Source organism: Protomyctophum bolini (assembly GCF_963924005.1).
Source record: "Protomyctophum bolini genome assembly, chromosome: 19".
In the NCBI taxonomy this organism is placed as follows: Eukaryota; Metazoa; Chordata; class Actinopteri; order Myctophiformes; family Myctophidae; genus Protomyctophum; species Protomyctophum bolini.
The window spans coordinates 28,835,281-29,110,280 of NC_137880.1; the positions used below are offsets into that span (position 1 = coordinate 28,835,281).

Sequence of the window (275,000 nt, forward strand, 5' to 3'; positions counted from 1 at the left end):
GATGGAGGGAGAGAGAGAGAGAGAGAGATTCCTAGCGTGGTTGCTGACAGTGATTAATTGTTCCCACATGTTGCTGACGGACAAAAAGGCCTCTGTGTTCCTGAGCTCTGGCTGCAGCTGGTGTGTCCACACACACACACACACACACACACACACACACACACACACACACACACAGCTGGCCTCTGCATTTAAGACAGTGAGGTAAAAGGGGCGCTGGGAGGATCCTTCACTAGCAAGAGTGAGATGGAGAGGACACGCTACAAAAAGAAACACCCACCCGAACAAACAGAGGAAAAACAGTAGAACTGAGAGTAGAACTGTGTGTGTGTGTGTGTGTGTGTGTGTGTGTGTGTGTGTGTGTGTGTGTGTGTGTGCGTGTGTGCGTGTGTGTGTGTGTGTGTGTGTGTGTATGTGTGTGTGTGTGTGTGTGTGTGTGTGTTAAATGGTAACTGGGCAGGAAAGAGAGCAATATCAGTGATGTTATCCCCTTGCCTCTAGCTCTGTGTGCGTGTGTGTATATGCGTCCTGAAAAGTGAGCATTCCTACAGCTACCAGCCAGAGTAGGGGGTTATGAATCGGGGCTGCTGTCTCGGTGAGCTGTTTTTCTTAATAGACTTCAGGAACTACCCAGAAGACAAGTCAGTGTAGTAAACACAGTCTACTCCCTCTGCAGGCGTTCTATATTCTTGCTGTTGACGAGTCAGCCTGAACAGGTGAATCCAATTAGAAGCTGGATAATCCCGCCTAAATTGATTTTCAGTAATAATTTAACTCTGAGAGAGTACAAATGTCATTTGGGTTCTCAGAATTCAATGAGGAGACTGTTCCTAGAATATATTGTGAAAGCCTCCAGAGACCAGAGATGTCGTCAATCTAGTATATTTTTTCTTCTGAAAAAGAGGCTGATGTAAAGGAAGGGAGGGATGGATTCACGGTCAACAGACATAATTACTTTGTTTCCCCTTCGTCACCGTCATATGTTTTTTCTCTCTCCTTTTTGCACCCTCCTTCCATCTTTGAAAAATAAACAGTATAGCAGGAGTTCCCAAACCTTCTCATCTGGGACCCAAAAGACTGCTAGTGGAAACTGGTCAGCGTCTAGTGTAATTTTATTACTTTTAACACTTAGACTGCGGCCGTGTGGCCACAAGTGGTAAATAGCTTGCGCGGGGCCAGAATTGGGAAGATTACTACTCAAGTACTTCCGTTTGTTTCCCCGCTCACATTGTGACTTCCATTGTAAGAAAGGGAAATTTTTTGAGAAACTTTTATATTTCAATCTGAAATCAGATCCGAACCTCAGATGTCTGATCAGCACAACGGACAGTGATGTAGTCAGTAGTCGGACAGTAGTCTACGCGTTCCGTGCGTGCGGGGGTGAGCAAAGAGTTACCTAGCAACCGGCTCAGGGCTAAAAGTTGTTTTTTAACGCCATTTCAGATCCATATAAAACGTATACGTCAATTGCAGACAAGAGATGGCTATTAAAAAAACTTATATATCAGCATACAGTATATGTCAACAGCAGACAATGTGTTAATATGTAGTAGCCCTGTCACGGTTAGGTTTAGTTGACTATAAAAAAAAGTTAATGTTTTCGTGTGGATTTGTTGATTGATTGTTGTTTATAAGAAATGTACTAAAACTATCACAAAAAAACACGAACACTCGATTATTCAATTAACCCACATGGGCAAAAATAAGTCAGTTAGAGGTTTGTTTCGTTGTGTTTTTGTTTAATTTCCCAGTCCTCTACTCCCACCGCTATTTACTGTACATGGTTAGGGCAGCTGGAAGTATTTAAGTGTTTCTTTGTCTAATAAAACAGCCTTATGTCATGCCTCCAGAAATGCTGGTGTAAGGAAGGTAAACACTGTTCCCCGTGGTATTGCTTAAGGGTGATTTATGCTTAGTTGCACACCGGTGTCACGCACAGAAAACCTCTGATCTACAAGCTCACAACATGTCACGACCATGTAGCGCCCTGCCTTCATAGTACGTTCATGTCAGTCGATACACACACACTGTAAAATCCTGAGTGTTCATTTAACGGTAGCTCTGAGGAAGAACCAATGGATAATTTAACACTGGAAATATCTGCTGATATGCACACAGCACTGCGTGCAAAAACACTTTGCATTCACAGTCATGAGCCATTCAGGAGCCTGTGAATGCAAACAGAAGTCATATATACAAAACGTGTGCATGCGCACCATAGGAGGTCATCCGTAAGTTCAGTGTGTGAGATTCCTCCTTCTGCCCACGTGAGAACCCATCTGCAGACGTAACCTTTGCCCGCCATTTTCCCCCTTAGACCGTCTGTGACCAGAATAACAGTGCAGGCCGAATCGACCATAAACTATAGCCCTGGGGCGATCCAAAGACGAGGCTGGTTAGTGGAAAACAATATCACGACTCCCAACGAAAAACCCCAAATGGCTTTGGCTCGCCATCGATTCGAGTCCCAGGAATCTGCCCCGTTTTCGGTGAGGGAAAACATCGCACATATGGGTGGGGGGAGGGGGGGGGGTTGAGCCGATGGTAAAATAAGTGCATGCTTCGCATGGCGGTTGGATTGTTTATATGGGAGGATAAGGATATAGCATAGCCTCAGAGTCACACGGACCATGTGTTTCACCAACAACAGCCTTGGAGGAAGACTAGCAGGGAGGAAGACGCCACATTATAATAATGGTTTATGTTTATGTAATTCTCTAGTACAATATGTTTGCCAAAACTGTAATATGATGATAGTTTTTCTTAAGTTCAGCTCAGAAACAGGGGTGTGTTGATGGTTGACCAATCACAGTGTAAGCCGACGGTCTCCGTGCTTTGAGTTTATAGATCTCCTATTTTGTTTTGTCAAATGTTCCCCTCGGAATGGGCATGCTGGGGTTCAAGTGGCTAACCCACTACACTAGCACATGAAGAGGCTGTTATTGTAGTTAGGAGGCGAGGCCATCTGTAGCTGTTGGAGAGTGGGAGGCAAACCATTACAATGTGTCAACTGACAATGCTCTTTTTATCTATATCCGTGAATTCATACATGAGTCTTTGTGTTTGTGTGGGTGTTTTTTGACATGTGTGTGTGTACCCATCATTATTACACTGTCATATAGTGGCCCGTGGTATGAAATCATGACAGCTCAATCAACCAGATGGCCGCTTGTGGTGCGTGCGTGCGTGCGTGCATGTACGTGTGTATTGGTGTGTCCAGATGGACATGCAACATGGCTGTTATTTACTGTAGTAAGTAGGAGTTTCGAGTCTAATAGTGTTATGGAGACTGTTCCTCATTCCAACACTCTTTCATGGGACACTCAATCCAGTCCCTTCATGGTTCAAATCCAGCACGCTAATCTATCATTTAAAACACTGGGATAATTAGAAGGCACCCGGGGTAATGGGGATAGACACGTGTCACAACATAACATCAGGTCGTAAAACACGAATAGGCAATTGGACTTTTGTGACCAATGTAATTTTCCATATGCTGTAAATGTGACCCAGCCCTGTGACATCAGTCTTAACTCCCTGTCACACCCACAAAACAAGACTACCTTGCTCGTACGACTTCCCTGCCCTCTGTCTATATCCAATCCTTCTACAGTTAGCCATTCACATTTAGCCCTAGTGCAATACACTGTAACATCTATGCAATCCAGTATTCATTTGCTGATAATGACCTAATGAAGATATGGGCTTGCTAAAACACTCCTATTTAAAACTCACAACTTTATAGCTCACAACTGTAAACCAGCTGTTTTAGCTGTTTTTGCATGCAGGTTTTGGAAAAGTATATGCATTTGGGCCTATATTAATGATAATGACATTGAACTTGAAAGCGGATAAAAGAAAGATGTCTCTTTGGAGGTTACTTCTTACATTGTAACCGAATCCTCCAGTCCATGCAAAGACACATTTGTAGCTGTCACATTATGATTCTTGTCTGAGGTTAGATTTAGACAATACGCCCAGGTGATATAGAGTGGAAAGGCACATGGTCCACCTGATAAATCATTGTCGGAAAAACCTGCAGCGGGATCAACAAGTGTTGCCGTAACTGGAGGCATTCCACTGCAGTTGGGGATTGGGCTGTGCATAGTGTATGCTCTGTTCTATAAACAAAACAGTCATAAGAAAGGCACCTCAGCCTTTCTTTGTTTGAGAACCCGTTTCCCCGCAATGAGTCTCCTGGGTGCTCCACATGAAGAAGCCCAGGGCTGATCAATAAACACCAGCAGTGACTCACACACGCATACAGACACACGATATGACACAGGCTTCAAAACACGCAGCTTACGCAACTCCGCAAGGGGGTCCTTTTGTATGTGTCATTCATAATCGAGCAGGGCTGCTTTGTTTCACCACCAACACACTCGCTCGTTTTCTCCATCTCTCTCACACACACACACACACACACACACACACACACACACACACACACACACACACACACACACACACACACATTCAAAAAACATAAAGCCAGCTATAATGGGAATAGCAGCGACACACCATGTACTGTATGTTTTCAGTCTTTCTGTCATGGAATTAATGAATGAACAAGAACAATTTGGACTGGTGTATTGCTTTTACAGCACTACAGTTGTTGCCAAGAGCAGCAATTTATCATGCTGCTTAATCATTATCCCGACTCAGTGGGTGGTTTATTAATCAATACCCTTGGACTTAATGAGAGCTATTCTTTGAATGGTACATTAGTAAATGCACAAGAATAGAACCGATCAATATTAATGACAGGCTATTGTAAGAGCAGTTGTTCCAAAATGATTTTGTACACACGACTTACACGGTTCTCTCTCTCTCTCTCTCTCCCTGACAGAACTCCATCCGGCACAACCTGTCCCTGCACAGCCGCTTCATCCGCGTCCAGAACGAGGGAACGGGGAAGAGTTCCTGGTGGATGATCAACCCGGAGGGCGGGAAGGGCGGCAAGGCCCCGCGGCGGCGTGCCGTCTCCATGGACAACAGCAACAACAAGTACACCAAGTCTGCCCGGGGCCGCGCCGCCAAGAAGAAGGCTGCCCTGCAGGCGGCGGCGGCGGCGTCCGGGGAAGGGGGCGGAGACAGCCCCTCAGGGCTGTCCAAGTGGCCTGGCAGCCCCACGTCACGCAGCAGCGAGGAGCTTGACACTTGGACAGACTTTCGCTCCCGCACAAACTCCAACGCCAGCACGCTGAGCGGCCGCCTCTCGCCCATCCTGGCCAACCCCGAGCTGGACGAAGTGCCCGACGACGAGCCCCCACTCTCGCCCATGCTCTACTCCAGCCCCGGCCGAGCGCTGTCTCCCGGCAGCGCTCCCATCAGCGTTCCCGGCAGCGCAAAGGCCCCGCCGGCCGAGTTGCCTCGCCTGGCGGACCTGGCAGGTACCATGAACCTGAATGAAGGACTGACCGATGACCTGATGGATGAGTTGCTGGATAACATCAACCTGGTGTCCTCCGCTCCGGGACCGGCCGCCTCCAGGGGTTCCTCAGGGTTCATTTTCGGGACCAAACCCAATGGGCTTGGCTCGCCTACTTCCACCTCGCCTCCCTCCACCACCTCTCCCTCCAACGGAGGAGGCAACGGCTACAGTAACTCCATCTTCGGGCCCCACCCGGTGGCCTCCTCTCTGCGTCCGTCCCCCATGCAGACCATCCAGGAGAACAAGCAGACGTCGTTCTCCAGCATCTCCCGCTTCGGCAGCCAGACCCTGCAGGACCTGCTCAACGCCGACGGCCACAGTCACAGTGACGTCATGATGACCCAGTCGGACCCGCTGATGTCTCAGGCCAGCGCCGCCGCCATCATCTCTCAGAACTCTCGCCGAAGCCTCATGCTTCGCAGTGACCCCATGATGTCCTTCGGGAGCACCGGAGGCGGTCAGGGAGTCCAGGGGGGGCTGCTGCTGCACACGAACAACCACAACCAGAGTGCACTGAGGTCCCTGAACGGGGGCTTCAGCCTCAACGAGGCCAACGCCCTGGCCAACGCCAAGCAGCAGCTCCTGCACTCCCCGCTGGGCGGTAATGGCTCTTCTTCCATGCAGATGGACTCGTCCATCTTCCTCAACGGGACGGCGGGCCCAGACCGCTTCCCCGCAGACCTGGACCTGGACATGTTCAATGGCAGCCTGGAGTGTGACATGGACTCCATCATCAGGAACGAGCTGATGGACGCAGAGGGCCTGGACTTTAACTTTGAGTCTCTAGCCAACATGAACGGTGTTGGCAACTTCACCACCAGCAAGCAGGGTACCTGGGTACCTGGTTGAGAGTCCCTCATCCCAGGAAGAAGCAGAACAGGTGTGTATGGCGTGGCGTGTGTGTGTGTGTGTGTGTGTGTGTGTGTGTGTGTGTGTGTGTGTGTGTGTGTGTGTGTGTGTGTGTGTGTGTGTGTTTGTGTGTGTGTGTGTGTGTGTGTGTGTGTGTGTGTGTGTGCGCGCGTGCGTGTGTGCTCTCATGTGTGTGTGCTTGTGTTTACATTAAGTTATACAAACCATTTCCAGTGACTTGTAAAAAATACATGGGTGATGTTTTCTGTAATAGTACGGACATTCAGATGGAGATAACTCTGGAAATCAGGACAGGAGAAAGAAACAGGATTTTGCTAATGACATTTCTGTTGTTCTCGTTGTCTCCCCAGGTCCGAACTGTAGTGCAAGAGGAGATACAGACACACAACGTCCTTTTTTTGCCAAACCTGCCATCAGCACAACGTGAAACACAAACCCTCTGTTTACAGAAGACTAACCTGTTGGAGAGCTTTACCGTATGGCTCCCACACTGACGATGAACCATGAAACTATTTGACAAACTCTGTAGCCGCAGAAAGTCGGCCCTCAAAGCCACCTGTAAACACACCACAAAAGAACTGATCTCAGAATTATGCAAGGTTCCCTTTGACGACCGGTTGGACAGCGTGTATCGATCGATTGCAAACAGATCATTGGACAGACTTTGAGGTGAAAGGCAAGGACTGAAAGCAAAGCAAAGCGTGCCGGTGCAGTTGTCGCGAAGAAGAAGAAAAAAAGACAAAATGTAAAATGATAAAACAAACAAACGTGATGTGATGTAAATCTAATCCAGTGCTTTTCTGGGATGTGTTATGTTTTGGCGAAACTTCCCCTCTGGTTTCGTTCTGTGATTTTAAATGTTCAATGTTTGTTTTTGAACTTCCTGTTTTTATCATTACTTGTTTCTGCATCACACAGGTCTGTGTAAAAAGTATTGATGTATTGACAAAAAAGGAAAGAGAGGGTGAAGACGAGTGATATTGCACTCATGGAGCACTCAACACATGCATACAACATGCACACACACTGACGCCCCCACATTGTGCCCCCCAAATTACAAAGCCCTTATAAGTTCTGATTTTAATAACATAATTCCATGCACTTCAATTTTTTTGTTGTATCTTATGACTTGCTTGATTAGCTCCAATAATTATTAATTATGGTATATTTGGAAATGACAATACAATTAGCCGACTATAGAAAGATTTCTATCATTTGTGTGTATCTAACTGTAAAGAAAAGAAAACTGTCAAAAGAATAAAATGTATTTCATGGATATTTTGTATAGTATGGGGGGGCAGCATGGATTTCAAACAAGTCCTAGAAGGAGGGGAAAGCTTTCTTTAGCTTTGGTTGGGTTCTGTCGAGGTCGTATAGCACAGCATAGTATGTAGCCAAAATAAATACCTGTGTCCTAGGTTTGTGAACATTTCCACACCACAACAGGTGCTATGTAAACAGTGTTGAATTCTGTCCTGAGAACGAGCCGTGCATTTTTCTTTTTTTTTCTTTCTTTTTTTACTCGCAGCCTGCAGAGCCCAAAGCTGAAGCCACAATTGTAGCATGGCGAGGTGGAATCTATAGGCTGGGAATGAAGCTATACACTATATAGGCTCGTCCCTCTAGAAGCCATTTTGTTTTTTCAAGCAAAAACAATAAGCTATCTGTGTATATTGCCAAATTACTTGAAACAGACAGTAGGAGATGCTGGCAGCCAAATCACACACTCGCACGCACACACAAGCGTGCACGCGCGCAACCCACACGCTTATACATTACACGCACGCACACACGCACACACACACATTATGTAGAGAAATATAACAGCAGGGATATGTGTTTAACTCTGCTGTTTTGTTGTTGTGAGTTTGTGGGGCTTGTTATGCATATACAGCAAACACTCAGGGGGAAGAAGACAGAGGTCGCCCCTTCCAAGTAACACCAAGTTCCCATTTTGATGGTATTTAAAACATTTGTTGGCAAAACAATAACGCTTGTGTTGTGAACTTGTAACCTGTGAACTGTTGACCATTGCGATGAAGAGGAGGGAAGACGAAGGACAAGTCAGAATCTAGGCTCTTTGCTCGGTCCGTTCGCTCGGTCCGTCATTTTGTTACACATGCGCATGCGCACGCACACACACAAAAACACACAAAAACACACACAAACACACACACACACATCCCTCTTGAATGTGCCTGGTGCTCCTCCAGGTTTACACATCCTGTATCTCTCAAGCGCGTGTGTGTGTGTGTGTGTGTGTGGTGTGCGTGCGTGCGTGCGTGCGTGCGTGCGTGCGTGTATTGTAAGTGTTGAACTATACAAGTTTTTTTTTTAATGGTGTTTCACGCCAGATGTTTTCCCCCTATTCACTCCCCCATGGTGCATACAGCACAACCTTCTGTATGCATGTATGTATTTATGCATTATGAATCGTGTGAAATGCATATATACTCACTCTATGTCCTTATATACTCATGTAGTGTACTTGACCCCTTGGCTTTTTGTTACCTCGAAGGATACCTCGGGAGATAAGAGTCAAACAGAGGATAAATGATGCAACTTGCCGAGTGGAAGGAAGCATTGTTACCAGCATTGTTTGGTTGTTGAACCAGATTTGTTTCTTCTTTTTTTTTTTTATTGGTGGCCGGCCAGTGTTGTCGTAGCCTCTGGAAAAGCCTGGTACCCCTTCTGTGTCTGGGGGTAGCTATACGTAAGAAAAGGGCTACCCTGCTGTGTAAAATAGTGTACAGACGTGTGTGTATCACTTTGAAGCCAAGGCAGGTGTGTGTGTGTGTGTGTGTGTGTGTGTGTGTGTGTGTGTGTGTGTGTGTGTGTGTGTGTGTGTGTGTGTGTGTGTGTGTGTGTGTGTGTGTGTATGTATGTGTATGTGTATGTATGTGTGCGTGTGCGTGTGTGCGTGCATGCGTGAGTGTGCGTGGTCAGAATGATCTACAATAGGACTGTGCAACTTGAGCTTTAGTGCATGATCTGGCTGTACCCCCTTACTCTTTGCAAAGGTCCCCAGGCCTCAACAGGAATTGTAACATGGAGGCCCCCCTGTGTCCCTGGAAGCATAGTCATGAACATACAGTAGAGCCCCAACGCAGTGCTGCTTATCCCCTTCTAAAATCAGGGCTGACAGATGCACTGCGTGCACCATTGCCCCACCTTTCTGTGGGTTTATCATTATGATGTATGTATGTATGTATGTACCATGTACGTACTCTATACTGTATCTTGGTGCAGACATGGGAGAAAGCCTCTCAATGGACTGATCGTTACCTTCATGGGTGGGTTAATGTCCCAGTCCTTTCAGCAGGGAGGAGGTGCTTATCCATGGTGACATGGATCAATTATCATCTGGCCAGGAGCTGGACTTTTGTATACCGTCCTAGACGAATCCAGTAAGCTTCTAGAGCTGAATTGTGCATTGTCGCATTCCTGTTGTTGATGTTGACAGCAAAGTATTTCAACTGATCTGCACTGACTGTAGAAAATATTGGGAACATTTCCTCTTTCCCTGGGAAGCAAAGTCTTCCACTTCAGTCGCAAAGAACAGCGAAGACAAGTGGATGAAAGAGGAACTTCTAAGCCTTCATAAAATCGAGATAAGGATTGTGCAACAGGTGTTAACACTCAATATTAGGGATTTGTTCCTTATATTTTGTACTCCATATGTAGACTATTATGGGGGTTAGTTAGTTTACAAATAGTTGTCCACACATGCACTCACTGCTAACGGCTTCATTCAGGGAGAGAACTCATTATCAGAAGTCGGAAGACTCGTCTCATGCCCAACACACACATGCACACACACACAAAAACCCACAAAACCCCATGCGGACATTTAACACGATGGGAAAAGCAAAAAAAAGCGAAGCAAAAAAAACCCCGAAGAAACGTACCACTAGATACCTTTGTCACTTCCTGGAGCTCTGTCTTTCATCCTCTTCTCCTGAGCCCTTCCTTCCATCCTCTGTTGGTGCCCCAGCCCAGCTAGCTCCCTTCCCTGTGCCCTCACGTCATCTCTGAACTTAACCCTTTAGTAATCTTGCTTCTTCTTCTCGACTTCTTCTCGATGTTAGTGGGTATTTTTCCTGTGTATTCCATTTTGAATTGTAATCTAGTTTGTATAAGAAATGGTGCGCATGTAAATAAAGCTTGGTGAGGCTCCACAAACTCTCTGTGTTGTTGTCTATTCCATTATTTGATCATGACTCATTTTCGAAATAAAAAAAAAGTCCTCTGAAAGAATATATATTCGAAGATTTGTGCTGTATTTTCACGATAAAAAAGCAGACCTACAAGCTTGTTGCGCACCACTCGGTGGCGCGCTATGAGCTTGTAGATCTGCTATTTTTCAATAGCTAAAGCATTAGTTAAAACACCAAAAGGGGTTCCCGCCCAAAATGGGTTAATGCGTATAAGTTGTATTTGTATGAATATGAACAGCTGATATGGAGTAAAAAAAAACAAAAAACGATGGGTTATAGCCCATGGGTTTTTGATTTTTGTTTTTAAATTGCGGAAAAATTGCGAAATTGCGGAAATTGCGGAAATTGCAAATTGCGGAAATTGATCATGATCATGCAACTTACAGTGTACTGACCATGATGTACTATACTTCACTACAGACTGTAAATGTCTAAAATGTTCCAGTAGGAGTACAGTACTATGGTACTTCTCAAGCACTATTCTTGCTACAATGGAGCAACATTTCAACTGCATGAGTTGAACCATTATTTTTGAACAAATGTAACTTGTTATTATCATCTGGCCAGAGCTGGACTTTTGTATACCTAGACGAAGCTAGAATCTAAATGATGTTGTTTTTGTTTTTCGCATGACACTGTTGCTAAACGAACACAACATATTTTCAAATGACAAACGACCATTGCGAACTTGTGTATTCCTTACATCCAGCAGATAAATCAACCTCTTCTGTCAGTTCTGTCAGTCTTCAGGGGATCTGAACAGTAAGAGCGACTGTGTGTTCCTACTCCAGTTCCTGGAAGTCCTCTTACACAAGAGTTTGTTTTGTACATTAAAAGGCAGCCAACATATAGAACACTCTGATACCTGACACCGGTCTTATGAGTACTTTTCCTTGGTTATTGCGACATAAGGACATAGGCACATAGCGGAGAGGGGGAACAGTTGGAGACAGGTTGGTCTGGAGCACCATGCCAAACCCTTACTGTCAGGGCCGGAATCTCCCCCAAGCCCCCTACTCACTGGTCTAACTCTAACACACCCAGGCCTGACTTGGCTTGGCCGGGCTTAGCATATTGACACTCCCTGCTATGTTCCCTTCCTGCCTCCCTGTTCCTTCCCACTCAGGAGGACAGCCAGTACAGGACTTTCTGTCTGTTGTGTAACGTCATAAAAGGATTCCTCACATAATTGGCCCTCAGTGTGTGTGTGTGTGTGTGTGTGTGTGTGTGTGTGTGTGTGTGTGTGTGTGTGTGTGTGTGTGTGTGTGTGTGTGTGTGTGTGTGTGTGTGTGTGTGTGTGTGTGTGTGCACGCGCGCACGTGCGTGCGTGCGTGGGTGCGTGTTTGTGTGTCACTTGCATAGCCCAGTGAAGAAATCCCTAGCCATCACAAAGTCTCTCTTCGTCGACAACTCCCACCCTACTTTCCACACTCCTGGGTTCCTCTGCCAATTTTATACAGATAGACACCGGCTTTCTTCAAAGCACCTCTAAAATAAACACATTTTTGCTATTGCCTTCTCAATTTGCGAAGACAGACAGCATTGTGTGCTGAGTTCCTAGACAACTGTTTGTCATTGTTACCCACCCCATGACATGTGATGCTTTCATTTGTAGTCAAATATACAGAGGAGCCTTGAGCAAACAGAAGGTCTTCTCTATTTGCTTGGTATCATCAGAAAAACATAACTAAAGCAAACAACTTTCACAGACCAAATTGGGCGGATGTGCCTATACAGTAACTATACCATAAAATCCCCAGTGTTTATTTAACTCATGAGAGTCAATGTAGCCAAATGGACCTGTAATGGATTTTACTGTTTCTCCAAGGAATTGGAAATGTGTGTGTCCAGTGTTTCTAGCTGTAGTATTTGTAGTGGAGTGAAGAGCCTGGCCAGTGCAGACTCACCACAACTACAAATGCCATTCCCACATTTCAATGGGACTGCTCAGTCAGCTGGTCTCCTGACTTGACTGTTTGAATGTCTGGCCTGTTCAGTCAGCCGCTTACATCAGTTTGCCTAAGGTCAGCGATGTCACCAGAATCCTCTGAACTTGGCAGATTCCTTTCATTTGTGATTTTCTGTTCTCTAAATTGTATTGTTTTGTAATTTGTTACATTTCAAATGTATTACCCATTCAAATTTTGGGGTGAAGCATGAGGAGTGGAACCCGGTGAATGAAAATCTCAAAATAAATATTCATAGGCCTATAACGTCTTTCCTCCTCTATTGTTGGTGTACTCTGCAGGTTCCAGGCGTGTGGGGGTCTTATTCTAAATGTCAGCCTTGTTTTCATACAGGGAGTCAATTAACGTACATGGCACCAGTGTTTACTGTACGTTAATGATGTCGATATGATTTCATTCGTTAGCAATGACGATGATGAAATGATTTCATTCATTAATGCTGACGATGACGAAATTATTTAGTCAACACCCTTTTGACTAAACTTAGCTCTGTGATGACTAAAATATGACAATGTTTTCGTGTTTAGACGAGATGTGATGAAATGTTATCGTGTGGTCTATCGCAGGGGGGGCCACCAGGGGGGGATGGGGGGGGGGCGTGACTCCAGGGGCCTGGCCCCACACAGCGTTACTCAGTCACAGTCTACACACCTTTACTTGGTCGCACTTTGCAAGCCAGGCAGTGGGCCCAGCCGCCCATTCAAAACATTATCTCTCAATGTGCTGCAAATGTCTATCTACATCCTGTAAGTTCACTTAAGAAATAAAACTAGTGTTCTGTTGACTAATCATTACAAGTGGCTGTTATTTTGAAGAGGAAGAATATGGTGAGGAAAACGGCAAGGGTTACAGTGTAAAACCAGCAAAGTGCCTGCACTGTGGGAGAGAGCACTACACAGGGTCAGCGCAGTGTCTTATTAAGGCAAAGGAAATCAAAGTGGAAAAGGTTAGAACTGGAACGAGGGACATGTCCTACGCCGAAGCAGTGAAGAGAGTGGAGGAAAGTGAAAAAAGGAGAGGCAAGATTGGCAGAGCAACAGGATAGCAAAAGAAAAAGGCAGCTGAGGGCATCTCTATATGGACAGAAAAGGTTTTTGGCGTTTATCGCTGATGATAATTAATTGTGCAGTAGAGATCAAAGGGAAGTCGGAGAGAATTACATTTATTTTGGATGCTGCAAAGAGATTTTTGAAGATTGATGACATCAGTGCATGGAGAGGACCTGGATAGTGTGCTGAGAGAGGGATTCAGGCCTACTCTGGGCCCGGAGTAGGAGGCACTTAACAGAGTGGACAATGTTGGATGGGGATGGGATTATTTGGATTGGAATAGTCACTTTTTACCTAGTTTTGTTTATTTTATTCATTATACTGCATCATTTTGGAGTTTAACTCTCCAGTCCAGTCGGTGGCGGTATACACCTTATTGGTAGTAACCTGCCATAAAACTCAAAGAAGAAGAAGAAGAAGAAAAGGAAGTATTTTTTGGTTGTAGCCAACTGCCATGACAGTTGTGATTCAGATGCTGGCTGTAAACAAAGTTTAGGTGGATGCTTTTTAGCCAAAATTCAACATTGTACACCCTTTGGAATTACGTGGCGGCGGCATTAGGTGAGTAGTTAATTCATTGTATAAGTCTCAGGCTAGTATCATCATCAACAACAACAGCTTCCCAAAAAACAAACAGGTTACAGATAGACTACAGTACTGATAGGCCCCATACACACGTATCAAACATATGTTCTGTGTCTTGTTTGCGGCCAAAAAAAAATGCTTACTTACTTAATTTACTTACTGTATGCCGGCTGGCATGTAGGGCAGCAACAAAGGATCTCCACTTCAGTCTGTTCTGGGCCAGCGTCTTTATAGATCCCCAGGTGTGATGCAGCTGCAGGGTCTTCAACTCTCCCTCCACTGTTCTACGCCATGTGTTCTTGGGTCGGCCTCTTTTGCGTTTGCCCTCTGTTGTCCAGTGAAGGGCAGTTTAGGTGATGTTGTCCTGTTCTCTACGTATTACATGCCCAATCCATTTCCACCGTCTTCTCATAAGGATGATATCCATGTTTTCCTGTTTGCACAGGTCAAGAACGTGTTGGTTGGAGCTGGTTTTGGGCCAGAATATTCTTAGAATTTTCCGTAATCTTTTGGTGTGGAAGGTTGATAGTTTGTGGAGATCCTTTTCTGTTGTTCGCCTCATTCATAACCATATAGCAGAGTAGACAGGCCACAGCTCTGGTACAGTCTAAGTTTGGTGTTGGTGCTGTACTGGGCCGACTTATAGACATTGTTAAGCCTCTGTAAGTTGTTTCTGGCCTTGCTGAGCCTGCTTGTGATGTCACTACCTGCGCCTCCATCATGACTGACAACGCTGCCTGTATGTGAAATGCTCTGTTGTGGGTAGGTTTATATGTGTACTGGTGGATGATTGGAAATGCATGAAAATCTGCTCAATGTTATAGCGATATTATTTCAATGGAGGATTAGTGGCCAATCATAGGGAGGGTTCTACAACATCCGGCTCTGTGATTGGCTGGGATGCCGGCACCGTCGGTACGAGTACACATGTTTTTGTTTTGAAGAAAGTTGCCCAGCTGGTGCTGGGGATGTTATTACGTTTCTTGTTGGTAAATAAAAGCTAATCATCTGATTGATTTAAGACGTCTCTGCCTCCGATTACCATGGCAGCAGCGTCAACATCAGTTAATGGGTTCGGTCACGGTGGTCGGAAAAGAAAAAACCATATAGGCCTATGTACATAATGGTCATACTATATGGACAATTGGACATGCTACTTTTATGTAATATATATAATAATAATAATAATAATATAATAATATGTCAGGGAGATAAGGAACACCCGATGGCTTACCACGTATGGCACGATGCTAATGGCAGTTTGTCAAATTCTTTGAGACACACATAGGTCCTACAGGTATTTCAGGGCGTGGTTAAAATACATTATTTTATTTTATTTGACTAAAATGTTTCGTGAACTAAAAGTGACTAAAACCCTTTGGAGTTTTCGTTGACTAAAACTAGACTAAAACGTATAGAAATGACTAAAATGTGACTAAAACTAATAAGCATTTCGTCCAAAATACTAAATTGAAAAATGCCTGCCAAAAACAACACTGGATGGATGTCTCGACAAACGCTGGTGACTTGAATTCACATATTATGACCGTAATGCTTATACATTTCTGCGATAGGACGAACAGAATAGCAACTCTTCCTCATATTTCTCATACTTCAATCAATCAATCAATCAATGAATCAATCAGGTGACTGAGAATGTCAATGTATAGGATGTGATTAAATTGTGTCAGCAAGAACAGTCCATCAACAACTCCATACAGAGAGGGATGTTAATGTTGCAGCACGGTTGCAGTGAATAAATTCCTCGTTACAAAGATTAATGTGCATTGAGAGTTCAGTGATGAAAAAGCAACAGGCACTGGTCTACAGAGATGTGGGAAAAGGATATGAAAAGGATATGCTTTCCTGAAAAATTACGATTTTGGAGTTAGGTGGTTTCTGCCCGACAGCAGAGATATATCAGATGAGTCATCCTTCACCATAGTTGATATAACTTGGCAGGTGCGTGCACCAAGAGAATGGTAAAGGCCTGACATTAAACTCTACAGTGAGGTGTCTGTTATGCTGCCAGTGGCTTTTTTTCTGGTATGGTTGACCCCTTGGTTTGACTGCACCTATCCCCGCAGAGAAGGGTAACCGCAAACCAGTACAACGTTTTCCTTCATCCTATGATGAAACACTCAGTGAATGGTTTGATGAGCATGACAATGTGAATCATGTTGTATAATGCTATGACCTTTGCTGTTACCAGATGTCAGCTCAGTTCAGTAACTTCAGTTGAGCACCTATGGGAGATTTTGTGCGGCCATAGCTGAACAGTTAGGACTCCAGAGGTCCCGGAAATGCATTTTCCCTTATGTGTCTGTGTGTAATTTATTTGGCCATTTATGTGTATTGTGGTTGGCTCAAGTGTCAGGAGACAAACAGGACTGGTCACGTTGGACAGCACTTTGGTTTGATTACTGTTGTCTTTTGGTGTCACATCGGGTTGTAATTCGACCTCTTAGGAAGTGGTCTATGCACATGTGATTACTTGCATATAGCATGCGTGTGTGCAGACTGTGCATGCACGCATGTGTATGTAGTACACGCGTGTGTGTAGTACTCGTACGCATGCCCTTGTGCTCCACCACACTATACCTTGTCATATCGTTTCCACTTCTTATCTTATCTTTTATTCCATCTTCCCTGCAGACAAGCTCACGTCATGCATAAGAAGTACATTACATTTATTTGAAATTTTGAGTTACTAGTTACTTTGTAGATTTGGATTATTAATATTACAAAACATATATACATTAACCACTGCATCCCTGTATACATTTCGTCCATTTGAAAATAGCTGATCTACTTATTGTACTTTTACTTGTAATGGAGTATTTATAAAATGCAGTATTGCTACTTTTCCCACCCCTGATTATACTGTATTGAAGATTGAGGCAGGTGCAGGTTGTGAATTGCCTTAAAGATACAGAGAGAAACATCAGACTTCTCATTCAAATCACAATGTTTATGCAATTCTGTCAGTCATATCCCTAGGCCTCATGGTTTGACCAAACATTTATGTTTGATGGTGGGAGGGGGACAGAACACAGCCATCAGACAAAAATGTTTGGTCAAACCGCATGTGACTTCCATTGGAAATGCATTGACACAAGACACAAGACAGTGATTTTCAAATGCAGAAATCCAACAGCATTTAAAGAGTATAGACAAATGAAATAACGGTCGGCTGTATTAGTATACAGAGTCAATGGGCTAAACAGACCACCAGTATAGTCCTTTAAGAGCGGACAGCTTTGTAATAATGCAATAAAACAGGCACAGAGGAAGCGGACTGGTAGCTAAATTCAGCAAGCTGTATGCCACAAGAATCCAGATGGACTGTGTTTATGGCTATCTATTGTCCTGACAGACTGGAAAGGGGGAGTCACAATGGCCTCTGGCTTCCAGTGCGATTAGTCATAATGACAGGTTGGACGACAGGTTGGCCCTAGAATACAGGTGAAACACAATGAACATGACAGAGTCAGTGGCACGCATTTCTGTATACTCGCCATGTCCGCCCTCCTATCAGCAGTTCACTTTGGTATAACATAAAATGTATAAAATCTGTTGCCCGGTGATGTTCCTTCACTTAATCTTTCTTTCTCACACACGTCAAATTTATGCTTCATCCTAAAACCATGTTGCTCAATGTAAATAATTTAATGTAAGCGACATGGACGCGAGACGTGTTGCCTCTCTCATTGGCTTTCTTCATGGTTTATTATAATCCTCAATATTTAATATTAATAAAGAACACATGCATAGGCTACACATCACACAACAAACAGACACAATCTCCTGCTTGTACAAAGAGCGGAGTGACTAATTAGGAGTGAGTCATCAATAGGGGCTGTGGGTTTAAAGTGTAAACAAGATGGAGATGTGATGGATCCATTGAGATATTCCCATTAGTGGGGCTTTCACCCCCCAGTCCTGACACTGCTTTGTTGATGGATGTGGTGGGGGTTACACTTTACCCTGATCTCTGTACCTTATCTCTGAGCTGGTGTTGTGTTCTGAAACACACACACACACACACACACACACACACACACACACACACACACACACACACACACACACACACACACACACACACACACACACACACACACACACACTAATTGCCGCTGGCCTCATGAGGAGGGATCCGTGACAGTGGGAGACCTGAGAACTGAGCAGTCGTAAATGATACTTCTGTGCGTTTTGTGTGGGTAATTGTGTGTGTGTGTGTGTGTGTGTGTGTGTGTGTGTGTGTGTGTGTGTGTGTGTGTGAGCGTGCTATCGTGTATGTGTGTGTCCGTGCACATATATGTGTGTGCTGGTGCATGTGTGTGTGTGTGTGTGTGTGTGCATGTGTCAGTGTGCGTGCGTGGTGCAGTGCACGCGCGTGCTGAGTACTGCAGTAGAATGATGTCATCTCTGTAATGGCACACTGGCGCTGGCACAGCGCAGGCTGAGCGGCTCCATTCACACGCTGCGATCAACGTCATCGAGGCACAATACACAGCTCTGCCTCCGAGCCTGCCGTGGCACGGCACATTCTGCTTATAGAGACCTTTATCAATCCCCTACACATACAGTATAGGGTCCAGCTATAGGGGACCCCTATGGGGTCCTTGAGCGGGTCCCAGCAGATGGTCCCCAACAAATGTATTTCATATAGAATCAAAGGTTGTAACTGTTATTTTGCTCCTGATCCGATTCCGATCATTTGATTTTTAGTATAGGCTATCTGCCGATACCGATTTTTCCCGATCCGATATTTATATTTTTATAGAACACTTATGCCATATCACAATAGTACAATATCCAAAAATGATATGGATATGATATTGATACTGGGGATGTCCCGAATCCCAATCACGTTTTCTTTGCTTCCGATCCGATTCCGATCATTTGAAAATTGCATTTGACAAGTAATAAATGAAAATCACACTTGTGTGAAGTGATGGCCGTTATTATCATCATACATCATCACATTCCGTGCTCAGCCAATCAAATCATCACAAATTTGGTACACACAGACACAAAGCTGGCCAAACAGCTTTGTGTGTAACCAGAGTCAGACTCCATTCGCATGTATGGAAATACGATTTCTGTGACGTGGCCAAAAAAAGACCGAAAAGTGGGTCGAGCAAATCATAACAATTTACTCATCGGGAGATCTAAAGCAGTCGTTCCCAAACTTTTTCATGTCAAGGACCTCCAAATTTACACTAATTATATAGCCCGCGGACCCCCATTGGAAGAGATATGTCAGGGACCCCCATGAGAGAAGATCTTTATGGCTCTAGCAGTGATTCTCAACCCGTTAAATTTCAAGGACCCCCAGTTTGACATGCATTATAGACGCTCCATTTAATGGCATTTCTATCTCTGGGACCCCAATTTATATTGTAAAATCAATGGAAATTTTACTCTGAGAGTTAAACAGACCCATAAGGGTCCATTTGATTCCAAACTATCGTTTAGCTGGGGACCCCCTGGAACTCCCTCAGAACCACTGATCTAAACGCCAGAGGTCTTTTGACGAATGTGTGTGAGCTTCAGTTCCTGAGGGATCCTCACGGCCCTACGATATCACATACTGTAACTGCCAAAACTAAACTTAAAATGAAAACAGAAGGGGTCTACGCCCTTTGGGCTTGACTATTTATATAGGACCTTTCAAAAACAAAGTAACAAAATTATCAAAACACATCACACAACAAGAAATAGAGCAAAAAAACAAGTAGGACAAGGACACAATAGGTTAAAACGTTTGAGGAATAAATGTCACTAGCAATCAGCAGTCACTGATTATCAGACTGAAGCTTTGTATTTCATAGTCCACTCAAGAGTGGGCGGGAACCAGACTACAGTCACTACTGTCTACTGTAACAGCAGCAATTAAAAATCACTTGTCACAGCTTGGTTAGTCCCGTGTTGCCAGACTCTCGCAATTTACTTTGTTTTAGTCGAGTGTAAGTGCAGGAGAATTAAGGTTTGACTTCTTTGACACCAGTTTATAAGCAAGAATTGGACAATGCTCCCCATCAGATAGGAGCTCCATCAATGGCGGTGTCTCTTGAGAAAAACAACTGATTCTGAAGCAAAGAACATTACGCATCACGTCACATTTTCCGTTCAGAGATGTACCGCGAAATTGAGCTTCATGTCTTTCTGGACCTCCGTTGTTCACACATTCTCTTGCGGGTGCTTGCAGACCCATATATAGACCATATAAGACATATCAGTCACAGGTGTGAGAGAACGGGGTGAGACAACGGAGTGTGAGAACGGGGTGTGTAGGGATGACAGGAAGGAAACATTGAGGTGTGTAAAAGAGATAGAGAGAGAGAGAGAGGCTAGCAGAGGACCAGTTATGATGGTGTGGTCATATTGAGGATTATTTAATGAATTGATGACAGAAAAAAAGGATATTTAGTGCTCCTGAGCCAGTGGTATTGAGTCATGCAGAATCAAAAAATCACGCCCGTGTGAACTGAGTGGTGCAACTCCCCCCCACCCCCACCCCACCACCTCTCTCTCTCTCTCTCTCTCTCTCTCTCTCTCTCTCTCTCTCATTAGCAGGCAACAGAGCAGCACTATCCCTCTCTGTTTCTGGCGCCCCCTACTGGTACAAATAAGTCATATACTCGTGCTCATGGCCACATAGGCACGGACATTGCTGGTTGTAGGAGTGGTTGCACCACTCAAAAACATCGATGGACTGCGGAGATCAGCTGGTCTTATAGCGTCAGTATGGGGTTCAAATTATCTAAAGTCCAATAAAAAAGGCTGTAGACATAAACTCATGGGACCTTAAGAAATGGCATATTTTAATGATCACAGGGATACATATCCCGAAATGAATGGGACCACGTGATATGAATATGAACAGCAAATGAACATGGATAAAAGCAGATACGACCTGTTATATATTGCGGATTTTTTCGCTCCATATCAGTCCGTTGGTCGGGGCGCCCCTTGACGCGTAGGGCCAGCGCTGTCATGTCTGTCCTGGAGAGCTCTGAGCCCCTTATCTCATACAGGGCACAATATTAAACAGAGCTGGGCTGCGGCCTTGTGTTCCAAGTGGCTCAGGCCCAGCCACGGTGCTCAACACTCTTTAAAGTGAATACTTTAAAGGTCTACTTTATCTCACCACTAGCCATGCAGCTCCCTTCTATATATACACAAGATGTTGCATCTCATCTCTATTTGAATCGCAGACCTTTAGACACAAGGGTTATTGGCTGGTCATTGTGACCTATCCAGATCTCATGGTGTCATCATGTTTCACCATTCTTAATATAGCATTTCAAGCGAGACAGTTCTGATGCAATACTACTAATTACAGTCACATCTGGTCGGGTCAAAATGTACAATATGTATCTTGTGTAAACTTTCCATAACAGTCACAGGAGAGCCCCTGTGAAGCTGTCAGAGGGATAGATGGGCTGACACACGAGGAAGGAGGGAGACGGCCTGGAGGAGGGGTGATGGAGGGACAAGGGGACCTTACCAGCAACAGAGGAATAGCTTCTGGGATTATAGCTCGCATTAATACACATTAAGCACCAGTGTTAATTTAACTCAGGAAGTGTATTCAGAGAGAGAGGGAGAGAGAGAGGGTGTTCACAGGGTTCAATGCAAGGTTGTGCTTTACTGTTATACATCTTGTGTACAGGTACATAAGAGTAAAGATATGCAGCATTAACAAAAATGATACTTTATGTAATTGCTTGTTTATATACTGTAAATTACATCCCTTAGCTTAATTAATTAATTTGAGAAACCTTTAGCATTATTTTAGCTCTCTTTAAAAATGGTGGATGTCTTATTTGAAGGTGAGTTCAAATACAGCACATGCTTTACAACGACAGGCGCACAAAGCACTGTTAAGATTGGTTCATGCAGATTGCACACAGAAAATAACAGATCTATTAAAGCCAAGAAAACCTCCTTCTCTCATTCTCTTCTCATTCAACCTCCTGTGCTTCTTCATGCCGTCTTCATGCCCACTCTGTCATTCCCTCCCTCCATCTTATCCCTCTCTCCTTCCTCCCTCTTTCTCCCCGCTGAAAGATTCTAGAAGTCTGAAGGTGAATAAATTGACACTTCTTTGTGGCAGCTGCTTCTCTCTCTCTCTCTCTCTCTCTCTCTCTCTCTCTGTCTCTCTCTCTCTCTCTCTCTCACCCTCCACTGAGTGAAGTGAACTAGTGAAGTGCAGTGGTGGAAAAAGTACTCAAATGTTTTACTTACGTAAAAGTATCAATGCTGCAGTGAGTGTAGAAAGAATCAAGATTTACAAAGGTATTGTCATCAGATTATACTTAAAGTACTAAAAGTAAAAGTAGTCATTGTGCAGAATGTCCCGTTTCGCAAGGTATCATATGTATGAAATCAAATGTATTAAAACCTTTAGAAAATAGCGATGTGAGGAGTTGTGAACTTGTAGACCGGCTATAGTTTAAATAGGGCTGAAGTGGTTAATGTATTATTTTGTAATAATTATTCAAATCTATAAATGAAAATTAAATGATGGAGTAAAACGTACAATATTTGCCTCTGAGATGTACTGTAGTGGAGTAAAAGTATTGCAATTTGGAAATACCCAGTGAAAGTACCTCAAAATTGTACTTAAGTACAGTAAGTAGTACAGTACTTCATCATGGGTAAATTAAATGATCATCTGGGAGGTGTGTGGATGGAGTTATTGGAGAAAAGATGAAAAAGCGCCATGGAGATAAAAGGAGAAAGGAAACAGGGAGACGGCTGATGGATGTTCAACTCTAGTCTTATTATCCAGTGCTGTGGTGAGGCACCGCCATTGATTTGAAATGATTCTGTACACGTCAACTAATCAATGGTTGTTTGAGCGTGTGGATGGGGTTGAACTGGGTAACCCTGCATGCTGTAGTGGTGAAGGAACGGCCCACTAGGACCGTTAGAAGAGTGGGGAATGATTTTTTGTTGACTGATGTTTTCTTTCGCGCTTTCATTTTTTTTGTATTGATTCGAGTGTTGGCTTTTGGCTTAATAAAAAAGAAACACGTGTCAAACTATAGGAATCATATAAAAAGTGCACTCCATAGTGTACATTTATATTTTTGTGTATATGAATTTTGTGTTTCCTTTATTCCTTATTCATTTTTGCACGTGTGTGCTTGGGATCATTTGAGAGAGAGAAAAGAAAAACAATAATTATTATGGTGCAGTCACACTGAACTGTATGGTTCTGCCTCTGCGGCGGATTCTGCCAATGCTTTTCAAGGACTGTTTTTTGGCGGAAATTTGCGAATGGCAACAAAGCACACAACAAAGCACCCATTGAAAAGCTTTGGCAAAATCCACTGCATGGGCAGAATCAAAGGTCGGTGTGATTGCACCCTTAGCAAACATTTTTAAATAAAACCAAACATCTGCTCTTTCTATATTTATGCCCAATTTCTTCAGCTCCTTTCTTCCTTCTGAGATCTCTCTTATTTCTGTCGAACAGTACGTCTCCTCTCCATCATCCCATGTCTTCTTTCTATGTTATTTCCTTTCAATCTCTCTCTCTCTTTTCCCTCTTCCACCAATCCTTCCATTTCTTCTGCGACAAAAGGGCAAGAGGAAGAGAGAGAGAGAGAGAGAGAGAGAGAGAGCATGAGATATGAGACAGAGAATAGAGTGTGAGAGTGGTTGAGAGAGAGACGAATAGAGAGGGGGGGAATTGAGAGAAAGGAATAGAGGATAATTCTGGCTAAGAGATGGAGAGAGGCGGTGGAATAATCCTGCAGGAAATAGGAAAAAAATATATACTAACCCTCCCCCCCTCTCTCTCTCTCTCTCTATCACTCTACCTCTCTTTATCAGTCCAGCAGAGATATGCAGTTCATTCTCTCACTATATCACCCCCTCTATCTCTCACTCTCTCTCTCTCGCGCGCGCACGTGCACGCACACGCACACACACACGCACACACATCTCCACGTCTGGGGGACGGGACGGGACGTGTTCTGTTCATTCTCCTTCCCAGTGCTCTATAAACCTACTAACCTCTTTCCTCCTACTGACCGTCATCTCCCCTCCCCCACCACATGTGCATGCCCCCCCCCCCCCCCCCCATAGCGTGTGAGTGTCTGACCCAGACACTGGCAGTACACATGAAATATTTGTAGTGTATGGCTGTGAGGGTTTGCATTTAAAACGAGTAAGATTCCACTGTGCATTTTTAATAAAAGCCTGCAGGGTACCGAGGCTACGCATTTGGGGCAACAAATGAAGAAGATGATGAAGAGCACGTGGCTTAAAATGGCGTGGACACTAAATATTCACCAGCCAATCATCTTTTCTAGAATATCTATAGATTGGTCCATGTTACGTATAAAAAATATTGCCATTCTGTCAGAGCACGATCAATCATGAAAGCTGATTTTGAAGTGGAGGCCGCAAAGGAGTACTTTTTGCCTTTCATTGAACATGGCAGGTCTATAATGTAATGTCTATATAATGTATATAACAGTGGGGGAACAGTGGCTCAGGAGGTAGAGCAGCCACTGGGTAATGGCACGACAGGTTCCCACATGGTGTGTTAGTGTCCTTCAGGACACTGGACTCCCAATCTAGGAACCCATTTTGGTTAAAAAACAACAAATGAGGATCTGTCTTGAGAGCATGTTGGTGCCTTGCATCATTTCCTGTACCGTCGCCAACGTGTGAATGGGTGAATGTAAAGAGCTTTGTGCATATAAATGCAGCATTTACAAGAGATAAAACACACTGGCCTATATTGACATTAGTGTAATCGTGTTATACGTGTAATTGTGTGTGTGTGTGTGTGTGTGTGTGTGTGTGTGTGTGCGCGCGCACATGTGCATTATCTGCCTGTCAGTGGGAATATGAGAAATATTGAGAACATGTCCACCGCCATCTCTCAAAGCCGTAGAGCTTATTGTATTCCAAAAATCTAAACTGCTTCTGCATTTTTTTGTTGTGACTTTAATGCCAACACGTCCAGAGAGAGAGACAGACAAAGCAAGATGCTTTCATGTGTGGTGAGTGTATTTAAACATGATCATGAACCATTGACCTATAGCTCTGTATGTCCGTGCGTGCGTGCGTGCGTGCGTGTGTGTGTGTGTGTGTGTGTGTGTGTGTGTGTGTGTGTGTGTGTGTGTGTGTGTGTGTGTGTGTGTGTGTGTGTGTGTGTGTGTGTGTGTGTGTGTGTGTGTGTGTGTGTGTGTGTGTGTGTGTGTGTGTGTGTGTGTGTGTGTGTGTGTGTGTGTGTGTGTGTGTGTGCGTGCGTGTCTTTATTACTGGGGAGTATAGTAACTAACCTTGCCCTGAACCCCCCCCCCCCCCATGTTGTACAGGCATGTATGTATGGTACCGATCTGACACACAATTCACCCCGCTACCCCTCCTCATCCCCCTCCTCCATTTGTCAGCCTCAGGCCAGCGAACACCAATAGTGAATCTTCTTGTCGTGCAGTTTCATGACTTTAGAGCCCCCCAGAGACCCAGAGAGAGAGAGAGAGAGTTGAGGGGGGGGGGGGGGGGGGGGGGGAGAGGAAGGGACAGAAAGGCTCAGAGAGAAACAGTCTTCAAAACGGCAGATTACTGTAATAACGGCATACAGTAGGTGGACAGAAACCACTGTATGAAGAGTGACACGGGTACGCGACAAACGCAGCATTGACCATATACAGTATACACCACAACAACATGATGTCATACTTCTCATTTTATCATATCATATACTGTATTCTATCGTTATTGGTGTAATATTAATGAGGTATCACTTCTGATCAAATCATCACTTTTTACAATACTGTTACATTAAACAGTATATTTTCAATTGTGTTGTTCAGAGTGACAATACATGTCAGTTTTGTTTTCGAACGCACACGCACATGCGCACACACACACACACACACACACACACACACACACACACACACACACACACACAATGTCAAGGTCACTGCTCCACACACATCCATCCATATATCTCTCCACCCCTGGCGTAAATGGAGGCCTATAGGAAGCACGGGACACAAAGGGGACAAAAAGCGTGTGTGTGTGTGTGTGTGTGTGTGTGTGTGTGTGTGTGTGTGTGTGTGTGTGTGTGCGTGTGTGTGTGTGTGTGTGTGTGTGTGTGTGTGTGTGTGTGTGTGTGTGCATGCATGCGTGCCCTTGTGCAATGCATGCGTGCGAGCTCGTGCATATATTTGTAGCGGAGTGAGTTATGGTCCATGATGCTCACCATTAAAGCGGCCATAAGAAGGCACATGCATAGCTTCATTACTTCTCCTCCTCCCCTCTGCCTGACTGCCTCCATGCACCGCGCTATGCTCTCTGTGTCCCATGCTCCTCTGCCTGACTGCCTCCACCACCACCACCACGCTCTCTGTGTCCCATGCAGTAAGTAATGGTGAGGATCATGGTGTGTTGGCTGCATGGCCAGACAAAGAGGAGGGTAATCTACCAGAGAGAATGAGCCTATATAGGGGGAGGTCAGGACTGCGAGTTGACGTCCTTCCTGTCCACTGGAAATGGAAACCTTGAGACCCGTTTAACATGTAAAACGTTTTAAATGAAAGGAGGAATGACCTGCTATACGAAATTATTACAGGTAAATCCTGGGTGTTCATTTAATGAATGAATGAGTGTAAACAATTAAAGTATTCAAAAGGACTCATGGATCCATTTGGTTACATTTGTAGGCTTTTTTTGTCCAGAATTTAAAACGACTATTAACCACGAGACCCATAAGGGACCAATAAAGGTCACTTTTTACATGACCAGGGTTAAATAAAGGGTGTTTTCATACTTGGTATGATTCGTAGCACGCCAATGGGTACAACTGCCACCCCTCTACACCCACTGTTTCATTTTCACAGTAATATTGTTGTTCCACACTGAGTATATGAACCGGCCGTACTGGAGACCCTCAACAGTGTAATTTAAAGTTCTTCAGAAAATCACACCTGTGTGAAGTGAGCGGTGCAACTGTACCGCGTGGGGGTGCCCGCAACATCCAGACTCCCAGTAACGCGCCCAGGGGGGTGGTCCGATTCCAAACTTCTTAAAATAATGGCCTCCTACATTGTTTATTGTTTTTGTAGGAAAATTATATTTTTCCTAAGTCAGCTCTTCATAACACTGGCCAGTGTGGCCACCTCTGATAAAACGGCATATGTCCTAATTGAAAAAGATAATGCTATTCCCGCCCCTTTTAGCATAATGGCATATCTCAAGAGTAAGGTAATTTTGGCCTATTAAGTCACATTGATCTCGTGACTTAGGCTGGAGTAAGTTACTCCAAACATTATTTTTTTCCTATGCTCAGCTTTGTGTGGTTGTGTGAATAATAGCGATGATTTGATTGGCTGGGCACGGAATTGAGATGATTTTATTGGCTGAGCAATGTACGTATTGAGGATAAAAAGTGAGGGCAGAAAAGTGAGTGAGAAAAGTATATGCACAATTTATACATGTCGGTGAAGTCACGTGTTTCACAGAGGAGCCTTGATTGACTCTGCATCATGTGTGGTCGTGTGTGACGTGTGTAACTGAGTGATTGTGCGCGTGATCGTGCACGCCCACAGGAGTGAGGGGACAAAAGCCCATCACCATTAATCAGAGGGAGATCATGCCAGGATTAGGGGGAGCGAGAGAGAGAGAGAGAGAGAGAGAGAGAGAGACACACAGAGAGAGAGAGCGACCACTGCAGTTCTGGGACTAGCAGAGGAACAGTGATGTGATGATGGTGTGGTCACAGGAGAGCCCCAGTACTGTTGGTGGAAGATAGAAGCTATCAGAGGGATAGATGGGCTGACAAAACAATCCAAGGAGGGGAGAGAATAGAGATCAGGCGGTCTGGGGGAGGGGTGATGGAGGGACAAGGGGACCTTATCAGCAACAGAGGAATAGCTTGTGGAATGATAGCTAGCATTAATACACTGCAAACGGACCAGTGCCAATTAAAAAAACTAAACGCCATCCTTATTCTGAATAGACCACCGAGAGGTATAACTGCACTTGCACTTACACAGTAAAAGAAATGTGTGTTCATTTAAATCTGAAAGTGTAAACATTTGGACCTGTAAGGATCAATCAATGAAATGCAATTTAAAAATAGCAAAAATGGGGTTTGATTCACAACAATGAGAATCTAGATTAGAATTGTGAGGAAAATAGAAGGGAGCTTTTGTTCTTTATTCATGTATTTATTTGAATTAATTGTTTTCTTCCTAAATGTCATGCGTACAACAGATGGGGAGTTGGGAAGGCTTTGTCTTGTGTAAGTAACCTGCGTCACGCAGCTTATCTTCATTCACCACGAGTGTTGGATAGCTAGCTGCGCATCAAAGGAGAGCTGATCCGGACCTGTGCTGTGTCTAATATTATACAGCAAAATGTTGTTCACATTGCTAAAGCCTGCTTTATACTCATCATGTGCCAGTGTCCCCGACCGAAAATAGCTGATCTGCAAACACACAACACATCGCATGACAACACGTTGTTAGCTTGTAGATTGGTTATGTTCAGGCGCAGTTTACCATTTACAATCAAGGACCACACCACCAAATAATGAAATGTAACAACAATTATTAACGATAAGAACAATGCATGAAACTATTAACGAAACAAATAATTTACAGAAATGAAGATGACCTGCACGGGTCATCTGGCCACAGCTGGTCATTGGGTCATTTAAGCCGAGGTGGGGAGGCTTTGGGGATCCTGAGCACAACGAACCCCCACTTAGGGACCTGTAAAAGAAAGAGAGGTTAGAGAGGGAGTAGGATGTGAATTAGGGTGCTGGTGGTGGTGGTGGTGGTGGGGGGGGGGTGACAGAAGTGAGAACGGAGAGAGAACCATGGGTTGGATGGGCTACGGGTGGAGGTGACCCGATTGGAGCCAGGTGGCTTGATAGGAGGTGGAGGTAGCTGGATTGGAGGTGTGGTCCTGCTCCTGAACTTCAGCTATGAGCTCCATTTGTGCATAGAAGTATAAGTGAGGCTTACCTCAAGCCTCCACGGTGAGCTACTGTGGCTGCTTTCCCAAACCATCCTTTTACATGGGGCTATTGATCTCTTGAACAATGCCTGCACATCAACAATGATGTGCTAATGTGAGCTTTTGAGGTTCTTATTGTCGGCCCAATGTGTTCATTTTGTACACTCCCTTAATGATCCATCTCAATGCTTAATATTCTATAAAACCACTGAATTGCTATTTGTCAAATCATTGTTGTAGCAAGAGGAACTGAACTGTGTGGTTCCCTGTACTACATTGTACATAGTGTGAGCTGAGCTGAGCTGTGATTGGTCTATTTTTGTGGGGACCTAGATATGTATACAGAGATACAGAAAACTTGTAGTTGGTTAAAATCAGAGAAAAATAAATTCAGAACAAGACTTGATATGCAACAATTTACACCAAATGTGGTGGCTGTATATGAATATAATAAAACATGACAGAATGGTAGTCATCTTCATCACACAAAACATGCTGAGTAGCACATTTAAGTGAAGGGTGGGCCTTGGCTTGAATGCCACGCACACACAAATACATACTGGACCTGTGACCTCGCAATTCACTCGAAGGCCTGAAAAAGAGCAGAAACGGAAACAGAGCAAGGCCTTCAGCAGCCCATGTGTGTACTTTGTTGAGTGGAAGCTTTTGTGAGCTGGATGCTGCACTCTTTCACCCTGCAATCTTATGCTCTTTTCAGACCCGACCACGTGAACAGAGCAGCAGATTTCTGGTCAGATGGAAACGCAGAAAAGAAAGACATATTACAACAGAGCAAATCTGAGGCACCCCTGGTCTACGAAAAAAAAATCAGCTGCATATTAGACCACACTTCATTCCTTGAACAGGCTTATAGGGTCTGCATTTTAGCACCACTCGACATTTCTCAGAGGGAGAAACATTGATAAATGAGCACCATTATATATTTGAGTCAGTGGGAGGGGAGGAGGGGAGGAGGGGGGTGGAGGGTAAGAGAGATTCCATAACAGTCCCAGCAGGGGAAGAACTGTGAGCAGACAGACCGGCCAGTGCCTACACGCACACACCTATTTATAGAAGCAGCCATCAGGTCCATCAAGATAGAATTGAGGCACTCGCTTTTTGATTAGCATATAAAATGAGGCGGATATGCTTCGGTGGAACTGGCATGATGAGAATCTGAGGGAGACAAGGAGTCAGTTAGTCTCCAGAGCTGAGATAAAGATAGGGTTTCGGTTTATTTGTTCAAGCAAGCCCACATCATCCCTGTTTCATCAGCCGACATGCCCAAATTAACGGGTACTACAGTGTACTACTACAGTGTACACACGCACGCACGCATGCACACACACACACACACACACACACACACACACACACACACACACACACACACACACACACACACACACACACACACACACATCTTTGGTGGGCACGTCATCATAGGCAAACATTTGATGAAAGTAGCATATATTCATTCATTCATTCATTTATATAACCGTGTTAACAGCAAAATTGTGTCTTCCACTGACTGATCCACTGATCAAATGTGTGTCACCTTTGTCCATCATTATAGCTTGTGCAGTGTGTTTATATTCAAAACAGTTCACTGCACCTCTGTTTCCCTTCTGCTATGATGATGGTATCATTCTATTTTGTTTTGTCGCCTGTTGTGCTTAATGTCAGTCAATGCCGTGCATGCGTGTGTGTGCATGCGTGCATTTGCTTTATCAGCTCACACAGGGTTTTAAAAAGCACATATCTGTGTGTAACATGAGTACATGTGTGTGTGAGCCGTTGTTATTTTCCATGCAGACGGAGCAAGATGAGTGATAAGGAGGCGACTGTCTGCAGAGCGTGTCCGTCCGTCCGCCGCATTTGAATGGCCTTGTCAGTTCCTTTTCATTGTTGTCTTTAAAGACGTCACTCAGTAAAATCCTCAATGTTAATAAATGTGTACAGTACACTGCAGACCTCTGTGACCCCACTCCGGATAAGTGCACATGGAAGAAGATGGATGGATGGATGGATTGATTGATTAATTGATTGTTTGTCTTCCTTGCTATAGGTCTATACGTGCCCCACAGACTAATTCAACAGTGTGGAAAGAAGCTAACGCCTGACACCAAGGTGTATAATATGTTGTACAGTATTGGGAAGGTGGTTGCCGAGACCGAAACTGGATGCATATACAATACAGTAGTGATTTTCCTTGCATATATCTTCTGTTGTTCTTCTGTTGCGACATACTAGCGTCATGTCCAGGGGGTGTACTTGTACATCAAGCTGCCTCACGCTACAGAAACAGGAGATAGGCTCCTGCTCTATGGGCCTCATGGCTCGGCAAGGCTACTTACTCTTCTGTTGTAAAAATAAAAACTGTAGTGTGTGTGTGTGTGTGTGTGTGTGTGTGTGTGTGTGTGTGTGTGTGTGTGTGTGTGTGTGTGTGTGTGTGTGTGTGGCAACTTTTCACTTGATCAGCTTCAGCTGTCAGAACAGAGACAGAATGGTACTGTACTGTACTGTACTGTACTGTACTGTACTGTACTGTACTGTACTGTACTGTACTGTACTGTACTGTACTGTACTGTACTGTACTGTACTGTACAAAAAAGGGCCAATACTCCACAAAACATACTGAAACCTTTTCTACAGTACAAGTAGCACACATCAAACGAGTACTGCATATCTGTATCTGCAATAGAGCACAAATCCCACATCTGTCATAAGCAAAACTGTTGACTAAGAGAGAGCGTGCTAATCTCTCATAGGTGAAACATCGACCCGCTGACACACAAAATCTTTGCCCTGACTCAGGAGCTTTCTTATCTCCCTGTTGAACAGCCTCAGAGAAGTCAGAGATACTACACTAGTCTACAGTAGATGTGAAACTGTAAAAGCCCGCAAGAGAAAGAGAAGGGCAGTTGGCCACGACTCACAGAGTAACCTATGACCAGCAAGAGTGCCTGCAAAGCATATTTCAGCACCTATCTCTCAATCAGCTACAATCAGCAATTCTATTCCCAAATGAGATATCCCCCATTTGCTGATATGAAGGTTTAACTCAAAATGAAGCTATCAAAATGCTACCGTTGGTATAAAGCATTGCATGGTTTAGGGCCCAAATCCATTTCTGATCTTGTGCTATATCATGAACCATCCAGACCCCTCTGGTCATCTGGGACAGGTCCGCTTTTTGGTTTGCCGCTGCCTTTTAATTCAAATTTTAAATCATTCTTCTGCACTCATTTTAATTTTATTTCTTACTTTTAATTTGTATTGTTCAAGTGTATTGATGTCTTAATGCTTAATGTATACTACTTAATTAAAATACTGATACTTAAAATGCTATATACTAAAGTAATATGTCCAAAGGTTGCTTGTTTGAAGACTACTCTGTAACAGCTACTTATACACACATTTGGTGAAAGGTTCCTGTACAGTATGTATCCTGAATGTGCTTTTCAAAACATCCAAACCAATTCCTCTCGAATTTGGTGATACTCGTTTTGCCTTATATGAGCGAAATGAGATTCAAATCAGATGTTTGTGGGCAACTCTCTATCTGCCTTTCCAAAAGAAACGTAGTCTGCTTTAACTTTTATAGTGTGCAATAAAGCAGTTATTGTGGGCCACCACAATGTAAATAGGCTAATGGTAATAAATAAGCCCTCACACGTCATAAAGCAATGAAGAGTGCGGTAGCAGCAGGGCAGTGGCTCAGAGGCAGAGTAGCCATCTTGGAATCAGAAGGTTCCAGGTGGATCGCCGGCTTCTCCTGGCCACATGTCGAAGTGTCCTTGAGAAAGACACTGAACCCTTAGCTGCTCTCAATGAACAGGTTGGTGCCTTGCATGGATTCTTCTGCCATGGGTGAATGCGAAATACATTGAAGAGTGCTGTTTAAATGCAATCCACGTGTTGTAGATGTGACATTAATCCCACTATTGATTGCCTATCAGAAACTTTTTTTACTTTAATTCTTTTTTACTATACTGAAATCATTCCACCTTTTATTGAGATTACGTTGTTTTCGGAGACATCATCATGCTGATACGACCAGAGCAGGTCATACAGAAAACATGCGGCAACAGCAACAGGGCCATGTTGGGGAGGCCTTGCGGGGAGAAAAATTGAAAGTTGGAAAAAACTGGGGACAGAGAGATGTCATTCTTTTTGGGAATAGCAATTGAGCAGGAATAGCAATTGAGCAAGAGAGAGAGAGAGAGAGAGAGGTCCAACCGTCCTCTGACTTCCATGTCAGCTGTGTGTGTTCTCTATCATTCTAAGCTCCTGGCCAGGGACGGAGCTAGTTGCCTGGGCAACGCACCACCTTCAAGGAGGACGATTACTCTGGCAAATCAACCCATTCATTCCTGTGACGTGAGCAGCGCTGGTATCAGTGACGTGCATACGGTACATGTGCTACAGTGTGTATGTATCAGAACAGTGAGAACACTTTGCAGCAACCTTTGAGAGGAGCTTCACTTCAAGAGGTGGGCTATGATTTCGGTCCATGACCGCATCATTGATCTGGCTCACTAGGCCACATGAAGTACCGTTTGACTATAAATTATAATAGCCCTCCACTGCTTACCATGTTATAGTGCCAACTGCCCAGTATGCCCCCCCCCCCTCCCTTAGTGACAATGAAATCAGAGAGAGCATCTTCCTCCCTCCTATTGGCTGTAAAGCACCATGGTGATGCCCTATGATTGGGCATGCCAAGTATGCACTCTCGGCCAATCAGGTTCACTGTATCCAAGAGACTGAAGCATGTAGGGCTATTTAAATCCAACCAAAGACTGACATGACATTATTGCTCAGATTTATATTTCACAGTATTAAAAAAAAAGGGAAAAAGGTTTACGAGAGGACGTATGTGCAAATCTAGACAGACCTGATTGGTGTGCAGAATGTTCGGCCCATCTTCAGGGGTTAAAGGGAAGCAGAGTGAAGCGTGAGTTGAATGAATGAATTCTGCATGTTGGAGACCCGGAGCTCCGGACCGCGCTGACTTTATGATGCATACAATTTCTCCTCCTTTTTATTACCTGAAGCTTTGCTTTGCACTATGTGAAGCAGCTGACGAGAGCAGAGACGACGCTGTTCAATCGAACGGACAAATGAGCTAAAAGCCGGGGGTCTGTAAAACCATGGGGCAGACAGAGCTATTGGATTTCCATGGTACATCAGGAACAGGATTGTGGCTAACTCGCAGTGGACCACATTTACAGAAGAGTCTGTGATGAACATGGCGTACTGTAGGTCCACGCCGTGGCCATTTTGTTTCAACTTTTTCTCTCATACTTTCTGGAAATACAAAAATCCTCCCACCAATTTAGCCATCACAAATTTATGGGGTGATTTGTTTGTATAATGTGATTTATTGGATTGTTCTGTTGTGATCTGTATCTGTGGTATATGGCAATCAATTGAAAGTCGTTATGTTGTTCATGCATGTCTTTATCTTGTACTCTGCTCTGGGGGTTGTAGATGATATCAGAGCTGTGTCTCGGTGCACAGCCTACAGGTAATCTGAGATATCACATGCAATAGCTTTGCAATAAATGGTTAATGGTCAATCAGCTGAGTCTTATTAATGAACTTGGGAGATTGTCGGTACATCTTGAAAACCTGCATTTCTTGTCAGTCAGTCCGTCACGCCTTGTGACACACTCCGTATATGGCCATCTCCATATATGGCCATCTCCATATATGAAGATCACAACACTGACCTCATCAAACCCTGGATAGCCATGGAGAAGACCTTTATAAAAAGTCATTAGTGCAGGAATTAAGTGAGCCCAGTGCCCATGACATCATGGAGTCCATGGACATTTTTAAATACTAAAATATCTAAAAACCCCAGGAAAGTGTTTCTTGTCTCCCAAACATCATTAAATAAGATCTGGTTGCAAAAGGGGTGAAGTGGCCCTTTAAGGCCCGGTTCTACCTGGGCCCTAACTGGTCTGAAGCCCCGCCTGGCCTTATTAATTAGCAAACAATTTACGGCCTATACCCGGCCCGAAAACGTCAATGAAAAAGAGCATTCCCAGACCTTTTGTTTCAGGCCCTCAGGGCGTCTTACTGGTATATTCATTATTTTTTTGCCCCGCCCCCTCCAATGCCCAGCTTTGTGTGTACCCCACATCGATGATATCGACACACACACACACACACACACACACACACACACACACATTAGTAAACTACTGGTCAATTTAAAATGGACAATTTTGTAAAAGAAAAGTAAGTAGTAATGAAAAGTAGGCTATATTATATGATCTGCATGCTTGAAGTTTGAACATTTGACATGAGAGGACTGATAATGTCTCATATTGATACAATGACTACAAAACATGAGGTGCACATGTTTAGGTGCCAACTGTATAATCTGCATTCCATTTCCTCCTTTTCAGTCAATTAAACTATTCCACAATTAACTCTTTCAAATTCACGCCACTTAAACGTCACAAAATAAACGTTTTATTTTGTATTTTCTAGTTGTATAACTTGTTATTGGCAACACTCTGGTTTGTTTGTCTTTATGTATTGAAGTTGTAGATGTGATGACATCATTAAAGGCTCGTAACCGTCAGGCACGCGAAACTCATTACTGAAGCTCGTTCACGTGTGACTGCATGCTAGCCTGCTAAGCTTATCTTGTGAACTCTGCTGCTTCGGCACAATTAGGATGTCAGAACTTTTCCACATTGGCTATATAAGTTGAATTTTGCGATTTTTGGAAATGATTCATAGCCTAATTGGTCTGGAGGCTGAAAACCAACTTATAACGGTAAGTTGTGCAAGTATTTTCCCCTTGCATAGACAGTATAGCGTTGGTTTCAACAACCTACTCTTGTCAGGATTGTCAGCGTTTCTGTTAGATATAGTATGATAAAGTTGGGAACGATTTGCAGAGGTATTGTCTTAGATTAAATGTTCACTGACCGACAACCATGCATGGTTAATAATACTTTGTTATAGTGCTTTCTGGGGCATGTTTTGTTGTCAGGTCTGCTTCTCCCCCGCGGCACTTGGTAACCATGGAGATTGAGCGTGAACGCGCAGACACAAATTGCCTCGTTGTTCAGAAACTATAGCGTCAAAGTGGTCTGGTTTCCGTGCAGGATATAATATTATTCTATAACTGTTACAAATAGTAAAATATAGAAATATAATTTCACCTTATAGAAGTAGCCTATACGGTAGGCTGAAATTATAGTCGGTGTTCTACTCTACTACCAGGAGTGATACAAAGGAATTTAAGTCAATATATTGTTTGATCAAGCTAAAGCAATGATTATTGATGTAGCTTTTAGGCTAATAGTTTTGCCTGTAATCTGTGACTGTGTGAGAGCAGACCTGGAAATGTACATTTCACAGTGGGCCACTGTGACATTTTCTAAAATGTCACAGTGGCCCACTCAGTGCTATTCAATTTAAAACATTCATTGGATTTAGTGTAGGCCTACTGTATATCTCACTCTTTCCATGTAACACGTTAGTTATGTAATCAAGTCTGATATCGTAACAAATTAAATTTGTTTTGTCAAATAATATAGAACCATACAGCCTCTATGGAGAGGAGACAGGACAATGCCAGTCCACTGACACGCAGGCACAGCACTCAGAAGAAGACCTGTGCAGAAATCGTGAATGAAGCCAGGCAGTCCCTACGAGTCCTGAGCACACAACGACCTTTCACCCCCAGGGACACTCACAGGCACCTGTTTGGAGACGCCCATCGAGACAGCAGACCTCCATCAACCTTCAGGTGTTTACCCATCAACATTTATTTTAAACGTCCCTCTAGTCTATAGCTGCAACTATCATTTTTGTACAGTGATTATCCTATGGATTAATTTTTCAATCAATCAATGTTTATTTTGACAATGTACTTGTTGCATCGCGACATATGTGAACCATTTGGGGGGAGAAGACCTTTCAAATATTTTTATACCTTTCGCCCCTAAAATAACATACCCAAAATAGAGATATATTATAAATTGACGATTTCGTTAAATGATCAATTAGTTTTGTAATAATAAATGATATTGATTAGTTCGATTAACTATTGCAACATTACTCTATAGTCCCCATGGTTGTGGAATAAGGACAGGATCACATGCAACCTGTCAAATTCACCTTTCATTCTCCTTACAGTCTTCATGCTCGCAATTTTGACACCCCCGATTCGCGACCAGGATCAGGCAGTCGCCTCTCCCCACTGACCCATGTAAGTTATTTCAAAAGCAAGCCGACTCCACACCTGTGTACAGTATTTCACACAGTGGCTCATATCCGTGTTAAGGTTGTGTAACTTGTGTAAAGGCCGGAAGCTGTTAATGGTGGGCTTCGTTATTTCAATATCCTGAATGTTAGCGAGATGAACGTGCAGTCTTGCACTGAACACAAATGATCAGCAGCAGTGAATTGAATAATGTATCATCATGCTAAGGTCATGACACTAGGTGTTGTATTCAGGTTGGCTATTTATAGGGGGGGGGACATAATAATTTATATTTTAATAAAATGTAAGGCCTAATATTTCTACAATATTGCGCCTAAACCTGTGGATAGCCAGTCCAGGGCATAAACAAGAATTTGAAGGGTAAATGTACCATGCATGTTCAAATCATGTGTACTTTACATTATTTTCGACCATTTTCCAAGGCATACATTTCTCTTTTTAAATATATTTTGGAAAATAATACCAATTTAACAATGAGGTCCTTTATCCAGCAATCCCATATATCTGCTAAAGAAAAACAACCCCACAAGATGGGGAGGTACTGTGCATGTGCAGTATGTAGCACATTGTTTACTTTACTGCATTAATGCTAGCCTTGAGAATGTAAAGTAATTGTTGTTGTATGTCCTGTGCTAGAAGCCACATTTTCCAGCAAGCTGTGATGTTGCAGAGCCAGTCAAGGCCTGTCCCAAACCCCCTCCTGTGCCACTGGAAGAGAAGAGGGCATTGGCAGGGACACGGGCGCGCCTCCTCCGGGCAGGATCTCTCACCACATTGGCACCTGTACATCGAGCGGCGGAGGGTAAGGATGATGAAAGAAGGATGGCCAAATAGAGGCCGGGCGGTATTTCGGTCTGGCCATATTTGTATTGACCGTTATTCGACTTTTGAATAACTTTTGACAGCCAATGTGTCCCGATTTTCAGCCACTTTCGACTTTATGTGAGCGGACATGAACAGTGATGGATATGTGTGACAGATATACATTTGAAAATGTAATTATTGAAAGGAAATCCCTTATGCTCTGTACTGTGAAACGTTTTTCATAAAAGCAGGACAGGATAAATACCTAAACATTTTCAACCTGGTGTCCCTATAGAGCGTCGCAGTCCCTCCCCCTTTCAGAACAACGAGTGGCCCAGGAAATGAATCCCAATGCATTTTTCCCATAGACATTTCAGAAAGTATTTATTTAAAGACCTTTTAAGCGTCGTACGAAGCCAACTCTTGTCGTGACAAATCATGACAACACACACAATATTTTGGACCAAACAAATAATTACAAAGAAGAAAAAAACGGCAGGTTACAACACTTCTTTTGTTGTTTTTCTACTTTCTGAAATGCCTATGGGACAAATGCATTGGGATTCATTTCCTGGGCCACTCGTTGTTCTGAAAGGGGGAGGGACTGCGACGCTCTATAACATTTTTAGAAGTCTTCAGAAACGGCCGATCGACAAGCTCACCGCATGTCACGATGCATTGTGAGTTCCCTAATATACCAGACCTGTAGATCGGCCATTTTCTTGCTATTTTTTTAATTTGGCTTAAGTGGTTAAATATTTAAACGTTGGAACTCCGCGGCCACACTTTTATACAAAATATCGGTCAGGGGAGGTTTATATCCTAAATCAAATGTACAATGAAAAGCAAAATAACATCACATAGGGTGTGTGAACCCCCACCAACCAGAAGAACACTTAACCGTTAACCCGCCTTTCACGTAAATCTATGTGAATTGGATTAATCTGGCCCCTCACCAATCCCGTAGATCTACGTGAATTCATATTCATATTCATATTCAACTCATATTAGCATTGGGTTGCTAGCTGGTGTTGTGAACAACACTGGAGCGCGCCATCTTGATCACCGCGCGCATACGCATCCATTCTATCTGTTTCTTTCAATCGCTTTTATCTCCAATTCCTTGTCCCAGATGGCATTTCTGGTCAAAACAAGGTTTATTCCATGGCCAATAGCCGACGCTGTGATCCTCCCGATCATGTTTTATCTGCACTGATCAGTAGACTGGAAGTGGATGTGACAGCACAGTAACACACACACACACTAGTATGACATCATAAAATCCGTTCGCAGATTTTTGGCTCTTCAAAATAAACAGGGGTAAATCCTGGCAATATAATGATAATTAATTCAATAATGCTGGCGGGGAATGTATTAAGATTCTCTTTTCCAACAGTCTCTACACCTCCTCATTTTTCATTTAAATTAGCTCTCAGGATAGTGCTGTGTTGCCTGTGTACACACTCCGTGTTAATGTATCCATTTGTAAAAAAGACAAGGACATTGCTGTGTATCAAGCCCAATTTATACTTACAACAGTCTTGCAACAGTTCACGAGCTTTAGACTCTACCTCAGTTGAACTGATGGAACAACTGGGACCATTCACTTCACTTCACCCGTTGCTTTGCAGCTTTAAATCATCCATTCTGGCAGCTGAGTAGCTGAAGAAGCTTTTCTCAAAGAGAAATAAATGGATTCATTCACAGGCCAATTTTATACCTGATTTACATTCTCGGTGACTGGCTTGGGTGAAGAACCTACTTTATTGGTGCCGTTTTGAATGGAAAATTCATAATCTCCTTCCAGATCCTTTGCTCACTACAGTACAATAGTGCTAGTAATAATAATAGCACTTGTACGGCCTGTGAATAACCTGTTGCCACGTCCCCTCTGCCGTCTTTAGCGAGGGAGAGATTAAGTCCAGGCGAAGAACAAAGGCAGCAGTCAGCCAAAAGAGAGATCAGGAGACCCCCCATTTCAGACAACACTGAGGTCCACAGCACCGGACCCCACAAACCTGGCCCACACAGAACAGCAAGCGAAAGGTATACTTTATTCCCCCCCTATCCGACTTTCTCTATTTGTCTCGCTCCTGCACCCTCTGCACTTTTTTGAAGGGCGCTAGTCCCCTCCAATGCATGGCTTTTGAAGATTACATCATATAGCAGCCAAGTCTATATGGGATTTTTAATATTTGTTTAGAGCACTAAATAACGGCGTGAGACACAATGTGAGACCCGGTGCCAATGCCTAAGCTGTAATCCTGAGATACTCTCCCTCTGCCAACCTCGGGAGAGCCCCGAACTGAGCTCATGCTTTCTTCAATGTATGAGGAGTGAGCAGACCACTTCTTATCACCTGCAGGGGGGAGTTTCCCCATTAGGACGTAGTGCGTGGAAGGAACACCTTATTCCAACCAGTTCCTTTCCCCTCCATCAGGTGCCCCAGCTGACCAGGGGAGGCAGTATAGAGACCAGGATTACTGCATGCTTTTTTTGTGAGGGTATTACCTACCCTATGGGACACGGGGAGAACATGCAAACTCCACACAGAAAGGCCCTTTCGCCAACCCCACCTATAGGGTATGGGTGCTGATGATGTGGAGGAGAGAACACCCACCACCCGTTATTGCAATTCTAACAATTACTTTTTAGATTAATCGAATGATTGAGAAGCATGTGAAGAATATATAAATAATAATAATAATTCCGACTAAATCGACCTACACACAAAGCCACACGTTGGAGCGGTTGGCACTGCTGAAAAAGTATCTAATGTGGGTCCATGGTCAAATTAATTTCTTGTAATGGGTCCTTGAAATGCACATAGCACGTTGTTTAACATTGTTCAATTCAATCAGTCTGTCAAGGACAGAAAGTAGTTTTTTGCCACTCATTAGTCAGTAGGCGTTCCTGCATAACTTCCGGGTGTCATGTGCATACTGCATTAGCCTGGCTAATAAGCCAAACTAATATCACACAACACCGCCGGCAGGCTAATACTGCATACCCTCTATTGGTTGAGAATAACTTCCATAGAGTATGTCATGGCCATAGCTAGATCAGCCTCCTGGCCAAACCTGTCCCCAGTGACTACAGTATCAGCCTTTACACCTCTACTATGCCTCAGAGAGGCTAAAAGCTCCTATTTTTATATGCCGACCTCATCAGCCATGTGTCAGTGTGAGGGACGTTACTCTAGTCTGAATGCGAGGACAGGGGGTGTGGGGGCGGGTGGGCGTTTCGGGGGCTGTCGTTAAAATCCATCCGCCTATCGATTTGGTGGGGGCAGCTGCGCCTGTGGGGTGGGGGGGGGGGGGGAACGACTCATAAAACACTTTTACTGGACGTCCGCTGTATCGACACCCAACCCCGCCCACCCCACCTGCACAACCTCCTCACCTCTTAACTTACAAGCCAAGTTAACACACAATAAGTCTATGACACCATTAAGAAGTCAAATGCTGGATCTGGGCCAAGTTCACTTGCAGTGTTGGAAAGGGATTCCACATGACCCAATGACATCCCGAAGATAAGGCTGAAGAATTCTTGTGGCTGTTTCAGAATGTACCTTTGTGATACAGTATATGTTGCCAACAGCAATTAGTACAGCACATCCTGGTACTCACACCGTTCCACCATACACTCGCTTGTGTAGCAACTAGACCAACTACAGATGAGATTGTTTGGAAAAAGACAAAAACTCACGAAGTATTAATGCACAGTAAAAAAAAAAAAAAAAAAGTTTTAATTTACTCTGAGACCCCTTTTCCACCGTTTGGGAAACGGTTCAGTTCAGGACCAGTTTTTAGTCCATGAGCCAGACCTCCAAAATTGGAGCGTTAATTATGAATTGAGTGGGCAAAACCATACCTATATTAAATTATTTATAAGAAAATGTGTAATACAATAAAACGTCTTCGAAAAAGCTATTCCTGTGGAAGGGTTATCATGTAGTAATTTAGTTATATTGATCCTATAAACATTTTTTATATAGGTATGGTTTTGCCCACTCGATTCATAATTAACGTTCCGATTTTGGAGGTCTGGCTCATGGGCTAAAAACTGGGTGTGCAGCTGTGTGTAACAAAATTAACACAGACAGGTCCATTTGTTTCCATATGTACACTTATCAGAATGATATAACTGTAATAGACCATTTGGTTCGGTTCCTATCAATCATTTAGCTGGACATTGTGTACTCTTTCACAGTTACCGGTAAGTGAATACTATAATAATATAGGATTGGAATATACAGTGTAGTAGTTTGAGGAGATAGACCTTTCTATGTGGAAACATCAGAGTCAGCACGACATATTAATATGTTGAGTTGGAGGAGATATGTGTGTAGAGATAGGAGGTGATTAGCCATCCTCTTGGTTCCTTTTTCTCCCAATAAGCCAGGGCTTTATAGCTCCAAATGGCTCTCTATTAGATTTGGGTGCCCATCTGGGCAAGGCTGGCAGCAGCAGTGTGTTGTGACTGCAGCACACTGGGCCAGCCTCTAAGACAGAGATGAGGTCATGTCTCAGAGAATGCTCTATCACACAAAGAGGCCTTATTACCAGACTCCTAATCCTATCACACAGAGCCATATAGCCCGCCTCTGGCATTCACAATAACATGGCCTGGCTGGCACTCCTCTTGGCTGCATGTGCACCGGGTGCCATGCAGCCTTCGCCAACCACTGAAACGATGGTGTCCCGCACCAGAAATAGCAGACCTGCAAGCTCACAACGTGTCGCACCTGCCATCCGTTGTGAGCTTGTAGTTTGCCTATTTTCGACGCACGACACTGTTGTGCGATGAAGTATGAATCGAGCTTCACACTGCACCCCTCGAAATGAAAACCTGCTCTACATATAGACCAGAATTCATGGGTTATACATAGATTTATAATATAATGTATTATATTTGAAGAAAGAAGTGTACAATAAGTATCTTATTTGCAGTGGGAAGAAGCTATTACCTTCACTGATCCCTGCACAATAAGCCTATAAGAATAGGAAATTAATGTGTATTTTAGTGTTTAGTGTTTATTTTATTTGCAGTGGAAATACAGTAAGTTAGTTCCTTCACTGCACCCATATTACTGTCCCAGGTAGGCGTATTACAGACCGCACCATGTGGGCTAGTGTTAATTTAAGTCCTATTTAAAATGGCATTTTTTTAAATGGCTTTAATACAGTTTTTAGAAAATGCCTGGCCGATAGAAAGTGGTTAATGCTTGGTCTCCTTACTGTATGTCAAAAGACTTTGATAGACAGTGACACGCGGAAGGCAAACCACTATGCAGATGGTATCATGACATGAACATGTATTACAAGGTCCTTTCAGTTGTTAGTACATGGAGGTGGTGAGACTGCTGCGACGGAATACAATGACGAAGCAAGCATGAACAGTTTCAGCTCGGCCAGCCAGCCACAAAGTTAAGACCTTACTTCCTGTCTGTTACAAAGTGCAGTTTGTCTATGCACATACTGTACAGTAGGACGTCTCATGTTCATTATCTCTCTTTCTTGCACACACACACACACACACACACACACACACACACACACACACACACACACACACACAAAGGAGAGATAAGTGCACACATGTGGTGTAATTTGAGGTAAAGGGCTGTTATTTTAACCTCTGTTGCAATGGGGACACCTAGTGGCCGATGAGTAAAGCACATGTACGTAATACTACTGACATGGAAACTGTTGGACAGAACACAAAGTCAGCAACTTTCCAGCACACTGCACTTTTGGCACTGATGAATTCTGTGAATTTTCCTTTTCCATATCCTTCGAAAGTTGTGTTTCCTTTTTAAGGTCAAAATTGGTCCGTGAACCTACAGTGATGACCTAACCGCCTAAACAAGTCATTACAACGGCTTCAGCTCTGTTTTATTGTGAGCGATCTGATGTAATCAACTCTCTTTGTGTGTGTGTGTTTGTTGTGTGTCTACAGTGGAATAAGACGTACAGATGCTGACTCATCTGTCAAACCGACAGAGTGCGGAGCAGGAGCCAGAACAGGTTTGTCCTGATAAGCTAACTGAATCTCACCGTTTTCCCGATGCAAGAAAGCATCCATTTAAAAAAAAAAGAAAGAGAGAAACAATGATTGTTCTGATCAGTATGGACTTGGATGGAGTGTTCCACAGCGTTAACTTGCACTCAGTGAACTTCTTTAAGCACTAAAGTCTCATTTATTTGACCGAGATACATCGAAACCAAAACATGCTTGGGTTTATAAATGTTGTGCGTACAAACTAGACCAATTACAGATCAGATAGCTCAGCAAGATATAAAGACAGGAAAGCAAGGAGATGGCTTTAAGTATAACAGTACACAGCAAAAATCCCAAGTATCCCCCGCTCACACCCATTGATTTAGTTAGTATGCAACAAAGAGCTAATTCATTAGCTCTGTATATTGAAATCAAACCAAGCCCGGCTTAATAAAAGCCAGTATTTCTGTATTGAGAGTCTGCACAGTAAAATCCTCAGTGTTAATGCAGATTTGACTGAGTACATATAAAATAACACCACCAGCATGAGTGTACTGTACATGAGGAATGGCACAGATGGAGGAATGTAACGCCATTTCCGCCACAAACGCCCATCTCTCCTCCCAACCGAGCAATCTTTTGCTGACTGTTGGGGGTGTTGTTGCTAAGGGCCTGACACCCACCGACGAAGTCAGCCAGCCAATGGCTGAGAGAGCTGTTGGTTCGGGCAACCGCAGTTTCCTGCATCGCACCATGCAAGGTGGAAGATATGCAAATGTCTGTACTGTGAGAGAACGATCGTTCAAAACAAACGCTCACACAAACACCTCATCATCACATGCACACACGTGTTTCACTTCACCCAAGTCCTGAAACAAATCAGAGGAAGTAGGTGTGTGTGTGTGTGTGTGTGTGTGTGTGTGTGTGTGTGTGTGTGTGTGTGTGTGTGTGTGTGTGCACGTGCGCGCACGTGCGCGCTCAAATGTACTCCTATTTATTTTTATTTAAAGCACCCAATGACCACTTCCAGTGACTTATAATCACACAGTAGTCACAGTACTAGAATTTATTATAAAAGTGATTATAATGCATTGTATAATTATAATGTATAACTATGAGAATTATGATAAAACTCTGATCCTGGCCAAAAGAAAAAAGTCTGTTAGTGACCAGTAATTATGAAGTAATATGATATGATACTACACCCATTTCTCTGTCCAAATTTCAGAGCTGGGGAGCGGAGAGAACACAGCATGCCAGAAGGAGGATGCAGAGTCACTGGTGTGGAATGATCATATTGCTCCCCTCATCCAAGAGCTGGAGATAATGGCCGCAGGTACAGTAGTGTCTGTGGGTGATGTGCAGTAGTAGTAGGGAACCCCAGTGAAATATGCAAACTTGCATAACACATTAGTGTTAATGCAGGGCCCGAGGCAATGCAAAATGCCTCCATGCAACAGCATCTGTCCCTCACTAGCAAAGTTATGTTTTGTTAATTCTGGTCCAGGCACCGCTCCAAAAGGTTGGATGGTGGTTGTGGCTCTTGCAGCAATCTATTGATAAATGCACAGAATCTGTGCGTGCGCTCACAAGGATCAAGCGGATTTCCAAAATCTATAAATCCACAAATCCCCATGGATCCATTGTGGATCCATCGGCCTAGCTTATTTAAAGGGAAGCATCCCCGATTAGGGCATCATGTTTGTATTATTATTATTATTATTATTATTATTATTATTATTATTATTTCCCCCATTCATCTAATTTTCAACCAGTAGGCTGATAAATCGATTTATTTCTTTAATGTCGCCACACAGTCATGCATGGAAAAGCACTGTCCTTTCAACCATTGAAGAAAGGCAAACAACAGTGTTATGTTTGGGGGTCCCAGCAGAATTCTGCTTTAGCCTGAAACTGTACTCCGACAGCCATGAAATGAAATCTATGGCTGTAAATATTTTAGCACCGCTACCAATTTAATGGAAAATTCATTTGAAAGATAAATATTAAATATTTATTGTACCAAGTGCCTTCTGGCTCATGCATAAAACACCCTTTCACTTTCTCTGGGAAATTGCAGTGAAGTGTCCACCGTACGCAGCTGCCAAGGTTTTCTTTAATGGCCAGAGCCTGCTTTCTTTCTTTTTTCTTTTTACAAAAGAAAACATTTATTTTACCTCAAAAACAGGGAAAAGACTCCACCCTTTCTCTCTTCCTCTGTGTCAAGAACGAAGCTGCCTATTGAAGTATTGTTGCCCCACACTTGACCACTGCAGCCCAGAGCTGTTTCTTAGAAAAGGGAGGTCCCACACATTAAATGTTATTTTACCGCCGACCAGTGTACTGTAAGATTGATGGTGATGATTTAACCTCCAGCCCGTCATGCAATGCTACTAGACTGCAACACACCACACAGCAGTGCCCTGTCTTTCAGCACATTTAACACATATGCAGATGTGCGCCAAGTCGGCAACCAACTAATACTAGTCCTTTTCATTTTGGTGAGTTGCCCTCTGCTTGACTTCTGACACATTGACTTCAAAGACATGCTTTTCCTTGGGATGCCAGGCAGTGGTGTAAAGTAACTAAGTATTTAAGTACAATTTAGAGGTATTTGTACTTTACTTGAATATTTACTTCTACTCCATTACATGTACTTTTACTGCACTCCACTTTTACTAGTTAATCTTTTAATAGTTAATCTACAATCTTTTACTAGTTAATCTTTTACTAGTTAATCTACAAGCTCACAATGCACAATTGCATCGCGACGATGCAATGCATTGTGAGATTGTAGATCTGCAATTGAAAACTTGAAATGGGACATTCTGCACAACGAGTCCTTTTACTTTAGCTATTTTAATATCACGTGTGTCACGTGTGTGCGTGCACATAAGTATAGCAACATACATTTTTGAATAAATATCAGAAGTTTTTCAGGAAACTTCAGAAGGCGTTTTTAAAACATTTGATTACTTTCTCCACCAGGCGGCCCTTTGGAGGCCTCGGAGGACGGACTGTGTGAGACGTGTGACGGCCTCCACGCCGTCCTGACGGAGCACGGCATGCTGGGCCGCCGCTGTAGGAGCAGGGCGGGCATCCTCCGAACGCTGTTCCGCCTCATCGACCTCAACTCTGCTCGACTCAACCTCCACATCGCCAAACTATGCCTGGCGGTGAGGGCCTGTGTGTGTGTGTGTGTGTGTGTGTGTGTGTGTGTGTGTGTGTGTGTACTTCTCCACTACATTTCAGAGACAAAATGTGTACTTTTACTATACTACAATTATTTTAAAACTTTAGTTACTAGTTACTTTGGAGATTTTAATTTGGATTACAAATCTCTATATACATTTAGGCCATTTGAAAACGGCTGATCTACAAGCTCACAATGCGTCGCGATGCTGTTTTCAAAACATTTTGTACACATTTTGAACTTGGGACATTATGCAATATGATTACTTTTACTTTTAGTACTTTAAGTACATTTTGAGGCCGATACTTTTGTACTTTTACTTAAATATTTAATACGGGACTTGTAATGGAGTACATCTACAATGCAGTATTTATACTTTTACTTAAGTAAACATTTGAGTAGCCTACTTTTTTCAACCACTGCGCATATGCATATGTGTTTGCGCGTGTTAGTGCAAAAAACAATTTCAACCACTTCTCTACCCCTGTAAGGCCTCACTCACACCGTTCGATCTAGCATACAACATTGATGCATGCTACGTAGATCTAAGCAAGATGTAAGTGTCATGGCCGCCCCAATGCATTTCCAATGGAAGTCACATGGTTAGATACAACATTTTGGACTACAAGCTGTTGTATGTTTCGACTGCCCCCCTCCCCCTCATACAACACAAATGTTGTGTCAAACCATGTGGCTCCCATTGGAAATGCATTGGGGCAAGATGTATCACACCCTTTGTATACAACAAGCATACATCAGTCTGTTGCGAAGGTGTGCAGTGAGGCCTTAATCTGTGATGTGACAATAATGTTGATTCTTTCTAACTGTGCACTGTGGAAAGCAGCTGTGTGTCAGTGGAAACAACCTGTTAAACATCTGTAAGCTCATCTTCAAGATCAGCCGCAGTGAAAGCAACGACGTCCTGTTCCACAACAACTCCATCATCGGTACGGTCAACACTTGCATTGTTTAATTTCGTTCCAAATATTGTTCAGCTCAGACAGACCCAAAAGATATATGTGGTATGTGGTCAGGCCTGAATGTGTTAACAACATGTGCACATTGACTTTCCTCCAGACTCCCTGCTGGTGGTGTTGAGCACAGAGGACGCGTGTGCATCCAGTGAGGCCCTACTGTACTGCGTTGGCACGCTGAAATTTCTGTCCGGAAACAGTGCCCTCCTCAGACTCCTATTGGACAAGAATTGCATGGGTGTGGCCCAGCATCTCATCCAGAGCCTCCACCCGCTATCCACGCCTGGCCACACCCACTTCACTGTTGCGGGGCACATCCTCGTACAGGTGAGGATAGGTTAATCATGGTGCTACTCAGGGTGCAGGGGCTTTTCAGTGACATTTTCATGCATTTTCATTACATTTTTTATGGTAGCAATTCTCTGTGATCTCTGCTCACGGTTTGGATTGGACATGGTTGTCAGTGCCAAACGTTTGAATGCGTTGAACTGAAAGGGATTTATTCACATTTCACAAACTTGGAACTGACATGGGGAAATATTTCAAACCACTAGAAATAGATTGACCTTGGAGCTGTATCAGGTACAGCACTGTGTTCAACTGGAAAACTGGATGGAAACTTATTTGTCTCTTGCCAAACACTCTGAACAACCCATCTCATAGTTTCTTTGGTTTGGCTATTTGGGTTAAATACACAGTCAAAAAATGTTGTAACTATTCTGTATCGGTCTGGGCTGGCGAGGATAGCTTAGATTTTTACTTTCCTGCTGTTCTGTTGTTTCTCTGTGGCGTGGAGGCTCCTCCCTGTCCCAGCTTGACCAGTACACACTGGAACTCCAGTCCAAAGCCCAGCTTGCTTCACTCTATAGAAAATGACCCGCGGGCTGACGATGCAAGTCGGCCTAAGCAAACATCCTGGGCTGGCGCTCGGCTTGATATCAAACAGAGCTTGTTACACTGTTTTTAGTGGAGGGAAATGAGTTGTCAATAACGTTCCGGAACATTCTTCCCGTTGTGGCGGTGCTGCACATTTGAAATCAGTGTTTCCCTCCTCTCGATAGAGTGATTTATAGCCACAGTAAATTACTTCCTTTCCTTCTACTGCTGTATGGGGTTCTGTGCAGGGCAGCAGACAGTCCTAATTAGGATATGATATGATCACTTTGTGTCTTGTTGGATATAATGACAATGGATACATACTGTACATGCAACACTGTGTTATTGTAGGCACTTTGAATACTGTAGTTGCTATTTGCAACACACACACACACACACACACACACAGACACACACACACACACACACACACACACACACACACACACACACACACACACACACACACACACACACACAATCAGTCAATCATTCTGTCTGTCTGACTATCTATCTACAGTATATAGTATGTATCTATAAAAGCATGTGTCTGTTTTTCTGTCTCTGTTTCTCCTTGACCTGCTGTGACCCGGTCAGCTGACGGCAACCCTGAGGAACCTCGCAGACCAGCAGGAGTCCCGCCCGCTCTTTGTCTCGCACGGCGTCCTATCAGAGCTCTGTGTGGCACTGCGTCACCACCGCCACGACCAGGACGTGTGCACCAACATCGCCAGAATATGCAGGTAAACACTGCTCACACAGGTCAGCCGTGTCCAATCAACCCCTCCGAGGGCCCTGGCGCTACACCAAATCAAAAAGCCCCCATGCACGCGCGCTTGGCATGCGTGTAACACAATCAAGAACGACACTTTTTGCACTCGCACGCCCAGTGAATGAACACACGTGCGTTCATCGCACCGCCCAGCACTATCGCCGCCGCTCCCATAGCGTTATGAGGCTAATCCCCGACGGCGCTGTATCTGCTATTTTTGAGCCTTAAAAAACTGTTGGACGACCAAAAACACTAGCTCGGGTTCCTGCGTTCCATTTTTCGGCGGAAGCAACAGCTGTAACTATTTGAAATAGTGTAGCACAGGGCCCTGCAAGCTGTGGGCCCTGGAGCTTAAACTCCACTAAATTCCATTGTTAATCCGGGCCTGTGCAGGTGTGTAAGGAAAGAAAGGAAAGGAAAGGTACTATGTTTACCCAGGGTAACTGGACTAAGTTCAATAACTTGTTTACAGCCAGGCCCTGCTCATAGAACATTTCATGGTAGGGGTTCAATGCCTTGTCCAAGGGCACTTCAGCGGTGGTAATTTTAACGTGCCGGTCCGGGAATACGAACTAGCGACCTTCCGATATCAAGACCGCTCCGCAAACCGTTCGGCCACTGCTGCCCCCCTGCGCGACGTCACGCTCGATTTCACTTCTGTGAAACGGAGTGTGACAGACGGGACTGTCGGAGTCACTTCTAAGTTCTAACTCTGACAGGAAATGCTCTTTGTTGTGGCGAGGCAACTCTCCTCCTCCCTCCTCTCTTCTGTCTTTTAGTGTGAGACAGTGATCAAAACAGGACAAGATTCAGCTAACCGCACTCTCATCTTCTGTTTTGCTTGTTTATTTTCTAACTTTCATTCGTCATTCTTCATTCTTGTGTTCGATCAGGCCTCGTCTTGTCAAATATGGTGGGTGGGAAACGTGCCATTCAGGGTGGGCCGATACACCTGTTTCCTCCACTCACAAACTGCTGAAATTTTTTGCAAAAGATAATGACTGAGGGTTAGTGATTTCACTATAATTCAGTAGCTTGGGTTCCAGCCTGATTCTCTGCGTTCTGTGAATTTGTCTTGTGACACGCTACTAACGAATGACAAAACAAATTTCAGGCTGGAACCCAGCCTAATGATTCAGCCCTTGCAAACCTAGAGTTGCATCTAATTTGGATGAATAACAGGACATCTTTGTTTACTTCCAAGTAAATTAAAGAAATAATAATTCCAAATTTGACACTGCCCCGTGCCTGCTTGTGCGCTCCATTAGCAGTGCTGATTAAATTGGTCCAGTTAGCGTAGCGTAGCGGGGTGGTAGGGCGGGTGAATGTTGATGATGGTCAGAGGCATTGGTTGTCCTCTCTCTCTCCCTCAGTAAACTCTCCTCTTACTCGGAGTGCCGCCTGGCGTTGGTCCAGACCCCTGACTGCTGCCCACTATTCATAGAACTGCTGAGCAAATACACACAGAAACAGGTGAGCTGACGACCCCCACCACAAACACGCACACACATACACATTTACATTTTGTATTTGGTGGCATTGCTTTAGTTAACTAACTAAAGTCAAATCTAATTGGGTCGCCAAATTTGAAATGCCAACGCCAGTTCATTGGTTTCATGTTCAACATTACATTACAGTATTTGTTCCCACATTCCCACACACACACACACACACACACACACACACACACACACTGGAAATATGTATTTAACTCAACATAAACAGAAGTACAAGAATACCTTGTACACTGTACAAGAATACCTTGTACACTGTACAAAGGACATAAACACTGCCAGTTCAGTCAGACAATGGGAAAATAAGTTGTGTACATTTGTGGTTATCTGTATGTTCATATGTTATGGAGCCAGGTGTGCATGTGTATTGTTGTATTGTGTGTAGAATGATTCGTTTTCATTTCAAACAGATTGTAAAAAGCTGACAGGTGAGCGAGGGCATGTCGATATATAGCGAAATGTTTCGCTATTACCGTAACATTTTTGATAGTGTGCGAACGGGTTGACGAACTATGTTTATACTCTAGAGATCCACTAAGCATGTTTACCCCCAGAGCAAGTTGTTTATGTACTTCAAGTCCCAGCACATTTACACCACACAGTGTGTCTCTATGGAACACTATCTCCCTCTCTCTCTCCCTCTGTCTCTCTCTCTCTCCCTCTGTCTCTCTCTTTCCATCCCTCTGCGTGCCTGCGTGTGTTTGTTTTGATGTTTAATCAGTTTCCCAAGAGAAACTGGGGAAGTCGCAGGGTGAGGAGAAGAAGGAGGTGGAGAGATGGACAGGGGCAAAGGAGGAATATAAGGGGAGAAAGGGGGGGATAAGGATTTGGCAATCAGTGCAGGGGTGACATATGCTCTTAATCAGCCAGGACATTAACACACACCCACTCATGTCACACATGCACGCACGGACTTGCGCACACAGGCAGGCACGCCCGCACGCACGCATGTACGCACATATAGATACAAATATAAACACATACGCACACACACTAAAAATAGACACAAATACACCCAAACAGAAATTTAAGCAGACACACGACATGAGCACACACACACACACACACACACACACACCCACACACAAAACACCAAAAAACGCATGCAAGCACACACAGTTAAAAATACGACCACACACATTAAAAATACACTCGCATATTCCTTAAAAAAATAACCTCATACACAAATATGCATATACACAAATACACATATGCACATACAGAAATCCACCAGCTCGTGTACATACACACACACACACACACACACACACACACACACACACACACACACACACACACACAGTGTGCCAGTATAGTGAACGTCACATTGTGTGAAATGAACACCAGACCTCGGGGGGACAGCCTGTCCCGTTCTCGTATCAGTGTGCTGCGGCCTGCGGGCGGTCCAGCTTTATTGTTTATATTTGGTTTAATGTGTTCTTCTTGGCTGACCTGCCTTTCATCTGACAGACACAGGGGAACAAGCATTGTATGCGAGATGTTTACTTGACTTTATATGGGTTTGTTCTTCTTGATTGTATGGTTACTTTAACTACTTGGACCCCAGCGTCCGTATCCTGGGGAAAACCTTCTCACACAATAGCAGATGTTATATAAATACATACTAATTACACCAGTAAGACGCCCCGAGGGCGAGAAGTGACCTCGCCTGGGTGACGGCAGACTGCTGGACGAGCGCTGCCACTTTGGCATGGGGGGTCAGATCAACATATGGAATGAATTCTGTACTGGCCATATATGGAGCGTGTTTTGAGTGTACAGGGTTTAATGAGGTCAGATCAACATATGGAATGTCAGAACAGGTCAGCTCCATATATGGAGATCTAAGGGTGGCAGCGAGGGCAGTGTCTTGAGTGTACAGGGTTTGATGAGGGTCCAGGTACGGCCGAGCCTTAAAGGACAACTTTTGTTTTTTTTTCCAACCAAGGTTCATGTTTTAGGTTGTTATTAGAGAAAGTAAAAGATGAGTGTTCATTTTTTTCATTTGCTGCTTTCTTTTGTTTTAGCGATTTTAGCTATTTTTGACAGGTGGGCGGGGGCATTCGAACATGGGGCTAAATATCTATGTTCTTTACAAAATGTTATAGCTATTTCTTTTTTATTATTTACTATAGTCCTACTAGAGTAGACCTCATAAAATTACATCTGGCCACAAAAGATCACAGGATCTACTGAGTGTGAAGGGGGAGCCAGGGAGGTGATAAACTGACATACCGGTATTGAGCCTGCGACACACAGTATGGCATCCCCCAGTACTCTACCTTCACATTCAGTACATCCTGTGATCTTTTGTGGCCAGATTTCCTAGGGACTAAGGACTATAGTAAATAATAAAGAAGAAATTGCCATAAAAGAGACGTATTTAGCCCCCACTTCCCTGTCAAAAATAGCTAAAATCCCTAAAACGAAACAAAGCAGAAAAAAATTAATAAAAATAACACTCATCTTTTACTTTCACTATTAACAAGCTAAAACATGAAACCCCCTCCCCAAAGTTTAGCCTGTATAGAGTTTGAATGGACAGGTATCAGTCAAAAGGGAGACATCGAAGAGGAAGGACGGGTGGGGAGGGTCAACATAATATGGAATGTCAGAACAGGTCAGCTCCATATATGGAGATCTAAGGGTTTGAGGTCAGATGTAGAGTTGCTGGCCAGCTTCTATTTTAGTAGTCTATTTTAGTTGTCTATTTTAGGTTTTCATAGTAAACGGCGACCTACTGTCGCAATAAATATGTGGCCATGTAGAACTTGGGTGCGAAGTGAAATTACCGCATGTGAGCTCATGAGCACAATATCTCCTGTGTTTCCAATGCCAAGCTTGGGATTCCAACTCTAGAGAGCGATAATAAACATCTTCTAATCCACCACCTATTTTTACAGTTTTAACAGTTCTAACCCTAACATTTGGCACAATTTGCACAACCTTCACTTCATGTACCTAATCGCTCGACACAATTTGCCCTACATCACACCCCCTTATCTGCATTAGACTCCGACTTTCCTTCTTTACACTGTGATGTCAACCTTGTTGTTCAAACACTACACACAATGTTCTGTTGTTGCACACACTTATCACGTAAAATCTACATCCTACAACACACAAATCTATTCAAATCTCTAAACATTCAAGTCTGGTGAGCAATTTGTTTGTAACGCCTGACCACATAGATGACCCACAGTGACTCGACTACATTGTCATCTGAGACAAATGAGCTTCCACCGGGCTGCGTCAAGTGCGTGAGTGGTTCCAGGACCACCTACATTTTTCCGTTCTATACTTTCCACTTTATTCTCCTTTCCTGAATCCTATTGAGGAGTTCTTTTCAGCTTGGAGGTAGAAGGTATATGAACGGAACCCACAGAGCCGGGTCACACTGCTCCAGGCCATGGAGGAGGCTTGTGGCGACGTCACGTGAGTCGCCTGTCAGGACTTTACAGTATCCAACACTGCTTTGACAGGGAGAACATTGCCTGTGATGTGGATGAGGCCCTCTGGCCAGACAGGAACCGGGGGCATGATGCATATACTGTAAATTACAGTATTGTTTGGGAAGGGGGGAGAGGGCCCTTTTGAGTAGGTTTGAGCATGTTGGTTTACAGTAATGTAAAAAGCTTTTTTTTGTCTGTATATTTGTGTGCTGTTTTATGTTTGACTATGAAAAAGTAAGCCTACACTGAGTCATTTTACAAAAAGGAGAAATGGCTCATTCTCCATAGTCATCGTCATTCATGTGTGTTCCATTTCTATGATTGTGTTTTCAATTTTGCACTTCATTGTGCTGTGAATGACGTGTGCAGCAAATGCTTAGTTGTGTGTACTCAATGAATGGCTGGAAAAAATGGCTGTGTGTACCAAATGAAAACACAAGTTCCATTTTGGGAACAGTTAAGAGATTTGATGGCAAAGAGTCATCATGGAAAAGGAGAGTCAGGGTTTAGCATTTGGGTGTGAGGTTTTCAGTTTTGTGTGTGCAGTTTTGAGAATGCCGTTAGGTTGTGAAAAACGTGCGTTAGCAATCGTGAAAAACTGTTAATCATAGTGTGCTACAGTATCTTGCAGTTCTAACAGGTCAGAACTAGGGTTTAAACTCACAACACATTGGAGACATCAAGTCAACTTCTAATCCACTGAGTCACAGTCTGCCTTATGTTGCATTGTGTAATATTTGTAATTCATATAATGAATGGTTGAGGACAGCATCGTCCCCTAGCTAGCTCGTTCAGAGTGTGACGTTTCTGTGGTGTTGTGGTGATGTCCTCATACTTTGAATTCAGAATCGTCGTTTGCCACGTGACAAGTTCACAGGTGCTAAGAAGTAGGTCATAAGGTGCAGACTTTGGAGGTACGAGAGTTTAAGTTTATTATCACAAAGTGTGTATGTTTATTGTTGGTTCACTTAGCTTCTGAAGCTCTCTCTCTCTCACACACACACGTGCGCACTCTCACACACACACACACGCGCACGCACGCACGCACACGCACACACACACACACACACACACACACAACTTTCTCACTCTAAATTGCTCCCACAGGACCTGGTGGTGCGTCTCCTGTTCACCCTGGGTAACCTCACGGCCAAAAGCAACGAGGCCCGGGAGCTGCTCTTCCAGTGCGACGGCTGCATGGACGTCCTCCTCGCGCTGTACGGCGCCTACCAGCGGAGGGACGCACCGGTGCCGGCCCGGCCCGGTGCCTCCGCGTCGTCACGTCCAACGCGGGAGGACGAGGACGTGCTGGTGAAGCTGGTCCGGGTGCTGGCGAACATGTGCGTCCACCCTGCCGTGGGCCCGGCGCTGGCTGCTGACGCGGCGTGTGTCCAACTGCTGCTGGAGACACTGGGTGAGCTGAAAGCAGTGACGCTAAAGGCCTATTCATACTCCAGTGTTCGGTGATGTGGTGACCACCGAAACGGTGGTCACCTCATTAGGTGACCACTGTTTCGGTAGGCATTAACAACAACAACAACAAAAACATTATTCACATTCTTGTCTTGTCACTGGCATGCAGTGGTGGAAAAAGTACTAAAATGTTTTACGTTTTAAGTAAAAGTATCAATACTGCAATGTACAAATGCTAGTATAAGTCTGGAATTCAAAATGTACTTGAGTAAAAGTACAAAAGTACTGGCATTAAAAAGTACTTAAAGGGCCTGGGCCATGGCTCAGTGGTCCAGGCACCTTGGCTGGTAATCCAGTTTGGCAGTGTGCCACGGGTTCGACTCCCGATCCTAACGGCCTTTACTGCATGTCACCCCCCCATCTCTCTCCCCCTTTCCCGTCAGCCTATCCCTCCATAATAAATATAAAATAAAGGCGAAAGCCACAAAAAAAGTACTTAAATTACCAAAAGTAAAAGTACTAATTTTCAAGTAACTAGTAAATAATAGTGGAGTAAAAGTACAATATTCGCCTCTGAGATGTAGTGGAGCTACAAGTATTAGAAATTGGAAATACTCAAGTAAAGTACCAATACCTCAACATTTTGATTGAGTGCTACACAAGAATGTTACGTGTGGTACTTAACATCAACCAGGATGAGCACATCACCAACAAGCGTCTGTACGGGGCATTACCAAGTGTAACGGAGAAGATAGCAGTAAGGAGGATGAGACTAGCTGGCCACTGCCACCGACATCAAGAACTCCCGGCCAAAAAGCTTGTACTGTGGGAACCAACACACAGGCATCGATCGAGAGGACGTCCCACACCTACCTATGTGGACGTACTAAACTGAGAGATACTGGTGGGGAAAGCACAAAGGAGCTGGCCAGATGTATGGAGAACCGAGATGACTGGAGACGACGATGGAGGGCTCGTCTGAGGACGACGTAGAGAGAGAGAGTACTACTATTAAAGGACCGCTTTCTCTACTTTTCGACCTATCTTCATATAATTGGTGATGGTCCTCACGATCAATCATGATAAAATAGCCATTTCTTTCTCTACCCAGTCTGTCTCATAGGAGGACTGTTCAGAAACCCGTCATCGATGGGTTGAGGATGCGTTGGCTAGTTTATAAAATAAAAAATTACAGTACTGGTACATTTTGAGGACAGCCATGTTTTTAGGTCCGTTTTAAATGTGGATGGGGAATGGAGAGGTTTTGTGGCTGTTGGTATGGCATTCCACATTTTGGTTGCAGTAGAGTAGAAGGCATTTTCCCCGTGTTTGTGCCGGATTTCGGGTGAACAAGTTTTATTGTTTATTTGTTAGGATTCCCATTAGCTTTGCCCTAAACAATCACAGCTAGTCTCCCTGGGGTCAGAGGAGCTTCCTCTGGTGTTGTCCCTCACTGTAGAGAAGTACTTTGACAGGCAGTATTTTAAAGACCAGACCCATTGCAAGTTGGAATGACAGAGATCATGTGCAGGATAATAAAGGCCCTATTCTGAGATACAGGACAGACTTGTCATAGCCTTCCTCTCAGGGTTGAATCACTATGAAGCTGCAACAAAGTCAGGCGTTCTGAATACGAACATGCTTATCACTGCTGTGGTCTCGTTTGTACAGTTTGTACAGTACAGTACATCTCTGTTCTATGACACCCAGCCACGTCCCATCTTGAGCCTGGGAACAGAAATCACCTAAGACAAAAAAACAACAACAACCACATATTACATATTTTCGGTCAGCTTTCGGTTGCTTTTTGTACTGCAAACAGCACATCCTCCTCTCTGGGTTGAACTTGTTTTTTTTTGTTGGTACGGTGCAGACAGCAGGATGTTCTGTGTCATTCTGCAGCCGGCAGTGTGTCTGTGTGAAACTCTCCCATGTGGTTACATGCTTTCAGGACGGGGCAGAGGTGGCACGAAGGTGGGTGGTAGGCTCTCAGTTTCATTTGCTGCTGGCCTCCGACACAGTGGTGGAAAAAGTACTACAATGTTTTACTTGAGTAAAATCGCGAGATTGAGATTGTAGATCTACTATTTTCAAATGGCCGAAATGTATATAGGGCTGAAGTGGTTAATGTAATGTTTTTGTAATAATAATCAAAATCTGAAAAGTTACTTGTAACTAAAGTTATTATTTATATTGGTGGATGAAGGAGAAATTAACCACTTAAACCCTCTTTACTTAGAAACTGGACCTGAGTTGGCTCTGTACTTGGACCACTTTCTTCCACCAAAAATAGCTGATCTACAAGCTCACAATATGTCGTAAAGCGACGCGTTGTGAGCTTGTAGATAAGCTATTTTTGGCGGGTTCAAGTGGTTAAGTCGTTGGCAGGGAAGGCCAAGTATAGGCCTAAGACATTGCGGTGAGTAGGATAGGCTGCACTGCCTAACGCAGTTGGACTCGGAGGATAAAAAAAAGGAAGAACAGTTCAGAAAAAGCAGCAGGGGATGAAAGAGTGAGGCTGACTGTTCAACGTTCTGTTTTGATCCGTTTTGCGACAGGCAGGCCTGTTAGAATTAGAAGGGAGGAAGAGGAAGAAAGAAGAATTCTTCACCACACCAAAGGGGGTATTTCCAGTCAGAGCCAGAAACGAAATCCGCTGTGACACAGGCATCGGTTGACAGCTCCACCGCAATATCTGCGATTTATGCCCACACTCGTTCGTGTGCGACATCTGGCCGCTATATCAGGAACAGACCAGGTTTCTGAACCACCACCCACAATGTGATCGCTGCTGGTGACCTCTGGCCTGGCAGTATGTGATCAAACTGCATACATAATAGGTTAAAACTATAGAGATAAGATCATGGATAAGTATACCGTCCATTAGCTTTATGGCACCATTTTCAAAAGATTCACTGTGGCATATTGGTCATTTCAACAAGTCTGCATATACAGTAGGGTTAGGGTTTGAGGCGAGCGTTCATTGTGTTTCAAGTTGTTACAGTGTGTGTGTGTGTGTGTGTGTGTGTGTGTGTGTGTGTGTGTGTCTGTGTCTGTGTCTGTGTCTCAGAGTTGCGGTCTGTTCTGGAGAGCGAGGAGCTGCTGGTGAATGTTGCTGTCACCATCAACAACCTGTCCTTCTACCAGGGAGTCAGCTCTGTCATCAGACACGAGAAGCTCACCATTGCCAAGAGTAAGAGAGAGAAGAGGGTGTCACGGAGAGATGGAGAGAGTTGGATGTGTGCATCAGAAAGTGTATTTAAAACGCAGTATCTGTCGGGTGTCCTTGTATGTCACAAGCTTTTGTTAGTTGGTTCAATATTTATAAACCTCACTGTGTGTGTGTGTGTGTGTGTGTGTGTGTGTGTGTGTGTGTGTGTGTGTGTGTGTGTGTGTGTGTGTGTGTGTGTGTGTGTGTGTGTGTGTGTGTCTGTGTGTGTGTCTGTGTGACTGTGTGTGTTTTTAGTGTTGCTGAAGTTGCTGCTCAGCTCCAGTATGGACACAGTGCTGGAAGCCACCCGTGTGTATGGAAACCTGTCACAGTCCAAGGATGTCCGCGACTTTATTATGCAAAACAAAGGTGTGTTATAGACACACACACACACACACACACACACACACACACACACACACACACAGCTACATAAAGGCATGGCGTGCACCATTAACTCTTCCATACACACTATTCTGTATAACATAAAGAGTAAGATGGTAGAACAGGTTTAATGTGTTTATATTTCTTAGTGCCTGTTAAAAATTGAGCAGCTGGGCACCTTGTGCGGCGCATGGAACCGCTGCGCCGTCAGCCTTAATAGTGTGTGAGATTTATAGATTTTGGGGCATAAATAATATATTGGTCGATGTCACCATGTGCCACATACTGTACACTGTACAAAACAAAAATAAAATGAACTTTCAAAAGGGCACATTGTTGTTCAGAGCGCAAAAGGGTAGGTGCTCTAGCACGACCTCGTGTCTATCTGTGCACGCTCCTGCCTGGTACAGTAAATGTCACATCAATGCAGCCACCTTGGTTTCGAAACCAACCCACAGTCCTTTGCTGCTTGACAGACTCACTATTGCGCCCACAGGGTGCATGTGGTAAAATATAATAAACAAAAACATGCAACGCTGAGATTTTGAACTAATCTCTGCTTTATATTATTAAGTTTGCACTGGCTCTAAATACTTCACTGAAGGTCATGTGGTTCATGAAGGACTTTAATATATCTGGGTATTATGTTTATTGAGTCGTGTAATTGATCATTTCCATTATCCAATCACAGTGGGACTGCAGTGCCAGCTGATTATGACCAGGTGTGTTTGTGTTTTGTGTAGCTTAGTTCAGTAAGCTTATTTCAGCTCAGTTCAGTATGCTGGCAGCATTTCATGATAGGGATTCGGGAAGTTAGATTAGAGCCTTTCTATCCAGCTGAACTTAAAGTGAGCTATCAATCCTACAGTACATTACAAAGAGCATGTAAGACCACAAGAATTCCATAAAACACATTGGTGCAACAGTCAAATATTATGCTTCTTAAAGCAGAGGTTGAAAGTTCAAATCCACAGCCCTAAAGCTCATGTTTTGTCTAAGTTTGCACTGGCTCTAATTAATGCTTCACTGAAGAGTATGAGAGCTTTGTTGTGGATATGATGGAAATTTCAGTTCCTCTGTAGGCTACAACTACAAACTACCGTTTTGTCACTGACCCATAAACAGAGACAGATCAGGTGATCTATTGAGAACAGCAGTCTGCTGGGGGTGCATATGTTGGTTATACATACTAACAGTCCGACAGGCATTAGTCGGACAACACCGTCGCTCCCGACATGCGTGGCCGGTTACAACTAACCTGTGGCCGGTTACAACTCAACTGTGGCTCCCGACATGCTTGGCAGGTTCAAACTAACCCACCGTGGCAGGTTCAAACTAACCTGTGGCTCCTGACATGAGTGGCAGGTTAAAACTAAACCGTGGCAGGTTAAAACTAACCCATGGCTTCCTGTGAGGTTAGGTTTGGGTTTTGAGTAGGGTGTCGGACTAAACTAATTCCTTCGGACCAAACACATACACCCGGTCTGCTAGGGAAACAACAGACAGCAACAATAACCAGTGATGAACCAGTCACTCAATAATGTCACATACTGTAGTAAAACATAATAAAACATCACCTACTGTCTGCGTCATGCTGACTTATCTGCAAGGCCAAGCACAGTCAGATTAAACACCATCTGTGATTGGAAGCACGACTGCAGTTTATCTCCTCCTCCTTTGTTCATGTTGCCTTTTGTCCATGACTCCTCCATCTCTCTCTCTCTCTCTCTCTCTCTCTCTCTCTCCTTACAGTGTACCAGTTTGTGGTGACCCTACTGGACTCTAAAAACTGTGATGTGTGTTTCTCAGCTTGTGGGATCCTCACCAACTTGGCACTGGACCCCCCTAACAGGGTCACACTCTCTCTAGAGGGTGGTGCTGGCAAGTAAGGGAACAGATTTAAGCTCTGTTTATTTTCCTTCACATGACAATGTTGCTTGCTGACGAGATTTTCAAGCTAACGTGTCAATGCGGCGTGTTGTTAGCTTGAAAATCATATTTTTCCCCCCAGAAAGCAGTACCGCCATACTAAGTGCAGTGTGTGTGTGTGTGTGTGTGTGTGTGTGTGTGTGTGTGTGTGTGTGTGTGTGTAGGCTGGCAGACTGTCTCAGAGACTTTGGACCAGGGGACTGGCAGCTAGCAGGCCAATTGTGCCAGGCCCTGTGGAACCTCACAGAGCAGAGTGGATCACAGAGAGACTCTCTCTCTCTACTGGACACACGGGGGAGAGAGACACTTCTGGAGACGCTCAGCGCATACTTAGGTAGGAAGATAATTTTTGTCTCCACCAGGCCAAAGGCATGGGGAGAGTATGTTTTGCACTCCGTCCGTGTGTCCATCCGCCAGTTACCAACTAATCTCCGGCACTGTTGGCCCGGTCGATGCCAAACTGCGCACACACACTCCCTGGATGCCAACGACGAACCTCTGCCCCGATTTTTTCACAATGGCCTGTTATAGGGCCACCATGAGGCCGATTTTTGCAAAACACATTTATTTATATTACTCGTACACATTTTATTCATACATAACGCAATTCGGTATACACCATATAGTCATGTGATCAACACGGACCTGTCCGCTTCCCCATATTCCATCCCCATTGGCTAAGATTGCCTTCCAAAGTTTGCAGGATTGGTCCGTTTTGAACAAAATGCCTCAAATCATGAACGCAGAGTGCAATTTGAGGGACATTTTGCATGCACATTCCCATTAGGCTGAGGAAGGAATGCCACTTGAACATTTTCACATCAGCCTCATGGTGGCGCTATAACTGGCCCCTTCGTGTTTTTACCTATAACTGCACCGATCTGTGTAAAACTTTGTATGCACACTACATCCAATCACACACTCATTCCATCTTCATACGGGCTATTTAAACTGGAAGTTTGCACTGCTCAATCTGCTTGCTTGCTGCTGCACACTGATACTGCTGCACTGCTGTCTGCTTAAACTTTTGCTGCTCACCCTCCTCCACCACAGCTACCACCTGTCGTTTTGGATCTGCTGTTTAGGTCCGGGGGATTCGAAGCCCCTACATTTTCCCAAAATTGCTCCTATCCTGGTGGAGACCTGTGCCCAGAAGGACACTTTGTCTAGTTCTATCATCAGGCCGTACTACTACTAAGTGTCACTCTAATCCGCTTCTACCGCAATTCTTTCAGATGAAGACAAAGCTCTGCAGTGGACAGCCAGTGATGACATGGGGGATTTCCATCAGTCATGCTGGGAGTCAGAGTTTGTCCCAGTAGCTCAGAAGCTGCAGAATAGACTTCGATCTATGCACTGACTGTCCGTGACGGGCTCAGGCTGTGACACAGGGAACAGGACTCCTCTTAATGTCACATGACCGATATAAAGTCAGTGACCTATAGAGATCCTCTGTGTAACAGCTGACTGTGCCTTCCTTCTATGGAAAATACTTCCTGACCTTGACCTGAGCCAAACCAAGTTAAAAGGCATCACAAAGATCATAAAGTGCAGCAATGAAAAACGGGTGAGATCATCGGTTCACCTGAAGTGTGAACCTTCTTTTGCACAATCTTCTGTGTCCATGATTTGTCTTTTCTTACATTCCTCACTCTGCTCACCTTTTTATCTAGTTTGTCTTGTTTGTTATTTAATGCACTTTCATTTTGCACCTCTTTCCATCATCTTGCATTTCAAGAGCCCTGTCCTGTACAAAGGATAATTGTTTTGCACATGGAAGCTAGATATGGTAAGATATTGCAATGTTATGTAAATATAGGCTTTTTCTGATAATCAATTTTTTGGAGGAAAGCTAATTAATAATAACATGGAATAACATGAAATAAATTAATTGTGTAGCAATGGCATGACATGACGTCGTAACCTGTCCTGAACCTGTCTGAACTTGGACTGTAATAAATCACATCAGAAGAGTGCTGTTTCAAACATTTTGCTTCTCAAAGCCTTTATTATTACACAGATATGGGGCCAGGCAGTGCTTACAAGCTACACCAGGTAAGAGTACAGCGTTTCAAAGTCACATCGTTATTACATCAAAACAAATGAGAAACGGCACTTAAATGTAGTAAATCCCCACCTTAGTTCCCGTGTCTTCATACAATAGTGACCTTAACAACAATCACAAGACAAGCAAACGTTTCAGGAAAAAAATCTCATTATCCAGAGTTAATAACATTGTTCTCCATATAGAATTTCTCATATTGATATGAAGCAGACGGATTGAAAGACTGTGATTATTCTTTTTGTAATAATTACCGAATTATAAAGGCAATTGTTTTGTCAATGGAGAAAACAAATACGGTTTGTTTGTGTGTGTGTGTGTGTGTGTGTGTGTGTCTCCCCACTGGAAAACACTTGTTTGAATAGATGGATTACCGCCATAACTCATCCTTGTGCAGCTTAAGGAGTTTTCCTAGAGAGGTTCAGAGGTCAGGAAAGCAAACAAACAAAGGTAACCCTTATCTCTATTCCAGACTATGGTCAGGCACAAAGTCCTCCTTCAAAACAATAAAGAGAAACCTTGAGCGAGACTGAAGTGCCCCAAAGGGATCGGGGCGTTAGGTGGCTCTGTACTAGCCACACAACTCCAGAACCTGTACAGTACATGAGATCCACATAAAACACTGCACTAAATGTGCAGAGGACACAGACCGAACAATTCCCCTGAGTTCAGCATAGTGTTGAGTAATGTCACTCTCCCAATACCTTGTTTGACAGAGAACTGGGTCTAATTCAGATACATGGAACGCATGGTCTCAGAATGACATTCCATGCCATGTTATGAATCGTCATTGCATAAAAGCGTGCAAAATTGTATGAGCAGCATATTACTGCCACAGGTTACGTGATATGCCTATATACTGGACATACTGTATATGGAATAGTGGAAAATTGGAAATGCTCTTTGTTCAGAGTTCTGACTAATTTGATTGTGCTATAGGTACTTGTTTCCTGAATACAGTAAGTGTAGTAGGCCTTTCTGTGTGTAAAGATGTGCGCTCTCTCTCTCTAATGAGGCAATAGAAACAAATTGGTTAGGGAGAAAACTACAAAGGATGCACACAGATTCAGTATCATATTTTATTTTTTTCTTTCATTTATCTTGTTTGTTTTTTCATATAAAAAAAAGTGTCAGTAACTGACATCAGTCAGAAGTTCGATATAACATCCACTTCCTCTCAAAACCACCTCCAAATGATGTACCATGCTATTATCATCACCATCATCCTCCTCCTTTACATCAATCATTCATCCGTCCAGTTGTCTCAATCCATCCTCAGAAGAAGAATGCAGTACTTTACTGGTTTTAGTAAACAAAAAGAAAACCACAGAGGGTCCATTCCTCCATCCAAAAAAAAGAAAAGAAAAAGCTGCTTTTGCACTGGTTAGGTTTTCTCCCCACAAGGGAAAACAAGCACAGCTACAAAACCTTCTGCGCTTGACAGTTTACCGATCGCAGGTGGCCCAGTGTGGGCTGGCCCGGTTCCCTACTAACGGGAGCAGGGAAACCCAAAAAACATGAGTCTTTCTGCTCGCCAAAGAGCACTTCTTATATGTTTTATAGCGAAAACAGAAGAGGTATTTATTTACTGGTAAAATTCACAATCCAAAGCTTTGAAAGTGTTAGGGTGACCAGGCAGCTGGGATGAGTGGAAGACAGACAGGTGTGGTTGGGGGACAACCGGAACCAAATCCCTCCTGGAAGACCTGGTTTCTAACTTTCTTTCTTATCAGCTTTTTACTCTTCCTTTAAAAAAAATCTTACCAGAAACATAAAATACAACATCAAACAAAATGATAAACAGTCACCTCACAATAACACAGCTACAGCAGAAGCGGGAAATCTCATTCCTTCAAAGTGCCTCGCTTTTTTTTTTTTTTAACGCTTGAAATTCCAAAAGACTTTTTTCCCCCTCTCTCTCGTCTCAATATTTTCTCTTTAACACACAGACACACACTCTCTCTCATCCACACTTGTCACAAACACAGGCTCGCTCACACTCATACAACCAATAGGGCTCAGACAGTGTTCTTTTTAATGAGTTTCTCTCCTCTGTTTTTTCACAAACTCCTTAGATTAGCTTACATAGACAGGTTGGGCTTGGTTTGGGAGGGGGGGTTGACATAAAAGGGGAGTAATGCAGTGGATTTATGATGGATAGGGGTGAGGATTTTTGGGGCGGGGGGGGGGGGGGGGTTGGAGTGGGGTTAAGGGGAAGGAGGATCAATATGACCCCGTGAATACGAGAGCAGCATTATCAGCACGTCTACACACTGTGCTGGGTAGTTTCAGGCACACAGAATTACACTGCCCAAGTAATGCTTCCGTCTCCAGTTATCATTAATGAAAACAGCAACCACATCGATTGCGACAAAACATCAACCTCTCGATACAAAAAAAGTAAAAAGGTATTAAAAAGAAAAAGAAAACAAATGACTACATGATCAAAAAAAAGTGCACAGGCCATTTAGACTGCACTGCTTTCTGGAGAATCGCTATGGGTCGTCACACTTTTCAGGAGATTAGCAACCACTGCGTTGCATCGCATGGTGGAATACTGAAAGGCTGGCCTTGATGCCTCCTGTGTCAGTCCTCTGGCCCCGGCACAAAGTCCCTGTGATCGAGGGAATTTGCTCCAGGCTGCCCTCTCTTGGTCGGTTTTGGCACTGAAGGCAACGAGAGGAGCTTCTGTATCCAGTTGAGATGATGCATTTCTTTTTTTTTGCAGCTCTCTTGCTTTCTTCTTTTGACTCTCTCTTTTGTTCTGATCCTTTTTCGCTACATCCAACCAACATGGGGACAACGTCGACACAAACCGGGGCGTTTTGCCTTTCTTTTTTAGCCTCAATTTTCCTTATTTTTCTTGAAGTGTCCCATAATGAGCGACAACAATGACAGAAAAAAGACAACGATTAAACGACAAAAAAAAAAGAGAAAAAAAAGCACTTCATGTCATGTAGCGGGTGATCGCTCTCAGAGCGTAGAGCAGTTCTGCCTGCATGCGCGCTTCCATAAGAAGCAGATTAACGTGAACCTACAGGAGACGAGAGAGAGAAGAAGGGATGAGTATACACCCTAATATACACCCTAATGTGTTGCTCGAAAGCTTCTATTCGTTTCAACTCACCTTCTCGGAGTGCTGAAACTGCCTCCAGAAGCTCTCATACATTCGTTTGGTGGTCTTCTCAGGGCTACACACCATGGTCTTGATGTAGATCTTAAAGCTACGGTCCAACAGCTGGTTAATCTCCCCATAGTCGTAGTCATCATACCTGAGAACCACAGAGACAAACCACAACGTTATAAATGATGTCGAGAGACATTATGACAAAGCAGCTTCTCGACTGTTTCTGGACTGACCTGATGCCAAACATGCAGTGGATGTAGTTCCAGATGGCCCTGCGCAGCATGGAGGTGTCCACATCCTTGTGCATGGCCATGGTGTTGTAGGTCAGATTGTAGGCCATTTGGAACTTCTCGTCCAACAGCTGACCAACGTCGGGATACAGCCGGTTGACCAGAGAGTAGCCATGGTCCTCCCAGCTGTAGTCCTATGGAAAGATAAGAACAGGAGAGTGGTTAGTGACAGGTCAATCAGGCAGTGGTTAATCATATTTTGACATCGGCGTGGCATCTTGGCTGTTCAGCGTGTGGGGGAGTGTTACAAGTAGCGTTGTCCCGATCCGATCATGTGATCGGAAATTGGGGTCGATCACGTCATTTTCAAATGATCGGAATCGGACCGGGAGCTAGAAAACATGATTGGGATATCCATTGTATCAATATTCTATCCATATCATGATATTAGACTGGATATTGTACTATAGTATGGCATAAGTGTCCTAGCAAAATATAAATATCGGATCTGGAAAAATCGGTATCGGCAGATACTCAAAATCAAATGATCGGAATCGGGAGCAAAGAAACGTGATCGGGTGCAAGCAGCATTTACCTGCACTCTGAGGGTGGGCACATGCTCCCCCCTCCTGGAGAAGTCCTTGTAGCCGTAGCTGGGGTCCTCAAAGTGCCGGGAGACATCTCTGGAGGGGAAGCACTCCTCGTCTTCTGACGTGGTCACCAACATGCTCTCAGTCTTCTCCCTCTCAAAGCGTGTGGCCATCTCCTCCTGGCTGGCCTCCTCCTCGTCTCTGCACTCCTGAAGCTGCTTCATTTTCTCCATTAGCACCTCAACCTCACCAGACACCTCCTGAGCACACACACAGAGCACCGACATGTTCTGGGTTAGTGTACGATGAAGTGTACTGTCGGTGGGTCGTTCCGTCTCATTCATCATAATGCACAGAAATGAATGGAAAAAGTCTAAAATGCTCATTTTTGCTCACCTCGTTACCGAAGTGGTCGTTGTGGAGATAAGCATGTCCGTTGCCGTTGGCGATGTCACAGACGCAGTACTGGCTGAGGGAAGGAGGTCGGAATGTGTGTCCGCCGTCGCAGTGGATCTCGGGGCTGATGCCACAGCCAAAGGTGAAGGAGGCCAGGGAGTGGTAGTGAGTGAGGAGAACCACGGCGTGGATGAGCTCTGCTAGTGACCAGCTATGTTCCTCAGCTTTGAGCAGGTGCTGGAGAAAGAGAAAGAGAGAGAGAGAAAGATGTTATAAGTCTACTGGCTCCGACATCAACATCCATAACCTTTTAGGACACAGTGTAGGGCAAATGTTCTACTTCTCACGCCATTTATTTTGTTCTGTTCTCGCTTGCTTTACCTCTCCTACAATCTCAGACTATTACACGAGGCCCCCCTCCCCCGGTGTTGTCCACCCTGTGACCCGTGTGCCCGTTCCCACCCAGTTCTCTTTACCTCGATGTGTTCCTTGGTGAGCAGCCAGGGTCGGTGTGCCAGGATCTTGTTGAGTTCACTGAGGTGCTGTAGCTTCTGCGGGGCGCCCTCCAGGCCGTTGAGCCACTTGGGGTCGCCGCCCACCTGGAGGAAATCGTTGACGTGGAGGTTGACCAAGTAGGAACACTGGTGCCTGGCTGCTGCCTACAGAGAGAGGTTCACCGCAAAGAGAGAACCAGGGTCAGAAGAACGTCCAAGTCTGTTGCAATGTAGTGTGTATTTATTCATACAGCTTATCTTCAACTTGGCGACAGAGTTGTAAAACCTCTAGACAAAGTTATATCTCCAGCAAACAGCTAAAGCTAAGCTTCTGCTATTAGCGAATAACCACTTTAACAATATATCTCTGTTGTGCTGTCGGCAAGAAACCACCCAACTCCAATGTTAATTTTTCAGGAAATGGAAAAAATATATATTTTGAAAACAAAGCAATATTCAATATTGCCTCATAAAAGTTGACGAGGCAATAACCTAAAAAAATTGAGTTAGGTGGTTTCCTCCCGACAGTAACGAATTGGCTATTGGGAAAAAATATTTTATCAGATCAATTACATATTAATTTTGGAGTCCTTGACATTGTTTTGACAACCACTGCTGTGATCAGGCAACGTGAGGGTGCTTCTTAGTTCTTATATCTTACCATGATGCCTATGTAGTGGCGATAGTGCAGAGACAAGGGGCCGTCCATCTGCAGCAGGTAGTGCTGTGTCCGGAGGAAACTGTCCAGGTACTGCGGGTGGAAGCCCATGACCAGGGAGATGTTGTCAAGGCGACCGAGGGCTGCGAACGCGTCCTCAAATATCGATTGCGTCCTGGTGTCCACTTTGCTGACTTGAAGGATCTAAACGGGTGATCAGCAATACACAATGTCATTAATTGACCATTCATTAATATGTTCTTCCTAATATATTACAATACAGTTGCTATTATAAAAAGGGAGATGAGATAGTGACTTATTTTCAAATACCTCTTTTTCAGGGATAAATCTGCTTGGTCCATTACCAAGGGGCCTTGGGATGCGGACTCCCAAATCCTGCAAGACACAAGAGAATTTAGTTTTAAAAACTGTTACAAAAGGAAACTATTCTTCAGGTTCAAGCTTTTTCGAAATTCGCACCCTCCAGCCGCACACAGAGCACTGCTGTGCTAGGTCACCTATCAGCTGCCTCGACGCTCCAGTCACTTTTCCTTCTCCAAGTTATCCAGACTCCAGTCCATGAAACCAAATGCGCTTTGTTTCTGTACTGTAGCCTACTGTACTGCAGCAAACCTATCGCGCTGCACAGACACACCGATTGATTTCGGAAAACTATATAAAAATAAAAAAAATACAAGACAACTGCGCTGTGTTTTTGCGATTAATACGTTATTACACTTTAGGAAAGTTATCTATAGGAAATTTAACTATTTATATTCCGAGCTCCAGGGGTTTACATATAACTAAAACCACCAAAGAAATAATAATTACGGAAATACAATTATAATGTCCGTTCATATCCTCTACTAAAGGATTAGTGTTTTTCGGCTAGTGTTGCTTGTCCAGACATGTCCCCACTGGAGCGGTTCCCTGCTGCTGCGCACAATGAACGAAGTGGATGAATGAATGGAAGCCAACGAACGGGATAAGATAGAATCCGAGAAAATGGTTTCAATGACACGGGTTTATTTTAAATCCCGCAATCAAATCAATGACACATCGACACTTGATATGATCAGGAAAAAAACAGGACCCATCCATTATAATGTTGACCGATGACAAACAGGATCAAACTCCTCAAACGCGTAAACAACCTGGGACACAAAAGAAAGGACTGCACTGCAGCTGCTCTGCTCTCATTCAAACTAAGAATGAAATCACCGACCAACATCATGACATTCATATAATCAAATATGCTAAATGACGACTGTCAAAAGTGTCAAAACGTGCATGCATTCATAACGGGAACTTTCATTTGCCTTTCTTTTAAACGTAGCCTAATTCTTTCACGTACCTTTTTGCTCATCCGTTCACAATGAGTGCATATCTTTAGCAGGTTTGTCACGGTTAAAGAATTATTTTCCACATTTTCCGAAGGTGCGATTGCGTGCCTCATGTCGTGTTCGGTTTGCAGCTCAATTTTGGCGGATATAAAAAAATGATGAATGTAATTTGAATGGCTGTTTCCTTCTTGTCTTTGTTCCTTGAGGCACTGGGTAAAGTGCTCCGCTGGCCGCTGTCAGCTGTCGGAGCCCCACACAGCAGAATAACGTTATGTCTCTGCACATACATTCGGTAAATAAGCTGAGGTCTGTGTGACCGACGTACCCCGCAGCCAATCGCAGCGCGAAAACAGCCTCCACTCGACCAATAGCGGGAAGAGGCCTGCCCCAAGGGGGGCGGAGTGAACCGTGAGGAGAGTGGGGGTCTGTCTGTCTAAACGTGAGCTCGCTGAGAGAACAAACCCCCGGCCCTAAGAAAACATAATCACTTAATATGTCTCCTTCTTTTGTTCCTTGTTGCAGCCATTGATCATGATCGACTCTACGCATCCCGCCTCTGTATGCAAAACAGTGCAAACAAGCCACTGCTTGTACTATGCATTGATATTTTCAACAAACATGTTTCAATCAATTCCCCCTAACTAACCCTATGATGAAATGGGCCACAATGATTCATGATCTAAATTTATTTGGAACACCAGCAGCTGATAATAAGTGCCTTGTTGTCTGTGTACGCTTCTATGTGTAAAGTACACCCTGAGAGAAAAACAACCATACATGCAGCAGCAAGCCCCCCTATTAACTGGTGTACCGTGTATGGGGGGGTGGGGGGGGGCAGCAGTCTAGCAGCAGTATACAAGGACAGTAACCACCATAGCTGTGTGGCAGTGGCACGTCTGCCCTGCATACAGCGGGATGGGTAGGCTACCTGCAGGACCTGCTGCAACAACAACAGGCATTCAGGAAAGCACCCGTTATACTTTGCCGTACAACCGCCACTGGCTTTGCGCCACAGCCTATCACACCACAGATAGCGTACAGCTCCTCCACCAATCAGCCGGGGCCAAAAAGGACTCCTTCAAAGCCAAGGAGGAAGTAGAGATAAGGAAGGCAGCTCTAATAGCTTTGTTTGTCCCAGCTCGACAATAACACCAGCAATTGGTACATTGTGTTGGCCTGGTGTGGTAATTATAGAGTCAACTGGTACAGTCAACTGGTACAGTGTGTTGGCCTGGTGTGGTAATTATGTCAACTGGTACAGTCAACTGGTACAGTGTGTTGGCCTGGTGTGGTTATTATAGAGTCAACTGGTACAGTCAACTGGTACAGTGTGTTGGCCTGGTGTGGTAATTATAGAGTCAACTGGTACAGTCAACTGGTACAGTGTGTTGGCCTGGTGTGGTAATTATGTCAACTGGTACAGTCAACTGGTACAGTGTGTTGGCCTGGTGTGGTTATTATAGAGTCAACTGGTACAGTCAACTGGTACAGTGTGTTGGCCTGGTGTGGTAATTATAGAGTCAACTGGTACAGTCAACTGGTACAGTGTGTTGGCCTGGTGTGGTTATTATAGAGTCAACTGGTACAGTCAACTGGTACAGTGTGTTGGCCTGGTGTGGTAATTATAGAGTCAACTGGTACAGTCAACTGGTACAGTGTGTTGGCCTGGTGTGGTAATTATAGAGTCAACTGGTACAGTCAACTGGTACAGTGTTGGCCTGGTGTGGTAATTATAGAGTCAACTGGTACAGTCAACTGGTACAGTGTGTTGGCCTGGTGTGGTTATTATAGAGTCAACTGGTACAGTCAACTGGTACAGTGTGTTGGCCTGGTGTGGTTATTATAGAGTCAACTGGTACAGTGTGTTGGCCTGGTGTGGTTATTATAGAGTCAACTGGTACAGTGTGTTGGCCTGGTGTGGTTATTATAGAGTCAATAGCTGCTGTTTAGTTTTATCAAAAGTGATACGCTGGAAATGACATTGAACACAATGTGTTAGGCGTGTTTTATTCCTTTTTGGTCTGCTGGCACTGCTGGGGAAATTATTCAGCCCGCTGCCTAAGTCAAGTGTGTTGATTGCCAGCTATCCAATTGTGTATGCAGTGTGTGGGTGCACAGCACACATGTGTGCGCGCACGCACGTGTACAAGCGAAAGGATACCCAATAAAGAACCCCCATAAACAAGTTCAATTTTGTAATGATGATGGGGTGGAAAGAGGGAGTCAGATCGTTGTCACCCAGCAAAGTCGAGGCATCAGCTACGTTCTGTCCAGGAGCCCATGCCTGGTCATTTTGTCCCCCAGCGCAGATAGCCACAGAGCACCATATTCAGCAGGTTCATTGTGTGTGCCTAACCCCCCCTCCCCCTCCCTCCCCTGATGCCACACCGTGGGGGTGCAGGGCAGCAGTAAACATGCCCCTGGGGCTAGAGTCAGCACTCTGCTGGGTGACAGCGGCACTGGGGCCGCTGTACTGGGAGCCCCATGGCTCAGCAAAGCTGCAGAAGAGGCTGGTCAGCGTTAGGGCTTATGATATGCACCAACCTTTTCACATAAAACCGCTTAGGCCCAGGGTCCAGGCTCGTGAACGCGGCCAAGCACTATTGTCAGAAGGCACACACACACACACACACATACTAGCTTTACTGTAACTCACATCATGGCCTGTGTGTGTGTGCGCGCACGTGTGTGTGTGTGTACATACATGCATGCATATGCATGTACTGTATGTGATGGGAGCTGTAGTGGCGTGTGGTGCTTACGATAGCATTGTGGGTGCGTTCGGAATTGCACACCGGGAGCGTACTCGGCTCGCCTATTAGTTTGTACTGGCAGTGCGCTCACTCAGTGTGCCTATATCTGAACGCACCCTAAGTGTATTTGGGTTGGGAGACTCCACAGGTTTCACCTCAGGTGTGCACACATCTTCAGAATAACAGGCCACCGGCAACAAAGGGGTTCCATTGATGCTTGCCTTATAGTAATTAGAATGGGTGTATTTCCATGGGCACAAATATCCAGATAAAATGTTTCCTATTAAACCTGCATCACTGAGCATCAGTGTTGACCAGTTCACAGTTTCAAATTGATGGTATTGTAGTTAGGTGACATACATTCATACACAACTACAACAAATGTAGCATTGGCTGACACGTTTCAAGGGATCCGCACGTAATTCCGACGGAGCATTAGTCTGTGCTTGCGGTTATGGTTAGGTTAGGGTTTGAGGTAGGTTGTCGTTTGTCGGAACTAAGTACTGCACGGGACATGTAATGCTGAACCCTATTAGCTAATATCACAATGTTTAATATGGTGAGGAATACTGGAGTTCAGAAGAATATGAGGCCTTTATAAATTGGGGAATTTAAGGGAAATGTGAACAGAACGGACATTATTTTATTATATATTATAGTGTTTTTGGTCCAGGTTTTATCAATCATCATTTAAAAGTTGTATAAATAGTTTGAATTAGTGACATTGATTTATGTCATCTATCCATGGGGGCAGTGTTGCTGCTTGGATCATACACAAACTTGTAGAGCATGTGTATGCTCCAATAAGTTGCAGAACCGATGCTCAGGTGCCAGTCACACACCTGTGATTGGCACACACTTGACAGCAGATGTGTGATATGGCAGATCGCTAACCTTTAAAAAACTTCAAATTACAGTTGTTCTGATATACCACTATCAGAAATGCCTCCGATACAGACTAAAGTGCTGTCTCGGGTATTGGTGAACTGAATACTCAATATGCAAGTTTATGCACCAATCAAATCACACAATTTATCACATAATGATTGCTCATTTATTTATTCTACACAGGCAAACAATAACACGTGCAGATCTAGTTCAGAGTAAGGTTAGTCAGACCTAGCAAAATGTCATTGTCAACATGTAATTCATTCGCTTAACTTGAGCCAAATCATAGAACAATCATATCACATCCATACAGAGTATCCGTGTACTTTAATTAATGCACTGTTGTCGGAATGGTACCGATACATAGTGGAATCGGAAAGAGTAAATTGGTATCAGATCATCTCTAATTCGAATGTCTTGGGCTCAAGTAGAATGGAATGGCAGCCACTTTATTGAATGTTAAAAGCATTTGTTTTGATTATCACACTGCTAATGCTAAACTGTTGACTGCTTCTACCCATAAAGAGGATGATAAAAGCTAATGAGATTAAAAGAGAGGGAGAGACAGGAACTTAGGAAGCCATGCTTAAGCTCTGTCCCAGCAGAGTAGCTGCTGTTTTTCACATGCAGGAGGAGAGGAGAACCACATAAACTGTGGGGATGTTCAACAAGTGGTAGAAGTCCTAACCAGTTCAAACCCGACCTATCGGCTCACAGAGAGGAAGCAGAAAACTCTCGCACACAATGACATAAGCCTAGCAACAGGCTTCCACCAATCACAGTGCAGAACAACAGTTGCAGGAACCAATCTTTTTGCTCTCTCTCTCTCCCTCTCCTGTTTCTTTGAGAGAAAAAAAGTAGAGAGAAAAAGAGAGAAGAAAAAGTTTTGCAAGAGCAACAAGTTGTCGAGCAGACATACTGTAGTGTAGACCATTATCTATTGAAAAGAAAATAATTCTGTTTACTGGCTGAAGTTTGTCTGGCTGTTGTTTTAAACAGGCATGAGTGCTTCTGTGTGTCTTTTTAGAGAGCTACAACAAGTACCTCCTATCTTTCCAGCGAACACAAAACCACATGCCTCAGCTTAACCCAGAGGCTCACAAAAACAAAAACATGTCTGAAAAACAACCAGGAGCTTTTTTCCCCCCATGTCAACAGATCACCTGTGGACCTTCGATTTCTGTAGGTCACTGGCATTTGACGAACTCTATTTAAACTCAATCAAAACGTAGAAAGTACAGGGCTAAATAAATAGCATAACTCTATGAATAAGGACTGCAGGGCTGGCCGGGCATGTTCATGATGAAGTGTGAAAACGGCACAAAAGTGGATATTCTGCTCCCTCCCCTCTAGCTCCACTCTTCAAATACGGCTCTGGGTTCGAGTCTGTGTCCAACGATCACTAAGCCCTTAACACATAGCAAGCTTAGACCACGAATTGGAGAGTTAACCCTTACCAACCCTGGCCAACAGACCACATACTGCAGCGTTTAAGGAGTGACAACGTATCAACTGTCCTCTTTCTGCTGGTACAAAACTGAGAAGACAGCATCAAGCCGTCATTTTCATTTCTGTATCTGTAAATACTCATTTGGCAACACATTGCTTTAGCATGAAGAGAACTGAGCAATAGTTGCATCAGTGTGGGAAACTTTAACAATACAAAGGCTGCCTTTTGGCCTCTTTTGTGAGTCCCTTGTCCCCCCCCTGCCCCCCCCCCCCCCCACATACACACACATGCACATCTGATCTATGTGTACTCTGGCAAGCTATCAGAGTAGAGCGGCCTAACCGAGCGCCAGTTTTCCTGAGAGAAGAGGCGCACGCCCAGACCAATGGGTCCTGAACAAGCGCACGCGGACACTGGGAGGAAGCCGAGTTCTCTGAATTCCATGAAACACAGCGGAACATGAGAGACTTGAGAGAGAACACATAAAGACAAAGAAAAAACAAAACGAGAGAACCTATGGTTTTGAAGGGCAAGCGGAATCAGGAACAAAAGAAGACCAGTGGCTTCACACTGGTTTCAGGCACGCACGCACGCACGCACGCACGCACGCACGCACGGACATGGGCGTTATGGACTATGTTCCAGTGGAAATGCCACCCCTGCAACCTGCCCATGTGCACGTGAGGAAGAATGAGTTCCCGGGGATGTTATTCTAACAGAGGAGAGGGCAGCTGTCACAATACAGCAAGCCGCAACAGAAAGATCCCATAGAATAACAGAAAATACCAATCCCTCCCCTGCTATCTTTAGCTTGATATGACCCAGTACCAACAAATAATTGAAAGCGTCTCCGTTTTGTTCTGCTTTGCCCCCTTTGTCCCCGTCACCATTAGATCTCTGCCAACAGAACCCTCCCACCAGATTCCCCGGAATCTTCTCTTCCAGCCCTCTGTGTCTTGGCAGTGATTCGTTGTTGTTATTTACTTAAAACATTCAGGCAAACCAGAGGTTTCTAGCAAATTATCATAGAGAGTTCTATGCCATCTCTCATGCCCATCAGTACTGGGCAACTACCCATTAGAAACTACCACAGTCTGGCATGTCGTTGCTGTGTGGCTGCTTTGGCATGCGCAGCTGTTTTTTTCTTCTTTGACAAGAAGCAGAGGCTTTGCTGACTGAGCGAAAATGAGTCAGCTCACTGGGAACTTATCCAAAAAGTTGTTGATCATCAGATTATAATTCCTAATAGCCACTGTAAACGCTTCACAAAAGTCCCAATCCTTCACCTGTCTCTGGGAGAAGACAGAAAGACAATGATTCACTCCCAAAACACCACTTAACAACAAGGCCATAACAGCTGCTTGTTCCAACCACTAATCGTAATGCGAGTTAGTGTGCCACTAAATCCAAGGCAATAAAAACTTGGAAGTATAAAACTTGATGAACCGTTCAGCCACCCCAGAGCGGCATGTTTTAAAAACTGGCTTTCATCATTTCTATCTAGCTGAGACAGAAAACAAGGGAGTCAATGAACTCCTTTATATAAGAGAACCAGGGCGGGCCGACACCTCTGCAAAAGACAACAGGTATAGAGAGCAGCTATGGGTAATCCAGCCTGACAAATTAAACCATAAAGCCATGCTAGCCTATTAAACACAGCAGTACATAACACTGTGATAGACAAAGGCTGCCACTGTGTCTAATATAATGCAGTGTAATCAAGTGTAATTTTTAAGATATGTTTTGTGCTTTTTATGCCTGTATTTGATAGTGTACAGTAAGGCGACAGGAAATGGGAGGAGATATATGGGAGTGACACGCAGCAAAGGTCGTCGGGATCGGGAGTCGAAACCCTCACATGCTGTCAGTCTGGATTAGCAGCCTAGGTGCCTAGTCCGCTAGGCTGGCCCGGGCCTTAGTTGTTATTCTTCAATATAGGCTTTAGAATCTGTCAGTGGCGGTTGGATAAAGAACGTGTCAAATGAGTGGGTCTGGAAAAGTCTGGGTGCGTCTGAGTTTTTTTTGTGTTTTTGGGTGTAGCGAGTGTAGCGAGTGTGCTTCTGAAATACGTCTGGTAGAATCACAAGCTTTGTCTAGAGCGGCTGCGTTCAGGTGCATTGTGGCCGGAACACGATGCAGAGGAATAGGTAGTTTCCATGAATCTCATACAGTGGGGAAAGCTGTCAATCTGGGTGGGCCCAGATACAATCTGGGTGGGCCCAGATACAATCGGGCCTACGCAGCCAGGCTACGGGTGGCTGTGGGCATACGGGTGGGCCTATACGCAGCCTTACGCAGCCAACCCGTAGATCCGTCTCTGGTCTCTGTGACATAGGGATTCCCATAATGTTCTGCAAGCCTACTACAGTACATCCGTTGTGAGCATTTATACTGTGTACCTCTGTCACTTAATCACATCTGCCCTTCTCAGTCTCCTCCTATCGGTTTCCTCAATCTCTAACCCATACCAGTATGTATTGTGATTGTTAAACTGAAGGGGGCATGTGATATGGTCATACTTCAAGTAGGGGGAGAGGTGATATGGCCTAATCGGCGTACTCAGGAACAGCTTTGACCGCGTCCTATTACTTCATCAATAGATCATGAAACCTGATGACGGACAGCACCACAAAACGGCCAGTGGAACCTCTTCTGAGCATGACGTCACAGCAGCATTAATATTTGATGGTTTATGAGACCTATCTGTTTGATCCAGGTGATATTCAGGCCATGTTTCGTTCTGCCATCTAATCACTCAGCCATTGCTGACCCCATATTTCCACTGACTTTTTTTTGTGACAGACTGAACATGCTTTATTATTATGTGTTAATCAACATTCAAGGAGAAAACATGAGTCTATACACAAGTAGGGGGTGTTGGCATGCAGGAAAAGTGTTTTTATATACTGTACCCTGTACCGGTACGTCTCTAGTCAAATGGTACAGTATACTGTAGATCTTGTCTGGTTAACCACATGAACCCTAGCATCTCTATTCTGGGCATGTCATAATGTGAACAATCATCAAAAATAACTAATCTACATACAAGCACACACAACATGTCGCAACATGGCACATTAGGGGCTTAATTGTAGGTTGACTATTTTTGGCTATGTTCTTTTGTGTAGAGGGAAAGAAAGTAGGGGACCAAGTATACAACCCTGGGGGACCCCAGTCAACAAAGTATATACTTTATGGTTTAAGTGGTTAAGACAATATGTCAATATGTCTCCTAACACATTATAGTTATGGTCTTTCAATTTCCATCTATTTCACTTCTCGGTTTTCCTCCACCGCACCCCATTTATTGTCTCTCACACGTGACGTTACACACCACTTATCTTTGACCATAAGCTAAGTTTACACTTTGGCATTATATGAAAGACAAAATATACACACTAAACTCTGTTGACTCTGCAAACAGAAGTGCAAATGTACATAAACATGCCTTTAGCCCACGGGGCCTATACAGTTAGTTCCCCAAAAAATGTACACACATGCAGAGAACATGAGCAAAGAAAAATGCTTACACATGCAGGAAATCACATACACATACACATGTAGGTGTAAAGAATTGTCACTGACTGCAGCAGATAATTATGCTTCGTCATTATGTCTGCCAAGGCATATTCAGCAAAACACAGCAAGTTTTAGATTACTTTTCTTTTCTTTATAAAACACCCATGTAAGATGATGCTGAACTTCAGTTCAATATAAACAATTTAGATAAAGGCTACGTTTTTGATAGATAGTTTTTGATTATTTTTTGCATTTTGATTATATTATTTCTTAATATCCATTTTAAGCTATGAGCACATATCTGCACACATTAAGTGGCATAGTTGTGTTCACGGGGATCACTGGACATACAAATAAGCCTGTCTATAAATAAAAGTAGACACTTTGACACTTGGTCCCTGAGCAGGCTTCAAGCGGGCTCTTTCTGACCTGAGATCAGATTCTAAAAATGTCTTCTACATGTAGCCCAGTGGCATATATGCCTGTAGTTCTATGTAAATCCACCAGGGACACTGTCACTTTAAGAGTGCCATGTTCTGGGGGTCAAGGGTTACACTGAAAAAAGTCTTGAATAATAAGAAACAACCTGTATTTGTGGGGATTCTTTGGGAAGATCTTGCTGGTAAAAATGCAATACTTGCATTGTATATTTTCAGATACAAATGTAAACACATTCTTGATGAAGTATAGTATGAGTGTATTTCCAGATGATTAAGAATACATCTTGTTGTTGATGGTTGCAGATTGTAAACAAGAGGTGAAAGCTGAACTAGCTATTATCAACTTGGTTGATATGAGTTTTTGTGTCTTTGTACTGTAAGTACTGCTTCTTTGTATTTCTATTTCTAATTCTACATTAAGTAAGTTGTAAGGTTGATCTCTTTATAGAGGTTACTATAATGTTGTGAATGTAATGTGTTTCTCAGTGGAAAAGGGTGAATCTTGGGAGACCAGTGTTTGCTCAGTGTGCGAGTTGGCCATTCCTCATACACTGTTTGTGGTGAGTTTTAGGTTTAACTCACAATTAATGTCATTTTATGTTTGTTTCATTGAAATGGAATATCTCATTTCATTGTGGTATCTTTCCTCTTTGTTTTATGTAGATAGTGCCACTACCGTATTTTGTTTAGATGTTTATTGCACATCTAGATTCTCTCAACTTATTTCAAGGCATACCCTAAGGCATGTTCAAAGTCCCCACAGCTTAAAAAAATATTATTTATCCGATCTGCTGTTGCTAGTGAGTTGTGACAGGGTACAGTGTTATACGGTATGTGGCTCTTGGTCAGCTCACTTTCTTTCTACCTTATACTCAAAACGGTAACAGGTTCCATCTCGCCCCACTACTCTACCTAGCTGTAAATAACAAACATAAACTCATGTTGGTGATTATATAAAATGTATTATATTAATTTATTAAGTTCACTCTGTATATCCATGGGCATAATAGCATCATGATGCCATTACAAAACATTGGCTACATATGGAAGAAATGTGTTTAATAAAACTAAATTAACTGCTAGAAGGTCCTAAATGAACTTAATTAAGCAGTCACCGTCTCATGTTACACACTTTTTGGTAGAGTTGGTAAAGGGGCGAGTCGTCTGGTATTCCTCAAAACTTATGGTGTCTCTCTCAATCTGCTCCACATACAGCATACACAAAGCCAGGGTGATGACCCCAGACCCCTAAGCTCAGCTTCTTCTCAGCCCTGAGTCCATTATCCTGTGGCATGACATGCCGTGAATGCTGGACCCTAGAGCCTGCCCTAAATCCCTGACCACTGCACTACACCAGAATGATGATGTGCAATGCTAAACAACCAAGGCTGAGCGAGAAGATGGCAGCCAGGAGAATGAGGCTGGTCGGTGCCATATGATACTGGGAGGAAAGTACTGGCCAGCTAGCCAGATCTACTGTATGGAGGATGACTGGAGACGCAGCTGGAGGGCTCATCATCATGAACTAGAGAGATGGCTCTATCTCTATCCACGGGTTCCACAGGTTGACCCTGGCATCACTTAACACAACTGACGACGTCAAGGTAGGAACTTTGGGGTTTCTTTTGCTTCTGCTGCTTGATTCTGCTGCTGCTGCTTGTGTATGCTGTGTGTATACTAGTGTGATTCAAGCTGTTTTCAGGCCCAATGACTGGGTGGCAATGATGTTCAGTAACTGTTTCTGGTTCTGGAATTGAATGCTGATGTGAATCTTGAATCTACAGGTTGTGTGTTGTATCTGCCGTTGACGGTGTGAGTTGTAACAGAGAACAGTATATGTGTATGTGGCTCTTGATCACTCAATAATCCTATGAGTGAATTTGCTATTTCCTTTTGTTTCGAGCTAGAGGTTTCGGGTTTTATAATAGCCATCAATTCCAAATGTTAATTTTCAATTGAAGATTGATATAAACAGTCAGTTATGTGTCTTGTGGTTGCTGAGGTTCGTTGTTGAAACAGGGTGGCTGTATTGGTTCATGACTGGCACGGTGGCAAAGAATGTATGTAGGCCTTTTCTTTTTTTTATGCTTTTTTGTGGCTTTCCCCTTTATTTTATATTGTTTTATGGAGGGACAGACTGTAGGCTGACAGGAAATGGGGAGAGAGATGGGGGAAGACATGCAGTGAGGGCCGTCGGGAATAGGAGTCGAGCCCGTGGCACACTGCCAGACTGGGCTACCAGCCAAGGTGCCTGGACCATTGAGCCACGGCCCAGGTTATTGTCGGCCTTTATGTATTATAGGCCTATTCTCTCTCTCTCTCTCTCTCTCTCTCTCTCTCTCTCTCTCTCTCTCTTCTTTGCAGTTTAATTGTGACTTGTCATTGATCTTTGATTGGGCTTGTTTCTGTTGCCACACTGATTGATTTGCAACAGCTGTGTAACTGGCCTCTGATTTATTTCAACAGACAGATGTGTTGACGTAAGGAGTCCCCTCCAGTGTGGCCCGGCATTGCACAGAACATGCTCTTCTATTTAAAAACACGCTAGCCATGGTTCACATGCCACTCGTAGTTCACGAGCGTCATGGCTTAACTTCCGCCTGTTTTACGCGATCGCTACATTTACATTGTAAACATGCACATAAACATTTAGATTTCAAATATAAAGTACTCACCACGTGGGCCACGGGTGTTAAAATTTACTGGGACAGCGATTAGCATTGCTGCATCCCGCGTTGTTTAATAAAAGGGATTTTTATCCGAGCAGTTTTTTGCCATTGGCTTTCAACTACGCGCCCCTATCGGTCGGGAGGAGGGTGGCACTCGATGTGTTCGATATAGGCACGCTTACTGCACTGCCAATACAGACTAATAGGCGAGTGTGCTCCCGGTGTGCAACTGTGAATTTTCCAAACGAACCCCGTTTGAGAAAAGTAGCCGGGGTGCTCGGATAAAAATGCTTTTATTAAACAACGTGGGTTCAGCAATGCTAATCACTGTCCCAGCAAATTCCTAACATCCGTGGCACACGTGGTGAGGACTTTAATATTTGAAATCTGAATGTTTATGTACACGTTTTCCGTGTAAATGTAGCGATCGCGATCATGACTGTAAGACGTCATGTGGCCGATGAATACAGTGAGCGCCCCTCACTTTACTTCACACAAGTGTGATTTTTAAGCGAGAGGACTTGGGACTTGAGACACAAATGTGCCTGTATCCAACAAAAATGTGCCTTTGAAAACTATAGATATCTTCTGTCCAACTCATGAATGTAGCCTGTGATAGTGTGATTGGTGAATAACAAGGAAGAAAGTAAACTCTAATGTTCTTAACCCATGGAATGGTGCATGAACCCCCACCACTATTGTGTTTGTGTCAGGTGGGTCTATGATGGACCCACCCGACACAATAGTGCACAATATCTTGCTCTTAGTCAGGATGTTGGTCCCTGGGTAAAAATCATAAATTATTGAAGTACAATTACTTTAATGATATGATATTGTACTTGCTTAATGCTTTAAGTTTCCAATACATCTTTAAGGACAAATGTGTGAGGCTTCAGGAGTATACCGGTTCTTGACTTTTACAAACCCTTCATATGGACCTCATAACCCTGACAGTAGTAGGCCTGTGTTGTGTGTGTGTGTGTGTGTGTGTGTGTGTGTGTGTGTGTGTGTGTGTGTGTGTGTGTGTGTGTGTGTGTGTGTGTGTGTGTGTGTGTGTGTGTGTGTGTGTGTGTGTGTGTGTGTGTGTGTGTGTGTGTGCGTGTGCGCGCGTGTGGTCGTCTGTCTCATGCCACGGGCAGTAGTGGAGATGTTTGCACTGTAGTTAATCGATGACAGGCCTGAACAACCAAAGAAAGGACAAACCAACGGCTTAAAATCATCTATAACGTTTCGCCTATGGTCTCATACATGGCTTAAATATTATTAACAGGGGAGAGATGTGGAGGCTTTTATCCCATGGTGGTGACTGTTAATGTGTACGCAAAGAATGATGGTGCTCATTTTAAAACACATGGAATTCATAATTGATTTTCTTCCCTTTTCTCGTATAATTCTCTATTAGGATATTGTTGACACAAATAAAACAACAACAATCATTTGCCATCAGTCCGTTAATGCATAAGCACAGATATTGTGGCAATTGTATAGCTGGGGAAAATGGCTGAATCAGAACCATTTCAGACCATTGCAATTTGCAACCATTGCAAGTAATCACAAAACTTGCTAATTGTAAATGTTGCTTCAGCGCTAAAGCACCTGACGAAGCACCTGTGAAGAACTACTAAGCAAGTATGCCACTAAAGAGTTTTGGAAAAGAGGATGCCCACTAGTATAAGTGCAATCCTTTTTTGTGGCCTCAGACACAAGCCATGTTGTGTCCATCTATAGTCTTAAACAAATCTATGGTTTTGTTTGAGCAACATATCCCTTTGACTTAAGTCATTCAAATGTAGTTACATCGTAATATAAATGCATCACGTCTCTGTGTGTACGACGTACACCTGTAATTCACATAAGAACCGTTTGACACACACATTCCACACCAGCACAGGGAGCGCAGTGCCCGGTGTCAACTTTGTCAAGACCATTGGATCGCCGGTTGTCCAGAACCAGCACAAAAGTCTCTGGACAAGGCCCAAATTATTTCTCTATATATAGAGCTGGCCTGTTCTGACATCACAATGTTGTTCTGACATCTGCATATACTCCATATTTGGGAATTATGTAGGTCAGTCGGGAGTGGCTTATTGTCGATATCAACACGGGAGTCTACACCCGTTACAATGCGCTATAGACCCCTGGGAGATGGAGTCTACCCCCGTTACAATGCGCTATAGACCCCTGGGAGATGGATTGCTGAGGTGGAGCTCCCACACCTACCATCAGCTCCCAGTACTTCCCGTACGTCTTGCTGCACCCAAGCCGTGCTACTCATTTGCTGAGTTGGCGGTGCCCGGGATCGAACCCTGCATGAACTTGTGGTCCAAAGGCGAGAGCTCTACCGACTGAGCTACCCGGACACAATTTGGGCATGCCTGACAAATAACTCTATTATACTGTATGGGCATAACAAGACATAATAACTGGGTGGGGCATCCATTTCCAACTTTTCCATCGTTCCAAGTAGGCCAGTGCCCAACGGGCACCGCTCTAGTTAAATAAAAATGGCAAGACTTGCAATAGTGCAAACTACTTTAACATTAGCCTGACATGGCCAGACTAATATCTTGGATTTTCTTTTCCTGTGGCAGATTTGTCTGGTTAACAGGCTACTTTCCAAAGGCTTTTTCTTTTATAACATATGGAATCATAATCACAATAACAACTTGTTGTTAAATGTATTCACCACCCGATGTACTATTTATATAGTGTAACTGAAAGAGTAGATTTCTCAAAGTAAGCCAAAGCTGGTTTTCTCACAACCACAAGGAGACGGGGAAGAGGAGAGGAGAGACAATTACAATTTAGGCATTTAGCAAACGCTCAAGAGACAAGAGAGAGTCCATTTAAGAGGCCAGAAACAAGGTGTAGAATGATGGAAAGAGTGTTGGGAGAAAAGGGATGAAAGTTGGAAGGAGCACAGGGAGAGGGAGAGAGAGATTATTTGACTAGTGTGCACAGGGAAAGTGCCTCGTACCTTTATCATGGATAAGCAAACACTCTGTACCTTCTATCTAGAGTGACATCATTGGCCCGGAGAATCAATAACCAGCCACTTCCTGTGCAGTGGGAAAATCGATGAGTCGGTACACTAGATTAACTATCTGTGCCTGCCCTGCACCTGAGGAGGTGCTCAGTCACAGCACACACGCGCACGGACATAAACAGGACAACGTCCCAACAACACGCACATACATATAGAGCATTAAGAGAAAAAAAGAACACCCATAGTTCTCACTCAGGGAGCGGTATTTGTGTGGCTTGAGTGCAGAGTCAGGCCATTATAGGATTAGTGGGAACCACAGAACATAATGGCTCTAGTTAACCACATGGACCCATGCGTGATGCGTCCCTAGTCTGGGGAAAACATTAGGTGAAAATAGCTGATCTACAAGCTCACACAACACGTCGCAACACATGCACCGCTCTGTGAGCTTGTAGATCGGGCTAGTTTCAGCGGCAAGATTTCGTCTAGAGGGTCAAAAGGAGCAGACCCCAAGTATAGATCCCTGGGAGACCCCGGTCAACTAAGTGTGTTATATACTGTAGGATTACAGTATATAACATCTAGCATCTCCCTCTCTCACACACGCACGCACACACGCACACACCTCAGCAGCATGGCTCATCCACAAACCCCCACATCTCTCAGATCCCTCTCTTCTTCTGGGAAACCTCCACACAAAGTCAATTTTATTTGCCCAAGGAGGGGGGTGACCAACATTTAAAACAAACACACACTTCTCTATGACATCACCTCACATTTGTGATGGTATATGCTGTCGGTGCATTATGTGTGCCATTGACTAAACTGTATAGGGACGTGCACAAGAGATTCAGTCGGGGCGAGCAGGAGAATGCGTTGCTGTTTGCCTTAAAATGTCTGGGAGGAAAAGTCCAGCGTCATGAGCCCCAGTGTTCTCAGATTACAGCTGTGCCTCTGCCAAGTCAGGGAGCATTGTGGGAGCTAATAGCAGAGCAGGCAGTTAACAGAGTGGGCTGGAGTGGAGATAATGAGGAACGGAGCCCAATGTAGCCCTTCATCACCTGTGTGTGTGTGTGTGTGTGTGTTTGTGTGTAGCGGAGGGGGGGCAGAGTGGCAGTGAGAGGCAGAGAGAGAATATCCCAGGAGACAAAGATTTCAAACACCACAAATGCTATCTCAAATCCCACCCATCCGAAATAGACAAAAACAAACCTGTGAACAGAAAATGTGTGAAAAGTACTTGCTGTCTCAACACATAAGCTACACACAAACAGAGAAAGAACGAAGTCAGTCGTGGCGTGTGAAATTGTCGAGGTGACAGAGAGATGTGTGGGCGTATTTTTATTTTCCACAGACACTTGATTGTGTTTCATTATCACAGCTATTCTCTCGCTGATATATGTTTATACGTGACTCACAGACGCAGCGCTTTCTGCCATTCACTACAGAGGCTGGTGTGTTTATCCAATTATGAACAGAGAGTTGAACACGCCGACCTCCTTTCCTCTTCCCTGTGTGTGTGTGTGTGTGTGTGTGTGTGTGTGTGTGTGTGTGTGTGTGTGCGCTCACCTGGGACACCGTCTGTCTGTCTGTCTGTCTGTCTGTCTGTCTGTCTGTCTGTCTGTCTGTCTGTCTGTCTGTCTGTCTGTCTGTCTGTCTGTCTGTCTGCCTGCCTGCCTGCCTGCCTGCCTGTCTGTCTGTCTGTCTGTCTGCCTGTCTGCCTGTCTGCCTGTCTGCCTGCCTGCCTGCCTATCTGTCTATCTGTCAGGTTTCTGTTGAGAGTCCATCTGGACCACCCTACACCAGCCCGTCTGTGGCGACACAGTAGACGTGTGAGAAAGGAGTGTCTGTAGATATTTATTCATGACAAAAATCAGTGATGAAGGCTGGATAGCCGAAACGTTTGTCTCCTGTCCAACATGCAAGAATAAATTATTGAAATGCAGTCTTGGTGTGTGTGACCCATTACCCTTATTTATATGCCCATGTATAATAATAATAATAATAATAATGAAAACACTGTTATAAGCACTCAAAATACAATCATAACAGATTAGAGACTTTTACTGCCAGAATTGATTCTCGCTAGCAGTCAATCAATCATTCTCATCTGAACTTCAGGCTACTGTTGCTCGGACTGAGAATTAGGTACGTCTGTTTGACCCCATGAACCGCACTGATATCGGTGCGCGTGTGTGCGTGTCCGTGCGTGCGTACGTGCACGTGCGTGCGTGTGTGTAGTAGTGCATGTGGTCATGCACATAACGTCTGGAGAGGAAATCTATAGTCTCTTGATGCACCAAAGCAAGGTGTGGCCTCTGCCCTGTAATTCTGTGAGCCGCCAGGCCTGGTCTGTAAGCCGGCCCGCTGGGCCAGGGTGCGTTCTCTCTGAGGCTCCCACAGGAAACCTTCACACAATACTTGGCTCTGCTTGAGGTAGTCACACAAGAGACACACGCACGTAACCTGTTAGCCTTGTCACACACACACACACACAGATAAAGAGAGAATTGTTCACGTATAAGTTAAAGGGAACATACGTTTAAAATTTCATTTTGCGAAAATAACAGATCTATGTGCTCAAAAAGCGACGTGTTGAAGTCGCTCTTCGTTGCACAACAAAGGAGAAAGGACAATGTAGGGCTTAAGTGGTTAATGTAGTGCATACGCTGCCTGGCACACACATGCATGCGCACACAGGGTCACAGGCAGACAATGGACAGTGGAACTGTGCCATAAGGAAAGACTGTTGTCCAGTCACTGGGCAACTGGGCTAACAGATGGTCATCTTCCCTTCCACTAACACCAGCCAGGGAGTGTGGTGGGGGGGGCAGCATGGTCTCTGTCTCAATGGCTCACACCTTTCACCATGGACATGCGGGAATGACTCAGCTATAACCCATAAAGTAAATGGACTGGACACTGATCACACTATAAGACAGCGTGGAATTACGTTTTCGGTGCACTGGTTTCGGTGCACCGAAAATAGACAATTTACAATGTCACAATGTTTTTGTGCGCTTGTGAGCTGCCCTCAGTGTGTGACATGGCGCACAAATATGAAACGGGCATTACACTGAGCAGGGGCAATTTATGCATACAGTAACACTCTTCAGTGTTAACTTAATATATTATGAGAGTGTAAAAAGCTCTAGGACTGTTAGTGTGCAGACATAACAGCCTTGCAACCTCAACCCAACAATAATGCAGCAGAATGCAGAGAGAGAGAGAGAGCTTGAGGTCGTGAAAGAGTGAGCATAAGTGCTGTAAAAGAAAAGTAGGGGAAAGGTCGATTGCATTACATAGAAGAAAGGGAAACGAAGAGGAAAAAACCCAAAACAAACAGGCCACAGTTTCATATCTTGTTGACCAGTCGCTCCCACTCAGCGTGAAAAGCTTCCATGGGACAACATGCACGACCATGACACACACACGCACGTAGACACACACACACACACACACACACACACACACACACACACACATACACACACGCACACACACACGCACGCATGCATGCACACACTGAGCGAGAGGAGCGAAGATAAAAACTGAGAAGGGAGGGGGGGTGCGGGTGGTACTCTAGTTTCGCGTCTGTAAATACTGTAGGCTATGCATGCACACAGTACAGTATACTGGGCAAGTGTACACGCGACTGTTGATGGAAGCATGTGTCATGCACGTGTGTGTGTGTGTGTGTTTGTATGTGAGAGAGAGGGAGATAAGACGGGACATGGTCAAGTTTAATGCGGGCAACCTTATGTCCTTCTGTATATCTCTGGATATCCACAACGTTTTTATATAGATATGTTTTGGGCATTTTGCCTATATTGATATAAGTGTATATGTTGAGTAAGTGGAGACAGACAGGAAGCGAGAAGAGATGGGGAGTGACATACAGCAAAGTTTGTCAGGATCAGGACTTGAACCCACGATGCGCTGTCAGCCTGAATGAACGCTCCCTTTCCAAGGCATAGAGGGGCGGATTCAAACTAGCGATGGAAACCGACACCGGCTCCCTATTGGTTCCCCTTAATTGTCTCCACCAGGCCTAAGGCATGGGGAGAGAGTATGTTTTGCACTCCGTCCGTCCGTGTGTGTGTGTGTGTGTGTGCGTGTGTCCGTCCGTCCGTGTGTTCGTCCGTCTGTGTGTCCGTCTGTCTGTGGACAGCTAATCTCCGGCACCGTTAGCTTGATCACAGCCATACTCTGCACACACACTCCCTGAATGCCACAGCTGAACCTCTGCCCCAAGGTTTTCACATTGGCCTCTTATAGCGCCACCAGGAGGCCGCTTTGTGCAAAACATCTTTTTGGACAATACACCTACAGATTTGGTCCAAACATCACGCAAATTGGTACACAGTCTTTCTAGAGCCATCCAACGAAATGGGTCTTTCAGGTTTTTCAGACTCCATCCTGATTGGCTAAGATTGGCTACCAAAGTTCGCAGGAGTGCACAGTTCCAAACAAAATGCCGCAAATCATGAACACATCGTGTGATTTCCGTGAAATTGTGCACGCACATTCCCACTAGGCCGAAGAAGAAATGCCATTGGAACATTTTCAACTCAGCCTCATGGTGGCGCTATAACTGGCCAATTAGTGTTTTTACCTCTACCTGCACGGATCTGTGTAAAACTTTGTATATTCCAAGGAAAAACCTTTGCCTGGAATTTTTCACATCTGCTCTATATAGCGCCACCAGGAGGCCGACATATGTAAAACACATTTTCTAATATTACTCCTTTTTTATCCAAATTTCACAATCCATCCTGATTGGCTACAATTGGCTTCTAAAGTTTTCAGGAGTAGCCCGCTTTGTACCCGTTTTGTAAGAATCGTTACAACTCCTCAACGCAGCGTCCAATTGCGGTGAAACTGTGCATGCATATTCCCACTAGGCTGAGGAAGAAATGCCACTTGACAGTTTTCAAATCGGCGTCATGGTGGCGCTACAACAGACCAAGTCGCGTACACACACACACACACACCCACACACACACACGAACATGTTTACTACTCCTAAACATTTTGCCAAACATCACACACACTCCTATCCTCCTGGTGGAGACCTGTGCCCAGAAGGGCACTTTTTGTAGTTTGGGTTATAAACTGGCTGCTTTACTCTGAGAAACCCTTCTCTTAGGACCAGATTGCAAGATGTTATTGCGTTTGGTATTATCTCCCAAGATAATGTTTACAATTTACATCATCTGCTGTCTGCCCTATACAAAATTGTAGTCTGTGATCATTAAACTATATGACACACATTATTTAACAGGGGTCTTTACAGAACACTTCTAGTGCATGTATGGCATGCATTATTGGCATGTATGAAGGAGGTTATTTTGTAATCTATTTATTTCCGTAAGCTTTCCGTATCCAGCCTTCACTGGTGTACTCTTTGGTCCCAAAGGATATAGTGTTTTATGAGCAGCTTGTCCTCCAGTGCTTGCAGTCGTCCCTTGGGACCTCGTGAATTTGTTTACATGCCTATATGGATTTGCATACTTCCGCTTTCATGTAGGGTAATGTGGATTCATTTTTGATGTAGAACCACGATGACTCTTTAAACGGGCATGGATATTGTAAATTATTGTTATCTACGTGTATCACCAACCAACAGTAATTGATTCCCACAGTTCTGAATGACATGCACCTTGTGTTGACACGCCCTAGCTCGCATTATGACACCTGAAGGATGAAAGCGTTGCGGTTTTGACACAGGTTTCAAATGAAGGAAATACAGGAAGCAACCTTGTTTTGTTGGGAGTGTGTTTGTTTGAGTCTCTTCATTACTTTTGCAGCTGGGTGTCGTTCTGTAAACACATGCCCATGTTAAAGGACCACTTCACCACTTTTCAACCTATATACCATATGACCATATAATAGGTCCTCACTAATAATCATGATAAAATGGCATTATTTTTTCCTACTCAGTCTGTGTCTCATAGGAGGGCTGTGGGCAGTTTAGAAACCGTCTTCCAGTGACATCATCATTAGGGAGATTTTTTAAACAAGATTTATTTTACAAAATATTTCATTTATCGTGAGAACGATGGCTTCCATTTTCGCATTGCAACTTTTCAGGAGTAGAAAGCTTGCCGTTTCTATTAGCTTGTATTCCCCATCGATGATGTCACTGGAAGACGGTTTCTGAACTGCCCACAGCCCTCCTATGAGACACAGACCGAGTAGAGAAAATGTGCACCATTTCTTCATGATTATTAGTGAGGACCTAGTATATGAAGATAGCTTGCAAACCCAGCATCCATATTCCGGGGGGAACGTCATTATTACATTTCTATTTCCCAGCACATCCGGGGCGATGTTATTTCAGCCACAACAACACAGTAAAAATCGTTCACAAAAAAAATGTTTACACCCTCGCGAATGGAAATGAACTCCGAAGAGCCATGTTACATAAATGAGCGACTGGTTGGCTGCCGGCCGCAGAAGAGCAGATGTCTTACAGACATGCGAGCTATTTGCTCTCCTGTGTAAGAGAAGTGGAGCACAAGAAAACAACATTGCCACCGAATGAATGGGGCCTCTGTGTGTGCGTGCGTGCGCACACACGCGTCTGTGTGTGCGTCTATGCTCAAGCGTGCTCCTTCAAGAAAACATGTTTATTAAAAGGGAGTTACATCACAGTGGAGGTATGAGAGAGAGAGAGAGAGAGAGAGAGAGAGAGAGAGAGAGAGAGAGAGAGAGAGAGAGAGAGAGAGAGAGAGAGAGAGAGAGAGAGAGCAGGGAGGGAACACAGAGGGAGTCCATAGAAAGGCAGTGGGTGAGAACGAAAGAGAACAAACAGAGAAAGTGGGACGGAGGAGCAATGAAGAGAGGAGGAGACTAGTTCAGTATGTGGGTCATTAGATAGGAAATGGTGGTAATACTTAATTCATTATATGAAGCCCATGTCTATAATGCATTATGAACATGTCTGAAAAGGGTAAGATACAACGAAAAAGCCTGGCAGTGGCAATAATCCATACGAGGAATAATTCTGGCAGTGAGTGAATGAAGTGAGTTAAACGGAAAATACATTTTCAAGTTGGGATACAAATTTTATCCAATCAGAAGAGACTAGAGAACTCATACAGGATACAGGAAGCGAAATTGTAAGAGATGACAAAAACTGGAACTGGAATACTATACAATTTAAGCTGAAAAAGAGGTACTCTCTCCTAATTGGCTGAAATTGGCAACCCACCTGAAAGCGCTGGAGAGATGGGGAGTCTCCTGTTACTGAACAAACACATAAAATAGTCTATAGCAATTCAGAATATAGAGCTTTAACCTTTACATTTATTTTAAATCAAACATATCACATACACTACTTTTAATTTAACCCGAGAGTGTACAGTGAGTAACCAAATGGACCTGTAAGAGTCCATTTAGTTTAGTTACACCTGGGTAAAACTCAATCCATTTTATATTCTTTGGGTCAGGAAATACTCATCAAGGCCAACGGCTTCACAGTCAAAGTGGGTGACAATGTTATCAATTTAAGATTAAATTACCTACCTGGGTTTGCACGTAAACACAAGGGGTTATATTAAACTGGCCCCAGTAAAAAGTGAAAGCTTTTTTATTTCTAACCGTTTAGATGATGTTTTTGCATAGTACAGTATATTTGTACGTCATTAAATGTTCAGATGAAGTGAATATGAAGGACCCCAATGGAAACAAGCCATAGTCTTTCTTGGGTTATATAGATCTTCTTAGCAGACCTTGTATTGAATTGTACTTTCCTGTGCTTTTTTTCTGCAAACTGTTAATAAGGTATTCAATCAATCAATCAGTCAATGAATCAATAAATCACAGACGGACACACGTACACATACTTCGTAATTGTAATGTATAATGCATAGTTAACAATATGAGCCCTATATAGCATCCCCATTCTGGACAAAAATATGTGAACATTCTGCCAAAATGGCTGATTTACAAGCTCATGCTTGTAGATCTGCTATTTTCACTATTGGCATACAATTTATGTAATGTTTAAGTGGTTGAGTAGGGCAATGTACATTTGAGGTGAGGCAACACATTCCTTTAAGACTATTGCAAAATCTAGAAAGTAAAAAAAAAAAAAAACAAGGGAAAAGCACCATGAGAGATAATTGATTCAGCATGAATGTGACACATCCTCACTTGCTGCTTTCTCCAAGTTTAAAGTACTGTAGGTACTACTACTAGTATTTTTAAATACTTTATACTTCTACTACATCTTAGTGACAAATATTGTAATTTTGACTGTTTGACATTTTGGGGCGGGAACCCCTTTTGGTGTTAGCATTATGTTATGCTTTAGCTATTGAAAAATAGCAGATCTACAAGCTCATAGCGCGCCACGAGTTTGTAGGTCTGCTATTTTAGAAAAACGACTGACATAGAAACATAGCTTTTTCAGAAAACTGTCAGGATGTAGAAGACATTTTTAGAATCTGATCTCGGGTCAGAATGGGTTAACTAATAGTTCGAAATTCCACCCCTGCTTTCACCCCCTCTCCAGTCTTTCTAAGAACATTCAGCACTGGATGCCTGAAAAGCAGGTTGCTCAATCTCCTTATAAAACTCACACTGTGTCCACAGACTCCACACAGGAATGAAAAACAGCCATGCACGCCCAGAGGTGGAAGTATTTACTGAATTTTACTTAAATTTACTTGAGTATTTCCATTTTTCAATACTTCATACGGTACATCTCAGAGGCAAATATTGCTACACTACACTAATTTGAAGTGAACTAGTTCATTTTAAGATTTGGGTTATTAATACAAAATATACATTCACCACTTAAGCCCCATTTTATACTTTGACTATTCAGAAAAAGCAAATACAGTAAGATCACAACGTATTGCATCATGACACGTTGTGAGTTTGAAGATTTGCTATATTGGAAAAAGGTTTGACAAATTTGGATGGAAATGCTTAGTAATTCTACTTTGGCACTGTAAGCATCTTTTGATGCCAATACCTTTGTACTTTTGCCAAATTAACATTTTGAATACAAGACGGTACACTTAAGTAAAAATCACACCCGTGTGAACTGAGTGTTGCAGCAACTCCCCTCTCCCCCTGCCATACCAGCCCCATGCAACAGTGCAGCACTATCTCTCTCTCTCTGTTTCTGGCACAACAGCGCCACTTTTGCCCCTACTGATACTGCGACATTGCTGTTCCTTGGAGTGGTTGCACCACTCAAAAAGAATAGTACTTCTTCCACCACTGCGTACACCTAACAAATGCCTGTGCGATGAAATGGCAAAAACAGATTTTTTTTCCTGTCATTCTAGTAGACAACAGTAGGGGGAGAGGACAATAAAGTACTGTAACTGACACCCACTGCTCTTCCTATTTGGCACTCATTCTCTATAGTCTATATACTTCTCATTCTCTGGTCTGACTTCTCTTTCAGGACCACTCTCCCACCCCCCTCCCCGTGCACGCACGCACGCACGCCCGTGCACACGCACACGCACACACTTGCACAAACAGCATGTCTCGAGACATGAGCAAGACAAGGGAACGCTGGGGAGGGGGAGAGAGAGAGAGTAGGGAGGGCGACGTGGTGAAGAGGGGGGTGTAACCTATATAGTAGGCTGTGTTTCTCTCTCTCTCTCTCTCTCTCTCTCTCTTTGGTTCCCTACAGACTTAGCTTCAGTTTGATAAATAGCAGGCCCCCTCAAAGCACCAGATGCAAAGCTCAAACCCCAGCAAATTCATCAGCTCTGGGTGGAGAAAAAAAAAAAGAGTCCTTCAGTCATGGCTCTCTCCACGGCTGTCCCACATACTGTCTGCGAAGCCTCCCTGCCTGCATAGCACACGGCTGGAATGGACAGCGCACATTACAAAACAGGGCCCCCTTCGATGTTGTGCTGCAGGCCCATGCAGGACACAAGGCCCCGCCAGTCATAGCAGGCATCAGATCCCCCTGTCTCGTCTGGGAGGCTTCCAAGACGGAGCGCCCCCCCCCCCTTCCCCCCTAGACATAAAGGAAAAGGTCCATCCAGCCCTAGGCCAGAGCACATTCAAGAACAGGCCGGCATTACAGGTCAAGTTCAAGGTTCCTTTTCCCTCCCCCTTGTTTTGTGATTATTACACAGGAAAAAGTGCCTACTCAAGAGTGCAAAAATGTACTCAAACAGATCCGTAACTCTCAGAGTTAAAAATACCATTAAGTAGGCTAGTTGACAACATGCAGTGGTGGGTTTTGACCCATCCATTTCTTCAATGCTTTTCTTTAATCAAAACGTGTCCTAGTTCCGAAACAAAGCGGCCCAACATCAACGTGTCTAGCCACACCGATTATGTTGCTAGATCGTTTGCAGAAACAATTGTGGAAGGCAGCAAATATGTTTTCCATGCTGCGTGCTAAAACACTGCCTGCTTTCTCTCTGAAGACAGATTGTGTTTGTTTCTTTTCAGCCAGACAGGGGCCGTTTTCTGGGGAATGTTTGGTGTTTTTGTGGGTTTTGTGGGAGAATGTTTGCTCCGAGGTGGAGCTGGTGCAAGTTGCGTTCAAAAGAAAACAAAAAGACCGCCCAGAGGTTTGAAATTCAGGGACAAGCTCTGAGGTTTTGCGAGGTGTAATGAAGTGTTTGTTTATCGTCACTGTGAGCATGCACTTTGTATGGCACGTCTTCTGTAAATGGTGCAACCCAGCGACAACAACCTCACAACCTTTAATTTAACTGCTTGAACCCTAGCGTCTCCTATTCTGAGGCAAACGTTGGGCAGGCTACTCAACTATTGGCTCAGGGGCCACTAAGCAAAATTCCAAAAGTCCTTAAGGGCCGCAAGCTAAAAATGACAGTATTATTTTGAAATGACTAGTCTAAAAATTAAGCCACATTTCCATCTATAAGGCCAAACCACAACGAACAAAAACATTGTGATTAATGATGAAGTTACAAAATGAGGCTTCATTCACAAAATGTGAAGATAACAAATTATCAGGAGAATAAATAAGTGGTTAATACTCAGCTGTCATCAGGCCATATCACTTTATCTTGGAACAGCAATACAATATCTACAGTCTTGTTGAAAAAAAAGTTAAATAACAAATTATATTTTTATTGGTATGACCATGACGGGCCGCAGATAGATTAAGCCCATGGGCTGCGGGTTGAGTAGCACTGCCTATGTACAAGTTGCAGCGCGACAACTGACAAAAGGTGTGAGCCAAGGATGGAGTCTATTATAATAGGGTTTTAAGTGGTTTAAGTCTATGTGTTACCGTCTATATCGGTCATCAATACGTCTGGCTCTGCTGTTGTCTCCCTCTATTTTCTTCGCTTCCATCCTCCACCCAGATACATCTGCTCAACACATTGGTCTATTTTTTACAAATAAGAAAGATAGTGTGAGGAGGGATGGGGAGGGGGTGGGTGTTAGACTGTCTGCTGACAGTGGTATGGAAAGAAGTTATTTAAAACGCATCTACAGTGTGTCTGAGTGTGTCTGTCTGTTCATCTTCTGGAAATGTTATGTCAAATTTCCCTCTTGATTGTTTTGCTGCTCTTTATTTTGTTAGACAGTGGATTTACCCTTTAGGAAATGTAATAATCTATCTTAATAGCAGCTGTTGCTATAGGTCATGTGCTAGTGGGAGTGTGTGTGTGTGTGTGTGTGTGTGTGTGTGTGTGTGTGTGTGTGTGTGTGTGTGTGTGTGAGTGTGTGAGTGTGTGAGTGTGTGCGTGCGTCTGCGTCTGCGTCTGCGTCTGCGTGTGTGTGTAGTGTTCCAAGACAACATACAAACTCATGCGAGTAGGAATGCTTACAATACCCAAGCTGGCCTGACACTAACAGTACATAGGACTGGTTTCTTTCTACCAGGCTGAGATAGGGCCCTGTCCCTATCAAAGACACCCAGGGTTGCTATGGTGCCAACATCATCACTATATACACAAACACACACATAAACAGATGTCTGAGCTAAGACAGCCTACGGGCCAGGGAGCGTTCCGGAACAAAACAGAATGCAGCTCCTATACCACCTAAACCTGACAGAGAAATGGTGAAGTAGCTTACACTGATGTTAACATTGCTTGCTTGTGTTATCCATATGAACGTAAAGATAGACCATACTGTAAGTGCCCTACCTCCATCAATGCCATGCACATACTTTGCCGGGGGACCTAATTATGCTTATTGCTATGGGTACCATAAACAAAGCATCTTCATATCGAACAAACTCATCACAGAGGGCCCCCATGGATTGACTGCTTTCTCTTCCGTGTTTGAATTTGAAATGGGAGCACACTGCTTGGCTATGAATGGAAACGTCCATTCTAGACAATTATTTCTATGGCCATATCTAATGCTCAACCTGTTCTCTTAGCAGCATTTGCAGAGTAAAAGCAAGACAACGGAATAAGCTTGTTAATCTTTGGTTAAAAGGGCCTTTCTGTGTGGAGATTGCATGTTCTCCCTGTGTCCCCTAGGCCTAGGGTAGGTACCCTCACAAAAGAACATGCAGTAATCCTGGTCTCTAAACGGCCTCCCCCTGGCCAGCGTGGTGTTGACCGTGTGACCCGATACGGTCAGGGCAGTGTCATCATGGCTGTTAACAAGTTTCATGACCAACAAAGGTGGAGAACGAGAGAGAGAGAGACAGCAGAGAGATAAAAAAAAACGTGAGCCAAGAGAAGCTGGTTTGTGACAAGCATTTTCACACGCGCTGACATCACCGCGTGAGAAAGTCACCCACGTCTGCTCTTATCTCTCGTTCTCTGACCTCAGCAGTGTTTGTTTGCATTGAGTGTGAAACGCACAAAAAAATGAGGCCATCCTAAGTCATTAGGTTTTGTAGGTCAGACCTAATTCAAACGCTCACACCGGCCTCTTGGCATTGCGCATTAACACAGATTACCCGCTACGCACGCAACGTTTCCAAAGTTTAGGAAAAGCTAAAGGAAGTGTGACCGAGATTCTAGCCGAGTCAGGAAGGAAATGGAACACACCCCTGTTTCTGAACAGGAAGCAGCCAGGGAAAGAGGGCTCATGGAGCACTGGGTTAACTCTCACACAACACACGCAGTCGCACACGCGCACACACACACACACACACGCACGCACGCACACAGAGGACTCGAACTTTGCTGAAGGCCTGATAATATTCTCAGAAAGTAGCCTGCACATGATCCCCGTAACTAACCCCACCCTCCAACAGTGGCCTGGCCATGCTGACAAATGAACGACAACTATAGGGACGTATACAACACTCCACATGTTGACAGAGAATATGTATACACACAAACAGATGTTATATAAGTGGTGCAGGGGAGGGATATTGGGGCCTAGGCAGGGAGCCTTTCACATTGGCCCGATAACGGACGTGTCACCATAGCTACTTTAGCTCCTGATGTTCCAGTGCTCCTCTGTTGTTGGGTCAGCAGGAATAGGTTTGTTCCACGTGTGTGTGTGTGTGTGTGTGTGTGATCGTGATCGCGTCCATGTATTTAATTAATCGGAGCCACACCCCCATCGTATACTTCTCAGCTAGCTGTCACCTGGACTGGAGTCAACAATGATCGGCTGGTTTCGCAAAATGCTAAACCAAACAAACATGAGAACATGTGGTTCATTAGTTCTAGAAACAACCAATGGCGTTTCACAGCCTGGTGTTGTTGAGGTTCGGTTACTGATAAAAGACCCCCCTGTCTTTTATCAGTAACCGAACCATCCACTGGACACATCAATGAAAGAGGGGGAATCATCAACAATCACTGTTGTTATGTAACTCTTTTCTTTCTCTTATCCCGAGTTGGTGTTGGCTAGACCTCAATCTCGCAGCAACTAACTAACTACAATCCACACCAGGCCGTTGAGTCTTTCTGTCTGTGAGCGGCTCACCTCGGGCCAAGGAAGAACCTCCAACAATTTTTTATTTATTTTTATTTTTCAGCACAAAAACATTTGGCCTTCGAATTTGAGGCGCATTCACCTAAAATACTGTACCATTTGTAGCTGTAGCATTTACTGTAGCATTTACTAGTACATTTACTGTAGCATTTACTAGTACTTTTGATAGTTAAAGGGATATTTCACTTTCAAATAAAAGAAACATTAAAAACAATATATAACAAATAAATGGAAAAAGCATAGCCTAATGGAAAAATCACGGCCCCCTCCAGCATTAGAAGGGCATTCTAATGAGAGAGGGGGCCGTGATTTTCTTTTTTCATTTTTATGTCAATTTTATTTTACAGTTTAAATATCCCTTTAAGTACAGCTAATGTCAGGTACTTTTAAGACTCTCACTCAAGCATTTGTAACTCAATGAGTATCCAAATGTGTACCTTCTCAATAGTTAACCGCATTAACCCTGGCATTCCTATTTTGGGCTGATCAGAAAGCTCACAATGTGTTAAACACATTGTTAATGTGTGTTTGATACAAAACACTCAGGATTTTACAGTACTGTGTGTGTGTGTGTGTGTGTGCACGCACGTGCGTGTGTAATTAAAGAGAAAATGTCCTTTCCAGATCTGTGCTGTGCGTGTAGGGGCCTTGTATGAAGCAGCTGTGCCGGCTACCTGCCAAACACCCGCGCCCGCCAAACTCTCTGTCCTCCCTCGTTCCCCCTGTTCTATTCTCTCCTCTCTCATTGTCCATTCAGCATCTCCAGTGTGCATGTGTTCTCTCTCCCCCTCTCGCTCTGTAACCCCAGTATTTTATCACCTCAATCCCCCTAACGCCAAAAATCCTTGTTCTTTTCTTTCCCCTGCTTCCTTGTCACTAGCAACATAGAGAGAGAGAGAGAGAGAGAGAGAGAGAGAGAGAGAGAGAGAGAGAGAGACACTGGCACCTGATGATGACATGAGCTCATCCTCGGGAAGCTGCCTTGAAGCATGCGGTGCCATCTGTTAATGCTAGGGAGCGAGCAGCTCTACAGAGGAAACATACAAACTCATTCTCATCATTATCTCATCATTATCCACCATCCTGGCAACACTAAGCAGTGTGAGAGAGAGAGAGAGAGAGAGAGAGAGAGAGAGAGGGAGAGGGAGAGGGAGAGGGAGGGAGAAGGAGAAAAGGAGAGAGAGAGAGAGAGAGAGAGAAGGGGAGAGAGAGAAAGTCAAAGAGCTGATTTCTGTATTTGTTTTGCTTTTGTGTCCTTCGCTTTTCCTTTTTTGGCTTCTATCGCTGCAGTATTTGTGTCCAGTGTAGAGAGTGTATCGAACGATATATCAGTTTCGCCGATATATTGGCCATTGTTTGACTTTTGTATTGGCAATTATGCAGCTGACAAAAATGCTAACTAGCCGGCCTACCCGCAGTCCCGCACTCAAATTGATTTCAAAAGATTTTAACTTAAATCTCTGCCATAACATCGGGAAAGGCATCAGACTCAACAGTCTTGCATCGGACAGGCTCTAGTCCAGTTCTGATGTTGCTCCCAGTGTGTGTGTGTGTGTGTGTGTGTGTGTGTGTGTGTGTGTGTGTGTGTGTGTGTGTGTGTGTGTGTGTGTGTGTGTGTGTGTGTGTGTGTGTGTGTGTGTGTGTGTGTGTGTGTGTGTGTGTGTGTGTGTGTGTGTGTGTGTGTGTGTGTGTGTGTGTGTGTCTTTATTAAAAGGACACGCAAAACATTAATGGGGGACATATCAGTCAAGGCCAGTTCAGAATGTGACACAGGAGTGAGAGGGTGCAAATAATCTCCCCCGCTCCCCACGCACGCACACACGCACGCGCACATGCACACACACACACACACACACACACACGCACGCACACACACACACACACACACACACACACACACACACACACACACACACACACACACACACACACACTCCTCATCCTCTGTTATATAACAGTGTGGGGCTAGCCTAGTAGGGGGAGGGGCATCTCAAGTATGGGTGTGATGGGGTGGGGTGGGGGACCCTGGCGGCCACACTCACATGACCATCAGCAGTCTTCACCTCAGGTTTTTCCACCCTCGTAGTTTAAGGCTAATCAAGGATTTGTTAATCTTGGTTTTACGTGTTATTTTTTTCTCTTAATCTTATAACAGATTATTTGTTGAATCCCCCCCCCCCCCCCCCCCTAGAGTTAAATGAACACTGTCATCCGACCAACATTTACGATTTCACAACATCTGTGGCACTGGTGGTCTTGTTCTAAAAATGCCAAACGCTATTTCATGAGTTTTCATTATAGAGTGTTTCACAAGCATGCTAATAAAGGATTATCACGGTTTTGACAACAATGTCAATAGTAGTCCTGTTGACTTCCACATGTGCAGCCCCTGTTAATAAACTGTTCTGGAAGCCAATACAAATAGTTTTCTGTTACATTTGATTTGACAAAAAAATAGAAAAAGTGCAGGTAGAGGTTCTGCTCTGGCATCCAGGGTGTGAGTGTGCACAGTTTGGCAGAAACTGGATCAACAGTGCCGGAGATTAACTGGTCACACACACGCACGCACATACGCACGCACATGCGCACGCACGCGCACACGCACGCACGCACACACACACACACACACACACACACACACACACTCACACACCTTATGGATAGCTAGCCAACTACAGAGCAACGCAAACAGACCCAGAAGCAGATGATCGACTATCTCAGAGGCAGAGGCATAGGTCAGAGCAGGTCAGCTGCCTTCACAGGAGGCGGGGCATGACATACAGCAGGGGTGGGCAACTTTGACAGAGGGCCACTATATTTCCACACTCGCTCACACTGCCACACTGGCATTGCATATTACTGTCATAGCAAAAATAGCCGACCTACAAGCTTGTAGATCAGCTATTTTTGCTATTATTTGAATTGAAATCCTGAATTATTTTTGCTATTTTTTAATTGGAATCCTGAAAACGTATTTCAAATGCCTTTCAAATGCCTTTAATTATAGTTATGTTAACTTTATGAACTAGATAAAAATACATTGAACAAAAAAACACAAACATTTTAAAACTACTCATTAAGCTACTAGTTAAAGCAGGGCATGTTTGGAATTGTAACGGCTGAATTCAATAACATAATCAGTATTCAGATATTAACCTGAGGGCCACATTAAGTCAAGGTGGGGGCCGACAGTTGCCCATGTATGACATACATATGCATACAGGGTATGCGTGTAAGGCTAAGCTAATACTGGCTGTACCTGCTTGGCAGTGTTGCACACCCAGAATCTCAGATCTACATCTACAAGCATACAGCGTGTTTTCGGTGCACAATGAAGTATAACTCCAGCCTCCATCCAAGTATTTCATGTGACTGTCTCTGCGTACCGTGAGGCCATATCAAACAGGCAGAGAGAGAGAGAGAGAGAGGAAGAACTCGTTGGCACTCGCCCATCTCTCATGCCCTCTGTTTCCTGCTCCACCGACCCCAGGAGGGACATCGTAACCCCCACCCTCACCCTCGCTGACCCCCCCCACCTCCCACCAGGATTAGCCTGTGGTCACCCCACCCAGCCTATTCTCTTGCTCTCTCTCTCTCTGTCTATCTCTCTCGCTCGCCCTCACAGCTCTGCCATCTCAGCGTTTGGGCTATTTGGACAGGAAAGCCCTCCGCCAGCTGCCTACAATAACAAGCCGACCTTAGTCACCATCACAGCATATGCGTGTGTGTGTGTGTGTGTGTGTGTGTGTGTGTGTGTGTGTGTGGACGTGTCCATGGGAGACAGGCAGAATGAGTGCAATAGGTGAAGTAATAACAAAGGTATTGTGGCGAGAGGTCTGAAGGCTCATTTATACTTAGTTGTGCGCCAGCGGCCAGTGACACAGTGTGCGAGCAAATCAGGCATGCGGATGTGAGTGAGACATTTTGATCATCTGTCTACATCATCTATATACTGTGACAATAGGACAGCTGCTTTTCATGCCAAGGACCCCCACATTAATATCGTATGTATCTGGCCGTGGACCTCAACCTGAATATATTTTGTGCCAGGGACCCCCCCCCCCCCCATACAAGATTTGTTTGACAATAGCCAATGTATATATGTTTAAACTTCGTTTAAACTTAAACTTATATTTAAATTTTGATGCGATATAATTTAAAGTCCAGACGGCACTTGGAGAACCTCGGCAGTGGGATTTGGGTGCCGGCAGCACACGTCATCATTAACCCATTCTGACCTGAGATCAGATTCATACGAGAGAGAGAGAGAGAGAGAGAGAGAGAGAGAGAGAGAGCGAGAGAGAGAGAGAGAGCGAGAGAGAGCGCAATAGGGACAGAGATTGACAAAGTTTGTTAACTCGTAATGTTTTTTTTTTTTTTGTAGGCTAACATTTTACTCTGAAAGTGTAAACATGGTTACACTCTCAGACACAAGTATACGTATGGACTATATGAAGTATACATCGTACAGTCAGGTGCGAGCAGCTGTGAGAGGTCGAGTGTCGCAGTCCAGACAGAGCTTCGTAACACATGCTGTGCGCACGTGTGTACAGTATGTGTGCATGCGTGTGCGTGTCTGTCTGTTGATATATGGCTATTGGCTATACTGCTGTACGAAGTTTGTAGGCGCATTTGTGAGTTTGAAGGTGCAGTGTGTGTGTGTGTGTGTGTGTGTGTGTGTGTGTGTGTGTGTGTGTGTGTGTGTGTGTGTGTGTGGCCTACAGTAGATATCACTCCTATAGCAGCTGTTAGTGAGACGTCCACCACCTCTTACCCACTGCTTCTACTTCCTGTGCAGGGCAGCACTACTTCCCATGCAGCGCTTGCAAACTTTCCCCTCGCAGCTTCTTTTTTTTTTTACACCATCCATCTTCCGCTTTTCTTGTCGTCTCTCTCCCCTCAACTCCTACACACTTACCACATTATTTATACCACATGCCAGGTATTTATATCAGTCAGTTCTCTTGGTGGAACATTATCTGACATGTTTTCTTATTCGTTTAATTCTGCATGATGTGACAACTAGGGCTGCAACCGTAAATCATACTAACCGATGATGATTAAAAGAATAATTGATGATAATTTAACAAAATAATAATGTAGGGCATGTCATAGGTGAAAAGTTTCAAAATACAGTAGTTAAAAAAACCTTTTTAAATAGTTAAAAAGTAAATTGTGACGTGGTGCATGCTTGCTATCCGCTTATCTGCTATTGTACACCATTATGCAACAAGATATAAATAGGGCTTGCAGTTCGTGGTTAATCGGTTTGTTGTTTATTTAAAAATGATTATTATATCGATGATATAATAACATATCGAAAAAGGAGACGATAAAATCACCACGGAAATAATTGATAGTTGCAGTCCTAGTGGCAACACGTACAATGTGCAGCGGTGTCGTGTTTGATGCTGAAAATGTGATTCTGCTCAACAGCCCCTCCAGCACCCCTCCCAACCCCCCCCCCCCCATGCAGAGGACAATCCTCTGTTAGTACAGATGGCTTTGTGTGAGCCTGCTCACTGCCACACAGCTCATCACAATGACACATGAACTAGTTTGAACCAGTGAGGAACTGCAGCTTTTGCCTAGCGAATCCACGCACGCACGCACTCACGCACGTACGCACACACGCACGCGGTATGTCTTCAGCTTATCAAGTTATCAAGTTACAACCACAGTAACAAACTAGACTTTCAAAAAATCTATCTCTATAATCCAAGGTGAGAAAACAGAGCACTCACATCACATGGCCAGCAAAGATTGTATGAAATCTTATGACTGGGCTTTATTCCATTTGCACGACTGATGTTTCGACATCACATGATGTATTTTTCTTCAGAGATTATATAAGTCAGACTCCACACAGACAGCCGTATACTCTGAATAAAGTTTAATACTGTTGTTATGCAAGGTGAACAACAACGTTTCGACCAACAAGTGGTCTTCCTCAGGCGAGGAAGGAAGCCCCCTGAAGAAGACCACTTGTTGGTCGAACGTTGTTCACTTGTTTGCACAGGTGTTTAAACTTCATTTGGGGCATACAGCTCTGTGCCAATTTATTTTCTTTTCGATAGGTTTTCGACTTCGTCCTGCAACAGTGCCTACCTGGATGTGCACAGCATACATACAATTCCTGTTTGAATCAGTGTACTTTCAGAGATGTATTATCATACGTGATGTGGAACCATGTGTTGTACAGCACAGCAGTCAGCAGTAGTTCACATACTTGGGTCCCCCATTGAGGGTGCGTCAGAAATCTAAAACCACACAATCTTTGACAAACAATACCGAAGTATCTGGAGAACTCGCCAGTTTACCAACTCGCTGCAGCGAAGATTCTTCATCAATGTCTTCATCGTTATGCTAACATGCTGTCTTCATCAGTGTAGTATGTCAAACCCACAGATGTTACAGTTCATTTCCAAAGTGATCAAATTATTTTGTGCAATTAAATGGTCAGCTAGATAATGATAAAGAAATCACACACGTGTGAACTGAGTGGTGTAACTCCCCTCTCCCCCTGCCTCTCTCTCTCTCTCTCTCTCTCTCTCTCTCTCTCTGTAATTAGCAGGCAACAGTGCAACACCATCTCTCTCTCTCTGTTTCTGGCACAACAGCCCCACTTTTGCCCCTACTGGTACTCATTTGACTCTGCATGTACAGACATGTCACACTGAGTGTTTAGAGTTCAGCAACCTGCGGGTAGTTGGTTGGTACATTCACGCATGCACATACGCATGCACGCACACGCAGATGCAAATCACGCATCTCACGCATGGTCTTGCAGAGCTGCTATTATGACATGCAAAGAATAGGGTGTTTAAAAAATCTCTCTCAGAGAGGCTTTGTTCTGGCTGGTTGGGCTGAGCCTGTTTTCAAATGAAATGAAAGGGCCACTGGAGACAGCAGATGATAGGATGAGTCAGCTGGCGGAGGTGGGAGAGAAGCTGCAGGTGATGTAGCAACTGAACTTCTGAATGTTTGTCCCTTGATACCCACTTATAAGCCACATGCCATACAATGCACATGGCACGCAGAAACACGCACATAGGCAACCTATAGGCCTATGCAGTAAAGTGTATCAAATCCTTAGCCCCTCCTATGCACAGCTTGGTGTGTCTGTGTGTCCGTAGCACGGAATGTGATGATTTGATTGGCTAAGCACGGAATGTGATGATGTATGATGATAAGAGCGCCCCTCACTTCACACGATTGTGATTTATTTTTACACTCTCTGAGTTCAAAGAACACAGAAGATTGTGCTGTGCACACAGCCCCTTCTCATGGCATCCCGTGTGTCATTAATACCTCTTAAAAAATGCAAACAAAGATGCACACACACACCCCCCCAGGGAGGTGGTAAGCAAAGAGGGGGATCAGTTTTCATAACACGCGCAACAGACATTCTGGCCATTGACCCTGCAGATCAACATGCACTACTCATGCCAATGCATGTAACCCAGGCTTGCACAAGTACAAACACGCGCGCACACGCACACACACACACTAGACTGTAGCAGGCCCTGTTCAAACACACAGCCAGTCCCTGCAGTGTGGCCTAAATACAGGAGAATCCCATGACATCTTCAGGAACCGTTGACCTCGACTACCACTGCCAAAGACCTGCCAAAGTATACAGGTCAAGAGGTCATCTGGGATTTGCCTGCCTGTGCCTCATGTGAGGAGCTTACGAGTCACATTGCGACTGTCACTTGACTTGGCGTAATCACCCGTGTAAAGTCTAAAAGTCACATGAATGTAAAGTCTGCTACAACTTACTGCCAACATGATTATGTAACCCACTGATGCAAACTCAGTCACGGTTCCCAAAGGTTATTTTGACACTCACCATTTCCACTGCCTTAAGTTTACTGTATGCAGGCCCGTGGGGCTATTGATTTTGTTGTCTTTTACAGTTAATGTATGTTTATTAGTTAACCCCCCTAACCTCACTGAACCTATGATCTCACACCTCCTCTGCTACACTTGCATTTACAAGGCTTTAACCCCCAGACGACCCTCAGAGCCTTTAAAGCTAAACACAGACACATAAACATCACGGCTCCTCCTACTTTTGTGAGATATGCAATTATAAAACTGTAACTTTTGTCAGGGAGACCTGCTGAACTGGATTTAGAGAGTCTTGCTTAATGTTGGAGATCATAATACAGATACTGCCCCTTGGCTCTGTGCCGTGTCGGCCCGTGGTTGGATCTGTGCAGATGCTCCCATACTGTATTTAAAACCATAAAAGGTTCTTGTGACGTTGGTGACAGATTGACAGTCACAAAGCAGCGTGCGTGGACCAGTCTGCTGAGCCTAACCTCATAAACATGTTGTGATTAACAGCAGCTATCCATGCTGATTTCGCCATCCTAGAAAAGTTCACAAGTTAAGCCGCCGACGCCATCGTTTTAGAAAGGCGGGTGGGGAGAGAGAGAGAGAGAGTGTGTGTTGTAGTGTCATAAATACTGCTGACTAAATTAGGATGGGCTGTGCGTTTGAGAGGGCTGAGCGCACGCACGCACAGATGCACGCACGTACACACCGAAGCACACATAAGCTACAAAGCAAACAAACATCCTAGTTTCCTAGAAGTTTTTGAATAGACTCCAATGGATGTTTTCCAGAATCAGCATCTAACTCCTCCTCCCCCAATGCCTCCTCTCCATCCAATCTCCTTGTCCCCCACTTCACCCCCACCACACCCCCCAATTCCCTCCTGCTTCCGCTCAAGCCAACTCCCCCCTCCCCACCACCCGCCCCCCTCCCCCCCACCCCTTTCCTCTATGACTCCCCCCCTACGCCCCGCGCCCATCTCCTAGCCCCCCAACAGCCAGCCAAGACTACAGTGCACAAACAGCTTTCGGAGGTGTGTCCCCGACCAGCCAATCGCTGCTCCCTGAGGCATCTGCGTCTGGACCAATGGCAGAGCCCCGGAGAGGGAGAGCAGCACGTCTCCCTGTCTGTTAAACGGCAGTTGTTGTTTTGCTGCTTCCCTGGCTGCTCTGCATGTCTTCAGGATGATGGATGGAACGAATAAGGGAGGGCGCCCTAAAGCAGTCATTAATAGGCTGTGGAGGCGAGCCCACACTACTTAGGTGGGGGCTAATCTGTAATACACGCACGCCCAAGTGCACACAAAAAAACAAGCACAACACAAATGCGAGAGGCTACAATTTGTTTTTCGCCTACACGCACAGCATTAATTTTGCACGCCCTCTGTCCCTCTCTCACAAACAAACAATGTTTCACAGCATATACAATTCTGTCTCTTACTTATATGCACAAATACTGTATGTACGTACGGTACTGTACAACACTGACTATACGCAGTCATATGCAGTCCAGAGATAATGCTGACCAGAGAGAGGGTGTGGACAGTGACATAATGTCACACAAAGATATCTGCACACCAGACAACAGACAAACAAGTTTACAGACAAAAGAAAAGGACACAACATGAAAAAACACCACCAACAACAACGCACAAGCTGGTGAATGTGGCTATAGGCGAAGACAAGTTCTTGCATACATGAGTATTTTTGCATATTCAAACAGAGCACGCCCGGAGAACCTCTTAAAAACATGTGACCATAAAAAAAAAGAGTACACCACACAAAGAAAAACATCTCATTCTATTTTTTTGCACTCCCTTCTTCCCCATTTCCCTCATACAGTCTCTTTTATGCAAAGATATTTCTGTTACACAACAAACCACTGAAAATACTTTCAATTGAACAGAACTGCTAAACGGCAACTTCCACCAGAACAAAAGCTGTAAACAGCCAGCTCTGTGTCCAGCATACTCTCACTAATATAGGACGGCTAATACTATTGGTGCATAAACTAATAAAGACAATTTGAGGGAAGTCCCCAACAGACTGCATCGAAACAAAGTGATGAAGAGAAGACCTCCAAGCGTGGAGATTTGGTACTGATGTGCGTTTGGCACTCCAATCTTTCTCTTTTCTCCCATGTGTGTGAAGAAGATATGATATGATATGATCTAGTACTTTATTGTCAGTTCACACTGAAATTTGGCTTTTGCGACCCAGTAGCCATGTATGCAGAACACATATACACACATTTGACATAGCACAAAAAACAAAACAATATTACATACATAAAGACATGAAGACAAGAGCAATGTCCACCGCTTAGATTACCCCATGGCTACTACAACTCCTGATTAAGCCTCAAAGTCGACTGGTGGACAAAGGACCTCTTTAGTCTGACCTTATTGTATGCTGGGACACCATGGGCTGTATTTTGCGTGTCTTAAGTACCAGGTCTTATTACTTAACTTAAGACCTGGAGGCGTGGTCAATGCTCTTTGGCCACTCAGAATAGCCAAATGGCATTGATCACGCCTACAGGTCTTAAATTAAGTAATAAGACCTGGTACTACTTAAGACACGCAAAATACAGCCCCATATCTCCTTCCTGAAGGTAGCAACCTATATTCTCCATACAACACATGGCTAGTGTTTGAGGTGATATTCCTTGCTAACCTTAGGATGCTGTTATCATACGTGGATGGCGAGGGAGCACTCAGGACTCGTCCGGGGGTGACGCACTGATGACAAAGGTCTCAGTTGGAAGGTCACCTTCACATGCCTGCGTCCAGAAACATGCGGACACCTGCGGTATTTCACAGTGGTTCCTTAGTTCAACACCCACACATCATCTACTTCTTCGCCCATATTCACAGAGACCTAGTGACCCATATTATACGTGAGGAATGACATGGCAAGTCCCAAATGTAGTACCCTTCAAAACACAAGCAACGAATATGACGTGGCGCCGCAAAAGGATGTTGACGAAGTGCATCCAGGCATACTTAATGAACTGGTGGGCGTGTCCACATAAAAGCATGATTTTAACAAATACTGTGACTTTTTGGAAAAAGTTCTTCCCCCTTGTATTGTAATAATACCTGATGATCATGTTTTAGGGTGTAAAAGAATGGTGGCACTCCATCTTTAAACTCTCTAAGATACATTAACACCAGTATTTACTGTGCAGGAACCGTGGGCATTTTTGAACATTTGTATAAATGAGCCAGGAACAATTAGCATATACGCAAATACAGTATACAGTATGCATACTTGGGAAAGACATTTTACAGTGATATGTTGACATTTGGATTGGTATGCTACAGCAGCAGCACCACTCAGCTGACAGTCTGTTGCCCAATGTCCTGAAATAAACCTGTTACATAAGTTATCTCTTGTTTTTGCTCTCCTTTGACATCACACTTTGACTGTGTTCTGTAGGATTTATGACAATGGGGCCTCATAACGTTCTTTAATTCCTACTCCCGTCTCCATTGACATCCACTGTAATGAGATGTTGGGGCCAGTATGAGCCACCCGCTCCCCCTTGAAACAAACCAATCAATACCCTGATTGGGGAGGGGGAATGGATGGACTCAGATAACCTGATATGACCCGAATGGGACCTGAGACTCCAGTCACCCATATTCAAGTCCTTTATTGGTGAGATTAGCACTGATACTTTTGAAAGCTGATATATTTGTTCAGAGCTTAGGGATATTTACTGGTTGGTTATCCCTAGAGGTAATATGAGAGAGAGAGAGAGAGAGAGAGAGAGAGAGAGAGAGAGACGGACAGAGAGACAGAGACTGCATGGCTCGACTGAGTGACTAGAGACTGCATCTACAGTATATTTGAGCTGGTTTATCAGGGTCTTGCTTTCCTGAGGGGAATTAAACTGTTTACAGCAATACACACGATGAGATGCCTAGAAACCTGCGGAGAGTGCCAAGGCGTGGCGCTCTGCCAGCGTAGCAGTAGAACATTCAGGAACATGCTTTCTGGATTTCTTATGATTAAGCTTTCTATGGCCTAGAAAGATCAGTGGTTCTCAAACTTTGCTAATTTCCCCATTAACTCTCAGAGTTACAGACCTGTAAGGGACAAGGGTCAATACCGAAACCCCTCTGTCCCTGGACCCCACTTAGAACCACTGGCCTAGATCTATCTCCATTGCTTTGGCTCAGCGACTCGGCTGATCGGTTGGTCCCCGACCAGTCTTTAACCTGTTTTGTCACATCACAATTCGTTGGGAACATCAATGACAAAATAAGAAGACTGCCCCTGTGAAGGTTCTGATTTTCTTCTGCCATATACTGAAATGTAGGAAAACTGACACAGTACAGCATCACTTAGACAGTTAGACTACATTTGCACCTGAAAAGTGTTTCTAGTTCTGATAAAAAATCTCTCCCCTCGTTCTTTTACTGTTGACTGTTACCGACTTGGCATTCCTATTTTGGGCATCTCATTACAGGCAAAAACATTTAAAAATAGTCCAAAACTTTTGAAAGTGGCGAAATAGAGATCTACAAGATCACAATGCGTCGCGATGGAACTCGTAGTGATCTTTTATCGATTGGATCGACAATTCTTTTATATTATAAAATAGGGGCAGTTGGGTGGTGCAGGGGTTGACTATAGGAATCCCCCTGGAATGTCTCCGGCTTTCATAGCACAATAATTAGCATAATGTTTAATATCATACTTATTTCCTTAATGCTATCCCACACCGCCATTCCACCCTCTCTCTTTTGCTCTGTCGTTTTAGCTTTGCATCTCCTGCCACCCCCCCCCACCTGGTCATCTCCCCTTGGTCATTATACAATGAACAGCATTGTTTCCAAACATTTCCACAGCATTTAGATCCCTGGCTAATGCACCGCCCTTTGGCCTTTAGAGATTAAACGACTACGGCCCGTTCTCATTTTTCTATCACCTCAGAAACTTAACAAGCCTGCAGTAAAGCCTCCAAACAATGGCTAAAGAAACACCCGACAAAGATGCCCTCACCATCCACAGTACTTAGAACTTGCAAGACCAGCTGGACCACAGCTCCCCTGGACCATCTCAATCCAGCGACTTTCTCAAAGGAAAACAAAATGATCCCCCATAAATTTGAAATGATAAGAAAGCAGCCGATTTTGAAGCAAATCCATTTAACTCTATTTCAAATAATATTGGCAATTAATATTCACAAATTTCAGTCCATACCTGCATTCCACATGTACTCAAATGGTAAATAATGTTTATACTTGTGAAACAGTTTGCATCAGTCTAGAATTGAATAGTTTGTATTTGAGATCAACTTTGAGGAGAAAAAATGTAATAAACACGTAAGCTGTTTAGTTTAGTTTATTGAACCGTCGTAAGCCCTACTCAAAACCAGCCATCTGTAGATCATTAAGATCATTAAGCCATTAAAAATAGAATTAAATGTTCTGAAAACACCTGTAATGATGCCAAAAATAGAGTTGCCAGTTGGAAAGTGGTTAAAAAATGGGACACATTGGTTGCGTAATTACAAAATATCAATGTACCGGTAGTCAACAAAGTCAAAATGCAGGTAAAATATAATTGCCCCTGGACTTGGCTGGTTTGATGTTTTTGTGCTTCCAGGTTGAACTGGGAGTCCCTGCTTTCTAGGCTCACTGCTGCAGGCTATGTGTGTCATGTACTGTAACCAGTTCCGTCGTCAACAACTAGGCTACCTGACTCTATATGGAAAACAAGCAAGCAAAGTATGAGAAAAATGTCCACATGTATATACATTGTCAACGTGCAGTTGTCATTGTCAGTGGCCTCAGCAGTGAGGTACTGTGAGGTAATAGGACTTGCACATTCCAGGAGCGCCTAGCAGTAGTGTGTGTGTGTGTGTGTGTGTGTGTGTGTGTGTGTGTGTGTGTGTGTGTGTGTGTGTGTGTGTGTGTGTGTGACTGTGTGTGTGACTGTGTGTGTGTGCGTGTGTGTGTGCGTGCGGCTGTTGAGAATAACAGAGTGTACCCAGGGGTCTAATAGGCTGGATGAGGGCATGATGTAACCCGTTTAACCCAATGGTCATGTCATCAGTGGGGCCAATGACGGAGGGGCTATTATGCAATACAATGTTTTTTCCCCTATTATTATTATTTTTTTTATTATTACCCTTATTATTATTATCTAGTATGGCGTGCATACCTATCTGTTGGGACACAGAGTACAAGTTTTTGAAGATGAAAGTAAACACATAAATACTCTACACACACACACACACACACACACACACACACACACACACACACACACACACACACTTAAAAGAGGAACATGGACATTTCCTCTCATGACACGTGAATCTTCTTAAAATTTTGGAGCAACATACAGGGCTCACGTACACACGTCTAAAAAGGTCTCGTCTTTGACCTCTAGGGACTTCCTCTGTACCGACCGACTCAACGCATTATCAACCACATCGGTCGTGCGCACACACACACAGTAAAATCCTCAATGTTCGTGACAATCTTGAGGGTGTACAAATGGATCAATTGTGGTCCATTTTTACAGTCTCGATTAAATTCACTCTGAGGATTTTACTGCAAAGGACAAACACATACAGTACACAACACCCCTCCCACAGCACTTTCACTAATAACAGACAGACTAACAAAACAGACACAACAGACAGTTAGGCAGAGGTGTGTGTGGGCGATAAACATGGGGAGGCGGGGCTGAGTGTGAAAAACACACTAGCAGGGTACAGACACTCAGCGTCCCGCTTGCAGTCTCATTCATATTTTTAGATTTCCCTGAACCGCATGTAAACATCTATCAATTTGTTTTTTTTGTAAATTGGTAAATCAAATTGGTACTCCTCTGCTGCCCACAATTGGGGAAGAGTGGGTGGGTATAGTGGGTGGACGGGAGGGTGTCTATATCTATGTATTACAAATGTATATGTTGACATGAACAAGGACCCCACATGGGAGGGGGAAAAAAACCCCAATAAAAAGATTTATATTAAAAAAGAAAAAGAAAATAAAAATGCTATAATATTAGGCATGTAACGATTCCCTGAACTCACGATACGACTCGAGTCATGATATTAGGTTCACAATACGATTTTTTAAACAAAAAATATTTTCCAGAAAAATTACCTTGTTTATTAGGACCTAGCTCGGGTTAAAATGTAAATAAAAAAGCTTTCTTTGATGCCATCTTAGGATAAATGTAGCCTAGACCTATTTGACAGTGCAGAAACATAATTGCCTTCCTTGATGGATTAACGAGCCTCAACAGCCATCACCTGGTTACAGTCACACACACACAGCTCCCCTCTGCAGTGCTCTAATACTGAAAGTGACTGCATGGAGTCTGTCTCATTTCTCTCCAAAAGCACTTGAATGTGATTAAATGATATCGTTACATGCCTATACTGCTTATGATTTGTGAGCTTGTACCTTGGCTTTTTTCAGTCAGACTTATAAAAGGGGAATTTCATTTTGAAACACTTTTCAAGTATACTCACCTGCTTTTGTGCACCGCATCCGAGATTGAATATTTTACTAGATATTTGATGTTCATTTGATCAAACACACCGCACTGCTTATGAGTCCTCGTGTATGCCCCTACCAGTTATGTCTGTGTCCATTTTATGCCCTTATATGGAGTTCTTTGTCAGGCATGCCCAAATATGGAGTCTATGCAGATCAGAACACCATTGTGATGTCAGAACTTGGGGTGATCAGGTGTGATCAATTGGCTAATTTGGGCCCTGTCCAGAGCCTGGGCAGAGGCTTTTGTGCTGGCTCTGGACAACAGTGTATCCCTGTGATGGTGTGGAACACGCGTGGTGTGGAACGTGTGTGTCAAATTTAAAAATAACATTGATTTTGTAAATATAACTAATCAGTATTGTCCATTCATTTGGACAATCACCCGGAGCAGGACTGTGGTTAACGGTTTGAAGGTGAATGTGAGGGGCGTGGGTTTGAACGAATGAATATCAAATATTTTAATATTTAAAAAAGAATACTGTACAGTGTGCAGACAAAAGCCAGTGTAGAGGTGAAAATGACCCCAAAAGTCTTTAAAAAGTGAAACCCCCCTTTTACACTATATGCATAATTAAGATCAACTTATATCATACTGTAGCATGTCAAGTTATACAATCACAAGATAGCTTGTGTGTATCAGGCATACTGTATACCCTCTTAAGTACCCCGTGACACCCATATATTTATAGCAAAGTTATGTCTGGTCGCAACATGCAGCCCTGTAGACTGTCAACATGAGCCTACATGAGGGACATAATTTAGGTCATATACCGTAGGCACGTATGCATGGACACTAAAGGCTTCGGAAAGGAAAGGAAACAAATATATTATACAGACATAACACCTGCAACAGTGTTAGATTTTAAATGAATGATTTCAGTAAATATTTTCTAACTACAAAACTACTTAACATATAGAATACTAGTGCCTCTTTGGAATATCTCTGACAAAACAAACACTCACATATTTTCAGCGTGCATAATGGTATATTGTTGTATACTGAGGTCTTTTGCAGTTCAACAGCAAGAAATCCCTAGTAACGCAGCTGTCTGTCTGGTGAGCATCAGGACACAGACAGACAAGGATCGATATACATACAAGCGTTTTTCTACCCTAAATAAACACGGAGACACAGACACACACCCCTACCCACAAAGATTTTACAAACACTGCTTGTCAATCACTCACTCTACACTCTCTCTCTCTCTCTCTCTCTCTCACACACACACACACACACACACACACACACACACACACACATGCACACGCACAGAGGGTAGACACACTTGGGCTTAGTTTCGGGGAAGCCGAACCCGAGGTCAAAGGTGAGGAAGTGTGGGAACGCGGAGGTCCCGTAGTGCTGAACTGTCACTGTCCTGACAAACTAGTCTCCCAACATAAACACGCGCGCCGCATACATCAGACCAGAGACAATGCCCCATGAGGAGAGAGCACAATACCTCTGGAACCACTCTACACACACTGGACCTGAAACAATACCACACACACACTGAGAAAACAACACAACCAGGCTTAAGCCAACACGCCGCTGGTCTGGCAACGCACATCGCTGACCGTGAACTCAGCGGCACGGCTCCTCCAGCAGCGCCACACAGCTCTCACCAGCGGTCTAAAGCAGTGGTTTTCAACCAGTGGTCCGGGGACCACCAGTGGTCCTTGAGGGTAGCCTGGAGACCAGACAAATCTGCCACAGGAAAAGGAAATCCCTGGGGAGATTGATCTGGCGCTCCTCAGTTTGAATGACATTTCGCTCACCCCAGAGTTGTGGGTGACCAATCAGAGCCCACTTATTCAAAGTGAGACTTTTTTGCTGTGACGTTGGAATCTATTTGTAACCAGGCTAATATATACGCAGTGATATTAGTCTGGCCATGCCAGGCTACCTTGAGGGGGTTCCAGGTGGTCCCCTCCAGGTGCTCCCCAGATAAATGATGGAGAGATGGTAACCAAATTAACCTTTTATTAGATCTTGAACTCTTAAGAGCATAATAAAATGAAACCAAATGCACCCTTACGGCTCCATTTGGTTTCATTTTACGCTCTCAAGAGTTCAATTATTGTTAACATCTGCATTACTTAATTTACAAGAAGTCTGCACAATTAGAATGTATAGAAGAATTATGTTATTTTGATCAATGTTTGCGTGTTGTCTCTTATTGTGGACAAAATCTCATCCAACAACAACAAAATGTTCTTTAGGTTTGTGTCTGCGAGGCTAAATGTTATCAAACGGTGGTCTGTGGCTCAAATGCAGAATAAATAATGGCCCTGGTGTAAAGTACATTTACTCAATTACTGTACTTGAAGTGTTACTTTAACTCCACAAATGTGGAGTGCACAAATGTAACCAAATTGGGTGGGTCCATTTGGTACATTAATACAGTAAAACACTATGGATTTACAGCATTACAGAGTTGGAATAGTTGGAATAATACATACAGGATAGTAGTACAGATAAGTACGCAGTCAAATCCTCTATCAAGTATTTTACAACAGTGTAAAATGGACCTATAAGTAAGACCATAACGAGTCCATTTTTTTTACACTCTCAGAGTTTAATTAAGACTGGGGATTTTACGGTGTATAGCTTTCAACTGTGTGTGACTGATGGGCTCTATTTCAGCGGTCTGCAGTTGTTTCAACTGATTGCATCACATCACATCACCGACTTCACCTTGAGCTTAACCCCAATCAGTCTCTCCCTCAAAGTAGTGCCTTTGATTATAGCCTGACCACAATGCAGGCTCTTGCACCCAGCCTTTGGTTCCTTTCAGTGCTGACCCCCAGAAGGGAGAAGCACTGGCGTATTTGTCTAGTAACTACTTACAGTAGATCTGTATTATTATGAAGTATACATATCGAACCATATAGACAGGCAGGCAGATTGGCTGGCTGGCGTGAGCCTGGCAGTCAGTGGCTCTGTGGTCATTACCTAATAGGGTACATCAGGATGAGATCTGGAGCCCTGCGGGCGGGGGGGGGGGGGGGTTAGGGTTAGGGTTAGGGGGGGTGGGGCTATATTCATGCTGGGTTACCTGATCCACTCATCAGGATGCTTCTAAATCCTGCGTGTACGCGATGATAAATCTCTCAAGAGACATATATACACACCCCCACACAAACACAGTCGGCTGTGTGCAAACACATAGATGCACGCACGCACACACACACACACACACACACACACACACACACACACACACACACACACACACACACACACACACACACAAGTCCTGGAATTGCATGTATTCAGCCTTGTGCATGGAAAAGTACCATCAAGTAACTTAAGACGCATTAAGGATAGGTAGGTAGAAAGAATGGTAGAGAGCGCCCTCCTGTGTAGAAACAGAGGAACTGCGTTTATTTTGGTCAGTAAATCTGTGCACAAGAGCATGCAAATGAAATAATAATAACCTTTCACATTGCTTTGTCAGTCGCTGATGCATTCAGTCAAATTTAATCTTCAACAGACGGAAGCGTAATTCAATATTCAATCATAAATGCTTGAGATTTAGGATCGATGAGACAGAAGGTAAGATCACATTGGTTCTGTAGTTCACGTGTGTGTGTGTGTGTGTGTGTGTGTGTGTGTGTGTGTGTGTGTGTGTGTGTGTGTGTGTGTCTGTTTGAAAGGTTATAATTAAAAACAAATTTGGTCTGATTTAATCAGTCCTCCTGAAACTATCTAATTTGACAATGTCTTTGCTGCTGATTCAGCACATTTTGTCTGTCACTTGTTTTTAATGGGACGATCAAGGGTAAATATCTAATTTGTCATGTATTTATTCCACAGTCATTATAATTTAGATCAGAGTGTGTGTCTATGTGACTGATGGCAAGGTACTGTACGTCTCTCAGAGACAGTCCAAGATTTTACCATGTTTTCTTGTCTGTGTTTAGGATGACCATGAAGCAGGTTAATGTGTGCTTGGGTGTGTTTGTGTTCATGTCGTACAGAGAAGGCGACAGAGAGAGAGAGAGAGAGAGAGACAGTTAGTGATGTGAGGACTTGTTTATGCAGGGCTGAGCAGCAACCACATGACTACGTTATCGTTACTCTCGACAAGGAGAATTCTGTTCTGCCAAACTGCACAGTGTATGAGTGTGTGTCTGTGTGTGTGCATGTGCATATGTTTATTAGGTTAGACAGGGAAGTAAGAAATTAAAGAGAGAGAATTGCGATTTGAAGCAAGCGCATTAAGCAGGAGGACATGGATGTTGCGATTTCAGCTTGGACATACATGTCCTCTAATTTATCATTATTGTTGTTAATCTCCCTCAGAGAGTCCATTAAGCCTGATCTATACTTAGTTTCGTGCAGGTGTTGCGCACCAAAGATAGTCGATCTACAAGCTTGCGGCGCATTGCAGCATGACACGTTGAGAGCTTGTAGAGCAGACACCCACACGCAACTTTGTATAACTCAGGCGTTATAGTCATTCCCTTCCCACCTCCTGCTGCAGCACTTTGTTACTGTCGTCCTCTGCCTTGCCTCGTCCTGTTCATGCCCCCCTCTCCCCTCCTGCTTGGGGTTTGGGGTCGTGCTGGGCTCTGTCTGCATTATCAGGCTGGAGAGAGTGGGGCTCGTAGTTGTTGGATGCTGGTAGTTTTCCACTAGAGGTTGTATGCCGGCTGAATACAGAGAAAGCCAGCATTTGTTAAACCTCGTGTCTTTCTTTCTTGCTCTCTCTCTCTTTTCTCCCTTGCTTCCTGTCCTCTCCCAGGCTTTGCATTCAGCCCCTGTTAGTCCATAGGTGTTCTTCCTCTGCCTTCTATCCATATAACCCCCTTGTTTTTCCTTCTAGCTTTTCTCTTGTTATTTACCTCTATCACTCCCATCTTCTACCCTGCCTTCTCTCGCTCTGGTTCCTGAATAGCATGGCCAGAAATAGCACTCAGAAGAGCAAGCCCCCCACCACAACCCCAGCAAACCCCGCCCCCCAGCAACTGTGCCAACCGACCTACCCCATCATGCCCCTCATGCCACTGGTACCATGACGACTGACTACACTCTCAAAGAGCCATACGCAACACAATCTGTCCCTCTCCGTTAGGAGAATGCAGTCCTCACAACGCACATTTCAAAGTGTTATTACAAAGAAAGGAAACGCAAATCAAGAGGAATTGCAAATGAAATTCATCTTGGGGTTCCTGACATGTACTACATAAGGTGGTTGAAAGCAGCCTTTCTTGTCGTTGCTGCAAGTTTCCAACAGGATTGACAGTGACCTAGTTCCATACTTCCCACATACACCCCCCCCCACACACACACACACACACACACACACACACACACACACACACACACACACACACACACACACACACACACACACTTAGTGTTCCCCAGTCTGCAGCAGACAGCACTGGTTTCTCTGAGCGAAGGCTGATCCTCGACTGGTATAAAAGGTGGGGGCCTGTCTGGATTTTTGGAGCAAAGCATGCAGTTGGTGTGCGAGTGCACATTGTCACTACTCATGTAGTATTTTGAATCACCTCACAGGTCCAATTTGTTTTGCCTAATATACGATATATACCGGTACATAAAAAAACTCAAAATCAATGTCAGAAAATATGATTGTCAGTGATATTTAGTTTGAAAATTGTACATTAGTCTATGTGTTCCCCACATATGTCATGGTATCTCATCACTGGAATGAATTACTTACATTTTTTAATCGGGTATCATCGGGTATCAGCTTTCTGCCAGTTAAGCAGTCCGTAATAACAACCTGCACAATTACATAATGAACACCCCGTTATCAGGCTACAGGTTGGGGATTTAGTGAACCGAACCAGCAACAACAGAGACTAAAAAGTTAAAAGAAGTAGCCTACAGCTATGTACAGTACATTGAGTTGTGCATTTGAAACCTACTTCTAATCCTGCCAAATAGACAGAGACTACATATTTTTATCAAAGGCCTTGATATTTAGGCAATGAGACAGGACGTAGTTAGCTGTGAGGAATGCCTGTATGGGTGCTCCCAGCACAGCTGAGCCTTAGGTAGATACCAGTACAATGTCAATGCAACAAAACGCCCTCAGGTGCTACTCAATAAGATGACTAGCCCCACAGACTACACACCAACTGCCTGCATCCACACACCCAGAAAGGCCAGAAACCTTACACATCCCCCCCCCCCATTACTGTCCCGTCACTTTGCAGGGCCTGGTTTCAACTGCAAATCCAGGGCTTTATTCTCCATCGTGTTCTCCATCCATAGTATCTCACTGTGCCAAAGGTCGCTGGCTGCTACAGCTGCCTCCCTCGCTCTCTGTCTCTCTCCCCCACCACCACAATTTGTCTGACCTGGTTTGAGCAATTGCTAGCAGTGATCTCCCATAATCCAGCAGATCTGTCGACAGTGTCGAGACCACAAGACCGAGGCCGCATTAAATCACAAAAGAAATTAAGTAGCAAAGGGACAAATACGTGATGTCATCTTGTGAGGGAACCCATAATAGGCCTATGTGAAGAAAGGAAGACATTTAGTTCCATCAAACGTCTCCTGACATCGTTATATCACAGCTCATAAGGAAACGAGGATATTGGTTTCGTCGCTACTGTAGAAAATAATTATGTGCGCCATGCGCAACCTGTAGTGCTTAAAGGTATGCAAAGTTACGCTGTCAAAAGTGCTTCATTATGGGACAAAGCATCTTCAATGCTATGTGCGCCACAGTGACAGCTGAACCAGCAAGCTTTGTCCAGAGTTATGACATTAACTTCCTCCTGTTGGATTTATCCAACACTTGTATAAAATATCCAATGTTGGCCAGGGCACACAATCTATAAGGAGAAGGACATCAGTCATGCATGCTGATTGGATCATCCCAATTGCTGCAGCCCCTCTCTGCTGCAAGTCTCTTAAAAAGCTGAAAATAATTAATCAAACAGTTTACTGTTTGCATTATTTGGTGGGGGGCCTTTTTCCTCCGGTGCCCCTTCATTGTAAATATAAAACAGCCCCTAACATAATTGATTTGTTCTTCACAGCATATTGATGTTACTTAATATGGAGTTCAAGTGGAAATCGACCCATAGCCTAAGCCACGTAAGACAATTTATTTGTTTTGCTTTTGTTTACCAATTAAATCATCTGTGTATTTAAAAACAGCAGACATTTCTCTTTTTATTTATGTAAATCTGAGCCAATATGCTCCTGTTTCTCCCCCCATTAGAGGAAATGCTAGTAGAATTTATATTCAATGCTTCTCATCTTTTCATCTGTGAAATACGTGATGATGGCCTAGTCATTAGCTATTTCAGAAACATCTTACAATACGCTTACTGACTTTATCTTACCGGTATTTGAGATCCTCAGTGTTAATTTAACTCAGTAAGATTCGATTCAAATTAGATGGAGGATTTGAATGATGCCACCCACGACTGACAGATAGTTACCGGTAGATAGAAAAATAGCAGCAGATAGATAACAATAGACAGAGACATACAGACAGACAGCTATAATATATTACCGGTATATGTATTAGACATCACATTGACTACTGTACCTAAGATATGGCCCTGCCCTGTGGATCACATGTACTTGTTCCATTGGGTGGAATTGGTTTTAATTCAACTTGAAATTAAGCCTATCTGGTATTTGTAATGACTTTGCCTACAGTTCATCAAGTCCAACAATGTAGGCCAACATACGGTATGTGGAAAAATTCTCAAGAATCTCAGCAGCATCGGCCCACTTCACAACAAGAACAGGTTGAGCTTTGAGTGCAATTCTTATTCCAGTTAGGGTGAAGGCATAACACAATGGTGTAATTACATAACACAAAGAAACCACTCTCTGTCTCTGTCCAACTACCCAAGACTGGGATCCTTTCATCCAGGCATGGCACATGGTGGCCAGAGAGAACCAGCTGATGTAGTCTGCCCACCCCTTTCATAGACTTAGAACAAATACTCACTATTGTCTGTGTGTGTGCAGTGCAAATACGCATCTCTACACTCTTTATACATTGAGTGGTGATCAATAAGAGCCTACTGCCAACACCTGCTTACGTTGACCACGTTTGCAGGATTCCACGGATAAGCGATTTTGACCCCGGCATGTTCACCAGACCGGACCCTTACACAAGGACAGCTTGTGGGAGGCTGACCCCGTCCTATACACAGAACCCTATTTCAGGCTGTGCCCCCGTAACCCTTAACCTCTAGCACTCACCAAAACTGGGGGAACACAACACCGCAAAAACACGAGCCCAGAGACCCATCCCTGCAACTGTCATCACAGCTTGTTCTGCATATTCACAGGGTGCCTTGAAAAACAAACAACGAAAGCAGGCTGCTCAGGTTGCACAAAATGTCTATAGCGAGGAAACGGGAAGGACAAAGCCGTAAGCCTGATTGGTACTAAATGTTATTTTTTTGGGGAGACGGGCGGGGGGCCATTCAAGTGTGAAAAAGTTCAAAATCAAATGTTAAAAGATATATATTTTTTACATTTCTGCTTTATTATGATAATGAAAGGCGGGCAGAGAGCAGGGGAATGACACGCAGTAAAGAAGAGCCTGGCCAGCCAGGGGTTGAACCGGGGATATGCCGAAGAAGGCATACCGAGGAGGGGGGAGAAAAGAAAGAAAAACATAATACATAATTACAAACATTACAGTTTCTGAAAATGACCATGCCAAAACGAAGGATGTCAGGGTGAAAGTGGTTAAGCAAAATAGGAAAAATAAATAAATAAACAGTTATAAAATGAATGGAAACCCAGAAAGGCCTCCGAGCTAGGTGTAAAACTGTCGCTATTATTGTAGAACCAATTTCACAGCTGTGATCTGCAGAGACATTACATTACCACAAACAGGAAGTATTCCTCCAGCAGAAGAGGAGGGGTGGGGGTGTGGGGGCATTACCATTAGGCAGGACTGTCTGTGGTATCGAAGATTTCTCCTTTAATCAGCGGATCTGTTGGAATTAGTGGTCTGTCTGAACCAGAGCCCCCCTCCATCCCTGACAACAGAGGGTGGTTTGTGTGTTTGTGTATGTGTGTTTAAGTGTTGGTGGGCTTTAACCATGTGATGTGACCAGAGTGAAATGAGCTTGCCTCATAAACACAACCTTTGGCAAGCCTTGGGCACATGCAGCTTAGCATAATTCTAGAAATACCAGACGCTCTGTGTGTGCGCAGGGTGCGTGCGTGCATTGCGGTGCATTGGCAGTATTCTCTCGTTGCCCACTCCTTCATATAGCAAATAACAGCTCCACCAAATGTGACATTTCCAAAGCAACATTTTTTTAAATAACGTCCCCTTAAAATACGAGTTTGTCCAAATTTGTGTGGATTATTTGTTTGTTTACTGATTATTTACTTTGACTTGATTTAGACTTACCCTTCTAAGCCTGAATAAACACAATAAATGCAACGCATGGACGTAATCTCAAGCTTAGCCAAGCATAACTCCAAATACAAAGTAAAAGCCATATATATACATCCATTTATAATTCATAAAGGTTTTGACATTTTATACCAGATTTAAAGCCATATACTTACTACTTAGCAACTGTTGGTGTGTACTTAATCATTAAGTACACACCAACATTTAGCCTTAAATAATAATCAACATTTATTAATACTCATATTGACTAACATATTGTCTTTTTTTATTTTATTATATTCAGCAATTTAGCTACACTTAATCATACATGTGATGGTGAATCAGTGGTGATGACTTTAGTAGCAACACGTTTTGTTGAAATGACAAAACAGCATGTTCCTCAATCCAAGTAAGAGGAGGGCAAACAGACAGACATGCAATTCAAAACATTTCAAATCTACAGTATATATTTTGTTGACTGAGGTCCAGGAGTCTAAACTTGGTCCCCACCTTTTTTCTCTATACACTAAATCTGTTTGCTGTAATTATAGGCGATCTAGAAGCTTGTATAGATCTTATAATTTGCCTAATGTTCACCTACATGCTCAGAGTATGGATATTAGGGTTCATTTGGTTAAGTAAAGAAGTATTTTTTTTTTGCGTCGCTTCCATTTCTTTTAATTCAGACTTGAGCATCAAATTGAATGCAAAACATAATTTCTTACTTTTATGTTTGCATTTTATGTTTCACTGCTTAAAGAGAATGTCTATATTTCATTATAATTTGCTTACTTGGGCAACTGCAATCAGCTATGTGTATGGATGTGGTTTATGTAAGATATATGTGATCTTGACAAGCCCAGGGAGATGGTAGGGGGCTGTTAAATGGTGTCTCATCATCAAACTGCTCATATGTATTTTGGCAATTTGGCAGGAATATACAGCTTCACTGGCAGTGTTTGCAAACCTTATGAAAAGGTGCAGAGAGGAGCAGATGGCAGTGGAGCAATAGCATAAGCTCTAGAGAAGCTATATTAATATGAGGTATATTTCCTATACAACTCTATTTTACATGCGAAATGCTTATGGGAGTTTATTACATAAGTTGTCTCATTGTGAATTCTAGAGCAGTGGTTTTCAAAGTGGGGGCTGCGGTGGGGGCCAATTGGAATTTAATAAATAAATAAATAATTATTAGGCTATATAAAAATCACAAGTGAGGGGCGCTCTTATCATCGTACATCATCATGACGTAAAATAGACACAATGTCTATTTGCTCAGACACTGACTGACTGTCCATTCATTGTCAATGGGAATTTAATGTTTGTGTAGGACAAAGTTTGTGCACACACACACACACACACACACACACACACACACACACACACCAAAAGCTGGATCTAGGAGGGGCTAGTGTCCCTCAAAAATGTAATTTCAATTCAAACAATTCAAAGCATAGCTGTGCTCCAACATATTGTGAGCTTGTAGATTGGCTTATTTGGCTATTTATTTATTTGGGTTAAATACAAATTTCAATGAAGGCCACAGTCGGAAGCTATATGGTTGTTTGGGGTACCTTGGCACAGAAAGACTTTATGCGGCCCCTGTTCTAAAGGACGGCCTACCTGGACAGCTTGCAGAAGCCACACGAAACGCTCCCTGACGTCTTCAAAGGGACACCGTTTGGAGAGCATGAGGAGACGAGCCAGGATGTCATTCAGATCGTTGTTGGGGGAGCTGGGCGTTGCAGGGGACGAGGGGGAGCTGGGCGTTGCAGGGGGCGAGGGGGAGCTGGGCGTTGCAGGGGACGAGGGGGACGAGGCTGGTATGGGACGGATGTCCTCCACTCTCCTGTTGGGGGAGCTCGGCGTTGCAGGGGACGAGGGGGAGCTGGGCGTTGCAGGGGACGACGAGGGGGCCGAGGCTGGTATGGGACGGATGTCCTCCACTCTCCTCATCACTTCCTGGCGGATGTGCTCCATGGCTGCTTCTCTGGAGCTTGCATCCCGGCTACCCAGCCCGTCCCACCTCCCCAAGGGCTCCTGCAGGTCCTGAGGCTGTGCATCCATCTCTGCTGTGGGCCTAATTTTTGTGATTTCTTGTGGTGGGCTAAACAAACAAATAAATAAACAAATAAATGAATAGCTTGCACTGTGCCATTATCCCAAACAATTACATTCTACTCAAACATGTCTCTAATTATTGGGGCATCTTATGTTGAATAATAGACTCCCTCTCCCATCCCAAGGCATTGAAGGCAACGTGATATTGCGTGCGTGCGTGTCTGCATTTCGGCGTGTCCTATGATGATGACAGAGAAACACTGCAAGAATTTGCGGGATATTGGGATCTGATTTGGATAGTGGCGAAAAATGATTGATTCTCAAAAGTTCCAGTATGATTTAAGTTATTTTTTTTGTTGTGTAATAAACAACTTCAAGAAGGGGGAAAGGTCTGGCGTTAACACAATTTACCAGTTTGACAAGGTGCATAAATTGTAGCTATAATTCCCTATTCCCAATTTCAGCATGTAAAATGCATCAAAGAGCAGATAACGGACTGCATGGTGTTCATTCCTTCAATAATCACACTCACCCTATGTGATTCAATAATAATAATGTGTTAAGCTAAGCCTGCACAGTGCACACTTAAACCGAATGGTCCAATGATCCATTCAATATCTCTTTCCTTGATTCTCTCTCAGTCTCGTCTATGGTCTTGTCTTAAGGCTTTCAAGCTGCTTATGAAAAAGACACCGTAAAGATAAAATAAAATACGTAAATAAATAAATAAAAACCTTTCACAACAAGTAAAAATCAAAGAGTGACATAATGAAATACTCACTTTAAACCACATTCTTTGATGCAGGTCTTCGGAAATAGGACGTCTTGCCTCGGAACTCGTCCCTGGGCAGTAGCGATAGGAGTCAACAACTTGTGGTGATAAACATTTGATTGGCAGGACAAATACCCAATGACAACGTTTCTGAGACATGGAGGGCGGTTCTATGCCAACATGGACGAATGGATGTGCTTCAGGGCGTGGCAACGAGCCCAGTTGAAGGATTTATGGGATTTTGATTCTTCCAAAAATCCCTACACTCAATAAGTGGACTTCATATCGAGCTCTTCAAAACTACACCTCCCGTCACGCATTTCGATGTTTGTCTGAAATCAAGAGAGATGCTGCGCATGTAGGATATTATAATATTTATATCATTTATAATAATAATTTGTTTTGCAGCACCAGCAATCGGTGTAGGCTATGTTAGCTACCTGTAGATTCCACTGACTGACGAGTTGGTTGTGTGATGTACGGTAATATCTAGGCAGAGAGACCCAGTCCCCAGTATTTAATTGAATTTGAGTCAAATACCCCTGGTCAATATTTGCGTTAAATACTAGCTTTAAAAAATATTCAGGTCCAAATTATGTGTTTTCTAATACCAATAGATTGCTAAAATTTCTTTATTGAAATGTACCTATACATTTTCAAATTAAATTATAGTGAAAATATATGGCTCTGCTCTTCACGCCCCCTGTGAGGAGGGGACAGTGCACAGGCGGAACCAGGAACCAGTGAGCGGTAAAGAACAAGAGGAAGAGGGAAATTCAAAAGGTGAGGACAAGGCACTAAGCCATAAAGCCAAAGAGGAACCACAACTGAAAAGTAAACAGTACGCTTACGAGTGAAAAGAACATCGTCGATCTTACTAAACTCGGAGTCAGAGAATTGAGATAGGTTCGATCGTGTTGTTAAGTGTACCGTCTACCGTCTACTATGGAGACCAAACAAGACAAGGTAAGCTAAGCACTATTATAAATACATTATTACTAACGGCTACTAACGTCTGCTGCTAACAGGTCGCAATAGCTATTTATGCTAAATATGTACTTTTCGTATTAAAATGTAACTGTATGTGTTGCAAATTCATCAGTATTAAGACGAGAAGCAAATGTTAGTTGGGCTTGCGCAGGGCAGAATCGTAGAAGCATTTAGAAGGCTATGGACCAGAGCTACGCAGCTGGTAAGTAACCCTAACCAGGACCTGTTTTGTTGCACAAAGCAGTAATAACGTTAGCTCTAGTGTCTAGCTCATACTCATTATGGGTATGAGCAGGATAAACAAGTGAAATTGGAAGTGACGAAATAAATATCTTATCAAAATAGATTAAATAGGTGTCCCATCTGAACATTTATTTTCTGTTGGATCCCGGTTAGTTACTGAACAAACACTGACTGTAGCAATGATTAATTACTAGTACACAACACAACATAGAGCTTTAACCTTTTTAACAAAAAACTTTTGCTTTAACATAAAAAATCTCACTAACTTTTTAAGTTCTTGTCTTCTCCTCCTACTTAAAAGATTTTAGACTCACCCTCTAAGGACAGTTACATTGGGAGTTACTACGATCCGCCAGACAGTATTACTGTATTAACATCAAATGAGAGGGAAGCCCCTGTGTCCCCTTCCTTCATCATCAGAAAACAGCGGCCCAGTCCGAGGGTCTCGCTAACTTCAGCTGATCTTGACAGCAAAGGTATGGTTGCCTAGAATGGCCGATGTTCTAAGTTGATGCAGTGTGACCCACCCACAGAGATGAGTTCCTCCATGAAATTGTATTGATTGATGTATACGGAAATTAATACATGCACTCTGTAGAATTAGAATACCAGAAATTATAGCTGACAAACTATATGGTATATTTGACAAAATAATGTCTAGTAGTGCTGTGTTGTGTGGATATTTATTTTTCACACAATGGTTTTCTCCACTGCAACTGCCAAAAGACTAAACATTGGTGCAGGTTTAATTGATTGATTGAATATAGTAATAACAGTTTGTTAAAAAGTACAGAGGTACAGTTATATAATAACAATGCACAAAATTACAAAAAAACACATTGTTTCCAATGTGGTCCTGTAATGCTTAATTCTCTCATACTACTAAATAAAAATCACATCCAGTGTGAAGTGAGGGGCGCTCTTATCATATCATCATCCCCGACTTCTTACTGACCACCCGCTTCGGATGCCCTGACAGTTGAGAGTTGAAAGCCTCCTATATATACACACTTTGATCTAATATTGTCTATTCATTGTCAATGGGAATTTAAATGTTTTAAATGTAATGACAGAGTTTGTGCACACAGACTAAAAGCTGGACATAGGAGGGCTAGCGCCCCATAATAACTACAATAATGAGCAGGGTTGTCTTATCCTGCATTGCTTTTACTTATCTTCAGCCATCATTGGGGCACTGAAGACACTTCAAGAGAAGATTCGACGGTTGGAGTTGGAAAGGAAACAAGCAGAAATTAATGTTGATAGGTTCTCCCTGGCTGCTCATAATTATGAGCATGCCGCTGCCTCTCCCGCTACACTGAACGAAGCTCCCTTGTCTGAGACGGACAACTCTAACCAGAAAGGTAACTGATCCAGGATTTGACAGAATGTGGGTAATTTGAGAGATTAACTTATTTTTGTATTTTTGTTTGTCTGGATGAACGTGTAACAATGTACAGTATGTTTGGAAATATTTTAATCTATATAATCTTTATGGGTGTGTTCAGAGCTAGACTCTCAGCTGCAGTCTGCTGAGGCTCGCTGCCAGGTCCTTGAGAAGCAGTTGGACTACATGAAGAAGATGGTGGAGAAGGCTGAAAAAGACAAGAATGCCCTAGCAGAGAAACAGGTGAATCATTACACTGTAAAGCTAGAATTCACCACAAAATAATTCTTACTATAATATTGGATATCATATAAATGTCTCTCCCCTTTTTTGTTTCTTTTTGTCAAAGATTAAGCAATTTCTTGTGTTTTATTAATCAATGAAAGATTACCACTTGCACAGTACAGAAAGAATATTCATTAAGCAACGGTCACACACAACATTCCCCAGATGCGGGAAAAACTGCAATGTTATCATAAAATGCTGTGCTGAGCGTCGGTGAGCAACCGCCAACCAACCTTGTTAATAAGCAGTGAGCACTCTGTCTGTATATCTCTTTTTACGACCAAACCCATCCCCAATGAAAGGCATCACTTCAGAGACAGCGACTGCTAACCAGCTCCGATATTCAAACCCAATTTGAGAAGCTGGAGAACCTTGAAAAGCAATGCCTGAAACTTAACGAAACTCAGGCTTTGGCAGAGGTAACTTGAGAGTGCAGGTGAAAATATTAAATAACCCATACATCTGATATATTTGGAGACATTGAAATGAAAAGTGAATTGTGTTCTTTTTAGAGGAAGATTTCTGTTCTGGAGGAGAGACTTCTGAAGGAAGAACATGAGCGTAAGCTCCTGCATGGGAAAGCAGATGAGGTTAGCTTAACTACACATATGAATTATGAACACTCAGATCCGCACAAACACTGAGGACTCAATGTTTATTTATGACTCGATGTAAAATTTTACACAGAAAAATAGAAGCTGAGCGAAATAAATACAAGAATCAGACATAAAAAATAAACAACAAATTAAACAAGAAGACAATCTGAGGCTCTACTTTACAGTATTGTGTGTTCTCAGCTGCAGAAGGAGTTCAACGCCAACCTTAACCTGCAACTGTGTCCAGATGGTGCTGAGATCACACCCAAGAAGAAGAAGAGGGTATTTTAGTCACTTCGTTAATAACAAGGAAGATTATTGTTTGGGTGTAGCAGTGAAAATAACGTCTAAAATAATCTCCTACCCCAGACCCCCAGTTCCACTAGAAGGCAAAGACCATCATCACAGAGTTACACCAAAGGGAACCGAATGCCCTTTGTCGCTGGAACGGTGAGTCAATACTACTTCTATTTGCAATACTACACTATAATACTTGCAATCTCATCTCTTAAAAACCTACATGTTGCGCTCGGGTGGCACAGTGGAAAAGTGCCTGCCCTGTCTGGGGATTTGAATCCACTGCCCCGAACACAATTGGCCTGTGTTCGGGGGAGAGAAGCCAGGCAGGTAGAGTGTCTACGTACTCCTATGGACTGGGGTGGCATACCACAGCAGTGACAAAGTTGACAACACACAGTAATGTGTGTAGGGAGGAATTAATTGGCATAATAATTAAATTTGGGGTAAACGGCAACAAGGATCAGTGGACACATCCTCTGAGGCTAAGCTTTCTCTCCTATTCCCACCGTTCTTGTAGTCAACGAGTCCGAGCCATTCGGTCCACGCCAACCTGCAGAGCATCCTCCACATGATGAAGCACCACCAGCCCCAATTGTGTGAGCAAGTGCAGTCCATGCGCAGGTCTGGCTCCGGGGCCAAGAAAAGCCTCCGCAGAGCCCTGTCTGCCTCCACCGCCGCCTCTCACGAACACTCACCTGAACAAGCAACTCAGTCCCTGAGCTGTCTGTCCGACCTGCTCTTGGCCCTGCAAGACGAGCTAGGACAGATGAGCTTGTGAGTATTTATTTCTTATAGAAACAAATAATTCATTTCTATGATGAGGTTATTGTTTTCCTGCTGGTCATATCCCTGTACAGACTTGTGTGTGTGTGTGTGTGTGTGTGTGTGTGTGTGTGTGTGTGTGTGTGTGTGTGTGTGTGTATAGTGAGCACCAGGAATTGGTGAGTCAGATAGATGTGACGGATCAACGTGTGCACAGAGACGACCTGGAGAGAGAGCTGGAGGCTTTGGTAAAGAAGATGGAGGAGAAGTCGGCTCAGATCACAAAGCTCCGCAAACACCAGCAGACAGTACGCATATTTTTATTCAGTGTAGCTCAGAAGAATTCCCAAAGATAATCTGTGAAAAACAGACAACAAAACAAGGCACATAAAATGTTCCTGCGATAAGTAGTGTTGTCATAAAAAGTAAGCCTTGCAGAGCCATGAGGCGCATAGGGCAGGAGCCTGTCTCCTGTTTCTGTAGCATGAGGCAGCTTGATGTACAAGTACACATGATGCTAGTATATCGCAGGGACTTAACCCCAATCCAACCCTTGATGCTGAGTGCCAAGCTGAGAGGCATTGGTCCCATAGTCTTTAGACACTCCTGTCTGTGTTGTGATGGCTATTATCAATTCATGGCATGAAGAGAATATACATAATAATCACAGCCAAGACATGTGCCTGAACCTCTAGTGTATATACATTTCAATATTTTTAATTTTTTTTATCTATTGTTGCAGGTCCAAAGACTGACACAGAAAACCCAAGATGGTTCCAAGGCGAGTGACATCAGAGCACCTCTCCTGTCTCCTGTTAGGGCGAAGCGCCAGGGAAAGGGGGGCAGGGCCACACCGGGCAACCTGCAGCTTCTCAGAGAGACTCAGCAGTTCAACAGCAGGCTGAAAGAGTATGACCTTTCCTGGGAGACGTAGGAGCTTTTGAAGGACCCCTCTGTGTGCGCAGGCTTTCATCCCAACACTAGTTGAAACTACAAACGCCTCCCTATGTTCCTCACATCCTGTTTCATCTCTCACTGAACGACAAAGGGTCTCAGCGAACAGGCAATTCCTCTTTTAATCTTTTAAATATGAGGATTCATTCCAACGCCTTAATTGTGTGCCAAGGATGCAATCCGCTGACCAAGAGGATGAGCTATTAATTGAACACCTGCGTGTGCACAAGTACAGTCGTGTTACTGTAGGTATGAACTTTGACCTTGTCTTGGCTGAAAATGAATTTGCTTGCTGTATGGGACTCTTTGTCATCAAGTACATCCCATCTCAAATGAGAATCGCTGTTTGCTTGAATAATGGATTCTATTTTTTATATTTTTGTGAAATATAAATGTTATTTTTTTTTGCTTGTTTTTGTTTCATTGGCTTTACACAAAATTAAATTAATCACATATGGCCCATTTTTACTGCTGCTGAGTGAAACGTAGCCCCCGAGCTTAACCACATGGACCTTGGTGTACCTGTTGAGTTCCAGTTTCATGACATCCAGTTTTCAATCAATATCGAAATATTATTGAAGTGGTGAAGGTGTGGTGTTGGAGTTGGACTAATAACTGGGCTGAGCTCCTACTAGGAATTTTCTTGACATAATTTAGCTGAAGTTCCCCCACAGACATTTCTTAAATGATTACGTCAAATCTCAATACCACATCATTCACAGTCAATCATTTTTTCAATTAGTTCATATCACTTACGGTGGGTGTGTCACTGAGACCACACGATATAAAGGGTTCTGGGCAATGACCAATTTGAATACACTTCCCACACAGCGGTAACTTAAACCAAGTACATGAAATAAACCATAAACAAGAAAATAAACATTTACAAATGTTTATGGCAGCCAAAGCATTTATATGACATAGGCTACATACAGTGGCGAACTCTAACCTGGCATCACCAGACTTTCCACTTCGGAGGAAAGCCTTGTCAGTGTTACTAAATTGCTGTTTGATCCAGTCGGGAGCGGATGATATCTTACTGTACGTCATGTTGTAGTCATTGTTTTGTAATCATCAGGCCGGAACCCTCAAACCAGAACTTCCTTTACCTCAAACCGGAAGAATAATACCTTCCCAATAAAAGTGTAGTTTCGCTGTTTTCTAAAATACAAAATGAATATAATTGTGAGTGTGCTTTCCAGAGACTATTTGGCATCTGTATACCTTTGTTATCCCACAGGGACATTCTATTCTCATCGCAGTCTATGAGATTTGCAAGTCACGCTTTTATTTTAGTGTCTGTACTCCGGCCTGAGCTCCCATGTGTTTTTGTATGTTCCCTTCATATTGTAGATACATATTTCATGGAGGATTTCCTTCAAGTAATTCACGGGCTGCTTGGTGATGTCCACCAGGTCTTTGATGTTGTAGTATTGGTGCTTCTCAAAAGCAGAGAACAGCATGTCCAACACTTGCTGCTTGTCAGCCCTGGCTCGTTTACCCTCTTCCTTCTTCTTCCTGTCATATTCACGATTGTAGGCGTGGTTGGCTACAGGTTTGTAGTTGTTGGTGACAGCTTTGTCCAATTGTCGAGATAGCCTCACAGGCTTAGCGGCCTCTTCTATTTGTATCCTCATACAGTCTACTGGTCTGCAAGTGCATTCTGCTTTCTGCACCACCACTCCCTCCAAAGCTATTTTATCGGATGCAGTCTCAGTGAAGACAGCCAATGTCTGACCTCCCACTGACTGCATGTTGAATGGATGCTCACGAGGTGCAGACACTGAGGTGCTTCCTATGCAATCACCTATGGTTAGTCCCTCATTCATAGTGAAAGTCGCATCTTCTTTTCCTTGGTTCTTGACAATTCTGATTTTCCCCACTTCACCTCTCCCAGGAGCCTTTGCCCATTGTTGAGCCACATATTTCGGCACCTTTACGAGCCATACAAGAGGGTTCTTTTTTGCAGCAGTTAAATCAACATCTACTTTCTCTGACATTTCTAAATGTTCATCAGATGCTAAATCTTATTCTACAGAAGTGTAATGCTACACAGACTTTTATAAGAACAGCAATGTATCTATGATGTCAGTCTGGGTGATCTATGAAACCCATTTTTGGAGTTTCATATATGGTGTGTTTAGAACAATTTGAAGCCGACAGAGTAGATAGAGGACAGACAGAGGGACAATATTTCTGGATTGGTTGTTGTATGACTCCAGTGGCTCAGGGATTAACAGCGGCGGCCACAGGCAGTTCCAGGTGGCATCTCAGCCTCAGGGAGTACCAGCAGCGGTGGCAGCTCAGCTCAAGGGTTCACACGTACGGACGAGTAGGCAGAACTTAGAGAGAGTGGTGGCAAGAATGGATGCCCAATGAGTCAAGCAGAACTTAAACTTAAATCTTCATTATAATAGGTCCTCACTAATAATCATGAAACAATGGCAATTTCTACTCGGTCTGTGTCTCATAGGGGGCTGTGGGCAGTTCAGAAACCGTCTTCCAGTGACGACATCGATGGGGAATACAAGCTAATAAAAACTGCAGGCATTCTAGTCCTGCGAAAATGGAAGCCATCGTTCTCACAATAATGAAAATGAAAAACATTTTTAAATCTTGTTAAATAAGGAAATCTGTCTAATGATGATGTCACTGAAAGACTGTTTCTAAACTGCCCACAGCCCTATATGAGACACAGACTGAGTAGAAAAGAATTGTGCCATTTTATCATGATTATTAGTGAGGACCTATTATATGAAGATAGGTTGAAAAGTGGTGAAGTGGTCCTTTAACTGTAGGCTACTGTATGTCCTCAGATGAACCATTGGTTGTGCAGCAATGAGAAATATATAGTGGAAGGTCTAACTAAAGCTCATTACCCTGCATTTTGAAGGGTTTAAGTAGCAAGCACTGAGCAGTTATACTTATACATGCTTTATCAGCACAATACTACCCAGCTCGAGGCTCAGCTGAAAGTGCAAAAAGTCGCGATATCGCATTTTTCTCTGAAACTAGGGCGGTAATTAAGTGTGCTATCCATGAACGGATCCACAAGGTTCAGGGCTCATTTCTGCAAATACAATATTAACATTGTCAGCTATCCACACTTTAGTTTAGCCAAACTCGTCCAGCAGGAGGCAGCAGCAGGCTTTACTTGTAGCTGTTCCTCCACAGCTCCACTGGGCAGAGCTGCTCCAAAACACATGTACACTGTCGAATACGTTAGTAGTATAACCATTGCCAACGGCCTCTGTGCAATGTTTTAGTACTGTTAGTTAATCTACTTTCTACGGATTTGGTTGACAGCAAAGGTAGAAAGAAATGCATAACAAATTGACTTGCTAAAATGAGCTCAAAACAACATGAGACGTCATCTGAATGCGCTCAGCTGTTGCTATGGATACGGGATGCTTGCTTACAGTCCGTGCCGTGGAACCGAATGCTGCTGCCAATATAGTTATGCCATCCAATGTGCAAATAGAAATTGTCGGCTTGATTAAAGAACATAACTTTCATGTTGCCAAGAATGTTGCTGAGGTAAGGTTAGATACTTAGCATATAATGAATTCATGAAGAGCTGGCAAACAGCTTAAATCAACAGCTTAAATCACAATTAACTCTTGTATCTTCATTCTCAATCTCAATAACAGGAACTAAAACTAAAATATCCTGATGCCTTTTTGGATCCAAAAATTCAACCACTGTTCGAAAGTGATTGGCATGTCTATTTGTATAATAAGAAAATGGTAGGTACAGTAATTTTTGTTTGCCTTTGTTACTTAGTTATTATATTGATATATTTTATAATATAATTATATTAATTGTTATATAATCTCTCAAGACAGAACCACTAATATTTTAGGCTACCGAATGCATTCCCAGATAATTGCCTACAGATGATGACACCATCATTCTGATGAGTCAATGATGATCTCATATAAGCCTAATGGAAGGAAATGTATAGGCCTATTGCATTGCAAGAGATTTAGTCTATTCTGTTTTATTTTGCGCTGTTGTGTGTTGCGACATTGTTTATGAAATACTGAACCAAAAACCAATACTTCTTTAAAACATTCTTATCCAAGGAGCTGCAGGGGGAAGTGTGGCAGTTTTCCAGCAACCTGATGTGCTTTCTGAACGGCCAACTACTTGGTGATGAGAAGGACCTTGCCAGCTGGGCTGAGAAACAGTGGCAGTTCACTGGACACATTCGTCCACATGCATATTATGCAGAGCTCACTGGAGACTATTATGTCAAACATCTCCACAAGACACGGGTGAGTCGACACAACGGTCACACTGTCACATAACATATATACTATAGATAGGTCAAATGGAAGTCGGATGCATGAAAGCAGTCTTTCCTCGTTCACTGTTGTGTCTCTATTGTGTGTTTGTTTCCCCTGTTACAGTTTAGGTCATATTATATTATGAATTATATTTAGACACCTTTCCAATTTAGTCCAACAGAACACGTTATATTTTGATAATGTCTCGTTATTATATTTAAAATAAAATAAAATCACACCTGTGTAAATTGAGGGGTGCTCTTATTATAAAGTCATCATACATCATCTCATTCTGGCCAATCACAATTTGCGTCCTTACTTTTGTCTTCAATGTTTGTGTTTACACATGTTTGTGTTTACAAACCCTCAAACTGTCTATGGGAATTCACTTTGTCTTCAATGTTTGTGTTTACACAAACCCTCAAACTGTCTATGGGAATTCACTTTGTCTTCAATGTTTGTTTACACAAACCTCAAAAGCTGGACATAGGAGTGGCTACCACCACTCAAAAATCCATGCAATACTTGATAAGCTATTGAAACAATAGACATTGAGGGACACAAGCCCCACCTATGCCCAGCTTCCGGGTTTGTGTAAACACAAACATTGAAGGCAAAAGTGAAGATGGAAAAGTGAGGACGCAAATTGTGATTGGCCAGAATGGGATGATGTACAATGATAAGAGCACCCCTCACTTCACACGGGTGTGATTTTTATGTTAATGCATAACAAACTGTTTTGTTGTGTGGCCCTCATTGCTAAACATACATCTCTGTAGTATTGTGTTTGACCATAGTCGAAGTTACTATGGTACTATAATATCATGTACACATATTTGTAGTATTAGAATTATATCAAGTAAATTCCCTTGGGCTTTGACAGCATCTAACTATATTTATTTTATCACAGCATCAGTTTGTCTTCATGGACATTGAGATTCAAGGGGAGCCAGTAGGGAGGTTGCTGTTTGAGGTAAAGCCTGATTTATACTTACTGGTAATTGTATGACGCTTCATGTGCCAAAATAGCAGCTCACTGTCTGTACTCTGTCGTACAACAAATTTACAGATTTTCTCATTGCATTAATTCAACACTCTGAAATGTGTAATCTGTTCTATCCAGGCGTGAATTAATTTTAACAAGTAAAGCCAACTAGACAATCTCCCAATTTGTATCTCATCACATTACCATGCATCTCCCCAGCTGTTCTCAGATGTGTGTCCAAAGACTTGTAAGAACTTCCAGGCCCTGTGCACAGGAGAATGTGATCTCATGCTATGCTACAAGGGCTCTGTGTTCCATCGTGTGGTACCTAGTGGCTGGGTACAAGGTGGAGGTATGGTTCATAAGCCATTATTGTCTTGTGTGTAATGTAGTTTTTGTTTTTCATTATTGCATTTACATAATGTTTGGATGGCTGCCCTACGTTTAATTGGCTATTGATCTTCTTGATAGCACTATTCGTATTTAACTGTTGACACATTTTGACAACTTTTTGAGTGGGGCAACCACTCCTATAGCTATGTGTGTCCCTGGCTGTGACCGAGCACGAAAATAGCGTTTGGTTGGTTTGCACCACCACGTGTCACTGTTGCGCAGCCTAACACACACACACACACACACACACACACACACACACACACACACACACACACACTGTATATATGATGATTTTGGGTGTGTGACAGTACAGTACAGTAGAGGGACCCCCTGGGGACCCCCACACGGTAACTCTATCATTTCTCGACCGTTTCGGGCGGCTTGCCGGAACCAGGTCGGCACCCTGGGCACGTTCCTGTGGGTCTGGAACTTCTGGGGACCCCCACACAGAGTTGCACGACTTTTTATTTAACACAATGTTTTTATTAAATTGTTAAATTATGATATTATCAAACATACAGAAAATATCAGACAGTATACGTGAGGAAGAGGAAATGCATGCATGTATTTAAGGTAATTCACTCCGACCAAAAGTAGGAATATAATAGGCCTACATGCCAGCAATTAAAATGAATGACCAGAGGGGGATTATTGGGGATATCAAAGGTACAGTATAGGCCACGGATAGGCATGGATTATCTCCCCGCCAGCATATTGAACCTTGTGTTTGTTGTACATAAGGAATGTAACGACCTCACCTAATGCCTTTCTTTAATAGATGTTTCACCAGAAGGAAAGGGCAATGGAGGGGCGTCAATCTATGGACCGATCTTTGAAGGTGCAGATACAGAGAGAGCTTGGACATCTACTGCACAACCCTGTGAATTCAATGTACTTGTTTACAGTATGTATATTGTCTATAAGCGTATGTGTTCTCTCTTACTTTAGATGAAAGCTTTGCAGTTTCGCACACTAAGCGTGGCATTCTTGGAATGGCCAACCAGGGTCGCCATAGTAACGGATCCCAGTTCTACATCACTCTGCAGCCGTCTCTGTGGATGGACACGAAATATGTTGCCTTTGGGTTTGTGCGTGTGATTTGTAACTTTACAACTCTCTGGTTACGCTTACGCATCATATCGATTCAGATTAGGGGTCAATTTAATTGATTCTAAAAGAAAATCAATCATTGATGTTAAAAAAAAATCTATTGGGGAAAAAGAGGGGTAAAATAATTGTCTAAGAATAATCTTGAAGAAACTAATCGGTAGTACTACTACTAATTCAGATTAGCCCTCACACAATTTTGACAAACGATTAATATCAAATGTCAATGTATATGAAAACTACAGTCAGTTCTTGGTGATATAAACACTGTGTCTTTGTATTTTTCCAGTCAGGTGGTAGAAGGCACAGACGTACTGAAGAGACTAGAAGGGGTTCCAACCTACAATGAGAGACCAAAAGAGGAGTGTAAAATTGCAGACTGTGGAGCATTTGCACCATAATGTTTCATCGAATAGTTTTATTGTCTGTCTCATTTAAGATGAAAAATGTGTTATGTCAAATAAATCTTTGTGTGAATTTGAGAAATGACGTTTGGAGTTTGTTTGATTTATTTATTTTACAAATAAGTTAGAAGTGTGTGTGTGTGTGTGTGTGTGTGTGTGTGTGTGTGTGTGTGTTTGTTTACAAACCCCCCCCCCCCCCCCCATGACTTTACAGAAAGTCAGTTGAGAAAGCTGACTTTCTGTATTAAAAGTAGCCCTAGAATGCAGGTGTTATTGAACATCATTCTCATTCTAGAGCTAGGATCAAAGTAGCCCTAGATTTAGTGAAATGTGATGCTGTGAAAGTGAAATGCATGTAACATCAGCCATTCTAGCTAGGACCAAAGTAATGTGCAAGTGCCAGAAAAGGACATTATTATTATTATTATTATTATTACTACTAAGCTAAGCAGTTATTTCTTGATTGGCCTGCAGTAGCTGGATGTGTTGCCATATGACCATCTATGCATATGACACCCTGTTTTTTTTTCCAGTAAAATGTGCCACGTGACCTGTCAAGTAGGAAGTGGGAAGAAGTAAGCTAGTCAGCAGCGCACGACGAAGAAGCAGAGGTCCAGAGGATCATCTCCTATCTTCCAGTCCCGGCACGATTCGTTTCATAACAGTATACGGGTTTTTTTTTTAATCGGACGAACATAGCAATAAATAGACTGCCAACATGTACCGCAAAATAGCGTTTGTCACGTTAGTCCTGGCGTTGGTTGGTGCATCGGCAGCAGTAGACACAGGTAAGTTTGAGACGTCTCATAACGCAGGCAGCTCAGAGTCATTGCTGAGCTAGCAGCTAGCTGTGTCCAGCTTTCCCTTGAAAAATGATGTTTATTTAATGTGTCTGCCTGGCCCTCTCCAACACAGCACATTGCGTACTATATTGTCAATTTCTTAGTTTGAGGGCTGTCAACCAGACTGTCACTGACTGAATTAAATATATAAATATTATAGCCTATTGTAACTCGCATGCGACTTATTTCCACGTTGACCAGAGGCAGTGAAGTTTACAAATCTGCTAACGCGCTAGCCTCAGGCCAACCTTTGAAACAAGAAGCTGTTTATTTTTAAAATGATAATGTACATTATGTGTATCTAATATATTATAAGCTGACATAATGCAATAATCAGCACGATAAATTCAAGGGGGACAGTTCTGGTGTTGTTAAGGCTAGTTGTCAGATCCAGATGCCATGGTCACTGGTCAGCCACGCACAGACTAGCTTATTATGTAATAATCTATATGGCATGTGCCCGGCAGACAGTCATGCTTTAAAATTACTGTGTTAGCATAAAAGGAAAATGTCTTTCAGTTTCAATATGTATATATAATATATGTTTATATTAGCAGTTTATTTTACACACATTCTTCTGTGCTCCTCATGGTTGTAATGGGAAAAGCCACCGTTGGCTTAATATCGCTTATCTTTAGTGTTAATAATAATTTTACAAACTTGTGTCTGTTTGACAATTTGATTTTGCAGATATCTGTCCTGGACTGACAACATGTGAACAATGTGGAGGGAATAATGAATGCCTGTGGATTAACTGCACGTCATGTGAGTATCTTCCTAAATCTTTGGCATGTTGTCAATTGCCATAGGTTGGTCTTTGTGTTGTCTGGAATTCTCTGCAGAGCTGACCTGATGAGACATGATTCTTGGCTATGGAGAGAATGTATGGAGAGAATGTATGGCATTTGTGCAGTCATTTTGATGACATCATCATCCCAATTTTGCTAAAGCAAAAGCAGTTCCCATATCTTGGGAAAGTACCGCCGCAAGGCAGGATGGATGGACAGACAGGTTGTCCGTCGATGCAGTGAAATGCATTGAAAGCTGCAGTGCAGGCGGACCTACCTTGTTGAGGGTTATAATTCTGACTGTTTCCTAGCAAAGACGCACTCATTCTACTGCTGTGACTCATTCTACTCACACACACAAATAGAGATGTGTGTTAGACACTGAGCAATATTAGGACATCCATTTTGCCATATTTTCTGCTTATGGTGTTAAAGATGCATGACAAATATAAAGAGCTATGATAGTAAAGACACATTGTTTTCTGAGTGAAACAGCAAAAAAAATTCAAGCACTTCCAAGCTGTCCACTAATCGTTCGTTACTAAGCCTTAGTAGGTCACCGTTCTATCAGATTGTGAAGGTTGTTGTTTGCATGTTGATCTTATCAGTGTCTGGAATTGAGGTTACAGGACTTCATATGTTTTTATGGGCTACTTAGGATTGGATGTAATGATTTTATTCTGCAGTACTTCCAGGTGTGACAGTAGTGTGTGTGGGTTATCACGTGCTCGTTCGGAGCCACAGGTTTGTTCCGATTGACTCCTCCAATATAATAAATTCTGCCTCCAGTCCGCTGGCTGAGCATGATGAAGATGGACATCAGAGGAAACTAGGGGACACGTGACGTGTGTGTGTGACAGGAAGTCTGCTATATCCTCATTCCTCACAGAACAGAAGGTGGGGGGGGGGGGGGGGGGGTAATGGTGCAAGTGAAAGCAAAGTGAGTGGGGAGGATGAGGTGCAAGATATATATCTTGATTTGGAGGTGTGGAGGAGGTGAGAAAACAGCAGAGAGGCGCTGGGTCTAGTGTGACTCTATATCTGACTACACCCGTCGGGCCGTCATATCATTTCAGGGTGATCAGTGTCAGGGATGGCAGTGTCAGGTACCGTTGTTTCCGCATGCCGGTCCGTAATCTTCGTGTGGATCCCTTGAGCGTCAATCCGTCCGTCCGTGTACAGCTAATCTCCGGCACCGTTGGCCCGGTCGCTGCCAAACTGCACACACACTCCCTGGATGCCAACGACGAACCTCTGCCCCAAATCTTCCAGAACGGCCTGTTATAGCGCCACCATGAGGCAGATTTTTGCTAAATGATTTCTTTATATTACTTTAGATTAGATTTAGATTTACGGAAATCGGTATACACTATCTCTATAGTGAGACACTGATTTTCATATTCCATCCTATTCCATCCTGATTGGCTAAGATTATATTGTGGTTGGCTAAGATTGATATCTAAAGTTTGCACGTGTGGCCCATTTTGAACAAAATGCCTCAAATCATGAAGTCCAATTGATGGGAAACTTTGCATTGTTCCTACTACGTTGAGCCGGTTGTAGAACAATGAATGCCACCATTTTAACATTGTGTTATTATAGCGCCACCAGGAGGTACATTTTTGCAAAAAACAAACAAAGAAACACATGTTTATATCACTCTTACACCTGATCTATCTTCATAAGGCCTGATACTTAACCTCACATGAAACACCCATATACATAGGAAGCTGTCCCCAGAATGCCCTGTAGCAAGAGAAACATTCAGAGCGTGAGAGAAAGGCGATCCCACACCCTGTTCGCTTATTGTCTCCCAGTTTGAAATGGGACTGCCTGGATATAATAACAGAAGAGGTGAGGTGGTTAAACAGGACAAGCTGCACGGCACTCCCATACCTCATCTTTATCTATGAAAGTACCATAGGATGTCATAGATGTCACGTGTAAATGATTTGTTTTCCCCCTGGGACAAAGTTATTGTTGCACCTTATGTATAATCTAAGCAGAAGATAAACTAGTGGGTCATGTCCTGAGTTGTATTGCAGTCATCTTGATTGTTGATAAAGTGTTTTCGATATAGTCTTTGCTTTTATTGTGGACTAGATGAACTATCAACCATTCTTCCCCCTTGTTAAACTGCCAATGCTGTAAACCGCTTATGAGTCACTGAAGGCTTGGCGTGAACATGGGAGCAGTTTCAAAGAGAACATTATTTGTTTGTGTTCTTCAGTGAGTGTGGTCCGTATTTGGTCTTCTCTTCCGTTAACAGTGGCTCAGAATTGCTTGAGTCAATGCAGTCCCACCAGATCTAACAACAAGTCACAGGCCACGGGCAGAAACACCAGCACTCAACACACACGCATGCGCACAGACCACGCACGCAGAGATGGGCTGGAGCTAATGCTTCTCACAAGCCCAACAACAGATCACCTATTAGATATGAAACAAAGCAGAAAGGTCAGCAGCAGCAGCTGCCTGAAGAAGATGCTCTCTCTCTCTAAAGTACATGGCAGCTGAGTTGCTGCAGTGAGCTAACGCCTAGAGCCTACCACTCTGTCATTACCAGATTTATCTCTGGTTTAGCGATTTTGTGTAAACATGCTTTTGGCGTCCGAAGCACGTTTTCCTTGCAGACCGCATTTAAATGCCTCGCCGCTTTCACATGTTCTCATGCTAGCTTCAGTGCACCTCTAAGTACAGGCTTTGGGTCTGTGACAAAGCCGTTAGAGCCCAAGTAACCTGGAGGCTGTTTGCTCTGTTAAGCCAGGCTCTTCAAACTTCCTCTGTCACCTGTAGTTACACTACAGTAGTAGCGTAGCTAGTAGTAGACTTGTGGTGGTGATGTCACCATCATTTTTGGAATGTGTGAGCGGGTTCCACCTTTCACAGCTGCTTGTGAGATAACAACCCTGTGTCCTCCTGACATCAGGAAGAAAAAAAACTTCCTGGATATGCACATAGATAACAGTGTGTGCTGTCACAGAAGTTCCAAGGCTGGGTAGTTGGTCAAACGGTCAAAGTGTTTTTTTTCTGGAGAGGCACAAGGGAACCCGGCGTCCGATTAAATTAGAGATTTGCTACAACACATAATATCCTAATGTTAGTTAAATAATAGAATAATAGAATAATTCATTCTTCTTCTCACTACTGCCAAGTGTGCCAGCAGTTTATAAGCAAAGATGGACACTGTGTGGCCATAAAGACCGCCTGCTGATGTCTGGACTAATAATCCTCAAGCATTATTGAGTTTGAGAACATCTTTGTTTATGTCATAGAGAATCCTGCTAGTACTTTAATTTACTTACTTAATCATGTCATGGTTTAATTTAAAACTTATTTGATATTGTCATCACAAGATCACAAATTATGGTCACAATACCAATGGAGGTATATGTTAAAAAGAATAGTGATATTACTCCATATTGTCCAGCCCGGCCCCTAATTCATATCTCATAACACCCATATATACTGTAGAATGAACAGAACAGCTTGAACAGGCAAAGATTCAAATGATCATCAAAACCAGTTGAACAAGAGTTCTCATGATAATATATAGGATATGGAATCCATTGCAACATGCTTCTGCCATGACTAATAACACTGTTTTGTTTACCAGGCTGGCTCTGGCTAAAGAGTGTCTGCTAAATGTGTAAATAAATTGTAAGGTGTGTAAATAAATTGTAACCTTACCGTGGAGAGACATTGAAACAAAAAGGCTAGGGAAGGTTAATTTAAGGTTAGTTTCATTTCTTTGCTGATGTCATAGCTTATTTCTTGCCCTGGAGCAGTTTTAGTTAATCTTCTGGGGGTTCATGATGCCATATTTGAGGAGGCAGTAATTCAGTAAAACTACATCACAGGTAAATGAATAAAGTCTGTGGCACAAATCGATAGTTCCTTGGCGCAGCTGTACCAAATTATGTTTCTCTGCTGTTTGTCTCATTCTTCATAATTAGTAAGTTACTCCATTCAATAAAGTGACTCATTCTTTTATTTACAGTTTTTCAGACCGGCAAGACTCTGAATGGTCAAAGTCTGTCTAGCATAGTTAATAAGTAATCTGAGAGATCATGTGGTGAAAAAGCTTACACCAAGATGATCAGACCATGACTTAATAGTTGTTGCAGAGCTTAGAGCGGGCACAAAATGTGTACATGTGTTGGTTTACTCATCAGGCAGAAAAATGGACCGTATGACAAAATATGACTTTGTTGAAAATTCCAGTGAATTATTTCCCTTTTTTAGCATGTAGGGATTCTTCACCAGGGTTGTCTGCGTGATTAATGTTGATTCAAGTTTTAATTTAAACTCATGAAACCTGAATCTCTCCTTGGGGATCAATAAAGGCTTATCATATCCTATCTTATGATCTTAGCACTTGGTACAGTGACGTTCAAGGTGTGAGGTTGCGCCCATGTAAGTAGATGGGGACAATTTTATTCACTAATAAAGTAATTATACATTTTTAATGTGTTAAATGGGAAAAAGGGCTTCGTTAAGACCTCCAAATTATTATGGTCAATGCCTGTGTGGCCGTGGGGGGTACTGCGCCCTGGGTGCGTTCGCATTTTTAATTCCCTAATAAATTCATTATTCATTTGTTAAATTGGACAAAGGGCTTCGTTAAGACCTCCATATTATTATGTTCAATGCCTGTGTGAAAAGTGGGAGTGATTGGTGCAGGCAGTGAGGAGCTACGGCGGTGTTTCTGACACACAGATACAGACAGACACACACAGACAGACATTCAGACATTGTCAGAATTATAGGATGATGATGATATGATATGATATGATTATAGTATGATGATATATGATATGGAGCGTCAGACATTGTTTTGAGAGGTAGCCTGAACCAGTCAAATAACAAATAAATAGTAGCGTTTATATCTCAACCAATAAGTGTTTGGGGCTGTGAAATCTTGCTCAAATTAAGACTCTGTGAGCAAATGTAGGAGGGGTGGACGACGTCGCTGCATGGTGCGTTGTCGCTCGCGGTACGTCAGGACAGAGATTTTCTCGCTCTCAGCACTGGCAGTGCTGATGAGGTGTAAATGTTAGCAGAGCATGCTTGTTACCAGAAGGTTACCTGTTTGATTCACAGGACCAGTGGGAAAAATCTTGAGTGGGGTAGTGAATGGCCATTGGCTACCACTTACTACTAACCCTGACTGCTCCAGTGTACCATTTAGCTCCCAGGTTTGAATGTGTGTGTGTGTGTGTGTGTGTGTGTGTGTACGTCTGTGTCTGTCTGCGTGCATGGCATTGCTGAAAGAGAGTCTTAAAATAACATGGTGACACAAGGCATACAAGCATTACAAGGAAAGAGGAAGGTGGTCTATCTATTGTAAATATTCCAGCATTTAATGACCTCATTCAAGATTATAGGACATGATATCATACAAGAGTGTAGTTTTTATTGGTCTCATACACTCTTTTCCCCCCTACAGTAAATGCATCCTCCTGTGTCAATTCGACTCTGGTGGCGGACAACGGCACGTGCACCAACATTAGCTGCACAGGTAAGAATGAAAACAGTGTGATGGCCTCTGTAAAGGGATATTAAAATATGGAAGCACAGCTTTATTATTATTAATGTTAAAATATTATTATTAATTCCTCCTATACAGGCTCAGTGTTAGTGCTATTCAGGTCTAAAGGAAAGAGTTCTAAGGCATGGATTTTGTATACAAAAGGCAATGTTTTGTAACGAGAAAATTGACGCAGTACACAAAAGATTTTGGAAGCAAAAAGCTTCTGTTTTTACATCTTCGGCCGAAAGTGCAACAGGAAAAAGGTGTCCCTGGTTGTGTTCTATCGTGTAACCTCATGGGTCTCTGTAGAGTTGGTTGGTCCTTTCCTCTTCTGCCTTCCTCCCCTGTCTGTAGCTAGCCTCTGTTGCTTAATTGCTTTATTTTTTGCTTTGTCTTTCTGTATCCACTTGGGTGTCCGAGAGGTTTTGTGCAGGTGCAGATCTGAACCCTCGCTCGCCCAACAGGACGTAAGCGTGTGTGACCTTTTGCATTAACACGGTTGTCTTGGTGTTTCTCCCCTACCCACCCCCCTGTACCTTCCTACCCATCCTGTCCTGGTGTTGGTTTCCCCTTTAGCTAATGAACAAGCAACCACAGCCTCTCCTACAGCCGCCCCCCTTACCACCACGGCTCCACCCCCCCCTCCCACCACCCCTCCTCCTGTGGCCCCTACTACGGCCCCTCTCCCCCCCCCCACCACCGCCACTGGCACCACCCCTGGCACCACCCACGAGCCCACCACAGCAGGTAACTCGCCGCCAAATGCCCCCGCTACGCCTCCCTGTCTAAGTCTGTTATGCACTATACAAAGAGACTGGGAAGGGGGGGGGGGGGGTACAAACGGGCTTTTGAATCATTTAATTTTAGAATTCCTAATAGGGTGTAACACCTGTATCTTGTCCACATTTTTGTGAGTGCAACACCCACGCACAACTAAGTATAAGTCCGTTTTTAATGGTTGAGCAGTGCACTGGCTAACCACTGTGTTCCCTGCTGCAGCCAACGGAACAGATCCCACCTCCATCCCTGTTCCAACCAACGCTACCACTCAAGAACCTGGCGGTTCCACAGCCGCAGCCACAACCTCCAGTAAGTCAACTCAACTCCACCCCAGGCACCAAGTGGGGGCCTTGCATAATAGATGTAAGGTCCTGTGGTCTGGTTAATTTTGGGACTTTGATACCAAATCCTGGAGAAATCCAGAAGTCCTGCAGAATCCAGAAGGCAGCCCTGGATAACACTAGGGCCAGCAGAGATTTTTTTCACCACTTCCAGTTCCTGCCTGTGTCTCCTAGCCACTGAAGATCATTCAGACGGTGGCGACAAGCGCTCATTAGTGGTTAAAACACTGAAAACACAAAATGTCAGCTTTGGCACCCAGGACTTTGCAAAGAAATACAGAATGTCTCGTCTTTGGCACCCAAAGAGTTTAATTTTGGCTTTTGTGATGGTACAGTGGCAGTGCACATTAGTCATCTGTGACTTGCCTTGCTATATTTGTCTTTCTGGAAATAAGCTATTATCTATCACATTCTATTACATTTATTGTGTTATCCTTGACATTTTCAAATAATTTGTATTTGTTGCAGTGTGTTCTCTATAACCATATATACTGTATCTTTATGTAAAATAAATCGAGTAAAATAAAGTGACACAGCCCTTGTTCAGATTCGAGCTGACCCTTCCTGTTGCTCCAATCCACAGATGGAACCAGCACTGCCACACCAGTGGCACCATCTCCTGGCCCGCACAAGGACTCGACATTTGACGCTGCAAGCTTCATCGGCGGAATCGTGCTGGTCCTGGGCCTGCAAGCGGTGATCTTCTTCCTCTATAAGTTCTGCAAGTCCAAGGACCGCAACTACCACACTCTCTGAATTGGCAGTTTGGTTTAATTCTAAGCTTTTGGATCCACGGCACTTGCCCACGCCCCCCATTTGTGTGCCAACTAGACCCTCCTGATCAGACCCCCAGGGTCCCCACACCGTGCACACACTGACCACCTCAAACAGTGTTTCCAAGCAGACCAGTCTATGTTGCTGTTGCCCTCATTGATTAAGTGTATGGTAGAGCTCCGGCTATGCCAACTATGCCCCCATTACTAGCATAATGGGGGCATTATGCTGTTTGCGATCTTGTGCAGAACTGTTTCTGTGCTTACTTGTGGAAATTCACCTTATGGCTTTTAATGTTCCCAATGCCACTTACAGAACTGATTCATTTAAACTTTACAGTATGAGAAGGAGCGTATACCTATTTTGTCATGCTTTGGAAACGCTGTCTTGAGTTCCAAACCAATCTTGAAAATGTGAGAACTTTAGGGTTGCGATATAGCTTTCATTCTCTTTTTGAGTCATGTCCTATTAATTTAATTACTAAATACTACATTTAGTGAAATGAAATCTCAGAAGGGAATAAAAGTGATAGATGCATCTAAAAATTAAAGGTCCACGTGGATGACTTTGGCAGTAATTCAGTTTAGTTTACTTTTATCGACTTGTCTGGGGTACACAGATTGCCAATAGTGAAACTCAGTGCAATAAACATGTATCAATTTCATCCCCATGCCAATAACTCCCAATTATCATTTTCTCATCTTCACAGACTCCCAAGATTTTAGTAACCATGCACATTAACCGCCCCCACCCCTCTTCGGGCCGCTCTCTGACAAACATACCAAATGGGCAGAGGCCCGAGGGGTCAAGATGACAGATTGTAGTATATACGTGAAATAGAAATAATTCCTTACTTTAAATAGTGTAAATAAAATGGAGTCTAAGGAGATAAAGAACATGGTATGCACCTTCTTGACGTGGACAATGATAGCAGTGAAGTGCCTTTAATGTTAAATGTCTAATATGACTTAACGAGTAGGGGATGTGGAAGTATTTTCCTCCTGGCTGAGGCCTGAGTGTAGTTATTAATGTGTGTTAGTAGACTCATTAAAGAAGCGGTATCGCTGTGCTGATATTGATAAGCAGAGAGAACCCTGAATATCGCAGCTGGACTGAATTTCTTTTTAGTACAGTGGTCACTGAATGGAGATGTGTTATTGCTTATTGACATCTGCTTTCCCCGAGGACAGATGTTTTTTTTTTCTCTCAATGCATGAAACGTTTGGTCTAGTTCTATCTATGGTTCTCTAGTTTAAATACATATAAGAGGGAAGGTTATGGTGTTAAGTAGGTTCATTTGAAACACCTGATGAATATCGGAGAGATCAGATTCAGTGAAAAAGTCCTTTGAAGTACATTGTAGTGTTTGTTGTTGTTTGCCTCATGTGAGCCGTGCAGTGGAGATGAGAATTGGTGATTGAAATGCAGAGAAAAAACAACTTGATAGCCACATTAGCTTGTGTGGCAAGTTCTCTAATTAGCTTGCTGCTAATTGTGTTTTTTGTTTAGTTTTTGTGTTTGTCCCCCTTGTATATAGAACTATCCTATCTTTCATTTACCTTCTAGGTTTCAACTTGAGGCAAAATGAAGGCTTTCCTGTTTTTCAGTAGTTTTGCTTGCAGCAGTTTGGTGATGTTGAGAATTCTGTTGAATTGTCAGTTTTTCTTTATCGTTTTGAATTATTGCATGCCAGATGCTTGGAGTTTTGATTTTTCCCCCTCCATAACATTTACTTTCAGGATTTAGACATGTGACAAACCACTCAATTTTATTTTAACCAGTATGCTAGCCTAAAGAATGCCTTGAAACAGTGTGCATTAAAGCCAAAGTTGTCAGTTTTGGCATGGAAAATGGAGCATTGCACTGACAAAGCTTTGGTTTGTACTTTTTTTGTCCCTTCCTATTTTGCCTTTTGTGATTCAGCCAAAATGCTTGTTATTTGAAGTCGAATATTCATATTTAGCAGATAATGATCATCTAATTGTTTTATACATGACCACAGACGGACCGGTATGTAATTTATATGTGCACATGTGACAGTTTGGCCCCTATGTCCTTGGATTTAGTGTTTGCTCTTGAATGCCATTCTCACGCCTTTTTTAAGACTAACCTACAGTCACCTGGAGGACAGGTATTAGGCTACAGCCCAAAGACCCAACTATGGCGAGTGGTATATACAGGCTACAGAGTCCAGTGTCTACATGTGCATGACTGACCTCTGATTCACCCAGATAAATAATTCAGTTTGACCAAACTGCTGAAGTGGCAAGCTGTTCAGCAGTTGGTCACTATCCTGTTTGAGGACTGCTCTGCTTTGGCCATGGTAGCTGCATTCCTGCAGAACTCAGCATCACGTGTTGGAATAGCGGCATCTCAAAACACCACTGGTATCCATAGATACGGATAGATGGCCATTGTTTCTCTCTGTCCTCAGAGTTTATTCTTCATGTTCCTCATCACACCTCTTTAGGAAAAGTGCCTTATTCAGTTAAACATCCATAATTATCTACAGTATGGTTCACCTTCAGTCCAATTATTTCTCATGTATTAGATATCACAAGTCACCACTTTCAGTTTCCTCTAAAGATTACATTTCCATCTTTTTGCGTTAACAAACCACAGATGAAGGATATAGCAAGAACTCTCGAACCACAGTCACTGCAACATTTCCTCAGTCTCATGAAGACTATCTTGGGTTATCATTTCCTGTACTATGTATGTAGCCATCAAGTTTATTTCAAAGTGGAATTCTAAATTTTCCATCCAGTTTTGTCTGCTTTGTTTGTTGTTTTTTTTTGTATTGCCAAAATTGTTACATCAGCTTCTCATCTTACACTTACAGTATGGAATTCCAAGAAAGTTTTTTATTCCCATTCTTTGCCTTGTTGTGTTACTACAGGCACACATTGCCATAACTTTTGGCTGCTGACTAAATTTGTGGCCATGAGTCTTGTCGGTATGATTTCTTAGCTTTGCTCTGATATCACACACACACACACACACACACACACACACACACACACACACAAATTGTAATATGCAGACACTTGCAGAAGCCACAATGCCTGCAATATGTTTTATGCTTGTTTTATGCCTCCCCCCTCTGGAATCTTGTTTCTGCTTCATTTTTTCTAGTGTTGCCTTTAGTTTGACAATGTTGAATCAATAAAGTTTGAATATTGTTAAATGAGTCATCTCAATATATCCTTATAAGTTTACTGGAAGCGTGTTATTTACATGAGAAATCACAACTGGGGCAATAAATGCAGAGAAGCACCTGTTTTAATCTCCATGGTTACAGCTGAACAAGTTCCCAGACAACACAAGATATCAGGTTCCATTCCTGCTTTGTGTTGCACTGTAGATGCTTGTAATGCCAGGTCAACAGGCTCCTTGCTGACAATTTGCATCTAAATCACATGCATGTGGATGCATTCTGGATTAAGAGCGTCTGCTAAATGCCTAAATTGTATATATCCACATAAGGCTGCATCAATCCACTTTGCCTCTACAATAGGTATGAACTTGTATATATATTATGTACTAATGCTGTTTCATTCTTTGTGGAAAATAAGCCACATTAAGTGTTTCTTTAAATCAGTGATTCAGAGAGTTTACACTGACAGGCAAGTATTTTTGATATTGTTCCAATTTAGTTATACACAGCTTTGCTGAGCTTTAGTTCAAAACTTCATATTCTTTTCTTACATAGATTGGTGAAACAAATCACTTTCTCAGTTGCAGAAAAAACATCACTGACGGGCAAGTATTTGTATTTCTGATATTGTTCCAATTTAGTAATACAAGGTTTTGCTGTGCTTTTGATCAAAACTTCATTGTCTTACTCTTACATAGACCAATACAAACCAATAACTTTCTCAGTTGCAGAAAGTGGTCATTTTAAGCTTTAAAATAAGCTGTTAGTGTTCTGCTGTTGTTGCTATCAATATGTCTGATTTTATGCTAAAGTGGAAACCGGTCATGGCACCATGCAAACATCCAGGACCCTGATTTATTTTGGCAATAAAGCCATAATTGACCAAAGAGCATCAAAATTTGTTGAACTTAATTTGGTATGTGGCCACCAACCTTTCTTTATTGTCTTGTGCGCACTTTATTGTCTTGTGCATGGCTCAATACAGAAGAATGTCCCAAGTGGTTCTCTAACAGGATTCATGCTAAGTTCCTAAGGTCACTGCTTATGTAGCAAAACGCTGGTCCAGACTAGGAAGTGTGTGTGTGGGTGTGTGTGCGCGCACATACATTATACACATTCACCTCAAGTATGACGCTGTGGGCCGTAGATTATGTACAACTACATTCTTGAATGAGGTGTGTGTGTGTGTTGACTATTATTTCTTTCAGTTCAGTGGCCTTGAGTTCACAACGGGCACTGTTTCCCAGAAACAGAAAAGGGGAATTTCAGAAAAGACAACCACAAAGTCTCCCTCTGGCCTTCCATCTTTCCATTAAAAACAATCTACCACTCGCTTCTTCTTGACAGTTATAGTTGATGGACTGCATCGTTGTTCTATTTATAGTCAATAACATGCCTTATGTGCCCTCAACTAAGTATTGCACTCAGCCTGACTAATAATCTACATTACCTTTCAAATAAATCAAGGGTAACAGTACAATCATCACATAACTGAAACTTCCTTAAGGCATTGAACCTCTACCATGAAATGTTCTATGAGCAGGGCATGGCTGTAAACAAGTTCTTGAGCTTAGTCCAGTTACCCTGGGTAAACATAGTACCTTTCCTTTCCTTTCCTTTCCTTTCCTAGAAATAAGCAATCCTGAAATACAATACATTCATATCATATGCTTAATTTCAAAGATCTCAGTAGTCTATTTTAAATTATTCTCAGTGGAAACTGACAGCAACACAAAGAGGCTGAAAGCACTTTGAATACCACACTGGGATGATTTAGGTTTAGGACAAGTGACCAGGACACACCATATCGGGAGCCACAGTGACATGCCTGGCATATACTCTGCCCTCCATATGGGCTTCTCCCTGAAAATCAGACAGGGTTGTTTTCACTGTTGTTGGGAATGGAGTGGTTTACTTTATGACAGGAGAGGTGTGTGTGCGGTGGGCTAGGGGGTTTGAAGGTGAAGCGCATGTATAGTGCGTGTGTGTGTGTGTGTGTGTGTGTGTGTGTGTGTGTGTGTGTGTGTGTCTGTGGTGGGGGGGTACTTGACTTGCCAAAGCTAACCTGATTGCTGCGTCCAGCCATGCTCTGTAATCTAATATAGGGGGACAACAAGGCAATTGATTCAGTCTCACATACACTACCTTAGTTCATTCACCTTGTGTGTCAAAACCATGCAGTCAGAGGTGAGTCACAGTGAAAATACCAGAACCAAGCAATGTTTGCCAGATCGTAAAGTGATATACAGTGCATGTCCAGAGTAATAATGACACTCAGCTCGTGTTTTCTCCCATGATGCAGAATGTTGTGTGGTGCAAGTCGATACTAATGCAGTCCCATTTTGGTTCAACGTGATTTTACCACACACAGCTGTAGAGCTCTTAACTTTGGGGCCCAGCCCAGGAAATAGACAGGTTATTTTAAGTCATGTGTCACAACTTAAGGGACAAGGGCTACTTCTGTATTTGTATTGAAGTGTGACATGACATGAGACAAAACATGCAAGTAAAATGTACAGTCATCTAAACTTGAGACCTGTGGCCTGAATCACATTTTCTCATCTGTTTTGACTAGTCTGCACAGGCTGCACTGGTAAACTGTCATGCAGAAAGCAGGCCCAGAAATATAGGAACTAATGTGTTCTAACACTAATGTGTTCACTGTTCATCACCAACCCCCCGCCCCCCATCTCTCATCTGAGTCATCTCTCATCTCTCTCACACAGTGTAGTTACTCTAGTCTAAGGGGACTGCCCTGTTCCTTATTTTGTGTTTTTTCTCGTCCCCCTAGTGGCGAAAATAAATAAATTTATGTTAACTCAGATTAGGACTTCCCCAGGCCCAGACTCTTCAACAAAGATCACATTCTTTGTTCTGTGCTTATACATAAACAAATGTGTAAGGTACATGACACTAACGTCTTCAAATCCTTAACCCTGAAACCTACCCCTAAACATCACAAACATATTAAATATATGCCTAACCTCACAGAATAATAAAACCACGCCCACCTGGACGAAAGCTCTGCGAAAAAGGCAGTCCCTACTAGCTCATGCTCCGGAAGTGGTCATCATGAAGAAGAATGTACTTGGCGCTGCAGTTTGAAATTAGGCTAATGTGTTAGCGATATAGCATCCGATCTTTAGTTCCTTTCCCCTGCAACATAACAATCATAAACACTCGAATTCAGGTAACGACGGTCGGATGCAATAACTGTGCTTTTCACAGTTTAGTGTTGAATTAAGACTACTTGCTGAACGTCGACACATCGGGGCCATAATGGGTGTGCATGATTTGTGGTCTATTCTCGGGCCAGTTTGTGAGTCAGTGCCCTTGTACAGCTTAAGTGGGAAAACTTTAGCTGTGGACCTTAGTTTATGGGTATGTGAGGCCCAACATGTACAAGCAATGATGGGGAAAGTCACAAAACCTCACCTAAGGTAATTGTTTTACAGTGCTGCTGTAAATGTTACAGGCCTACCGAATAATCTGGCTGGCTGTTGATACTGACACGTCGTGCAGGCAGCAGTCTTATGTGATTTCACATTTGGTCATTTATGAAGAATGTTCAACTTCATTTAAATGTGTTTCAGGAATTTGTTTTTCAGAGTATCATCCCTCACACTAATGGGAATAAAGCTAGTTTTTGTCATGGAAGGTGAGGCCCCCAAACTTAAAGCGGAAACCATGAGCAAGAGGACAGAAGCAAGATTTGGAGGATTCAAAAGGGCTGCCCCCAAGCCCAAATCAGCTGCAACCACAAAGAATACCAGCAGAGGGCGCTTTAAAGCAGTTCTGAGAGAGGTTGGTATTCATGAGGGGTCAGACACTGGCCATAAGAATTTGACAACTAATAGCTAAGAAGAACTTCACAGGCGGCCACTATATGACCTATGTTTGCAGATGAGATGTATGAGATAGCAATTGTATCTATGTATTCACAGACCTCTCCTCTCTGCAGTGTGCTGATATGTTGGACTATTTGGGGGTGCCCTGGGTGACCGCTGCAGGGGAGGCTGAGGCCATGTGTGCTTACCTGGATTCCAAGGGCCTAGTGGACGGCTGCATCACCAATGATGGAGATGCCTTCCTGTATGGAGCCCGGACCGTATACAGGAACTTCAACCTAAATTCAAAGGTAGTAATAGTATTCTGAAAGGGTCTGATTTAAAAATGTAATCTTCCCTGTTTTCTGATCACAACCGTAACCTGAGATAAGAGGTCAAATATGGGTCATCATAGATACATTTTTATTACATTTAGATTGGCAGATGATCTTATCCAGAGATCTGTATTTGAACCCAGGTGAGTGGCCGGGTCACCCTACACTTTAGAAAAATGTAATTATGTTACTGTAGGGTCAACAGTAGCATAATTATGTTTTACTGTTCTATATATCTTTTTTTGAGGGGCGCTCCAATATACATACAGCTTTGTCCTATCTCGTGTCACATTTGCCATTGACAATGAAAGGAGAATTTACGTCATGTGTTTGAGCAAATCAGCTAATGATGTACAATGATAACAGCGCCCCTCACATCACGTGGGTGTGACTTTTGAGGGGCACTACAGCTGTTGTCCCCACACGTCTCAATATTTGCCATTGACAATAAAATGAGAAATTAGGTCAAATGTCTGCCAAATATGACGTAAATCTTGTCCCCACATGTCTCATATTTACCATTGACAATGAAAGGAGAAATTAAGTCAAATGTCCGCCAAATTTGACGTACATTTGTGGCAACACAAAGCGTCCCTTACTTCACAGTACAGGACAGGTGTGATTTCTTTTAATCTACTGATACTCATCCATTCCAGACAAGTCATCTTGAAGTTATTGTTTATTAGGATCCCCTCCGTAGCTTCCACAAAGTGGTCGCTAGTCTTCCTGGAGTCCACAAAATGTTAACGATAAAAACAGCCAATAGTTAAAAATAGTGCTATACAGAGTCAACAACTGTCACACTAAGGCTCAGAGAGGGTGCGCTGTTACTCATGTAAAAACAACTTTTATCATTGCCTTTTTATCTTCCCTCAAGGACCCTCAGGTGGACTGCTACAGCACTGCTCGAGTGCAAGCAGAGCTACATCTATCAAGAGAGAATCTTGTTGGTCTGGCCATCCTTCTTGGATGTGACTACATTCCTAAGGTAAAAGGTTTCAAACTTTCTATTGTGAGATTCCGTCATGTTCACAATATGAATTATGCATAACTGTTTCCTCTATTCTTCTGTTACTTTGATAAGGGTGTACCAGGTGTTGGTAAAGAGCAAGCACTCAGGCTCATTCAAGCGTTGAACGGACAGTCACTTTTACGGAGGTACTGAAATCTGTACTGAAATGTATTTAACAATATTAAGTTAGTCCCCTCTCATTTGGGAAATTTTGTCACTACACATTTGCATACACTGAAATGTTTCCTCTGTGTTTAACGGTAACCCATCTTAAGTACTATCAGGAGCATTGGAAAAGTCTGGGGAGTACTTGGGTGTTTAATTTTCATTAATTTTCATTTTTATTTTAGGATTTATGACTTCAATTACACAAAAAGAAACAGAACTTTTTTGTCACAATCCCTTAAGTATCTTACTCAGGGACATATCTAATGTGCGGCTGAGCATAGACATGGTAACGCCCCGCCTGCCTCTGATACCGACACTGCCCGTCTTGACTGTCCACTGAGGTGGATATAGCTATGCTGGATAGTCTGATCTCTGCTGCGAGGTGGTGGAAAAATAATACAAGTATACGGTATCGGTATGATTAAGAGAACTGCATCTGCCTGTAATTTGTACGTTTTATTTTTGTAGAAGAGGCAAACTAATATTGTTTATGCCTTTTGCTTTGATTGAATGATCGTGAAACATTATTGTACTGTAAAAAGGTCTCTTTTCCCTTCACCTTAATCCTTTTTAGCATAATACTAGTTTACTATAATTAGATTAATACACGATAGTCAACACTAACACTTTATTTAGAAGTACATACCCAAATCTAATCATAGTACATCGTACACGTGTGTTCAATCAATTATTCAATCAAAGCAAACAGGATAAACAATATTAGTTTGGCTTTTCTACAAAAATAAAACGTACAAGTTAGTTACAAGGTTGCATTCTGTCGCGCGTGCCAAGCTGTCATTCTCTATTATTTTCTCACCACGGAGTAGTCTCGGAGGACACAGCACATTAGATATACGCCACTTCAACCCATACTGTTTCCCAAGCAGCCTCGAGTCTCTAGTCTCTACCCATTCAGCTATGGTGGCCCATTTAGACTCTTTGTGACAGTGTGTGTATGTCTTGGTACCTTATAACTTGTCATTGGCAATTGTAGGTTCCACCAGTGGATGCAGGAGAATGTAGCAGGCATGCCCATGGCAACTGTAAAGAAGGTTCCCCACTGCAATGTATGCCGCCATCCTGGTGAGTTGAGCCTTGCCTGGACGTGGACTGATATCATTGTTTTAAGCGGTTTAAAGCAGTAGGATGTGCTCCCACAAAACATGTCTCGCTGTCTATAGCAAGTTAAAAAAAATCAACTTTTCCACATGGGTCATGTTTGGGAACCCTCAACCCGGCAAAAGATATTCATTATCATCTGTCTCTTTTCCTTCCTTTCAGGCTCAGCCAAGGCCCATGAGCGTGGTGGCTGTATGCTGTGTGACAGTAAAAAGTTCTGTCAGCCTCAGGATTTTGACTACCAGTGTCCCTGTGACTGGCACAGATCTGAGCACACACGCCAGGCCAACTCTGCCGAGGCCAGCATTCGAAAGTAGGGCCATTATTTTAAATGCACTTTGCCTAATTGTTATGAAAGTGCAGACATCACCTAATGCACTGCTATTATATATTAACTATCCGAAAATTGATTGGCCATTAGTTTGACATGTTTTTGGTTTAATTTATTGGATTCCCTTTTCCTCAGGAAAACGCTGATGAGTGAACAGTTCCCGTTTACAGAGGTACAGTTTTAAATCCAGCATGGTCGAACAGCATGTACTCTATGAATTTGTATTGGGGCCAGGTGATATTGGCACAAATCATAATGTTTGTATGAATTCCTGTTTTGAACATGTACATGATGCATTGCAGATCATCAATGAGTTTCTGGTCTCCAAGGATAAGCCTGTGGAACATTTCAGAAAGAGGAAACCAAATATGTTGTTAATGCAGGTAAACTAGATTATTTAAATCCTGTTCATTGACTAGTCTAGTGGATTCACAAGGTGGATTCACAAGGTGCATTGTGTTTTTCCAGAACTTTGCCCATGATAAAATGGAGTGGCCCAAGAACTACACCAGTGAAAAGGTTCTGGTGCTGATGACATACACAGATTTGATGAACAGGAAATGTGGAAGAGAGACGACTTCGCAAATTAAACCCTTGCGGTAGTGTTCCATTTATAGTTAAAGTAACAATGCTTGAGATATTGATTGCTTGATAATTGTATTACATTATACAGTATATCATGGCATATTATAATAATTATTATATCTGTTTGGAAACAGAATATTGAAACCAAGAGTGAGGAATGCAGTTGCCTGCTTCGAAGTAGTCTGGAGAACACCAGGTCAGTTTGGTATGAATGATGCTGAAGGAGTGTCAGTACCGTCCAGTGTTTTCACTGTAGTTGTATGCGTGAACTCAAATTAAGTGAAATTAATTCACAGTATGTTAGAAACCGTTCTGAGCTGAGAACCATTAAAGCAGCAAAGGTTGGGGTGCGGGGTGCTCGTCACCGTCTCGTCTGTTAGTGACTGACTGTGAGGTGGGGTTCACAGCGGCCAGAGGTGACAGATCAGTCACAACAGTCACTAGGTGCTAAACTGGCTTCCTCCCCAAGCTGGGAAAACTGTCATATCAAAGTCCCTAACAACCGGGCTTGACATGGTATTGTTTAAGAAAGTCTCTCAATCCACAATTTTGACAGCAAAGTACAAAAAATTATTTAAAATCATATGATGAAGTATACATATGTACTATACTGTATATCCCTTTTATTACTTTAACTTCAAACTGAAGCGTACCTCATGTAAGTGATTCATAGTTTTATAACTAAGCATCTCCATGGCATCCTTCCTCGTTGTAAATGTCTTGTAATGCCAAATTTACTCAACAATTTGGAAATGGTGTTACTGGAACTTGTAGGAAAATTAGGCAAGCACCATCAATAGATCCACCTGCTACCAGGGTTTAGGATCGGTTCACAAAATATCAACGGTAATTTAAAAATAACTACTTTTCGGGAGTCAAGTTTAATTTTCAAATAAAGTGCTTAATTAAATGTGTCCTTGTGGGTGCTTTTAAAAATGTAGTGCAATGTGTACAATATCTGTAGCATAAGGCATGACGGTATATTTGATAGTGTGCAATAGATTTACATGACTTGACATACTCGTACTAATTAATTGTCTGAGAACAATGCACGAAGACGAGCCAAAGTATTCAAACACTACTACTGCTACTTGGCTAGTAACAAATCACACCCATGTGAAGTTAGGGGCCGAATTGTCACCCTTATTGGCCAATCGCTCTCACCGACATGTGATTAGTTAGCAGATTTGCTCTTCTACATATGACGTAATTTTACCTTCAATGGTGTTTAATGTTTTGATGTTTAATTTATGTCATATTTGGCGGATTTCTGACCAATTAATTGTCAATGGCAATTATTGAGACGTGTAAAATGTGGATTCTCAGACCATAAGGCAGTTAAATAAATTATTGTATACATAATAGATAAGTGAAGACGATGTCCAAACCGGTCAATTTCACATACATATAGTTACTAATCAGTCAATTCCACATACTGTACATGACATGCATATCTAGGAAAGATCCTCCCAATCCGCACTTATAATATAAGAAACTTATATTGATCCCTTGGGGGATGCAGGTGTCTTAACAGCATGAAACACAGGCATAGGTAACGGTCAAGAACACCCAATCAAAAATAAAATGAAGATAAAATAAATTGGTTATACTTGCGTTCTGACATTGACTTGGTCTTTGAATGGAACGTAATGTACCGTATATCAATAAATATAAATGAATAGTGTATAACAGTGAATATGAGAATTACATGTACACTGACTGTACATATAACCGTAGGCTACGTGATATATATAAATGGTGCATTTATATAGCGCCTTTATCAAGGCGCTTTACATAGATTACATTACATTCACCCATTTACACACATGGCGGAGGAAGCAATGCACCAACTTGCACATCGGGAGCAATTAGGGGTTCAGAGTCTTGCTCAAGGACACTTCGACACTGAACTGGGAACCTTGCGGTTCCCATCTGGCAACTCTACCCCTGAGCCACTGCTGCTATATATATATACACGCACGCACACATGCCCACACGCTATTCTCAGGCTATTGTACAATAGCCTGTACAATATATATGATAATACTGTAGTCTACACACAGTATGCATACAGTCTTGTGTGTGTGTGTGTGTGTGTGTGTGTAAATGCTGAGATGCACGTCATACAAGTAAAGTGTCAAAATGTGATTCACTGACTGCAGATCATTACGTCTTTGCTGAGGATCACCCGGCTGTGGAGACTGTAGATGAAGTGAGGACGGTAGAGGAAGAGGCTCTGTTCTGCCTGGCCTACCCAGAGATAGTGGAAACCTACCTGAGAAACAAAGCTCTGGCTGAAGAGAGCAAAACCAAGAGTAAGACCATACTTCCTATAAAATCAACCGGGCAATTTAGTTACATTTGTACACTCTCGGACTTAAATGAACACTGATTACTTGCATATGCAGATCATCCTTAACTTAAACATGATGAGTTCCTGTATGCTGAGCTGTTACATCAGCTGTACCGAGGCTACATCATTCAGCTGTATTTCAATAGGTTTATTTGAAAGATTCTGTATCTAAATTGAACACCTGTTTTAGTCAAATTCATTTAGCTGTGTTTGTCACAGGAATTGGGGTCTCACCTAAACTTGACAAAGCTCAAAGACTTACCACACAAACCCGACAGGAGCATTCTTCATCAAAGCCACCTGGGGGTTTTGTGATGTTTTCTAGGCCGGCTCTTACGGCAGCCCTGACACCTGAAAATGCAGGGAATAGCAGTTCCTCTGGCTCACCAAAGACTTTGATGCACCAGAGGTGTCTCTCTCACAGCACTGGCTGTCATTTTATACAAGTTTTGTTTTTGCTCAACACCAAGCTCTTCTGTGCTGTAGAGCTTCACTTCCTGATCAGGCTGCTAATTGGACGTCGTTTAGTCTGTTAAGATTAGCTCAAATTCATTAAAGGGACAATGTCACGGCTCTCTATATTAATTGTAGGACTAATGTTCCATTAGTAGCCATAAAACAGTCTTCTGTGTGTCTCTCTGCTGAAGTTGTGCACAGTGCTGAAAGGCTTGCCCCATTTCAATTGGGTAAAATCTGTGAATGTGAAAATTATAACTCATACATCAGCGGTAGTGACGTCATTATCCTTATCCTCAGCTAAATGGGGTTAGGGTTACTTCAAAAAGTATGAATCATCTAATGATGGCCATGGACTGTATGGGGGTGTCGGGCGATTAGTAGGCTACATGTCTGCAAAATGCATCATAGAAATGATGAACAGACACAAGAATTGTGTTCCTGTAAGATCTGTGCTGAAAATGTATTAACTTTTAAACACTGACACTCTTTTATTTAATTTTTCAGAAAGGAAACCGAGGAGTAAGAAGGAAACATCACCAGACCCTTGTGATGGAGTTTCTGACCTGCTGGCTCAAATGACCCTCAAGGGTTCCACTTCTGCTACCGACAACATCCAACCACAGGCACAGATGCCCAGTATTACAAACCGAGGTGACTCAGAAGTAGCTCTTCTGAAAACTCCAGTGTCAAATAAGCACTATCTGAACCCTATAAGGGACCAACATGTTCTGGGTGATCGTCCCATATCTCAGGTACATGATGTGCTGTCCACCCTGTCTCCCACAGCCTGTAGGACAATGACCGGTTCAGAGGGTGGCGTTTCACCCTCTGTGTCTGCTGTTATAGACGCACTGCAGCTGAGTGACATAGACTGGGAAGCTTTGTCTTTCACCTCCTCCCCGCAACCTCAACCAGCTACACTGCGTACCGCAGAGCTAAAGCCGAGAGAAGCAGCACGTGATCCAGATCGCGCAAATGTAGCAAAAGCTGAAGGCCCAAAGCATCAGCCTAGTGAGCCTACGACAACTGAGGGCAGAGAAGCCAAGTCCAAACCTGCTCCTAAGATGTGTTATACTGAGTGTCCTCTGAGGGACAGAGTTCTTATGAGGAACACGCTCAACGAGGAACGCAACGATGTAGCCACACAGCGATCACATCACGTTATGGCCTCATTTGAGCCTGTCTCTTTGCACGACAAAGACCCCAAGACGAGCAGACAGATTAATGATGCCAAACCATCAGGGAAGCATGGCGTCGTTAACAGTAAAGTACCTCTCAATCATAAAAGCCAGAGTGTGACCAGTAAGGTAGACCCCCCCTATCAAAAATCTAAATGTTTGGAGCCTTTAGCACTAAATCAATGTAAAGCCAATACTAATGTTATCCAAAAGCCACCCCAGAATTATACATTTGTGAAGGGAGTCACTTCATCATCTGTCCCAACACAGAGGTGCCACTCTGACAGGAAGGTGCCCAAGACCACCAAGAAGAAGAGTGTGTGTGTGAGTCTGGGATCATCAAGTGAGGACAGCGATGCAGAAAACAAGAGATTTGAAAATCACAGGAAAGCTAAAGTGAAACCCAAAAGCAAGCTACTGAAAGGTTTTACATTGAAACCTACCTCCAGAGTTCCTTCAGCCAAACAAACATTGGACACCCATAATGTTCCATCGTCGGAGTCTGCCACACTGACTACTACCAGGGAAGATGTTCAGGTATATGGCAGCACTGGTGAATGCTGCTCCTTATCCAACAAGAGCATTGGCCAAGACGTTCCACCAGTTACTTTAGATGATAATGTGTTCCCCACCCTCACCTCACCTGTGTCTGTTTTAGATAGTGACGATTCAGTGAGTGGTAGTGATAGTCCATTGCCACTGGCTGAGAGGCTGAGGCTGAGATTCCTCAAATGATTGCAATGGCTAAAGAGTGAGATGAAGACCATGAACAGTTTCTGTGTATATAATGCCATTATTGTTTACTGCGTTTGTAAAAAGTATGTATAACATGTTTTTATTTTATTGTAAAGGACAGAAAATCATTGTGAAAATGTGAATATGATAATTTTAATAAATATAGAAATATATATTGGCACTTTGTTCTTTTGGATTACTACTAACTGGCACAGTTGAATGTGGATTACTATAGTATTCTGTATGTACTGATGGGAGACTTGTATTCAGTCACTGTTGATAGACTGCGCATACATTACCTTGAAGCCTGTTAAAGATAGATAGGATAAAGTAAACCTTTGATCCTGAGTGAGATTCCATTCCGCACTGTAGCAAGAATGAAGAGGATGCACTGTACACTTACAGTAGTTCAGTGTACAATATTAATGCTGTGTATTCATTGCGATAGATTTGTTCATCATATTGATTTTTATTGTACTGTCACTACCGAGTCATTCAGAGACCCAATGCAGATGTAGCCTATTGTGTCTAAGCCAGTAACATTTTTTGTTTTGTCTTTAGATTTGTTTTTGGCTTTTCTGCCTCATTGATAGTTTTTCAAGCAAAGACGGTCAGGAAAGAGACATGCAGCAAAGGTCATCATGAACGAGATTCGAACATGCGACACGCAGAGCCTATATGTGGCATGTGCCTGGACCGCTAGGCCAGCAGGTGCCCCAGTAAGTAACTATTTTATATTTTATTGTGTATGTTAAAAACTATATATATAATGTCTTTCCCCTCAAACAAATCCACATACAATGTTCCTATGTGTCACTGTTCATGTTAATATTGTGTGAAGTTCACGCAATGTGACACAATGTGAAAATCTTTGATTCCCATGCAGGGTTCACACTGTGAAACCTGCATGGGAATCAAAGATTTTCACTCTACCGCTGAAACTGAATGCTTATAGTTGTGCGCTCTGTCCAAATCTTGTTCTTAGGTTCCTGGCCAACAAATACGCAAATGATACGCACTGCCATTATTATCCAAAGGCGGGCTCAACTAATTTAGACAAATTTAGACATGAGTCATCATCAGCTCAGCTGGTGCAAACCTCAGGTTTACAACCCATCACTGCTGGTCTCCCTTGATCATTAGTGACGCGTTGCACACCTTTTTGAGACATGAAAGACCTGGCAGCTCAGTCCTAGCACTGTCCCGCTGACAGCTGCATCCTCAACGCTGCTGTGTAATGACGTCCATCGCTGCCACGCCACCTTCAAAAAGTCGGCTGCTACTACTTTGTCATATAACTTAATCACTGCCGGGCTTATTGGTCAAGGCAAGGGCTTCTCTTATGTTATAGGAGATTGTAAAGGAAGTCTTGTTAAATAAGCGTATATAGTCTATTTGTTATATCTTTAAAAGGTTCAAATACACTCAAGTTACGTTACATTATTCATGCCCAGTTCAGACATCATTACCCTCATGTTTACCTTCCAGACAGAAGACGCACGCATGCCTGATTTCCCAGAGAGGTGTCAAAATCCCAGGTGTAACTGCATCCTTTCGGCTTCCTTCATTAGGCAGATCACATCAAACTGATAATTGTTGTCATGCCGTCTTAAAGACTCATTTCACACAGAAGACAATCTAATTATTTTTCTTTCTATTACACATTATCAGCCTATTTGCCCTTATTCACACCGCAGTGAGAACGAACGACGTCCTCCTTCTCTAGAAGGTCACATTTTGGCACTTGAGTTTTCTTTGAACTTTTCGCCCAAGCTGTGAACTCATAAAGTGCCGGAGATGTTCTTCCTTATAAAAACGGACCGGCGATCAGTCCGTCAATCAGAATTTGCTGTTATCCACCCGAATACCGTTCCTGCTGCATGAAAACCTGACAGGATTATTTCTAACATGGATTGTGCCATAGATGTCGATTCCGCTTCAGCCAAGATATTGGAGGAATGGGACTGGAAAACCCAGTCGAGTGTGTTCGGACTTGGAGATGACCAGGATTCACTACTTGAGCCCAGTGTGTTTGGAGATGGACAGGATTCACTTCATTCCAATTCACCGTCACAATCCTCCTTCGACTCGATGTGCTCGTCGCCCGAGACGTCCTCCAACTCATGCGGACTGCTTCAGAATGCCATGGATTTCTCATTTGGCTTCCCGGGAGGACACGGCGCGGCTCAGGCTCTTCGTGCAGCGAGAAGACACCAGAGTCAGTCCAAACAAAAGATGTCGATCAAAACACGCTCGAAGGCCAGCGAGAGGGAGAAGATGAGGATGAGGAGTCTTGCAGAAGCCTTGCATGAGCTCCGTGACTACCTGCCGCCGCATTACAGCAAAAAGGGACAGCCTCTGACCAAAATACAAACCCTGAAATATACAATTGACTACATCAACACACTTTCGGACATTTTAGACCGCGCGTAATGGTGCGCAAATTTGACCAGACCACACATTTACGCATAAGCTGACACTCGGCATTTGGTGTCATTGTCGTCAGTTTCGTTTGGCGACGCCGACATGATGTAACTGTTCAAGGTTAATATTATTTTTATGTTGTTAATTGTTATGTTTTTCTTATATTTGCCCCTCAGTGTAAATATTCTACAATGGGCACTTGACAATTGTTTTGTATATGGTCTTTTTCATTATGCATTGCGTAGGTTGTAGACTTTGTATTTGGTCTTGGACTTACTTATCTTAGTAGAGGGAAATCAAATTGTATACGTGTGATTGTGAACTATGATAATTAAATTTCATGCAGTAGGCCTACAGAATATTGTCCTAAATTCTGTGACCATAATATTTCAGCTTCTGATTGTTGCCAATATTTATCTTTAGCATAATATGCTATGCCTACTCATTAACATGAATAAATGTGTGAAATGATTTGAACTTGGGGCTTTATCAATGAACCACTTCAGCAGCCACGTAAAATGGGTAAACCTGTCGATCTATCCTCCACCAATGGGAATGTAGGGAGAGAAATAAGCAGCCATTCGGATTCCAGTGTTTTCCCCGTAGGCGGGACTCTGTGGTACAACGTATTCTATTCCAATCCCCACAAAGACATCCCAACCCTGGATGGATGGTTCTGCAGAAGCCGCCATTTCAAAGCGTGGGAGGCACTGGGAGCTAAGAAGACTATTTTGTATATAAAATATATAAATAAATAAAAATCTAAGAAATATTTTTGTTATCACAGTTTGGCTCTGTCGACTATTTTGTTCTGGAACTACCTCGAATTCGCCACAATTGTAAGTAAGACATATTCCTGCTCCACATTTCACAGGAACAGGCACGGCAAAGCATTGTAAATCAAAGAAACGCCCCTTGTATAAAATCAACAGATTTTAAACACTTCTTAATCTTAGGTCTAATCTAATGTGCTCTTTCTCTTTTTTTTTCTCGGAACTCAATGATCTTGTGATTCTTGTTAGTTAGTAGCGACCGATTGTGATAATGACCTCGCAAAGGAAAGATGTGATTATCTTTGCAGGCCTAAAATTCGATTTGCATTGTAGATGAGATGCTTTTTACCACGAGCTCACATTGTGATAGATTGCCTATCATACAAACGAAGAAAAGTTCATTTTTACTCTCATGTACATGCTTGAACAGTGTTAAAAATGAATGTTTGCCATGACAAGTTTGGAGTAATTTGGGTGGGATTAGATTTTTACTTTATTAACAGTTTGCAAAGACAAGCACAGAATACCCTATATATGATGTAAATCTCACAGTTTTCTTGCTTGGTACAAAGGTACGAGTAGGACTATATAGACTATACTATACTGTACATTAATAGCTGTATTTTAGTTAGTATATTTAAAGAAGGTTAAGTGCAATCCACATCATATTCCTAATTATTGCCTATAGGCCGAAATTAATAAGCCAATTTCAAATTATTTATAATTAAACGTCTTTGACAAGCTCTTAGTACAGAATTAACCCAATTATCCTGGAGGTTATGAACACATTCTTCTATGGAGGACGCCTGTCCTTGAGGCATATTCTATTACCATTAACCAAATGCATGTCAGAATGGGCATGTTGGGACAGTGTGTGCCCTAGATAAGTCTAATAGGTGTTTTTTGTGTCACTCATTCTGTTTCCCCATGTGTCCAGAAATGATCAAGGTATTGGTCATCATGGATTCTTAATAGGACTAGATGTTAGATAGGCTAATACTATTTATGTATGGCTCTAATAAGAAACAAAGTTACAAGCAATTTTACACATAAAGTAATGCTAAAAAAAAACTAGGCTACATTACCCAGTTGAATTACATCTAAAAAAACAAAACAAGAAACAATTTGTTTGGATGCAGTTAGTCCTGTTGTGTGTGTCCCCCTGTTCCAGTTTAGTGTTGCAGGTGTTAGATTTTATAGTATTGACAGGCATGTGAACTATTAATAATCTGCCTACTATCAGCTTTGGACTGCTGCGCTCCCAAAGCTGACACTGGCTTAGATGGCCTTATGGAAGGTATGCCCAGTCTTTAAAGCCTAACTATAGACACGATACTGCCTGTGATGTAGGCAAATGCATTGTTATACATTATACAATGTTTCATGTTTCAAATCTATTTCAATTATCTGTTGAGTGAGTGAGTTATTTATGGTAAATAGTGAATATTCTTTTGCTACTATTGTTCCATTTTAGAGAGACGTGGGAAAAGGTAAAAGTGTGTTGGGACATTGAAAGTACATTTTCTTGTCAGACTCAGAACAGATGGGTACTACCATGATATAGGCTTAAAGATATTTCTGTGATTCCTATCATTGACCTCCAGGCTGAAATAAATGTTCCTTATAGACCAAGATGATAACTAAAAAATACTATATATGAAACACACATACCATACCATACAGGAAATTACGAAACAAAAACAAGGCAGGTTTGTTTGTGGGCTGGATGTACATGTATGTTTTGGGTTTTCCCCTTCATTTGTTGAATGTGGTAAAGGCCTTGTGAAGAGACTCAGGACAGATTAGAAACAATTCAGCTAAAAAGACAAATATTACACTGCATTGGAGTAGACATAAAGCACTTTGTGACATTATCTTATGAGAATTTTATATTGTTAACATGGCAATCAAATCATGTATTATTAGTTGACTTTGTTATCTCTTCCAGATGGATGCAGACACAGAAGAGCAAGTACCAGCAGAAACCATGGAAACATCCAAGGATACATCTGAGGAACCAGTAACGGGAAACAAAGCTCGGTTGGTCATTTGCTGACATGAGATATAGATATCTACCGGGCATTTGTCTTTGCCCATTGTTAGATACCATTTCCAAGGGCAAAAATGGATCATCAATACAGTGAGACAATTGCTTTTGATTAACATAACTGGTAGTCTCACTGGGATTTCATACAACCTGGGATCCAGCTACGGTCACAGGGAGTCTGGGGGGAGGTAGTTCAACATTTTAAACATGTTGCACAAACTCAATATAGCTAACTCCACTAACATTGTTAAAAGATCTACAAGTTTACAATGAGTCTCATTACGTTAGGCTTAAGCGGTTGTTTACCATGTCTCAGATCAGATACTTGTAAGAATGGGGCCTCCAAGGAAAAAACAATTGTGAGCTTTGTGTGAGGACTGGGAGGGAGTTGGCTGAAAATACGACAGGTGCTGTGGACGAAGGTTGCCAGCTGTTTTCTGCTCTGTTTTGTTCCTTTGTGCCTGGATAACCTCCAATGTCTCCACTCATATGTGAATTCTACCAAACCTCTGCAGCAGCCATGTTTGGTGACTGCTTTTATTCCATTTGACATGCTGATTCCGCAGCAACGTTAATCACTGTGAAAGTTCAGTGCACTGTAATTGGTCAGCTAACTATAACCCAAGGGTTTTTTAGTCCTCATATCACTCCCTTCACCCAGGGCAAATAAAGGACAAAGACATGATAACATGTTATAACAGTTATATGGACTAGAAAATGCTTACCTAGCCAACACAGCTTTTGTTATCTTGTTATTGCTGTGGCTGAGGAAAGTGGCTATGGTAGAATGCAGGTTCCAATATGGTACACACTACACATCACCTTGCGATTGCAAATTCTATCTGTAATTGCCTGTTTGTTTTTTATTGCATCATCTTTCCAGGGGACGTGGCAGTGGCTTTAGGCCTCGTGGCCGAGGGGGTCGGATGGGCAGAGGAAGCATGCGTGGTGGACGGGGCATGATGATGATGATGAAAGGGTTTGGCCCACCTGTACGTGGAAGGGGTAGAGGGAGGGACGCTGGCACAAACGGCTTTATGCCTATGAGGTACTTTACTGGTTAACATGTCTTATGTCTTATAAAACATTGTGTTAACTTAAAATTGTTGTCTCATGGTTATGGCACTTTCAGTACAATGTAATCACTAACAATATTGCCAAATTAGATTAGATAAGATATACAAATAGTATGTGTGCAAGAAAACTCCTTTAATGCTTTTACCATGTAACGTGACTCCATGGATTTAAATAACTCATTGATGATTGGATAACTCATCCTATCTTTCCATTGCAGGCGAGGGATGGGCAGGATGCGGCCATATCCAGACTTTAGAGGCCATCGAGGAGGTAGGGGTGGACCCATGGGCATGGGCCCGCCGCCCCCTCCACCGTTACCCTTGCATCTTAGAGGACCACCTTTCCCACCCATGCACAGGTGAGTTTTTTTATTACATTTTTATTTAACCAGGCAAAACAATTTAAGAACAATTTCTTATTTATAACTGAAAAGAGAAGGGAACCCGCACACTCGTATGCTCCAAAAGATAACTTTTATTGACAACGTTTCGAGCCAAGGCTCTTCATCTGGTCAAACTCAAGATGTCAGTGATTCACCCACTTAAATAGACACTCACGTTACTAGTCAGTGGGTGGAACCAACACAACATGGTCATTAGATCAAATACTGAAATATCATTAAAAACAGTGTTACACATTTCTCAAATCCACCACAGTGGAGTAAGACAAAAGGACATCATGATTATTAAAGAATCTAAAACAGTGATTCACTGCCAGAGGGATGTGGGGGGGGGGAAATATATGTCAATTGTTGAAAATACTTCTGTAATATAAAGAAAATGAATAAACATATGTTTAAAAAAAAAAAACAGTGATTCACATAATCAGGTATTATTAAATAGGCAACAATTCAAATATATACAGCATACAATAAAGAAATTACAAAAAGTGGCTGATGGGGAAGTCCTTGTTCATTCCCTTTGGGGACATTGTATTTAAGGTGTAAATCCAAAAGGATTCACGCTGTAACAATATTCTATTTAGATCCCTGCGGCAGGTGCGCACAATGCAACTTCACCACTAAGAGCCACACTTTTACGCACCCACTCACGGGCAAAAACTTTGACATCAAGGGCACCATAACCTGCACAACAAAAAATGTGATATACTTGCTCAAATGCCCATGTGGACTAGGATACATTGGCAAGACGAACAGGGCTCTAAAGACACGCATGTCTGAGCATAGAAGCAGCATCCGCAACCAAGATCCTAAAAGCCCGGTTGCAATGCATTTTCTGTGCGCAAAACACACTGTGGCCACTCTTAGATACCAGGGGATTGAACATGTGAAATGCCCCAGGCGAGGAGGGGATCTAAATAGAATATTGTTACAGCGTGAATCCTTTTGGATTTACACCTTAAATACAATGTCCCCAAAGGGAATGAACGAGGACTTCCCCATCAGCCACTTTTTGTAATTTCTTTATTGTATGCTGTATATATTTGAATTGTTGCCTATTTAATAATACCTGATTATGTGAATCACTGTTTTAGATTCTTTAATAATCATGATGTCCTTTTGTCTTACTCCACTGTGGTGGATTTGAGAAATGTGTAACACTGTTTTTAATTATATTTCAGTATTTTATCTAATGACCATGTAGTGTTAGTTCCACCCACTGACTAGTAACATGACCCGTGGGTGTCTATTTAAGTGGGTGGATCACTGACATCTTGAGTTTGACCAGATGAAGAGCCTTGGCTCGAAACGTCGTCAATAAAAGTTATCTTTTGGTGTGCCCTTCTCTTTTCATATGTTACTTTTTGAACCCAGCACCTCCACGAAGTGATGTGCGTATTTTTCTGCGTATATTTATAACTGTGGCTTGGAAAGAAATCAAGGCCTCTTGAGGTATTGTCACTTCTGCGACTTACATAGTCTAAGAGTGTTGATGAAAAGTGCAGGGAATATTCCTTGACTATGGGCTTGTCTTAAAATGCAATCTCTGTGTCTTTAAGTATCGCTGAAATACTGTGCCTCACCTCTTCCCCTGCAGGCGTGGCCTCCCCCCACCTCTTCCTCTTGGCCACCCTGGTTTCAGGGGGCGCCCCCCACACCCAAGAGGGCGAGGAATGCCACCCCCTGGGCCCCCACGCCACTTCCACCCCAGAGGCCCAAGAGGGTAAGATTTGATGCATTATTTGATCTATTAGCTATTTAGGTAGGTCATACTACTCTTCTCTATTTCCTGACGTGTACACTGTTAGACTGCCTCCATCAATTTAAATCTAGCAGGTTGACATGTGAGCCCTTCCTTACAGCTCAATTTCGGTCTTGTAACTCGCCGTCCACTTCTTTCCCTCAATCTTTTCTACATCCTTGGTGTCACATGTTCAACTTGATTTATTTCATGATAACTTGCCTCATGATTTTCAAATGTATTCCTCTACTAAGATTGTAATAAGTACAAATTAAACATACCATTTTGCCCCAGTTGTAAAGTTAATCCTATCAGTATTCAATAAAAGTACATGCAGTTGGTAAATTAAAGCAATGCATCCTGCTCAGGTATTCACAACCAGACTTTTAAATAGTGCATGGAACAATATAGAAGAAGGAAAAAATAATATGTATATAGGCCTACATATTGAGTTTATCCTGCCTCTCAAAGGCACAGTATAGAGAGTATCCTTCAGAATAAAAGATCAGGGCTTTCCACTCTTATCAGAGTGTGCCCCATATTGGCCTAAAGCCAAGAATCCAATGTGTGATTTTATCCTTTTACACAGCTACCACAATGGACCAGTCTCTCCTCCGCATCCACCCCCACCCCCACATGGCAGAGGCCAGAGGTGGCCAGGGCCCCCTGGTGGCCGACGATTTTAACACATCCTGCCCTAAATTTATAATCAATCGCTTGTTCTGTAGTAGTGGGCCTACAGAGGTGTTTTCAGTTAAAAAGAATTGCCCCTGAACTGTGTATCATAAAAATATTTTGAATATCTTAACGAAACACTCTGTAGCCGGCTGTGTCGGCTTAATGATATTGTTTACTGGCAAAGAAAGAGCCTAATGTAAAAATGACTTATGACAACACGAGACACTTAAAATGCCTCATACCATAACAGTGTAAGGGCATTCTCACCTTCTGTTACTGTTATAAAAGACATGGTCTTCTTGGTACTGTGAAATAGTTTTACATGTTGAGGTTGCCACAGAATCTGTTGTCCTCCAAATTCTTGTCATTGAAGTTCCTTAGATGTTCTGTGGTTATTGTAGTGGTCACCTTGTGAGCCTTAAGATATTCATCTGATCCTAAATAAACAGAAAATGGGGTGACAATGTTTGTGAGAGTGAGAGAATAAAAGTGAAAGATATAGAGAAACCAGAGTGCACAACAGCCCTCAAGCAGCAGTGTTAGTGTGACTAGTTTTTACACCTTGGACCTCCCTAATGTTTCCTTTGTCACATGGAGATAGTTTTGTATTATAACATCACCAGGCAGTACAGCATCTAAAAACAAATATGCTATTTTAGATGCACTATTTCAGGTGATAACACAGTTACATGTCAAGTATACATGATTATTTAATGTTATATCATTAATGTGCAGCTAGTTTAAGTCACGAGTATTGCTGTTTGGGAGATTCATGTTTGTGTTCAGCAATCTATATCGTTAAAGACTACATTATCAATGGACACTATACTGAAATTATATATCTACAAGCATTTATACATGAAAGCAACCTCCATATTTGCTTCACTTAAGTATAAGGAATTATGACTTACTGTACCTAGTTTTTTTGAAGTGTTATTATCTTTATTTACTGTAATTAACATAACCTCTGTGAATTTGTGAATGTGTTTTTGAACCCTTTTAAGAGGTATGCCATAGTCATGAAGAAAAACATAATAAAAGTAAAAAATAAACTCAACTTCTCTTTTTATTGTTCATTCACAGTCAAGTCTGACAGTTGCCATTTGCAACATATCTGCAATTTATCAAAGAATGGATGACATCCAAATATTACTACTACTATAACTACTCAGTGTCTGATTTTGTTTTATACATTATTGTGATATTTTAAACAAACTGAACATTTGATAGCAATACCATTTAACGACTGCTGCAAACATCCTGATTATTATAAAATAAATCTTTGCTATAGCTAGTTTGGAGGACCAAGAGCTCTTATGGGAGATATTAAATGATAATAAAATGCACTGTATGCTGAATGATATACTTTATATTATATAATATAGATATAGATTTGCTGAGGGCTGAAATGTGTTCGACCATTAAAGGTCACAGTATTGTTTCTTCGGAAAGGGAATCTCACTCAAAGAAGGGACAATACAACGTAACCACCTACTGTACCAAGCATTGTTTGCCTGGAGGACGTGCAACCATTCCACTTGAAAGCACTGAAATGCTATTTCACAGAATGATATATCTTACAGCTCAAATCCCAGTGGTAGCATGTTTAAAAGGAGCACATCTTCCCCAAAGGAGCACCAACAAAGAACACTCTGACCTGTATGTTTAACTCTTAAAGGAGAGCCTTTTGTCAGCATTTCTAGCTATATTTCAAACCAGGTGAAGAAGAACGTTTAGAAAATCCGAAAAACTATTTTGGTCAGTGTCATGTATTATTCTACCCCCAAACTCTTAGTCTTCCATGCTTTGTTTGCATGAAGGTCCAGTACTTTACATAATTATATAGCATGATTACTTAATTTTGTATTATTAAATATTATTTAGTTTTTACTGCAGTAGGTATCCTATGTGCTTTGATTTACGTTTTCAAAATAGTTTAACTCTTCCAAAGTTCTGCAAGTGAATTCATGCATTGCCTATTAATCCAAGGCATTTAATAAATCAACAACAGAATGATGAGTATGAGGCATTAGCACAATCCTATGAGCAGGCATTTATTTAGATGTGATGCAAACCAGTGACACAAACAAGGACACGCCATTATCTCTGGATGGGACACTGAGTTTAACCACTAAGCCACTCAGAGACTGCAAGTTATTCAAACATGGCTGTAGAACATCGACAGGATTCACAGGGACCTGTCCATCTCAGGGTGTTGCACCTTTCCCTTCCTCTGTCTGCCTTTTTTCCTTCCTCTGTCTGCCTTTTTTCTCTCTAGCACTTGTGTATTTCTCTGCTACCCTTTCAATCTTTGCAGTCCCTTCTGTTGCTCCCTGTGGCTGATTGTTAACAGACTGACTGTTGTTGTCTCCTGAAGGGGGCACACAGTACAGTAGTCCTACCAGGCCTCAGGACCAAGGCTTCCATATCTCCCCCTCCTTCCAAAGTGACACCACAGCTGAGATCCAGCTCTTCACCTCAATAAAGGTGAGCTTCTTATGTCTGAATCCCTATATCCCTCCCTTTCCATTTCCTGGAGATTCTGTTTTTCAGGATGGAAGCAGAAAAAACTACTGAAACATGACATGTGGAATCATCAGGTGAGATACAAATTAGTATTACCGGTAGTGTTAGATTAATTAAAAGAAAACAATGTATTCTGTTGAAAGAATTCTACTCCCCATGCAATGTCACATTGTAATGGAATTATACTTATTCAGTGTGGACAGTTGTATTAAACAATTGTAATTCTAATTGTTAAGTCTTTAACATCATATAAATAGTACTAGGGGGGGTTATGCTGTAGAGACATATTTAGTGTTTCGCTTTCACAAACATGTTTTCTTTAAATTCCTAATTATTATACGACTGCAGTCATGCAGGCAACAGCTCTATCAACCAATAAGATTAACATTATTTATTGTTATATGAAAATGCCAGATTTAGGTAGAGTCCACAAATTTTACTTTGCTTTCATATTGAACATAAGCTTAGTCTAGCCACCAAGCTGACCCAACTCATTTGTCAACATTTTGTTAACAGTCTCTTATATTTAACATATTCCTGTGATTTTCATCTTGTGAATCAACTGATAAAACATTAGAATCACATCAGGCCAAATATATTTCCTGCTGATAATGTGAAGGTTTGAGGGCTTATACTGTACATGAGAGCCAAATAAATAATTGAGAGCTCCTGAATAGTTAGACCTACAGTAGTTCAGATAACTGCAAAGGAAAACTGGTCAAGCAGGTTTAATCAAACTACTTCTCTGTTGTAAACTTGTATGACATGTCAGTTCCCCCAAACTCTGAAAAGCAGTTATTTTTACAGGAAGATGTTTAAATAAAGAAGCAGCAGCAAACGTCGATCAGACCTTTATTTTTGTGGGTTGCATAGCCTTCCAGACAATTATTTAGATGTAATGCTTTTCAAGCATCAGAGCCAATACCTGTGTATGTCTCGGCCTGATATAAATGAGTAATGCTGTAAGAGAAGAACACACTTTGAGTCAAGAGAGGGATGGAGAGCAGGTTCTCTCTATTCTTTATATACAGACAGGTGACGAATTAAAGGAAAAAACTGAATAAGTGAGTGAAGAAACAAATGCATCTGCTTCCATTTAGGTGGACTGCATGGTATAATTAAGCAAGTGGATGAGTACATACATAGCATCGAAAAGATTATTCATTATTCATTATCATTACCTTCAGCTGCATTTAGCATCTATGACGATTACTGTGTGTGTATTAATGTAATTTCGTACAGGGTGAAACATTGCTTTTACCTATAGTTTGTGTATCCAGATTATTCAATAAACTGTTATTATTAAGTTATATTGTTTTTGTGCTGGTCCTTTTTTCTACATACAGTATTCAGACATTCAAACACCTTGAAACTTTAGATTAAAGATTTGTGTTATTTATTTATATTTTACTGCGGCCTGTCCCCAACACACTGTGTAGACTCAGGTAATACAATTGCAGCTGTTCATGACTGTTCTGATTGACTGGAGTTCTTGTCAGTGGGCTGGTCCTTCCACATGGGTTCCAGAATGTGTTCAGGAATCTTTTCCATAGCCGTCTGAAACAAAAAAACAAAACTTGTGTAAAATCCCTAGTATTAATTTTGGAGAGTACTGTACATGCTCCTGAAAAAAAGCAGATGTTAGAAAATAGTTAAGCATTGTACTGTGTATAGAGAATGATAACATTGATATTGAGTAATTTCAGTTTCTGAAGAAATGTTAATGACAATTAGGTTACCATTAGTTCCCCCCTCCCTGCCTTAAAACAGATTCTGGTGTAGAGCTAATTCATAGAGGCATACCTTCGAGACCTCCATGGCAACACCTTCTGGTAGATTCCTCTGGATGTATTCAAGGTAAACTTGTGCTGTGGAGCCTGTTAAACGAGACAGCTAGAGAGGGAGAAGAGGTACAGTATTCATGGCAACCATGTTCTGATCCACACACACACGTTGTTAAACAATGAACCCATATCACAAATTAATGGAGTGAACATTGGACTTTCAGATGTGTTTTAGTTAGTTGAGTGCCGCTTCGAAAATACATAGATTGCTATTTTCGCTGCGCGACACGGAATACAACAATGTATAAATCGGTAAGTCAATCAAGTTCCTTACCTCAATGCACCGGAAATGTGTCCTCATCTCATACTGGACCCTATGCTTCTTGAAAATGTGGACTGACTTCAAAAGTGTAAACCTCTCAATGTCCTTGGGAGGTTCAAAACTAAGGTAGATGGGGGGGGGGGGGGATGAATTTAAAATGCGACATGATGAATTAATATTGCTGTTAATTTTGTCTTTGTGTGTGGAAAGACCATGGAATGTTCTCTTGAGACTCACACTTTGCTGAGAGTAATGCCAAGCTCCTTGGCCGCCAGAGAAGCAAAGAACTCGTAGCTATCCAAGACAGCCTTGTCATGACCTTTGACTAACACAGACACCTTTTGGAACAGAGTGTCTGGCTCTTCTGTGACTGTAATCTGAGAAATAAAGTCCTTGGTGAGAAATGTCAGACTGCTGTGGAATAACTTCAAAAGCATAGTGTATATAGTGTACATGCCTCCACGGTGTCCTGTATTGAAAGATATGCTTCTACAAACATGAATGTAAGCTTATAGTCTAAAGCTACATGTTCAATACCCAGTGGTTATGAACTTAATTGCCTCAGAATATGCAAAAAGACATTATTTTAGAATCTCAAGTTGTCACATAAACAGCCTGTGGTAAGAAAAGAATAATGCCTCACCGATGACGGAGTTGACAAAGATGCAATTCCCGAATGAAAGGAAGCTGTTGGTGTCAGTGGGAGATGTGGTCTGAAGGAAAAGAATGGTTTAAAATTAATTACATGATAGCTGTCAATAGTTCTCAATACATTAGATCTACTTAAGGAAGTGGACTGCATTCATATGGAGTTGATTTTATTGCCTAAGAAGTAGCCTTCTTGGGGTTAAATTAAATGTACCAAAACACATTCTAAATGATGGAACCATGCATCTCTATCTATTTTACAAGGATGTTGTCACAATTTAATACAAATAATATTCAAGCAATTTTAAGATAAGGTTGCCTACCCCTATTGATTGATTGATTGAAATCTTTATTAACAGTTTGCAGAATTACAGTACATTTCAAGCACAAACTCAATACAAAGACTGTTAACTGTGAGTGGACGACCCAATTAAGCCTTACACTTGTTTACAACAGGGTCCACATTGTTCAATTCATCAAAACATTTAGAGACAAACAAATAGACACTTCTATGTAGTTAAAGAACAGAACAGGAATTCATCATATAGGAAGCGAAAAGGGAAAAAAAGTATATATACAGTGAGGGGAACAGGGGGATAAAAGAAAAGAAAACGAAAGACAGAGTGTAGGGCGCCTGCACACAACACCATGCGTTGATGCCATGTGTGCATATGTGCAGGCACCCAACACCACGTCCATACAAAAACATAGTACAATCCATAGTACAAAGACAGAGTGTAGGGCGCCTGCACACAACACCATGCGTTGATGCCATGTGTGCATATGTGCAGGCACCCAACACCACGTCCATACAAAAACATAGTACAATCCAGATACAAATTCAGCTTTTACAGAGGCCAGTTTCGAATTGCAGCCATCCGTAGGTGCCCTTTGAGAGCAGTTTTGAAGGAGCCAAGGGATTCACATGTCTTAATGACTGTTGGTAGGGCGTTCCACATTTTGGTCGCATAGGAGCGAAAAGAATTTAGTCCCTTGTTTGTGCCGAATCTGGGTTGTACATGGTTTGTTGCACTCCCTCTGGTGTTGTGGGTGTGAACTTCGTTTACATTAAGGAAGTATTTAGACAGGTACATGGGTATCTTGGTGGTGTATCTAATCTTGTGGACCAGACCCATTGCAAGATGCTGTACTCTGTCGTCGACCCTAAGCCATCCCAGCCTGTCAAAGTGGGCAGGGGTGAGGTGGGTTCGGGGGGTGAGGCCAAGTAGGAGCCTGACCAGTTTGTTTTGGGAGGTCTGGAGCCTTGTTTTAAGGGCCTTTGAGGTGCTGTGGTACCAGGAGGTGGATGCATAGTCAAAGAAACCTTGTACAAGGGCTCCTGTTAAGGTCTTCAAGGTGTTTTTGGCGACTATCGAAGTTTACGTTCTTTTTTAACTATAAAGCTGCAATCCTCGCTGGCAAGAGAGCCAAATATAACAGCAACGTCAGTGCAATATATTATAGTAACAGTTATTATAGTATTATTATGGCTGCATTTGAATTGGGATAAGATAAGACCATAGACTGTAAGACACAAGCCGTGGTGCATGCTTACCTATACCGCCGGGTTATACACCTCCGATTACCTCCACAGTTCAGGCCTCTTGTTCCCTTAAAATAATTATAAATGACACATTAACAAACTTTAAAAACAGAACTAGTCTAGAAAAATAACATGTTACCCTATCATGTCCTTAAGACTGGGAGAATAACAATTAATCTACTTATTTAAATATTGGTAAATATATACGTAAAATTTCCTCCGGCAAAACACATTATTGTGACAGTGTGGAGAAGTATAACAATATAATACCACAACGTTACCAATGTTGAGATTCCTGCGAAAATCCTTGCTAAAGAGCAAATCTGCCGAGTGACATCCATGGGGGCAGCCATGATGTTTGAGAGACGAGAACGAACGAACGAGATGACTTGCCAATGCTGCCACCATGCGGACTGGATGGTATACTGGTTGAAGCAATGGTGGCCATGCTCATCTTTCCTGAGCAGATATAGGGCCTATATCAAATGCCATTATTTGCCATACATAATGGTCCGGGTACTAACGTATAATTTGTTTTTCTCTTCAAAATAAAATTGAGAAAACAACATGTTTAAACATAAAATGAAACAGAACACAGGCCTGTTTTTCGTTATTCTGAATGTCTGTAAACCTTAGAGTAGGCTATAAATACTCCAAGCTGTAAACATTGGAAATCAGCGCCTGTTTTCTGTTTGTGTCAGTTTCATTTATTTATTTTCTCTTGTAAAACAGGACCAATGAAGACAGAACACTGAAGCTGTGTTCCGTTTTTAAACATAAAACGACAAAAGAGAATAGCCTACAGGCCTACATGTCTTTTAAAGTCTAAAATTCGGCACCTGTTTTCGTTTGAAGAACATCATCATAATTGCAGCTTATATCCCACCTGACGCAAATGCTAAAGAAACAATGAAAGTTATATGCAGCAATTAGCAAAGTGTAATGATTTATATGTTCTACGTATTGGACCCTCGTCTGGTTCTGGTGTGTGATGACGACCCGGTTGGCATTTCCAAGGTTCGGCGGCGGACAGACAGACAGGCCGGCCCGGGAGAAGAGATTAACATGACACGGAGACATGGTCACATTAAATCGTTCACCAGGTTTATTACACTTACAGCAGCATATATAGCTTGGATACTTCATGTCCTAATGACGTCACAGACTAGACATCACAATCACTGCCTGCCAGCAGCGGCCTTCAGCGTGCTCTAACACAGCTCCACAGTATGTTACCATTCAGGCAGGCAGTACACCATACATATAAGTACATTGCACGTATCAGTACCGAGTATCCGAACACAGCACCAAGTATCAGAACACTATAATACAACACAAAGTACAGAACACTTTCCCAGAGCTGGCAGACTTTAACCACTCTAAATTAAAGACTGTCCTTAGTGTCCTACCCAGATTCCATCAACATGTGTCCTGCCCCTCGAGAGGTGATAACATATTGGACAATGTCTATACCAACATCGCAGGTGCATATAAGGCCACCCCCAAGCCAAATGTGGGCTCATTTCAACCTGAGCCTACCTGAGCATATCTTCAACCTGAGCCTACGTCTGGGGAAGGTTCCCACACTGTGGAAAACTTCATGTATCGTTCCGGTACCCAATAAGGGGCGACACGGTGAACTAAATTACTTCAGACCTGTAGCACTGACCTCTCACCTTATGAAGACACTGGAGAGGCTGATTCTACACTTCATCAGACCTCAGGTGCAACATGCCCAGGTTCCCCTGCTATCCTCTACCTTATCCATCGGGCCTCCACATACCTGGACAAGGAAAGTGGTGCTGTGAGGATACTTTACTTTGATTTCTCAAGCGCCTTTAAGACAATATGAAAGACAAACTGACCAGTATGCACGTTGACCCACACCTTGTGGCCTGGATCATGGACTACCTCACTGACAGACCACAATATGTCAGGTTGAGGGACTGTACATCTGCCACCGTGACCTGCAGCACAGGAGTGTGTGTGTGTGTGTGTGTGTGTGTGTGTGTGTGTGTGTGTGTGTGTGTGTGTGTGTGTGTGTGTGTGTGTGTGTGTGTGTGTGTGTGTGTGTGTGTGTGTGTGTGTGTGTGTGTGTGTGTGTGTGTGTGTGTGTGTGTGTGTGTGTGTGTGTGTGTGTGTGCGTGCGTGCGTGCGTGTGTGTGTGTGTCTGTGTCTGTGTCTGTGTCTTCGGCGGTTCGAATCCCGGCTCCTCCTGTTCACATGTCAAAGTGTCCTTGGGCAAGACACTGAACCTCACCCTTGCCTCCAGTGGTTGCCACCATTGGTGTGTGAATGTGGGAAGTGAGGACGCTGGCGTTGACTGTTCGCCGCTTCATCTCCCAATGTATGAATGAATGGACCATTGTAAACGCTTAGAGTAAGCACGTAGTGCATAGAAAAGCGCTATAAAAATGCAATCCATTATTATTTATTAGTATTATTATTATAGTGTCATTACCCTAATAGCCTACTGTGCCAAATTTGACACCTACATTTATATCTATTGTTTGGAGTAAATTCAAATTGAGTATCTCAACTTAATATAGCATCTGATTGATGGCAGAAACACAAATATTAGTTTTTCCATCATTAGAAATTAATTCAGTCCATAAGGGGTTAAATGCCTATTATGTTATGTTTTTTAGGTTTGTTTGTGGTAAGGGGTGGGGTTATTATTATTATTATTATTATTATTATTATTATTATTATTATTATTATTATTATGTAGTATCCTTTAGCAGTTTGTACTGCCACTTTTTTCTCCATAAAACTACTAAATCGTTAAAAAGGTAGAAAATACATACTGCATGTGTCTCATCAATGATCATAATAAAAAATAAAGGCAAGCAGCACAGATCAGAAATCACGTTCTCCCTCCATCATCATCATGTGTCACTCAGTCACGTGACAGGGTGGTCGGGTCGGGCCCTGCCAGTTCCACTGTTCCAGTGGCAGCAGAGCAGAGCAGAGGAAGGAACACACAGGCAAGACGAGGTAAGGATAGCAGCTCTTCACTGGACCATTGATCATTGATCAGCTTTTATTGACCGCATGTTTCTTATCGTTTTTTAACACTTTGACGCCTCGCATGATGTCTCGCGCTGGTGTTTGTTAGATAATGTATCTTTTAAAATGAATCAACAGAAACCCCTTTCTCAAGACCCAACAACATCCAATGAAGCTAACCTACTAGCCACAGAGAGAGAGAGAGAGAGAGAGAGAGAGAGAGAGAGAGAGGCTAGCTGAATGCCAGTGATGATGAGGATGATGATGGTGGTGGTTCAGGTTCAGCTAATAGTTGCTAGTCAGTTAGCATTCTTTGTGAGTTGGCTAGCCTGCCTAGCCCTTCGGTGAGGGTGTACAAATGGCATCAAATCCATTTGGATGAACTAAACACTGAGGAGGAGGGCACTGTGTATTGTTGTTTGTTGTTGCCATTCTCCCTCCCGGCTAGCTGGCTGCTAAGAGGTATAGCCAATGATGGTTGATGATGGGTGCTTTTATTTTGATCCTCGGCTAGTCAATGCACAGCAGATCATGAGTGTTAAATTGAATTGTAAGTTAAATGAAGAGTGAAGAGTGCATTTTGCAGGCAGTGGAAGCAGCGTCGCCCCCCCTCCGCTGCGCAACAATAATCGGATGTATTTTGTATTGTCTTTGTTTTTAGGAAGGATTTTGATGCATGTTTTCTAAATTAATGTTTTAATCTGATTTAAAATGTATTTATGGGCGATCGTGTAACTGCACTCATACATAATCTGACTAAACTGGTAGATATAGCTGTAGATATAAAGTCCAGTGTTTCTCGGGCTTTTATTGTCTAATGACGTAGGCTACACTGCTCGGGTCTTTCAGGGATAATTTGCCGATGCATCTGCCTGTCTCTCAATCATTCTGCATCCTTATGTCTGTCTGTTAGCCCCGTTCGGGACCCTTGGTTATCCTTTCTGACTATTTGGGACTTGTATCTGTGTGTCTGTGTCTCTAATCTTCTCTGTCAATCTCCATCCTTATAGCCTATCTGTCTGTAGCCTTATTTATGTGTCTTTCAATCTGCACCCTTGTCTGTATTGTCTGTCTGTCTCTATCCTAGTCAGTCTAGTGTCTGTATTTTTGTCAATCTATTGTCCATCTATTGTAGTTGTATCTGTCTGCCACTCTCTCTTTCCTTAACCCCTCTGCCACCCCAAACTTCCGTTTTCACGACACTCTCCCGAATTTCATTTTCTTTAGCCTTTGATTTAACAACCAATGCAACGCCGATTAGTCAATAAGTCGCTACTAGTACTACGCTACAATTCGTCATTGTACATGGTGATGTGTTTGTACATTGTTTGACAGCGGTTGTTCACAGAGATTGTTCTGTTGTGTGTTATTGTTTGACTCCATCCTCAGTCCTCCATGGGATCCCATCCGACGCCCAGCAGGTTGACGTAATGACGCTGCCGGGCGAAGCGGCGCTGCTGTGGGTTGACAGCTGACGAGGAGTCCCTGCTCCTCCTCACGCAGCTCTGACTGGAGAAAATCACATTACAGGAAAACAAATGGATCATACCGAACTTAATTGGAAGCTTTGGGGAGTTTTCGGACAAACGGTGGCTGGTTTACACATCTAAAAGTGGACACGGATTTTTGTTTTGCCTAGTGTTTTTCGACGTGTCGATTCGGTTGATCTTTGTTTTTGTTCCATTCCACGGCTGTGCGGTGCTGCACGGAGACTGACAAAGTGCTTTGGTTTGGTGATCTGACTGTTTATCTTGTACTGTAATGTGTCGCCTTGTCATTGATCACGCACCACGACGGCAGCTCTGAAGCTCATCACAATGACTTAGTTGAACGCGTGCCTTCCCCCCCCCCCCCCCTTTTATGCAATGTGGATTGTGGACTACATTGTCATCTTTTACTCGCGGTCCAGTAATATTATATATATATAAGCCCAAGTCGCAAACAAGCGTCACTGTGTGTTGCTTAAGCATATGGTTTTAGAACGGCATCTATAAACAAGTCTATTCAAAAGCGGACAGTCCGAGAGGGGACGTTCTCAAGTCTATTGCTACTATGCACCGTTGCCGCTGTGTGATCATCTCCGGCAGGGAGGAGAAGCGCTTATAAAGCTTCGCTGTCCTGGATAGTTGTGGTCCGGGTCCGGTCGGAGCAGAGTTGCGGTCTTCTCTCAGGTCAGGTTACGATCATGTCATTTTACTTTATGAGTGGAGTGATGACTATTTGTCATGTAAATGATTACAATTAACAATGCAATTGTGTTTTGGACATTTAACATTGCAAATAAATAACACATTTTATCTTCATCTTAATTATATATATATATATATATATATATATATATATAGTGGAAATATAGCAGATCTACAAGCTCAGTGTTGTGAACTTGTAGGATGCACCAAATGGTAAATTCTTGGCCGAACCCAAATATAGGAAACGGTTGGCCGAATATTATTATTATTATACTATCATTTATTTTATTTCATTTACCAGTTTTTGTATCATTGCTGTCATCAATCAATCAATCTTTATTTATATAGCACGTATAAAACAACCGAAGTTGACCAAAGTGCTTCACAACAAAAGACAACAATAAACAAATTAAAATACTATACAGTGCCTAAAAAGGTTAAAATCAGTTCACATTAAAAGCCAGGGAAAAAAGGTGTGTTTTGAGAAGGGATTTGAGGTTGTTCCAGAGCTAGGGGCTGCCACCGCAAAAGCGCGGTCACCTCTTGTTCTGAGGGTTCGTGATGTTGGCACGGTCAGCAATGACTGGTCCGCAGACCTCAGAGCTCTGGTGGGGTTGTATTGATGTATGAGTTCGGCCATATATGGGGGGGGGGGGGGGGGGGGGGGGGGGGGCAGGCCATTAAGGGATTTAAAGGTGAATAAAATAATCTTGAAATCGATTTTGTTTTATGGGGAGCCAATGGAGTGAAATTAAGACTGGTGTGATGTGGTCATATTTTTTGGTACCGGTCATGGCCGAACCTTTGTTGTGGAGCTTCATGATAATGGCAAAAGACATGATTACATTTTGATCATGTCATCACAACAAAACAGTATAGGTTACGAAAGGTAACCCCTGTTCTTTGACTATTATTCGGTTTCGGCTCTAAAATCAACCAAACCGAATACCGAATATGCATTTTAGCCGAATATTCAGTGCATCCCTAAGATCTGCTATTTTTGGAAAACGATTGAAACATGGAAACGATTATGAATATTATCCCCTAATATTCACAACTATCCCAAATGAAGGCCACTATGCAATAATTGTGACATGCCTATATACTTCCACAGGCGTCGGGGAGGATGTTCGCGGCAGTGGAACATGGACCGGTCCTCTGCAGTGACTCCAACATCCTCTGCCTGTCGTGGAAGGGCCGCGTGCCCAAGAGCCAGAAGGAGAAGCCGGTGTGCAGGTAGGGCTGCCGTGATCATGGCATTTTACTTGACGATTATTTGTATACAAATACTTGCGATTTACGACAGCCGCGTAGACGTCAGTAGGCCCCCACGCAGGCTGGTCAGCGGGTGCCCTGACAGGCGACAAACAGCGGGGCACAGTGGGCAGTTTGTGAACTTACATTTGTGAACTTACCTGGCTGTCGCGATTGTGAACAGAGCAGCACATCCGCAGTTGGGACTCGGGTAAGCCCACTGCACACCTGCCACTTCTGACTTCCTTCATGCTATTAGCCTACACTCCACCAGAGCTGTTGGGAGGCGGGGGACGTGTGTGCCTAATACTGTCTATGGTGTGTGGCTCCGCCAAACTTTGATCAACGCAACTGTCATTTCATCTCTGTATTTATAATTTTATTTTACCGACAGGGTGGGCGGCCGTGTGCCCCAAATGCCTCTGGGCCCCTCAGTTGCGTTGTCTGCGTAGCGCTAGTGACGCCTCTGATTGACGACTTTATTGTGTTTCTGGTAGCCTATTGGACATAATTAATAATAATAAAACTATTTCTGTTTAACGTTTAGGTAAACGTTGTTGCACATACTAGATATGGCAAATTACTGAACTATACAAAGAAATGATTGTCATGTACTATACCTTTTTTCTTTCTTTCTTTTCTTTTCTTTTTTTACAAATAGTGGAAATAGACCCATAAAGCTCACGATGCGTTTATTTTATAATTGTTAAAACGTATGAACGAACATTTTCCAACATGGAAACAATTGTGACGATTATGCAAAATGAATTGCGATTATCTCAAATAATTGCGATTAGGCGATTATGTAATAATTGTGATGGGCCTGTTTGCAGGAAGCGATACTACGAGGAGGGCTGGCTGGCCACCGGGAACGGGAGAGGAGTTGTTGGGGTTACGTTCACATCCAGCCACTGCAGGAGGGACCGCACCACCCCGCAGAGGATCAACTTTAACCTCAGAGGACACAATAGTGAGGTAAGCGATGGTTGTTTTGGAAAAAAAAGTCAGATATAGACAACCTGTTTCTGTAGACTCAACAGGACACAAACGGAAAGAATGACAATATAGTGTAAATTACTTACTAAAACACTGTCAAAGTTTCCTATGATCCCAATGTCATGTTCTGATTGTAAAGATTTGCTGAGTAATGTTTAATAAATGTGTTTGCACATTGCTGCATTTTTTTTCGCTGCAGTCCTTGCAGACCGATGCTGCGAATTCGACCATCAGGGTTCAAACTTTCGTAACAAATAGATCCATTTCGTTCCATTTGCACACTCAGAGTTATGGGGGTCCTTAAAAGATTTGAGAAGCACTGCGCTATCATATAGTACGTATGCATTCAGTGCTGGCCATGAGCAAGCCTCTCACACACAGCCCCTGTGTTTTACTGTGAGTGGATGTATTACTGTGGGTCAGATGGACCAAGGTGCTGTGTCAGCATTCCATAAGGCAGCTGACTGGAGAGTGGATGGAGCCCCGCAGAGAGGGAGTGAAGCACAGCATATATGTTGTGGGACTGTGCCCACTTGAATAGACTCCAAATGCTGATATGCCTGTTGTTTTGTTCACAGTGATGCAGGGGAGAACAGACCCACCTTATACCCCCCAGTATATGTACCCTTTTTGTTGGAATAGGTTTTCCCATCTCTTTAGGCTCATGTGAATTAAATTCTTAAGGGTGCTGTAGGTTATTATTATAATGTGTTCAGTATTTTATTTTTCCAGATTCCCTGAAGTTCTTTCAGTACCAAGGGTGACTTACACTGGCAATAACCACTATTATTTAACTAGCTTCGACTCAGCTCTGTCTTCAACTCTTCTATGTTTGGTTGCCATGTTGTTTAGCATGATAAAATGGCATATTTTTGTAGCATTTTTTGTCTTTCTCACTTTGACTTGGCTAAGAATTATCCACTATATCCGCCTCCCTTACACTAACTTCAGTACTGAAATTGATCATGTCTTTTCCACTCTCCACTCTATATTTGATATAAAGCAATAAATAAGCGCTTTGGGAAATATGAAATCCATCATTTGTCCACCCTGTGCATAATTTGGTGTCCCTGACGGTCTGGAAATTACACCGCCTAATGAATTCTGTCAGGTTATGACATATCAGCTCACTCACATCGATATCCCAGTTCTGATGACCCAAGGAACCCAATCGGCTTGGGAATTGGTGGGGTGGTACCGTGGCTGTGGTTGTAGAAAGGAGTTTTGTGTGGAAAAGGGGAAGTGGTACTGAGATGAATTCCTTCGTGTGTCTGTCTGTGTTTTTAGAAAATATTGAGATTTTTCTTCCCACCTATGATGACATCCACAAAATGGCAGGGTCAGTGTGGTTAAAGTGTAATTTTCAATGTATACAAAAATATCAACTCCAATCATCATTTAGGAGTATGTAACATGTCATATTGTTAATAAATAAGATGGCCATGTAGAAAGTGTTGAGCATGTTAGGTGTAATTAATTGAAGCCCGACATAGATTGATGGCGCAACACGGACCATAATCCAAGCGACATGGATGTTGCCAACCTGCTAGAACCAAAAGCACAGTCAGATGGACAAACCAATTTTAAGTTATAAAGCCTGCCTAGTACGGTAGTACCTACCTTAAAAATACAAAACACAGATGGCAACCACCACAGCTGGTGTGTCTATACACAGATTAATGCTACGTTCAGATTGACTGCTTCAAAGCTACAGACTCCCATTCATTTTAATGGAAGCCAGTGACATGAAGATACAAAGCAACTACAATCCAAACGGTTTTTATTTAACCCTTTCTTAAGAAGTGCGCAGAGCACGTTAAAGCAGTCTGCTGGACAATGCTGCTCCGCTTGGTGTAGGTACTGTAGACAAAGCCTACGACAGCTCCCGACCAGACGTGAGATTTAGTTTGGCTTACGTCAAAGTTCAAAGTCACGCTGGAATGATAAATGCTGAAAATAGCGGTGATTTCGCTGTACGCCTATTTTTGGGTGTAAATCGCATTGATAAATGAGGGCTTTAGTGTTTATTCAACAGTATTTTTTACTCTTGTTTATATTAATGTGACATTGACAACACTGATGATAAAACAAGTCTACGAAGCCATCTATGAAATCTTTAAATAAAAAAGTTGAATCTGCAACTCAATTTTATACATTATGTAGTGGCGGTCCCTGCTTCATTGCTCTCTCTCAGCTAAGGGGTCCTTGACCTGAAAAATGTTGAACACCCCTGGTCCAGATTCAGAATGAGTATTGCAAACCGCAACATGTTTACATGCCGTAACCTAGAAATCCTACTCATTATACCCTGAACGCTGATCCTTCAGCAGTAAATGTAGAGGTGTCCCCTGACACAACATGTTCTTCTAAAGTATCATCATATTCAGCATTGTCATTGTGTATGACAAGTGTCCTTTTCACACAAATCAACCTCGCTCCCATTTACCCATTATGAAACGATACACTAAAATGCAACATGAGCTCATCCAGTCGGAGTCAAGTCCTGCCAAGGTCAGTGTTGCCAGCATCATACAAAAATCACACTTGCGTGAAGTGAGGGGCGCACACTGTGACTGCCACATGACGTCACTGCCTAAAGCAAACAGAAGTCCATAGACTTGGCTGCCACATGATGTCATGTCTGAGAGCCAGATGTTGGAGAGGATGGCGCCCCCCAAAAAAAGTCTTTATAACTGATTTTCTAAAACTGTGTGTCCTGGGATCACTTTAAAATGAGTGAATGTCTGAATGGATGCGTTTTCTGGACTTTGGCCAATATGGGCTTTGTATGAAAGGCAAGCTTATAAGTTGGCTGTCTTTTATTGGATGATACAGAATATCCTGTAGAACAAAGTCAAACGGGGCACAGCCACATTGTGGGTCAGGTGTTCAGTTTCCAAAGATGACGAGTCCTTTGAGGACTTGCATCTCTCCTCAAAGGAACCTTTCACCCTAAGTTTCCCTCAGGAACCTTAGTGCACGTGTATGGACTAAGGTAGAAACATATCATTGCTCTCAGCCAGAAACCTCATATTTAATGAGGTTATGAATTAATAACTCATATTTTGCCCATATTTTGTCACGCAGAAGTAGCTAAAATAGCTGCAACAAGATCACAACACGTTACATACGTTGTGAGCTTGTAAAATCTAGCTTGTAGATCTATTGAGAAAAATTGAATACACTTTAGCAACACAAATCTTGTATGGGGGTCCCTGGCATAAAATATTTTCAGATGCGGGTCCGAGGCCAGGTACATTCATTTGGGGGTCCATCCATGTCATGAAAACGTTTGAGAACAACTTCTCTAGAGGTGGCTGAACAAGAGTCACTTTGCTTCACTAGAAGAGCTTTAGTGAAGCTATATGTGGCCACACTTAAGGGATACCGGAGATCTCGCCAGTTTACCAAGTCGCACTCGCTACGGCAAAAATCTTTCATCAATGTCTTCTAACATGCTGTCTTCATCAGTGTAGTATGTCAACCCCACAGTTCATTTCCAAAGTGATCAAGTTATTTTGTGCAATTAAATGGTCAGCTAGATGATGATAAAGAGGTGAGTATGTGAATACCAATGATAAGTAGGCCTACCATTTCAGGAATTGTTTACTAATGAATTACATTGTTTCGGTACTTTGGTGTTTAAACCTTTAGCATTCCTACTTTCTCTAGTGTTAACTCTAAACAACGACCCCCCCCCTCTCTCTCTCTCTCTCTCTCTCTCAATGCAATTTAAATTAAGGTGAAGTAAAACTAAAATGCACTAAATCATGGCGAGTTGGTAAACTGGCGAGTTCTCTGGATAGTTGATAGTGATACCCACTGAGGTGGACATCTCAAAGAACTCTTGTACAGGTAATGAGAAGATTGCACAAGGTCCCTAAATAAAGAGGGTTCGTCCTTCCTTTGTTTAGGGACCTTCAACAGCCCTGAAAGGTATACTTATAAGCTAGTAGCTTCAAAGTGTGCAATATACTAAGCTTTACCTGAATTTATGTTCGTAGCTGCCATTCCCATCTTCATCTGTGTTTTCTTCCAACCATCTTTGTGGTGAAAGGCAGGTGTGTCTTCCCCAGGGCAGGCATTTCATGGAGGACATATAGGCCTTATGCCATGATATGATATATGCCCTGAGGTCAAAGATATCTTAATGCCCCACCCACCACATTTACCGCAGGCTGATGTACGCAATGGTTTCTTTGGCACAGTTAAGCATTAAAGTCTATCTTAATTGTAATCTATTAAATGTTCTTTAATAGTTTGGCCCATCTGTTAAAAAAAGTTATTACTGAAATTCATTACAGTATTACATTTAAATTAATCAATTAGCACAATATTATTTTACACGTTTATTTGCTTGGTATTTTTAGGGGTGCATATAATTCTTCTACTTCTGTGTTGTGCACGCACACCTCAAACCCCCCTGTCTACAACAGCACTTGGCAGTTTAATTAAGCCATCAAGAAAGCCAGAAAGTCTTATGGTCTAAAAATATTTATTTCCAGAGATAGACAAAAAAGGGATATTGGGACACATGGTGTGTGTGTCAGTAGTGTCACATTAAAATAAAGATGAAAAGTGATATGTCAGTTGTAGTCTATTTTTGCAGAAACTTGACAGAGAATATCAGTATTGCTGATGACGTCATAAAATTGCCTAATGGGAGGGTCGGCCGACTGGCGGGCGGACCACGGCCAAGTCACTCTGACTTAGACATAACTAAACAAACCCGATAGGCCCATATATAGGCAGTGGTAAATGTCTGTAGAGATTTCATGTATACAGGTACACATACATGAAATTTGTCTCGAATTGGACAGGTGTGGGGAATTTGCCTGAGCCTTTTCTGGCAGTTCTGGACAAGCGCCTATCTGACCGACTCGACGGCGTGCACTGCACACCCTCGGGTCGTTGGATGTACCAAACACAGGCCTTCTCTTGGTTTAAAGTGGCCTAAATACTGATCCGCTCCCTGACCAGACACTCGCTGTGAACTGTGAAGCTCTATATTGCCATTTAAATGTCTGTTTTGCAGTCTACATTAACCTTTTATATGGTACCAGTCTGTTACCATATACCAGTGGCAATACTACTTAGTTGCTGGGAGTCTGAATGGCCATTTGGACTTTTATTTCTGTTGCGCAATGTGAGAGAAAGTAGAGCACTACGTGACAATGAATCTCAAGGGGAGATTTTTCACCTTTTTTATTTTTTTTACCGTTGCTGCTAAAAATATGAAACGCATTCTGCCTCAGCAGAATGTCAGTATGTGTGTTGAGACTGCAAAAGCTGAGAGATGAGAGGAGAGGAAGCGTTGCGTTTGAGTCAGTGACGCATATGCACTGTAAATGGTTGGTGTGCGACTTTGTATTTTTAACGTACAGAAACGAACTAAACAAACGCACTCACTCGTTCCTAGACTTCTATAGCTGAATTGCCTTTTTTGTCATGTGATTGTAGAGGCTGATAAAATACAAATTGATGTGGTGTCTAAGCCTTAATCCACAAATGGTACTTTTTTTCTTATTTGCCACTTTATTGTCAATGTCACTAAATAAGTGCCTTTTCTTGAATTTACGTGGCCTATATACTGATCAGATCAAATGGCTAGCACAGTCTTAGACCAAGATATAACTTCTATGGTGGTAAACGATACAATTATCTGCCCTTATACGTACTGTCATAACTTACCTCTGTGCTGTTTAATGGAAAATTTAATGGTACAGTATGATGTCCGAGTATTACTTATTTACCGCCCCACCTTCCTCTCTGTACTCCCAGATGAGTCCTATGACGTTTCCATGCATTTAAAAAGTCATTTCCTGACGGAACTCCATGAATAAATCAGTGTACATCTCCAGTAGAGAAGGCACACGGGGACAGCCACTGATCTGGGACCTTTATGGCGTGGTTAAAAATGGATCTCCTTAGTCAAGTCGGAACGGAACAGTGGTCAGTCAGGATTGATTTTAACTAGGGGTGCAACAGTTAATTTATGTAATTGATTTATAAAAAAAGATTAAAGCAAAGTTGTGGTTTTGTGGGTAATTTGAAATACAGCTTATTTTCTTTAAAATGTTTTTCCTATAAGAGTGTTTACAAGTTCTCAATGCGTTGTGAGCTTATAGATGGGCTATTCTAGGTATAAAGGTTCACCCCAAAAATACACCCCCAATGAAGCCATGAATTCATGTTGTTTTTTAGTTTTTGTCACATTCCTGAGCCAATGATTTGACTCTTTGAATCTCCTTCCGGAGATCTTTAAGTCTGTCTATCTAAAAATATATATTAAAAATATCAAAAATATATATAATTAAAATTAACAAGAGCATTTTTTCCATTTCCATAATCTTCCTTTGGACAAACTGTACAGTACAAGGTTTCTGCCTGACAGCAACACTATACTGTAGCTCCATCCTCCAACCGTCTGTCTGTCCACCCTTGCTTTCCTCGTGCCACCTCATCCCGTTTCATCCCTTCAGCTCTTTGTGTTCTTAAGTCACTGTCGCCACAACTCAAACTCTTGACCTCAGACCTTAGCTCAGACCACAAGAGAATGTGTGAACTTGTGTTGTATACCAGTGGCTCTTGACTTGACGAAATGCTTAGCGGTTACAGCATTAGCCTGTAGCATGCAAATCCATCCCTGAAGAGGACGTGTTGCATAACACCGCACAGCCATGTCCTCCCCTACAGGTGCAGGTGTATCTGTGTTTTGCTGGAAAGTTTCTGAGATGGGGAGCGGTTGGCTTGTAGAGATAGCTGCTGCTTTGTTTCCAGTTTGGCCCACTTTCATTCAACTTTATAAAGTTCTTCAATATTTTTTCCAAAATCGCCGCGCTTCCCTTAAAATTGCATTCCTTTTATGACCTAGACTAGAAGGCACATGAAACAACGGAACCCAGAACATTCAGAAACTTAGTTTGTGTTGCCTACATGTTTCAAACCAAAATTTAACTACATACTGTACATACTCACTGTCTGATTATTTGAAGTTTGGGGAAAAGCTGCGTTTACCAAACTGTGGTGCGACTGACCTGTGCACCGTGGCTGGACCCATGTGCTGATGGGGATGCACACGCAGATCCGACATGCGGGAACAGTGGGCAGTGATTCCCGAACTTGACACTAATTAGCCCGCAGACCCCCATTTGAAGAGATATGCTATGAAAGGACCCCCAATAAGAGAAGATTTTTACGCATCTAGCAGTGATTCAGATTATTTTCACCCCCACTCATGCATATGAGTCTACAGACCCAGACCCCCATTTAATGGCATTTCTATCTCAGAATTACAGACCCATAAGGGTCCATTTGGTTCCAAACTATCATTTAGCTGGGGACCCTCTGGAACTCCCTCGAGGACCCCACTTTGGGAACCACTGTCTTAGGCCATCCGGCCTCTGTGACTGCCCAGTCTTATCCTGTCTGTCTCCATGTGACGTCTGATCCCCTAAATCGCAGCGTCACAGTTAGGCTGTCAGCTGTCCCCCCTACGGGCTGACTGACCAGCTCACACTAAGCCCCACGCTGGGCTAAATTTACACACATTTACACACACACACACACACACACACACACACACACGCGCACACACAAACAAACAGGGAAAGGGATTATGCTGGGAGGTGCAGAGTGGAGTGGGCACATGCACTCCTGTGGTATTCATAAACTACTGTGCTAAGTTGGTTGTTTTGTGACATCAATGTTGTGTTTGTCGTGAGACAAAGTATTTTCAGGGCTCCCCAGCCAAAAACATTGAGGACCCCTGATTTTAATTGGGTCAGATAATCCCATCTGGAACCAGTAAGACGTGCAAACGCGGGAAACGAACGCAGCTCGTACATATTTGGGTTTTGGACGTATAGCTGCTTTGGGGACTCCTTATATGGTTATGGCTGAGTCATGGTGACATAAATCACTCGGCTCCATATATGGGCACAAAAGCGGGACAGACAGACAGACACACAGTCAGACAGACAGACAGACAGACATGATCTGCTAGGTCTCATAGTAAGTGCTCAGTGCGTTCGCAATCAACCAAAATGTTGCATGATAATTAATCACCATTGACATAGTGCTGCCGAAGCCTGTAAAGTTTACAATGTAAACAATGGGCTCGAGCTAGCCAGCGACGCGGCGTTATGTGTTACTGGGTTTACTGCAGCCATCAGGTGACCGCTGCAGCTGAATAATGGCCAGGCTTCTCTGTGGTGTGTGTGGATATGGTCAGCAACATGGGGACCGTGCTGCAGCCCTAGTCGCATTGTGTTGCCTCCCCGGTGGCTTGGATAGGCCTATAGAGTAGCATTAGGATTTATGTCACTGGGAGTAAAAGTGAGAGCACTGTAAATCTACCGCACGGATCACCTTACCGCACACACCTCTGACTGAGGGCCCAGGGCCAGGAGATCGATGAATGTTATTGTAGCCAGTCAGTTTGAGCCCTGTGGGACAAAAGAACGTGTCTTGAGGTTTCCAGGGAGTTGATGATGTATTGGGTTGTCTGTATTAAACATATGAGCTGTTGTTTCCATGCATGATAGTGTGTGTGCCCATGTTGGTGAGAGGCCAAACATTGGACTGCATAGAACCGTTTCAATACGTCAACAACATGCAAGACAGTGATGCATATTCTCAGCATTGCTGATTTATTACAGAATTCTTGCTAGGATGTTTGTAGAACTTTGTACTATGCTTTTATATAAAAACTAATTCAACAAATAGTAGTAGTTATAAGGATAGTTGGTTGGTTCGTTTGTTACAGTACCGGAATTAGTGACCGTATCATTACTCATTACAAATATTGTTTTGTATTTCTGACACTGGATAGTTTTTTGACCCTCATTCTGACTTTGTCTATTACTGGGGCCATCTGCAATGGCATCTTGCCACTTTGGTTTCAGAGATGGACTCACCAAAGCCTCATTAGTTCATTCCCCCTCAGTATTCTATGATCCACTAGATTGAATAAGAATAAGGTACTGTATGTCTGCCAAGTATTCAGGTGTGATTTACTATGGTCACACAATCATAGGCGACTTTGCTGCTGGCATAACTGTAACTGTTAACCCTTTTTGCAGAATAGAGTGCAATGTGGTAGCACAAATTATCAGCATGTCATATCTAGCTTGTAACAAGTCAAATGGTCAGATTAAAAGTCATGTCTTTTCTCTCTTTTGGGTTCTCATTCAGAATATAAGTGAAGTCACATGACTGCTCTTCCCTTGGCCAATGGCTAGTAGGTGTGGTGTCGTGTGGGTTAGGGAAAGTGAGACCTGACCGGGCTAATCCAACTCTGAACCACTGATCTGTCAGGCGTGCACTCAGTCAGCGTATTAAGCCCTGGTAAAAGCCTGTTCTCAGTGTCTATGGGTGTGCGGAACCCACGTGCTGCTCCCAGGGAGAGGAGAGGGGGAACTGCTTTTACTGGGATTATTCCTCCGGGAACAGGCTGAGTCACGCTACAGAGGAAGGTGGCACCGGACTGGGGGTGGGGGTGGGGGAATTGGAAGCGACGCTAGTAGCAAAGGTGTGAGAGATTTAAAGCATGCATATGGAAAAACATGTTTTACTGCTTTATACATTATACTATACTGGATATTGACTGGCAGGGTACAGGCTTTAGTTTAGACATACTATTGGTCCGACAACCTACCTCAAACCCTAACCTAACAACAAGTTCACAAGTTCCAGTCTAAAGGTGTGGAAGCACTGCGGTTCCATTCCATTTAGAATTTTAGATCTCTTCATTAGTCAACCTCGGAGCCAGTACAGAAACCCATACATCTGTGAGACGCAGCTGCCACAATGGGACTGGTAGTAGTCTGTCTGATCATTAAACCACTGCAGTGTGCATTCACACCTATGTTGATCTCACTCTGGTACTGCCCTATGTTTCGCATTCTCTTTACATTACGTTAGAGTTATTTGTACTACGAAGGATTCCAAACTAAATTTGTTCGCCTCTCTTCTCTCACCTCTCTTCTCTATCTCTCGCTTGTGTTCTCTCTGGGCAAGCGTTTGTGGGTACTACCAGATAAAGTAGCCAGTCATGAACCTCTGAGTCAGCGACCCTCCATCCTTATCAGACTGATTGGTGTTTGGCTTCTTTCGTGTAACGTCAGAGGTCCAACTCGGTGTTGTAGAGCCACACCCGCATCTCTGGTCCCAGGTCGAAGAGGCTGGCTTCCGAGGGTGGTTTGTATAAGGGGCAGGTGGTGATTATATGGTCGGCGGTCTCCTCAGGGTCACCGCACTCGCATACCGCACTGTCCGCAAAGCTCCACTTCGGCATTGATGCCTTGAAGCGACCAACCCCAGTTCGTAGGCGTTTCAGTGTGGTCCATTGCCGGCGTGGCAGGTCGTCTCCTCCTATAGCACCATCTCCTGGCTCCCGGATGCAACAATGGATGCGGGAGGGCCGGAGGACTCTCACTCGCTGCTGCCAACCATGCATCTCTGACAATGTCCTCAGAGTTGGAATTTAGCATCTCTTGTGCTGCGTTGTTGTAAGGTTGGCGGGACTCGAGCTTGGAGGCGCTGGAGTTGTTGTGGTGTTGTGCAGGATGTGCCAGTCTTGCTTTTGGGCTTTCCTGGTCCAGGTGTGTGCTATTCCCGCAAGGACTGGCAAGAGGGACACAGGGGTGGGCTTCAAGCATCCCATTATGATTCGGAGGGCGTTGAGTTTGGCTGTCGCTTGCACTACTGCTCTAGTACAGTAATGAACGGGCATTGAGAGTTGTTTCTTGTGAGGATGTACGGTGGGTGGGAATAGAGCAATAGAAACTCATTATCTTACACTTCCAGGATATCATAGCACCTCTTTTGCGTCACTTTGAAAATGAGGCTAACCCACTTTCTGATTGTCTTTCTTCCGGTCTGCAGCTAAATTTAGATGGGGCTGAAATGTGTGTACTAGAGCGCATAACATCTTACATTTTAGGCATTTTGCAGACACTCTTAACCAGAGCGATTTACATGAATGAGCAAGCAGGGTTTCGGTGTCCTGCTCAAGGACACTTGCGGCAGCACGCCCGGCTGTTGATGAACATGCATATACTGTGGTCGTGGGGATTTCTTAACCATTAGGGAACCCAGTCACCATCTTGCACAGAATGTAATTTGTTTCAATATTCTTATCCACGTCCATAAGTCACCAGTACAAGGGTCAGAGTTAGGGCTGGGAAATATATCTATATTGTCTGGTGTTGTATTTTCCTGGTTTTAATCACTGAAGCCCTATTTTATACTATCAAATGACACGTGCGCTTGTAGATTGAATATTTTTTCTATTTTACCGTCTATGAAAAATATTGTCACAATACGATATCGTCACAATATAGAGGTATTTGGTGAAAAATTATAATGATATTAGATTTTGTCTGTCGCTCAGCCCTACAGTCAGACTGCAGGGGAGACCTACGAACACGTCAGGATTAGTTTGATTTTATTCAAAGGCGGATCACCTCACCAGTGATAGAGACATTTGAAGAGAAATGGAATGGTCTCTGAAGACCAGAATTATCTTGAGAATGACCGCTACATTTTTCGCATTCTTCCTGCACGTTGTGTGTGTGTGTGTGTTACCAGGTGGTACTGGTGCGTTGGAACGAGCCCTTCCAGAAGCTGGCAACATGCGATACTGATGGGGGGATCTTTGTGTGGATTCAGTATGAAGGACGCTGGTCTGTGGAGCTTGTCAACGACCGTGGGGCTCAGGTAAGACATGAGAGAGATCGCTAGTGCACGCTTTGACGTTAGCATGTTGTTGTCTGTGCCAGATAATCTATTATTACATTTCCCAGAATTCCACGCCAAAAAAAAGCACACAAAAATGTGCGCCAGTTCAGGTCGGCAAGTCATAGACCTGATGTAGTAGCCGAAACTGCCGTTCCTGCCTGTGCTTTCTGGCCCTCATACGTCACTGGCTTGCCCTTTGGGTTTTCAATCCAGCTCTGTGGCCCTTACACTACTGGCCAATCACAGCAGCCCCATTTTTGCCGACAGAGGAAAGCAGCAACAGACTGCTGCGATGGACTGAAACTTTATTTCTCTTCAGAAGCGTTAATATTGTAACAGCGACGCAGCATAACATCAGGAATGAGCCCAGAACATTGCCCTATATAGCACCACCAGGAGGCACATTTGTAAAAGAGATATATAAGTTTATAATACTCACACATTTTGTCCAAACATCACGAATGTTCCTGACCTGGTGTTGTTCCTGCTGTCCTCTGTCTGCCAATTATGCTATCGTTTATTGTTAAATGGAAAAGAAAGTAAGGTCTGCACACTGGACTGAGCTCCAAAAGCTTAAGGTTTTATTTTCTCACCACAGGGGACATGACGTTTGGAGCCTCACGGCTCTTCATCTTATTGTTAAATGGACAAATACAAAAGGCATACACTCACAGTAGTGTTAGGTATTGTCACTATAGTGTTTATTGTGTTCCATGTCCCAACTGCTAAGCACTGCCGTCTTTCTGACCAACTTCATTAACTGACCTGTTTATAAATGTTTTACCTTCCTAGGTGAGCGATTTCACTTGGTCCCATGACGGGACGCAGGCACTCATCTCCTACCGGGATGGCTTTGTCCTGGTGGGGTCAGTCAGTGGCCAGAGGCACTGGTCCTCCGAGATCAACCTGGAGAGTCAGATCACCTGTGGTATCTGGACACCTGACGACCAGCAGGTAACGCAAGCACGTCTTTGACTGAGTTTTGATAATAATCTTTATTGTCCCGAAGGATATTCATCTTCACAGGTCTGTTCAAACACCCACAACAAACAAAACAACACAGTACAGGGACAAAACTCCTACACAAACAGACCTTTTTCGATGGCATCTTTCACCTGATGGCATGAGGTTGAAAAAGCGATACACAGGTCGATCAGTGTCATGTGATAGCCGTGTGATGGCCTTATTGTTCATAACAAAAAGTGTGGGTGTGGGAAGTCTGATCTTGGAAGCAATAAGGGTAATACTGAAAAGTTTGTTTCTGTTAGGCATGGACAGTAAGTATGTTGTGGAAACATGCGGAACAGTACAACATAACGGGTTGAATAATGCTGATACATACAAATAGCCTGCAGCATTTTGTCCAGCTAATTGTAATACTAATAGACATATTCTTATTTTTTTCTTTTTGCTAATAGGATGGACGTTTGTTTTTCTTTGGCATTTGCCACTTTTTGTAATCCGCCTCATTGATTGATGGCCACTGGAGGTTTGTCTTGAGTGACGGCCAGTACTCGCTCTCTTGTCTACACAGTGGTTTTATTTGGCTGCGTTTCTGCTTATACGTGCTGCGGTCTTGTCGGCTTTGGGTTGGACGTCACAGAGCTTTCAGTATCTGTATGTTTCCCTGTCGTTCCTCATTGCCTCCATAATGTTGTTTTTTAGCCTTTACTTTCAGCTAGGATCTTTGCAGATACACCATACAGGCGTACACTCACTCATGTTCTCAATCTATCGTCTGTTTCTTTCTAGCACCTCTCTCGTTCTTTCTGTTTTCCTCTTTATCTTCAATCTTCCTCACTCACTCACTCACTCCCCCCCCCATCTGTTTCTCCATGTCCTGTCCTCTGTATTTTTATCATGAAATTATGCTATGATGATGAGTTGTTCTGTGGTGTAGTGTTGATTTAGTCATAGTCTTTTGAATACAATTTCATTGAGTTTTATTCATTGAAAGGTTTTAGTTTTAGTCAACTAAATATAAGATCTTAGTCTATTAAATCTACAGTTGATTTTGCGACAAATGTACTGTATGCTGGCGGTGCCTTGATGGTGTCATAATCCAGATTTTACACTTGGTTGCATGCTGAAAATAGCCGTTCTACAAGCTCACAACACAATGCGTCCCAACGGGACGCATTGTGTTGGAGTTTAAAATGTAATGTATAAAATGTATTTTCTTTAGTTCTACTGGATCACTTTTCCACTAGTTTTTATTGATATATTTAGTCTTGATTTTAGTCGTCATAGCTATTTATTTAGTTTTCATCAGTTAAAAAAATCTAGTTGACCATCATTTCTCGTCATAGTTTTAGTCTGCGAAATCAACACTGCTGTGGTGCTTCTGCTGCAGGTGTTGTTTGGTACGGCGGACGGACAGGTGATAGTGATGGACTGCCACGGCCGCATGCTGGCTCACATTCTGCTGCACGAGTCAGACGGCATCGTCAGCATGTCCTGGAACTACCCCAGCTTCCTGGTGGAGGACAGCAGCGAGAGTGACACGGACTCCGACGACTACTCCCCACCCAAAGGTACGTTGCTTAAGTTCTGAGAAGGCTCTGCCACTGGATTGCTGTACGAAGTGGGCTCTTTGTCAGCTAAGGTTGTGTTAGTCGAGTGTCATCACTTGTTAAGTGGTGCAACCACTTCAAGGATCAGCAATGTCTGTCCCTATGTCTGTCTGTCTGTTTAGGGTACCAACAGGGGGCGCTGTTGCGTCACTCACTTCAGACAGGTCTGATTTTTGACCTATATAGGTTTAATGTTTGTCTTTCCTCGACAAACATAAAAATGCCATTGACAATGGACATAGTTTAATGTTTGTTTTGTCACTAACACAAACATTAAATGCCATTAACAATGAGCAGAGTTTAATGTTTGTTTTCTGTCACTGAGGCTGAGCAAATCGGCATGATATGTTGTTGCGATGATGAGAGTTGGTAAAGCGCCCCTCGCTTTACACGGGTGAGATTTCTGCTCCACTAGAGCAGATGCTCTGCAGATGCTCTATGGATGTCAATGGTCTATTTGTGATCACTACTTTGATCCCCCAAAACATTTCTTGAAAGGTACTAATGCCGGCACCCTCAGTCCAAAATTACCGTCGTATACATGTATACACATGATCTTATCTGTACTGATTTTTCTTTCTATTGACAACCTTTTTCCAATTCAATTGGACATTTCCATCGTATGTGTGTATAAGGAACAGCACGGCATCTAGAAGGCTTGGCTATGAGCAGTACTTGCTCTGTGATTTAAATCTATTAATTCATTTCATGTAATCTGAGATGTAAATCAAATGTTATACATTTGATTACATTGCAATGTATAACATTTCATCTCGGATGCCTGCAAGGGCCAGAGCAGGCTGTTTGTTCTGAGAAGGTTCGGGTAAGATGCTGCAAATGTTGTATCTGTCTGTAATGGCTAGAAATTCTTAGTTTGGGACAGCCTTAGTTTACCAGAGTCGCATCATCAGGAACACATCCTATATGTTTTTCTACCACTGTAAGGACAAGACAGTCTATCAACCTGCCATAGTCGTTACAAACCACAATTTAACACCTGGTGATGAGCAGCCAATAAACAGTATGGCGTTGACCTTGTTTCAATATATTGCGTGTCTATTGCACAGATTAAAAGGGCTGAGGAGAGGCATCTCCTCATCTTGCCCTTTTAATCTGTGCCCTTGTAAACTATTTTACACCGTTATGTTCAGTGAGATCTATCAACATAATGAAGTCCTGCATCCTCCCGTGGCCCGAGGCTGTGACACCACGTTAGATGGCCTGGGACTGTCATCATAATTTGAACATTTATGGAGAAATTGATGAATGCGTAAACATTAATGGATGATGGCTGGTGGCAGGGGCTGTGCTCAGGGGTTAAATTAAAACCCAAACTCATTCCAATCATGACGACGTGATTGATGTCATTCAACAACGTATGTAGGTAGACGTAGGCAATTCTTTATTTAATTCATGATTCAGGTTTTCGTTTAGGATATTGCCTTTGGCTAGAATTTAAAAAAGAATATTCATATATATATATATATATTTTTTTTTTCCCCCCAGTCCATATACCTACAAATGCGGTCGTATTTTTGTTTTATTTGTGTTATATTCTAAACAGTTTATAGTCTGTGCCCTGTGTATGCAAATAGCATGTACCATTCCACACATATGATAGGCGTGTGCGCTGTAACGTGTAGCTGTCTGTGAATCCGTGGAGATGATTGGTGGGGATGGAGATGATTGGTGTCGATGAAGTTCCTCTTCTTGGACATATTCCACTTCTTCATGTTGGAGGTGGGGTGAGGCGTAGGCTTCGTACACACATAAAGAACAACTGTGCTGTGCTCTGCCTGTGTTTCATGGCCGCCCCAATGCTTTTCCAATGGAAGTCACGTGGTTTGACCAAACACTTGTGTTTGATTGCCCCCCCTCGCCGATCACACACAACTGTTTGGTCAAACCACGTGACTTCCGTTGGAAAAGCATTGAGGAGGCCATGAAACATGGACAGCACAAAGCATGTTTGTCTGATATGCGTGTACGAAGCCTCAGCCGACCGTTCTTACGCTGTGATTGACAGTGTACTCCTGCTTCATAAATCACACATGGACGTGGTCTGTCATAAGATAATTCCTGGGCTCAAATTTAAGCCGGTTTCTACGTTCCATTGATAAATAAGGGCCACCGCCTTCCATGCTTCATGATATGCAATAGGACACATAAACGCAAACGGGTGGTACCTTAAGCAGCCATAAAACTGCAGCATGCAGGGGTCATCTGTAATGGGTTTAGCTGGTCAGGCATTGTGTCTGTTGGGAGCTATACACCGGGGCAGAGTTGACCAGCTGTTACGGTACATCCCGGTGGCTCAGCACAGATGAAAGCAGATGTGAAACCATATGTCTTGCTTCCTGCTCCACCCTTGGTTGCATGATCTCGTCGTCCTATCGTTCAACTGCTCCATCATGTTCTTCTCTTGCACGCTTTTAACAGAACTCTGACTCAGAAGACACTGCACGGGAACGCAAGATGTATAATTAATCTCCTTGGTGTTCTTTAGGTCCCAAACTAGTGAATATGGCAGATCTACAAGCTCACCAAACGTGTGGCATAAAGGTCGCACCGCATTGGGAGCTTGCAAATGTGCCATTTTAACCATTTGTTTTTTCATTTGGGGAATTTCTTTGATTATTTTTTTATTTCATTTATGAAATTCTTTGTTTTTTTTGTGGAATTGTTTTAGGAGTCACAAAATAAAGGGATATTTACTCACGACCCATAGAAATTGGTCGGCGGAAATCCTGCCGTGAATTGCAGCGAATAATTAATGAATCCTGGAGGATAAGTACTGTAGGCCCTGTTCTTCTGGTAGCATTAGTTGGATGGGACCGTGCTAATCAACATAGCATAAAAAATACAAACACTATGTACAATACATAGTTAATGTTACAAAGTCATGGACGACAGATCACTACTCTGATCTAATCCAAGGAATTTGGAGCAACACATCTAAAATCGTGGATTTTAGTTTGGCAACAGGTTAGTACACTTATATTTGAGATGTATGATGATCAGTTAGTATTCCAGTGCTCTATCTAAGACGTTTTAACAAGTTTTACAGCCTGAACAACTTCACTTTTGGCATCAGGGCTGCCGCTGCCCTCTGGGCTAGTTCTCCTGCGTGCGCTGCCCTCCCTCTCTGTGTGCCTGTGTCTAGCAGGGGGAGGGGGTTAAGGAGCTGCACTCACTGCTGCAGAGAGAGAATACTTCTCCATGCGACAGTGTTTTACCAATAGAGAATCCATTCAACAGTGCTTTTTCAGAGTGAGAATACAATAGCAATCGGATCTGTGAATTTACCCTGTGATAGGAATGTCTCGATCACATTTATACCTTCATATCGGGGCCGATGCGTTGCCGAATGGTCACACCATCTAACTACCAAAGTGTGTTAGAATCAGTTGGGTCATAGGCTTAAGGTCAAAAAGTAGTCATATCAGTTTGTTTTGAGATGTCTGAACTCTGAAGAAGCTTAGTTTTTAGTAACATTGAGAGAACCATATGGTGCAAGCACAATTAAAATGGCATTCAATGAGGGATCCAGGGCCCTGACGGCAGCGGGTTCGACTCCCGATCCCGACGGCCTTTGCCGTGTGTCTTCCTGTCAGATTACTATCAAAATTCAACCTATCAATAATGGCAGAAAAAGCCAAAAAGAATGACTGATCCTGATAACAACCCTGGGTTCACAACTTTGAAGTTATAGCCAACAAATAGGCTACGTTACTTACGCTTATTAGACAATAAACTATCTGGCGATAGTATGACATCTAAAATGTCATTCAAAGTAAAATTTATCGATGGAGGTTTTTGGTATATTGTCTGGTGCACTTAATGACTCAATGTCATTTTGTTTTTACTCACACGGGGCGGCAGTGTGGCTCAGTAGGTAGAGTGGCCGCTTGGGCATCGGAAGGTTCCTGCTTTGATTCATGGCTGTCCTTGAACAAAACACAGAATCCCAAAATGCTCCCGATGAGCAGGTTGGTGCCTTGCACTGTTTCTCCCGCCATCAGTATGTGAATGTGATCAATCAGGAAAGCATGCCATAGATCGAGAGCAAAGACCAGAAAATAGGACTGTGACCACCAGTGACCTGCACTCCATTTCTGTGGCAGTTAGGGAGGGGTTCGGACTGTCTCTGAGGAGCATTAAAACAAACCACTGTGACCAAGTGTGAGATTGTGTGTGGGAGGAAGGCTATACTGTAGGCTGTAGGGCAGGAGGGGCAGTCAAGATGGAGGGAAAGAAGGTAAAGGAGGAGGAGGGCAATGGCAGAGAGGACACCAGGATGACTGTGGCGTGGGCGTGCGTGTGTGTGACATTGGGCTGACTTTGCTACAGGAAGTCCTAATTGCTGACTTGGGTGCTTGGGACAATGGCGGACGGCAGGCGGTGTTGTAACAACAGCAGCTGTCACAGTGTAAAGTATGCGTCACCAGAACCCTGATGTGCGTCACTCACTGACCCTCAAGTGACGATCAGAGGTGTGTGGAAACAGAATGGAAATTGTGTTAAATTAAAATGATGTTTTACATTAGCCCAGGTGGACAGCGTGCTATTATTGGAAACTCACAGTTCTTAGCAAAGTCCCCAGACAGCACCGTAATATGCCCTGTACTGTAAGAGCACAATACATATCCTCATTGGGAACCCTACCTCCTAGGACTGATTTGGAATACAAGGTCAAGGCTGGTGTATCTGAATGCCTAGGCCTCTAAAAGTGTGACTTTACATTAGAAGGCATGTCCTTGTCAGAAGTGTTGACATTCACAATATATTATTACCAGGGCTGTAGAGGGGCTATAAAGCAGGACAAAATAGGAGAATATTCTAGCATGGTAAAAGTGTGTTTCCTGCTTAAAACCAAACGTAATATTGACGACCTGTGTGACTCTTTGCACTTCTTGGCTGGCTACCTCCACTATCAGCATTCAGCAAAGTGTGAAATACTATGAATAACTAATAATAAGAGAGCGGAAATTAGGCAGTTGTGTCATGCCTATCTTGAAGTACGTTGTGGTATGATGGGACTGAACTGCAACCACACCGCTGATATTATGCATGTTGCGTCTATCATGTGCAGAAGCTCATGCAACAACTTTGTTTGCTTATCGGTTTCCTTTTGTCTTTTCTTCCTACTCCCTCCTGAGCTTAACTACTTCCTCCTGCCTTCCCCCGATGTGCTGTTTTTTTTATAGCACATCGAATTGTAAAGCTGAAAAGTGCTTGCCATAGCTGGACCACTGATTATACTCTAATTCACTAATTAAAGCAGCCAATACTAATTGATTGGCCACGATAGAAATGGCCTCTCTAGACGACAGCCTGCCTGAGACACCAACCCTTCTTATTCCTCCGCCTGCCAAAGCCGTTGGCCATGATATATGATGATGACCCATTATCACTGCAGTGCACACCGCATCATACTAGTATAAAGCAAAGCAGGAGAATATAACGGAACACTGAATCAGTAACAGGAGGAAAAGTATAGAGGTTAGTGTTGTTGGTAATTGGGTCACTAGCAGGACAATTTGAAAGGACAGATGCAAGGTTGATGATAGTGTAGGTGGTTGCAGTAAGGTGTTATTTATGGCACTACGCCTGTTAATATCGCTTTTGATAGAATGAAATAGTGAAATACAATGAAGAAAAGCACCTGTGTGACTATATATGTCAGGACCAATGTATTATTTTGATTATAATGCAGTAGATTCTTTCTGAGACCGAATTACTTAGATTAATTTCTACAGCTATAGAATTGGCCTTGTGCCCCTCATAATACCGCCTACTACCTCTATAGTATATGCACACAACACATTGTATGCACACAAGGCATACAAAGGCAGTGTCTCCCTCACGTCCAATCTATTTTTATGACCCACTTTGGAAATGCATATTGATCACCTGGTCCTCTGACGTAGTGTGCAAAGACGTTAGCGATGTAATACCACCAGCATTGAGGAGGAATATGTTTAGGCACCGCTCTCATTGAGGTATTATATCATAAGAACTACCAGTAAGACGCCCTGAGGGCGAGAAGTGTAAAGAAACAGAGTTTCTTAATAGTCTTTACCGTGTAGACTGAAGGCTGGAAATATTGCATGAAAGTAGCCTCTTAGTGCAGCAAGCTCAGTATATTTGTTGATCTCGATCCTCCATCTGTTTATTTGAATGTAGGGCACTCCTAATTTTCACACATTTTTCTTTTTTTGGTCATTCTTGTGGGATTCGTACTGTTGTGTTGTGTTGATGTCTGACATGTCATGGTGGCTCTACCTCTGTGTGTCCTCACAGTGCACAGCCTGAAACCACTGCTGACTGTAAGCTTCACCTCTGGAGACATCAGCCTGATGAACAACTACGATGACCTCTCTCCCACCCTCATACGCACATGTCTTAAAGGTAAACGTGACTGTGGGCACACCTGTGCACCTCTGTGCAATTCTGCATTCATGCATGTTTGCAGCCAGGCACATGCCTTTGCTTGTCTGTGATTGTCAGTCTTGCATACACACATCGTACAGATGTAAAATAAATACATCTTTGTGTCTGTTTTGACCAGCGGTGTTAAGTAACCATGTGTACAATAAACAATTTGGAGCTTTTTAGCCGATCTATTGTAGCCGAGCTACACTTGTGAAACTGAAAACTTGTGAAATGGGACATTCTGCATAATAGTACTTTCCACTTTTGGTACATAGTTTAAAATTTTGAATCCCGTACTTGTATTTCTACATTAAGGTATTGATATTTTTAAGTAAAACAATGTGAGTATTAGTTTTTCCACCACTGCTGTTTTGACGTCCTGCTGCTTTCTAGATGTGGTGGTCCAGTGGTGCTCTCAGGGGGACCTGCTGGCAGTGGCAGGGATGGAGAGGACCTTCCTCCCCCAAGACCCCTCCTGTCCTCCCCCGACCAGGAACGCCATTGTCAAGTTCTACAACGTCCGCGGAGAACACATATATACACTGGACACACCGGCACAGGTGATCAGCTATACGAAAGAACCCATGCAGCCTTCATCTGTTTTAGCCCTGTCAGAGTATGTGTATGAAGTGTCCGATAAGATTAGATAAAAAAGCTTATTCATCTTCTTCGTCTTCAGATGCTGCTGTTTTCTAAAGATTTTTTTATTTTTAAGATTTTTATGTATTTCGTATGTATATTATGTTTGTACTTCAGACCAGGTTATGGTGAGAGGTAGCAAGAAATGTTTCTTGTGTTCGTATGGCAATACAGATCTTGATCTTTTATACTTAGATAACCCCTTTATACCTGGTGAAAACCAATTCAAATTGGAATAAAAAACTAATAATCGTCATGGATTCCCTCCCTGCAGCGTCCTATCACAACGCTGTGCTGGGGTCACCGGGACTCGCGCCTGTTCTTGGCGTGTGGCCCGGCGCTCTATGTGGTGCGGGTGGAGCACCGTGTGGCCAGCCTGCAGCTGCTGTGCCAGCAGGGCATTGCCACGGCACTGAAGGAGGAAAAAGATGTGGCCAAGCTCACCATGCCCTCCCGCCTCTGTTCCTACGTCACTGCTGCCTTTGTCCCCACCATCAAGGTACCGTAACATGGGTGGGAGTCCCATTAGGAAAATTAAGCTGCACACTCGTAGCCACGATGCTGTATATTTATTGACAAGAATCCAACGTTTCAATCTAGAAGGTCTTCTTTATTCCCTGAAGAAGACCTTCTAGGTCGAAATGTTGGATTTTTATCAAAGGCCCATAGGCGGCAGGTGGATTTGACCTTTAGATAGGCTAGAATTGCGTCGGGGGGGGGAACTCTCGCGGCCTCGTTTCGCTCTGCCACGCGTCGCAGATTTATTTATTTCCCCCAGATGGTCTAAAAATGAGTTACTTTAACTTACTTATCATGATTTGACCAATTTATTACCAATCTCGTACACCATTGCTCACGAAAGCAAGATTCTTGACCCAATTATAGCCACTGCATCTAGCTTTTAATTAAAGTAAAAGTAGTCTGAGAAAAAGGAACAGTTCTGTTCCCCGGACATTATTTTGGCTGAGATGGGTCTTCTTCTCAAGTCGGTGTGGAGATTACCCAGCGGTGTTGCTGCCCCTCCCGGCTCATGGCTCTTCACAGACGGCACAGACAGAGCAGCCTCTCCGCTGACCGTGTCAGTGTTGCTGCGCCGGATGTGAATGAACCGTGCGGTTACTGGTGCTGCTGAGTGCTGACAGCCGACTCACAGCTTCTTCTTCTGAATCTTTGCCTTGAAAAAGACCGTAGGGTGTAGACTATATCCATTTAGCTTTTTGCTGTTTTCCAAAACAAACCAGCGTGCGCTACTGTTTGCTACAAAGCGACTGGAAGTACAAGGTTTATAGACATACCAAGTAGCTAATCATATGCTGATTTTAGGCCCGATGCTGTATCATTAGCCGCCCTACCCGGTCAGCGATCACCAGGGGGCAGCGACAACACACACACACAAACACACAATAGCCTTCTATATAATGCTGCGCACAAGCCGCACATATATTATATATTTGAAAAAGACCCAGCATAATTTTTGGGAAGTCCAAGCCTTGCCTAGCCTTACATACCCGCCTATGCTAAGGCCATTAGCACCTCACATACACTGGTGTGTGCCCTTCTCCCTGTTTGTCTAGGGGTCCTTTTAGCTCATGCTCCATAGAGACATCACCAACTTTAGCCAACACTAGGGGCATAAAACAGATTAAAGTTTTTTTTTTCACATGTCTTTGTAATGCGAGTCGTGAATGAAATTTATGGCTGCGAGTTTGCCTTGTGTTTCCAATTTTGGCTTTACAACGTTCCAGAGTACTGTAGGCAAGTGACATCAAGCCAAACTACAGAGCTTGAGTTCTTTGACTGCATAATGAGCTTGCAGTGGTTGCAAAACGGCATGCCAAGGCAAGCCGTTGTGCCATGATACAAGTCCAGGTATACCTTGAGACTTTTATGACAACCACATAATATTTTTCCAATGAATTGTGTGTGCCCACTGCCTTCAGATTTTTACTTTAAAGTTTGAAAGCCTCTGGCAAAGAGTAGGACATTCACTTCTAGTCATTTTTACTAGTTGCCTAGTTTACTAGTCGACTAGTTGTTTAACTACCGGTACCTATTATGTAAAAAAACATTTAGAAACTGTGTACATTGGTGACTATAACTTTAATCTACCTGATCGTGTGGCCTACAAAATCGGGGGGGAAAATATATATATATATTTCTTTTTTTTCTTATCAACTAGTCAACTAGTACCAGCAAGGTCGACTAGTGGATTTACTAGTCGACTAGTTGCTTAATGTCCTAGCATAGAGTACACTTCAGGGGAAGTACGACGACCAGATCATTTAAAGTCAATTTAAACCTGGCGTCCCCTTACAGGTATTGGGCATGTATCACAAATGTATGATCTACATACAAGCATCACATTGCTTATAGATTGGCTATTTCGGTGGTTAAGCTTACTCTACTCGCATGCTTGGGCCAACTGATGAATCCTGCAGGACGCGTCTTCACCTACGCTGATTTTCTGGACATTCATGTTCATTGTAGCACACATTATAGATCCATTCATGCACAAGTCTCCTTGAAACGTCGTGAAAATGTGGCGCAAATATTTGAATATATATTCTTTCAGAGCGAACGTTCCTTGCTTCTGGGGGGGTCCATGAAACAATATATTTTCAATATATATTTTCAATTTCATATAATTTCTGGGGTCCTTGACATGAAATAGTTTGAGAACCACTGACATAGAAAACTGTCATGATTCAGAAGACATTTGTAAAATTGTCCTCAGGTCTAAATGGGTGAATCATTAAATCTTGTTTTCTGCTGTCCCATAGCCCCCCATCCCAGACCCCAACAACATGCGTGACTTTGTCAGCTACCCGACTGCTGGCAATGAGCGTCTGCACTGCACCATGAAGCGCACTGAGGACAACCCTGAGGTGGGGGGGCCCTGTTACACCCTCTACCTGGAGTACCTCGGGGGTCTGGTGCCTATTCTCAAGGGCCGAAGAATCAGCAAACTGAGGCCTGAGTTTGTCATCATGGACCCCAAGACCGATGGGAAAGCAGGTGAGACTTTGATCTAACTTTGGTCTACAGTGTTACTAAAGTCATCGAAAAGCTAAGAGTCATAGAATTGAAGCGAGAAGTAGTTATAGACAGGTTTCCCACGGTCATGCAATTCCTGGAAATTTCCAGTACTAGAAAAGTTTATGCTTTTTTTTTGGCTATTTATTTAGTAAATAAAAACATTTCCAATATATATATATACGAAATATGTACAAAAGTAGTTCTCCAAACAGGCTGCGTGATTGCAGCGTAATTCATACAGGGCGTTACAACAAGAGCAGATCTACTGTTTGTATGTCTGTTCCTTGTAGGTCTGTTCCTTTGTCACGTGAAACCAACCTCTGCAGCTGCAGCACATGAGCGAGAGCAACAAGTGAATCTTCAGTGATGAAGCATAAGCAATTGAGCTCAAAGTTATAATTTATCGGTTGAACTAGCATACACAATGCCTGGGAAATGTGCTTTTAATCATTTGTGGCATACAAATGAAAAATATAAAGTCTGGTTAAAGCGTGAAAAGTGGAAAAACATTTGGTCAAAACATTTGATGTTGGGAACATGGGGGGATTCGAGCTGGTCAGCCATGCGAAAAGCAAAAAACACGTTGGAAGTCCAAAAGGCTGCTTAATAGACAGTGGGTGTCGGTGCGTATTTCACGGCTGACTCACTGAATGATTGTTATATTATAGTCCTGGAAATTGGGTTAAATATTCTGGAAAAGTTTTCGAAATTCATTGGAAATAATGTGTGGGAACCGTGTATAGAATCACTAGTAGTTTATAGTGTGGACACAATTTGATGTGTGCTAGTGTTGTGACATTCATGAACGATTAGTTCAAAATGATTGGGTCCTTTGTGTGAACGAGAACGAATTCGGTCACTTCCTCAAACATTATCGTTCCTCGAGTCCCTCGAGACCTTGTACATGTACTATTTTTGTAGATTTTAGAAAAATCTTGAAAGTGTGGGAATTTATGATTTATAAGGCATCTGTAGAATCTGGAAGGTTTCTGACTAATATGTTAACGTACTTGCCTTGCCCATTTAGACAATGTATAACATTGGGCAATGTTATACAGTCTAGATTTAATGACTCTACAAACGATAAAATACATGAGAATTCCCCCGGCACACTGACATCCTCAGTGCCCTCGTTATGAGCTGTTACTCCCCCCCTGTTTGACTGACTTTCATTTGGCTGAGTGTCCTTGAAGGGATAAAATTTATTATCTTCTATTATAATGTAATCAATATGATATATATTTTTTTGTTCTATAGATTGTCCATTTCATTCCCTAACATTCAAGTTGAATGTATTCACCCCAGACATAATTGTCTTCTCCAGTACTTTTCCAGCTGTCTGAGTTTGGGGGGAAGTTTCTTGCGCTGGCATTGAGAGAGTGAGTGTGTTTTAGTCACATAGGGCAGACTGGTCCATGTTAATTAAAATCTGCTTAATGGGGCTCTGATGGCCCCTGGGTTCCTCATAAATCAACCCACTCCCTCCCCACACAGTGATAAATGAAGCCAGCCATGAAATGCATGCAGCCCATTCACACTTTAATGCCCATCAAATAAATTAGCTTGACCCAGAGTGGAGTACCAGTGGTTCACAGAATCCATATGAATGAGAAACAGAGGAGAAAGGTTACTCCTAAGCAGTGGTATGGATCAAATAGAACTACATGTTAATAGTATCAAATGAGGAAACTGAATGCACCTTACCTCATAACTCCCTGAGATGTTTCAAGGGTGAATTGTGCCCCCTGCAGGTTGTTGTTGTAGCTGGAAATCTAAACCCATAATTTGTACATTGAGACTTGCAAATGGCACATGGAATGACATTTTCCACATAAAACCGTAACTACCGTAACTGTTATTTAAATCTCTTGGGTGGCTCTGCAACCAACTAAACCGTTGTGGGATAGTGTATTGTAAGCCTATGCTAGGCTTGTGCCCAGTTTAGGACAATTCCATTTAAACATTTCAGTAGCCAGAGGGACAAACCTATTTATCTGTGGAAATCTAGAGTCATAACATCAGTGTTTGTTCGCATCACAGTAATCCAGGGCAGTGGTCAAATTTCAGGTTTAAGGGTGTGGTCCACCCAACACAAGGTAGCACCTCAGGGTTTAGCTATTGTACACACATGTAACAATGAGAGCTGAGCACACAGAAGACAAGGAAACAGACCAGAGAAGAATGATGTCCGTTTGTAACAGCAGATTAAACAATCTGTTTTTGATACTTTGTGGATTATTAAAGTTGATTATTAAGGTTGACTATACATTTTGACTTTTGTAATGTAACTTTTAAAGTAGGGATTTGAGGAATAATGCCACTGAACGTCACAGTAGTTTACTACCCTGATGCTCTACTTAAGAGTTACTCAAATGGGGTACTTTGGTGTACTCCTAGGGTACTGAACCGAGAGAGAATTATATTGGTTATGAACAATTTAGTGCGTGATGCTTGTTTGGTTCTTTGTATCATAACATACTTCTACATTCTTATTTCTTACATCTACGGTTCAATATCTATCAGCCTTCTTTATTTTGAGAAATGGTGTGCCCTTATTGCCTGAATTGGCGTCAATATCTATGGTGGATTCATTCCTCAGTCCACCACCACATTTTACTGTCTGTCATGCATACTTACACACTCAAGATCCGACTCCATCTTGTGTTCTCCCTTCAGATGAGGTGTATGGCAACAGCCTGATATCAACTATGATTGACAGCTGTAACTGCTCAGACTCCAGCGATATTGAGCTGAGTGATGACTGGGTCGGAAAGAAATCTCCCAAGATATCCAGAGGCAGCAAATCCCCCAAGCTGCCCAGGTAAACCTGCACCATATCTCTCCATTTGTCAGATATATTTACCTCTCTGCTGTTAACCACTTATTGGGTCCAAATAGCAGAAATATGTCCTCATACATCACATTCCGTGTTCAGCCAATCAAATCATTTCCGTGGTACAAAACACACAAAGTTGGGCATAGGAGTGGATAGCGCTCCTCAAAGATGTTAGAAGGTTTTTGAAAGTTTAATACTGACATGCCCAAAATAGGGATGCCAGGTTGAAATTGGTTAATAGGGAGCTGTAACAAGTGAAATTAAAATACTTGTTTCTCTCTAATGTTCACACTCAAACATTTGCAACATTCAGCATCAATTGTAATAACACGTTGTTTTATGTCAATTAAGGAAGTTTAGTTTTTCCTCCTCCATTCAGTATCTGCAGAGGTGATGTTTGGTTGATGATGTTTCACAGGGAAAAACTTTATTGATTGTGTATATTGTATTGATACTCGCTATCAAAATTGAAGATGCCTTTTTTAGTGTATAATTCTAAATTCTTGACTAACTAATACTGAAATATTCACTTTCACTCTTTTGCCTTTCTTAAACCAACTCTTTGCATGAATTGCAGCATATTCAGTGGAATATCCTACACTAATCGTAATGTAATGTTTACTTTTGCTTCACTGCATGCCTAAACCTTTTTCTCTCCCGTTTGCTACCTTCTCTGTAGAGACTTAGTCTGTCCCTTTACCAACAGAATCAACATTGATCCCAGAAAGTCCCCCAAATTGTCCCGAGCTACACAGGAAATCTCCAGGTCACCACGGCTGCCCATACGGAAACCGTCTATTGGGTCACCTAGTCTCACGCGGAGAGAGTTCCCCTTAGATGACATCACTCAGGTAATGGTCCTGTTGTGTCAACTCGATGAGAAAACATCTTTTATGACCAGCTTCCGCTGTGTATTTTGAAAATGAATTTATTATGCTGAATTGTATTGTCATAAGAATAAGTTTGTTCTTTCTTCTGTTGTAGCATAATTACCTTGCTCAGGTTACATCCAATATTTGGGGGACAAAGTTCAAGATTGTGGGTCTTGCAACATTTTTGCCAACAAATCTCGGTGCAGGTAATGATTCAAATGCTATTTTTTACGGGGTGAATTTGAATGACATTTTCACAGATACACACCCACCAGTCTTTGAGGGGAAAAAAGGACATTCCTTTAATTCTGTCTTTCTTGATCCTTCCTTACATCCCAGTCATCTACAAGACAAGCCTCCTCCATCTGCAGCCCCGACAAATGACCATCTACCTGCCAGAGGTGCGTAAGATCTCCATGGACTACATCAACCTGCCTGTCTTCAGCGGCCCCAACGTCTTCAGCGAGGACGAGGATGAGCCTGTCACTGGTCCCGTTGCTGATGACAACCCGCCGTGTACTGTCAACATCCCCATCGCTCCCATCCACAGTCCCGCCCAGGCCATGTCCCCCACCCAAAACATTAGTCTGGTCCAGTCGCTACTCGCCAATCAGAATGTTCTGCTGGACGTCCAGTCGAATCCCACCGCCACGCCAACCGCTGCTGCTGCCAGTGGTTCGGACCAAAGTCAGGACACGGTCTTGACGGCCCAGTACACGGTTCCCACCCGGTACTCTAACCCTGGGCAGGTCATCTTTGGGGGGCTGGATATGAGTCGCCTGATGGTGGGCCCGCCAACCGCTCATCATCACCCACAGCAGCAAACGAGTCACCATCAACAACAGCTCCAGCACCACCAACAGCAAATGCAGCACCACCAGCAACAGCTTCAGCAACAACAGCACCAGCTGCAACAGCAGCAAATTCTGCAGCAGCAACAGTTGCAGCAGCAGCAGCTTCAGCAGCAGCACATTCAACAGCAGATTCACCACATGCAGCAGCAGCATCAACACCAACTTCAGCACCAACAACATCTACAGCAGCAGATACAGCAACAACAGCAGCATCAGCAAATTCAACACCAACTGCAACAGCAACAGCACCAACAAATCCTTCAGCAGCAGGCGCAGCAGCAAGCACAGCAGCAGGCGCAGCAGCAACATCATCAAATGCAGCAGCAGCACCACCATCAAATTCAGCAGCAACTGCAGATTCAAATCCCTGTTCCCTCTATGTCATCGGGCCAGCCTTCAGGTGCAGCCATGCACCAGCTTCCACCAGGGACATTGCAGATCCAAATCACTCACCCTCCTGCTGATTTGGTGGTTGAGAGAGCGTCTGGAGGCGATCACGAGCACCTGCTGAAAATCAAGCCCCCACGCCCAGCTCCCCAGCTGGCTGAAGGAGACACAGTGGTGTTCAGTGCCCCTCTACTAGAGCTTAGCAAGATGAACCCCCCGCCACCCTACCCCGGGACAGTGGCGGCTGCTGTAGCTGCAGCAGCGGCCGTTGCCTCAGGGTCTGCTTCAGTCTCAGTGTCTGCAGCCTCCGCTGTTGCGTCTGTAACAGCGGGGGCCGGCAATGGCACTCCTCTACCAGCTGACCTGTGTATGAAGAAAGCAGAGTTTCCTCTGTATCCTGCAGGGCAGCAGTCAGCACAGTACCCGACACCGCTGGGTTATGAGAGGATAACCACCTTCGACAGCAGCGGCAACGTGGAGGAGGTATGCCGTCCTCGGACGCGCCTTGTGTGCAATCAGAACATCTACGCGCTCCAAGGTCCTGGCAGCTCTGCCACACTCCGGGTCACTTCTTCGTCGTCCTCTGCCTCAGCAGATGGGAAGAAGATCCAGCTGCCCTATGCCTCTGCTACTCTGAACAGACTCACTGTGCCCCGCTACTCCATACCCAGTGGAGACCCGCCCCCATACCCAGACCAGGCCAATCAGAACAATGCCACTGGCAGGAACACTGGACAGAGGCTTGACAGCAATCTGATTCATGCCACTCTCAGGAGGAACAGCCGAGAGGCTGCTCTTAAGGTCTCCCAGATGCTGGACCCGCCCAGACCCCTGCCGCCCAAGGCCAAAAACAGTAGTGCACTAGCAGCCTCGTATCAACAGAGGGTGCCAACAGCCCTGTACACATGCAGCCAATGTAGTAGTGGGTCTAGTATTGGGAGTACTGCACCAGGCAACACTAACGGCATAGCAGGAGGGACCATCATCAGACAGGATTTCCCGCCAGGGAATGGAGCACCGCACAGCACTGTGATCGTTCACTCCAACAGTGCTTCTCCTCTAGCCTCTCAATCCTCGTACAACCTGCTGAGCGCCCTCGATGGAGTTGGAAATGGTGGTGGAGACAACAGAGACAGGGCAGAGTATGTGAACTCTGCGTTTACTGAGGACGAGTCACTGAATCAGTCGTTGAGGCATCTGGCTCTGGGGGGCACTGATGTGTCAGGGCTGGTTGTCAAACGCCCCCCTCCCTATCAGTGGGACCCAGCAGCCACAGAGGAGGTGTGGGTTCCTCAGGAACGGACAGCAACCCTCACCCGCTCTGGTCCCTCTGGACCTCACAAACCACCCCCCCTCATCCTTGGCCCTGCGCAGCACTTAGATGTGTCCAGGCTCCCCTTTGTCCTCTCTCCAAAGTCCCCAACCAGCCCCAGTGCTGCATCATTCCAAGCTGCAGCAGCAGCCGCAGGCTACCAAATCTCAATCCAGTACCCTCCCAGCACTGCCTATTCTGGTCCACAGATGCAGCCCGGTCCAGGATCCCCACGACCCTGCTCCTCCCCAAAGGAGATGGTGGCACCAGTGCCCTTCTCACAGCAGGAGGCAACTCTGGTTCTGCCACCTGGTTATTCTGCAAACCTGGCTACTCTGGCCTGCTGCCCTCTCCCGCCCATGTATCCAGGAGGAAGCTCCTGTGCTGCACTCCCTATCCCACCCATCGCCTTGCACACTCCCTGGGGCACCTATAACTCATGCCCGCCCATGTCCAGCCCAGCGGTGCCGCTGCCTCCCAAAGCCTCCCACATGGCAGTAGACAAAAACATTTTGTCGCCTCCGCCACCTCCTCCACCACCTCCCCCTCCTCCACCGCCAGCAGAGCTGCAGGGAAATAACGTCTCGCCAGATGCCATGGCAGATGCTGGGGAGGGTTTCCAGGAGGTGCTGTCCCTCACTGAGAGCCCTGTGCCACAGCGTTCCGATAAATTTGTCAAAAAGATCCGGAAACGGGCGGACGGTCGGGCAGAGGAGGCCAATGTACCTCCCCTGGCCGAGGGAGGCAAGTCCAAGAAGGAGGGCAGAGCTCTAGGTGACTTCAACTCGCTCATATCCAGCCCACGGCTGGGAGGCAGGGACAAGAAGAAACCAAAGGGACAGAAAGAGCAGCAGATGAAGGCCAAGAAACTGAGCAAGACCCCAAACACCAGCGAGTTCCAGGACAGCTCGGAGAGTGAACCGGAGCTCTTCATCAGCGGGGACGAGCTGCTCAATCAATGTCAGAGTGGTAAGAAGGGCTGGAAGAACAAGAGGAGCCTTCGTGCTGCCACCGAACTGGATGAAATCAAGTGTCGCAAGGCCAACGAGAAAGAGGACCGCGGGCTGGGCAGCCAAGGCTTCGTCTACATCATGGCCAACAAGCAGCCACTGTGGAACGAGGCTACGCAGGTCTACCAGCTTGACTTTGGGGGGCGTGTCACGCAAGAGTCGGCCAAGAACTTCCAGATTGAACTGGATGGAAGACAGGTAAGGGGGCGTCCTTGCTGTTATTTACATTGTTGTCCTCCATAAGAGAAATATTATCAGAAGACATTTAATAACTGCTTAAAATTGTCTGCCGCATGCACATAAGAAGAAAGAAAATACTCTAACTTTGTATTCTGTTGATGTGTTTTGATGATTCATAGGTGATGCAGTTTGGCAGGATTGATGGCAACGCCTACATTCTGGACTTCCAGTATCCCTTCTCTGCTGTGCAAGCCTTTGCAGTGGCTTTGGCCAATGTCACTCAACGCCTCAAATGAGATGTCCCACTTACCCTCACCTGGAATTTTATCTGGGATTTGAACGCAATCAGCTGAAGGGACAAAGTTGTTTCATTTGAACTGCATAACTTTAATTTTGGAACAGTAACTGAAGTCAGCCATGGTCTGCATAAACAGAAAGATTTAATCACACTGCACTACGCAACGCTGCCACTAGAGTTGGTGCAATAAGCAGGCTGCAGTTGCTAAGGATGTCCCTAGATTTGCTCTTCTTTGGCAGTCAGCAGTGCCCTGCAAAGTCTGCTGGGCCAAATTGCTGAGTTTTCAGTCACTGACATGCAAATAAAAGCTGCTTTAGCTAGAAGAAGCTATTGGACGTTATAACCTGGCGGTTAGATTTCCTCAACAGGGCGGTGCTGCAAGAGAAATGGTCTCTGTGCAGTTTAAAAAAGGAGCAGCAACAGTAATACTTGAAAATCCCACTCTCTGGAGATTGAAGATGTTTCTATTTTTTCTGCACAGGTACTACTGGGCACTGAAATCCATTGCTGTACAAAACTTCAGTGAAACAGTTACCACTTTTAGTAGACTGCTTTTGCTTTTAGGAGTTTCTTAAAGGTCAATCTTTCTGGAGGGTTGAGTTTTTTGTTTAGTTTATTGCGCTCCCATTCATTTTGCGACCCTCCAACTGTTTCTTGGCTGGAATTGAAGCTTAAATATATTCATTGTTATAGGAGCACTATTAGAAACGTATTCCCTCTTGTTACAAATTTGGGAAAGTAAGGGAATAAATAGAACTAAGTTGAACTGCAGTCTTTTCTATGAGTTTTCCTGGGATTTTGAAGGAAAGAAAACATGTCACTCTCCTACATGGATTAATTTATCTATATGTTTCTTTGTTTATCTTTTCACTATTTGGATATGAATTTTAACAATGTAATCATCCTTCATGTGATGTGATGTCATGTCATACAACCTCAGTAAGTTGTTGACCTGGTTTTCAACTTGTCTTGTTTTATTTAGGAGACCGGCAGCCGAGAAGCATATTGCTGTATAGTTTGACAAATTCAGGTTGGAGTGGTGTACAGAATAGTTTTGACTGATGTGTCCTGTACTTACTGATGTATCTCCCCTTTCTCCATTATGGTGACGGGGGTACAAAAAGGTCAGGTTTCAACAACTCTGGCATGAAGTGATTTGTCACCTGCTGTCACTTCTGTGAAGTGAGTGTGTAGTTTGGGCCTGGCCCTACTCCTAAAGACTACGCTAAACGTGTAAAGCCTAATTTATTCTTTGTCATATGACCACGTCGCTCGGTGAAACTAAAGCAATTCCGTGAGAGATGCCGTTCTATGACAAAGTATACATTAGGCTTAAGCAAAGGTACAGGAAATATTTTTGTATATTTCACCAATGTCATTTCATACTTTTTTCAGAAGTAATGTAAATACATGCATAACATTCATATTGTACATGTTGAAATGAGACGTAGGTGAGTTTGACAGACATCTGTTCACACCAGTCTCCATTGTGTTTTCAATGTCAAATCAGCTGTGGAGGGATGCTAGTACTGTTGTACTGTTTAATGGAACAGCTAAAAAACAGTAAAGCTGAGATGATTCCATGTGCTGAATCTTTGAAGTGAGAACCCCAATGAAGTATGAAGGTATTTGAACTTGTTCATTTAGCAAGCTGACACTGAAATATTTTGAAGCTGACCATGTTTTTTCTCTTTCAGGCTGTCAGACTTGTGTTCATTTTGACCTAAGGACAGAGAGCCTATATTTAGTAGGTGCTTGAATAATGGGTTTGTTTATTGCAAATACCTGTTTAATTGGGTTTATATTAACCAAAATCCCAAGTGTATTAGAATATAATGTTTAGTAAAGATTTAGGTCCAATTAGGTAATCTCAAAATCTTGTGCCAAAACATAGTAGCTTAATCTTAAAGATGAAGAAAATGAACAGGTTAGAAATAGAACTATAGCCTATGCTTGATTTAAAATAAAAAATAAATTTGAACCCATAAAGAAATCTCATGTTTGACAAAGCCCATGTTCTGGTCTTTGAATGAATGATATTACATTTCTTTAATTTGTTTTTCCATCACACTGAGATGCATGTTAGTCAGGTGGGTGTGATTGTAGGGAGGAGCTCCGAAAAACAATGGATTGAATTATCTACCAAGGGATAAGCTTGAGTTAACACTTAGTTTTGTGTGGGTGTCGTGCACTGAAAATAGCTATCGAAGGTTGTAGATTGGCTATTTTTGATATACAACACCCAAATGCAACTAAGTATAAATCAGGTCATAGTCTAACCTTGAGAACAAAAAGACCATAGTTGTGGCCTAAACAATATATCTTTTCAATATTAATTTTGTTAGTTGTGCAATATTTTCATAGGGAAAATACTAAAATAGATTTCCTTTGCCATTTCTTTTTTTCTTTTAACCACAGTTTCACACTGTTGGAAAAAACAAGTTGTGCAGCATCTCTAATGCTGATCTGTACATTTTTATTTATGAGATTATTTCCTAAAGGCTGTATATTACTTGTGGAGTTTTCTGAACATTTCTTTGTGTTGAAAAGAGTTTGTTACAAGTATAGCCCAAATTGCGAGGGGTTGGAGGAGAGAAAGAGGGTGAATTGTCAGTGTTTTTGTGAAGTTTTCATTGGATGGAAAAGATGTGAATGAGTTATGCTTAATTTATCCTCTGTTGTATGATGATGTCGCTCATCACGGTCATACAATGAAGTATAAATTAGGCTTAAGTGCCCAGTTGTATAGTGTAGTTTGTAGACTAGTCGTGTGTAAGACGTATCTGTCAAGTCAAGGTGTGTCTGTATTCAATTGTATGGTCTACCAAAATGCCATCAGTGTTGTATCTATTCTCTTCAATCCGTGTGTGTGTGTGTGTGGAAAAAGCTACTGTTTTTCACCCCATTAAAGCATCGTCATGCTCCTTGTTCTCATTACATTTTTGGTTATGATTTCTTTACACACATTCATATGAGTCTGTGTGTGCGTGTGTGTAAAGCCACTTGAGTTCATGATTCAAAATTGCCTATGGACTTTTAAAATGATTTGATGACCTACTGTAGATATTGTAGGATTTTGATTTCTTTTCTAAGACGTGTGCTTTGTACTTCTAGATGTAGACGTAAAGGACAAAAAAATTAAAAAAGAGAGTCTGATTTGGTGACTGAATGTTTATAGTGAACAATAGTAAGGCATGCCATGTAAATTATTTTACAATTGTATATGTCACGCATCTTTTGAATAAAATGTCATTGTTTCAGAGAATATTTGTTCTCACAATTATATTGAATTTATATTATATGCATATAGTAATGCTACAATGCATGGGCAAATTACCTATAAAGTACACAGTAAAATCCTTAACATTAATCCCTTAACATAAACTTCCGTTTGCAAAGAGGAAGAAGTCTGCCACACTGTCTATAATTTTATGTTTTATTGAATACAGAACAACATTTCGGCCCAAATGACTTTTGATTTGGATTTCAAATTAATAGCCTACCCGATGAAGTTTAGTTGGACTAAAATGGTCTGTATTCAATAAAACATTTATAGGTGAATACGGTGTGTGTGTGGGAGACTTTGTCCTATATGCACCTGTCCCTGTAAAGTGTAAAGTGTGCAATAGGACTCTTTCTATCAGTGACACTATTTGTATTATAAATTAGTTAAATTAGAGTGTCGGTACAATTGTAAACCACTGTATTATACTATTATACACTCACACTGTATAATGGAGTTAGAAATAAAAAATAATCAATAGCAACAGATAGCCATCTGTGCCAAGGGGGACTCCCAGGGGTCCTTGAGAGACTCCAGGTGGTTAACGACTTTTGGCTATTTGAATGCAAATCTATAAGCTTGCAATGTAACATGTGAGGTTATATGTCTGCTATTTTAAAGAAATCGCAGGCTTATACAAGATTTGAAACATTTTTAACAACGGACGTTGCCACAAAATATTGTCATATAAATGTGGAGGTTTTTGACATGAACAGGTCTGAGCAGGAGTATTACACTGGTGTAACTAAAAACCAACGGCAACAGATTGCCATCTGAGGCTACACATTGGGCGTCCTCCACTGTGTCTCTGTCCTTGGTGCTGGAGTGTAGTCACGTGATGCTCCTACTCGTCTGCCTGTGATGTCCTCCGCCCCCCTCTTTCCGTTTTTTGATGCTTTTTCTTTGAAAAGCGACACAAACAAAACGGCTTCGCCTGCACTTTCATTTGAACAAGGAAACAATCAAAAGAGAACGTTTTGTAAAGGGCTGCGGATTATTGACCATCGCCATTTTCAATCATCCGACTGACATTCGGTATATGCTATAATGGATACCGACTACTCTGGTTTGGAAAATCCGCTCTACAGTGAATTTAAATATTTTTGTAAGAAGATACAGGAAGCCTATAAAGAACTGAAGGAGGACTTGACACCGTACCGCGATGATCGGTTTTACAGGTATGTAGGTCTCGTGTGTGTGTGTGTGTGTGTGTGTGTGTGTGTGTGTGTGTGTGTGTGTGTGTGTGTGTGTACACTATGCTAATTTGGTCAAGGGCCTAATAATGCAACGGTAAAATGAATAGGCCTACTGCATGGAACCGAAAATCGGTTTACAGAAAATGCCAATTTACACAATAGCCTATGTGTTTTGTTGCTATTAATGGTGCTAAGACCAGTGAGGAGAGGTCATTGTAACGTATGACGCGTGGCTGTGGCACTGACTGGACCTTTTTGTTTTTGACACACGTACGAGCAAGACGTTTTGTTTCAGAACCTCCTGAGTCCTGCATGTGGCCTTCAAGACTGGCCTAATACAAGAACATGAGAAAACCGTAACAGAATACCAGTTGTCAACAAATGCAAAAATACCAGATTTTCGCTGCACTGCAGTCTGCAGCACTGTAGGTTCTAAATCATTGCCATTTCAATGTGCCTGCATGTGGATTGTGGACACGGCCACTTATGTTTAATGAGCCGAAGCCGAACCCATTATTTTAGGCCTATCATACCGAAGGCAACAAGTGTTGCTATTTTTAATCAGCTGAGCAAAATAAATGAACGAAAGTATAGGCTATTAAAACATATCTTAGTTCTTATAGTTGCACTTGCACATGTCTATGTCTTGCATGCATTTGATTTGATTTGAGTGATTACATTGCAATCTCGTGTCGTGTAAGTGGCAATTCAACGATATATAGGGTAATATACAGTAGGCTATTTAACGTGGGTTAAAATTTCTGAGCTTGTAGATCGGCTATTTACGGCACTCGACCGACACCATCGTACGGCGAAGTAACGCACACACACACACACACGCACACACGCACTAGTTACCACGTGACTGTAGCCCCTCCCCACCTGATGACGTTGCATTCCAGTTGTCGCAGGGCTGATGTATGCGGATGTGGATTTCACTGCTGTCTGTGTATTTATTTGCCTCTTCTCTCACTGTACCGAGTGAGCGTCCATCGGCATGGAGTTGTAAGTGTTGTTGTTTACATGCTTTAGTTTGGCCACCCTGGCGATCTGATGGGAGCGGAATCTGTGCGTTGCTTTCTTCGCAGCGGCTACCATCTGCTGGTGCTGGCTAACATTACCATAATTTAACATGGCAGCTAGCAGTGTTGACGGATGCACAGTACACCCTGTAGTTTTCACTTCAGGCAGGTGGTTAGGTACTTGTGTAGTAAATGGATAGATAGATAGATAGATCGATAGATAGATAATAACATCTACAATCTACTGTTGCCCTTCTGTGTGCGTGTACTGTGGAGTGTGCGCTGCTTGGGTGGGTGTTGTCTGGTTGGTGACGTGTTTGTCTTCGTGTGTTTGTTTATCAACAGTCTGTGGTCAATGACTTCTTTCTCCCTCGAACAGATTGGCCCCCATGCGACTTTACACACTCTCCAAAAGACATTTTGTCTTGGTCTTTGTCGTTTTCCTGATCTGCTTTGGCCTCACAGTCTTCATTGGTATTGCTGGTAAGTGAGAAAAACGTGATCAATACTAGCCCCATATGTGCCCTCTCCCTAGGCACATATGGGGCTAGGGAGAGGGCACATATGGGGCTAGATCAATACCAACTATAAGGCAAAGGCATGCGTCCAAATACATCATAAATGACTCAAAATGAGTCATTCGGCCTGATTCCAGATGCTGTTTTTAAGGAGTGGACTGATACAGACTATAGCTATACAGACTTCCCTTGACACCATGATCGTGTCTGCTTTCCATATGAATCGTTTCTTTCTTTTTTTACTCACTGATTCATTTTTCATCAAGTATTTAAGCAAAAACAAAATGAAAGTGCTCAATCTTTAAGACTATAGGGCTGTTAAGCCAAGTATTACCATCTTTCATGAGCTTTGATACAGTATGTGCTCATTGTCAATGTTCTCCTGGAAGAAGACACCAAAACACACTCGCCACCATTTACTTTACACGATCGCTCGCCCCCAGCGGTTCTTGTATTTGTTTTTCTGAGGTTATGGTTATGAATACATTGAAGTTTTGGCATCATTTAAGAGGTTAAGTAAATACGTTTAGGAATAAGGTTTGTTTTAGGTATTGTATTACTGAGGTTATGTTTACGAATACTGTTGGTGGCAGTTCTTGAGGGTGCCGGATTTGACCCGGGGCAAGCATTCTTGTATTCCAAATGCTTACACATTGTATTTGTGTATGCCCCATGATGCAGGTCCTCAGATAATTTCTGAGCAAGAGCACAGTGGTGATAAACTGCTTGTAAAGAATCACTCAATTAAGGTAAGATGATAAAAGGAAGAAAATTCTAAATTGCCACAATGGTAAGGAATGTGTTAAATGTGTTCTGTTTTTAGAACAGTAGGAATACATTTTGTCCATGCAGTCATGGACCGGTCCTCAGTCGTCCTAATGAAGACCTTGCATGATCGAAACATGTTGGCAGTTGCCGTATAGTTAGGTTATTCCTCTTTTTACCTTTGAGTGCCCGGATCGTCTGTTTTTCCTATGTCTTGATCTGTGGGAGAACCTTTATAATATTGTTTTACTATTATAGCCATCTTTTCAGGTCCCCATTCAAGCTTGTAATTTGGTATTGAACTCAGAAATTAACTCAGAAATAACACAATCTGACAAAGGTTTTTGAATTCAGATTATAAGACTTTGATTGAACCATTTCAGCTCGGGCTTTCTGCACCTGTGCATATTTTAAAATGACTACCGCATACATTTGTTGTTTCAGACTGGGCCCTTCGAGCTAAAGTCTCCTCCCCTTACCACGTACAATCAACAGCTATGGCTTACCTGTCTAATGCAGGTTGAACACAGCAATGGTAAGAGTCAAAGACCACCAAATACATAACGGATACGGATTTAAACCACCATATTAGACCATATAGTTGTGAGTTACAGCACATTGATCAGTTGTTGGTGCCATGTTGTTGTTGTGGTCCTGTCTTGGTTAGTGGTGGACTTCCAGCAGCACTTTGAGATCAATGTTGAGCTGAATGGGGTGTTGCAGGATGCCAGTCATGTGCCAGTCATGCCCCTCAACAACGACATCCACCAGAAGTCGAGAATGCTGCATTGTGACACTGTAAGTGTTAAGGTCATTACACAACAGGAGTGATGTGAATAAACTATGAAAATGCGTCAAATCTTCAATCAAACCTTTATTTTGGTGATGCCTCCATTGATAAAAGTAGCTGATTTTATTTGCGCGGACAAATCAACCTTGTTTAGAAAAATTACTACATTGCTTCATAGCCTCATTATAATTATTACGCTCAGTGTGCATGTACTCATAATACAAACAAGTGTTTCAATTAATGTGAATTAATTGCACAAAATGAACACCCCCCCCCCCAGTGTGTACAGACCTTTAGTCAGCAACCCACCCATCCCACTATCAGTCTACCAACCAAACCAAGTATTAATGTATCAGTGAGGGGTCAGCCACCATGCTGTGGAGAGATGGATATATATGGTATACCAGGTCATGTACAATGTTAACTCATTAAGCACTGTTTATGTCAACGTATGATGCAAATGGCTGATCTACAAGTTCACAACGCAATAGCGCATCATCTGCTTTATTTATTTTTACGTTAACCCAAAATGGCAACTCCTTTTTTGTGTTCAACATGCAGTTGGTGCAGAAATGTGCGCAAAATGTAAATATATATCCATTTCAGATGGCCACTTGACAATAATGTTTCATACAACGTTACAAACTCAGAATTCACTACACTAGTAACACTACATTGTGGCTGTGTTTCTCCCTCCACACAGAAATGTGATGAGATCATTGTGCTCCACCTGGGCTACCTGAACTACACGCAGTACCAGGTCAAGGTCAGCTTTAAAGGTCTAGAAAACATCACCTATGACATCAAAGTTAACTTTGCGGTAAGGAACAGAATCCACACACTTGCAGGAGATGGTTTCAAACGTATCTTAACTTAAGTTATCTGAGAGGGCTGTCATTCTGCTTCTGCATGGGACGGCTCTAGAGATTGCATAAACTCACATTTTCACATTCACTTTCTCCTGCTCTCTACCTGTATTCTCACTTCACAGTGGAAAATGTACAATCCTACCTTCTCTCAAGTTGAGATCTGGTTCCGGTTTGTCTTTGTGGTTTTAACCTTCATGGTCACGGTAAGAGGATAAATGGCATTTTTATTGACTCCGTTACTAAACATACATACAGGGAAAACTGTTTGCACGTATCTGCCAGGCCAGCTATTCTGAGTTTTTCATTTTATTCGAAAGAAAAATAGAACATCTTCTTATGATAGCGTTACTTTCTATTGACCCCTCAATCATTAAAATAACATCTTATTGATCAGTGTTAAGGTGATTGGGTGAAAGATAGAGGGTTAGGTGAGCCTAAAATGAAGCACAATAATAGGCCAATATAGCTCTGTGTGTGTGTGTGTGTGTGTGTGTGTGTGACTGTGTGTACATATTCATATTACATGTATTGTATGTGCATATAATTGTTTTGATATGTCTGTATGTTGCAGTGTTTGTTTGCTCATTCACTGAGGAAGTTTTCCATGAGGGATTGGGGGATAGAGCAGAAGTGGATGTCTGTCTTGCTGCCTTTGCTTCTGCTTTACAATGGTAAGTTTGAGTATTGTCAACGAGGGTTGAGTTTATGGATTGCTCACAACCATTCTGAACCTCGCCTGTACAAAAGTGTACAGGTCTCGGTGGGGTTAGATTGTTATGATAGGTATTGGTAACAGAGGTCTGTGCAATGCAAACTAATAGGAACGAAAGAAATAACATTAGTTAGAGATACAAAATTACAAATTACCGTTTATGTTCAGAACATATAAAGATCATTACTTTTCCATTTTCACTCCTAGTAAAATATTGTTTATTTTCGGTTCGGTTTCTCACACCAGTTCGAAGCCCTAATTCTATTCCTTTTCCTGTTCAGATCCATTCTTCCCGCTGTCATTCCTGGTGAACAGTTGGTTTCCTGGCACGTTGGATGCTTTCTTCCAGGCTCTCTTTCTGTGTGCCCTGCTCCTATTTTGGCTCTGTGTTTACCATGGCATCAGGGTCCAGGTGGGTCCATTATAATCTCCACCGGAACCTTACTCCATTCCTCTTACTGTTGATAAAGATGCCATGAACTATTGACTTACTTTCCACCCCATTTATTTACTTGATTTATTATCTTTGCACAGGGTGAAAGGAAATGCCTGACATTCTACTTGCCTAAGCTGGTCATTGTTGGTCTCCTGTGGCTGTCGTCTGTCACGCTGGGAATATGGCAAACGTAAGTCTTATGCACAGATTATGACAATATTGAAGAAAGAAAACAATCTTGTATTGTTTTATTTTTTCAATATTTTCACAATCTGTCCATGTATTAGTTGTTGTTGCCTGTTGTTTACAGGTGAAATGATTCTCCCGTATTCTGGATTTACAGGGTCAATGAACTCCAAGATCCAACCTACCAATACAAAGTGGATATAGCCAATTTTCAGGTGAGTCGCTTAATGATGCAGATGGTTTGACTTAACAGTTAGATGATCCTCATATTTTCTATGGTCAAATCAACTTCCCATGTTTACTCTTAAGGGCATGAAGATCTTCTTCCTGATTGTAGTGATCCTCTACATTCTCTACCTGATCTTCCTGATTGTTAGAGCTTGTTCTGAGCTCAAGAACATGCCTTACTCGGGTAACCCTGTGTGACACACACACACACACACACACACACACACACACACACGTCCATGTTGATAAGGCTCTTCTCTCATTGCTATAACGAGCTCAATGTGTGCTGTCCTTTGTACCACCAGATCTCCGCCTGAAGTTTTTGACAGCCCTGACATTTGTGGTCCTCATAATAAGGTGCATTTCGAAGTTCTTAGAACTACCAAGCTACAGAAGTCAATGTTATATCACTATTTTAAGTTCTTGATGAGCTAGCTGTCTGTCTGTCTGTCTGTCCGGTCAAATTGGTCCTATAATCCCTGTCCCATTCTTTCCCTAGCATGGTCATACTCTACCTGAGGTTTGGCGCCAAGGCCCTGCAAGATAATTTTGTGTCTGAATTGTCTACCCATTACCAGAACTATATCCTTTTAACGCAGAGATTCCCAAAGGACCTGAGGGGTCCTTTTGGGGGGGGGGGGGGGGTCCTCGTGTGTGTGTGTGTGTGTGTGTGTGTGTGCGTGTGGATAAAAACGCTACATAAATGTACCATTTATTTTACCAGTGATTTCCTATGACGATAGATGCTCATTTATTTCTCTTTACCTGTTGAATTTGATTGTTCCTTAACTCTAGACATACCTGCAGAATTCTTATCATTCTATGGCCTGCTCAACTTTTATTTGTACACATTAGCATTTGTGTATTCCCCCTCGAAAAATGCCCTATATGGTAAGTTTTATTCTTCATCGTTGGAAGATTTATTTTTCCTGCTGCATAAATTTAGAACCGTAAATTAACCATTTTGAGTTTTGTGTCCCAGATTCCCAGTTGAAGGATAACCCTGCTTTCTCCATGCTTAACGACTCCGATGATGAAGTTATATATGGGTGAGTGTACAGTATTAAGTAAAACAAATAAAAATAAATAACACACAGACACACACACACACACACACACTTACAGATTATGTGGATGTGGGTAAAAACACTACGAACGCCCGGGGGTATTTAGGACCATTAAATCAGAGCGCCCAGCGATTTACAGCAACAGAGCACATTTAGCGACGCACCAGGCGCTATCCCGGATGTAGCTGAAGTAGCTAGATGTAGCCAAAACACCCCAGAGGCGATCGACAACAACGGGAGGTATGATTAACGCGACTAGCGATGCGACTTCGATGGCCCGTCTAAAACATAATTTATGCTTAGAATTGGACGGAATGATTAGATCAAGAGTTATAAACGTTTTAAGATTTTCGATCTGATCGGCTAAATGGGGGGGGGAACATTTTGGATGACGTCCCAACCGGAAAGGACATTGAATGTTGCCCAACAGACGTTTCCAGCCTGTGGAGCGATGCGATCGGTTTTGATATCAATAAATCTCAGTGCCACCAGGTGGATACCAGTTTTGGCCCATTATAAATAAAAGAGAGAATTTGTAATTCTATTGTGCATGTAATGTGCATATCATCACCTGAACACCAGATTAGACGAATTTTCGAAATCTGAAAGGCGCCATTGGCAATCTATGGCCACCAGGGGGAGGCGTCCAAAGGCGTCATGTGGCACTGAAGGAGTTTTAATCTCTGTCCTGAGCGCTGAAGGAGTTTTAATCTCTGTCCTGAGCGCTGGGCGTTACTATTTGATAGGACGGAGAACTCTGTTTATGCCGCTCAGGGTGTTAATACAGTATGTTTTGGTAGTTTTTGTGCATCCCCATTGCATACGGTTTTGATGGTAGAACACACCTAAACCCATTTTCTTTCTCTTTGAAGGAGTGATTACGAAGAAATGCCTTTACAAAATGGCCGTGCTATCAAAGCAACTGCCAAGTATCAGGATGACAGTGACAGTGACTGATCTGAGCTAATCTCTGAGTGGAATTTCCCATCTCTTCTCTTGTTTCTCCACTGAAAAGTTGGAAGAGTACAACAAACTGTCATGTGTAAATAGGGAGTATTTGCATTGGTAATGCAAAGTAAACTGTACATATATATATTTTTTAAGAATAAATTCAACATGAATGTAATTTCACTGAAAGTCCATGTATGCAGGCAGATAGATTTGTTTGTCACCAAATGGAAACTATGTGTCATCAAAATTTCAATAGTCCACAAATATTTCTTTCCCCTGTAGCCAGCATTTCATTACACAAATGTGGGTACAGATGAACACTACTGTTTGAAAGGGAAAAGTGCCATTTTGTCATGAGATTTATTACATTATAAGGAAAAGTTGTTTTTAATGCTTTATTTTGAAACACTACTGTCTGTGCTTGCACTGTTTTTGCCATTGCTCATTGGCTCACTGTCATTCTGAGAGTTTATATTTATCACATTAAATGGCATGAAATTAAATCGCTTATGCAGACAATATGTATTGTGGCCAGTAAGCATTATTTTAATTTAATTCATTAATAATGGTGCCATAGCATTGATGACATTGTTCTCAGATGAGTTTTGCCACTAGGGACAGGGAGAGCCTTGAACTGAGCCTAATTTATACTTTGTCATACAACTGTTGTGGTTTCCACTAGATATTTGAAAAGTCCTTCACCTTTTCATAGTGGCACACTGATCGGTTGTTGATGCAATGTTGCAGTCCTGCCTTGGTTAGACTTTCAACAGCACTCTTTGAGACCATGTTGAGCTGAAGGGGTGCAGGTTATGCACATGTCAAGAACGCTACATTGTAGCACTGAGTGCAAATAGATGTCCCCCTACAAAGGACGTGAAACCCGTCGGGCAGGCCCGGCATAATGCCCTCCATCAAAACTTGACTATCCAACCATGACCACACCATGCCTAAACTTAGTACCGTACTAGTATAAAGGACTATACCATCCAAATCTCTTGTCAGTCGTCCAAAGCTAGTCTTATTCATATGCTCTTAGTACCAGGTGTGCCATCAAGGCACCAACTTTTTTCTTTCTTTTAAAAAAACTACTTTTAGCAGTACAGAGCGGGTACCTCTTGCCACTTGTTTTGTTGTTTTCAATTCATTCCTTATGAAGCAGCTTTATGATTGCACTCCTTGAGTCTGAATATGTAACTCTTTGTCTGAAATTGATGGCATTTGATATGTCTTAAACTAAGGACCACTTGTGTCATGTTGGTTATTTGTGTCTTATTGTAACCCTGCTGATTTAGTTGCACCTTTGGACATCAAATTATGAATTATTTTTGCTTTGTTGTAGAACATGGTTTATCTTTACCTGTCCTTTCTCATTGTGTGAAGTCCCATTGAGGAAATTATACTGTATAGCAGTGGGCTAAGGTTTTATGGTCATGGTTCACCAGGATCCTGGATGGCTTGATTCTAGCCTTAAAATAATTTATATAAATATTTTTTTAAATGTATGGGTGCAACTCCCCTCTCCCCCTCATTAGCAGGCAACAGTGCAGCACTATCTCTCTCTGTTTCTGGCACAACTGCATCACTTTTGCCCCTACTGGTACTCTAAACATTAGTCACATAATCACGGACATTGCTGTTCCTTGGAGTGTTTTGTGACACCAGAAAACCACACCCACTGCTATGCCTTATTGCGTTATCTGTTGCCTCATGCCTATTTATGTTTTCAAATTGTAGGTTGTGTATTTTAAAGCTTTCCTGAATCAGAAATGAACTGTTACTTAATCACATATATCTTAAAATGGTGAATGGTGCCTTGTTTTCACTGCAAACCAAGGTTTACTGTTAAATACTGTTGCAGTCTTAAATGTTGTGGAAAAGGCTTTGTTTAGATACAAGATTGTTAGTGAATGAATATGGACTATATTGACTTTTGGAAATTTTAAGTTTGAATTAAATGTGGGATCTCTGCTGTTGGGCATAGAGACGATATTTGTTGCTTCAAGAAATTGTGTACATGCACCATTATGTAATATCACATCACATGTAAATAAAACTTGCTATAAACAAGCATTACAATTTGTTATAGCATGTGTAACTAACTGTAGTCTGTAAGTCTTTGTTCAATACAATACCAAAGACAATACAAATGAATAAACATATGGACAAAACATTTAATTCAAGTATTGGACATGGAATATTGGTCTTCATAAAACACTGCAGGTGCGTTTTTAAATGGCGAGTCCAAACACACTGACGATGCAGTACATAGACTTGTTCTCCCATCGTACTGTACAGCTACCTGTTGAGTGCAACACACATTAGTGGAAGAGAGAATCGTACATTATTCATTCAGCAAACAACTATTGCAATTTAACTTTGGAGCACAAATGATGAGACTGAAATGATACATGTGCATTATCATACCATCAGTGGAGTTGTCCCAGAAGCATGAGCTGGCTGTTTGTAGACCTGCCCCATTTTTCTGCATGATGATACAGGTTACTGTGTGAAGGATATAAACACAATCATTATACACTGTAATGATGACTGCAGGTCACAAAAGCCATCAATGCATTTTACTGTCAGGATCCAACATACCAACATATTTGAATGGCTTTCCAAGTTTACTGAGTTGACTGAGGCACTGCTCCACTACATTGGAAGTCCACTGATTGACTCTGCTGTGTTGATAAGCATTTCCTCCAATGGCTCCTTCTACTGACTTGAGGGATAATTCAACAAAAGATCTAGTAATTCATCCTTGTCCAACAAGTTACACACAGAGCTGCAAGTACAAGTGACTCAGCACACACCATTTAATTACCCGTATGTCATTTTATGTCCAGGAATGAATAAGAGTCTGTCTGCGATTTGGCACAGACACGGTTGCTATAGCAACCATTGTTGTTAAACTTGTGTTAGCCACTGGCTATTTAGCCTCGGTCCCAGCCTTACTCATCTGCGAAGAAGCTGGCTATTTGCTCTACAGCAGACAAGCCAGAAAACAATAAAACTGGTATTCCTACCTCTTTTATTACTGCGCTCACTTCGTCCACCACAAACGCAGTCTGTATTAATTAAAAGCAAAACAGTTCAGATCAGATTGTGTTCTGCAGAACAGAATCCTACCAATCTATAATCTCTTTCCCTCAGTCAGTCAGTCAGTCTGTAACGTTGAACTGGTCAGACTCAGAGATAACAATGATGCTGCAGATTCTACACAAATAGATTAAAAAATATTGTGCCCCATGCCTCCTGCTTACCTCTTCTGCGGTCTGAAACTCGTCCATAATATAATCAGGACGTAACATTGATTCGCAGCAAAACCATCTACTATCAGAGAGTCAACTGAAATGACTGAGCATGCGCCGTTGGCAAGCCCGCCCATGAGCCCGCCTAGTTGACTGGCTTACCTATGATTTGCTCTGGACTGGCTGAATGACAACTGTAGTGAAGTTGGCCCCGCCTCAGGCAAATGTAGTCTACTATTATTATTATTATTATTTGTCTTTCTTAATCTCTTAAACATTACGTTAATTGTAGGCCAGGCTATTCCCTAGGCCTAGTAGGCCTAAGTGTCGAGTGCGGTACTTGTCTAAGTAGCTACTCGGAGCAGCCGCCAGTGTATTTCTTGGGGACCATGTCTATATTGGAGTGGAGACTCGAGACAGCCTCCTCAGGAGCATAAAGGGTAGGTTCAGGTTTTCATCACAATTTACAAATATATTAGAGGGGCCTGCGGCAAGAAATGTATTAGCCCGCTGCCCGTAGTTTTCAATAAAGAAAATATGTAATCCCGTTTGTGTCGGAAGTTCCCAATGGACATACATGGCGGTAGTGGGGGAGAGCATCCGGTGAATGCCGGAATTACGCTAAACGTAAACAGGAAGTAAACGAGGGGGCCAAATGGCGTTCGGTCACAAACGGTATTAAAACACTTCTGTATTGAAAACTACGGAGTAATACATTACACGAGCACCCCGCAGACCTCTCTAACATTTGGAGCATCAGGGTAAGCATCTTATATTTTGCATTTGTACATGTTTTGTTCGGAGCCCTAAGGTTTCAGCTGGTGTACGCCCACCCTCATGGAAATGAAGTCTACTAAGACTAAATGTTAAAATCGATAAAATACATCTAGGAGACTTCTTAGGCTAAAGTTGGGGCAGCGTACTTAACCACACCTGTGAAATTGTGTGCACTGTGCCCCACATTTTGTTCTAGTTTTTGAATGAAGTTTTACTTTAATTTTGTCAAGTGTGCTGCTGTGAATGAATTCGTCGAATGTATTTGTGAATGCTAAAGTGTAGATATTTTGATAAATAATAGGCTTTATTCATTAAGGCTACGGTACACGTTTTCTGCCAGAATTTTAAATGGATAGCCTGATTAGCTCACCAGCTGACCCCACGTCGCAGCAAGAAATATTGGGTGAGTGATAACTGGATGGATAACTCTACTCAAAACCTGGACACTTTCTGGGTCTGGTGGTGCCGTGGCCTACCATGCATTTTATTTATTATTATTTGTACTGGACCAGGGCTAGGTGCTCCTAAGTGTTTTCTGGTGCTCGAAATTGGTAGCACCAGTGCCCCCAAATACAATTTTTAATTTCGAGCCCTGCTGTAATGTGTTGGGCATGGCATTGCAAATGCATACTGACTGTTACGCTGCCACAGAATGAACTGCAGCATCACTCCCAATCTCCCGCCGTAGTCTGAAAACCCACCTTTTCAGACTCCATCATGGCCCATAGCACTTACCCCATCCCATCCCCTTAGATAGCATTTCTGTAGACTTAGATAGAATTTGACACAGACTTATACCATGCTATGAAGACAGCACTATAATTGCATTGTATGTAGTCATAGCACGTCATAGTACATATGTATAGCATAGTAGTTTATATGTATAGTTTAATTATATAGATATTCCACTGTTACTTTATTAGCTTACGCATGTTTCATGATAAATGTTTTTATGTGATGTATTCCCATGCTTTTTTTGTTCTTGATTAATGTAAATCGCTCTGGATTAAGAGCGTCTGCTAAATGCCTAAATTGTAAATTGTTGCAGTAAATTAGATTCATAGTTCACTTCACATCAACTGATCTTCTTCTCTTGAGTGAAGGGGAGCCCACTGTCAGCTTGCAACCGTTTGGACCCAATGGTGACCCTTTGGTGTGGTTAGGGCTTTAGTTGTCAATCCAGTTCAGTTTCTTGTACGCCTAGGCTAGGACCCACTAGGTGTCCACAATCTCGGTGCATGTGACTTTATGCTTACTAGACACTTTCCAATATTCTTGCTCGCCATCATTTTGCAGTGCTTCCCTATAGGGCTTGGAGATTGTTTCACCACTTGTCAAGTTGATGAAGTTCAAGTTGATCACTTACTGTCCCTCTGTCCAGTGGCTGGAGACATTTTCATTTTCATCTATCCAGAACTCTCCTTACATGGCTCAATTGTATGTAACTAAGACTATGAAGAAACCACAGTTTGTTTGTCCCTATAATAATTATGAAGTACCCACTCCTTTGGGGTAGTTTTCTTGTCACTGTTGTGCATAGAAATGTGTCGTATCGACATCATCAATGGGGCTGTGATCGGCTAAAAACTGCCCAAATTTGGAGTCATACGTCACTGATGATGGATGTTATAGATGACTGGTGTCACAGGGTGGTCACATGAAATCCGAGATCCACATTAGAATCATAATATGTCCATGTGGATCTCTAGATCCATATAATTTGTTAGTTCATCAACCGTTCTTTTTGGTTATGAATATAGGCCTAACATAACATCACATTGATGACTTCATTGACTCGTAAACCTCACTGTGTAATGGAGAGACTGATGCATAAACATGTTATTTTAATCTCTTCGCTGGCTGTGAGGCTAGGTCTGGTGTTTTATGGAGACTTCCAGGACAGAACCATGGCTGTGAAATACACAGATATTGACTACCATGTGTTCACGGACGCTGCCAGGTTCATTACTGAGGGCAAGTCTCCCTACAACAGATCAACGTACCGCTACACCCCTCTTCTAGCCTGGTTACTGACTCCCAACATCTACCTCAGCCCCGTATTTGGCAAGATCCTCTTCATCCTCTGTGATGTACTTTCAGGCTTCCTAATCTTCCATCTCCTCTATCTGCGAGGCGTGGACTCCCGCCGGGCATGTTGCATCTGTTCTCTATGGCTCTTCAACCCCCTGCCCATGGGAGTGTCCAGTCGAGGTAACGCAGAATCGATCCTGTCTGCTCTGGTGCTGGGTACACTGCTTTGTATGGAACGGAAGCAACTGACGTGTGCGGCTCTACTTTACGGCCTCTCTGTCCACATGAAGATTTACCCTGTTACATATGCTCTGCCCATCGCTCTGGCCTTGCGAACCCCAGCGCCCAGAGGAGAGGAGAGGACAGAGACTAGGTGGAAGAGAGCACTGGGGTTCATCGGAAGCTTCCTCAACCAAGAGTTGTTCCTGTTCATCGCTGTGTCAGGAGCAGTGTTCTGTGGCTTTACTGCACTCTTCTATCACATATATGGTTGGGAGTTCCTCCGTGAGACCTACCTGTACCACCTGACAAGACGGGACACCAGACACAACTTCTCCCCCTACTTCTACATGCTTTACCTCACTGCGGACAGTGGTTGGAGCGTGTGGCTGGGCCTTGCAGTGTTCCTGCCTCAGCTGGGTCTTGTGTTGCTGGTGTCCTGGGTGTACCACACGGACCTGGCTCTCTGCTGCTTCCTGCACACTGCCATGTTTGTCTCATTCAACAAAGTCTGCACGTCACAATACTTCCTCTGGTACCTGTGCCTGCTTCCTCTTCTCATACCTCAGCTCAGTCTGTCACCAAAGCAGGGAATTGCATTGTTGGTTCTGTGGTTCACTGGCCAAGGTGTGTGGTTGGGGCTGGCTTACCTGCTGGAGTTTGAGGGCTACAACACATTGCTGATGATCTGGCTGGCTGGTCTGCTGTTCCTGATCATCAACTGCTTCATCTTGCTTCAGATTCTAGCCCATTATAAACCAAGACAGACCTCACAGAGACTAAAGGTGCACTGACAAAAGTGTGGAAGGACTGCGTTATCATTCCTTGGATTCAAAACATTCACCTTTTAAAATCATTATCTGTGCACTATATACAAAGGAAGAGCCCTTATACTTCTAGCTCACTTAAACCAGCTCAGAATGTAACAGCAACAACTTTATTATTCATATACTCCTCATCAATCCTGTTTAGTTGTAGTGTTTCTACAGCTTATTTCAGTTACATTACTTCCTTTTTGTTTGAGGGAAAATACCCAGCTTTCTGGGTTTGTATAAACACAAACATTGAAGACGGAAAAGTGAGGACGCAAATTGTGATTGGGTGGGAGATGTGCCATTGGTTGAGCATCGCATAACGATTGTGCCACAGGGGACACCCGTATATATATGGCTGGTAGAGAGATGTCAGACATTGTGTAATACTCGAGATACAATACTTGGACCTGTTCCCAAGGATCCCTGGCTAATGAGACAAATATGCTTTAAAACATTATACTTGCCCTCTACAACTAAAATAAAAAATCACACCCGTGTGAAGTGAGGGGCGATCTTATCATAATAATACATCATCTCATACTGGCCAATCAGTGCCTGGCTGTTGCCTGTGAATGGTTAGCTGATTTGCTCATCTACATATGCCATTAATCTTTCTTTCAATGTCAATGGCGTTTAATGTTTTGATGTTTTAATTTATGTCATATTTAGTGGAATTTGGACTCGATCACCCCAGCTGGGTTGCCTGAGTGAGAGGTATGACGTTCGAGAGACCAGAAACCACAATGAAGGTCATCGTGGTGACGTACCTAAAGGTATGTTTCAAGTTTGGTATAAGGTCAATAATTGAGTGCCCCTCACTTCACACATGTCATATTTTATTGCATTAAATGACGTTAAACAATGTTAAACTCACTTTGCCACTCAATGTGCCATTCACTTTATGCATGCGCATATTGGAGTAATAGACGCACGCGCCCCTCACTTCACAAGGGTGTGATTATTATTTATTTTGGGAAATAATCCAATTTCACATTGAGGTGCCCAGTGCCCACTCTTCCAGTTAGTTTCAATTCCTTTGGTTCACTGTTTGAACCAATGAATGTGTCCCCACCTAGTGGCTATTTACAGTTGTAGCAGAGTGGCAATTTGATGATTTGCAGTCAGTCTCCTACTGACCCAGTCATCAAATTATTGGCTAAGAAATTAAGACATCTCCATGAATTCAAGGCTACATGGGTTGTGTAACTCCTTTAACAGCCTCATCTGTCCAAACTGAGCATGGTGAATGCAACAATCGATGTACTAAGATAAAACACCTGTAGGCTGACTAGGATCCCTGTGTTTCTGAAGCACAACATGAAACCAGAACACAGAAAATCGTCTAAGTTCATCCTATTTAAACTGATCTGAGACTTCAACAGCTGAGAGAACATCTAGGATTTTGGGGAAAAAAATGGTACACCAAGGTGAACTAGATGCATTTACATCATACATGTACTCATCATGAATCACCAGCATGTTCACCTGTATTTAGGCATGATAAACTGAAATACTTTTCATTTTTGCATATACCGGTAGATCAAATTTAGGCCAGGTTCCAGGGATGTGAAAAACTGGGCTGCATGGCAAATTATACAGTACACTGCACTTTCCATTCCATGCGTTTTTCAAAAAGACTGCAAAGACCATTACTGTTTGAATGCAATCATAACAGTTTAATATCCACAATGTCTCAAAAACCATCATGTGTTCATTTATTAGCTGCATGGCACTATGGCTTCTTAGCACAGTGGTTTGGAAAATAGGTCATCAATTAAATGTACTATATAATTTAGCCTATTTTTGCATCAGACAAGGACATAGAAAGATATTCAGCACTAAATCCTAATCTAGAACCATAACTAGGACCTAAACGAGTATGAACTTGTGATGAACTTTGATTTATTACACTTTATCCATACATGATGAAACCATTACTAGTTTACTACACATTTTAGCTCTGTGCTGCTGTGCACAATAAAACAGTATGCTCATGCAAGATCCAGCTTTGAAAATGTAGTATTGAAGTGCATTTTAATAGTCAAAGCTTGTTAAACTTGTCTGCCTATTGCCATGGCACATGTAATTCCACACAATTCAATCAAAATTCACTTCAAGCAATCTCTCAGTTATACAATGTTTAATATTTACAACATAAACAGAGGTGGACTATCAAATTTGAATTTGTACATTTAGCCAGCCCACATCAACTCAGTGTCCAGGTAAAAAGCATTTTGTTAACACCCCGAGCGTCAAGGACGAAGTTCTCCACCCTATCAATTAGTAACGCCCAGCGTTCAGGACGGAGATTATTGATTTCAAAACCGATCGCATCGCTCCACAGGCTGGGAGCGTCTGTTGCGCAACATTCAATGTTATTTTCCGGTGGGACATCGAAAATGTTCCCCCCCATTTTAGCCGACGAGATCAAAAATTTTAAAACGTGAATAACTCTTGATGTAAATCATTCCTTCCAATTCTAAGAAAAGATTATGTGTTAGACGGCCCATTGCGGTCCCGTCGCTAGTTGCGTTAGAATTAATCATACCTCCCGTTGTTGTTGATCGCATAGTGTTTTGGCTACATCAAGCTATTTCAGCCACATCCGGGATAGCATCCGGTCCGTCGCTAAATGGGCTCCGCTGCTATAAATCGCTGGGCGCTATGATTTAATGGATTAAATAACCCCGGGCGTTCAAGGTTATTTATGCTGTAAATTGGCCACAAACCATAACAGAATCAACACACTCCACCCTGAAATACTTGTAGTCCACAAACTAATATTATTTTGTAGATTGTGTTTATTTCTGAGAGAAGGGGAACGAATTCTGGTCCATTAACTCGCCAACTCTGTCCTGAAGTAACTGAACCACCTCTGCCAGTATGAACACATGGGTATCATCAAGGTCCTGGATAATGAATTTCTTCCCCAGGGCAGACGTCTCATCCAGGTACAGGAGGAACTGTTTCATGGCAGGATCACTGTAGGTGGACAGAAATAAGGAAACATACACATAGATCAGATTCTAAAAATGTCTTCCACATCCTGACAGTTTTCTGAAAAAGCTATGTTTCTATGTCAGTCGTTCTTCGATTTTTCAAAAATAGCAGACATACAAACTTGTAGATCTATTTTTAAATAGCTAAAGCATAACATAATGCTAACACCAAAAGGGCTTAAGTGTTACTATGACTCATGTTCATACTATTGATGTTCAATGATGGTAACCAAACCACCAGAAACATCTTTTAAGCAATCTAGATGGTAGCCAACTAGCCACCCACTGACTCATTGGCTTCACAGTAGGTGAAAGCATCTCTCTACCAAAGAAAATCACCAGATTCCCTTCACCACATGCATTTTCAGAAGAACACATTTTGCATCCTGCATATTGGACACTGCTCCATGCCCAACACATTACAAGATGATCAGATGACATGTTTACAACTCACAATACATGTTAAAACTTAAAACACTACATCAGTCACTTTCAAGTCGCCCACACCTGGTGCATTATACTAATCCTAGTGTTTACTTTAAATCCTTACCATTCAACCAGAACACCCTTGAGTACGTTGACCATGGTGATGTACGGATGAAACCTGTCCTGTAGCATAATTCACACATAAGTTACTGAGATAATGACCCAGAGAGAAATGCGTAAAGTTATAGCACAATGTAAGTAAGTGTAAATGAAGACCTAGACATAGGTTTACAATGACGCTTGTCTATGATGAGTCTGCTAAGCTACTCAATGTAGCAGAACTCTGGGAACAGCTTGTCCGACTGGTTTATAATATAAAAACTCAATACAACCAAGCCCACAGCGCGCAAACGTTCATTAAACGTTGAGATTGTAGATCAAATTATATATAACTGATTAAAACTAATTTTGGTGCTAGACATCGCCGTGCGACCGAGCATCTGCTAAGGCTAGGCGAGCTACTAGGCTACACGAAATAAATTAAAATAAATAATTATTCTGTCGTTTGACATTAAGTAATGAAATGGAAAAACAAATAACGATGAACTACTTACAGCACCGCTGGGCTAGGACCACACGCTTTGATGGATAAGAAGATATATATACGTAAACCTTTCAGCAACTCTTTTTGTTGTTAGCCGAAACACTTAACTAGTGGTAACTGCTGAGAAGTGAACAACAAAGCATTGTGGGATATACATGACGACACGACACACAATTCAATTCAACACCATTTTATTTGACATGGGACTGAACTGAACTCATAACTGAAAATATGTTTAGAAAGCAAACAATAAAAATAACAACATTAAATATTAATAACATGTCAGGCAGGTGAGTGAGGTAAGGCTCAAATTGAATTTATGGCACAAGGAAGGTACAGTAAAAATGCAGTAGAAAATAAAGGGCTAAATGTGTGCACCTTGCTTCAACTCATGAGCACCTGGATAAACAGCATCATGTATTAATGGGGAGATTAAGATAGCAAGAGAAATAAAACCTGGCCATGTTTCATCTCTATGTAAACAGTCATGCTGATTTTTAAAACATTTCACAATTAAAAACCATTACTAGAATAACTAGATTATGATTTATTCATGGTGGACCAGTGTGCCTTTATCAGCTACTGCAGGAGGACAGAGATGAGCACCGTGGCCGTGGTTCCTCCATTCTAAATATCTCAATAATAAATAAAATAAATCTCTTAATATCCATATGCTATTATCCATAGCACCTGTGATATTCCATTTAAATGTGCAACAAGGAGAGGCAGTTGGGTTTGAATTTGTTTGGGAAGAAGACATTCATACACTAGCTACCTAAATCCCCCCCACCCCACACACATTTCAAGTATACTGAATAGGTCATGTCTGTCTTTGTAAGGTAATCAGTGGTTGATGTGGTTCTGCAGTGCTTCATTGATGAACTGGAGGGTGCGCTTGTAGATGAAGGAGTCTTTCTTTTCCGGCTTGCAGATGTTGAGATGATCTACATCCACCTCAATCAGGTCCCCAATGCCCAGGTCTGAAATATATACCCGCAGGAAAGTTAAGACTATAGTGATGGTGTTTGCACACTAGCCTGGAATCCAGACGGAGGCGATCGTTCAGTGTTAGTTTTACACGAGGCCGATTCTACAAATTGCCAAGGACCCCCAAAGTATAAAATAGTGGTTAAAATGTAAAATTCCTGGCCTTAATGGGTTAAGTGAGAAAAGTGATCTGCAGAACAGAGCGAATCAATCTGGATTCCAGTCTAGTTACACACAATGATTTAACAAGACTGAAAGGAGATAGAAAAAGACTTGATATGGCAAGTATCGATGAGAACATTTCTGGTGCAATTCATATATTTTAGCATTTTACCTGCTGACTGCATCGGTACCACCACACTCTTGATCATGGGGCCGATGGTTGTAGCATGTGTCTCTGCAAAGCTCAGCACCTTGAACTCCCTCTCTCTGGCAATGTTCAAGAAGCTCTCATTCAAGCTCTGCAGTGCTGGCGAGTCTAAAGTTACAATATAGACATGCTCAAACATAATGCACAAATGAAGTATACTAAAACACATTGCACATAAGCCATACCAATCCAATAAAAGAAAGATGTTTACCTAAACTGACAACCTGTATTCATTAGCATAAATGCATACTGTCCGTCTAACTCTATTACCTTTGAAAGAATACAAAATAACACTTGACTTTCACTGACCTCTACACAGCTCCCTGACTTCAATGGAGGGGAAAAGGAGGTATCTGACATTGACGGAGTACTCAGCCATGAAGGTGCCATGGTGAGGAACACTATAGAACAAAACGCCTTTGGTATTCTTCATCAGCCCCTGCATTTCTGGGTCCTCAGAAGCATCCATCAGCATCTTCTTCACTAGTAAACCTAGAGTAGAAATTATACACCAGAGGTAAGAGGCTTATGTGACATTTCTTGTGTTGCCCAGTTTCATTGCAAAGGATTTCTGGCCAGATTGTGGCAGGGGAATGTCATACTGTAGCTGCAGTGAGTTTGTAAGATATTTTACTTCAATCTGAATTGATATGCTCAATGTAGATTGTTTTAATGAACCACTCACTACAGTATATGTCATTGACTGGATTACGAAGGGATCTACGATAGGCCTCCCTCCCGTTTTACACTACACTAATATCTTTGTTCACAGAATGTTAGTCCCAGTACCGGGATGGCGGGTTCATGCTGCTTAACGCTTACTTTTCTTCAACCACATCATTTGCCTTGCCTTCATCCTCCTTGATTTTGGTTTTTGTCTGTTTTCCTTTGAGTTATGTAGTTTCTATTATTAGATTATGCTTATTTCTTATGCATTTGGTAGGGGAAGGTTCTTTAAAAAACATCATTGTATTATACAACCCTTTATGGGAAATAAAGTTTTGTCCAACTTCCCATTTAAGTCAAATCCAGCGTACCAATATCATCATACAGTAGGTACAATAATAAAGCCAGTGAATGCATACCTCCCATGCTGTGTGCTATCCAGACCACAGGCCTCTCTCCCACGCCAGCAGTCTTCAGTTTATTCAGTAGTTCACGACTCCTGTAGGCCAGAGATTTCCTAAGGAGAGAGAAACATGAAAGAGTTAATCAACTGTTTATCACTAAAAGGGGTGAAAAACAACAACACTACAGTACACTATTCACCTCTGGTTTTCAGCAGGACACTTGGCCTTCCAGTCACTTAGGTGACTGTCATACTCCACTGATAAAATCCTCAGATTCGGGCAGTCTGCAGCAAGCCAGGACTGGTTCCCATAGGAGCGATATATATAAATACAATGAAATCACTGTTAACTTATTATCACACAGGGTTGTAGTGAGTAAGAGGACCTAATTTCTCCTTTCATTGTCAATGGCAAATATGAGACGTGTGAGGACAAAAGCTGAGGGGCTAGCACCCCTCAAAAAAACACTCATCTTTTGACCATGATCATGTAAGATGACAACTGAATTTATGTGATTGGTTAGCCGATTTGCTCGTCTACACATGACGTAAATTCTCCTTGCATTGTCAATGGCAAATGTGAGATGTGACGGGTCGAAAAGCTGTATATAGGTCAACCCGTGTGAAGTGAGGGGCGCCCTTATCATCGTACATCATCATGACGCAACATGTCGATAATGACGTAAATTCTCCTTTCATTGTCAATGGCAAATGTAAAAGCTGACAATAGCAGTTCTACAAGCTCACAACATGTTGTGAACTTGTAGATCAGCTATTTGCACCTGACCATGTGACCACAAATTATAAAAAGTGGCTCGAGTGGTAAAGCGCATCACACCCAAAGCTGATGTGTGTGGCTCACCTTGGGCCAGCATTCGGTGTAGTCCTCTCTGTTTACTGCTCCCTTCTCCACTTCTTCTTCACCATCACAATCTTTCTGTCTCCATGTCTTAAAGGCTGCACCCAGAAGTCCATGGACAAACAGCACATCTGCTTTGATCGGCTGCCTGGAAGTTGATACAATGTCAAAAGCACGGTCAAGGTAAAGTTTATTTATATGTCCCAAGCTGGGCAATTCATTTTACAGCAGATAATAAAAGCTCTAAAAGACATAATACAGTAAACATACAACAACAAGAGACATACGTATACATTATCACAAGATAGACATAAGCTGAGTGTCAGTTTAAATCATGACAAACGTAAAGGCTAACTGAGACTGTAATCGAATGTGTAGATGATAATAAGATACAGTGAACCCGGAACCAAGCTATTAACAGATATTTAAGCTAACAATACAATAATAACAGCAATAAATAATGTATTTTGATCACTATGTGTGCTTACTTGTCACGTGTCTGTGGATGAAGCACATACACCCCGTCTTGATATTTCTCCCTCACCATCTCCCTGTCCAGGTTGGCTAGAGCCCGGGCTGCATGAGACGCCTGCATGACATGTGGGGACTGCATCATCTCTGCCAGGACAGACACCCAGCCTGCAGATCAACACAACACAGACCACCATTGTTATTACGCTAGTATTGTAAGTAGTTTCCAGTGCATCTTGTTCATAGTAAAAGGAGAATACAAAAGAAAGTATTCAAAGTAAGCAGTTGCTGTACTTTGATCGCATAATGATTTGATCTGAACATGGATATCCCTTTAAAAAGCCAATTCTAATCATGGATACAAGTTACGTCAAACCAAACCAGATACCAAAGCAGTTTGTGTGTGTGTCCTACCAGATTGTACTATGGCATGGTGAGCGCTTTCGTTGAGTGCCAGGTTTCCTATGATGCGAACAATGTTCCTCTGAATCTTGTGCGAGTCCCTACGAAGCTGGTAGACCCTCTGGAGGAGCTGAAGACCTCCATTGGCAACTATGTGGTCACAGTGACTCTGGACCTGAACATGACCAACGCAGTATTTCTGTAAGCTTTATTCACACTTTATATATTGTAAAAATAACTAGAAGTGAAGGTTATTCACCCTATATTAGATTTAACTGAAACAATCATCAGTGATCAGTGATCACTACCTTAGAGTGTTGTACTAGTGCTTGTAGACAGAAGGATTCCACCTTCTCAGCGGGAACAGAAGTGAGGCTTTGGGCGTAGGGTAAGCCATTGCCGCCAAAACACCACAGGCCACCCTGTAACATTGGAGAACACAGTAGACAGGGGAGAAGCTCAGAGAGGAAAAGATATGGTACATTTAAAATGTTGTTCTCATTTTGTGTGGAAAATCGGAATGTTTCTTCCCGTCAAAAATACCTGTGTGTGTGTGTGTGTGTGTGTGTGTGTGTGTGTCTCACCCTTTGTGCTGCCAGGGACTGACTGCTCTCTCTCAGAGCCAGTGAAGTGAAGTACTCAAGACATTTGTCCACCTCAGACTGAGGTAGAGATGCAAGCAGCTGCCTTAGGCCGTCCTCCATTGAGAAACCCTGTGAAGATGACATTGGCTATCTTTAACATGAAGCCATCACAGCTGCAGTGAGAAGGTACTGTCTGTGATTTGCTGACTGACTGTATTAATGAATTGTCAATTGTACTAGGACTTCTATTCAACTAGTTTGCCAGAGCCGAGTGGGTAGAGAGGCAGTCGGGACTCTGGAAGTTCACCCCTTGGCCTACCCACAGTCTGCATGTGAAAATGTCCCTGAGCAAGACACGCCAGGTGCTGTATTAATAGCATCCACTCTGTCTAATAGTTCATTGCATTGGATGAATATTGAATAATGTGCAAATGTACTTGGCAAATACCCCAATAACACGGATTATTATTATTAACTTAATTAAAAGTAGACTAAATTAATTGAGTCTATAGTGGGCTGATTTTATATAAAGAACTGCACACTGATGGGATAGAGGAAGAGTGAGTGGTGATCAGAAACACGGACAGCCTTAATACATGAAGTACAATGAAGTACGTACGCCTTCCACCTCAGGCAGAGCAGGTGGGCAGAGAAAGAAACGCAGGTCCACTTCAGGAGTCCGAGCCAAACCCACCGCAGTCCTCTGATCTAGAGCCTGTGCTGCTGTCTGGTATTGGTAGTCTATATGTTGGAAATGGATATGAACCAATCCCAGTTAAGCTCACTTTATTTACAGCAAAACACGACATAAATGACATGTTTTTTTATATGTGTGACAAAGTAAAAAGGAGTCTTTACAGTAGATACATTTAACGAGCAATGTTATAGTTTGTGTTTTATTTATTTTACCATGCCAATGATGGTTGTTACTGAGGTCCTGTACAGCCTGTAGTCTGACAGCCTTGATGGGTGACTGTGTTCTCTTCAGCAGCACCCATAATGCCACCTCATGGGGGTCTGCGTCCAGATGGCTAAGGTGCTCTAAGAAATAGGCACAAGCACAGAAGAAACCATAAGATGAATATGCTAAGGGAATTCTGTAATCTAGTCTAATTCACAACGTTCAACTCCAGCTACCACAACAAGCACGTAGTTATCTAGATAACTACTGAGGTATAACACTGAGGTAAAAACTGACAAGAAGTTGGAAACCTTGCTGACCTTTTGGTTGCAAACTTTGTTTCATCAACTGTGCCGCTGACCCCCCAAAAGGTTAAAAGTGACATTATTACAATAGCTAAAACAAAAGTAATTAATTAAATTATTTTTTGCAAAATTTGCTACATAATTTTCACAGGTCTAGAATGTAAAAAAGCAGTAGTCTCTGGCATTTTCTTAAAACAGGAAATACCAGTACACTATAGACATTGCATTATTCACACTCACGTGTGCATGGAACTCATGAATGCACAAAACCTTTGACATTCAAACCCAGGACATGCCAGGCAGGTGTTTCCGTTTGCCTACATGTCACACTCAAAACAGCAATGGCTAACTCTGCCTCAAATGATTGCATTGCTATAGCTATCCGAGATTCCGAGTATAAACGTTAATATTACTATCTGTAGCGTTGAGTTGACTTCTGCTTTCCAATAAGGAAACAAGCGGAAGCAGGACAGAGTTTCAAACAATTTCCCTTTGAGGGCCTTCTCCAGGTAAACCTGTAGAATGTACTTGTTGCTTCTGAAGAATATTATTTCCTCACCATCTAGTGGTCGCAGCAAAATCCTAGATGATATTTCAAGAAACCTTCTTGCTGCTTTATGGAGCTCTCTCCTGGCTTTGTACGTGAGCCCTGAAACAGACAGATCATGGAGGAAATATAGGACATTACATGTCTTGTGAGAATTAGATTTATATCTTTGTGGTGTGTATACTGTAGGTCGGTGAATGTTTTCAGTGACAGTGACATGCAAGCCTTGACCGGTGGAATTTGGAGGCTACAGACGGTTTCAACATTGGGAGTAGAGAGGGGAAGGAAGGGATGACAGGATGCATGGAAGAGAAATCACTGGACACCTGGACATAACAAATCTTTCTGCTCAACCAGGAAAACAGATGAAACTTCCACCCCCTCCTATATCCATCCGGTCTGGGACAAGAAAAGTTTATGACTACCTGTTCCATGTTTCCTCATTAAAATGGGACTATTCTCAAAGTTTAAATCCATTTTAGCTGTAAAAGTAATAATGCCTATTACAGAGCAGGCCACCATCTATCTTATCTACCCAGGAACTACACATGTGACAGTGTGGATATTATCTTGGGACATATGATGACTTACACTCTGTGCCATAAAATCCAGGTTAATGACATACAGTACAGTACCTGCAGCTACATTCTCCTGTTCTTTTGAGGGAGTGGTTTTCAGATAGATGTAGGACTTGTATTTTTCTTGAAGAATTGCCTGAGTGTCAATCGTCACAGCCTTGTCCAAGACCGCCACCTCATAAGAGATAAAAACACAACCGCTGTGGACAGAAACAGTGATGGATATTAGGTGTCATTGAAAGTGACAATATAGTTAGTATACCTAGACCAAGATGTGAAATGCTCATGTAACTCACCCAAACACAATTGCACCAGTCACCTTCGCAATCTTCCCTAAAATGAAATACAAGATATACAAGTCTCCATTAGAAAATGAATTAAAACTAACGGCCTGCCCCGTGTCCCTAGTTTGAATTCCTGTAGGCCCTGAAGAATATACACAGAATATAAACGATGTGAAAATATGTACACAGACACACACAGTATTCAAAACAATTAGATTGATTTAAATAAAAGCTTATACGTGTGTGTTCCACAGCTTACTTATATCCTTCCACGGAAGACCTCGCTTCACTCCACCTGGGCCAGTTGAACTCAGCCTCCGACAGCGGATCATGCGGAGTGCTGCTACAGACATCCTCAACCTTCACCAATGCAACAAGAGTAAGCCAATGCTAATACTATATCCATTCAATAAGTCACAGGTGAAATTGGGGTATTTGCCAAGTACATTTGTTAAAACAACAGCAGTGATCCCCTGGCCCTGTTTACCACGGTAAAGTCAAATAAGTTATGTTAACAAATTAGGATTCACCCATTGGTGTAGTGAGGACGGATACAGAAAATGGCATCATGTACACACATGCACAGACACAAATGTAGACGTTTGCTGTAGCTCAGCAGCCCCTCTGAGGTCACAGATGGGGCTAATGTATATGCAATAGCAGGCACACAGCATCCGTTAACTAATCCTAACCAAAACCAATCATCAACATCATTACTTTAACTTACATAGGTTTCAAAAAAGTCAACGGCATCGCCACAATGAGTCAGGGATATCCTAGCGATATTCGCATGCAGGGTCTTTCTCTCCTGTCTTCAGGTGTGTGTTGGCATCTAAGCCAAGCTGTAGGATACTGCTGCTTTAGAGGTGGCCCATAGATAGCAGTATCAACCAGTATCAATGTCACCCCTCCCGTTTTTATGCAAGATCTTCTGGGAACTCAGATTAGTATCGGTGTGATGATAATTAGCAGATTATTCATCAGGTTGAATCCCCCTAACCCTCTGCAGACAATGCTGCATGGGATGCACATAGGCAGGCAGCCTGAGTCTTTGTACCGACTGCCTGTGATCGCAGTGGTGAACATTCAATGGTTTAAGGAAGATTATTGCAGAAGAATTAACTTCTGAGAAACTGTTGACACTTGATGGCATGTATTTTTGAATTGTCTCAAAGTCAAACCTGTGCCAAACCTATAGGCATGGCTGCTTTGATGCATTTTTGTAAACATTCCGTTTATGTGGTGACAAACAACCATGCCTTTCTTTATGCAAAGCGGGAGGGTGAGGTTGCCATCTCGGCCATACTGCTGGCTATTGTACTAATCATGTATACTTACAGGTTTTGTAGCAATTTTTTATATATTAGACCTTAATTGTCGAATGTTTAAAGCATGTAACATGTTCTAATCATGTATACTTTACATTACTTGAAAACATTTTCCAAATATAGTTTTTCAACATGCAAGTCGCTGTGAACTTTGTGCTTGACTGCTATGTTGTAGCCCTGGCTGGAACACATTATCGTTTGGGTGGATGAAGATGATACCAAATGGGCTGATGTGTAACAGTCCAGATATGTCAAGTTAGTTGAGTCTGAGATGAGGATGGGAGGAACTGGCACTTGCAGAAGTTGCAGTAATACTGGGCAGGTAACCGGAATGCTAGTGGGTTATCAATTATCAATTTCAATGTGTAATAATAATTAAAAAACAAACAATGGGTTCTGTCTGAGGAGTTATAGCAGTACAGTAACAGTATGTCTAATGATCAAACCGATGGTTTCATGAGTCTGACTAGTATTACTCGAACATCAGAAACAAATGACACTTCGCTACATTCACCCAACTTGATTTTTTTAAATGTAACCTGCTATTGCTATGGGGTACCGTTATACCAGCCGAGTTCCATTGTTGTTAAGTAACAGTAAATTATATAAGCCGGGTGTGACAGTGACACTGACAGCAAGTTAGCAAGATGGCTAACGCGACTAGCTAGCTACAAAGGCTTGATTCTAGTTTTAGGAATGTGCCTGATTGGTTTTATGTTGGTAGCAACACAAAGGAGTGTGATATCCAGAATGCAAAATTTCTTTACCTTGTTCAGTGGTGTAATTAGAAGTGCTAACTTTATGTCCTCCCGTCCGACAGCGTTATGTAAACAAACACATACTTGCCCCAGCCCCACTCACACGTCATTTACCACGTGAATAACACACGCGCGCGTACAGCGCGCGCGCACAAACACACGCACGCACGCGCGCACACACACACACACACACACACACACACACACACACACACACACACACACACATGTTTCAGCTCTGGACCATAGCAGTCAGCACTCAACCTACAGTAGTACAGCTAGTATTGAAGTTTTGTACTTTGTACATGTACTCCCACAGTTGCTTGTGTGTTTTACTATATCTGTGCTGTTTTTCCTATGAATGAGGGCTGGTCTTTCTGGCATATGTTGCAGTACGATGATGATGAGGATTTGTTTTTACTACTTCTTGGCACCAATGTCCCTGACCCTTGAAGGAATTTCCTCCTCAGGAAAATAAACACTGAACTGTCAGGAAGGCTAGAACAGTGCTTCCCAAACCTTTTCATGTGAAAGGACCCCCAAATTGACACTTATTAGCCTGTGGACCCCCATTTGAAATTGTACTCAAGTACAATACTTTCCACCACTGCTGTTTACTGCAGTTTAAACCAATGACAGAACCTGCAGCACTTTATTATATCAAGTTATTTTATGGGCATAGTTTAGGGAATATTTGCGCGCGCGCACACACACACACACACACAACTGAGTTCACCAAACTTTTTTTTCTTGCATTGGTGTGTTGTGATATAAAATATCATACAGACAGTCATATTGCTTGTTGTTTGCACCATCCCGCATTCTCTTTATTGCCATATACTGTAGTATTCATGAGGAACAAGGCAGAAGCCAAGTTTACTACTACATTATCTTGCATCACGGATGTCCAGCAAATACAGTAAAACGTTTTTCTTTTTAGCCTTTTAGTGTTAAAATATATTCTAATGTAATCACAGATTCTTTGCAAGCATTTTGGACTGCCACCATTAAATACTGATGAATAAATATAGTAGTAATTTGTGTTTACAAACATCATCCATCTAGAAAGAATGGTACAGTAGCATTGGACAATGGACATAGCTTTGATGGAGTACATGTTTCAAATTACTATTTATTTACATAGTATTCAATGGTTGCAGGTGTGCTCATGTCAGCATCCAATACATACAAACAAAACAGGACAAAAAATAATTTAAAAATGTAGATTTGTAGAGAACAACTCTTTACATCATTTTTGCTGTGTGTCTATGTCAGGGACCAAAAGTGAGTCAACCTAGCCTCACCTTACCATGTGTATGAATTCAGTATTGGTTAGAAGATTGGCAATCCATTAACAGCCCTCATACGACTCATACAGTTTGTCACTCTCAGCCCTTATGTCAGGTGTCCTGTCCCCATCATGTGCAGGTTTCCTGATAAGCCCTTATAATACTCTCGTAAGCAGGAGGAGGGGTCTGTGTGGCATGAAAACCCCTCAGACTACTATTGCCCCAGAAGGACTCTGGCCTTGATGGGTTGGTAGTTGGCGTGGTGGCTGCCAAGTGAACGGAACCAGCAGAGGTGGTTAGGGTTGGGGTCCGAGGCAGTGTGGTCTGGCTCCCCTCCTCTGCTTCCCTGGCTATTTGGCTGCACTGTAGGAGAGGGTGGAAGGTAGATGCTCTGAAGCTGGATTTGCGGCCCAGTGGATCTGCCTGGTCTGGGGAGGAGGCCTGGCGGTGGAAGCTGAAGGCTGCGCTGACCAAGCTATTGTTGCTGCGCCGGTCATAGCTGCTGTTACGGTTGAAAGGTGGGCGGGCACGAGGGGAGGCGCGAGACTGCCGTAGGGGTCTGCGGGTGATGCTAGCAGAGCCTGCTCTGCGCCGGGACATCCAGGTCAGGACCACATAGACCAGGGCTCCCAAGACGAGGCCCACCGCCATAGACACACAGAAAGCAATGATCAGAGGTACTACACAAGGAGAGAGAGAGAGAGATATATATAAAAAAAGATGTTAGTCATCTGTGAGGGAGAACTATCAGTAACATTCTGTGCCATAGCCATGGCCCCTGGCTATGGACTCTTAATATGCCTTTTGTATGTTTATGGTGTGTTTATTTTGTTTTGTGAGTACTATCATCACTGTAAGCTCATTAAAAGCAGTCATTTCATACAAGCATACAAATGCACTCCATCCCCTAGAACTGGATTTCTCATCCCCTGTGGGGGGGGGGGTTTCCAAAATTTTAATTAAAATCCACAACGTTGCCAAGATTGCAGAGACCATCAGTTATAACCAAATGGATCACATCCAAGGTTGGATTTGCAAGACGGTACACAGAAAGATCCCTGGTGTTATTTTAACTCAGAAGAGTGTACAAATAGAACCAAATGGACCCCTCAGTTAAAATAACAGGGGGTTTCTTCCAATGACAAAATAATAATAGGTCTTCCTCTGCTGTGTTTACCAGAGCAAGATCTTTTGAGACCGCAAACTGATCGAATCTCTATACCCAGTAAATAGAACTTGACTTTTTGTCCCTCAGTTTCTCTGTCCAGGAAGCGACAGTCTCAATATGTGTGTGCTTGTGAGGAAAAGGGAGAATGCAGCAGTGAAGACAAATCCCACTGGCCCACAGCCAGTGAAAACAAATCAATTTCCTTTCAATACGTTTTATAAACTGTTAGCATAGTCTGCTACCGCTCCACAATTCCATAGTTTTTTTGCTCCCCCCCAGCCCCTTCTCTTTTCCCCTGTGTTTGGGAAAGGGAAAAGCAGACATTTGTTGGTCAGAGATCATCTGGAAATGACATTTGAGTTAGTCAGGACTCAGGAACAGTAAGAGTAACCTACATGCATATCATTATAATCTCGACTTTCTTGACTGACAAGTCTCATGTTCTACTTTGTTTGTATTTTTTAAGTCTACAAAATGTGTTTGTGAGATTGCATTCCCAAGAAAATAAATACCATAAAGTAACCACAAACCACATAAAGGAGAAAAGTTGAAAGAGACAGAGAGTTTCAAAGGAACTCACCGACATCAAAAGACTGAAATATTTCCATAAAGAGATTTGTGTTGTTTTCAGCCATGGTTTTCTCTGCTCTGTCAGAGAATAAAAATAGAGATTGTTACGCATCCAGCCTTCCTTCAGTCAATCTTGTCTGTCTCTCTATTCTTTTGATGTATGCTCCCCTCTTTCTATCTCCCGTCTCTCCCAGACTGTCACTTTCTCCCTCTTTCCTCCTCCCCACTTTCTCTCTCTCCCTCTTCTCTCTCTCTCTCTGAGGGAGACTCAGCCCAAAGGCACACAGGATTCCCTCCAAGGCTAGCTCTGACCGCTCTCTTGTTTATGGAAGCGGAAAACTTCACTGTCACGTTTCCTGCTTTTCAGCTCGAAATTAGCAACAGGACCTGCTTATCTATGCAGGACAGAGATCCTGGAGGTGGGGGGAGAAGGGGTGTTGCTGTAATCACTTCCTCTCCCATCATGTCCTTAAGGTTGATTAATGTGAAACAGTATCACCCCCCACCCCCCTGATCTCCAGCTTTCGTCATGGGACAGTCCTATATGCCCCCTCAGATTTGTTTCCCCTTCCTTTCCATAAATGATAATCTTTTTCGTTTTTTTCTTATATTCCATTCCACTCTTACACCACAGACACCACAGACGACAGTTTAGCCAGGAGCCAAAGCAGCAATTATAACCATGAGCCTGTGAAATGGAACCCTCAAGGCAAAACATCAGCTGGCATTTATGGTGGCAATAAGCTTTTAATAATAACTTGTAGCAGTGTATAAAAATAATACAGCGCTTTGTTTAATTTTTTTTAAACATCTTGTGGATACGTGGATATCTGAGCCTGTTCTGATTTCCAGAGTCTTTGTTGGTAAGCTCAGTCAGTCTTTCCACAGTGTCTGCCAGGTCAGTGGTGCCTGCATTGGACGTCTGGCCCTGTCTCACTTGGAGAAGTCCAGTAAAAACACTGAGTTTGATAAGATTGAAAGGCAACATGGCTGCCCTACAGTGTAGTGCCCTGCAGTCATTTGTCAGACAGACTTGTCAGCTTAGGTTACAGCAAGGCTAGTATCTGTATATCATACATTATTTTACACTGATCCACTGCCTGCTACTCTGTTCTGCAAGGTCATCAATGCAGGCTCTAGGAAGGATGTTAAGTGTTCATATTGGAATGCAGTTGAACAGAGGAGCTTTGTGGCCCACTTGCCCCCTCTACACTGCTGGTGCATGGCATATTATTTAAAAAATATTAACCTTACAATCAATGGAGACCTTATTGGTATTTTCCTAATGTTAAAAATGTCCCAAAAGTATATTTGATACAACTTCTAGCTAATTGATTTTCAAGATTGCATCTTGATCAGAAAATGAGAACCCACCACTCTCAACACAGATGGACTGCTATGGCCTAAGCCTAAGCAAAGACTTCCTTGAATTGTTTTACCTAGCTTAAAACCCATCCAGAAGTACCAGCAAACACCCATTATTCTGAGTCAAACGGTATGCACTACCATTGTGTCCTGTTATATTACAGAATGTAGTGAACTGGGCGGGTCCACAAACAGGTGGAGAACACATTCTTTAAGAGAATATGTAAGTATTTTATAGCTGAAGTTCAAAGCCAGCATTGTTAATGTATGTGGACATAACTAGACCTGTACGTGCCTGTCGGCCACCAGCCTACTTAAGAACGATGCAACTTGGGACCGTGTGATAGAACCCGTTTTAGCTGTCTGTGTCCCTTTTGTGCCCATACTGTATATGGAGATCTCTGTAGTATGCAATACCCATGTCATAGCACCCATTTTAACTGTCTGTCTGTCATGGAGATATCTGTATCTGTCTGTCTGCCTGTGTCTAAAGAGTGCAAACTGACTGTGAAAAGTGGACTGGTTAAGTAATCAATTGGCAGGTGTGGGTTTGCCATGGGAGGCAGAGGCTGGAAATTGCACAGGTGAGGGCACTTGGGCTAATTAGGCCCACTGGCCTGACCAGAGCCTTTTGTGGTGTGTGTGGACAACCGTGGTCCGACCGACTCGATACCGGGCTGGAATATTTGCCTTATATAGGTTGTTAATGGTATGGTCACATATAACCCCCTATAAAAGAAATTGCTCAATGATGACAGCTGGTCAGCAGGTGGATTCATTAATGTATTATATAGACAATATATAAAAAAAACTATATACCAAATTTCCCACTCCATGCCGGACTATTATGGTTAGATTTACAGATAGGATCTGTCTTCAGGATACATACCTCTACTTGAGTGTAATACATTTTGTTTTGTATGTGTTTATCATTTTAGTTCTCCGTCTGTAACCATTAATCATTCTGTTAAAACATTAGTTTCACTCTTAAACAGATTGCTCCTCCTTACAAATAGCAGTTTAAATAACAGTTTCTTCAGCAGGTTCTCTTTTTGAACAGTAGATGGGGTTATACCCCAAGTCACATACTATTCCAATATGTAGTCTGACCCACCAAACATCTATAGTAGTCTATCTACTATATGATGATGAAGTGACTTCTAGGATAGTATATTAATCTAGGGTGAAATGCATGTAGGGTAGACTCCCTTTAATCCTGCATAAGCAGGTAAGGGGCATGAAACATGATTTCAGACCAATATTGCAATATCTCTTTGGCGCTGTGCCATTTGTCATTTTGCTATCGTGGAAAAGAGGTCAATTTTGACATGCAGGTTGACAAGGGTAACTTTTTAATAAGAATTTATAAAACTGCTGACTGTGGACTGGGGAGATTATACCGCAATGGCGGGCTTTGTCTGCGGCACCAGCTCTCTGGGTCTGTGCCGATAAGATAAGACGGATCTTTAGGGTTTGACTACAACACTCAAAACATTCCACTTCCTTGACCCATGCAGTAGACGTTTTTCTTTGCTCTCCCCTCTCGCATGCTGCAGCAGACTCTTTCCAGCTGAATCGGCCTGGTCCTGTGGGGCTCTGGACAGTAGAGGTCACCCCGCGCCGAGTCGTAAAAATGTGGGAATCAGCAGTCCATTTCTACTGCTGCAGTAGTGATGTAGCAGGCTGTTCCATTTCCACACTGTATTGTACTGTATGCACACCACACTGTAAGCCAAGATGACTGATTCTGCTATCTTAAGCCCATGCTGCAGGGATAATAGTAACATTTTGGGTGAATTGAATTGTTGATTTTATTGTCTTTGCATAGACTGGACACATAACCCTCTTCTTATTTATACTTGTTTTGATCACAACCCTATTCATTTAGAGAAGAAAAGGCATATTGTAGGATGGTAGTCTGTGAGGCAGTGGTCTGTGCCAGGTGTGGATTAACTGTACCCTACTATCGTTTGTGATATTCACACATTCTTATTCCATAGTCATACGCACATTCCAGGAGCTTACCTATATTTATCCCCCCTTTCCCCCAAGCCCCAAATACTTTGGTTTAGCCTAGATTACCCTACACGAGGGCGACTGCCAGGACAAGGTAGAAATGCAGAGTTGCAGACAGACGAGTCTTGACTACAGAACGTATGGGAGTGCTTTATTACTGTGGGTGGTGGTGCATAGTACTGTATGTGTGTGCACGACGTAAAATAAGGCCACACTCTGTGCTGTGCTGTGCCGTGCTGTGCTGTAATTGTCATTCCCACTCGTTTTCATTCTCGATGGTAATGATTTAATGCCACAAATGCCATAACATAATCTTAGCAAATATGCTATGAAGGCACACAGCACACAACTCCCATGTGTATTTCTGCATTTGACTGCATTTAACCTGTTGTTACACCAAACAGGTTTTAGGACCTGCAATCAAGCCATCTTTTAGCTTTTTCATCTCCACACCTCTATGATGGGACTGTAGCCAGACCACCATAGTGTACATTTCAAGAGCTCCCCTGAGATGATGAAAGGACTTGCCTAATGGGATTACACATTGCGATAAGTGCTGGTGCATCATCACACCTCCCTCCTGCATCTCAAGCAGCAGCATCGATCTGCTACGGAACTGCCAGAATTTATAGAGAATTATGTTCAGCCATGTATTAGTTCCACTAGGCTAGAGATAGTAGTTGGTTGCTGTTGGTTCTTGGCTTCTGTAGCTGGATTGTGGTGCATGTCTGTCAGCGGGACTCTAAGGATACTACTACTGTATGTTTGTCTGTCTTTCCATCCGCTCATCTGTCCGTCCGTCTGTCAACGCATCACAATGCGATGTTGTTGTGAGGTTGTGTAGATCGACTCGTATCTTGACAAAATGTGAAACATTTAAAACATTTTAACAATGCAAATCTTGTATTGGGTCACTGTCACAAAATATTTTCAAATGGGGGTCAGTGGCCAAATACAGGCTTCCACTTTGGGAGTCCTTGACAGGAAAATGTTTGAGAACCACAGATCTAGTCTAGAGGATGTCCCCTACTTATTTTGGTGACCCCATGGCTTTTCCTCTTGCATGCCAAACAAGATAGTATCTTGAAAATTGAATCGGCAAATTGCCATGAAACCTGCTTGGCTGCTGAACACATTAATGCACCCTGGAAGAAACTGGGTCCATATCTTTGGTCCAACGTACTAACAGTCCGACACTACTTTGGTCCGACGCAGGGCTCATCGCCATGATGGCTTGTGGTGGACATTTTTGTCAAAATTCCATTTTTGCCACGGACATACAAAATGGGCGGACAATGATACAAATAACAGGTCTGTAACTCTGAGAGTGTACACATTTGTACACTCACAGAGTTAAGGGGGTCTTTGCAATAAAACATTTGCAAACTGACTCACACCTCAGCCAAGGGTGAGTCTTAACCGGCCACGCATGTGTCTTAACTGGCCACGCATGTCGGAGCCACGGGTGAGTCTTAACCGGCCACGTGTGTCAGACTGTTGGTACATCAAACTAACGTCTATCCCCCAACGAAACTATTTGAGTGGGCACATCATGACATGTCATCTAATGCCACCCGAGGTCAAAATATCAACCTTTCACACAAAACATCTCAGCATCTGACATACTGTACATATTCCAGGATCAACCCTGCTGATTTTTGTGACCCCATATATTTTCCTATATATTGTAAAGAGCAGTACAGGCTCTAGGAGCTGCTAGTTTTAAACTGAGGATTACTTGTAGGGCTACAACTATCGATTTGTTTTAGGAATTATTCTATTGATGACGTTTTCGATTAATTGAATAATCCAGAATCACTATCATTTATATTTTCATATTCATTATATATCAACAAATCAATTAACGACTCAAAACGATACCTGGAATGTATGGAATGCATGTGCAAATAGAAATATTTTTTATATATATTGTATATTGTTTTGATGCTGCTCATATTAACCTTAGGAAGTATTACGTTTATGATGTCATGCTAACAACAATATTCCTTAGGGCTGTGCAGTGGACACACACACACACACACACACACACACACACACACACACACACACACACACACACACACAGTTCTTCCCAATAGTGCTTACAGTGGCATCAATGTGTATGACAGAGAACCCGGCATCCGATTGGTTCTGAGGGAGATGCATGAGAAGTTGCTTCTGATTGGACAGCAGGTGGCAGTGCAGGCAGACCCAACACACTATGGTCCTGACTGCAGGAGTGAGAGGCTGAGTAGGGGAGGGGAGGGGAGGGGCATCAGTACACACACACATGCACCGTTGCACACACATCATCGCCAGGGGAGGAGCTTTGAGAGAGTGGGAAGATTGCAGGCTGCTGCTGCAACAGGGATGACTTGTTCAGGGGAGCACAACATCATGGGCATGACTCAGACTCCATAGCCTGCAGTCAGTGTGAAGACGCAGAGCTACTAGAGCCAACACTTGATTTCAGATCAGAGGATGAGATCAGTGCTGGGGTGACCGGCTGGAGTCGGGACACAACTTGGGTGACCTCGGGACGGCAGCATGGCATCACCCAGGCACTATGCTATCCACTCTGCCAGGGATATTGTCAATGTGATGCAGAGGCTGCAAGGTACAGAACGTATAGACTGCTTACTCATTCACGCTGCTCCTCCTTTAGTTTGCAGTGCTTTTAAAGGTGACCCAGCGCTTTGCATGACACAGCAAAATGCATCCTGAGGGGAAAACATGTTACTGTGATAGAATGCTTAACAAAGATCTATCTTCTCCACATTCTTATAGCTGTGTATGCGTTGTCTGCAGAGCACCTGACTGCAGTTAATTTGCCTTTGATTGTGCATGTGCGGTATGGGAAGGACATAACTGCATGCAATATCCAATGTCACACCATGCAGTATTCAAGTACAGAGTGGGTAATTTTAGATTGCGGTCAATAATGCTGTGTCTGGAATGCGGGTCCTATCTGTGCGTTAGTGCTGAAGGTCAAGATTTAGTTTAGTTTTTGGTCATGATGGCAGATGGATCTGTCTGTCTGTCTGTCTGTCTGTCTGTCTGTCTGTCTGTACGTCTGTACCCACGTGCGTGTTTTCAGGAGTGAGTGTGTCCATGCTTGTGCATGTGACTTTGACCGAGCATAAACACATTAAAGTTAGTTGGATTTGTGGTGTCCTGTATGTGCGACAGGATGGGTGAACAAACAAATGAGCAAATAGCACATGACTGTATTCATTTGAATTTCCATGGGTGCAGATGTACGCACACTCACACAGCACAGGGGGGGACAGGGTGCAGGCAGTGGCAAAGCTAATCCCCATAGGAGCTGACAGGATGAAGTATATTGCTTCCTCGTAACTGTGCTGCACCAGCAAGGCTGTGTGCAAAATGTGTGCATCTTTATTGTGGATGTAGAGTGTAGACGCACTTATCCTCAGCTACTGCATGCATAAATGTTTACACTCGTAAACTTGACCCACATATATTACTTTCCCTGCTCTATACTCTCATATCTTGTCATTTCTGTTATTACTTTCTTATAATTGTGTTTTCTCTTGACCCACGTAATGTAACAAAGTCTAATAGATGTATTCCTTTGACCCACGTAACAAAGTCTAATAGATGTATTCCTTTTGTCGCCTCCATTCAAACCTCCGCTGTGGAACAGTGTGTGGCACTGGCTCACGCCCACCTCCTATACTGTCAGAATCAGATTGATTGCACTTGGAAAGTAGAGGGAGAAGTCAGGTGACACTGGAGCAGAGTTCCAATATGGCTGCTCCCATAGTGGCTTATGAGGTGGCAGTTTCTGTTACAGCAGAGAACAGCATCACTGGCCACATGGTTTCTCTGCATCACTCTGCGCAGGTGTGGGTGCATTTGTCATAGTTATACTCTGGTTTAGCTGCTTTTAGATTACTCTCCATAGCTGTTTGAAGACAAATACTTTATTAATTAAATGCAAATTGGTCAGTCCACTCACATGACTATTATTATCTTTATTGAGGCAGAGAGTACACAGTAAAATCCAGCGTTATTCTTTTTACATGGAAAGCTGAGAGGCAGACAGTTTAAAGATATTTGAAGAAATCCTTAGGTGGGAGCATGTGCATTTGTTGACTAAACCAGTGCATCAATGATCACAGGTAAAAGACAAATCAATCTGTGGTGTATTTTCAGCCTTTTCACACATTTTACAGTACTATGTCTGTGTTGTAATCAGGACAGATGTGCCCTTTTGTAAATTTGGTAATCACGTTTGCATAACTTAATAACCACTGCCCCACTAAAACCAAAGAGATATGCCTGAAGGGTGCCACAAAGGAGCCCATTGTTTGTGGATACATTCTGTTGCCAGGACAAGTCAGGACATTACATGGCATTTGGTGTAATTAACTTAATTCATTACCTGAGTGTGGTGTTTCTTCTGAAAATAACACCATACTGTCTCCTAGTTTATTGTTGGTGCCTTGTGGTATGCAAGCTTTTCAGATAAGACTAAGAGAAAGTCTTTAGAGGCGGATAGAATTAAGTTGTTTTGTAGAGATATTACATCCACCCTGTTGACACTGTCCTCTATGCAGCTGCTACAGTCATCAGGAAGACACTCACCCGTGGCTCCACTGATGCCTCTAGAAACCTACTTTCCAACATTGTCATGGCATGTTCTTCTTACTGCACTTCACTTTTAGCAGAGATGCAGTGGTGTACACAGATAGACACTAGCGGGTGCTAGAGCACCCACTGCCCTTTTGGCAATGTGCCCTTTTGAAAAGAAGGGATGCGCTAGGACGTCTACACACGTCCTTTGGAGTCGTCGGTTGGGATCCCTAGGACATGTGAACATGTCCTATGGACGGAATGTGTTAAGGCAACCGGCCAGTTCCATGCGCTGCACAAGGTGCCCTTTTTTAACTTGAGCACCTGCCCCTCTAAATGTCTGTGCATGCCACTGCAGAGATGTACTATATCTGACACAATTCCTGTAAATCCATAATATTTCAAAGCTTTGTGTACTGTCATACAGCACACACATGTATGTACATATGTATGTTCTGCTCATAATAATAACTAGAATATTGCGGACCTTTGGCCCGCTCATCCTAGTGCCACGCGTCGCAAATGGGAAGAAGGCAATAGCGGAAGGGCGTTACTCAATACTGTTTTTTTGTTTGTTTTTTTTAACTTGGAAAAGCAAACATGGCAACCATGATGTTTTCATATATCCAGTTGCTTGGAAAGTGCAAAGTTGGCAACCTGGCTGAGTGGCCCTATTGTTTGTTTTGCTTGCTTTTATTTCCGTCTAAAAGCAAGCATGGCAAGTGGCAATGTTTCTATATACCAAGTTGCTTGGATGTCGTAAATGTGGCAACCTAGCGGGAATAGTATACTGTACTCCTCTGTACTGTACTGTAGTCCTCTGCACTGTACTGTAATGTACTGGACTGGACTCCACTCCACTGTACTGTACTCCACTGTAGTGTACTGTACTGTACTCCGATGTACTGTACTGTATGGTACGGGACGGGACTGGACTGGACTGGACTGGACTGTACTGTACTCCTCTGTTCTGCTCTCTTCTGTACTGTACTGTACCGTACTGTATGGTTCGGTACTGTACTGGATCGTACTGTATCATACTGAACTGTGCCATACTGTACTATACAGTACTGTACAATACTGTACCGTACGCTACTGTACTTCTTCCATATTGTACTGTGCTGTGCCTTACCATACTGTACAGTACAGTACAGTACTGTAGCATACTGTGCTGTACCGTGCTGCTGTGCCCTGTGTATGTGTGTGCGCACGTGCGTGTGTGTATGTGTGTGTGCAGTGAAAAGGGGAGGTGCCGGGGAATGAGAAACTTGTGATGTAATTTGCATCACAGTTAAATGTTGCGCAATAACAGTGTGTCTGACAAAAATAATATTTGTACAGTAAATATGACTGTTGCGTGGATGCAATGTAGCGCAGCCGGATTCTGGGAGCGTGCAGATTATTTTTTGCATGGAGAGATGTGTGCCAACAGTGTGGTTTGGTAGGAGAAGGAGCACGGATAAACGGCCATGTGCTCGTGTACCCCCTGTCCATTAGGGTAGAAGGATAGAGGAAATGGAGTGCAATGACTTTTGTACTTTTTCTGTTTTGTATGTGTCTATGGAGTTAACATTACTTTAATAGACCCCCAGGCGTGGTTATAATATTCAAATATGTCTTCCCTGTGTATTTTTGGTTTCTTCCTGAAAGCTCAAAGCCTTTGAGTCGAAAGGCCCAATCGAAATACACCACTTTAGTGACCTCATCATCATATAACCCTTCTTTAATATATTTGATTCTTATCCACTTGAACCATAACATCTCTATTGGGGCTGATTAGTTATTTTAGACCAATACATTTGATGTAGAGGGGGAAAAGAGAGAAGTACATATAAGCAACTCAAGTCCACTTTCAAGTATAGAGTGTTAAAGGGGTTAATTAAATCAGCAACATTCATTATTGAATGTTCTCCTGCTCATCTGCCAGAAAGTAAAAACAACATGCCATGTTAATGGTATAATTGCCTTGAGATCAGCAGCATTTGTTTGAGGGGAAAATGGTCTCCAATGGCATTTTCTCATCACCTGTGAGTTGAATTTAGATAACTTAACTCAATTTCCTGTTCATCCTTTCAAGGGCTGATGAGATTTGACACAGTTATTACAATGCCTGTCAAGAGAGGACATTGTTTTCAAATTAAAGGTGCATTCCACAAATCATCAGATATAATATGATACCATGAAATGATATGAGCTGCATTTCTTTTTAAGCTCAATTTAGAAGCCGCTAACTGCTCAATGCAACATCAAAACAAACCAAAACTTTTGCCCCAGTTTTTGGGCTATGTTTTTCCTCTCCCTTCATTCTTGTCTTATTATACCTCTCTGTCGCAGGGAAAAACAGCAATTAGTGACACCATATGGCAGAGAATGCCGAGGCTCCCTTTGAACGCCTCCCAGCCTGAACTCCTCCATATGCTGTGGAATGTGCCTGTTTGTTGTTTCTCATTAATGAGAAAAGCGGACCATTGTTTTTTCCATTTCCATTTCTCACCTGTCTTCTCTCCATTGTGGGCGGATCATGTGGCCACGCTTTCTTACTAACGCCGCCAGGTTTCGCCGTCTGCTCAGCTGTCCAGTCGGCAGGCTTGCTAAATCTCTGTGCGTAGGTGCGCTTTTCACTTCATTCTGTGCAATCCTGCACTTGACTGTCCATATAATGAGGATGACTATCCAAAGTATCCATTGCAGCTAGGTATACTTTAGAAATATACCCATCATTCTCTGTTTGTTTAGTGTTTTAGTTTTACGCTGGGTGATGTTTGAACAGTGTACTGTAGTTGGCATGGCATATCACTGCAGAAGTAGTACATCTATAAAGACAGAAATGCTTTTTTCATAAGGCTCTGCTGCTCGAGTTTAGGTATAGGAAAGCGGAGCAGGAGACTGTAGAGGGCAGTCCAGGAGATCGTTGCAGAGGTGAAGGCATCTGCAAGACATCTGCAACTCTAGTGAACAACCAAACAGTTTCACAATGAGAGAACGATATAATTTAGAAAGGCGGCAGAGAAAAGACCAAATTACATGAGGTATGGAGGAGGTGTGTGGGAGGTGAGAGAGCACCCTCATAAACAGTTTTTAAGCTCCTGGTGACTCCTGAGACTGGCGCGATTCCTCAGGTTGGCATGGTGCCAGAGTGACATCCGGTTGCTAGGGGCGACATCACAGTCCGGCCGCAGCCAAAGAAACGGGCCCAGGCAGACGGTCACCTTGAGCGTTGCCAACCCCCTCTATGGTTGTGACATACCCATTTATCGTGTGTAGCTCTGGACACAGTGCCTGACGTGCACAGTTGCACACACACACACACACACACACACACACACATGCTAAAAATAGCTGTGATGCATCTTTTCTTTCTTTCATCACACCACTGGGAGTCAGCAGTTTAGCCATGCAGTTTAACAGACACAGAGCAAGACTTAGGGCCCCCCGGGCCCATTAAGCTCAAGCCATTACTCTGCCTAGCACGTCTAGGGCCAGTGTGTTTAAAGGGTGTGTTGTGTTTATTCTGATCTTGCAATTCCAGATTGTGTTTGTTGCTTTTTACCCTTTGGCGTTTGGTGTCTGGTTCAACTTATGTTCCTGTAACAGAATATTGTGTTGTGTGTGTGTGTGTGTGTGTGTGTGTGTGTGTGTGTGTGTGTGTGTGTGTGTGTGTGTGTGTGTGTGTGTGTGTGTGCGTGTGCGTAGCCTCTCATTGACAATTCCTATTGCTGATTAGATTACAATCTCTTTTTAACTGCTTATCAGAGATGGTTCAGTTGACACATGACTGGACTCGTCTATACAATACACAGGGTGGGGGAAGCTGCCAGTCATTCTGTGCTTGAATGACACACTTTGGAAAAGGTCAGATATATCTCAACATGGCTTTGAATCTGAACACACATAGGTAGGTACTTAGTACCTTAATTAGTTCAAACAAGACAAAGGATGGGAATTGACAAAAAAGTCGCATGGTATGAAAAAAATCACACCTGTGTGAAGTGAGGGGCACTCTTATCATCGTACATCATCATACCTCATCTCATTCCGGCCAATCAGAATTTGCATCCTCACCTTCGTCATCAATGTTTGTGTTACGCAATGTTTGTGTTTACACTATGACGTAAAATTGTCTATTCATTGTCAATGGGAATATTAATGTTTGTGTAGGACAAAGTTGTGCACACACACTAAAAGCTGGACATAGGAAGGCTGATGCACGATGATAAGAACGCCCCTTTTGTTTGTCCATAGACATGATGTCATGTTATGTCTGTTAGCCAGACATTGGAGGGAATGGCTCCCCTAAAATAAATCACACTCGTGTGAAGTGAGGGGCGCTCTTATCATCATACATCATCATACTTCATCACACTCCGTGCTCAGCCAATCAAATCATCACAAATGTGGTACACAACTACACACAGACGCGCAAAGCTTGGCATAGGAGGCCCCTCAAAAAAGGAATATTCTTTTGGCATTTGATAGTCAATTATTGCCACATTGTACATTGCCTCAAGTGATTTAATATGAAAAGTTCACTTTAAATTGCCTTTACTGCCTTTGGAAAACAAAAAGAAGTTGATAAATACATATTTAGCATTTACAGTAAAGCCGATAATGGCACACATCAAAAAGACCACACAAACAGTCTGGGTACATTAATTCTGCAACAACATTGAGAAGGAAATGAAGGCTCCCCACAGTGCCAGAGAACATGAAAAATGACCACACAGAAACAATGCGATGCGAAATTAAAATGAGTCATCCTTACAAGTATAACAAAATGCACCATAGGCCTATGCCCACACATTCTCTCTCTCTGGCTGCATGTGGGTTGGATTTTCTTGCTTGACCTGAAATTGACAGTGCAACAACAGATTCACAGATTTCATCAATGCAGAAGTATTTTAACTGTACTCACTTCATGCGTGTATGATATCTAAATTGTTCCATTAACCTTAAATTGGTTATCAATATACCGGTAGACTAGTTTACCTAAGCTTGTTTGTTTTGACCCACAGTGTAAAGGATGTTCCCAAGAAAGCTTAATTGGCTCCCTCTGCATTTCAATTGGATATGTGATGTCTGTCAGATTGATGCATCTGATATGGTTCTGATGGACATACAGAACAATGGTCAGAGCAGATAACTCCAAACGCCTGAACTTATGACCCTGAGAGACAGTTAACCCTTACCAAATACACTGAATGTTGCTCCCTTATCTTTCTCACACCTCTATAGACCGTTTTCACCTGTCACCTTGCGATACGATGCAGAATGTGACACCCTGTTTTGGTTTTGAAATAAAGGTCAGGGGGGCATGCTTTGACCTTGAGATCAGGTCCCCCGAAAAGGTCCCATTTCCAGCAGACCAGCGGTTTGCAAATAATTCTCAGTATTATTTATCTGCTGGAAGGACACATAATGTATTGTTTACGGTTTGATATTTACATTCATGTCACTCAATCTACACTCAATATATTTTTCATTGTTACAAAATGCACTGTACTCATCTGCCACGTACAAAGCCAAAAATAAACCAAAGTATTTACAAATAGTATTTGACACAGTTCCACTTGTTTCCAGATTTAGGCCAATATTTCTTAGTTTCTAGGTGAATATAGACAGTCAATGCATATGCTGGATGTATAGTAATGTGCTATGTTAGGGCGACCCTAGCCAAATAGGGTGCATACCACATAGGCGCAAAATGCCTTCTTCAATGTGTCCCCCCCGTTCGACTTCCTGCCAGCCAGACTGTCTACCTTTCTTGTCGCTATCGAAACAAAGCAGAAATGCTAAAATAAATCTTCTTTTAAAAACAAAACAAACGTATATGTACTATTCCGCCATGGATCATGTATAATTTCTCTTTGTGGTTGTAGGCATCGCATACCAACTTCTGGCCCCTTAGGGCATTTCTGGTCGCCAAGTGTCCCTGTTCAGACTCAAACACGAGCTTCCACCTGACTAAACAAACCTTCTTCCCTGCATTTAATACCTAAAGAATGCCAGTCTCTGAAAAGAGGAAACATTCAGAAGATGTTTATGCTTGTAAAAAAACAAACTGAAACGGCATGCTTGCCATAGCAGATTTTTTTTTTAGGAGACAGCAGGGTGGCGAGTGGATACAGAATTTAACTCTCTATGCCTCAAATCATAAACGCAGCGTGCAATTCACGTGAAATCTTTCACGCACTTTCCTACTAGGCTGAGGAATATATCCCATCCTTTTCACATTGGCCTGTTATAGCGCCACCAACAGGTGGATTTTTGCAAAACACATTTTTGGAACGAAATGCCTCAAATCATCCAATTCACCCTTTGTTATAGACTTCTGATTGGTCCCTGACTGACTAACCAGCAGGCTCTTTCTGACTTGTTCCGCCCTGGTTCCGCCTTGTTTATGTTGAATTTGCTATAACATCATTTTTGGAAAAAACTAAAAACAAACATGATATGCCCAGTCACCATGCTGCGCCTGTGATGTTCCTTTGAATGCACATAATATCAATGCCAGATTAGGGGTGCTAGGCTTCAAGTGGTTAAAGGCTTTGGTTGCAAAATGAATTGGTTATGGTCTACTTTCAATAACAGTAAATGGTCCCAGTGGGATTGGACTATTACTATTCACAGATGACTCAAGTGGAAGTGGCAGTAGTCTCTATGCGGCAGGGTTTAGATGATTTGGATTGGTTCCAGTCAGTATATTGTGTTGCAGAGAGTGGACATATAACTGAATTACTGACCTGACCACTATGATTTATTTAGTGTGCTGATGCCGATCCTTTCATTCTTCTCTTCTGTGTAATGTGTGTGGCGGGTAGCTGACCCTGGATAAAGAGCTTATGCTGTCTGACCCTGCACTCCTGCGTGTGCACACACACACACACACACACGCACACACACACACACACACACACACACACACACACACACACACACACACACACACACACACACACACACACACACACACTGGAGCTGGAGAGAAACATGCAGCTCAAATATTTTGTACATCTTACCCAAGTTGAGTCTCCCTAATGCTCTTAGTGCCACTGAGTGGTGTGTTGATTTGACCTATGTGGTGTGTTCAGCGGAATTAGCCATGGGTTCTTTCTGTTTGTGCCAATTCAGCGGTTCACATTTGTTTTCCTTTGGCATAATGTACTTGCTATACAAAAGAGGTGCTAAAGTTAAAATACTGTAATATATGTAACATCAAATGGGTATGTATAAATATGAACATACGCAAGACAACAACAACAAAATGTTATCATCAATGTAATAACATAACATAACATCATAAGATTGTATAGGTTACCGGTAGGCCTACTTAATATTTTGGTTTATTTGAGTATTTTATTTCCTTTGACTTTAATATGTTTTTTCTTGGCCCCTTTTGATGATGGCTTTCCCAAATGGAAATACTGCAGGTGTTAAGATTGGAACTCTAATTACTGTATCAATAGATCTGCTCAAATGAACACTGTGGTATTTAGATTTTTTTTTGTCAGCGACCAAGTGCACGCTTTCACTGCACATCTGGTGCTGAAAAGAGGCAACAGTGCTCAAAAGGGGGAAGTGGTTGTTTTGGTAATCATTATGACTTGTCAGACCCACCAAAACCCCCTCCAACTACCCCCCCCCCCCCACCTCCTGCCCGGCTTCCTCTCTTTAATGTGGTGTCATTATTGTTGAAATGCAATTAGGTATGCTAATGGACTGGCATTTGGACTTCCGTCTTGCCACTTATGTCGGGACTGGTAACACAGTGTGTTGTAAATGTGGCATGGACTGGCGGGTGGGGGGGGGGGGGGGGGGGTTGAACGGGTGAATGAGGGTTGAGTGGAGTTGGCAAAGGGTACTGTGTTGGCGGAGGTGTTGAGAGGTGAGAGTGCTGTGATGGATGTTTAGAAAAGGTTATTTTTTATTTTTTTTAGAAATGGAAGATTTTTGGGGTGATGGGGAATAAGTGTTTGGAGAATGCCAGTGGGTATGCATTGTGTGTATGTGTGCATACTCTATTATACAGTATAATGTGCAGTGTGCTTATGTGGCTTGAACGTGTGTCTCTGTATGTTATGGCGCTCTCAGTCACAAAACAATGCGATCCATTTACTCAATGATAGCTTTTACAGGCATGTCATATGACACTATATCCGTGCTGCTGCATTATTTGGATAGAAATGGAGGCTGTGGTCCTGAATAACGAAATGGATACAGCGTGGTCCTAAAAGGGGATTCGTACTTAGTTGTGCAGCGGTGTCACACATTGAAAATAGCCAGTCTACAAGCGCACGACACTCTGCCATGAATGAATGCCCTCTAGCACCATGTTTAGACAAGTGCCAGCTACAAGACTATATTTCATTATTATTAATATTATTCTTTATTTTTAAAGATATTTTTGGTGCTTTTTGCCTTTATTGATATATATATATATATAGTACTGTAGGTTGACTTGCAGGAAACAGGGAGAGAGATGGGGTGAAGACACGCAGTAAAGGTTGTCGGGATCGGGACTCGACTGCTAGGCCGGCCCAATATGATTATTTATTTATCTCTGCTGTCGGGAAGAAACCACAATGCAATCCAAAATGTTCATTTTTCAGAAGAAAACTTTATATTTTAAAAACAAAGTAATACTGCCTCATCAAAGTTGGTGTTGTGACTTTATATATTGTCACTTACTTGCACGAGAGGGGGAGAGGTGGTGGAGTTAGTTGCTTGCTTGAGGGTCCAGTGGAGTAAAGAGGTTTTGTCTTTTTTACTACTTTCCATTAAATATTTTCGAAACAACACACAGACTTAGTTGTTTCCTCCTGACAGAAACGATATTCATGTTTTTGTCATTGGACATTCGTCTAGTGAGCTCAGGTCATCTGGTGGTGCCAAGACCACAAACACATGAAAAGTGTTCTTCTTCGGCTTGGAATACGCTCCCTTATACCCATACATTTTAGACCCAGCAGAAGTAGATATTATTTTAAAAAGGTTACCTAAACATAAATTGATATAGATTGTGTTTCTCCACTATTTCTGTACCTTATTTTATTTCTTAGTGTATTTTGTGAATACTCTGTATTTGAGATGTTATTGTTGTATCTCTTTCATATGCAGAGCAACTTCACTTATTCTGCTGATAACTATAATATTTAGTCACATCTAGTTGTGTGGACCCTGCAGGTAGACTATAGCGAACACTTTGTGGAAGCATAGGATCCTAAAGAAACATTATACAGTACAAGGTGGTTTTGCCGGTAATGCTTAAGTGGCAATATTCTCTCCTCTCCTTTCAGAAGAACACTTCTCCTCCTCTTCTTTATTCTCTCCTCCTTTCCTCTTCTCTATCAGCTTGTAAGCTGTCACCGCTCCACTAGGTGGCGCTGTGTCGCCATACGCCTTTCCTCTGGCTGTGTGAGAATTCTCGGCTGCTCAGAGAGCGACCCCAAATATCCTGTGGGTGAATAGATTGCGAGACGAGCCAAAACCACTTCCATTCCCACCCTTTTTTTCTTTCATGGCTGAAAATAGCCTCTATCCTCCACTCCTCGGGACACAAATCTACCTCTGTGGACACGACACACCTGTGAAAGTCAGGGCCCTGACCTGCAGCACCACCAGAGAGGCTGTCTGGAAGTTCTGTCAGTCTCCCAGAGGATCTGTCATGGATTTAGACCAGATGAGGCGATGTTTTTAAACCCCTGTTCATTCACCCCCCTGCCTGCCCCCGCCCCCACCTTCCTTCTTCTGTTACTTCCCCTTTTTAGAAAGGAACACAGCAGAGCGTTGAACATGCATAGCCTCAAGGAGTCTTGTCTCTATTCAGCTTATTACAGTGTGTGTGTGTGTGTGTGTGTGTGTGTGTGTGTGTGTGTGTGTGTGTGTGTGAAACACACTTGCCTGTGTTTCTACTAACTCCCCTTAGTGGAGCTTAATAAGCCCCATGAATCCTCAGCTTCTTGTTTGGATTTTACCCTGCGGTTGTTTTTCCAAACCATTTCGGTCCCAGGAGAACTGCAACTTTCTCAGTCTCTGCTACTGTACACCACCTGCCTCCGAGAAGCATTTTGAGCAAATACGAAGCCTGTAGATGAAGGAGAATAATGGGCTTTGTTTTTATAATACTTTTGTTTCCTCTGAAGTCATGTTTTTTAATCAGGATCAGAAGGGGGTTCCCATTGACACGTTCAGCACCATGGATAGCTCTCCATCAACCCACTGTGTGGGCTGCTGAATGGGATCAGTGCAGCTCTAGGCGTGGGTCCCAAACCTCGGGACCAAGCAGGTTCCTAACCGAACATGCTTGGGTACCGGATACCGAACCGAACATGCTTGGGTACCGGATACCGAACCAAACATGCTTGGGTACCGGATACCGAACCGAACATGCTTGGGTACCGGATACCGAACCAAACATGCTTGGGTACCGGATACCGAACCGAACATGCTTGGGTACCGGATAACGAACCGAACATGCTTGGGTACCGGATACCGAACCGAACATGCTTGGGTACCGGATACCGAACCAAACATGCTTGGGTACCGGATACCGAACCGAACATGCTTGGGTACCGGATAACGAACCGAACATGCTTGGGTACCGGATACCGAACCGAACATGCTTGGGTACCGGATACCGAACCGAACATGCTTGGGTACCGGATACCGAACCAAACATGCTTGGGTACCGGATACCGAACCGAACATGCTTGGGTACCGGATACCGAACCAAACATGCTTGGGTACCGGATACCGAACCGAACATGCTTGGGTACCGGATACCGAACCGAACATCATTTGGTACCGGGTACCCATTCAAATAATTCAATTTCGGTTCTCCCTATCGGTTCCTACAGATGCGCACAGTCACGCTAATTCTTCTTCCCTTTTTATCCCATATCCTTGATGTTGTTTAGAGTAGATATATAGTATTGCTCAGAGTCTAAGGCATATATTTGTTATTGTCATTGTCAGTATAGAGGTAAATATACAGAATAGATAATAAAAATAAAAATAAACATGCAGCTCAGTATCCACAAATAGCTCAACTTAAATCTGCAGTCTCCCAACCTGATGTGAAATGATTTGTTTATAGACTGGATTATGTGTTTAAAGGCAAAATTATATATGCAAATGCAAAAAACTGGATCGCAAGGATGTGTGTTTTATTCACTTTATTTTATTGTTTTACCATATACATACAAATGCATGCACACACACACACACGCACACGTACACGCACACGCATATGCACACACACACACACACACACACACACACACACACACACACACACACACACACACACACACACACACCCAGGGCCAGTATAGGCGCACATAGTATTTTGACAATAACACGTAGACAATTATGCACACTTATACTTGCAAAGGCGCAGATTATGACGTCCAGTCTTGTGTCTGGTAATAGGACTGCCAGTGGTGTGATTATCAGCAGACAGATAGCAGATGACAGCTGCCATTGGTTATTGATGACTTTCATAATTAGAATCCCTTATGGGGAGGCACAGAACAAAAGGGAAAATCATACTCATGATGAATGGTTCTCTCATCTTTAAAGCTGATGGAAGGGCCCACCCGGCTTTTCTGCATTCAATATTGCTTTCCAGGAACGCCTCTGAATATGGTTTCAAAGAAGAGACTGCCCCTGCGTCAATATTGCCAGAGCTCTCTTCTCTCTCTGTGTGTTTCTCTGTGTGTGTGTGTGTGTGTGTGTGTGTGTGTGTGTGTGTGTGTGTGTGTGTGTGTGTGTGTGTGTGTGTCTCTGTCTGTCTGTCTGTCTGTGTCTGTGTCTGTGTCTGTGTGTGTGTGTGTGTGTGTG

General features: G+C 42.8%; 18 protein-coding genes across 26 annotated transcripts in view; 11 read left to right on the forward strand and 7 right to left on the reverse strand.

Annotated features, from left to right (window-relative positions):
* The window catches only part of foxo3b (forkhead box O3b), a 47,289-nt gene extending 36,803 nt beyond the window's left edge, over positions 1 to 10,486 (forward strand). Inside the window, exons 3-4 of the mRNA XM_080790469.1 lie at positions 4,850 to 6,314; positions 6,655 to 10,486. Coding sequence (XP_080646595.1) covers positions 4,850 to 6,283 — 1,434 coding nt within the window. The 3' untranslated portion in view covers positions 6,284 to 6,314; positions 6,655 to 10,486. The remainder of the gene's footprint in view (positions 1 to 4,849; positions 6,315 to 6,654) is intronic.
* A 25,421-nt stretch (positions 10,487 to 35,907) lies between these two features.
* armc2 (armadillo repeat containing 2) lies at positions 35,908 to 63,685 on the forward strand. Its single transcript, XM_080790468.1, has 18 exons — positions 35,908 to 35,927; positions 36,697 to 36,908; positions 37,298 to 37,370; positions 38,022 to 38,187; positions 40,094 to 40,235; positions 44,151 to 44,218; positions 45,421 to 45,528; positions 47,181 to 47,368; positions 48,230 to 48,332; positions 48,463 to 48,686; positions 49,833 to 49,978; positions 51,381 to 51,480; positions 56,081 to 56,387; positions 59,457 to 59,579; positions 59,853 to 59,966; positions 61,734 to 61,866; positions 62,075 to 62,244; positions 63,146 to 63,685. Exons 2-18 carry the CDS (start codon positions 36,712 to 36,714, stop codon positions 63,268 to 63,270), a joined length of 2,487 nt encoding a protein of 828 aa, XP_080646594.1. The 5' UTR covers positions 35,908 to 35,927; positions 36,697 to 36,711; the 3' UTR covers positions 63,271 to 63,685.
* A 1,352-nt stretch (positions 63,686 to 65,037) lies between these two features.
* On the reverse strand, positions 65,038 to 127,031 carry sesn1 (sestrin 1). Of its 2 annotated transcripts, XM_080790471.1 has the most exons (10): positions 126,974 to 127,031; positions 125,755 to 126,238; positions 69,798 to 69,863; positions 69,471 to 69,671; positions 68,792 to 68,974; positions 68,316 to 68,552; positions 67,925 to 68,179; positions 67,333 to 67,523; positions 67,100 to 67,244; positions 65,038 to 67,006 (listed from the first exon to the last, which is right to left on the reverse strand). In XM_080790471.1, the coding sequence occupies exons 2-10, from the start codon at positions 126,196 to 126,198 to the stop codon at positions 66,920 to 66,922; spliced, it is 1,809 nt and encodes a 602-aa protein (XP_080646597.1). In that variant the 5' UTR covers positions 126,199 to 126,238; positions 126,974 to 127,031; the 3' UTR covers positions 65,038 to 66,919. The 2 variants fall into 2 exon arrangements, with proteins under 2 accessions (XP_080646597.1, XP_080646598.1); XM_080790472.1 differs by lacking the exons at positions 125,755 to 126,238; positions 126,974 to 127,031 and adding an exon at positions 70,822 to 71,059.
* A 726-nt stretch (positions 127,032 to 127,757) lies between these two features.
* On the forward strand, positions 127,758 to 133,328 carry cep57l1 (centrosomal protein 57, like 1). Its single transcript, XM_080790475.1, has 11 exons — positions 127,758 to 127,930; positions 128,499 to 128,673; positions 129,379 to 129,561; positions 129,706 to 129,827; positions 130,172 to 130,288; positions 130,382 to 130,459; positions 130,667 to 130,747; positions 130,835 to 130,915; positions 131,283 to 131,539; positions 131,691 to 131,835; positions 132,270 to 133,328. The coding sequence occupies exons 1-11, from the start codon at positions 127,910 to 127,912 to the stop codon at positions 132,459 to 132,461; spliced, it is 1,452 nt and encodes a 483-aa protein (XP_080646601.1). The 5' UTR covers positions 127,758 to 127,909; the 3' UTR covers positions 132,462 to 133,328.
* Positions 133,329 to 133,773: 445 nt separating this feature from the next.
* Positions 133,774 to 134,481, reverse strand: LOC308333939 (general transcription factor IIF subunit 2-like; the record flags this gene model as incomplete). The annotated part of the gene is made up of 1 exon (XM_080790476.1): positions 133,774 to 134,481. The coding sequence occupies one exon, from the start codon at positions 134,479 to 134,481 to the stop codon at positions 133,774 to 133,776; it is 708 nt and encodes a 235-aa protein (XP_080646602.1).
* A 1,459-nt stretch (positions 134,482 to 135,940) lies between these two features.
* On the forward strand, positions 135,941 to 139,659 carry ppil6 (peptidylprolyl isomerase (cyclophilin)-like 6; the record flags this gene model as incomplete). The annotated part of the gene is made up of 8 exons (XM_080791458.1): positions 135,941 to 136,018; positions 136,132 to 136,227; positions 136,567 to 136,758; positions 137,681 to 137,743; positions 137,975 to 138,107; positions 138,930 to 138,989; positions 139,100 to 139,239; positions 139,552 to 139,659. The coding sequence occupies 8 exons, from the start codon at positions 135,941 to 135,943 to the stop codon at positions 139,657 to 139,659; spliced, it is 870 nt and encodes a 289-aa protein (XP_080647584.1).
* A 582-nt stretch (positions 139,660 to 140,241) lies between these two features.
* cd164 (CD164 molecule, sialomucin) lies at positions 140,242 to 151,907 on the forward strand. 2 transcript variants are annotated; one of them, XM_080790477.1, is made up of 6 exons: positions 140,242 to 140,450; positions 141,195 to 141,269; positions 146,742 to 146,813; positions 147,402 to 147,572; positions 147,825 to 147,914; positions 148,530 to 151,907. In XM_080790477.1, the coding sequence occupies exons 1-6, from the start codon at positions 140,381 to 140,383 to the stop codon at positions 148,700 to 148,702; spliced, it is 651 nt and encodes a 216-aa protein (XP_080646603.1). In that variant the 5' UTR covers positions 140,242 to 140,380; the 3' UTR covers positions 148,703 to 151,907. The 2 variants fall into 2 exon arrangements, with proteins under 2 accessions (XP_080646603.1, XP_080646604.1); XM_080790478.1 differs by lacking the exon at positions 147,402 to 147,572.
* Positions 151,908 to 155,090: 3,183 nt separating this feature from the next.
* On the forward strand, positions 155,091 to 164,093 carry gen1 (GEN1 Holliday junction 5' flap endonuclease). Its single transcript, XM_080790467.1, has 13 exons — positions 155,091 to 155,317; positions 155,471 to 155,681; positions 155,839 to 156,015; positions 156,917 to 157,027; positions 157,124 to 157,197; positions 158,214 to 158,302; positions 158,501 to 158,651; positions 158,805 to 158,841; positions 158,972 to 159,052; positions 159,138 to 159,268; positions 159,389 to 159,450; positions 161,417 to 161,569; positions 162,571 to 164,093. The coding sequence occupies exons 1-13, from the start codon at positions 155,157 to 155,159 to the stop codon at positions 163,977 to 163,979; spliced, it is 2,847 nt and encodes a 948-aa protein (XP_080646593.1). The 5' UTR covers positions 155,091 to 155,156; the 3' UTR covers positions 163,980 to 164,093.
* A 1,794-nt stretch (positions 164,094 to 165,887) lies between these two features.
* On the forward strand, positions 165,888 to 166,412 carry msgn1 (mesogenin 1; the record flags this gene model as incomplete). Its single annotated transcript, XM_080791459.1, has 1 exon — positions 165,888 to 166,412. One exon carries the CDS (start codon positions 165,888 to 165,890, stop codon positions 166,410 to 166,412), a length of 525 nt encoding a protein of 174 aa, XP_080647585.1.
* A 658-nt stretch (positions 166,413 to 167,070) lies between these two features.
* Positions 167,071 to 174,170, forward strand: LOC308333942 (uncharacterized protein). 2 transcript variants are annotated; one of them, XM_080790480.1, is made up of 6 exons: positions 167,071 to 167,242; positions 169,125 to 169,216; positions 170,107 to 170,271; positions 170,518 to 170,658; positions 172,298 to 172,423; positions 173,031 to 174,170. In XM_080790480.1, exons 2-6 carry the CDS (start codon positions 169,125 to 169,127, stop codon positions 173,125 to 173,127), a joined length of 621 nt encoding a protein of 206 aa, XP_080646606.1. In that variant the 5' UTR covers positions 167,071 to 167,242; the 3' UTR covers positions 173,128 to 174,170. The 2 variants fall into 2 exon arrangements, with proteins under 2 accessions (XP_080646606.1, XP_080646607.1); XM_080790481.1 differs by lacking the exon at positions 167,071 to 167,242 and having other exon boundaries at positions 169,207 to 169,316.
* Positions 174,171 to 176,480: 2,310 nt separating this feature from the next.
* Positions 176,481 to 180,343, reverse strand: mrps10 (mitochondrial ribosomal protein S10). Its single transcript, XM_080790479.1, has 7 exons — positions 180,224 to 180,343; positions 179,955 to 180,010; positions 178,395 to 178,464; positions 177,989 to 178,128; positions 177,764 to 177,872; positions 177,449 to 177,538; positions 176,481 to 177,202 (listed from the first exon to the last, which is right to left on the reverse strand). Exons 1-7 carry the CDS (start codon positions 180,293 to 180,295, stop codon positions 177,110 to 177,112), a joined length of 630 nt encoding a protein of 209 aa, XP_080646605.1. The 5' UTR covers positions 180,296 to 180,343; the 3' UTR covers positions 176,481 to 177,109.
* Positions 180,344 to 182,899: 2,556 nt separating this feature from the next.
* On the forward strand, positions 182,900 to 222,810 carry tulp4a (TUB like protein 4a). Of its 3 annotated transcripts, none has more exons than XM_080790462.1 (16): positions 182,900 to 182,939; positions 184,341 to 185,122; positions 186,255 to 186,376; positions 187,228 to 187,369; positions 198,983 to 199,111; positions 199,925 to 200,086; positions 201,486 to 201,666; positions 208,009 to 208,116; positions 208,534 to 208,700; positions 209,054 to 209,278; positions 211,560 to 211,794; positions 214,492 to 214,636; positions 215,331 to 215,502; positions 215,636 to 215,729; positions 215,863 to 219,284; positions 219,446 to 222,810. In XM_080790462.1, the coding sequence occupies exons 3-16, from the start codon at positions 186,267 to 186,269 to the stop codon at positions 219,560 to 219,562; spliced, it is 5,409 nt and encodes a 1,802-aa protein (XP_080646588.1). In that variant the 5' UTR covers positions 182,900 to 182,939; positions 184,341 to 185,122; positions 186,255 to 186,266; the 3' UTR covers positions 219,563 to 222,810. The 3 variants fall into 3 exon arrangements, with proteins under 3 accessions (XP_080646588.1, XP_080646590.1, XP_080646589.1); XM_080790464.1 differs by having other exon boundaries at positions 215,358 to 215,502; XM_080790463.1 differs by lacking the exon at positions 182,900 to 182,939 and adding an exon at positions 183,274 to 183,413.
* A 972-nt stretch (positions 222,811 to 223,782) lies between these two features.
* Positions 223,783 to 233,579, forward strand: tmem181 (transmembrane protein 181). 2 transcript variants are annotated; one of them, XM_080790473.1, is made up of 17 exons: positions 223,783 to 224,025; positions 225,445 to 225,548; positions 226,265 to 226,332; positions 226,793 to 226,883; positions 227,016 to 227,146; positions 227,842 to 227,958; positions 228,130 to 228,210; positions 228,579 to 228,678; positions 229,001 to 229,131; positions 229,254 to 229,345; positions 229,499 to 229,556; positions 229,651 to 229,753; positions 229,875 to 229,926; positions 230,069 to 230,151; positions 230,371 to 230,460; positions 230,552 to 230,618; positions 231,509 to 233,579. In XM_080790473.1, the coding sequence occupies exons 1-17, from the start codon at positions 223,895 to 223,897 to the stop codon at positions 231,591 to 231,593; spliced, it is 1,584 nt and encodes a 527-aa protein (XP_080646599.1). In that variant the 5' UTR covers positions 223,783 to 223,894; the 3' UTR covers positions 231,594 to 233,579. The 2 variants fall into 2 exon arrangements, with proteins under 2 accessions (XP_080646599.1, XP_080646600.1); XM_080790474.1 differs by lacking the exon at positions 223,783 to 224,025 and adding an exon at positions 224,929 to 225,048.
* Positions 233,580 to 233,781: 202 nt separating this feature from the next.
* On the reverse strand, positions 233,782 to 234,923 carry dynlt1b (dynein light chain Tctex-type 1b). 2 transcript variants are annotated; one of them, XM_080790483.1, is made up of 5 exons: positions 234,854 to 234,905; positions 234,617 to 234,658; positions 234,189 to 234,312; positions 234,015 to 234,092; positions 233,782 to 233,889 (listed from the first exon to the last, which is right to left on the reverse strand). In XM_080790483.1, exons 1-5 carry the CDS (start codon positions 234,899 to 234,901, stop codon positions 233,819 to 233,821), a joined length of 363 nt encoding a protein of 120 aa, XP_080646609.1. In that variant the 5' UTR covers positions 234,902 to 234,905; the 3' UTR covers positions 233,782 to 233,818. The 2 variants fall into 2 exon arrangements, with proteins under 2 accessions (XP_080646609.1, XP_080646610.1); XM_080790484.1 differs by lacking the exon at positions 234,617 to 234,658 and having other exon boundaries at positions 234,854 to 234,923.
* A 2,509-nt stretch (positions 234,924 to 237,432) lies between these two features.
* On the forward strand, positions 237,433 to 238,662 carry LOC308334655 (GPI mannosyltransferase 1-like; the record flags this gene model as incomplete). The annotated part of the gene is made up of 1 exon (XM_080791460.1): positions 237,433 to 238,662. One exon carries the CDS (start codon positions 237,433 to 237,435, stop codon positions 238,660 to 238,662), a length of 1,230 nt encoding a protein of 409 aa, XP_080647586.1.
* A 2,802-nt stretch (positions 238,663 to 241,464) lies between these two features.
* On the reverse strand, positions 241,465 to 242,846 carry gtf2h5 (general transcription factor IIH, polypeptide 5). Of its 2 annotated transcripts, none has more exons than XM_080790485.1 (3): positions 242,723 to 242,846; positions 242,233 to 242,286; positions 241,465 to 241,665 (listed from the first exon to the last, which is right to left on the reverse strand). In XM_080790485.1, exons 2-3 carry the CDS (start codon positions 242,265 to 242,267, stop codon positions 241,485 to 241,487), a joined length of 216 nt encoding a protein of 71 aa, XP_080646611.1. In that variant the 5' UTR covers positions 242,268 to 242,286; positions 242,723 to 242,846; the 3' UTR covers positions 241,465 to 241,484. The 2 variants fall into 2 exon arrangements, with proteins under 2 accessions (XP_080646611.1, XP_080646612.1); XM_080790486.1 differs by having other exon boundaries at positions 242,233 to 242,291; positions 242,723 to 242,834.
* Positions 242,847 to 242,922: 76 nt separating this feature from the next.
* serac1 (serine active site containing 1) lies at positions 242,923 to 252,254 on the reverse strand. The gene is made up of 17 exons (XM_080790470.1): positions 252,165 to 252,254; positions 250,329 to 250,429; positions 250,082 to 250,118; positions 249,843 to 249,985; positions 249,220 to 249,309; positions 248,364 to 248,495; positions 248,074 to 248,195; positions 247,455 to 247,583; positions 247,179 to 247,292; positions 246,883 to 247,045; positions 246,486 to 246,636; positions 246,001 to 246,145; positions 245,339 to 245,439; positions 245,155 to 245,252; positions 244,379 to 244,561; positions 244,034 to 244,177; positions 242,923 to 243,692 (listed from the first exon to the last, which is right to left on the reverse strand). Exons 2-17 carry the CDS (start codon positions 250,420 to 250,422, stop codon positions 243,556 to 243,558), a joined length of 1,983 nt encoding a protein of 660 aa, XP_080646596.1. The 5' UTR covers positions 250,423 to 250,429; positions 252,165 to 252,254; the 3' UTR covers positions 242,923 to 243,555.
* Positions 252,255 to 252,950: 696 nt separating this feature from the next.
* On the reverse strand, positions 252,951 to 255,562 carry myct1a (myc target 1a). The gene is made up of 2 exons (XM_080790482.1): positions 255,193 to 255,562; positions 252,951 to 254,124 (listed from the first exon to the last, which is right to left on the reverse strand). The coding sequence occupies exons 1-2, from the start codon at positions 255,245 to 255,247 to the stop codon at positions 253,574 to 253,576; spliced, it is 606 nt and encodes a 201-aa protein (XP_080646608.1). The 5' UTR covers positions 255,248 to 255,562; the 3' UTR covers positions 252,951 to 253,573.
* Positions 255,563 to 275,000: the final 19,438 nt, after the last annotated feature.

Bases quoted from the DNA above. Each gene is read 5' to 3' on its own strand.
- armc2 (XM_080790468.1), top strand. From the start codon at position 36,712: ATGGAGAGGAGACAGGACAATGCCAGTCCACTGACACGCAGGCACAGC. The intron at 44,219-45,420 runs GTTTGTCCTGAT...TCCAAATTTCAG, and splicing joins CGGAGCAGGAGCCAGAACAG to AGCTGGGGAGCGGAGAGAAC. The intron at 47,369-48,229 runs GTGAGGGCCTGT...TGTGGAAAGCAG, and splicing joins TCGCCAAACTATGCCTGGCG to CTGTGTGTCAGTGGAAACAA.
- sesn1 (XM_080790471.1), bottom strand. From the start codon at position 126,198: ATGGATGCACAGCCTCAGGACCTGCAGGAGCCCTTGGGGAGGTGGGAC. The intron at 69,672-69,797 runs GTATTTGAAAAT...TCACCCGTTTAG, and splicing joins GATTTATCCCTGAAAAAGAG to ATCCTTCAAGTCAGCAAAGT. The intron at 68,180-68,315 runs GTGAGCAAAAAT...GTGTGTGCTCAG, and splicing joins ACGACCACTTCGGTAACGAG to GAGGTGTCTGGTGAGGTTGA.
- cep57l1 (XM_080790475.1), top strand. From the start codon at position 127,910: ATGGAGACCAAACAAGACAAG. The intron at 128,674-129,378 runs GTATGGTTGCCT...ACTTATCTTCAG, and splicing joins AGCTGATCTTGACAGCAAAG to CCATCATTGGGGCACTGAAG. The intron at 129,562-129,705 runs GTAACTGATCCA...GGGTGTGTTCAG, and splicing joins GGACAACTCTAACCAGAAAG to AGCTAGACTCTCAGCTGCAG.
- cd164 (XM_080790477.1), top strand. From the start codon at position 140,381: ATGTACCGCAAAATAGCGTTTGTCACGTTAGTCCTGGCGTTGGTTGGT. The intron at 146,814-147,401 runs GTAAGAATGAAA...TTTCCCCTTTAG, and splicing joins CACCAACATTAGCTGCACAG to CTAATGAACAAGCAACCACA. The intron at 147,915-148,529 runs GTAAGTCAACTC...TCCAATCCACAG, and splicing joins AGCCGCAGCCACAACCTCCA to ATGGAACCAGCACTGCCACA.
- gen1 (XM_080790467.1), top strand. From the start codon at position 155,157: ATGGGTGTGCATGATTTGTGGTCTATTCTCGGGCCAGTTTGTGAGTCA. The intron at 156,016-156,916 runs GTAGTAATAGTA...TCTTCCCTCAAG, and splicing joins ACTTCAACCTAAATTCAAAG to GACCCTCAGGTGGACTGCTA. The intron at 157,028-157,123 runs GTAAAAGGTTTC...TACTTTGATAAG, and splicing joins GATGTGACTACATTCCTAAG to GGTGTACCAGGTGTTGGTAA.
- LOC308333942 (XM_080790480.1), top strand. From the start codon at position 169,125: ATGGATGCAGACACAGAAGAGCAAGTACCAGCAGAAACCATGGAAACA. The intron at 169,217-170,106 runs GTTGGTCATTTG...TCATCTTTCCAG, and splicing joins GTAACGGGAAACAAAGCTCG to GGGACGTGGCAGTGGCTTTA. The intron at 172,424-173,030 runs GTAAGATTTGAT...CCTTTTACACAG, and splicing joins CACCCCAGAGGCCCAAGAGG to CTACCACAATGGACCAGTCT.
- mrps10 (XM_080790479.1), bottom strand. From the start codon at position 180,295: ATGGCTGCCCCCATGGATGTCACTCGGCAGATTTGCTCTTTAGCAAGG. The intron at 178,129-178,394 runs GTGAGGCATTAT...TTTATTTCTCAG, and splicing joins CTTTGTCAACTCCGTCATCG to ATTACAGTCACAGAAGAGCC. The intron at 177,539-177,763 runs GTAAGGAACTTG...CTCCCTCTCTAG, and splicing joins CACATTTCCGGTGCATTGAG to CTGTCTCGTTTAACAGGCTC.
- tulp4a (XM_080790462.1), top strand. From the start codon at position 186,267: ATGTTCGCGGCAGTGGAACATGGACCGGTCCTCTGCAGTGACTCCAAC. The intron at 200,087-201,485 runs GTAACGCAAGCA...CTTCTGCTGCAG, and splicing joins GGACACCTGACGACCAGCAG to GTGTTGTTTGGTACGGCGGA. The intron at 209,279-211,559 runs GTACCGTAACAT...GCTGTCCCATAG, and splicing joins CCTTTGTCCCCACCATCAAG to CCCCCCATCCCAGACCCCAA.
- tmem181 (XM_080790473.1), top strand. From the start codon at position 223,895: ATGGATACCGACTACTCTGGTTTGGAAAATCCGCTCTACAGTGAATTT. The intron at 228,211-228,578 runs GTAAGAGGATAA...TGTATGTTGCAG, and splicing joins TTTTAACCTTCATGGTCACG to TGTTTGTTTGCTCATTCACT. The intron at 230,152-230,370 runs ATATCCTTTTAA...CTCTAGACATAC, and splicing joins GTCTACCCATTACCAGAACT to CTGCAGAATTCTTATCATTC.
- dynlt1b (XM_080790483.1), bottom strand. From the start codon at position 234,901: ATGTTACGTCCTGATTATATTATGGACGAGTTTCAGACCGCAGAAGAG. The intron at 234,659-234,853 runs GTAAGCAGGAGG...TAATTAATACAG, and splicing joins AGTTTCAGACCGCAGAAGAG to ACTGCGTTTGTGGTGGACGA. The intron at 233,890-234,014 runs GTATGATAATGC...TGCACTCAACAG, and splicing joins CTGGGACAACTCCACTGATG to GTAGCTGTACAGTACGATGG.
- gtf2h5 (XM_080790485.1), bottom strand. From the start codon at position 242,267: ATGGTCAACGTACTCAAGGGTGTTCTGGTTGAATG. The intron at 241,666-242,232 runs GTAAGGATTTAA...GTCCACCTACAG, and splicing joins AAGGGTGTTCTGGTTGAATG to TGATCCTGCCATGAAACAGT.
- serac1 (XM_080790470.1), bottom strand. From the start codon at position 250,422: ATGTCTGTAGCAGCACTCCGCATGATCCGCTGTCGGAGGCTGAGTTCA. The intron at 247,046-247,178 runs GTAGTGATCACT...GGTCATGTTCAG, and splicing joins CACTAGTACAACACTCTAAG to GTCCAGAGTCACTGTGACCA. The intron at 246,637-246,882 runs GTAGGACACACA...GTTGATCTGCAG, and splicing joins CCATGCCATAGTACAATCTG to GCTGGGTGTCTGTCCTGGCA.
- myct1a (XM_080790482.1), bottom strand. From the start codon at position 255,247: ATGGCTGAAAACAACACAAATCTCTTTATGGAAATATTTCAGTCTTTT. The intron at 254,125-255,192 runs GTGAGTTCCTTT...CTCCTTGTGTAG, and splicing joins ATTTCAGTCTTTTGATGTCG to TACCTCTGATCATTGCTTTC.